The sequence below is a fragment of the Saccopteryx leptura genome, chromosome X (genome assembly GCF_036850995.1).
Source record: "Saccopteryx leptura isolate mSacLep1 chromosome X, mSacLep1_pri_phased_curated, whole genome shotgun sequence".
NCBI lineage: Eukaryota > Metazoa > Chordata > Mammalia > Chiroptera > Emballonuridae > Saccopteryx > Saccopteryx leptura.
The window spans coordinates 34,516,973-34,793,964 of record NC_089516.1 but is presented as its reverse complement, the minus strand read 5'-3'; the positions used below and the strand labels follow the sequence as shown (position 1 = coordinate 34,793,964).

At 51.4% G+C, this 276,992-nt stretch overlaps 10 protein-coding genes and 2 pseudogenes across 25 annotated transcripts; 6 read left to right on the top strand and 6 right to left on the bottom strand.

The window, feature by feature from the left end:
- Nucleotides 1-17,667: 17,667 nt before the first annotated feature.
- Nucleotides 17,668-17,989, bottom strand: LOC136385747 (cytochrome c oxidase subunit NDUFA4 pseudogene; annotated as a pseudogene).
- Nucleotides 17,990-23,421: 5,432 nt separating this feature from the next.
- On the top strand, nt 23,422-49,322 carry L1CAM (L1 cell adhesion molecule). 4 transcript variants are annotated; one of them, XM_066356538.1, is made up of 29 exons: nt 32,135-32,168; nt 32,784-32,900; nt 33,643-33,817; nt 37,291-37,305; nt 37,980-38,085; nt 38,319-38,521; nt 39,343-39,465; nt 39,567-39,737; nt 39,975-40,086; nt 40,218-40,402; nt 40,584-40,715; nt 40,850-40,993; nt 41,528-41,639; nt 41,753-41,919; nt 42,018-42,174; nt 42,389-42,513; nt 42,674-42,784; nt 43,018-43,215; nt 43,466-43,536; nt 43,680-43,902; nt 44,701-44,816; nt 45,035-45,236; nt 45,333-45,455; nt 45,564-45,734; nt 45,834-45,953; nt 46,076-46,216; nt 46,673-46,807; nt 47,100-47,172; nt 47,881-49,322. In XM_066356538.1, the coding sequence occupies exons 3-29, from the start codon at nt 33,742-33,744 to the stop codon at nt 48,110-48,112; spliced, it is 3,744 nt and encodes a 1,247-aa protein (XP_066212635.1). In that variant the 5' UTR covers nt 32,135-32,168; nt 32,784-32,900; nt 33,643-33,741; the 3' UTR covers nt 48,113-49,322. The 4 variants fall into 4 exon arrangements, with proteins under 4 accessions (XP_066212636.1, XP_066212634.1, XP_066212637.1 ...); XM_066356539.1 differs by lacking the exons at nt 32,135-32,168; nt 32,784-32,900 and adding an exon at nt 23,422-23,622; XM_066356537.1 differs by lacking the exons at nt 32,135-32,168; nt 32,784-32,900 and adding an exon at nt 24,125-24,232.
- Nucleotides 49,323-90,968: 41,646 nt separating this feature from the next.
- Nucleotides 90,969-121,736, top strand: PDZD4 (PDZ domain containing 4). Of its 4 annotated transcripts, none has more exons than XM_066356608.1 (8): nt 90,969-91,642; nt 115,665-115,900; nt 117,002-117,092; nt 117,554-117,652; nt 118,561-118,623; nt 119,038-119,139; nt 119,409-119,519; nt 119,676-121,736. In XM_066356608.1, the coding sequence occupies exons 1-8, from the start codon at nt 91,583-91,585 to the stop codon at nt 121,221-121,223; spliced, it is 2,310 nt and encodes a 769-aa protein (XP_066212705.1). In that variant the 5' UTR covers nt 90,969-91,582; the 3' UTR covers nt 121,224-121,736. The 4 variants fall into 4 exon arrangements, with proteins under 4 accessions (XP_066212705.1, XP_066212710.1, XP_066212709.1 ...); XM_066356612.1 differs by lacking the exon at nt 115,665-115,900 and adding an exon at nt 116,205-116,440 and having other exon boundaries at nt 91,595-91,642; XM_066356611.1 differs by lacking the exon at nt 90,969-91,642 and adding an exon at nt 92,241-92,275.
- A 3,685-nt stretch (nt 121,737-125,421) lies between these two features.
- SSR4 (signal sequence receptor subunit 4) lies at nt 125,422-129,594 on the bottom strand. Of its 2 annotated transcripts, none has more exons than XM_066356643.1 (6): nt 129,365-129,594; nt 127,372-127,490; nt 126,420-126,494; nt 126,137-126,226; nt 125,778-125,843; nt 125,422-125,580 (listed from the first exon to the last, which is right to left on the bottom strand). In XM_066356643.1, the coding sequence occupies exons 1-6, from the start codon at nt 129,429-129,431 to the stop codon at nt 125,476-125,478; spliced, it is 522 nt and encodes a 173-aa protein (XP_066212740.1). In that variant the 5' UTR covers nt 129,432-129,594; the 3' UTR covers nt 125,422-125,475. The 2 variants fall into 2 exon arrangements, with proteins under 2 accessions (XP_066212740.1, XP_066212741.1); XM_066356644.1 differs by having other exon boundaries at nt 127,372-127,487.
- A 114-nt stretch (nt 129,595-129,708) lies between these two features.
- IDH3G (isocitrate dehydrogenase (NAD(+)) 3 non-catalytic subunit gamma) lies at nt 129,709-142,020 on the top strand. 2 transcript variants are annotated; one of them, XM_066356641.1, is made up of 13 exons: nt 129,709-129,865; nt 135,426-135,464; nt 135,730-135,741; nt 135,994-136,091; nt 136,853-136,965; nt 138,545-138,605; nt 138,727-138,859; nt 139,009-139,142; nt 139,456-139,558; nt 139,648-139,794; nt 140,902-140,996; nt 141,484-141,544; nt 141,847-142,020. In XM_066356641.1, exons 1-13 carry the CDS (start codon nt 129,785-129,787, stop codon nt 141,946-141,948), a joined length of 1,179 nt encoding a protein of 392 aa, XP_066212738.1. In that variant the 5' UTR covers nt 129,709-129,784; the 3' UTR covers nt 141,949-142,020. The 2 variants fall into 2 exon arrangements, with proteins under 2 accessions (XP_066212738.1, XP_066212739.1); XM_066356642.1 differs by lacking the exon at nt 135,730-135,741.
- Nucleotides 142,021-142,105: 85 nt separating this feature from the next.
- Nucleotides 142,106-146,692, bottom strand: SRPK3 (SRSF protein kinase 3). Of its 2 annotated transcripts, none has more exons than XM_066356216.1 (15): nt 146,580-146,692; nt 146,377-146,507; nt 146,120-146,228; nt 145,900-145,987; nt 145,529-145,616; nt 144,964-145,070; nt 144,721-144,886; nt 144,598-144,623; nt 143,961-144,090; nt 143,628-143,867; nt 143,445-143,545; nt 142,933-143,040; nt 142,795-142,864; nt 142,623-142,715; nt 142,106-142,485 (listed from the first exon to the last, which is right to left on the bottom strand). In XM_066356216.1, the coding sequence occupies exons 1-15, from the start codon at nt 146,633-146,635 to the stop codon at nt 142,301-142,303; spliced, it is 1,698 nt and encodes a 565-aa protein (XP_066212313.1). In that variant the 5' UTR covers nt 146,636-146,692; the 3' UTR covers nt 142,106-142,300. The 2 variants fall into 2 exon arrangements, with proteins under 2 accessions (XP_066212313.1, XP_066212315.1); XM_066356218.1 differs by having other exon boundaries at nt 143,961-144,066.
- A 1,566-nt stretch (nt 146,693-148,258) lies between these two features.
- On the bottom strand, nt 148,259-165,719 carry PLXNB3 (plexin B3). 4 transcript variants are annotated; one of them, XM_066356299.1, is made up of 36 exons: nt 165,585-165,719; nt 164,124-164,200; nt 161,142-162,185; nt 160,515-160,694; nt 159,765-159,893; nt 159,585-159,685; nt 158,438-158,570; nt 158,112-158,268; nt 157,915-158,023; nt 157,722-157,836; nt 157,409-157,534; nt 157,216-157,332; nt 156,841-156,934; nt 156,588-156,757; nt 156,203-156,354; nt 155,875-155,980; nt 154,931-155,061; nt 154,497-154,673; nt 154,186-154,375; nt 153,817-154,047; nt 153,571-153,732; nt 153,340-153,491; nt 153,104-153,204; nt 152,803-153,026; nt 152,471-152,649; nt 152,123-152,189; nt 151,491-151,818; nt 151,260-151,363; nt 151,078-151,171; nt 150,570-150,754; nt 150,257-150,417; nt 149,441-149,588; nt 149,193-149,257; nt 149,051-149,126; nt 148,861-148,935; nt 148,259-148,621 (listed from the first exon to the last, which is right to left on the bottom strand). In XM_066356299.1, exons 2-36 carry the CDS (start codon nt 164,151-164,153, stop codon nt 148,517-148,519), a joined length of 5,718 nt encoding a protein of 1,905 aa, XP_066212396.1. In that variant the 5' UTR covers nt 164,154-164,200; nt 165,585-165,719; the 3' UTR covers nt 148,259-148,516. The 4 variants fall into 4 exon arrangements, with proteins under 4 accessions (XP_066212396.1, XP_066212395.1, XP_066212397.1 ...); XM_066356298.1 differs by having other exon boundaries at nt 164,124-164,264; nt 165,585-165,667; XM_066356300.1 differs by having other exon boundaries at nt 148,874-148,935; nt 164,124-164,264; nt 165,585-165,667.
- Nucleotides 165,720-173,666: 7,947 nt separating this feature from the next.
- Nucleotides 173,667-175,093, top strand: LOC136385520 (small ribosomal subunit protein uS5 pseudogene; annotated as a pseudogene).
- A 3,632-nt stretch (nt 175,094-178,725) lies between these two features.
- On the bottom strand, nt 178,726-201,441 carry ABCD1 (ATP binding cassette subfamily D member 1). Of its 2 annotated transcripts, none has more exons than XM_066356041.1 (10): nt 200,124-201,441; nt 196,610-196,790; nt 190,031-190,173; nt 189,774-189,942; nt 189,072-189,166; nt 185,462-185,607; nt 184,780-184,925; nt 180,728-180,812; nt 180,368-180,493; nt 178,726-180,178 (listed from the first exon to the last, which is right to left on the bottom strand). In XM_066356041.1, the coding sequence occupies exons 1-10, from the start codon at nt 201,030-201,032 to the stop codon at nt 179,971-179,973; spliced, it is 2,208 nt and encodes a 735-aa protein (XP_066212138.1). In that variant the 5' UTR covers nt 201,033-201,441; the 3' UTR covers nt 178,726-179,970. The 2 variants fall into 2 exon arrangements, with proteins under 2 accessions (XP_066212138.1, XP_066212139.1); XM_066356042.1 differs by lacking the exon at nt 200,124-201,441 and adding an exon at nt 198,711-199,004.
- Nucleotides 201,442-201,806: 365 nt separating this feature from the next.
- BCAP31 (B cell receptor associated protein 31) lies at nt 201,807-235,100 on the top strand. The gene is made up of 8 exons (XM_066357567.1): nt 201,807-201,931; nt 202,932-203,064; nt 205,786-205,886; nt 212,476-212,623; nt 231,706-231,841; nt 232,710-232,827; nt 233,568-233,668; nt 234,697-235,100. The coding sequence occupies exons 2-8, from the start codon at nt 202,973-202,975 to the stop codon at nt 234,730-234,732; spliced, it is 732 nt and encodes a 243-aa protein (XP_066213664.1). The 5' UTR covers nt 201,807-201,931; nt 202,932-202,972; the 3' UTR covers nt 234,733-235,100.
- A 6,103-nt stretch (nt 235,101-241,203) lies between these two features.
- SLC6A8 (solute carrier family 6 member 8) lies at nt 241,204-249,118 on the bottom strand. Its single transcript, XM_066357566.1, has 13 exons — nt 248,486-249,118; nt 246,799-246,930; nt 245,523-245,772; nt 244,920-245,052; nt 243,812-243,946; nt 243,626-243,729; nt 243,411-243,535; nt 242,727-242,839; nt 242,509-242,646; nt 242,334-242,436; nt 242,143-242,243; nt 241,898-242,068; nt 241,204-241,543 (listed from the first exon to the last, which is right to left on the bottom strand). The coding sequence occupies exons 1-13, from the start codon at nt 248,745-248,747 to the stop codon at nt 241,403-241,405; spliced, it is 1,908 nt and encodes a 635-aa protein (XP_066213663.1). The 5' UTR covers nt 248,748-249,118; the 3' UTR covers nt 241,204-241,402.
- A 9,998-nt stretch (nt 249,119-259,116) lies between these two features.
- On the top strand, nt 259,117-264,603 carry PNCK (pregnancy up-regulated nonubiquitous CaM kinase). Of its 3 annotated transcripts, none has more exons than XM_066356353.1 (12): nt 259,117-259,290; nt 261,156-261,225; nt 261,433-261,564; nt 261,803-261,877; nt 261,962-262,100; nt 262,249-262,372; nt 262,557-262,632; nt 262,728-262,840; nt 262,934-263,012; nt 263,114-263,201; nt 263,802-263,990; nt 264,266-264,603. In XM_066356353.1, exons 2-11 carry the CDS (start codon nt 261,158-261,160, stop codon nt 263,937-263,939), a joined length of 1,032 nt encoding a protein of 343 aa, XP_066212450.1. In that variant the 5' UTR covers nt 259,117-259,290; nt 261,156-261,157; the 3' UTR covers nt 263,940-263,990; nt 264,266-264,603. The 3 variants fall into 3 exon arrangements, with proteins under 3 accessions (XP_066212450.1, XP_066212448.1, XP_066212449.1); XM_066356351.1 differs by lacking the exon at nt 259,117-259,290 and adding an exon at nt 260,278-260,331; XM_066356352.1 differs by lacking the exon at nt 259,117-259,290 and adding an exon at nt 260,566-260,602.
- Nucleotides 264,604-276,992: the final 12,389 nt, after the last annotated feature.

The following is a 276,992-nucleotide window of genomic DNA, read 5'->3' as shown; positions in this document are numbered from 1 at the left end:
TCTTACCTTTTGCGGTGGCATGGATAGACCTGGAGATTATTATGCTAAGTGAAATAAGCCAGGCAGAGAAAAGCTTTCTAGTTTCTTAAAGTGAAAGCTTAAATAATTGATTTAGGAACTTTCTCCCTTTGTGATGTAAGCAGTTTATGTTTATATATTTTCCTCTAATCACTTGTCCAGTTGAATTCTAAATTTTTGATATTTTATGTCTTTAGTTTTATTCAATTCAATATATTTTCTTGCTTTAAGAGGAAGAGAGAAAAGTAAATCTCTTATGCAGAAACTTGTGGCCACGATTCTGTATAATATCATAGTCAGTAGTGTGTCTGTAACATGAGTTTCTTGCAGTTACAAATGGGCATTTAGCATAATATATGGCTATAACATTATGTAAGTAGCTTTCTAATAATCATAAGGTATCAAGGTGAAAAAACATACAATTCAATAATTGAATATTTAGTGCAAACTACAGCTGCATCTCCATTCATCAAAACAACTCATATGCATTTTATTAATTTTTAACACATGGCTTTGATTGCATCTTTAAAATATCACAAATAAGTCTGAAGAATCATCTGACATCTTGCTGTTTCAGTAGCTGGACAACTTAGATCTTATTAATTAATCAGCTTACTGAACTATTCTTTTTAAAAAAACATAGATACCGTCCAGAAATTTCCTGATATCCTTATTTTTAACTGTTATGACTTGCAGAATCAAAACAGCTGAATTTGCCTGACCAGTAGTGACACAGTGGATAGAACATCAACCTGGGATGCTGAGGATCCAGGTTCGAAACCCTGAGGTCGCTGGCTTGAGCATGGGCTCACCAGCTTGAGCATGGGTTCGAAGGCTTGACCGCAGAGTCACTGGCTTGGCTGGAGCCCCCCACCTCCGGTCAAGGCATGTATGAGAAGCAATCAATGAACAATTAAGTGACGCAGCTACAAGTTGATGCTTCTCATCTATCTCTCCCTTCCTCTCTCTCTTTTTCTCTGTCTCAAGGGGGAAACAAAACAATAGTCCCCCCAAAAAAAAACCCCTCCAGAAAACAGCTGAATTTAATACAAATTCAATATCATTTCCTTCAAGAATCAACTCATCTTTCTGGTCTTGAGATACTTAACAAACAATGCCTGACCTCATCTGAACCCTGCAGATGAATTTTCCTTCCAAGAAATTTCTCATTTCAACAAGAGAACCATTTTCCTGAATAATGATGTTGATGAGAAGTGAGCGTGCACAGACCTCATCTTGTAACAGAAACCCAGTGGAACACCTTTGATCATGTTCTGTACATGACTGCAGACAATGCGGAACGGTGGCCAGTTTCTTTCTGCTTCTCCATTTGTCAGCCTAGAGCCTCTCCCCGCCCCCCGAGGAGACGGGGTTCTACGTTGATGTGATTGAAGTCCCTCTGCAGTGTGCTTCTGGGATCCTTCACAATAACTGCATTTTTTTTTTCCAGGGTGATGTAACATTTTCTGGGATGCCAACAGTCTGTTTGATGAGAATGGTCTTCATCGGCATAGTAGATGTGGCAAAAAGAGCCTCATTTGCACTATGAATTATTCAGGTAACACTGAGCATTGTCTATGTAAGAATGGTGGCTGAGTGACCTTTTCGCGGGATAAGTGAGTGGTTGACATAAGGACCTAACTACCTGTATGAAGTCAGTGTTTAAAGCAGGGGTCCCCAAACTTTTTACACAGGGGGCCAGTTCACCGTCCCTCAGACCGTTGGGGGGCCGGACTACAAAAAAAACTATGAACAAATCCCTATGCACACTGCACATATCTTATTTTAAAGTAAAAAAACAAAACAGGAAGAAATACAATATTTAAAATAACAAACAAGTAAATTTAAATAAACAAACTGACCGGTATTTCAATGGGAACTATGCTCCTCCACTGACCACCTATGAAAAAGGTGCCCCTTCCAAAAGTGCGGCGGGGGCCAGATAAATGGCCTCAGGGGGGCTGCATGTGGCCCGCGGGCCATAGTTTGGGGACCCCTGGTTTAAAGCTTACTTAGATTAAAGTTTATGAGTTACAGCAAATTGTAATGCTGAAAACAGAAAATAAACATTTGATTAAAGACTTTGTAATGGTAATTTTGATCCAAAAATGTCATTTACTGGAAAATTTACATTGCGTTACTTTTTTTTTTTTACTAGTACAGAACACTTTGCATGCTGTACATTTTTTAAAGATTTTATTTATTGCCTGTGAACCAGTGCATAAAGCTTCAACCTGGAGTGCTGAGGTCGCTGGTTCAAAACCCTGGGTTTGCCGGTAGGCAAGTACGAGAAGCAACTCCTACGAGTTGATGCTTCCCACTTCTCCCCCCTCCCCACATACTTTTCTTTCTCTCTCTCTCCTCTCTCTAAAGATTAATAAAAAGCAAACAAACAAATAAACAAAAAAAACAACCCCGGGCTTGCCCAGCCCAGGCACACACAAGAAACAACTACTAACTATGAGCTGATGCTTCCCACTCCTACCTCCCCTTTCTCTCTCTCTCTGTCTGTCTGTCTGTCTGTCTCTCTCTCCCCCCCCCCTCTCTCTAAAAATCAATAAATACAGCCTCACTGGGCGGTGGCGCAGTGGATAGAGCATCGGATTGGGACGCGGAAGACCCAGGTTCGAAACCCCGAGGTTGCCAGCTTGAGGGCGGGCTCATCTGGTTTGATCAAGGCTTACCAACTTGGGCCCAAGGTCGTTGGCTCGAGCAAAGGGTCACTCAGTTTGCTGTGACCCCCACCCCCGTCAAGGCACATATGAGAAAGCAATCAATGAACAACTAAGGTGCCGCAACAAAGAATTGATGCTTCTCATCCCTCTCTCTTCTTGTCTGTCCCTCTCTCTGACTCTCTCTGTCAATAAATAAATAAATAAATAAATAAATAAATGATTTTAAAAAATCAATAAATACAATTTTTTATTTAAAAAAATTTTTATTTATTGAATTTTAGAGGGAGGGGAAAGAGAAAGAAGGGGGGAGGAGCAGGAAGCATCAATTAGTAGACTAGTTGCTTCTCGTGTGTGCCTTGACCAGGTGGGGTTTTGAACCAGTGACCTCAACATTGTGCCACCACAGGTCAGGCAACATGCTGTACATTTTAAGTAAAATAACATTCCAATTTTATTTTTTAAATATAATTTTTTTTTAATTTAATAAATATATTTTCAAATTTAACTTGTGATTTCCTCTTTGATCCATGGGTTATTTAGAAGTACATTTTTTCATTTCCACATATTTGGAAATTTCCTACATATCTTTATATATTTTAATTTTCTTATTTATTGACTTTGGCAAGAGAGGAAGGGAGAGAGAGACAGGAACATCGATCTGTTCCTGTGTGTGTCTTGCCTGGGGATCGAACTGGCAACCTCTGCATTTCGGGATGATGTTCTAACCAGGGTTCCTTGATATTGTTTTTTACAAATTTATTGATTGATTTGAGAGAGACAGAAAGAAACACTGATTTGTTTTTCCACTTATTTATGCATTCATTGATTGATTCTTGTATGTGCCCTGACTGTGATTAAACTCACAACCTTGGTGTATCGGGACAATGCTCAAGTCTAACCAACCGAGCTACCCGGCCAGGACAATACCATTTCTTTATTGATTTCTAGTTCAACATCACTGTAGTCAGAAACCCTACTTTGTATGATTTCTATCCTTTATAATTTATTGAGGCTTGTTCTACTGCTCAGAATGTTATCTGTGTTGGTGAGTGGGTTACCTCTACTATATTGCTGGGTGTAGTATTCTAAAACTATCAATTAGGTCACTTTGGTTGATAGTTTTAATAGTTGATAGTCTTCTATATATTACTAAGTTTTCCCTATTTGTTTTATCAGTTACTGAGAAGGGGATGTTAAAATCTCCAACTATGTTTGAAGATTTTTGTCTATTTCTAGAACTCTTTGGTGCTGTCAATATTTTTTCCATGTATTTGGGAGTTTTGTTATTAGGTACTTACATATTTTAAATAATTATGTATTTTTGATTATTTGTCCTTTTTCTTTTCTTTTTTTTTTTTTTGTATCTTTCTGAAGCTGGAAATGGGGAGAGACAGTCAGACAGACTCCCGCATGCGCCCGACCGGGATCCACCCGGCATGCCCACCAGGGGCGACGCTCTGCCCACCAGGGGGCGATGCTCTGCCCCTCTGGGGCGTCGCTCTGCCATGACCAGAGCCACTCTAGCGCCTGGGGCAGAGGCCAAGGAGCCATCCCCAGCACCCGGGCCATCTTTGCTCCAATGGAGCCTTGGCTGCGGGAGGGGAAGAGAGAGAGAGGAAGGAGGGGGGGGTGGAGAAGCAAATGGGCGCTTCTCCTATGTGCCCTGGCCGGGAATCGAACCCGGGTCCCCTGCACGCCAGGCCGACGCTCTACCGCTGAGCCAACCAGCCAGGGCCTATTTGTCCTTTTTCTATTGTGGAATGTCCCCTCTTTATCTCTGGTAATAGTCTTTGTCTTGAATTCTACTCTGCCTAATATTAATATAGCCATACGAGCTTTCTTATGCTCAGTGTTTGCATAGCATATCTTTTACCATCATTTTACTTTCCACTTGTCTGTGTCTTTATGCTTAAAGTGTGCTTCCTGTAAATGACATACAGTTATTTCATCTAGCCTGACAGTCTCTGTCTTTTAACTGGTGTGTGTGGCAGATTGTGTTTTTCGAAGGTAACCCCAACAGTATCTCCCATCCCACATGCTCCTCTGGCGCCTTGCCATTTTCCCATCAAGAGATGGAGTTTAACCCTCCCCCTTATAATCTGGAAAGGCTTGTGACTTGCTTTGAATCAACATAATGTGGTAAAAGTGATGCCAACATAATACAGTAAAAGTAAAAATTTGATTTCTGAGGCTGGGTCAGAAAAGGCAGTACAGCTTCTGCCTTGTTGACAGGGATATTCACACTTCCAGCTGTTAGTTGCCGACTAACCAGTCTAATTTCCCCAAGGCTGCCCTGCTAAGAAGAAGCCCAAATCAGCCCTTGTGGAGAGGATACATGGAGGGCTCTGAGACACGGAGAGGGAGAGCTGCCCAGCCTCTGCTCCAGCCTCAGCCGCTGTCTGACAGTGAGCACATGAGAGACCCTCAGCCAGACTGCCCAGCTGAGCTCTTACCGATTCTTATTTTCTGGACACACACACACACACACACACACACACACACACGGACAAAAGTAAATTTACAGACGTGAGTATGTGAAATACAGAATTTATTCTTGTATTACTTATTAATTATTGTATTTTCCATATGAACAACTGTAAAGTTACTTTTGCCCCACCCTGTATATGTATATAATTTCATATATATGTAGAATATATATATATAATTGCAAGTGTATAATTTAGTGTCATTAACTACATCCCCAATGTTGTATAACCACCACCTCTATCTGTTTTTCCCCAAAAAACTTTATTTTTTAATCATCATAAAAAGAAGCTCTGTACCCATTAAGCAATAACTTTCCATTCTCCTCTTTCTTCAGCTTCCGGCAATGTCTAATCTACTTTCTGTCTCTATGAATTTGTCTGTTCTAAATATTTCATATAAATGGAATCGTACAACATTTGTCCTTCTGTGTTCGCCTTCTTTCACAATGGTTTCAAGGTTCCTCCATATGTAGCGTACATTCAGACTTCATTCTTTTTATGAATATATGATATTCTATTGTATGTCTAGATTACTCTTGTGTGCCTATGCATCTGTTGATGGACATTTGAGTTGTTTTCACCTTTTGACTATTGTGACTCATGCTGCCATGAATAGTGGTGTATAGGTATCTGAGTCTTTGTTTTCAATTCTTTTGAAGGAATATTTAAGAGGCATAGAATTGCTGGACCATATAGTAATCCTGTTTAACTTTTTTTTTCTTTTTTAGCAAGAGAAAGAGAGACAGACAAAGAGAAGGACAGATAGGGACAGACAGGAAGATGAGAGACATGAGAACCATCAACTCATAGTTGTGGCACTTTAGTTGTTTGTTGATTGCTTCTCATACGTGCCTTGATGGAGAGGGCTCCAGCTGAGCCAGTGACACCTTGATCAAGCCAGTGACCTCTGGGCTCAAGCCAGCAACCCCATGCTCAAGCTGGTGAGCCTGTGCTCAAGCCAGCAACTTCAGGGTTTTGAACCTGGGTTCTCAGCATTCCAAGTCGATGTTCTATCCATTGTACCACTACTGGTCAGGCTTTGTTATGTAATTTTATTTTCTTTCTTTTTATTCCTTCTTTCTTTTCACCCTTCCTTCCACCCTCCCTTCCTTCTTCCCTCCCCTCCCCTTCCTTTCTTCCCTTCCCTTCCCTTCCCTTCCCTTCCCTCCCCTTCCCTTCCCTTCCTTTCTAAGTGTGTGAGGGACAAACAGCAACAGACAGACAGAAAGGGAAAGTGATGAGAAGCATCAACTCATAGTTGCGGCACCTTAGTTGTTCATTGATTGCTTTCACATATGTGCTTTGACTGGGGGGCTCCAGCTGAGCCAGTGACCTCTTGCTCAAGTTGGTGACCTTAGAGTCAAGCCCATGACCTTGGTCTTCAAGCCTGTGACCTTGGACTTCAAGCCAGCAATCTCTGGGCTCAAGACAGATGAGCCCGCACTCAAGCTGGTGACCTTGGGGTTTTGAACCCACCTGCATCCTCAGTGTCCCAGGCCAATGCTCTATCCACTGTGTCACTGCTTGGTCAGGTTTATTTTCTTTCGTTATTTATTTTCTTTTTTTTTTCTTTATTCATTTTTAGAGAGGAGAGAGCGAGGGAGAGAGAGAAGGGGGAGGAGCTGGAAGAATCAACTCCCATATGTGCCTTGACCAGGCAAGCGCAGGGTTTCGAACCTGCGACCTCAGCATTTTCAGGTTGACGCGTTATCCACTGCGCCACCACAGGTCAGGCTCTTTCGTTATTTGAGAAGTTGTTCCACTATCTTTTGGCCTCTACTGGCTTTAGATTAGAAGTGTGTTGTCACTCTTATTGTTTATCTGTAGATAGCATGTCTATTTTTATCTCTGTCTGCTTTCAGGTTTTGTTTTTTGAAAAATTGCTTTTCAGCTGTTTGACTATAAATAATTAGGTGATGTTGGAATTATGATAAATATGTTATCATTTTAAAATCTCTGATAATCCTAATATTTGGGCTTGGGCCATCTATGAGTGGTTTTATCATATCTTCTTTTTATTTAATTTTTTATTAATTTTTAGAGAGAGAGAAACATTGATTTGTTGTTCTAGTTATTTATGCATTCATTGTTTGATTCTTTTTTTTTTAATTTAATCTTTTTTTTTTTTTTTTGTACTTTTCTGAAGCTGGAAACAGGGAGAGACAGTCAGACAGACTCCCGCATGCGCCCGACCGGGATCCACCTGGCACGCCCACCAGGGGCGACGCTCTGCCCACCAAGGGGTGATGCTCTGCCCCTCCGGGGCATCGCTCTGACCAGAGCCACTCTAGCGCCTGGGGCAGAGGACAAGGAGCCATCCCCAGTGCCCGGGCCATCCTTGCTCCAATGGAGCCTTGGCTGCGGGAGGGGAAGAGAGAGACAGAGAGGAAGGGGGGATGGAGAAGCAAATGGGCGCTTCTCCTATGTGCCCTGGCCGGGAATCGAACCCGGGTCCCCAGCACGCCAGGCCGACGCTCCACCGCTGAGCCAACCGGCCAGGGCCTGATTCTTTTTTTTTTTTAAGTGAGAAGAAGGGAGATAGTGAGACAGACTCCTGCATGCTCCCTGATCAGGACCCACCCGGCAACCTTCTCTGGACCCAATGCTCAAATCAATTGAGCTATCCTCTGCGCCCGGGGCTGATGCTCAAACCAATCGAGCCACTGGCTGTGGGAGGGGATGAGGGAGAGAATGGGGAAATAGAGGGGGAGAGAAGAAGATTATAGCTTCTCATGTGTGCCCTGACTGGGGATCAAACCAGGGACGTCCATATGCTGCGTCAACACTCTATCCACTGAGCAAACCGACCAGGGCCCAATTTTTTTTATTTTTTTTAAAGATTTTTTTTATTCATTTGAGAGAGAAGAGAGAAGGGAGGAGCAGGAAGCATCCACTCCCATATGTGTCTTGACCAGGCAAAGCCCAGGGTTTCGAACTGGCAACCTCAGCATTCCAGGTCAATGCTTTATCCACTGCGCCACCACAGGTCAGGCCCGGCCAGGGACCAATTTTTTTTAAAAAATATTGATTTTAGAGAGAAAGGAAGGGAAAGAGACAGACAGAAGCATCAATCTGTTCCTACATGTACCCTGACCGACAGGGGATCAAACCCATAACCTTGCTGTTCTGAGATGACACTCTCAGCTGACTGAGCGAACCAGCCAGGGCCTCTGTGGGGCAGCTAGCTGTTAGGTTTGCTCGCTGGTTTACCGGCTGCAAGCCCTTTGCCTGATTAGTGCGCAAGCACATGGCAGCGCCCCGTGCCTATGGCCTGTATAAGGCTATGGGTGCCCACGCTCAGAGGGATTGTGGATATGCGGATTGTCTACCCGCCACAGTGAGGGGCCATTTGAGGTACCATTTTGCTGTTTCTTTGCCTGAGAGGCAGTTTTCCCCTGCCTGTGTGCTTCGCAGTTTCTCTACCTTCTGCCCAAATCCAATGTGGACCTGCCTGGCCTCGGCTACCAGCATTACAGCCTCATTGGTTGATTCTTGTATGGGCCCTGACTGAGGATCAAACCCACAACCTTGGCATGTTGGGATGATGCTCTAACCAACTGAGCTACAAGGCCAAGGCCTTATTACTTCTTTTCTTGATAATGGGTCATAGTTCCTTGCTTTTTTCACATGTATCTTAATTTTTTTAATTGGATTCCAGACATTATATGTAACAGAAAAGTAAGGAGTATAACATTTATGCTGCCCACAAAAGACATACCTTTTATTGTGAGAGAGATAGAGAGAGGCAGGAAGAGAAAGAGGATGAGAAGCCTTAACTTGTAATTGCTTTCACTTTAGTTGTACATTGAGCTTCTCATAAATGCCTTGACCCACGCTGTGCCAGTGCCCCCTTGTTCAAGCCAGTGACCCCATGCTGCTGAGCCCACACTCAGAACCAGCAACCTCAGGGTTTCAGCATTCTGGGTCGACGATCTATTCACTGTGCCATCACCGTCAGGTGACATACCTCTTCTTCTATTAGGCTCGGGGTGTGTGTGTGTGTGTGTGTGTGTGTGTGTGTGTGTGTGTGTGTGTATTGGAGGGTGTTTTTGAGTCAATATTGTCTGTAGACTGGGATTTCTTATTGATTTGGCTAGATTCAGTTCCCTATAGACTTCAAAGTATTTCAAAGTATAGGATGAGAATCTCCGGTTCAGTAGGACTTTTGACCCGAGTATCTGGGAGATTTGTCTTAGTTCTTCCTCACTATGGGGAAACAGCTGTGCTAGGCTTGCTCGCTGGTTCACAGGCTGCAGCCACTTTGCTTGATTAGTGAGTGAGTACATGGAAGGGCCCCATGGGTATGGTCTATGTAAGGCTGTGGGTGATTGCGCTTAAAGGAGATCGGGGATGGTGGATTGCGGATTGCCTGCCCCCCACTGTGAAGGGCCATTTTTGCTGTTCATTCGCTTGCTGCCATGAGAAGCAGTTTTCCCTGCCTCTTCGCTCATCTGTAGTTGCGAGACTCTATTAAATGGTAATGGCTCAAAGCTTTCCGGTTCCAGTTTTTCTACCGTCTGTCCAAATCCAATGTGGACCTGCCTGGCCCCGGCCACCAGCATTACACCTCACCCTCAGACTTTAGTAGATCTGTAATCATGTGCCTCAGGAGTACCTCTTTCAGGTCTTCTGCCTCAACTCCTGCCATGGCAGGCTTCTTCTGCTTTGTACTCAGAGTAAGACTTGGAGAGGCTGGAAAGTTTCTAGCTGTCCTCTTCCTCTGCTTTAGACTTCAGCAGACCCTGTTGTCTCCCGACATCCTGGGGTTGATCTCTCTCAGCTGTTCTGCCTTTCTCTAGCCACCAACTGCCACTGGAAGGTCTGGAGTGTGGTTTCCCTTGCTTCTCCTGCCCTGCACTCAGACTTCAGCACTCCTAGTACATCTGTCTATACCTCAGAGAGTTGCCCAGCCTGACCTGTGGTGGCGCAGTGGATAAAGCGTTGACTTGGAACGCTGAGGTCGCCGGTTTGAAACCCTGGGCTTGCCTGGTCAAGGCACATATGGGAATTGATGCTTCCTGCTCCTCCCCGCTTCCCTCTCTCTCTCTCTCTCCTCTCTAAAATGAATAAATAAAGAAAACAAAACTGACTAAAAATGTTTTAAAAAATTGCCCAGTCCATCTGCCCTGCCTCCAAACTTTCTTGGTGAAGCCCTATGGAAAAAGAGTTGTGGGTGAATGCAAACTCTTTTTGTATCTGAGGTCCCTAGGAATTCAAACTGTCATGCTATCCCACACTTGACCTTTAAAATGTTGTTTAAAAGCCCTGTGTTCTTCTTCCCTAGTCTATGGCAGCCTTCTCTCGTTGCGGCTGCCGCCGGGGGTAAAAGCAGCAGTGGGTCTTTCTCCTAAGAAGGCTTGGTGTTTTTCAGATTTTGGCTGACTTTTTTTATTTTTGGCAACTTCAACTCCCTAATAGGCTTAAAAGGGAAAAAACTATTATTTTGTAGGTTTCCTAGCTTCTTTTATATACATATAAGAGAAAGTTTATTTAGAAAGTCACAGAGGTACAAGAAATAAACTGTAGAAGAAATGGGCTCAGGAAACAAGTTACAGCAAAAGAAGGGCCCTTGGAGCTTAGGAGAGAGAGAGAGAGAGAGAGAGAGAGAGAGAGATGTGCCTTGAGAGATAAAAGAGGGAGGAAAGACATGGATGTGCTCTGGGAAAAGAAAGAAAGCATACACTGAGTCTTCCATCCTGAGGGCTTTAATCTGGGGTGTCAGGGGAGGATCTCAATAGAACGCTCATCAGTTTTACAGGTATACTCCCTCCCTCCTGGTCTCCACTGACCAATTGGTCAGTGTCAGGGGGTCATCAGTCAATGCAGCTGGTCCCGATGTCAACCATGGCATCACTCCGTCTGATTTTGCTGGTTCTCTGGGCTTGGAGCTGAAACACAGCTGAAGCCTCATGATTGGCCTTGCTTCACACCTCACTCTCCACACCTCATGACTGAGGGGGACCAGCCACTTCCTGGCCACATTTTACCTCCTGCCCGCCTAGTTGCTCATCTATCTAAGCTTCTTGTAGCTAGAGTGGTAATGATGCTGTGTTGCAACTTCTTGTATCCTAGGCAGAAGCAAAATACTCATTTACTGCCTTTTAATTTATGCTACCACATAAAGTTCTTGTTCGTTCTCCAAATGTTCCTTTTCATAGCACCCTGTTCTTTATTCATTGATATTCACATTCTATTATCTCTCTGAGAAAGTTAAGGAGCTTGTTGTTTGTTTGTTTTTTACTGATTTGAGAGAGAGAGAGAGAGGGAGACCTTGGCATATTGGGACGACACTCTAACCAACTAAGCTAACTGGCCAGAGCTAAGGAGTTTTAAGGAAAATATTTCTTATTCCTCATAATATGTTTTCCACAGGTCCTTTTCAGTTTGATCTCTATCTTTTATGTTTTTTATGTTAAAGTCTTCCTAAGATGTCTGGTGATCTTCAGTTGTCTCATACTTAAAAATGGGATACTTAAAAACTTATTAGGGGGAGTGGGTTTGTCAACTATGGGCTTCATTTTAGGTTGATGTACCTGGGATGTTTTAACGGAGAATCCAATGTTATTCTTTAATTCTTTCCTCTTGGAATGGTCAAATAGCTCAGACCCAGAGCTTCAATCTGATTCCTGGGGCTGGCTGTCAGCACTCAAAGACCAAGTAGGGTAAGAGGGTCCACATACAGTAGGTAAATATTCAGTTAATCTACCTGTTTTAGTGCAGTAACTCCTAAAGCTGTTCTTGGTATTCCCGAACCGAGACACTTTTTGTTTCCTCATCTTTAAAGAGTCAACTTCTACTGCTGCTGGGACGGAGGACGGTATCCAGAAGTCTAACTGCCTCTTAAACAGATTTCAACTGCAGGTCGACATTCACTGCCATTTCCACCGACGATTTTTAAGCCGCGTGTGAGCTCCGCCGTGGGAATTCAGCTGGTGCTCAGCTGTCCCCACTGCCCCTAGCTTCCTTGGATTTGCTACAGTGGTTACTGCTCAGCTAGCACAATCTTGTTGCTGTTATCTCATCTCCTGTTATTTTTGTCCTTGGGAATTTTTGCTTTTAAAAAGTCATTTAATGTAATTTTAGTGGGGTTTCAGGAAGGAGAGAAAGTTGATTCATGAGTTTAATCTGTCCCCTTTGTTTCCAAGCCAACAGCATGTGGAGAAAGTCTGGAAGAGCAACTGGGTGGAAAGAGGGAGGCTGGCTAGGGTCACGTGGCAGGATTATGGTACTCACAAGCCAGCTTGTTTGGAGCCCATGAGTCCCCTAGTGATACCTGTCTACATACTGATGTGGTTCTTTCCAACAGCACTTTCTGCAGCAGAGAAGTCAATGGGCAATTATAAGCTCAAATCCTGGGGTTTTGTATCCTGGCCGGTGGTTGGCGCAGTGGATAAAACATTGACCTGGGCCTGACCTGTGGTGGCGCAGTGGGATAAAGTGTCAACCTGGAACACTGAGGTCGCCAGTTCGAAACCTTGGGCTTGCCTGCTCAAGGCACATACGGGAGTTGATGCTTCCTGCTCCTCCCCTACTCTCTCTCTCTCTCTCTCTCTCTCTCCTCTCTCTCTAAAAATCAATAAATAAAACAAACAAACAAACAAAAAACATTGACCTGGAACGCTGAAGTCTGCAGTTTGAAACCCTGGGTTTGCCCAGTCAAGGCACATATGACAAGCAATCAGTGAACAACTAAAGTGAAGCAACTATGAGTTGATGCTTCTTGCTTCCCACCCTCTCTGTAGAATCAATAAATAAAATCTTTAAAAAAATACTTTAAAAAAATCTTGGGGGTTTGTAGGAAAAAAAAAGAGAATAGGTGACTTAAGTGTGGTGAGACTAGACAGGCTAAGCAAGATGCCCACTGAGACACAGCTTCCTGCTGTGGGAGCACCTGTAGCCAGTGTTTCACACATAGACGATGTATCAGTTAGCTTGGGCTGCCATAACAAAATACCGTAGACTGGAGGTTTCTTTTTTTTTTTTTTTTTTTTTTTGTATTTTTCTGAAGCTGGAAATGGGGAGAGACAGTCAGACAGACTTCCGCATGAGCCCGACCGGGATCCACCCGGCACGCCCACCAGGGGCAACGCTCTGCCCACCAGGGGGCGATGCTCTGCCCCTCCGGGGCGTTGCTCTGCTGCGACCAGAGCCACTCTAGCGCCTGGGGCAGAGGCCAAGGAGCCATCCCTGCTCCAATGGAGCCTCGCTGCGGCCGGGTCCCCCCCCCCGCACGCCAGGCCGACGCTCTACCGCTGAGCCAACCGGCCAGGGCCTGGAGGCTTCTTAAACAACAGACATTTACTTCTCACAGTTCTGGAAGCTGAAGTCCCAGATCAGGTAGGGTTGGTTTCTGGTGAGGGCACTCCTCTTGGTTTGCAGCACCCTCACACAGGAGGGAGACAGAGACAGAGGGAGAAGGAGGGAGGGCGAGCGAGCTCCCTCTCCGGTGTTTTCTCATAAGGACATGAATCCTATCGAATCAGGGCCCCACCTTTATGACTTCATTTAACCTTAATTACTTTGTTCGAGACCCCGACTTCAAATACAGTCACATGAGGGGTGGCTAGGGCTTCAACATATGATAATTGGGGGAGACAGACGGACAGAAAATTCAGTCCATGACAGATGGCCATTTTGTATATCACAAAATGAGCATTGGCCTAGGATGCCAAGGACCCAGGTTCCAAACCCCAAGGTTGCTGGCTTGAGCACGGACTCATCTGGCTTCAGCATGGGGTTGCCGGCTTGAGCGTGGGATTATAGACATGACCCCATGGTCTCTGGCTTGAGCAAGAGGTCACTGGCTAGGCTGAAGCCCCCCGGTCAAGGCACATATGAGAAATAAATTATTGAATAACTAAGGTGCTGCAACTATTAGTTAATGCTTCTTATCTCTTTCCCTTCCTGTCTGTCCCTGTCTTCTGTGTGTCTCTTCTGTTAAAAAGAAAAGAAGCCAAAAGATGTGTGGAGAAAAGGTAGCATGTCATTGTCATTGTAAGGTATTTTTCCCCACCGATGGTCGCTGTTTTCCAAAGGGCTCCAGGGAAGTTTCTTTTGGCGCGCTTGGTTGTGGGCGGTCGTAGCCAAAGTTCGCGGGTCTGAGTTCCCCCATTATCTACCGACCTTATAGTCACGAAGCATTAGAAGCCAAAGGGAAGCAGAAACTAGAATTAGGCAGAAGCAGAGAGATAAAGGAAACACTGACACAGAGGAGAAGGTTATATAGTTGGCTGATGGTGACAGGAGCAGGGACTGAGTCATCATAATAACAGCCCAGGGGTGGGAGGTTGGGGGTGTGAATAAGAAAACATGGTCCTCAGAGCTGCTTTAAAACCTGGCTCAACCTTGGCCGGATGGCTTTGTTCGTTAGAGCACTCTCCTAACGCACAGAGGTTGCTTGATCTCCGGTCAGGGCACATACAGTAACTGATCAATGTTCTTATTTCTCTCTCACTCTCTCTAAAATGAATAAACTTAAAACAGAACTTGTTTCAGACTTCCCAAAGCTCAGGTGTTTGATTCTGCTTGGATTCCTGTCCAGATGTCTGTTCATGAGTCAAATTGACTGGGCCATGGGGTACTCAGACATTTGGTTAAACATCATTCTGGTGTCTGTGAGGAAGTTTTAGATAAGATTAATGTTTAAATCAATAAACTGAGTAAAGCAGACTGCCCTCTCTAATGTGGGTGGGCCTCATCAAATCCATTGAAGACCTGAATGGAATACCTGAACACACCGATCTTGTCTATCATGGAAGCTAAGCAGATTCGGGCCTGGTTAGTGCTTGGATGGGAGACCTGAATAAAATAAAGAGGCAGAGTAAGAGGGAACTCTCCTGCCTGACTACTTGAGCTGGGACATTAGCCTTTTCCTGCCCTTGGGCTGGAACTTAAACCATCCATTCTCCCGAGACTCCAGCTTGCTGCCTGAACAGGTGGTGGTACAGTGGATAGAGCATCGGACTGGAATTCAAAGGACCCAGGTTTGAAACCCAGAGGTTGCCGGCTTGAGTACAGGCTCACCAGCTTGAGCGTGGCGTCACTGGCTCAAGCATGGGATCATAGACATGACCCCATGGTTGCTGGCTTGAAGCCCAAAGTCATTCATTAGCTTGAGCCCAAAGTTGCTGGCTTGAGCAAGGGGTCACTTGCTCTGTTGTAGCTCCACCCCCCATCAAGGCACATATGAGAAAGCAATCAATGAAGAACTAAAGTGCCGCAACGAAGAATTGATGCTGCTCATCTCTCTCCCTTCTTGTCTCTGTGTTCCTATTTGTCTCTCTCTCTCTGTCTCTCTTTCAAAAAAAAAAAAAAAAAAAAAAAAGACTCCGGCTTGCTAATAGTAGATCTTGGGACCTCTCAGGCTCCATAGTCACATGAGTCAATTCTTTATAAATCCTTTTACACACGCACACACACACACACACACACACACACACACACACACACACAAACAACGGTTGTTCTCATTCCTACGTGAATCCTCCATTAATGGAGAAACTTGAGCATGTTGAAGAGATATGCTATAGGGCTTAGGTAGGATATGGAAGAGAGAAAGGCCAAGTGAGATCTAATACCTTTGCTGTAGAGGTCTAGGGATGGGAAAATTCTGCGAGGTTAAAATACAGAGGTGGTAGAAAGAAGAAAGTTGAAAAATGAGAAGGTAGAACCCAGAGAGTTGGCATTTGGATCTTAACATGTCAAAGCAATTCTGTGGATAATGAAGAGTTCTGTATGGCACAACTGTGAGAAGGGGAGGCCATCTCACAGTTTTTTGGTCAAGGTCTTTGAAGGTGAGGTCAAGAAACTGAGAGGATGGGATGCTGTGTGAGTGAGAGGAAGGTTGGGAGTTGTTGGTGAATATGGCTGAGTGATAGCATAAGAAGGGGAAGTTACGCAAGCTCAATGAGGAGAACCTCAAAGGAACCTCTTTTTTTAATTTTTAAAAATGTATTTATTGGCCTGACCTGTGATGGTGCAGTGGATAAAGCGTCAACCTGGAAACGCTGAGGTTGCCGGTTCAAAACCCTGGGCTTGCCTGGTCAAGGCACATATGGGAGTTGATGCTTCCTGCTCCTCCCCCCTTCTCTCTCTCTCTCTCCCCCCTCTCTATAATGAATAAATAAAATCTTTAAAAAATAATGTATTTATTGACTTTATTTTTTTATTAAATTTTTTTAAATTTTTTCTTTTATTAATGTTTAGAGAGGAGAGAGAGTGAGAGAGAGAGAGAGAGAGAGAGAGAAGGAGGAGGGAGGAGCAGGAAGCATCAACTCCCATATGTGCCTTGACCAGGCAAGCCCAGGGTTTTGAACTGGTGACCTCAGCGTTCCAGGTCAAGGCTTTATCCACTGCGCCACCACAAGTCAGGCTATTTATTTACTTTAAAGACAGAGGAAGGGAGAAAGACAGACAGAAACATCAATCTGTTACTGTATGTGCCCTGACTGGGAACTGAACTCACAACCTTGGTGTATTGGGGTAATGCTGTAACCAACCAAGCTATCCAACCAGGGCTCAAAAGAGCCTCTTGATAAGGATGCTGAGTGCCCTCACAACATGGCGGCTGACTTCTTCCAGACAGAGTAATCCAGGAAAGGGGACAAGGAGAAAGTAGAGGTGCCTTTAATGACCTGCTCCTCAAAGTTGCCAGCTGTCACCTCTGCTTCACTATACTCACTAAAAGTGAGTTACCAAGTCCAGCTCTCACTCAAGAGGAGGGGAAGTAGGCACCACCTTTTGAAGGGAAGAGCATCAAAAAATTTATGGTCATAGGTGAAAACCATCAGAGCAGAGTTATTAATTAACTTTAGATGTTAATAACGCATGTGAAAAAAGCTAGAGTAACTACTAAAAATTTCATACAGTGCTTCTAAACAAATAGAAGAGAAATGAAAGAAGAAATAAAATCCATTCCATCTAAAAGATGATCAAGTCTGACCAGGCACAGTGGCTAAAGTGTTGGCCTGGGATGCTGAGGACCCAGGTTTGAAACTCCAAGGTCTTGGGCTTGAGCTCAGGATCACCGGCTTGAGTGTGGGGATCAGAGACATGATCCCATGGTCACTGGCTTGAGCCCAAGGTTGCTGGCTTGAGCAAGGCAAGGGGTCATTGGCTCAGCTGGAGCCCCCCCTCCCCGCCCCCCATCAAGGCACATATGAGAAAGCAATCGATGAACAATTAAGATGCCGCAACTATGAGTTGATGCTTCTCATCTCTCTACCTTCCTGTCTGTCACTGTCTACCCCTCTCTCTTTCTTTTTCTCTCCCTCTCTCTCACTCTCACTCTCTCTAAAAATAAAATAAAATAAAATAAATAAAAAATGATTAAGAATGGAGGAAAGAAACAAGATGGTTGCTTGGGCTCAGCATTTACTCCCACTTCCTTTTATTTATTTTTCAAGTTTCCACTATTTATTCATCAGTGTAAACCCCAACACAATGCACCAACATGATTTTCTGCATTTGGAGGGGAAGTACTTCCTGGTTAAGTGGAAAATTGTGTAGATGGCTCCCAGAAGACCTTCATTCTAAGCAGCTTTATAACGAAATGTTTCATTTAGGAATCTGGACGTTCTTTCTTCAGTTTGCTATAATTTATATTCACTGAGTAGAACTTGTACTGCTTATTCAGACCCAGTTTATTCCAGGGTTCTGGGTTATTCTTTTTTTGTACCAACAGACAGCTGGCTTGAACAAGACTAAGTTCAAGACATACAGTGCTGCCCCAGTACCTGCAGCTGCAATAAATACAAAGAAGGGGATCAAGCTTGGATGTTTCTTGGCCTGGGTGAGAATCTGACAAAGCATGGTTGTGGTAGAGGTCCTGGAAGCAGAGAGAAACAAAAATGCATGGCCTCGGCAGAAGGTAGTCAATACTCCCACCTCCTTTTTTTTTTTTTTAAGTGAGAAGTGGGGAGGCAGTTTGACACTCCCACATGTTCCCCGACTGCTAGGGTGTGGTGCTCTGCTCATCTGGGGCTGTTGCTCCATTACTCGGCAACTGAGCTATTTTAGTGCCTGAGGGGAGGCCATGGAGCCACCCTCAGCACCCGGGTCCAACTTGCTCCAACTGAGCCATAGTTGGGGGACAGGACGAAAGAGATAGAGATAAAGAGAAGGGAGAGGGAGCGGGGTGGAGAAGCAGATGGTCTCTTCTCCTGTATGCCCTGACCAGGAATCTAAACCGAAATGTTCATACACTGGGCTGATGCTTTACCACTGAGCAAACCAACCAGGACCTCTTTTATTTTTTAATTATTTTTTTTTTTTAGTGAGAGAGAGATACACACAGAGAGAAAGACAGAGACAGAGACTGGAAGGGCGAGAGATGAGAAGCATCAACTCATAGTTGCGGCACTTTAGTTGTTCATTGATTGCTTCTCATATGTGCCTTGATAAGGGGAAGGGGCTCCAGCTGAGCCAGTGACCCCTTGCTGAAGCCAGCGACCTTGGGCTCAAGCCAGTGTCCAAGGGGTCATGTCTATGATCCCATGCTCAAGCTGGTGCCCCTGCACTCAGGCTGATGTGCCTGTGCTCAAGCCAGGTGAGCCCACACTGAAGCCAGCACCCTTGGGGTTTTGAACCTGGGACCTCAATGTCTCAGGTCCATGCTCTATCCACTGTGCCATCACCAGTTGGGCTATTTTTTTCAATTACAGTATATATTACACTTGGAATTTTTTCTTGATTTTTATTTATTGATTCTGTGTGTGAGAGAGAGAGGCACCAACTTGTAGTTGCTTCACTTCGGTTGTTCACCGACTGCTTCTGGTATGTGACCTGACGTGGTGAGCCCAGTGTTTCGAACCAGCAACCTCCGTGTTCTAGGTTGACACTCTATCCACTGTGCCACCACAGGTCAGGCCTTCCACTTCCTTTTAATGGGCCTCTGTACTTCCTTCTGAGGTAAGGTGTTTCCCGGACTATGTGCAGCCAGGCTCTGGGATGCAAATTAGGTTTTGCCAGTTAGGTGCACTTACACATGATTTGGAAGGCTGAAGGAAAGGGAGGCCATCTTTTTATTGTGGGGAGCTGTTTTTCTGCTGGATATCAAGGTCAAGGAGGAGTGGGGCTTCAACAACAATGCTCCCGGGTCCGTCTTCCTTTCCTGGGGCAGAGATGGCTTCCAGGTCCCAACTTGCTGATCCCTGGCTCATGACTATGGTGGTGTCTTCTTGAACTCAATAGTTACATTGCTGACTGCCTGTCCCCTCACCTTGCTGATGGTGGCAGAGGTAGCAGCAGATCCTTTGGAGAGCTGGTGCTGTGGGGGCATCCTGTGGATCCCACCTACAACACACCCCTCTGGCCTTTTTGATGGTTGTGCATGGTTTTAATTCCTTGTACAAAATCCTTTTTTGTGTAAACTGGCTAGAGCAATTTCTGCTTCCTGCCCCGGAACTTCACAGATAGAAAGTGGGGCAGAGAGAGAGAAATTTGGAAAGGAAGACAAATAGAAAGCACTGAATAAGTGGGCAAGAGTGGTGAATCTACACATCCAGCAACTACCACCGATGTGATTAACTAAATCATACAGGTAAGAGACAAACAGGTAGACCCAGCAGTTCCAGTCCTTGGTGATTGACTTACAAAAATGAAAGCTGCTCACACAAAATCCTCTACAGTGAATGTTTTGAGAAGCTCTATTCATCTTTGCCCAAAGCTGGAAACAACCCAGATATTCTTCAACAGGTTTATGGCTAAACAAACAATAGCCTACTACTCAGTAATAAAAAGGAAAAACTAATCCTGGCATCATCCCGGCACACCAAGGTCGCAGGTTCAATCCCCAGGCACATACAAGAAGCAATCAATGAGTGCACAACTAAATGGAACGAGTTAATGCTTTTCTCTCTCTCTCTCTCCCTTCCTCTCTCTCTCTCTCTCTCTCTCTCTCAATCAATGGAATAATGGTTTTTATTAAAGGAAAAACTAGTGTGGCACATACACACCCCACAGACAAATCTCATATACTTCACTGAGCCAAAGAAGCCAGATGAAAGAGTATATATACTGTACGATTCTGTTTGTAATAATTTCTAGCAAAAACAGAAGGTAGCCCAGTGAGTCAGGGGCTGGGGCTAGAGGGAATTTTGGGAGGTGATGGAAATGTTCTATATCTTGATTTTGGTGGTGGTTACCTGACATTTATCAAAATTCATTGAACTGTACACTTCAAAAGGGAGAATTTTACCGTATGTAAATTATGCTTCAATAAAGCTGATTTTTAAAAAAAGATAAGAACTTTGTCAGTTCTTAAAGATAAGACTGTATCAAACTAAACTAAAGCCAAACTATATGCTGTTTCAAGAGATACACCTAAGACACAAAGACAGAAAAGTTGGGAGAGGACTAATTACCTGACCTGTGGTGTCGCAGTGGATAAAGCGCTGACCTGAAATGCTGAGGACACAGGTTCAAAATCCTGGGCTGGTCAAGGCACATACGGGAGTTGATGCTTCTTGATCCTCTCCCTCTTCTCTCTCTCTCTACTCTCTCTCTCTCTCTCTCTCTCTCTCTCTCTCTCCTCTCTAAAATGAATAAGTAAAATCTTTGCCCTGGCCAGTTGTTCAGTGGTAGAGCATCAGCCCAAAGTGTGGAAGTCCTGGGTTCGATTCCCAGTCAGGGCACACAGGAGAAGCAAACATCTGCTTCTTCACTCCTCTTCCTTCTCTCTCTCTCCCCCTCCACCTCCCCTTCCTGCAGCCATGGTTCGATTAGTTCGAGCAAGTTGGCTGTGGGCACTGAGGATGGCTCCATGGCCTGGCCTCAGGCACTAAAATAGCTAAGTTGCCAAGCAACCTAACAGTGGCTCCAGATGGGCAGAGCATCACCTGGTAGGGGGCTTGCTGGGTGGATCTCGGTTGGGGTGCATGTGGGAGTCTGTCTCTCTGCCTCCCTGCCTCTTAATAAAAATAAATAAGGAGGGAGGGAAGGGAGGAAGGAGGGAAGGAAGGAAGGAAGGGAGGAAGGAGGGAGGGAGGAAGGGAGGAAGGAGGGAGGGAAGGGAGGAGGGAAGGAAGGAAGGAAGGGAGGGAGGAAGGGAGGAAGATGCCTGACCAGATGGTGGCATGTACAGTGGATAGAATGTCAGACTGGGACATGGAGGACCCAGGTTTGAAACCTTGAGGTCTCCAACTTGAGGGCTCATCTGGTTTGAGCAAGGCTCACCAGCTTGAGCCCAAGGTTGCTGGCTTGAGCAAGGGGTCATTCGGTCTGCTGTAGACCCCCTCACTGGTCAAGACACATATGAGAAAGCAATCAATGAACAACTAAGTTGCCGCAATGAAGAATTGATGCTTCTCGTCTCTCTCCCTTCCTGTCTGTCCCTAGCTGTCCCTTTCATGTCTCTCTCTATCTCTATCACAAAGAAAGAAAGAAAGAAAGAAAGAAAGAAAGAAAGAAAGAAAGAAAGAAAGAAAGAAAGAAAGAAAGAAAGAAAGAAAAAAGAATACAGAAAGATAGATCAGGCCCATGAGCCCACCCTGCTAGCCCACTGGCACTTTCTTCCTGCTCCACTGAGTTCTGTGACTCACCCCCCCATCACATGGCTGTCTGTGGGGGTCTGATAAGATTCTGGGGGTCTGCCCTCAGTCAGTTGACTGTGCCCAAGATCGATGGGTTACAGGGTGCTATAAGGAGTACTTGCCATTAAAGGTGGTGTGAACTGGGTAAGACCCAGCCCTCTGTCTGTCTAGTGGAACCATGTCTCTCTCACCTCTTGTTCAAAGCCTGTCTCCCCTGATTCTCTCGGGCCTTGCTGTGCCTGAAGTGTCCTCTCTTGTTCTTCTTGCTCTTGTTCCCATTGATCTCTCCATCTTGGCAAATGACAGTGGGGAAATGGTCTTTGTAGTCACATAGAAACAAGTTCAAATTTCAGCTCTGTCATTTACCTTTTGGGTGATCTTGGGTAAGTCACTTGGCCCATCTGAACCTCAGTTACCTCATCTGTGAAATGGGGGCAATACTGGTGCCTACTTAATAGCAATGGGCTGAGGAATCAGTGAGCAAATACACAGGGAATGCTCAGCACATTACTTCCTGGCTGTGTGACTGCGTGACCTAGGACTTTGCACTTGGAGGGTGAGGATAGTAAAAGAATCTTCATCATAGGCTCATGTGTGGATACAATAAGCCAGTGAAAAGAACTGTGCTCCTAGACACTTCCCTTAAACTTTTGGGGCTTTAGTTTTCTTATCTGTTATACGGACTAATGATTGACCTCCTCAGGTTGGTGTGCAAAATAAATGTGCTTAGAACAATGGCAGGCTCAATAAATGTGACAGTGTAATAACTGTGATGGGTAATGTAATATAAACAGAGACTGAACCCAGGTAGTGTATACTAAATGGGTTCCATCCTCCTCATACTTTACTCCTATCATTGTTGCAGTGACCAGCATCAAACCCTATAATCCACAAAGGATTTGTGAGAGTTGGGTTGGGGAAGAGGCTGGAAACTACAGGGAGTGAGCGGAGGCAGAAGTGGAAAAGAGCGGTCAGGCCTATCAGAGGCTGGATCAGAGCAGGCAGGAAGCAGGCCCCAGCTCAGTGCCTCAGAGAAAATACCCCCATCTTGAGTGCCCAGACCTGCCCTTCGTGGTCAGCTCTTGGCGGTCTGGCTTTGCGTTCCAGCCCAGCCTCCTTGTTGCTCCTGAAGGGACTGGACCAGTGGTACAAGACCCCTGCCAACACTTCCACTCTTGGTCTCCTGGAACCAAAAGACCAGTCACTGCCAACCCTGGGGGTAGGTTGGAGCTGCGTGTGCAGGACCCCTCCACCTTCATTCAAGTTTATAGTCTTGTGCTGCTCTTAAAGATAGGCAGAAACAAGGCATCCAGACCCTTCCTGAGGGAAAGTGGGGTCACTCCAAGTCTCCCTTTCCAGGATAAACAGAAGCTGTGAAGGAGATGGTTGGATGGGGTGGGAACAAAAGAACAGGATGCCAGGGCCCCTCCCCCGCGGGCCCCCTGCATGGCTTGGAGGGTCTCCGGAGGCTGAGCTGAGGGCCTCAGCATGCTTCACTGGGCAACAGGCATGCCCATAAAAATACCGTGGCCACCAGGGCTGCAATCTGCCATCTGGGCCCTAGGCCTTCCTTGCCCTGCGGCCTGCTTGGCTCACTCCGGAATTCCTGCGCCCTCCGCGTGACTGCCGCTAGCCTAGGGGGGCCCTGGGGAGCAGCTCCTTCCCCAGGCTTCCAGGGCAGGGCTGTGGGAGAGTGGGGTCACCGGGGAAGGTCGGGATGGGGCCAATCCCCACGATGAAGAAATAAGACTCCAAGCAAGGAAAAGCTGGCAGGGCGTCAGAGGAATATCTGGGAACTGGGAGTGGCAGTTAGAGGAGCGACTCCTCGTCCCAGGAGCCCGTGCCCCCGGCTGGCTGAGATCGGGGCCTGCGCACCCTTCCCGGATTGGGAGCCTAGAATTAGGGGGGACTCAGGTGAGAACTCAGGGATTTGGAAATCCTGTCTTGGGTAGGGAGGCATCCAAACACCTCAAATCCGGGACACCGCTAGGGCCTCGTTAGCCTCGTTAGCGTATGAATACCCATTGCTCGCCAACACCCTGGGAGGGCAGAGAGGGGGTTGGGGGTTATCTGTTTCCCTACTCTACTCCTCTCTTTAAGGCCCAGCCCCGCACCCTGGGAGCACTCCGGTGCCCCCGATTCCTGCCCGGAGCATCCTCTGCGGTGCGGGCGTCCGAGGCACTCCGGTGCTGTGGGTGCGGGTCCCACTGAGCACCCGAAGGGTCCATTAAGGATTCCCCAGTCCGCGCGTGGCTCTGCAGACTGCCTCCGCTCGGACTAGGGGCTAGGCTAGGGTGAGGCGGGGCGGAGCAGGCGGCGGGGGGAGGTGATCTCACTCCCCCCTCCCCCGCCTCCTCTGTGCTCCCCTCCCCCTCCCCTGCGCGAGCCTGCCCCGCCCCGCCCCCGCCCCCGCCCGCCAGCGCCGCCGCAGCAGCTTAGGCATCGCAGACGCACTCCGGCGGCGGGTCTGAGGCCGGCGTGCGCGAAGGCTGGGTGGGCAACCGGAGTGGCGGCCGTAGCGCAGGTAAGGCGGGCAGGCCTGCCCTCGCGACCCAGCCCCGTCTGAGACGCCCCTAGTCCTCTGTCCCACCCCTACCCGAAGAGGAAAGCGGGGAACGCTGCTCCGCCCGGCCCCGCGGTCACGGGCGGGGCGGCTGGAGCCCCACCCAGGTGGCTTTTGGCTCGGCCTTGGAGAAGGGATTGGGGCGGAGGAAGGAGACGAGCCAGGGCCCGTCAGGTGAGGGGTATCTGGGCTGCGCCCAAAATGCCGACCCGGGAAGGGACACTCCGGGGCGGGGGAAATCTGGCAAGGTCTGTGCGGGCAGGTGGGGGCTGAAGTTGGCACGCCCCTACGGGTGAGTGCGTGTGTGAGAAGGGAGCGTGGTGGGGTCTTAAGATCCCCCACCGGTTACCGTGGGGTGTGGCCCTGGGCGTGGCTGCCCCTCTTCCCGAGTGGAGGTCCCTGTTCCATTGAAAATTCGGTCTCCAGCGTGGTAGGAGGGGAGGTTGGGCTTGGCTGCCCCTGCAATAGGGGGCGGGGAGGGAATCGGGCTGGGCGCTGCCCGGCCCTCCACCTCAAGGTGTGTGTGGGGGAGCTTTGTTCTGCTCCCTCTTCTTTCCAAACCCCAGACTGAACTCCCGGGGGTTCCCTTCCTAAACTGCACCAGGACCAGGGTCTCCTCCCCAGAGGCGCAGGGTGCTTCTGGAGCCTCAGTTTCTGCAAGCTCTCGTGGCCAAGAAAGGGTGCATCGCCTGGGTGCCCACCGGTGTGTGCCTGTGCACATGGCTGTGGGTCCATCAGGTAGAGGAGTGGGAGGGAGGATATCATTGGCTCAGAACCAGGGATTCTGGAAAGCAAGATGCTGGACTCAGGCCCTGCCCACTGCAGGTCTTTTGCCCCTTGCAAAATCGTTCTACATCTGGCTATGGGAGGGTATTCAACTACTATCCCCCCCCCCCTTCCCAGGGCAGATTTTGAGTCAATTTGGCAAAGGTTGTAAAGAGCACCTAGTACAACCTGCTGCCCTCTACAGGATGTCTGGAGCCCCGCCCATCATTGCTTGTTTGGGGAGGCAGGCCCAGGGCCATCTGCCCTTCCCTTAAGGAGTGGGGACTTGGCACCCCCTTTCAAGAAGGTGCCCTGCTTACAGTTAATATCACCCAGAAGGCAGGGGCTTCTGGGCAGTCCAGTGCCAGCTCTGCTGACTCACGTGGCTCTGATAGTGAACAATCTGGTCAGCCTTTCTTCCCGTGAACTGCTTCTGAGCCCCATCTTCCTTGTCCCTTGTGGGGTGGCTGGGGCAGAGGCCTGCCTGGGGCCTCTCACCTCTAGCTGGCTCCTTACAGTAGGTGGTGGGACTTGGCTGGCCTCCCTTACCTGGCACAGTGCCCGTGCAACGCCAGCATGTGCACCCATGGGTTCCTGAGCCTTTGTGGCTTTTAGGTGTTTGTGACCACAGAGGGAGCTCAGGTCAGGGCTGGGGACCTCTCACCTCCAGCTCTTGGCTATTTTTCTATGCAGCATCCTAGTCGCTTTTCCTACTTATTTATGTCTGTGTGTGCACAATCCCAAAGGTAGTATATTTTATTGTGGTACATTTGAAATATACAGAAAAGAACAAAAGAAATTAAGAATTGCTGGTGATCTGATCACCAAGAGAGAAACTCACTTAGCATAGCCCAGACTCAGTCTCCTTGGTTTGCTACAACCTGCTCCTGAGAGGTTCCTCCCCTAGTGCCCAGACCCCTACAGAACACCAAGTAGGCACACTGCAGCCTGAGGTGGTGGGCCCCCCTCCCTGCGCAGTAAGGAGCTCCTCCCTGCCCAAGAACTCAGTGGCCCATGGGGTAGTCATTTACTGGGCAGCTGCTTACGGCCAAGTGCCCACTTGGGCTGGCCTACAGCTGCCCATGGAAAGACCAGTTAAGGACCAGACTGACACTGTCTTCATCCTCAGGGGGCACAAATTGGTTTTCGCTTTTCCTCTGTGACTAACTGAAGGGGAAGGGGAGGCGGGGAGTGAGGAAGGGCCTTATCCGAGGCCCACTCCAGTGGACAGGAGCACCCAGGATGCACTCCCATCCGTCTTTCTGCCACTGGGGCGGGTGCTTCCCATGGCATGTGCTTGGGCAAGACCAGCTGGGGCGGATGGACGAGGCAGCCCCCCCATACCTGCCACTCCCAGCCCATTGACTCCAGATCCTCAGTCCCTTTCCTGCCTTTGCGTGTCAGCCTTATTAGCTATCACATGATGGCACAGACCTGTTAATGTCCAATGTGTCTTCCAAGGCAAATAGTCCCTGGAGTCACTTTAAATGGCCACAGCTAGAAAGAAGGTCTCGAGGACGCTGTTCCGGGCAGTGAGGGCCATGTGGTCTTGCAGAGTGGCCCAGCCTCCAGGAGAGCCAAGGCAGAAGTGTAATGGAAGCTTTCACTGGATCTGCTTCTTGAGCTAAAGGTTGAAAGAGCTCTGGGGCAAGGAGGGGTTGTGGGTACCCTGGACCTAGGAGGGGCATGCTCTGGGGGAGAATGGAGTAGAGGTGGAGGTCCTGTGCAGAGACTTGGCATCCCAGCCAACTGCCCTCCTCTGCCTCAGAGGGTGGGGCAAGGCCCTCTCTGAGTCCCAGGGGCCTTGCCCCACCCTGTGAACCATACAGTGGGGGAGGCAGCAGGGTCTGAATCCCCCCTTTAGCGTTCCCAAGCTGGCTATTGCATTTGCCCTGCTTTCTCCTCACCTGATTGGGAAGGTTGGCTTTGGGTCCATGGGTGGGGCCCTGTGCCAATCCTGGACACCCCCTTTCTGTTTCCCCACCCCCCTGTTCTTGTCAGTCGCTCCATGGCCCCCCTCAGGCTTAGTTGGAGTTTCACTGGGGGGGTACCCCACTACCCTCTCCCTTCACTTGCCTCTGCCTGCCCCACCCTTCCCTGTATGTACCCTGGACTCCATCTCTCAGCTTCCCCTTTTGTCTAGCTTATCTCTCTGCTCCTCTCCCTTCTGCCTTACCACCTCGCCCATGTCTTACTCTCAATTAAACTTGGCCCCTCTGAGCTCTGAGTGCATCTCTCGTCCACTGGGCTCCATGACTTTGGGTTAGGCTCAGACCTCCCGTGGGGGCCTCGTCTGACCTAGAGGGTGGACGGGGGTACCTGGAGGTTTCCTGCCAGAGGACTCGGGGTGGGGGGGGGGTTGGCAGGGCCAGCTTGCCTTCTCCCCAGATATCAACAGGATCTTTGTGGCTTCCTAAAGGTTAGAGAGAAGGAGGAGCCTGAAGGGTGGGGAGTTCCTCTGCAGGGGGAGGGTTTGAACTGCTGGTCTTTCCAGAAGCTTTTCTTTGCCCAGTGCCCCCCACCCAAGGCCTCAGGAGCTTGACTGGGTCCTCCATGTTCTTCCCAGTCATGAAACTTCAAAGGAAACACCCAGCCACTGTCCCCACACTCATGCCAATGTTTGGCTCTAAACCCAGTAAGGACAGCTGTGTTGGTGTTGGGTTGGCCTTAGAGCAGGAGGGCAACAGCATCCTGGGCTTTGTGCATCTAGACATTGGAGCCTTCTGAGATGTCCGTCTTGATGTCAGACTAATGGTGGAGCTTGAAGGAAGGCTCTGAGTCCCAAGGATCCTCCTCCTCTCACCTCCCTGGTCTAAAGCATTCAGAGCCAGACAAATTGAGAGGGAAGCAGGGCTGGAGGTTTGTATGGAGGGTGACTTTGGGCGTGTGAGTGTGTGCGTGTTCCTATTTGCATATGTGGATATCATATATCTGGTTGCATGGGTGCATTTGTGTGTGTGTGTGTGTGTGTGTGTGAGAGAGAGAGAGAGAGAGAGAGAGAGAGAGAGAGAGAGAGAGAGCAAGCACCCCTAGATCCTCTCTTATGCCCACATGAGTCCCCTCAGATGCCCCAACAGGGCCTGTGCTGGAAGGGCTGGGGCTGATGGTGGTGGCTGCAGAGGCTGGCATGCCTCGCTCAATGATGCGGGGCTTCCCATCGGGAGGTGCCTCTGGCCCCTCCCCTGGCTAACTGCGTTCATGCCTTAGGAATGCCTGGGATGACAGAGGCTCCATTGTCTGTCCCAGTCTTCCTGTGTCCCCTCTGCCCTTTCACCCATTGGGAGTGGGGAACCCTGAGGGGGCTGCAGGGGCCTGACAGTGTCTGAGCCATTTCTTGGCCCCTTCTCCCCCATTTGGGGTCTGGTATCCCAAGACTGGTGGATCTAAACAGCAAACATGCATGGGGCCAGTGCCTCTTACTGCCGGCTGGATGCCATCTTGCCTCTTTACTTTGCTTATTAGCACCTTCCTTCATTGCCTGCCTGCTCTGCGGCCTGGAGGCAGGCCCTGCCAGCCCATAGAAACAGGATGTACATCATCACTCTCTGGCCTGGTCCCCGAAGCCCCCTCTAGTGAGTGCCAAGTTCATTTCTCAGGTCAGGGATTTCTAATGTTCAGAGTCCACTTTCCAGAGTTGGAGGAAGGGCTTAGAGGGGATGGGGGTGCAGTTTCAGGCTGTGGGTATCAGTTTCCCCAAGTGTACGTGGAAAACTTGGCTGTACTGCTGGCGTTCTAGGGGTCGGGAAGGCTGGAGTCTTGGCCCCTGCTCCACTGGGTCTCAGTTTTCTCTTCTGCACAGGGAGTCAATGCTGTCCCTGACTGGAGAGAGAGGCCTTCCAGGTAGTCGAAACCTCTTTGTAAGGGGGTCATGGGCCTTTGGTTTTAAGAAAGGGGTCAGAGCAACCCAATATTTTGGATAATGAGAGGGGCTCAAGAAACCAGACTGTCCCTGAGCTGAGCAGGGAAAGGAATTGGCCTTTTCTTGGACAGAGTCCTTGGATAGGCGGTCTCCTTGGGTGGGTGGTCTCCTTGGATGGGAGGTCATTTATAACCCAAGGTTGAGGGATGGAATGGCTCCTGCTCCGCGCTGAGGGTCACATCCTACTTCCGCATAGCCTCCTTTCAAGATTTCCCTCCCTGCTTGCCATATTTGCTTGCCATCTGCCTAGCAAATAGGCCCTTCTCCAGGGTGCAAAATGGTGGAGGTAATTTCTGGTGCAGGCTCCTGGCCCCCTAGGAACACAGGTTGGGAAGCCAAGTCCCTAAGAGACAAGCTGACCCCCAGAGGGAGTCTCTGCTCCATCTAGTACCCCACCCCTGGTGAGCATTACTGCCAGCTCTGTGACCTTGGACACAGTACCCTGTTTCTCTGAGCCTCAGTCTCCTCATCTGTAAAATGGGGATAATGATGGCCCATCCTTTTCCCAGGGCAATTTTAAGGATTAAATAAATGATGGGTATAAAAGTGTCCCTGCATGTAAAAGAGTCCCTGGCATGTGGTAAGTGCTATTCATGGATTTATTCAATAAAATGGGACAGCTGACTGTGACACCGGGGTGGGGCAAAGGTGTAGAGAAAAACTGTTCCTGCCACCAAAGGTGAGATTCCCCCTTCCCCAGTGTAAACTGTTCTCCTTGCTCTCCCACAAAGGGTTAACCTCTGCCCCACCCTTTCCTCATTCTTTAAAGAGAATGGTCCTTTACAGGTAAGCTGTTGCCTTGGACACCTCAGCCTCTAGGACGTGTACACTGGGTGGGGGGGGTCCTTCGGGAACTGAGGCAGGGAGCACAGAAGATGAAACAGCAGTCTCTTAAGACTCCCGGGTCCCCAGGTGCCTGCGGGGCTCCCACCCATCAGTCTCCTTTATGCATTATCTGATTACGCTGCAGCAAGCTTCCCTCTAGGCTTCCCCCATTGCTGCCAGCAGAGGAAGCTGGGCTTTATCTCCATGGAAACCTGCCAGCCACGGCCTGGGCCAGGGGGCAAGAAAGAGCCTTAAAGGAACACAGTGCATGGGATGTAGGTGCCACCCAAATTCCCATATACACACTGACAGGCTCTAAGGCCCCCACCTGTCCTGCTGAAGAAACAACCCAGGCATGAGTGTCACCACACATGTCCCCCAGACCTACAAGTGTGCAGACCTGGCATCTACACTGATCATCTTGCATACCTGGGGTGCTGAGCCCCAGCCCTGCCTCCACTCAGACCTGCTGGGTCACAGTGCACTGCCATTCTCAACAGACACTGGGCTGGAGGACTTTCTTGTTACTTATCCCTTGGGCAGGTGCGTTTCCACCAGATGGGAGGGGCAGGGAGGACTCTAGGCGGGACGTGGGAGCTGGGAGGCCTATGTGCAGTAAGCACAAGGTTCCCAGGGTGTGTATGTGCTCCGGGAGGGAAGCAAGCCACCCCAGGTCTTAGCTTGGCTTCATGTCCTCCCAAGTCCGCCCCAGTCAATGATGGAGGCCAGAGGAGAAGAGTCCCAGGGGTGGGGCTCTTCTGGGGTCCCACTGAGGCCCTCTCTGCAAGCCTCAGTGGGCCTGACCTTGCTGACACCCACTTAAGTGCCTGCCACGCCCTTTCTCTCTGCCAGTCTGAGTGGTGTGTTGAGGCCCCAGGGGAGGACGGGTTCCCAGCTGGACCCATTGAGGAGCAGCCTGCCTTTGTGCCCTTCCCCAGCACAGCAGCGGGTTTATGCAGTGGGTGCACATGCGGGTGTGCACACAGATAGTCACTGTTGTGCCTGTGGGCTCCTGGGCATTACCCCCCAGCCCCCAGCCAGGTGGCTGTTGACTCTACCTTAGCGGCAATCTTGGAAGAATCCACCACTCTGGGTGCTTTTCCCCTTGCGTGGGGGCCCTGCTCCCTGAGGAGCAGTGGTTCATTTGTTTTGTCTTACCACACCCTTGTTCCAATGCCACAAGTGGCCAGGGACCTGCCTTTGTTGTCTTCATCGTCATGGGCTTTCTTTGTCTCTGCTGCTAGCTCATGGCTTCTCCACTCCACCCTGCCCATCAGTCCAGCTCGACCTCCAAGCCCAAGAAGACCCCCTCTGCTGACTCAGGTCCACCTCCTCTCCTTTTCCACCCCTTGCCTGCTGCATCCCCCAGGGACCAGGGCACAAAGGAGGCACCACTAGGCCTGTGTGCACACACGTACACGTACACACACACACACACCCCTTACTCTTGCTCAGCCACTTCCCATCAGGGCTTTCTGCAGCTGTCTCCCACCCTTTGTACTCCTTTCCCCTCTTCTTTTTCTTTCCCTGCCGCCTGGGTCTCTGTTTCTGGATTTCTTCATCTTGGTTACCATGGTGGTCCAGCATCTGTCTTTGTCTTCCATTCCCTCCCCCAGCTCCACTTCTCAGCCTTTCCAGCTCCCTCCTTCCTCTTTCTCGCCCTCCTGTCTGTCACCCTTCAGTCTTCCCCAGTCTGCCCCACCTTCGCAGACATGGCCTTGGCTCCATCTGTACACCAGCTTGTGGAATACTCCCCCTCCCTTGCCCCTAGAGGTGCTGATGGGGGGTGGGAGGGCCTGCTGAGTTGACAACCTGAGCTGCTTGCTCTGTAATTGCTAGAGGAATGGTGAGAGATCAGAGACTCAGCAGCAGTGTGAGGAGAGGAGGCAGAGCTCCTTCCCAGCTGTCAAGGGAGCCTTTCAACCTGGCTCCTGTCTGTTTCTGAGTGCCCAGGAAAGTGGTAAGCTGGTTGGCAAATACCAAAAGACAAAAAGAGGTTGGATGTACGACTGAGGGATTAAGGCGGGGCAGGATAGGGAGCAGGAGGTTGGAGGTATTGTATTTCCTCTGTGTGTACACCTGGGGTATATATGCCACACCCCGTTCTGGGAGCCTAGATTTGGAGGACAAGTGGAGGAGTTGGCATGACAAGGAATATCATTCCAGCAAATGGAGCATTTGGGCGTCATCGAGTGCAAGAAGGTCCTTTGAGCGTCTTTTCTCTCTTCTTACCCTCCCCCTCCTAAGACCAGAGCACTTAGAGCTCCCAAGGCTGCTGTTTGATCGCCTGCCCTCTGATCTGAGTCTCCTACTGCTTCCTACAGGCCTTGAAGTTGAGGCCAAGACCACCTGGGGCCCACCCTGCTTGCACTGGCTTTGTGGGGGAAGGTGGGTATGGACAGGTCCGCTGTTGCTCCTCCCTTCTGGGCCCCAGCTCAGCTCTTGCAAGTTGGGAATTGGCCATGTGTTTGCCACTTCCTCTCCTTTAAGTCATTTTCTTGGCCTTCAGCCCATCCACGTTGACCCACTCTGGTGCTTCTCCACCTCCCCCCTACAGCGTTAGGTGGGGAAGCCTGAGAGCTCCAAGCTGACTGTTATTATCACCAATTTCTTTCCCTGCCCAGTCCCTAGGAAATCAGCATTTGCCACTCTTCCAGTGGGTTACCTTACACAAAACCAATTTGCGGCTCCTAGTTGCCTTCTGGCCATCTAGATGCCTAGCACAGCATTCCAGGCCTCCCCCCCACCCCTGTGGCATTCTGGATGAAACTTGGGCCCCGTTTGATAAGCTCCTGCTGGCAGAAGGAGGATACCCAGTACAGAGTTGGTGAGAGCGTTCAGATCTGGGCTCCAACCCCAATCTCTCAGCCCGCAGCACCTGCTCTTGCCCCGTCACTCTGCCTTTCTCGAACCTTTTCCTTTTTGGAATCAAAATAGTCTGTTTTCTTGATAGCCTGTTTCCTTTTCAGAAGCTGGGCCTGTCAGACACTGGGGAGGTGTCAGAAACACTGTTCCTCAGCTTGCCCTGACCCCGGCCCTGACCCTGGCCTGGAGCATCTGGAAATGGGGAGGCCATAGTCGGCTCTATTGCCCCCTGGGGGCCTGAGGGACAGCAGAGAGGTGCTTTCCTTCTTTCCCTTCCTTTATTTTCCTCAACCTAGTCTGTGAAATGCAGCCTCCCTGTGCCCCTTTCCTCTTTCCCTGTCTCCACTTCCCAAGCCTGCCACCCCCTGCCACCTTTTTAGGCCTGAACAGCATTCAGGGATCAGTAAGCTCCGAAACCCATAGCAATGAGGTTGTGACCAGAGTTCTCTACATATGTGTACACACAGAAATAGCACATGACAGTTCATCCTCAACTGATACACACAAGAAAACACATGCTCCTGAGTGCAGCCCCCTTGCAGAGAAGACATGAAAATATACTCCTGCATGCACACACAGCCACATAAATACTGATATGCACATTTGGTTATGTGCAGATCTACATCCACACTCCTGCCTGCAGGCACCTGTTTGCTGGCATACTGAGTCACCCATGGGAGCAACATGCTCAGAACGGCCTGTGGCATGCCCAAGGGAGCTGATTGGGGCAACAAGTTGGTGCTAAAAAGGCAGCTGATGGGGAAGGCAAAGATAGATAGTAGGAAGGGAATGAAAAACTACCTGGAGGCCCAGCCAGTGTTTAGTCTCTTCAAAGTCCGGGGTGGGGTGGGGGGAGAGGATGGAGAAGTCGGCCAGCACGGACGGGGCTGGGGGCGGGGCCAGGAGCTGGGCTTGCCCCGATGTTAGTCACTAATAACCGTTCGTTCTCTCTTTTCTCCTCCCTTACCTTTCCCTTCCTTCCCTCTCCCACCCCCAGCTCCCACCCCAGGCTGCCCACCAGTCCCTTCCCTCCGGGCAAGAGCTTGAGCCCATTCGGCCGGCCGTGCCACGCGGAGCCGCTGGCGCCGCCAGGAAAATGGCCGTGGCGCTGCGGTACTTGTGGCCTCTCTTCCTGTGCAGCCCCTGCCTGCTTATCCAGATCCCCGAGGAATGTGAGTAGCTGGAGGGAGCTTTGGCGCCTCCTTTCACCACCGCGCTTGGCTCCTCTTTATCTTCTAACTTCTCACCTTCTTCCGGTTCCGGATCCTCACCCTTTACCCCCTCACCTTTCCTTTCTGGGGCACGGAGTGGGCAGGAGGTACCCAGGATGTTGGATGCCTCTGGAGAGAACAGAATAGAAGGCGCGGGGTGTGTCAGCACCGTGGACAGGGAACAGAGTTGGGCGGTGGATGTTTCAGCACCATGGATAGCGGGCTTGGCAATGGACCCGCCTCCTTGGGCCTCTGTGCTCTCCCTTCATCCGCCCCACCCCTTCATAACCACCTCTTCCAGGGGTGTGGCAGGGTGGAGAATGGGGCTCTCCCCAGTGCTCAACTAGCTTGTGCAAAGGCTTGGATTCAAGTCTTGGTCCCACTTCTGACTTGGGAAAAATCATTTTGGGCCCAGGTAGCCCCATGGACCGAGACAGGAAAAGATACCTTGCAAAGGCTCAGCAGACTTCTGGATCCTAATGATTTGACGCGTAGTTATTTGGTGGTCTGTGGAGTGGGGTTGTTGGAACGTTACATTTGTGGGGATAACAGGTAGGTTTAGGGGTGTTTGCAAGTGTAGCTAGAGGGTTGTGACTGAACGTGAGTATTCGTGTATGCTTGTGAGTTGGACAGATTGTGTATTTGTATGTGTGGATGTGCGTGGCTACAATTGACTAAGTGTGAATCCTGAGTGTGATTTTGATTTTCTATATGGGTAAGTTTGTGAGGCACCAGAACTGTTACTTTCTGGTCAGGTTTGCAAAGGTCTATAGGTATTTGACTGTTAACATTTGATTGTAGTATGTTGTGTGTGCATGTGAGTGGGGCTGCATGTTTGTGTGTGGGAGGGCATTTACTGTGATGGTCTTTATTCTTGAGTGTGAGCAAGAGATGTAAACACTGCTGTAAGTGGCTGTCGGGCTACAGTGAAGGGCATTTCACAGGGTAATTTATGTATCTTGAGCCTGCTCCTTCAATAGCTACAATCCTTTCCCCCCTCATCTTGCTACTTTTGTCTCTGAGCCTGGATCTGGAGGAGGCAAGTGTCCTGAGAGATGAGCTGGGAGCTAGGAATAAGAACAATTGTCCAGCCTGACCAGGGGATGGCGCACTGGATAGAGCATCGGTCTGGGATACTGAGGACTCGGGTTCGAAACCCCGAGGTCTCCGGCTTGAGCGTGGGTTCACCAGCTTGAGCGCGGGGTCTCTGGCTTGAACATGGGATCATAGACATGACCCTGTGGTCACTGGCTTGAGCCCAAGTTTGCTGGCTTGAGCAAGGGGTCACTGGCTCAGCTGGAGCCCCCCCAGTCAAAGCACATATGAGAAAGCAATCAATGGCCTGACCTGTGGTGGCGCAATGGATAAAGTGTCTACCTGGAATGCTGAGGTTGCTGGTTCGAAACCCTGGGCTTCCCTGGTCAAGGCACATATGGGAGTTGATGCTTCCTGCTCCTCCCCTTCCTCTCTCTCTCTCTTTCTCTCTACTCTCTCTCTAAAAATGAATTAATAAAAAAATAAAAATAAAAATCAATAAGTAAAATCTTTTTTTAAAAAAAGAAAGCAATCAATGAACAACTAAGGCACCGCAACTGTGAGTTGATGCTTCTCCTTTCTCTCCCTTCTTGTCTGTCTGTCCCTCTCTCTCTCACTAAAAACAAACAAATGAAAAACGATTGTCCATGCCAGGAATGGGACAGGGCTGAAGGAGGTAAGCTTAGAAACCACCTGGCATTGGGGGGCAGCAGGGGTTTCGAGGAGGTGGAGAGGGGCTGACAAGAACAATGGCTGGGGATGCCCCCATAGATACACATACTGAGGTCCATGTAGTCACGCCTATGCAGACTCCTCCAGCTACAGATGCACACGGACTCACATGTGGTAGACACAGGCAAGCCACCTGTATCCAGCCAGGCACAGAGATACAGAAGGGGCAGAAACCCTGCAAGGACACATAGGAGGCACACAGACATGCATACACATGCACACACAAAAGGGATGGGTTTAGACACAAAGGAATAGTCATCCATACAGACACAGAGGCAGGTATACAGTACAGACTTGTACACTGAATGCAAGTATGCACACACACAGCCTTCAGATGTATTCTGGCAAGATGCATCCCTATACAAATACACTGGAGGACACTCACAAGCATCCTGTTGTACACCGCAGAGCATCCACATATGTGCCTGGTACATTCACACATGTACTGGTCCTTCTTCCGTCTCCATCTCTTCTCAGTTTCTTTTCAGGCCTTATCCTAGGTATCGGCCTGCCCTACTACCACACGGGCTGGGCCATCTGGCCAGATCTGTCTGTGTATAGAGAAGCAGGGAGAATTTGGAGAAAGGCAGGAGTGAGGAAAGAGAAGTAGGCCAAAGTCGATGGCAGTTCTGAGGCTGCCCTGGCCACTGGCTGGCACTTGGTATTAACCCTGACCCAATATGCCTCCAGCTCAAGCTCGCTCCTCAGCCATTCTGGGCCTTTGGTCTCTTCCTAATTTCTCCACCCAGCCAATTTTCCCTATCCTGTAGTCCCTGTCATTGTCTCTCGCTTTTAGGTTGCCTACATTAGCCCCTCCCCAGCTCAGGGCTCTTTCTTCAGTGTCCTCAGGGAGCCCTGTCCTTTCTTCTGGGGACCCTTACACTGGGGTCTTCTGCAGACACAAAACTTTCAGAGGCAGCCAACTGCTCCCTCCCTCCCTGACCCTGCCTCTCCTCCCTCCTTCCCCTCCTCGCAGCCACCCTGGCCAGTGCTGGGCTGAGTCCTGCAGCTGGGCAGTGAGTGGCTCTGGCCTCAGCCCCAGGGAGCTTACTAGCAGACTAGGAGGAAGGAAGGGAAGAAAAACAAGGGCTATGTCAACCCTGCGGGCAATAGAAATTCAGATACAGCAGGGCCTTTGGGAGGGTTTCTCAGGGAAGGGGCATCTGGGCTCTGAAGGCTGGGCCTGGGTAATTGAAAACACTGAGCTGTGCTAATTGGATTAGGAGGGAGAGGAGGAGCAGAGCCGGGGAGGGTGCATTGGCTGTGGGCTGTCTGCCTCCCAGCCCTCCAAGGCATCTTGGGTGAGGTGGGGGTCAGTTCTGCAGGACCTGGCGGGGAGATGCAAGCAGTTACCCAAAGGACACTCCTTGTTGAAGGCATGAATTTCTCTCCCCCTGTCCTCTGGTACCAAGGCCCGGCTCCCCCTGGGTTTTGCACCACCCTGAACTGGTGATCTGGGCTCTGTCTTGGGTCTTGATCTGCCGCAGCTCTAGCCTGGCATGTATCTCCCCCACCATGTTACACTGCTGTAGCCTCTTCTCCCACCCTCCCCTTCCCCAGGGGGTCTGCATGTGCTTACTTCTTCCCCTGCTATCGGCCTGGCCCCCTGTTGGTGCTGTGTGTCAGCATTTCTGTCCACTTTCTCCCTTGCTGCCTGGATTTCTCAGATGAAGGCCACCACGGTAAGTTGGAAGAGGGTGGGAGTGTTTTCCAGAAGACTAGGGAGAAAGGGAAAGAGGGGATGCCAGCATGTCCCCCTCTTTGTCCCCCTCTCCTTCCTCTCCCTGTGTGCCATGTGCCCTGTACTCATTGCTGTCCTTTCTGGCTCCTGGGTCCTTGTCCTGCTGGCTCAGGCTAGAGGCCCGTCTCAGCCTCTTCCTCTCCTCTCTGTCACCCGGGCGGGCTGGCTTTGTTCTGTCGCTGCCCTTGCCTGGCTTTGCTCACTCACCCTTGCTGTTTCTTTTTGGTCTTCTGTTCTCTGATCCCCTCTTTCCCTGTGAGGGGTTTGTCCTTCCTGATTTCTGTGTCCTTGGTTTTTTCTCTCTCCCTCTTTTTTTTCTTTCATGCTCTTCGTCTCTCCCTTTGGTTTCATTTCTCCCTTTTAGGTGTCTTTCTTTGTAACTTTTGTTGATGTTTTCTCTCTTTTCTGTCTCTTTCTATATTTCTTCTGTGTTCCTTTCTCTCTTTTCATGTCCCACATGCCTCTGTCCAAGCTAGTTGGTCTCTCTTCTTTATTATAACTCTTCCCCCATCCCCATGGCTCTGGGGCATTTAGGGACCCTGCTTCTCTCCTGATGGGATAAGGGTTGAGTTTGTGGTGTCACCCTCACCACCCCTCTCCCCATCCTGTCCTCAGTGATGGAGCCACCTGTCATCATAGAACAGTCTCCACGACGCCTGGTTGTCTTCCCCACAGATGACATTAGCCTGAAGTGTGAGGCCAGCGGCAAACCTGAAGTGCAGTGAGTGACCTTAACCCATTAAGCCCCCTTGTTGACAGTTGACCTCAACTTCTAGTCCTCAAGCCTCCAGAACCTTCCAACCTCTGAACCCAGAAGCCTCAGATCTCCCTTATCACGCCTGGTCCTTGCCTCATCCCAGCTGCCCAGGCTGCGACTGCCTTTGCCTCCGGCTTATTCCAGATTCTCCCCCAGGTTCCAGGGCCTCAGTCCTCTGAGCCCTTTTCTGCCCACAGGTTCCGCTGGACTCGGGATGGCATTCACTTCAAACCCAAGGAGGAACTAGGCATGACTGTGCACCAGGCACCCCACTCTGGCTCCTTCACCATCACGGGCAACAACAGCAACTTTGCCCAGAGGTTCCAGGGCACCTATCGCTGCTTTGCCAGCAATAAGCTGGGCACTGCCATGTCCCACGAGATCCAGCTCATGGCTGAGGGTGCGAGGCACTGCAGGGTTGGGGGGAAGGCCTGGGGCGCACGGAGGGGGCCCTGGCCACGTCCCGGGACCTGTGTGGGGGCTTGTGGGCTCAAGCTTGGTGCCTGATGGAGTGGGTGGAGGGCTGGTTCTCTGCCTACATTGTCCTTTCTCCTGGCCTGCCCTGTCTCTGTCTGAGTCATTGCCCAGACTTGGACTTCTCTGTCCCTTCTATCTCTGCAGTCCCGTGCCCTTCTCCACCATTTCTGGGTTAGCTCTCCGCTTCTCCCACCACTCTGTCGCCTTCCCTCTCCTTACCCTTCTTTCACCCTCCTCCTCCCCACTTCTGACCTGGCCTCTCTGGCTCTGCCTTTATCTGTGTCGCCCTTTCCCTGGGGTTTTCCCTCTGCATTCCATCTTCCCTGAGCTTTCAGCCTCCCAAGATCACTCCTCTCCTCTCTCTGCCCCTGCGGTTACCTTGGGAACCGTTGCCATGGTTTCTGTGTCAGGATGATGGAAGGGTCTGTGATTCCTGCATCTTTCCACAGCTCCCCTCCCCCACTACTGCACCTCAGCCTCCCCCCAACCATCCTTGTCCTGTCCTGGGGGTGGGAGCTGAGAATTGTAGAGGGTTAACCCTTTACAGCCATCTGGCCTGCCCATTCTCTCCTGCATAGAATGCTTAAGCCCAGAAAGGACCCAAAGTCTCTGCCTCCTTTTATGTGACCTTCCTCATGCCTTGGTCCTCTCACGCCCTCAGCCGTCCCTCTGTCTTGCCCCTGCCCTGCCCTGCCTGGACCACGAGGAGAGTTGGGACCCATCGTGCCGGCCTCTCCCTTCTAGGTGCTCCCAAGTGGCCAAAAGAGACAGTAAAGCCTGTCGAGGTAGAAGAAGGGGAGTCAGTGGTTCTGCCTTGCCACCCTCCGCCCAGTGCAGAGCCACTCCGGATCTACTGGATGAACAGCAGTGAGTGCCCACGAGGGCTCCTGCTTGGGGTGGGGTGCCAGTGGGCATGTCTTCCTGGCCGGGGAGTACTGACCTCTGTCTCCTTGTCCCCGCCCTCACAGAGATCTTGCACATCAAACAGGATGAGCGAGTAACAATGGGCCAGAACGGCAACCTCTACTTTGCCAATGTGCTCACCTCGGACAACCATTCAGACTACATCTGCCATGCCCACTTCCCTGGCACTCGGACAATCATTCAAAAAGAGCCCATTGACCTCCGAGTCAAAGCCAGTGAGTCCCAAAAGCTCCAACACAACCCCTCTCGTCACTATCCTCAGACCTGGTCCACTCCCTGGGTTAGAGGACCTCGGTCATCCTTGAGGACAGCTCGGTTCCCACCTCAACCCTCCCAGAACCCTCCCTGGGTGGCAAGAGCAAAGATGGGCCCTCCTTTTAGCAGAGGAAGAATCTGAGACCCCAGGGGATCATCGGGGTGCCCAGAGCTACCCACTCCTTTGCTCTTTGCAGCCAACAGCATGATTGACAGGAAGCCGCGCCTGCTCTTCCCCACCAATGCCAGCAGCCACCTGGTGGCCTTGCAGGGGCAGCCATTGGTCCTGGAGTGTATCGCTGAGGGCTTGTGAGTCTAGGAGCCCTGGGTGGGGTTGGGTAGGGTCTCTGCCAAGGGGCAGGGATCCGAGGGATCAGCACCGCTTTCTTTTCTTCCTTCCACTCTCCTCCTCATCCTCTCTGTACCATGGCCCTGGGCAGCCCCACGCCCACCATCAAGTGGCTACGCCCAAGCGGCCCCATGCCAGCTGAGCGAGTCACCTATCAGAACCACAACAAGACTCTGCATCTGCTGAACGTGAGCGAGGAAGATGATGGCGAGTACCGTTGCCTGGCTGAGAACTCCCTAGGCAGTGACCAGCATGCCTACTATGTCACCGTGGAGGGTATGATACCTCTGCTGGCCTTGACTTCTACCTTGTTACAAGGTTTCCAGGAATGACCTCTGGGGAATGCAGTCTGCAGTGCTCACTGTCACAAGGGTGGCAAGGAGGAGGTGGGGATGTGGACCAGGGAAGGAGCTGGCTGCAGGCTGCGGGCTCAGGGCAGCTCTCTCCTTCCTCGCAGCTGCCCCATACTGGCTGCACAAACCTCAGAGCCATCTGTATGGGCCAGGGGAAACTGCCCGCCTGGACTGCCAAGTGCAGGGCAGGCCCCAACCAGAGGTCACTTGGAGAATCAACGGGATCCCCGTGGAGGGTGAGAGGGCCTCGGGCAGGGGCAGGGAGCGTGGGGAGCCCTGGAGAATGGGGGAGGAAGAGGAGGGTGAGGAGGGAACTCAACGTGGCTCACTTCTGTGCCTTGGCCCACGGACCCACCTGTCGCATGTACAGAGCTAGACAAGGATCAGAAGTACAGGATGCAGCGTGGAGCCCTGATCCTGAGCAACGTGCAGCCCAGTGACACAATGGTGACCCAGTGTGAGGCCCGTAACCGGCACGGGCTCCTGCTGGCCAATGCTTACATCTATGTTGTCCGTGAGTGCCAGCAAGCTAGGCCCACCCACCCTGCCCTCTGTGCCTCATAACCCCCAGTCTGTCCTTGCATTCCACCAGGCAAGGCCACTGGGTCATCTCAGCCACCAACAGCTGGTTTGTTTACCACAACTGCCTTTCTTCCCTATGGGGCCTTTCACCCCATCTCTCGCTTATCCTCACAACAGCAGGGCAGGGGGTAGAGGAAGGGTAGATGAAGAAGCTGCTTCAGAGCTTGGTCTGGCCCATGCCCTGTCACCCTGGCCAGGTTGTGCCTAAGGCCAGCGTGGTGGCTCCTCTCCTGGAGCGTCAGGGAAGATGGGCTGCCCTGGAAAGGCTTTCAGGAAGGGGTGGACTGTCAGTGGGGCCTCGAGTAATGGGTGAAACTTATGTGGCTTGGATAAGGGGACACATCCAAGGCAGAGCGAAGCTCAGCTGGGTGGGGCCTGAGTTGGGCAGAGAGAGGCAAGATGGCCAGGGCCCCCTGTGGAGCCCTGAGTTAGCCCCTTGCACTGTCTCCTATGACCCTTCCTCCAGAGCTGCCGGCCAAGATCCTGACCCCAGACAATGAGACCTATTTGGCAGTCGAGGGAAGCACTGCTTACCTTCTGTGCAAGGCCTTTGGAGCCCCCGTGCCCAGCCTCCAGTGGTAAGTGCTCCCACACCAGTAGGGATGGTCTGCCATCTTCTGGCCTAGAAAGCCAAGAATGGCAGGGGAGCACATCAGTGGGGTCTGAACCAGGCTCACCCTGCTTGTGCTAGGCTGGACAAGGAAGGAAAGACTGTGCTACAGGATGAACGCTTCTTCCCCTACACCAACGGGACCCTGGGCATTCGAGACCTCCAGGCCAATGACACAGGACACTACTTCTGCCAGGCTGCCAATGACCAAAATAATGTAACCATTGTGGCGAACCTGCAGGTCAAAGGTCCGGTGAACTCCCCCATGTGATTATCGCCCCCAGGAGGGATGGTCAGTGTCTCTGGAGGACGTTAGAGTGACCCTCCCTTCCATCATTGTCCTCAGATGCCACTCAGATCACGGAGGGGCCCCGGAGCACAATCGAGAAGAAAGGTTCAACAGTGACATTCACCTGCCAGGCCTTCTTTGACCCCTCCTTGCAGCACAGCATCACCTGGCTCAGAGATGGTCGCAAACTCCAGGAGCTTGGGGACAGTGACAAGTGCGGACACAGCCCCAATAAGGGCTCAGTGGAAAGGGGCAGTGTAGGGAAGCACAATGTCCAGGCTTCCTAGCCTTATCCGTGGGGGCAGCGCCCTTCCTTTGAGGGAGAAGCTTCTTGGCAAGAGAAGGAGAAGGGAATAGAGCACAGACGGTAGAAAGCGGCGGGTGCACTGGGAGCATAGGACAAACATCCTCCTTTCCCTTCTCACCAGGTACTTCATAGAGGACGGGCACCTGGTCATTCACAACCTGGACTACAGCGACCAAGGCAACTACAGCTGTGTGGCCAGCACAAAGCTGGATGTGGTGGAAAGTAGGGCAGAGCTCCTAGTGGTAGGTGAGTCCTAGGGTGATAGCAGGCTCAGAGCTTGGAGATGTGGGGAGCACGAGCCTTCAAGCACAGGGGTCCAGGTTCACGTTACAGGGCCCTTTTGAGCTGAGGGTCAGGTCTTCTGGCTCGAGGGTGGTCCATAGAACTCACCCTCTGTGGCCCTCAGGGAGCCCCGGGCCCGTGCTGCAGCTGGAGCTGTCGGACCATCACCTGCTGCGGCAGAACCAGGTGCGCCTGTCTTGGAGCCCCGCTGACAACCACAACGCGCCCATTGAGAGTAAGAGGCCTGAGCACGATGCCCCTCCCCCGCTGCCACCCCTGCTAGCCCTCCCTCCTGGGGCCCTGGCTCCGTGATGCCCCCTCACTGGGGTTCCCGTTTCCTCATGCCAGTCTGAGAACACCAGTTGCCTTGGGCACTCACTCCCTTAGGGAGAGCCAGACTTGTATCCCCATTAGCCCTTCTCCGTGCCACGTGCTGATAACTCCATTGCTGGTTAACTTTTTTTGCAGAGTATGACATTGAATTTGAAGACAAGACGATGGCTCCTGAGAAATGGTACAGTCTGGGCAAGGTGCCTGGAAACCAGACCTCCACCAACCTTAAACTGTCACCCTATATCCACTACACCTTTAGAGTTACTGCCATCAACAAATACGGCTCTGGAGAGCCCAGTCCGGACTCCGAAACTGTGCTCACACCTGAAGCAGGTCAGTCACTGGGCAGAGGGGCCTTGGATCCAGGGTCTGTAGGCTCAGCAAGGAGGTTGTGCACAGGTGACTGTGCCCCAGCTCTTCCCTTTCTGGTTTCCAGATGGAGCTGGGGGAGGAGGGTTTCCTTGAGGCTTTTGGCGCCCGGTATCCAGGGCCAGAATGGGCGGTTCCTCCCTTTGTCCTCAGACCTTCGCTCCCTCAGCAGGAGCCCACAGCATTGATGTTTTAACACCACGTTCCTTTCCAGCTCCAGAGAAGAACCCCACAGACGTGAAGGGGGAAGGGAACGAGACCAACAATATGATCATCACTTGGAAGGTGAGGGGGCTTAGGCTGAGTTTGCCTTGAACCCACATACTTGCTGCTCTCCCTGGCTGGGGCTATAAGGATGGGTCACGGGGGAAGGGTGGGTCACAGGAGGGGGCTGCTCTTGGTTGACTAACTCTCTTGCTCATCTGAAGCCACTCAGGTGGATGGACTGGAACGCCCCGCAAGTTCTGTACCGTGTGCAGTGGCACCCTCAGGGGACGCAGGTGCCGTGGCAGGAACAGACCGTGAGCGACCCCTTCTTCGTGGTGTCTAACACCCCCACCTTTGTGCCTTACGAGATCAAGGTCCAGGCCATCAACGACCAGGGCAAAGGCCCTGAGCCCCAGATCACCATTGGCTACTCTGGGGAAGACTGTAAGTAGCAGGGGTGGAGCGTGCGTGTGCCTTCGCAGCCCACTGCCCTCCCACTGTGCACCTCCTTCCTGCCTCTCAATAGTGCGTTTCTTAGGAGTAAGAATATTCTTGTCTTACATAACCAAAATGCCATTATGAAAGTCCAGAAAGTTACTGTCAATACAGTACATTTCTTTAGCTGACAGCCGATGTTCCAATTCTGTCAATCAGTGCTGTCTTTTCCTTCCCTTGAATCTGGAGCATTACCAGATGTTCATTTTGGTCACCCAGTCAAGATCTTCTCTGGTTACTCCTCCCTATAGTTATTATTCTCTGCCTTGCAACTAATAAACAGTCTGCAGGGAGAGCCTGACCAGGCAGTTGTGCTGTGGCTAGTGTCAGACTAGGATGTAGAGGATCCAGGTTCGAAACCCTGAGGTCACTGGCTTGAGCACGGGCTCTTCCAGCTTGAGTGCAGGCTCACCATATTGATCATAGGGCCGCTGGCTTGAGCAAGGGATCGCTCATTCTGCTGGAGCCCCGTCAAGGCACATATGAGAAAGCAATCATGAACAACTAAGGAGCCACAACGAAGAATTGATGCTTCTCATCTCTCTCCCTGTCTGTCCCTGTCTCGGTTTCTCTCCCTGTCTCTGTCACTAAAAGTCTGCAGGGACAGACTCTGAAGGCCATGCAAGTGCTCTGCCCCTCAAACTGCCTGTCCCCTATAGAGCATCCAAATCCATCTTCTCCCAAGGGAGGGTTCTGGGCTGGCCTCTGATGCCACAGGCTGTCATCCATAACACTGGCTGTTTCCAGATCCCCAGGCAGGACCTAAGCTGGAAGACATCAAAATCCTCAACTCGAGCACCGTGCTGGTCAAGTGGCAGCATGTGGATCCAGCCCAGGTCAAGGGCCACCTCCGTGGATACAATGTAAGGGTCCAAGGTGCAGGAGCTGGGGCGATCCCCAGACTGGGATGTGAGGCCACCGAAAGTGAGAGGATTAGAGGCAGGCCTCTGCCAGCTGCCAGCTGCTCTTCTGGAAGGCCTTGGGTTGTGAGGAAAGGGTTTCTGTTGAAGGCAGGGGGTAGCACGTACCTGATCACTGTTGGATGCCTTCTGCCCCTATGAGGTCTCCTGTCCACCTGCAGGTGACGTACTGGTGGGAGGGCAGTCAGAGGAAGCACAGCAAGAGGTATGTCCACAAAGGCCACGTGGTGGTGCCCGCCAACACCACCAGCACCATCCTAGGAGGCCTGAAGCCCTATAGCTCCTATCATCTGGAGGTACAGGCTTTTAACAGCCGGGGACTGGGGCCCGCCAGCGAGAAGACCTTCAGCACCCCAGAGGGAGGTGAGTTTTTGCACTCTGTGCGCTCGTCCCAGCCCCTCCTCCCTGTCCTAGGGTGAGCCTGGGTGAAGACCTGCTGCTCGTCTTTGTGCCCTGCAGTGCCCAGCCAGCCTGAGGTGTTGCACCTGGAGTGCCAGTCTGACACCAGCCTGCTGCTGAGCTGGCAGCCTCCACTCAGCCACAACGGTGTGCTCACCGGCTACATGCTCTCCTACCAACCATGTACGTACGTTGTGGGCCCAGAGCGCCAGCCCAGCCTGACCGGGAGATGGAAAGAAGGCGTGTGGGGCTATCTGCCAAAGCTGTCTCCCTCCCTGCCTGCCCTTGCAGTGGATAATGGGGTCAAGGAGACGTCCTTCAACCTTTCGGACCCTGAGCTACAGACACATAACCTGACCAACCTTAGCCCCAACCTGCGGTACCGCTTCCAGCTACAGGCTACCACGAAGGAGGGCCCTGGCGAGGCCATTATGCGAGAAGGAGGCACCATGGCCTTATATGGTAAGGTGGAAGGGCTGAGGTGGTCTCGCCAGGCAGCCAGGCCCAACAGGCCGAACCTCGAGTTGCCTTGCGGTCCCACACCCTCCTCTTGCTTCCCAGGGACCCCAAATTTTGGCAATATCTCCGCCATGGCTGGCGAGAATTACAGCGTGGTCTCCTGGGTTCCCCAGGAGGGCCAGTGCAACTTCATGTTCCAGATCTCATTCAAAGCCCAGGGCGGTGAGCACAAAGGGGGCCTCTGGAGGGGAAGGGGCTCTGGGCCCAGCAGGCCTGAGGGTGGTGTGAGGCCATGGTGCTGCCTGGCACTCCCACTCATCCCTGCTGCCCTCCCGCCCCTACAGATGAGAAAGTGGACACTTCTGTCCACTACAGCCAAAGGTCCTACACACAGTTGAACTTGCAGCCTAATACTGACTACGAGATCCGCCTGCTCAAGGAGAAGGTGCTCTTGCACCAAATGGCTGTAAAGACCAATGGCACTGGTGAGGCCCCAAGGAGCTGGGGGCCCTGCCCAGTTAACTTCCCTCTGTCTTGTCTCAGCCATCACCACTCCGGGCCTTATGTGCTGGCTCCTGTCTCCTCATAGAATCTGGGTGCACCTTGGCCCATGATGGAGAAATCCGGGCCTTTGAAACGGCTCAGTTTAGTATCATGTTTTAACCGTTTCTAAGGCAGTCATTTTCTCAGATCTTCTTACCCCCTGCTCTGCCGAGAGTTCCCCCTCGAGGGTGAGCCCCAGGTCTTCACCCCCCGCCACTGGGCCCTCTGGTATTTGTGGCCAGGCCTGTCCCTGCCCCTGTCTGTTCCTTGAAGGCAGAGGGGTTTTGACAAAAGTGACACCCTCATACAAGGCCATGAACCTGGGGGTATGGGCTTGGGCTGAGGGTCTGCAACGCCTAGCGGCTCTGTCTCACCCAAGACTGGGCTCTCCACATCAGGCCAAGTGAAGCTTCCTTCGCCTGGCTTTGCCACGGAGGGCTGGTTCATCGGCTTCGTGAGCGCCATCATTCTCTTGCTCCTCATCCTGCTCATCCTCTGCTTTATCAAGCGCAGCAAGGGTGGCAAGTACTCAGGTAACCCTGACCCGGGCCACCCTGCATCCCTTCCACAAGTCCTTCTCAGTCCCTGAGCCCCTCACGGGATGGCATGGGCATGTTGGGTACAGGCAGGGGCCCAGAGCAAATGCCAGCCAGGCCCATGTCGGGTGAGTGGCACACCCTGCAAAGTTTCCTGGCTTCTGAGAGCAGCCGAGACAGTGCCGGAGCACAGGGAGAGCCTCACCTATGTCCCCTGCCTGGGGATGGGGGCTCAGCGTCCAGGGACAGGCTGAGGCTAGAGAAGAAGCCAGCTCCTCTCTGTCTTCAGTAAAGGATAAGGAAGACACCCAGGTGGACTCCGAGGCCCGGCCGATGAAGGACGAGACCTTTGGCGAGTACAGGTGAGCTGGAGGTGGGAGTATTGCCAGCCCACTGCCCAACACTTCCTTCACTTTCGTGTCTGACCCTGTGTCTCTCTCTTCTCTGTGCTGCTGGGTGACGTCAGGTCCTTGGAGAGGTAAGGCAGGGACGGTGGGAAGATATTGTTGTACCCCGATGGCAGGGACCCTCTTGTGGACAGTGTGTGCTTGGTAGTGCCATTGACTTCCACTTGCCGGGCTCTGTGCTCCCCCAGCCTTCTGACCTGGCAGCTGCCTGTTTCAGGGACAAGCCAACACCTCCAGCCTCTCTGCACACTGACACCCAGCTCTAGGCCTGCCTGTCACCTTACCAACTCCCACTTCTGGGTTTTGCAAAGCTAACAGCTGGATAGGTGCTCCTGTTTGGCTTACCTCTGGGCAAAGAGCCAGGCCCCGTGAGCCCCCCAAGCTGAGTGCCGCCTTGCTCTCGTGTCTGCCAGGATTCTGTGTGTGCTCAAATCAAGCCTTGCCCTTCTGGTAGTGTGCGTGCCACTTGCCCCCTGGGGCATGTGTCAAGGACGAGAACCTCTTCCCTGTTGCATTCAGAGCAAATGGAAGGCAGACAGAACCTGGGCCTCTGAGGCCCCAGCCTGCCTCGCAGCCAGGCTTCCTTACGAGGCCAGCACCCACCAGCTCCTGCTGGGCTCCGCTGGGCAGCCTCCCACTCCCTCCCATTCTCTGCCCCTGCAGTGACAATGAGGAGAAGGCCTTTGGCAGCAGCCAACCATCCCTCAATGGAGACATCAAGCCCCTGGGCAGTGACGACAGCCTGGCTGATTATGGGGGCAGCGTGGATGTCCAGTTCAACGAGGACGGTTCCTTCATTGGCCAGTACAGCGGCAAGAAGGAGAAGGAGGCGGCAGGAGGCAACGACAGCTCGGGGGCCGCCTCCCCCATCAACCCTGTAGGGACCCTAGAGTAGTAGGGTCCAGCCAGGGAAGCAGGCAGGGTGCAGCCCAGGGCTGGGCCACAAGGGAGTCAGAGGCCAAGACCCTAAGCTGATGCCTGTTCTGGGTCCCTGACCTTAAGGCTGAGGCCCCTCCCTGTCTCCACCAGGCCTCACCTCACGCTTTGGCCCTGGGCCCGTGGTAGGCTTGTTAGGAGCAGAAGAGAGGAGCTCACTGCCTAATCCCCTTCTGACTACCCACCCCCCACTTTATTGCCAAAACCCGGCTGCACCCTTTGTTGGGCATACACTGCTTCGTTCCAGCTCGGGGTCGGCTGATCACTCACACGTCGGGAGCCTTCAGGTGCTGTCTTGCCAGCCTTTGGGCAGACAGAGGCCGTGGTGGTCATGGAGGGGAAGTGGGGATGGCCCCAGAGGGGCCTCTCAGGTGCTACCTGGTGGGATCTCCACAGGACCAGGGGTAGCACCTTTATTCCCAGCCATTATCTGGCCAGCCTGGCTGAGACCAGGGGTAGAATTCAGTGTCCCCACCATCTGTTCCCTTTTCTTTGCCATCTCTGCTCCAACCAGGATGGGAGCTGGGGAAGCTGGCTCGGGGTGCAGAGGAGACCATCTGGAGAGCACAGAGGCCCCACTCGCAAGCACCCCCTCCTCCTGCTGCCCACCCTGTCCTGCGGCTAGTTTTCAGGAGCTCCATACACACGCTGCCTTTGGTACCCATCAGACGACATCCAAGTGGCCTCCAACACTGCCAGGGTGTGGGGCAGGCGCACCTCCTCTCCACTGCCCTGACCCCGCCTCTCCCACCCGCCACCACACTCTAGGAGCCCTTAGCAGCCCCCCCCCCCCCAGTCTGAACAGCTTCCTCCCTCCGCCTTGCCCTCTGCCCACCTTGGGAATGTAAATACACCGTGACTTTGAAAGTTCCTACCTTTGCCCTTTCCCCATATGCCACTAGTGTGTAGGCAGATGTCTGAGTCTCTAAGTGGTTTCTAGGTTTTATAGCAATTAGCTTTGATGATCCCATCCCAGGAAAAATAAAAACAGACAAAAGAAAAGGAAAGATGGATTCTCCCAACTCTGCTGTGCTCCTGCCGGCAGCCCCCATCTCCCTATCTGCCTTTGCTTGGTCTGTTGATAAGCCCTTTACAAAAAAGCAAAAGTATATATATATATGTACATAAATATCAGAATTATAACAGGCAAATAAAAACCTGGAAACAAAGAGGAACTGTTGTCATTTTGCCAAGCAAGCGCGACTTCCCTGCCGCCTCGCTCATTGCCTGGGATAAGCCAACTCCTGCCTCCCCTTCCAGGCTTTGCTGCCTGCTCCTCTTCCCGCCCCTGCTGGCCTCCAGGGCAACTCGGGGCTATCCTTTCTTCACTCCCAAAGCTGGGCAGGCACAGGAGCAGAGTGTGGCCAGGTCCAAGAGCCTCTTCCTTGTCTAATGTGACAAAGCTAACCTGTGAATGCCCACCTGCCTCTGGGCTTCAGCACCCCAATGGAGTAGACCGCCCTCATAGCCCAGCCCTCAAAACCAGTGGGCATTTTAAGTGAGTGATCCCACATCTGGCTGGGTAGCTCAGTTAGAGTGTCAACTTGATAAGCCAATCAGGGCACATACAAGAATCAATGAGTGGAAACAACAAATTGATATCTTTCTCTCCTATCTAAAAAAAGAATGACCATACAAACGTCAGGTTGATCCACAGTGACAGCGGCCTGCCTTGGGAACTTCCGAGTCAGTTCCTAGGCCCTCCCAGGGGACCCTGCACCTTTCCCTCATCCCTGGCCTCTGTAGGCCTTTGTTTCATCTTTGAGTAGAAAGCCTCAGAAGAGGATTTCCCCGCCGTCAACTCCATCCCTGAAGCCTTGCCCCAAACTGCCCTTCCCTAGCCCTGGGGGTGAGTCCCCACCCATTGAGGTTAGTCTCTCCACCTGGGCACCGGATCCCACTGTTGCGACCCACTCAACGATTGTTCTGCTGTGTCTTCTCTTTTTTTTCTACCTTTCATTTTTTTTTGTCCCTGTTGGTCAGTCCTGTGGGCAAACATGCCATAATAGCTACCATCATTAAGAACACTCCTAATACATGCCCTTCCAGATCTTCCCCATTTCCAGGCTCCTACTTACAGCAAACCCCCCTCAAGACTTGTCTGCACTCACACCTGCTTCATCTCCACCTGTAGCAGTGTCTGCTTGTTGTCCCCAATATAGGTCTTCTTGTTCTTACATAGCAATAGCTGAAGATATATTTCCCATCCTCCTTTGCCCCTAAGTGTGGCTAGTGGAATATGAGTGGAGGGACAGCCTCTGTTCTGTACCCTTAAAGAATCAGAATGGCCTGACCAGGCGATGGCACAGTGGATAGAGCGTCGGACTGGGATGTGGAGGACCCAGGTTCAAGACCCCGAGGTCACCAGCTTGAGCGCGGGTTCATCTAGTTTGAGCAAAGCTCACCAGCGTGGACCCAAGGTCGCTGGCTTGAGCAAGGGGTTACTCAGTCTGCTGTAGCCCCCCGGTCAAGGCACATATGAGAAAGCAATCAATGAACAACTAAAGTGTCACAACGAAAAACTGATAATTGATGCTTCTCATCTCTCTGTGTTCCTGTCTGTCTGTCCCTATCTATCCCTCTCTCTGACTCTCGCTCTGTCTCTGTAAAAAAAATTAAAATTAAAATTAAAAAAAAATTAAAAAAAGAAAAAAAAGAAATCAAAGAATCAGAATGAGCCTGACCTGTGATGGTGCAGGGGATAAAGCGTCAACCAGGAATGCTGAGGTCGCTGGTTTGAAACCCCAGGCTTGCCCGGTCAAGGCACATACAGGAAACAACTACTATGAGCTGATGTTTCCTGCTTCAACTGGAACACTTTAACAGTAATTCGGGGGTGGGCGGGGAAGAGTTACCTTGGCTCACTGAGTGGAAGTAGGCTATTGAGAACTGCTGAGCAGCAACATAAAATAAAGCTTGGGATCCTGATGATGTGGAGCTGCCACGTCTGCCTGGGCTGCCTCCCTGGATGTTAAAAAAAAAAGTAAAACTAATTGTTTTTTAAAGCAATTTCAAGCTTAAGAAAAATTGGGTAGAGAGTAGAAAATTCCCATCTATGTGGGAAATTTTCTATAACTGATGAGCTAATCGTGATGTGTTATCATTAACTGCAGCTTACATTAGGGTTCACTCTTGGGATTGAATGTTCTATGGATTAGGCCGAATGTATAAATGACACGGATCCACTTTTACAGCATCATGTAGAGTAATTCCACTGCCCTAAAAGTCCTTTAAAATGTCTTTATTGAGGGTTAGCGAACATAAAGTGCGCACCGGAGTTTTTACCTGTTTTCACTCAGATCAAAGCTTTAGAACAGTTGGCCTGACCTGTGGTGGCGCAGTGGATGAAGCATCCAAGTGGAACACGACATCATCCATGTGGCTGGCTGTGTCAGTTCTTTCCTGTTCCTTCATTGCTGAGAAATATCCATTGTACGGAGCACCACAACTTATCCATTTTCCATTGGTGGGCATTTGGTTTGTTTCCAGTTCTGGCATTAGGATAGAGTGGATATATGCAGTCCTTTCTCGGGTGGAGGAGAGGTATATGCTCTAGGAGGAGAGTTGTTGAACCAGAGAGTGGGTGTGCCGTTATTAAGTTATTACATACTGTTTCTTGGGTCCCAACTCACTTTGCTGTCCTCTGCTTCATTATATTGGCATGGGGACTTTCTGCAAACCACATTTATGCTCTTGCCAGCTGGCTCCAAGTTAAGTTCCGCTACCAGAGGTGCTAGAGGAAGACTGCAAGGCTGGGGGAGGAAGAAGGAATAAGCTCCTTCCTGCCAGCATTACCATAACAAGGCTTTTCCACCATCTCAGCAAGCATCTCATTTCCATAGCTCTAGCTCAATACAATTTGCAGATTCCCCAACTCTTAGAGAAGCAGCTTTGTTGCATACCTCCTCTGAGATACCAACATCAGGCAATCAGTGCCCCTCCTCCTCAGAGTTCTGGGTCCCAGCCCCATGGAGCCCTCTTCTGAGCTCACAAATCCTGGCACTAGCTAAGCTCTGTTTCCCTCAGACTGGGCTGCTCCTGAGAGGTTGCAAAATTTGAGGAGTTGCAGCCTCTTCTCTTTGTTGTAGCCTTAGGTGGGAGGCTGTTGTAACAAAAGACCACAAACTGCCTGACCTTTGGTGGTGCAGTGGACAAAGCATCGATCTGGAATGCTGAGGTCACCGGTTCGAAACCCCAGGCTTGCCTGGACAAGGTACTGATGAGAAGCAACTAGGAGTTGATGCTTCCTGCTCCCCCACCACATTTCTCTCTCTAAAGTCAATAAATAAAATCTTAAAAAAAAAGAAAGAAGCCTGACCAGGCGGTGGCACAGTGGATAGAGCGTCAGGCTAGTTCGGAGGACCCAGGTTTGAAACCCCGAGGTTGCCGGCTTGAACGCAGGCTCATCCAGCTTGAGCGTGGGGTCGCTGGCTTGAGCATGGGATCATAGACATGACCCCATGGTCACTGGCTTGAAGCCCAAGGTCACTGGCTTGAGCTCAAGGTTGCTGGCTTGAGCAAGGGGTCGCTCGCTCTGCTGGAGCCCCCCGGTCAAGGCACATATGAGAAAGCAATCAATGAACAACTAAGGAGCTGCAACAAAGAATTGATGCTTTTCATCTCTCTCCCTTCCTGACTGTCCCTATCTGTCCCTCTCTCTGTCTCTGTCACAAAAACAAAACAAAACAAAAAAGAGACCACAAACCCAGCAGTTTACACAACAGAAATGTATTGTCTCCCAGTTCTGGATCCCAGAAGTTCAGGATCAAGGTGTCAGCAGGGTTGTGATTCCTCTAAAGTGCTAAGGAAGAGTGTGTCACTGTTTTTGCTTCCTGACAGGATCTAGGCTGATCGAGAAATGGATAATAAGAGTGGTGTTGGGAATCACATTCTGAAAGAGGGGCTTTGGAGATTGGTTTATTTTCATCTTTGGACTTGGAAACACCATAAAGTTTCAGGGTCCCACTCCTCCCCATCCACTGCCCTGCCTTTTACACATAGCGCTCTGCTGCCTTGCAAAGGAACACCCATTCTCCTCTAGACCCATTACAACAATCCCCTGTTGCCATTAGACTCACAATGGTAGTCCAATTCTGGCATGGTCTAAGGCAGGGGTCCCCAAACTACGGCCCGCGGGCCGCATGCGGCCCCCTGAGGCCATTTATCCGGCCCCCGCTGCACACCCGGAAGGGGCACCTCTTTCATTGGTGGTCAGTGAGAGGAGCATAGTTCCCATTGAAATACTGGTCAGTTTGTTGATTTAAATTTACTTGTTCTCTATTTTAAATATTGTATTCATTCCCATTTTGTTTTTTTACTTTAAAATAAGATATGTGTAGTGTGCATAGGGATTTGTTCATAGTTTTTTTATAGTCCAGCCCTCCAACGGTCTGAGGGACAGTGAACTGGCCCCCTGTGTAAAAAGTTTGGGGACCCCTGGTCTAAGGATACAGGTACATGCTAAGACCCAGGAGGAAATAGCTTATACATCAAAAGGATAGCAAGATTTTTTTGCTAATAAATACTTGCAGAAACCTAGGGACATATGTGTGGGAGTGAATTCAAGGAGGATGGAAGGTAACATCGGGTTGGGCATAACTTATTAAGCTGTGTCCATTTACCAAGGATTCCACATTTAATATTAGCTCATATTGCTGGAAGGCACTTCAACAGCCTACCTTGTTGGTTGACTTAAATTTGAACTCACCTGTGGCCTAAATTCAATATCCAGATTCCAGAACAACCCTGGCTATGAGGAAGAACCCAAAGGTGTAATTCCTAGCGGAAACTGCAGTGATCAGTGTCCTGAACTTGTAAGTTGCACTTATGGTGATCTCTCTCATATCTCAATTTGCCTATCTGACCATGTACAAAAGGCGATGGCCCTCGGAGGATGACTATGGACTAATGTAAGCTTAACCAGGCAGTGACTCCAGCTGAAGCGCTGTTCCAGATGCAGGCTTTTCACTGAAGCAGTAAATAAACAAATAAAATAAAAATAATGTTTGGTGGGGTTTTTTGGATTATGAAATTTATATCATGTATCTGTGTGCTACATTGACCGGGTTACTGTGTGACTCATAAGGCTGCCAATTTTGTGTGGGGGTCAGAGCAAGTGATAACTGTGCAGTGAGTTTAGGCTGCTGTGCAAGCTCCTCTTCCAATTAGGCTCTTTGACCCAGCAGATTCAATAATACTAAAGTATCTGGAAAATACTGATATTGTGTGGTGTCTCTAGCAAGCACCAATAGCAGAATCACTGTGCAGATCTCTAAGGAAAAATCCATGCCCTTTTCTTTCAATAACAATTCTTCTTTGGCTTGCTCTCAGGCCCTGGTAGAGATTGAACTCTTAAGACTACTAGCGACTGTGTGACCTCAGCTTTCCATCAGGAACTAGGCTTTTGTCCCATCAAGCCATAGGTAGGGCATGTGCTATGCTGCATCACAATGAGTGGAAATGAAATTTTAATTTTTAAAAAATTTTTTACCTATTGGCCCTGGCCGATCGGCTCAGTGGTAGAGCGTCGGCTTGGCGTGCGGAGGGACCCGGGTTCGATTCCCAGCCAGGGCACATAGGAGAAGCGCTCATTTGCTTCTCCACCCCCCCCCCCTCCTTCCTCTCTGTCTCTCTCTTCCCCTCCCGCAGCCAAGGCTCCATTGGAGCAAAGATGGCCCGGGCGCTGGGAATGGCTCCTTGGCCTCTGCCCCAGGCGCTAGAGTGGCTCTGGTTGCGGCAGAGCAACGCCCCGGAGGGGCAGAGCATCGCCCCCTGGTGGGCAGAGCATCGCCTCTGGTGGGCGTGCCGGGTGGATCCCGGTCGGGCGCATGCGGGAGTCTGTCTGACTGTCTCTCCCCGTTTCCAGCTTCAGGGAAAAAAAAAATTTTACCTATTGACTTTTAGAGAGAGAGGTAGGAGAGAAAGAGAGAGAGAGATACATTGATCCATTATTCCACCCATTCATGCCATCATTGGTTGATTCTTTTATGTGCCCTGACCGGGAATTGAACACACAACCTTAGTGTATCAGGACCACGCTCTAACCAGCTGCTCTACCTGGCCAGGGCTGGAAATGGGATTTTAGAAATAAAAGCTCAGGTGGTTTCAGAATGCACAAAAAGTTGCACGAGCAAGTGCTTCCAACTCCTTTGACACCAAGCCCTGCAGCATGGCCTCCTCTCCTTCAACTGTGTCCATGCTTCCTGAAATGTTTTGTATGACCAGTTGATTGAGGAGAAGGTAACTCAAGCCTGGTTATGATGGTTCTGCCCAATCTGCCAGTGTATGGTTGCAGCGTTATAGTACCACTGTTAGGTGACCCTGCAGACAGTGGCAAAGGAAAATTCTCCAAGTTGGCAGAACCTTGAGAAGTACAGCTGATTGCCCATTTGTTTAAAAAAATTTCCAACTTCATTGACATATAACTGACACACACCATTGTGTAAGTTTAAGATGTGCAGTTTGATCATTTGGTACATGTATATCTTGTGAAATATTTACAACAGTACGGTTAGCTACCACATCCTTCACCTCTCACTATTACCATTTTGTTAATTGTGTGTGTGTGTGTGTGTGTGTGTGTGTGTGTGTGTGTGTGTGACAAAGACAGAGAGAGAGAGGGACAGATAGGAACAGGAAGGGAGAGAGATGAGAAACATCAATTCTTTGTTGCAGCACCTTAGTTGTTCATTGATTGATTTCTCATGTGTGCCTTTACCAGGGGGCTACAGCAGAGCGAGTGACCCCTTGCTCAAGCCAGTGACATTAGGTTCAAACTGGTGAGCCTTGCTCAACCCAGATGAGCCTGCACTCAAGCCGGAAACCTCGGGGTTTCAAACCTGGGTCCTCTGCATCCCAGTCTGATGCTCTATCCACTACACCACTGCCTGGTCAGGCCCATTTTGTTGATGTTGGTGATGAGAACATTTAAAATCTACTCTCATCACAACTTGCAAATATACAATACAGTATTGTTAACTATAGTTATCATGCTGTATGTCAGATTCCCCAGAACTGATTCACCTTATAACTGAAAGTTTGTACCCTTTGACCAACATCTCCCCATCTCTCCCACCCACAGCTCCCGTCAACCACCACCCATGAGTTCAATGTTTTTAGAGTCTACATATAAGTGAGAATATAGAGTATTTGCCTTTTTCTGACTTATTTCACTTAGCACTACAGTGTCCTCAAGGTCTATTCATGTTGCCCAGGTAGGTTAGCTCAGTCAGTTAGAGCATCATCCCCAAACACCAAGGCTGTGGGTTCAATTCCCAGTCAGGGCACATACAGAAAGCAACCATTGAACACACAACTAAGTGGAACAACAAATGAATATGGTCTCTATCTCTCTCCCTTCTCCTGTCTCTCTAAAAACAATCAATCAAAAAAAGGTCCATGTCACAAATAGCAGGATTTTCTTCTTCTTCTTTGGTTTATTTTTTGGTGTTGTTGTTGTTTATATTTCTGATGTAAGAAGCAGGGAGACAGAGAGACAGACTCCCGCATGTGCCCGACCGGGATCCACCTGGCAACCCACTAAGGGGCGATGTTCTGCCCATCTGGGGTGTCGCTCTGTTGCAACCAGAGCTATTCTAGTGCCTGAGGCGGAGGCCATAGAGCCATCCTCAGTGCCCGGGCCAACTATGCTCCAATGGAGCCTTGGCTGCAGGAGGGGAAGAGAGAGACAGAGAGGAAGGAGAGGGGGAGGGGTGGAGAAGCAGATGGGCGCTTCTCCTGTGTGCCCTGACTTCCCGGGACTTCCACGCGCCGGGCCGACACTCTACTACTGAGCCGACCGGCCACGGCCAAGGATTTTCTTCTTTTTATTGTTGAATAATACTCCACTATATATGCATACTATATTTTCCTTATCCATTCACCCATTCATGGGCACTTAGGTTATTTCCATGTCTTGGCTATTGTAAATAATGTTGCAATGAACATGGGGTGCAGATATCTTTTAAATATCTTGTTTTCATTTCCTTTGGATATATTCTCAGAAGTGGGATTGCTGGATCATGTGGTAGTTCTATCTCTAATTTTCTGAGAGTTTTCCATACTGTTTGACATAGTGGCTGCATTGATTTGCATTCCCAACAGTGAACAAGGATTCCCATCTTCACATCCTCACTAACACTTACCTGTTGTCCTTTTTAAAAAAAAATCATTTATTAATTTTTAGAAAGAGAGGAAGAGGAGAGAGAGAGAGAGAGAGAGAGAGAGAGAGAGAGAAACATGGATTTGTTTTTCCACTTACTTATTCATGCACTGGTTGATTCCTGTATGTGTCCCACCTGGGTATTGAACCTGAAACGTTGCTGTATTGGGACAACTCTGTAACCAACTGAGCTACCTGGCCAAGGCATCTCTTGTCTTTTTTTTTTTTTTTTTTTTTTTTTTTTTTTTTTTTTTTTCTGAAGTTGGTAACGGGGAGGCAGTCAGACAGACTCCCGCATGCACCCAACCAGGATCTACCTGGCACACCCACCAGGGAGCGATGCTCTGCCCATCTGGGACATTGCTCTGTTGCAACCAGAGCCATTCTAGCACCTGAGGCAGAGGCCACAGAGCCATCCTCAGCGCCCGGGTCAACTTTTGCTCCAATAGAGCCTTGGCTGCAGAAGGGGAAGAGAGAGACAGAAAGGAAGGGGGGGTGGAGAAGCAGATGGGCGCTTCTCCTGTGTGCCCTGGCTGGGAATCGAACCCGGGACTCCTGCTCGCCAGGCCGATGCTCTACCACTGAGCCAACCGGCCAGGGCCATCTCTTGTCTTTTTTATGATAGCTATTCTAACAGATGGGAGGTGATATCTCATTGTGGTTTTAGTTTGCTTTTCCCTGATGATTAATGATGTTGAACATCTTTTCATGTACCTGTTGGCCATCTGTATGTCTTCTTTAGAAAAATGTTTATTTGCCTGACCTGTGGTGGTGCAATGGGTAAAACATCGACCTGTAATGCTGAGGTTGCCAGTTCAAAACCCCGGGCTTGCCTAGTCAAGGCACATATGGGAGTTGATGCTTTCTCTTTCTCTATCTCCTCGAAAATGAATAAATAAAATCTAAAAAAAAAAATTTGATTCAGGTCCTTTACACATTTTTAATTGCATTATTATTATTATTATTATTATTATTATTATTATTTTGCTGTTGAGTTATAAGAGTTCTTTTTATATTTTGGATAGAAACCCCTTATTCCATATCTGGTTTGCAAATATTTTTTCCCATTCTGTAGGTTACCTTTTCATTGTGTCAGTGGTTTCCTTGAATGTGCAGAAGCTGTGTAAAGTGATGTTCATTGTCCATTCTGACAGGCCTGAGAGATGGCTAGAAGTATAGATCTACAGCGACTCGTAGGAAACTGCCAATGATTTGGCTGAATGATCATAACTTGGAAAGGACAGGGTTGGACGTTTGGTTACGGAGGTTTGGGGAAGAAGAATATGAATGAACTCCTCAGAAGGGCATCCACTGCAGAGGAGACTCTCAGTATCAGGGTGGATGAAATAATGTGTTCTGTAGATGCCAGCCAACCCCTTTCCCAGCCACCTCAGTGCTTGCTCAATGGGCCCAGAAACAAAGTGGCCGTGGTGGCAATGGTGGGTTATGCATGGGTTCAGCAACATAGACTTCTCGCCAAAGCCAACCTGGCCCTGGCTGCTTGTAAGGGCTGACTCTGTCAACAGCCGCAAATCATACTGCCACAGACATTGCACTTTTTCCCTGGGGTGCAGCCAGCTTCTGGTGGAGAGAGCACCTTGAAAGCTGTGCCACTGAGAATTCAGATCTTTCAGGAATGAAAATGTGCCTGACCTGTGGTAGCGCAGTGAATAAAGTGTCGACCTGGAAATGCTGAGGTCGCCGGTTCGAAACCCTGGGCTTGCCTGGTCAAGGCACATATGGGAGTTGATGCTTCCCGCTCCTCCCCCCTTCTCTCTCTCTGTCTCTCCTCTCTGTCTCTCCCTCTCCTCTCTAAAATGAATAAATTAAAAAAAATTTAAAAAAAAGAAAATGTGAGTAACTCCACCAGGTATAGAACCCCAATCAGCCAGTATGCCAGCTAAGAGCAAGAGAAATATGGAAAAGATAGTAGAAGGAAACTATCAAAATCAATTTTGGATTCCTGACCAGTTATAGCAAAGTGTTACAGCCATGTATAATTTCTTCTTCAATTATATTAGCTAATTGTATATATATATATATATATATATATATATATATATATATATATATATATATATATATATAACATACTATTTCCTTTTTTACTTCTCCTTTCCCCTTTATTACTTTATATAGCAGTTGTTTTAATGGGTAACTTCACAATGTAGTCTCTGGGTCACAGAATATTCAGTGGGATTGTGATTTATTTAGGTGAGCAACTAACATCATTAATACTGGAGAAGATTACAAAGGTTGTTGTGACTTTGTGTATCTCCCCTTTGGGGAGACGGTGGGAGTATATTTATTTTTGAAGGATGCTGGCATTTTGTCAGGCAGGAACATAAAGTTGTCAGCATTGTTGATGGAAGTTCAAATACATGTAGAAGGGTTTGTATTAATGCTGAGAAGCCAAAGGGGTAGGTAGAGGGTAAATTGTGCTACATTTAGCTTTGGCAAGGGAGAAGCTGTAACCGCATTTCTTTCTTGTCTTCTGGCTTTCTGTTAGGTTCCCCCAGGAGCAACGCTACAGAAAGGCTACAAGGCAGGAGAAGGGAACAAGGATTTTGCTTCTTCTTGTTTGCTTTCTGTTTCTGTTGCTGTCATCCAACCTTGGCCCTCAGCCTGCCAACATCAGTTGCTCTCCATATCCAGCTCAGAACCAGTCAAAGAACACTCCCGTCAGAAGCTGGAGTCCGGATTTCTGTGGCCCCTCTCTTTTTTTTTTTTAATTTATTTATTCATTTTAGAGAGGAGAGGGAGACAGAGAGAGGAGAGAGAGAGAGAGAGAGAAGGGGGGAGGAGCTAGAAGCATCAACTCCCGTATGTGCCTTGACCAGGCAAGCCCAGGGTTTCGAACCGGCGACCTCAGCATTTCCAGGTTGATGCTTTATCCACTGCGCCACCACAGGTCAGGCTGTGGCCCCTCTCTTAAGCCTCAGCAATATTGGTAGCAGCCATTCGGCACCCTCTCTTCAGAATCTGATTTCCAGCTTTGCCGGGCCCATCCTCTGAACTTAGAGATTCATAACTCCATCTCTTCTTGTTCTCCCAGACTTGAAAGTGGGAGCTGCTTCTTGTGGTTATTACCTCTGTGGTATTGCAGTTCCTCTGAGTCTTCTTTCATCTAACTACCTGATTAATCTATTCACTATATTCAATCCTCTCTATTGAAATATTTTGTGTAGTTTGTTTTCCCAGCTGGATCCTGATTTACAGTGTCCTTTAATGGTTATTTATCAATTATACCTCAACAATGCTGGAACAATAAAAATAAGAAAAGTGGGCAAAGTATATGAATGGGGAGTTTATAGAAGAAAACCTCAAAATGCTGAGAGCCATAATAAGATGTTCAAACCCATCGATTATCAGAGAAATGTAAATTAAAACAACAATGAGATATCACTTTACACCCATTAGATTGGCAAATACATACACAAACACAACCACACACACTTAGAAACACAGGTAATACCAAATGCTGGTACTGATGTCAGTATATATGGATCCAGGACCCCTTGTGCAGCAGGGAATACAGGCACAACCATTCTGGAGAACAATATGTCAATATCTAGTTAAATTATGTATATACCTATCATAAGTCTTTGTAATTCTTCTCTTAAGTATGCATCACAAAGAAATTCTTACACAAGGTGCCTGGCCAGTCAGTGATGCAGTAGATAGAGTGTCAACTTGGGATGCTGAGGACTCCTGTTTGAATTTCTTTTTTCCTTTTCGTTTTTTCTTTTATTTTTATTTTTTTCAGAGACAGAGAGAGAGTCAGAGAGAGGGATAGACAGGGACAGACAGACAGGAATGAAGAGATGAGAAGCATCAATTATTAGTTTTTCGTTGTGACACCTTAGTTGTTCATTGATTGCTTTCTCATATGTGCCTTGACCAGGGGGCAACAGCAGACCAAGTAACCCTTTGCTCGAGCCTGTGACCTTGGGTCCAAGCTGGTGAGCTTTTGCTCAAACCAGATGAGCCCACGCTCAACCTGGTTCCTCGGCATCCCAGTCCGATGCTCTACCCACTGCGCCACTGCCTGGTCAGGCTCTTTTCTTTTTTAAAAAAGATTTTATTTATTCATTTTAGAGAGAAGAGAGATAAAGAGAGAAGGGGGGTAGGAGTAGGAAGCATCAACTCCCATATGCGCCTTGGCCAGGCAAGCCCAGGGCTTTGAACCTGCAACTTCAACATTCCAGGTCAATGCTTTATCCACTGTACCACCACAGGTCAGGCTGAGGACCCAAGTTTGAAACCCTGAGGTTGCTGGCTTGAGCGCTGGCTCACCAGCTTGAGTGTGGGTTCAGCAGCTTAAGTGTGGGATCATAGATATGACCCTAGGCCACTGGCTTGAGCCCAAGGTCTTCTGCTTAAGCAAGTGGTCACTGGCTTAGCTGGAACCCCCCAGTCAAGGCACGCATGAGAAGCAATGAATGAACAACTAAAGTGCCACAACTGTTAGTTAATGCTCTCATCTCTCTCCCTTCTTGTCTGTCTGTCTTTCTCTTGCACTAAAAAAGAAAAATCCAAGTGAAAACAGGTAGTGAAGAATTATAAGGTAGCGATATGGGAGAAAGAAGAAACTGAGAGAGAGGTGAGCTCAACATTTAAGGTAGCTTATCCATTAAGGCTACCTGCTAATTCTAGAGGAGGCAGATGAGAAGCTGAGCACAGCTGTTGATAGACTTTCCTGTTTTGATTGGCATGAAATAAAAAATTGAATAAATTAATTAATTAATTAAAAATTGGAGCTCAGGGTCCACTGAAGAGGGGGCACCTCATGCTTTGGGTTGAAAACCCAAAGGTTTAGGAGTAAGTGTTAACTGGAAATAAAGGATCCCTGTCCCCTAAGGAACTATTGTCAAACTTTCAGCCATTTCAATCCCTGGAGACTAGATAAAGAAAATCCAAGATTTCTAGTATTCTAGCTGTTTGCCAGAGCAAATATAAATCTTCTCTGAAAGAAAAGAGCATCATTCTTGGCTGCAAATTACTTGTACAGTTTTCCATATACTGTTTCCAATGTTCAGCACTCAATTTAAAATAACCAGGCCAGCCCTGGCTGGATAGCTCGGTTGGTTAGACCATCATCCCAAACTGCAGAGGTTGCCAGTTCAATCCCCAGTAAGGGCACATACAGGAAAAGATGGATGTTCCTGTCTATAGATCTCTCTCTCTAAAAAATAATTAAATAAACATTAAAAATAAAATAAAATAACAAGGTCATAGGGAGGGAAGAACATATAATAAAAATAAAATTAGAAAAGCAACAAATTACAGAAACAGAGTTACAGGGACTCTAGTAGTTGAATAATCACACAGACTTTAAATAATTATATATATATATATATATATTTTTTTTTTTTTAAAGAGAAACCAGAATTTTTTTAAATTTAATTTTATTTTATTTATTCATTTTTAGAGAAGACAGAGAGAGAGAAGGGGAGGAGCTGGAAGCATCAACTCCCATTTGTGCCTTGACCAGGCAAGCCCAGGGTTTCGAACCGGTGACCTCAGCATTTCCAGGTCGACGCTTTATCCACTGTGCCACCACAGGTCAGGCCTAAATAATTATATTGAATACATTTAAATAAATAGAAGACCAAATTGAGAAATTCAGCAGACAATTTGAAACTACAAAAAGAATTCAATGAAAATTCTAGAAATATACAATAAACAAAATTAAGATCTCAATGGGTAGGTTAAACAGGAGTTAAAGAGAAAATTAGTGAACTGGAAGTTAGGTCAGAAGAAAATAGCCAGAATAAAGTTTGGAGAGGTAAAAGAATAGTAAAAAAACAAAATTAAAGAAGGTAAAAGACATAAAGAATACAAAAAGAAAATAGAATAGACTTTTTATTGTAGTATAAGGAAAGGAAAGAAAGAATGGGACATAAACAGTATTTAAAGAGTTAATGGCTGAAAACTTTCCAAAATTCACGACAAACATCAAATCATAATTTCTAGAAATTGTATGAACCCAAAGCAAGGTAAAACTGAAGAAAACCAAATCTGCCTGACTGGCAGTGCCACAGTAGATAAAGCAGCGACTTGAGACTCTGAGGTCCCAGGCTCAAAACCCCGAAGGCACTGGCTTCAGTGAAAGCTCATTTGGCTTAAGCATGGGATCACTGACATGATCCCATGGTCACTGTCTTGAACCCAAAGGTCGCTGACTTGAAGCTCAAAGTCGTTGGTTTGAGCAAGGGATCACTGGCTCAGCTGGAGCCCTTCAATCAAGGTACATATGAGAAGCAATAATTGAACAACTACAGTGCTGCAACTACAAGTTGATATTTCTCATCTCTCCCCCACCCAAAAAAAATGAAAAAGAAAAAAAAGAAAACCATCTGACCAGGTGGTGGCGCAGTGGATAGAGCATCAGCCTGGGACACTGAGGACCCAAGTTCAAAACCCTAAGGTCACCAGCTTGAGACCTGGGATGCTGGCATAAGCATGGGATCATAGACATGACCTCATGGTTGCTAGCTTGAGCCCAAAGTCTCTGGCTTGAGCAACAGGGTCACTGGCTCAGCTGGAGCGCCCCAGTCAAGATACATGTGAGAAAGCAATCAATGAACAACTAGGGTGTCGCAAAAAAGAATTAATGTGTCTCATCTCTCTTCCTCCCTGCCTGTCTGTCTGTCTCTCTCATACTAAAAAAAAAAAAAAAAAAAAAAAGGAAAGCCACACCTAAGCACATCAGAGTAAAACTTACAAAAAAGTGAAGACAAACATATTAAATGCACTCAGAGGAGGAGAAAAAAGACCAATTACCTTTATAATTATGCAATTAGAGTGACAGCCCACTTCTCAGTACAAATTACAGAAACTGGAAAACAAGAAAATGATATATTTGCTTTAGTGGCAAAACTAACTGCCAACCCTGACTTTTATAACCAATTGAAATATCTATGATAGATCACAAAAATAGCAACAAATTCTTCCCATCTGGTGTGCACATCCTTTTGCAACATGACTTTGCATCTCCTCTCTTCAAGAGATAGAGTCCATTTCTCCACCATTAAACCTGGCCTTGGGCTATGTGATTTGCTTTGGCCAGTGGATAAAATCATCAACCTGGAACGTTGAGGTCGCTGGTTTGAAGCCCTGGGCTTGCCAGGTCAAGGCACATCTGGAAGTTGATGCTTCCTGCTCCTCTCCCTTCTCTCTCTAAAAATGATGAATAAATAAAACCTAAAAAGAAATTTAAAAAAAGAAGAAGTATGAAGCTTTCAAAGAGGCAAACAGCTTTCTGTGACCCTTCAAATTATCTTCTCCATGTGATGGAATGAAGAAAAAGACCACACATTTTGTAGAAGGTGGGGAAGCTGGCAACAGGGAAGACCAGATCAACAGACTTATTAGAAGTATCTACCATGGTTATTTTTATAATCTGGTCAGTTAATAAACAGAGAAGTGACAGTTTTAAAATTGAAATGTATTGTTGTCTCGGTGACTTTTTGTTAGCCTGCCTCTGCTGTCCCTTAGCTATTCTGGCAAATCTTGGTATGTGATAAAGTAAGCCAAATCAACAGTCACTGCATCCAAAACTAGAGTTCAGTTTGTATCTTGTGAAAAACATTTCTTGGGTGTAGTAAGGACTTGTCTGTACGAAAGAGAATTACTAATTTTTCACTTTTGAATTATGCCATTGAGTTGTCCAAAAAGGGTCTATCCTAAGAAAAACTATTTCACAGGCCTTTGTGCGTGATTTATCGGTAAGATAACAAAAGTAGTTTACATATAAAAATAAATTATTGCTGAAATAAAAAAAAAGAAGCATGAAGCTTAAAAAATACTTGTGTAACCTGACCACGTGCTGGTACAGTAGATAGAGCATCATCGGACTGGGAGGCAGAGGACCCAGATTTGAAAATCCAAGGTCACTGGCTTGAGTGTGGGTTTGTCTGGCTCAAGCATGGGTTCACCAGCTTGAGCACGGGGTCACTGGTTTGAGCATGGGATCATAGACATGACCCCTTGGTGGCTGGCTTAAGCCCAAGATTGATGGCTTGAGCAAGGAGTCACTCACTCTGCTGAAACCCCCCACCCCCAGTCAAGGCACATATGAGAAAGCAATCATTGAATAACTAAGGTGCCGCAATGAAGAATTGATGCTTCTCATCTCTCTTCTTTCCTGTTTGTCTCTCTCTGTCTCTCTCTCTATCTCTGTCAACAAAAACAAAATCCTTTGAGGATGAAATGAAATAGACATTTTCAGGGATAAAAAAAATCCTGACTGAGTTCCTTATTTATTGACCTCACCAAAGACAGTTCTAAGTTTTTGAAACATTAAGCACAGTTGCACAGTACTGAGACACCTAGATAGCATGTTCAGTTGCCTTGTGTTGTTGAATAGGGCATAGGCCAGCTGTGATGCTGTCCAACTTGAGTGGAGAATCACATGTGATGCCAGGTGTGGGTTAGACATACATGCTAAGACCAAGTTACAAGGTGTATCTTTTTTTTTTTTTAATTTTATTTATTAATTTTTAGAGAGGAGAGAGAGAGGGAGAGAGAGAAAGGGGGAGGAGCTGGAAGCATCAACTCCCATATGTGCCTTGACCAGGCAAGCCCGGGGTTTCGAACCGGCGACCTCAGCATTTCCAGGTCGATGCTTTATCCACTGCGCCACCACAGGTCAGGCACAAGGTGTATCTTAACATAGTGTGTCAACTATAAAGCTGGAAGTATATAAAATGCAAAATCCACTTCTCTACCTAAAATATTATTTAAACTTGACTATAACTTGACAGGATAACTTGCTGGAACTGACCATTGATAAAGGATTGAAGATGAATTTTGAAAATACAGCATCACATTTTTAGACAAAAGTTTAAAATTAGTTTCCTGAGATTGTGAAAATTACTTCAAAAACTTTTCTTCTATTCCTGACAATATATCATTGTCTCTATACCATGAGATCTATAAAAAATAAAACACTAAGCCTGACCGGTGGTGGTGTACTGGATAGAGCGTCAGACTGAGATGCTGAAGTCCCAGGTTCAAAATCCTTAGGTCACTAGCTTGAGCACAGGTCACCAGTTTGAGTGCAGGGTCACCAGCTTAGTGTGGGATCATCAACATGACCCCAAGGTTGCTGGCTTGAGCCCAAGGTGGCTGGATTCAGCAAAGTGTCTGGCTTGGCTGGAGCCCCCGGGTTAAGGCACATATGAGAAGGCAATCAATGAAGAACTAATGTGCCGCAACAAGTTGATGCTTCTTATCTCTTTCCCTTCCTGTCTGTCTGTCTCTCTCTAAAATAAATAAATAATAAATAAATACAAACATACATATATCAATATATAAATAAAAACCATTAGCCTGACCTGGCCTGTGGTGGCACAGTAGATAAAGTGTCGACCTGGAATGCTGTGGTCGCCAGTTCAAAACCACAGGCTTGCCCTGTCAAGGCATATGCGAGAAGCAACCAGGAGTTGATGCTTCTTGCTTCCTTGCCCCCTTCTCTCTCTTTCTCTCTAAAAATCAAACAATAAAAATTTTTTAAATAAAAATAAATAAAACAGTTGAAATATACATTTTCTCCCGCAAAAAAAATTGTCAATCTGACCTAAATTCAATAAGCTAAAAAGCAAGAGGCAAGATGATTTACCAAATTATAAAAACTTAAAATAGTAGTATGTATGGTATTCATTCCATCATAGGAAGGGCAGCCATTTATTCTTACTCGAATAGATACTTACTTGAGATACACATCTTCCTTCCCACGCACAATGTTTCTGTCAAAACTACTGTCCCTGGACTTACAAGCGCCTCATCCACCTTCATTGTATTCCACACAACACTGCTCCGAAGGAACTCACTGCACAGAAGAAGTGAGGCAATGGACCCATGTTCATAGAATTCACTGGCTTTTCCACGTTCCTCACCTTCCTGAATGAAGCATCTGGTTTGATAGAAATGTAGAATGCGGCCTGACCTGTGGTGGTGCAGTGGATAAAGCGTCGACCTGGAACGCTGAGGTCGCCGGTTCGAAACCCTGGGCTTGCCCAGTCAAGGCACATATGGGAGTTGAAGCTTCCTGCTCCTCCCCTCCCTCTCTCTCCCCTTCTCTAAAATAAATAAATAAAGTCTTTAAAAAAAAAAAAGAAATGTAGAATGCCTTTTGAGGATTCAGTTACAAGGCCAGCTAGGTGGCACTACCTTCTAAGGCTGAGGCAAGGTTCTCTAGAAGTTTATATATGTGAATCAGTATCTAATATGTGATCTTGATTCTCCCAAAGGCAGGATTCATGAGTCCAGGAATCAAGGGGAAGAAACGGAAGTGGACCACTCACTATGATCTCTAGTCACTTACTAGCAGAACTTTTGTATTTTTTCCCCCTGTAACGATGCTCTGTGGGCCTAGAGATCTTAGTGCCAGAGGGAGGAATGCTTCCACCAGGAGATACAGCAATAATCCCATTGGATTGAAAGTTAAGACTGTCAACTGGCCACTTGGGGCTCCTCATGCTTCTGAATCAACAGACAAGGGATAGAGTTCTTGTGCTGACTGGAGTGATTGATCCTGACTACCAAGGGGACTGCTACTCCACAATAGAGTTTTGTCTTTTTTTTTGAGAGAGAGACAGAGAAGAAGGGGAAAGAGAGAGAGAAAAAAAGAGAACCTGACCTGTGGTGGCGCAGTGGATAAAGCATGGACCTGGAACACTGAGGTTTCCGGTTCGAAACCCTGGGCTTGCCTGGTCAAGGCACATATGAGAGTTGATACTTCCTGCTTCTCCTCTCTTCTCTTTCAATCTCCACTCTCTAAAATTAATAAATTTTAAACATTAAAAAATCCTATACTTAGCCTAAGTGCATTGCTCTTATCTGGGATATGAGAGCGTGGGGCACTCACTATTACTCTGCATGCTGTTCCCTGCAACTTCCGTGAGAATTCTAACTGCTTTGGGAAGCCCCCATACCTTGCTTATAGCTGAGGTTACCTGTCTTCAGGTCTTGCTGAAAATGTTTTTGTGATATCATCAGAACAATCAAAGCTCTGTCTCTCATAGCCAAGTTCATACGTTTGCGTTTTAAAGGAATGAATGTTGAATTTTATCAAATGGCTTACAAAACCTACTGATGTGATCAAGCAGTTCCTTCTAATTTGCTGAGTAATGACTTCTGTTAGATTTCCTGATGCTGACCACACTCTTGTATTTCTAGACTAGACATTACTTGGTCATGCATAATGATTTATTCTTTTGTTATATCGCTGGAATCCATTAGCTTATCTTTTCTTTAGAGTTTTTGCCCTTTATTCAAAAGTGAGAATTGTCTATAGGTTTTGCTCTGTACTCTCTTTGATAGGTTTAGGTATTAGGTTTATTGTTGGCTTTATGAAAGAGCAAAGTTCAAGACGAGGTAACACACTCTTGAAGATGAATGAGTGTGTGTGTGGGGGGGTGCCTAGCAAATAACAAGACTTATAAAGGTATAATAATTAATGAACCCTGACATTAGTACAAAGACAGACAAACTGGCCAGTGGAATGAAACAGAGAGCTTTAACCAGAATCTTCAAAAAGAAAATGTTCCTTTAATATGTGACACAGGTGGCAGATCAGGGAAGAGGGAATTATTTAACATATGGAGAAGGAAATATCCAGTAGTCACTCTTTATCCACAGGAGATATGTTCTAAGACTCCCAGCGGATGCCTGAAGCTGTGGATAGTGTTAGGCAGGACAGATAATTACTAGGACAGGAGAAAGGGGCAGGGGTGCACAAAAGGGGTTTATCTCACCCATTAAATGAGGGAGTCCTGAGACCAGACAAAACAAGATAATCAGGTGTCCCAACAGTTAAAGAAAAACACAAAGGGAAACCTTGAAACCCTGTCTATTATCCCTGATAACAGGGAAACAAAGCCTTGAAGCTAAGAATATATAACTCTTAAGACGCCAACAGGCAGGGCGCTCAGACTAGCTGAGTTTGCCTGCTTGCGCTTTGTGCCAAGTGTATAGCTTTGCTTAATAAGCTGCTTACTTTGCTTGAACACTGAACCCTGTCTCTCCCTCAATTCTTTCTCGGGAGCATGACAAGAACCGAGGAGGGAGAATCCCTAGAAACTTGAGACTTTTCTGGTGACAACTTTCCGGTGCTGGGTCTCAGATCACAGTGAGTTCAATCCCTTTTCTGCTTCTGTTTATTGCTTTTCTATGAACAACTGGGGAGTGTAATTATGGTAATTTAATTGGACTTTATACACAAGGTTGTGTTCACTGACAGAAATAATAATTGTTTATAAGGAGTGCTTGAGTTTGCCTGGGCTCCAAAGATTGAAGAGGCACTTCCTCCCTCTGGCCCAGGCTCTGGAGGTTCTCACCGCAAGCGAGAACCTAGCAGAGTGTCTGGGATTACTACTGAGATGTGCATAGGCCTCACAGGGACTTCCATTTCACTTGTAATTCATTACTTTGGCTCACCCAGGGACACCCATATAAGCACTGATCATCCAGTGCTCAGGGTCCTTCTGGATCTTTTCAACATTTGGGAGAGAAACCAAGACACATGAGAGAATGAGGGATGACCAGAGGGGTAACAGACTCTAGGACCCCCACTCACAAGCAGCAAATTTAATCCATCACAATAAATCCCCAGTCTTTCTGTCTGTGAAACATGACCTCCAAAAAGATAAGTTTAAGCCATAAATTGGCTACTGAATTGCTGCACTTCTCGTGCCCACTTGGCTTTTAGCAGCTTTATCTGCACTTGTATTCACCTTGTAGAATGTAGAACGTGCAAGCAGGAGTCTTGTATCTGTCAGGCTGCAGAAAGGGGACTTGGAAAGGGACCTCATATATTTCTAAGATATTACCCAGGCTTACCCTTGTGCTTGCTTATATTTGCACTATGAGGACAAGCATTGGGCAGAGGCCATTAACAGGCAATTGCTACTCTCATGTGGCCAGCAATACCCAAGGAGTACATTGGTGGAGCAAATTGAAACAGAAATTCTTTGTTTACCTGGCTATTCAGGACTCTATATTCCACCCCATTAAATGGGAAGATGGTCTCTTACCACTTGTGGAATAAATTAGATACAAGGACCTTCTTCATGTATTTACTTTGAGCCTTAATACCAAATTTTCAGACTAATCGACAATTTTTTATGTACCTTGAGAAAGGCTAATGATGCCTTAGATAGTGCTGGCTTTGCCCTGAAAGACTTTACCAAAACTTGGGAAATATTGGGACCTTGCCCTTATGGGTATGAACAAAGGCAGACCTACCAATACTATTCAGGCACTGAACAGTATGTACCCACAAGACCCATAGAATAATGAAGGTAAAAGGAGATGGCAAGTTTTTAGACATTCTAGTGACACCAATATCGGATAGCAAACTTTCTAAAAAGATTGGAGACAATGCAGGAAATCCAAACAGCTCTCTCCCTACCACCAATTGGTGGAAATAAAATTATTACAATTTTTATTTCAATAAGGAACCTGGCAGGAAACAAGGGTTAATAATTAGTAGGGTAATCATTTGCTTAAGACTAGTGTGCATCTCAAAGGAATAAAAAAATGTTCAAGTCCCTCACAGGAAATCCAGAGATGGAGGTCAAGGAGGTAAATTTCCATTGTAAGAATACAGACGTAAGGGGAGCCCATGAGGAGCTGGACTGGGATTAAGGGTTACATCGTAAGATTAATTAATTCTGGAAACCCACATCTGAAAAGGAATGCCCTCTCCAAAGGGTCTGAGAGGGGCTACCTTCTCCAGATGGTATATAAAACATGGAAAGAGAAACAAAAAATGGTCAATCTCTCCCATGATCTACTCTATTCTCTTTCAGATGGGAAATCAAGGCTCAATACAACAAAATAGGCCTCTGGGATACATCCTTAAGAATTGGAATAGCCCTGGCCAGAAAGCTTGGTTGGTTGGAGCATTATCCCAGAGCATGGACGTTGCCAGTCCAATTCCCTGGTCAGGGTACATACAGGGAGAGAAAGAAAGTTGTTTCTGTCTCTCTTTCTCTGCCTCTCTCAAAAATTTTTTTAAAAAGTAAGAATTGGAATAAGCCTGACCAGCACTGTGAATACAGCTTCAACTTGGGACACTGAGGATCCAGTATTTGAAATTCTGAGGTTGCCCGCTTGAGCATGGGATCATAGACATGACCCTATAGTCACTGGTTGAGTTCAAAGGTCGCTGGTTTGAAGCCCAAGGTCACTGGCTTGAGCCCAAGGTTGCTGGCTTGAGCAAGGGGTCACTGGCTTGGCTTAAGCCCTCCAGTCAAGGCACATATGAGAAAACAATCAATGAACAACTAAGGTACCACAACTAAGAGCTGATGCTTTTTTTTTTTCAGAGACAGAGCGAGAGTCAGAGAGAGAGGGACAGATAGGGACAGACAGGAACGGAGAGAGATGAGAAGCATCAATCATCAGCTTTTCGTTGCAACACCTTAGTTGTTCATTGATTGCCTTCTCACACGTGCCTTGACCGTGGGCCTCCAGCAGGTCGCTTGCTCAAGCCAGAGACCTTGGATCCAAGCTGGTGAGCCCTTTGCTCACACCAGATGAGCCCGCGCTCAAGCTGGCGACCTTGGGGTCTCAAACCTGGGTCCTCCACATCCCAGTCCGATGCTCCATCCACTGCGCCACGCCTTGGTCAGGCAAGAGCTGATGCTTTTCATCTCTCTCCGTCCCTGTCTGTTCCAATCTATCTCTCCCACTTAAAGAAAAATTCCTGGGTTATATAAACATTGTAAACTAGATCTTGCCTTCTTTGCAATTATGAGTACAAAGGAGCTGACCCTGGGTAACATAGAAAAAATTCTGTGCCCCTAACTATATAGTACCATAGAAGCTGGCTCACACCCACAACCAACACCATCATATACAAAGTCTACAGATCTTAGTCAACTAAGCCTAACAATGAATATAGACTACCACCCAGAACAATACCCTCTTGGCTCTTTTCCCTACAGGAAGCCCCAGAGTCATTTGAGATAGTAAGGGTCCAGGTCCCACTCACTGTGTAGGATTTGATAAGTAGTAAAGACAGATTAAGTAGCTTCACAGATGATCCTAGTAAATTTATATATGAATAGAAAAAAAAAACAACCTCAACCTTTGATCAGTCTTGGAAGAATGTTCACCTAGTCCTCCAAGAGGCTTTAACAAATTCTGAAAGTGAAATCATTAACCCATTTATGCCTCATGTTCCATTATTGGAATGGTAGTGATGTCGAAATTATTTATATCCTACTGCTCAAGGTCATTGCTGAGGTCCGATTTTTCACACACATCTACCTCCTGAGGATACATGCTATCACGTGGTGCAGAGTTAGTCACTGCTGTAGATACTGGCATGCTGGGAGCTAGTCAAAAAGTGATGTGAATTTTCAAAAACTTTTTGAAGAATTGAGTACAAGAATTTCAACCTCCAGAGAGGCTAAGGGATTAAGCCCTGGAGGAGGGGCCAACTTCCCTGTGCCAACCTCAACTGCCCTAACCTAACAAGCTTTCAAACCACACACACAAAAAATGGGAAGACAGAGAAATGTAATCCAAATGAATCAATAAGAGAAATCCCCAGAAAAAGAACTGAATGAGATTAAAGTAACCAAATTACTGGATGCAGAGTTTAAAATAATGATTGTTAGGATGCTTAAGGATCTTAGAGCTACAATGAATGGACCTAATGAGCACTTAAATAAAGAAATAGCAAGCATCAAAAATGACATTGAATTTATAAAAAAGAACCAGGCAGAAATGGCAATCACAATATCAGAAATGAAGACTACACTAGAAGGAATCAACAGCAGGCTGGATGAAGCAAAGGATCGAATCAGCAACTTAAAGGACAAGATACATGAAACACAGAAACAGAGCAGCAAAAAGAAAAGAGGCTCAAAAAGTCAGGAAACTTTTTGAGTTTAAGAGAACTCAGAGTATAAGAGAACTCTGTGACAACATGAAGAGAAATAACATCTGCATCATAGGGGTTCCTGAAGGAGAAGAGAAAGATCAAGGCATAGAGAAACTGTTTAAAGAAATAATAGCTGAAAGCTTCCCTAAATTGATGCAGAAAAAAGTCACACAAGTTCAGGAAGTACAGAGAACTCCCATTTAAAGAGAAACCTAAAGAAATCCACACCAAGACACATCATAATTAAAATAGCAAAGCTAAGAGATAAAGAGAAAATATTAAAAGCTGCTAGAGAAAAAAAGACTATCACCTACAAAGGAGCCCCCAAAAGGACGACATTCAACTTTTCAATAGAAACACTTGAGGCCAGAAGGGAATGGCAAGAAATATTCAAAGTAATGCAAAACAAGAGCCTACAGCCTGACCTGTGGTGGCACAGTGGATAAAGCATCGACCTGGAAATGCTGAGGTTGCCAGTTCGAAACCCTGGGCTTGCCTGGTCAAGGCATATATGCGAGTTGATGCTTCCAGCTCCTTCCCCCTTCTCTCTCCTCTGTCTCTCCTCTGTCTCTCTCTCTGTCTCTCCCTCTCCTCTCTAAAATGAATAAATAAAAAAATTTAAAAGAAATTATATAAAAAAAAGAGCCTACAACCAAGACTTCTTCTTCTTCTTCTTTTTTTGTATTTTTCTGAAGTTGGAAACGGGGAGGCAGCCAGACAGACTCCCGCATGTGCCCGACTGGAATCCACCCGGCATGCCCACCAGGGGGCGATACTCTGCCCATCTGGGGCGTTGCTCTGTTGCAACCAGAGCCATTCTAGTGCCTGAGGCAGAGGACATAGAGCCATCCTCAGCGCCCAGGCCAACTTTGCTCCAATGGAGCCTTGGCTGCGGGAGGGGAAAAGAGAGACAGAGAGGAAGGAGAGGGGGAGGGGTGAAGAAGCAGATGGGCACTTCTCCTGTGTGCCCTGGCCGGGAATCGAACCTGGGACTCCTGCATGCCAGGCCGATGCTCTACCACTGAGCCAACCAGCCAGTGCCAAGACTTCTTTATCCAGCAAGATTATTGTTTAAAATTGAAGAAGAAATAGGCCTGACCTGTGGTGGCGTAGTGGATAAAGCGTCGACCTGGAAATGCTGAGGTCGCCTGTTCGAAACCCTGGGCCTGCCTGGTCAAGGCACATATGGGAGTTGATGCTTCCAGCTCCTCCCCACCTTCTCTCTCTGTCTCTCTCTCCTCTCTCTCTCCCCCGCTCTCTCCCCCTTTCTCTCTCCTCTCTAAAATGAATAAATAAAATTAAAAAAAAAAAAATTGAAGAAGAAATAAAAAGCTTCCCAGACCAAAAAAAAAAAAAAAAAATCAAGGAATTTATTACAACCAAACTAGTACTGCAAGAAATGTTAAGGGACTTGCTGTAAAAAGAGCAAAGGAAAAAAGAAATCAAGAAAAAGAGGATTATTGATTTAAAGAATAAAATGGCAATAAACAATTACATATCAATAATAACCTTAAATGTAAATAGATTAAATGCACTAATCAAAAGACATAGGGTAGTTGCATGGAAAACAGGATCAGTACATATGCTGTCTACAAGAGACCCACCTCAGAACAAAAGATACACATAGACTGAGAGTAAAGGGATGGAAAAAAAATTTCACACAAATGGAAAGAAAAAGCTGGGGTAGCAATACTAATATCTGACAAAATAAACTTTAAAACAAAGGCTATAGTAAGAGATAAAGAAGGTCACTACATAATGATAAAAGGAGCATTACAACAGGAAGATATAACTATTATAAATATATATGTGCCTAATATAGGAGCACCTAAATATATAAAACCGATTTTGCTAGACAAAAAGGGAAAGGTCAACAGAAATACTATAATAGTAGGGGATTTTAATACCCCACTAATATCAATGAATAGAACTTCCAGACAGAAAATTAACAAAGAAACAGCGGCCTTAAATGACACACTAGATCAACTGGATTTAATAGATATCTTCAGAACCTATCACCCCAAAGCAGCAGAATATACATTCATTTCAAGTGCTTACAGTACATTCTCTAGGAAAACCACATGTTAGGACACAAAATGAGTCTCAATAAATTTACGAAGATTAAAATCATATCAAGCATCTTCTCTGATCACAACGGCATAAAACTAGAAATCAGCTACAATAGAAAAACTGGCCCTGGCCGGTTGGCTCAGCGGTAGAGCGTCGGCCTAGCGTGCGGAGGACCCGGGTTCGATTCCCGGCCAGGGCACACAGGAGAAGCGCCCATTTGCTTCTCCACCCCTCCGCCGCGCTTTCCTCTCTGTCTCTCTCTTCCCCTCCCGCAGCCAAGGCTCCATTGGAGCAAAGATGGCCCGGGCGCTGGGGATGGCTCTGTGGCCTCTGCCTCAGGCGCTAGAGTGGCTCTGGTCGCAACATGGCGACGCCAGGATGGGCAGAGCATCGCCCCCTGGTGGGCAGAGCGTCGCCCCTGGTGGGCGTGCCGGGTGGATCCCGGTCAGGTGCATGCGGGAGTCTGTCTGACTGTCTCTCCCTGTTTCCAGCTTCAGAAAAATGAAAGAAAAAAAAAAAAAAAAAAAAAAAAGAAAAGAAAAACTGAAAAACATTCAAACACTTGGAGACTAAATAGCATGTTATTAAATAATGAATGGGTTAACAATGAGATCAAGGAAGAAATAAAAAACTTCCTTGAAACAATGAAAATGAACATATAATAACTCAAAATTTATGGGACACAGCAAAAGCAGTCCTGAGAGGTAAGTTCACATAGCACTACAGGCATACCTTAAGAAGCAAGAAAAAGCTCAAATTAATAACTTAATCCTGCATCTAAAAGAACTAGAAAAAAAACAGCAAGTAAAGCCCAGAGGAAGTAGAAAAAAGGAAATAATAAAGATCAGAGCAGAAATAAATGATATAGAGGCAAAACAAAACAAAACAACAACAACAAAAAACAATACAGAAGATCAATGAAACCAAGAGCTGGTTCTTTGAAAAGGTAAACAAAAGTGATGAACCTTTAAACAGACTCACCAAGAAAAAAAGAGAGAGGGCTCAAATAAAATTAGAAACGAGAGTGGAGAAGTAACAACTGACACAGCAGAAATTCAAAGGATTGTAAGAAAATGCTATGAAGAGCTGTATGCCAAAAAATTGGACAACCTAGATGAAATGGATAAATTCCTTGAAACATATAATCATTCAAAAATCAACCTGGAAGAATCAGAAAACCTAAATAGACCGATTACAATGAATGAGATTGAAACAGTTATCAAAAAACTCCCAACAAACAAAAGTCCTGGGCCTGATGGCTTCACAGGCAAATTTTACCAAATATTCAAAGAAGAACTAACTCCTATCCTTCTCAAGCTATTTCAAAAAATTCAAGAGGAGAGAAAACTTCCAAACTCCTTTTATGAGGCCAGCATAATCCTCATTCCAAAACCAGAAAAAGACACTACAAAGAAAGAAAACTACAGGCCAATATCCCTGATGAACTTAGATGCCAAAATTCTCAACAAAATACTAGCAAATCGGATCCAGCAATACATCAAAAAAAAAATCATACATCATGATCAAGTGGGATTTATTCTGGGGAGGCAAGGCTGGTACAATATTTGCAAATTGGTCAACGTGATTCATCACATAAACAAAAGGAAGGATAAAAACCACATGATAATATCAATAAATGTAGAAAAAGCATTTGATAAAATCCAGCACCCATTTATGATCAAAACTCTCAGCAAAGTGGGGATACAGGGATCATACCTCAACATGATAAAGGCCATCTATGACAAACCCACAGCCAACATCATACTCAATGGGCAAAAATTAAAAGCAGTCCCTTTAAGAACAGGAACAAGGCAGGGGTGCCCCCTTTCACCACTCTTATTCAACAAAGTTCTGAAAGTTCTAGCCACAGCAATCAGACAAGAAGAAGATATGAAAGGCATTCAAATTGGAAAAGAAGAAGTAAAACTATCATTATTTGCTGATGACTTGATACTGTACATAGAAAACCCTAAAGTCTCAGTCAAAAAACTACTGGAATTGATAAATAAATTCAGCAAAGTGGCAGTATATAAAATCAATATTCAGAAATCAGTGGTATTTATATACACTAACAATGAACTGTCTGAAAGAAAAATTAAGGAAACAATCCCCTTTACTGTTGCAACAACAAAAAATTAAGTACCTAGGAGTAAATTTAACCAAGGAGGTTAAGGACTTGTACTCAGAAAATTATAAAACATTGATAAAAGAAATCAAAGAGGCCTAACCAGGCGGTGGCACAGTGGATAGAGCGTAGGACTGGAATGCGGAGGACCCAGGTTCAAGACCTTGAGGTTGCCAGCTTGAGCGCGGGCTCATCTGGTTTGAGCAAAAAGCTCACCAGCTTGGACCCAAGGTCGCTGGCTCGAGCAAGGGGTTACTCGGTCTGCTGAGGGCCCACGGTCAAGGCACATGTGAGAAAGCAATCAATGAACAACTAAGGTGTCGCAACGAAAAACTGATGACTGATGCTTCTCATCTCTCTCTCCGTTCCTGTCTGTCTGTCCCTATCTATCCCTCTGACTCTCTCTCTCTGTCCCTGTAAAAATAATAAATAAATAAATAAATTTATAGCTTTATGGTGGCAGAGGGTGACTAGCCTTACTGTAATCATTTCATAGTGTACCCAAGTATCAGATCATGCTGCATGCCTGAAATTGATATAATGTATGTCAATTACACCTCAATAAAAACACACATATAAAAAAAAGAAAAAAGAAAAAAAGAAATCAAAGAAGATACAAACAAGTGGAAGCATATACCGTGTTTATGGATAGGAAGAATAAACATCATTAAAATGTCTATATTACCCAAAGCAATCTATAAATTCAAAGAAATTCCTATTAAAATACCAACATTATACTTCAAAGATAAAGAACAAATATTCCAAAAATTTATATGGAACCAAAAAAGAATATGAATAGCCTCAGCAATCTTGGGGAAAAAAAGGGGGAGTATCACACTTCCTGATATCAAGTTATACTACAAGCCCATTGTACTCAAAACAGCCTGGTACTGGCATAAGAACAGGCATATAGATCAATGGAACAGAACAGAGAACCCAGAAATAAACCCACACCTTTATGGGCAATTGATATTTGACAAAGGAGGTAAGGGCATACAATGGAGTAAAGACAGTCTCTTTAACAAATGGTGCAGGGAAAATTGAACAGGTACATGCAAAAAAATGAAACTAGACCACCAACTTACACCATTCACAAAAATAAACTCAAATTGGATAAAAGACTTGAATGTAAGTCGTGAAACCACGATCATCTTCGAAGAAAACATAGGCAGTAAGCTCTCCAACATCTCTTGCAGCAATATAGTTGCTGATTTATCTCCACGGGCAAGTGGAATAAAGGACAGGATGAACAAATGGGACTATATCAAACTAAAAAGCTTTTGCACAGCAAAAGACACCATGAACAAAATAAAAAGGCAAACTACACAATGGGAGAACATATTCGCCAACACATCCAATAAGAGGTTAATAACCAAAATCTATAAATAACCTATAAAACTCAACACCAGGAAAGCAAACAATCCAATCAAAAATTGGGCAAAAGAACTGAATAGACACTTCTCCAAAGAGGACATACAGATGGCCAATAGGCATATGAAAAAATGTTCAATATCAACTAATCATTAGAGAAATGCAAATTAAAACCACAATGAGATACCACTTCACACCTGTCAGAATGGCGCTCATTAACAAAACAACACATAACAAGTGCTGGCGAGGGTGTGGAGAAATGGAACCCTCCTGCATGGCTGGTGGGAATGCAGACTGGTACAGCCACTGTAGAAAACAGTATGGAGATCCCTCAAAAAATTAAAAATGGAACTGTCTTTTGACCCAGCTATCCCACTTTTAGGAATATATCCTATGAATACCAAATCACTGATTCAAAAGAAGATGTACCCCCATGTTTATTGCAGCATTGTTCACAATAGCCAACATCTGGAAACAGCCCAAGTGTCCATCAGTGGACGAGTGGATTAAAAGCTATGGTAGGCCCTGGCCGGTTGGCTCAGCGGTAGAGCGTCGGCCTGGTGTGCGGGGGACCCGGGTTCGATTCCAGGCCAGGGCACATAGGAGAAGCGCCCATTTGCTTCTCCACCCCCCCTCCTTCCTCTCTGTCTCTCTCTTCCCCTCCCGCAGCCAAGGCTCCATTGGAGCAAAGATGGCCCGGGTGCTGGGATGGCTCCTTGGCCTCTGCCCCAGGCACTAGAGTGGCTCTGGCCGTGGCAGAGCGACGCCCCGGAGGGGCAGAGCATCGCCCCCTGGTGGGCAGAGCGTTGCCCCTGGTGGGCGTGCTGGGTGGATCCCGGTCGGGCGCATGCGGGAGTCTGTCTGACTGTCTCTCCCCGTTTCCAGCTTCAGAAAAATACAAAAAAAACCCACAAAAAACAAAAAACAAACAAAAAAAGCTATGGTACATATACACAATGGAATACTACGCAGCCATGAAAAAGAAGGAAATCTTACCCTTTGCAACTACATGGATGGACCTGGAAACTATTATGCTAAGCGAAATAAGCCAAGCAGAGAAAGAAAAATATCATATGACCTCACTCACATGAGGAATCCAATGTACAATGTGAACTGAGGAACGGAAGAGGCAGAGAAGGGATCAAAGAGTCCAGAGGGAAAGTGGTCAGAGGGAAAGAGGATGAGAGGAGGGGATCAAAGAAAGGAAAAACATTAGTGAAAATATATACACATAATACAGAGAGATAGAGGGCAGGATAGTAAATCATGGAGGGAAGAGAGGAAGGTGGGGGGGAGAGGGCAAAGGGGGTATCAAGGAGAACACAGGAAGGGGGAGGGAGGGAGATGTAATGGGGGGAACACTTGTAAGTATGTAAACATAACAAATTAAAATCAATTAAAAAAATTCAACCTTCAGCATAAATAGGTTAAGGCAATAGTTTAGCCAATAAATTACAGTTACAAAATGATTATTACCTACTGGGAACAGAGGCAGTAAGTACCCTATACAGACTCTCATTAGAATGATAACATAGAAGATGGAAAATGGTCAAAGGATCACATACTTTTTTGTGTCTTACAGGGAATGAAAACATTCTCAAAAGAATCCAGTTAATTATAATAAACCACTGACCCCCATGGTGGCTATGCTAAGGGCGGCTTCCTCAGTGTTCTATAATAGAGATCAAAAAGGAAGGTAGGCCCTGGCCGGTTGGCTCGGCAGTAGAGCGTCGGCCTGGCGTGCAGGGGACCCGGGTTCGATTCCCGGCCAGGGCACATAGGAGAGGCGCCCATTTGCTTCTCCACCCCCCCCCCCTCCTTCCTCTCTGTCTCTCTCTTCCCCTCCCGCAGCTGAGGCTCCATTGGAGCAAGGATGGCCCGGGCGCTGGGGATGGCTCCTTGGCCTCTGCCCCAGGCGCTGGAGTGGCTCTGGTCGCGGCAGAGCGACGCCCCGGAGGGGCAGAGCATCGCCCCCTGGTGGGCAGAGCATCGCCCCCTGGTGGGCAGAGCATTGCCCCCTGGTGGGCAGAGCGTTGCCCCTGGTGGGCGTGCCGGGTGGAACCCCGGGCGCATGCGGGAGTCTGTCTGGCTGTCTCTCCCCGTTTCCAGCTTCAGAAAAATACCAAAAAAAAAAAAGGAAGGTAGAGGGCCCTAGAAAAGGAGAAACACAAGGAAAAGAGGCTGGCTCAATTAATAACCACCCTACAAGGGCAATGACCTCAAAATCTACAAAAGGAAAAACCCAAGGGCACTCCCCCTGGCAATTGTCATAACTGCAGAAAGTCTGTATAATAGAAGTGGGAATGCCCCGAGAAGGGGGCTCCCAGAAAACCTTGCCCCTATGCTAGAAGGTCAGACATTAGAGGAGGGACTGCCCTGAGGACTGAAGGGACCCTGGGCCGGTTCCCTCAGGTGCCATAGCCTTGAACTAGTGGGGCCCTATGCTCCAGTCGTCTCCTGCTAGAAACATCTTTATAGAAGGGATGGAGTCAAGGGTAACCTTTGAAGTGACTGGAAGGATTATTAATTTCCTTTTAGACACGGAAGCCGCCTTCTCTGTGTTAACCTCCTTCGGAGACTCCTCTCTTCCGATCGCACTGTCATACAAGGAGCAGGTGGCACACCCCGGGCAAAGCATTTTACTCCATTCCTAAACTGCCTCTGGGGGGGAGCCACCTTTGCATATCAATTTTTAATTACACAGAGTGCCCTAGTCCAGTGGTCCCCAACCTTTTTTGGGCCACGGACCGGTTTAATGTCAGAAAATATTGTCATGGACCGGCCTTTAAGGTGGGACAGATAAATGCACAAAATAAAATTATGCGACCGGTGTAAAAACTGTGGTATTTTAATTTTTATTTATTTTGTATTAATTTTAATGCAGTGACATTGATAAATCAGGGTACATATGTTCAGAGAAAACATCTCCAGATTATTTTGACATTTGATTATGTTGCATACCCCTCACCCAAAGTCAAATTGTCTTCCGTCACTTAAAACTGTGGTATTTTTAAATATAATTGTCGAACTTACGAGACAAGCATCAAGAGTGAGTCTTAGGCAGATGTAACAGAGGGAATCTGGTCATTTTTAAAAAATAAAACATCGTTCAGACTTAAATGTAAATAAAACGGAAATAATTTAAGTTATTTATTCTTTCTCTGTGGACCGGTACCAAATGGCCCACAGACTGGTACTGGTCTGAGGCCCGGGGGTTGGGGACCACTGCCCTAGTCCATTGTTGGGCAGAAATATTTTAAGTAAAGTTAGGACTGAAGTATATGTTTTTTCCATAGATACTGAGAAACCTGTCCCTATTATGGCATTATTCTTTAAAAGAAGATCAACTAAAACTAATACAGATAAGGAATAAGAATTTGACTCTCAAGTTTTAGCAACAGGAATTCCTGGACAAGTTCACAGAGTCAAACCAGTTATGATCAAACTGAATCATATGACAAACAATTTTCCTGATAGAAGACAATACCCCATACATTTAGAGGCTAGGGAAAGGCTACAGAAAGTCATTACTATGTTCCTTTGTAATGGGTTACTCAGAGTTCGCAATTCTTCATGTAATACTACTCCTCTCTTACCTATTAAAAAAAAGGATCCAGGGGTCTCCAAACTTTTTACACAGGGGGCCAGTTCACTGTCCCTCAGACCATTGGAGGGCTGCCAAATACAGTGGTCCTCTCACTGACCACCAATGAAAGAGGTGCCCCTTCCAGAAGTGCAGTGGGGGCTGGATAAATGGCCTCAGGGGGCCGCATTGCGGCCCGCGGGCCGTAGTTTGGGGACGCCTAAGACTGTCTTAGACATTAGCTCAGGATTTAAGGGCATTCGAAGAGGCCTTATCCCTATACATCTTGTAGTACCAAACCCTTATGCTATCTTGGGACAAATTCTTCCCCAAACCCAATGGTTCTCAGTACTAGACTTAAAAGATGCCTTCTTTTGTGGGTTTATCTCACCCATAAGGACAGAGAGACAGACAGGAAGGGAGAGATGAGAAGCATCAACTCATAGCTCCATCACTTCAGTCATTCATTGATTGCTTCTCATATGTGCCTTGACCAGGGGCTCTAGCCAAGCCAGTGACCCCTTGTTCAAGCCAACGACCTTGAGCTTCAAACCAGTGACTTCTGGGCTCAAGCCAGAAACCTTGGAATCATGTTGATTAACCCACGCTCATGTTGGCGAGCCTGTGGTCAAGACAGATGAGCCCATGCTCAAGCTGGCGATCTCTGGGTTTTGAACCTGGGACCTCAGAGTCCCAGGTTGATACTCCATCACTGTGCCACCACTAGTCAGGCTCAGACCTTATATTCTTTTTATTTTATTTTATTTTAATTTTACTGACTTGAGGAGAAAGAGAAAGAGAAAATGGATGGAGAAGCAGGAAGCATCAACTCATAGTAGTTGCTTCCTATATATGCTTTGACAGGGCAAGCCCAGGATTCCGAACCGGCGACCTCAGTGTTCCAGGTCGATGCTTTATCCACTGTGCCACTACAGGTCAGGCCAAACTTTGTATTCTTAATGCCCTTGTCCATTTTGCATCTTCCAAACTAGAAATAATTCACCTATAAATGACCGTCTGACCAGGATATTTAAGCACTCTTTTCAACCCTCTAGGTCAGGCTGCTGACAAATTCTATACGGAACCCCCTGACCCTTACCTGCCCAGACAGAACAAGTGATGCCATCCCAGAACCAGCAATATGTCCTCACTCAGCAGGAAGCAGATACAGAAGATTACTAGGACAGGAGGGAACAAAGGGGGTTTATCTCACCTACTAAATGAGGGGGTCCTGAGACCAGACAAAACAAGATAACCAGGTGTCACAACAGTTAAAGTAAAACACAAAGGGGAACCTTGAAACCCTATCTATTAGCCCTGATAACAGGGAAACAAAGCCTTAAAGCTGAGTATATAACTCCTAAGACCCTAACAGGCAGGGTGCTCAGACTAGCTGAGTTTGCCTGCTTGTGCTTTATGCTAAGTGTATAGCTTTGCTTAATAAGCTGCTTGCTTTGCTTGAACACTGCACCCTGTCTCTCCCTCAATTCTTTCTCGGGAGCATGATAAGAACCGAGGAGGGAGAAGCCCCAGGGACTCAGGTCTTCTCTAGTGACAGATGGTACCAAAGGGTCTTTTATATCTTGTTAGTGGGAGTGTAGATTGGTAGGACCACTTTGGAAAAAAATTAGGCTTCACCTGTCATGTTGAACACGTGCATATCTTCCACTCTTGGGCACATATGCAAGAGGAACTTCCATATGGTGCACTAGGAGGCATGTACACAAAAGTTCATAGCAACAAACTGGAAACAACTGAAATGCCCTTCATGCAAACAATATCATGGAGGAAAAATATCTTAGTTATATAATGTTTAGGTTAAAAAACCAGTTCCAGGCCCTGGCTGGTGGCTCAGTGAATAGCGTCGGCCCGGCATTCAGATGTCCTGGGTTTGATTCCCGTTCAGGGCACAGGAGAAGCCACCATGTTCTCCCCAACTCCTCTCCCCCTTCTCTCCGTGTTCCTCTCCTGTAGCCAGAGGCTTGATTGGTTTGAGCATGGCCTGGGCGCTGATGATAGCTTCATTGGAGCGTGATAGCCTCAGACACTAAAAATAGCTAGGTACTGGAGCATTAGCCCCAGGTGGGGTTGCCGGGTGGATACTGGTGGGGATGCACATGGTAATCTCCCCACTATCTCCCCTCCTCTCACCCCCTTAAAAAAAAGAAAGAAAAGAAAGAAAATCAAGTCCCAGAAGACTACAGACAGGATACTTTTTGCATAAAATAAAAAATATGCTAAACTGAAAACATAATTTTAGGCACACATAAATATATAAAAAGTTATATAAAAAAGGAGAAAACAACCACCCTGGCCAGTTGGCTCAGCGGTAGAGCGTTGGCCCAGCATGTGGAAGTTCTGGGTTCGATTCCTGGTCAGGGCACACAGGAGAAGCACCCATCTGTTTCTCCACCCTTCCCCCTCTCCTTTCTCTCTGTCTCTCTCTTCCCTTCCTGCATTGGAGCAAAGTTGGCCCGGGCGCTGAGGATGGCTCCATGGCCTCTGCCTCAGGTGCTAGAATGGCTCCAGCAGCAGCGGAGCAACGCCCCAGATGGGCAGAGCATTGCCCCCTGGTGGGCATGCCAGGTGCATCCTGATTGGGCACATGCGAGAGTCTGTCTGATTGCCTCTCGGCTTCTAACTTCAGAAAAATAAAAAAATAAAAAAAGGAGAAAACAACCCAAATGTCTATTGACAGATGACTGAATAAACAGCTATGGCCTAGCACTAACTAGCCTGATAGCTCAGTTGGTTGAAGTATCATCTGGACGCTCAGAGGTTGCCAGTTTGATACCCAGTCAGGGCACATACAGGAACAGATGGATGTCTCTCTCTCTCTCTCTCCCCCTTCCTATCTCTCTAAAATCAATAAAAAACAAAAAACAAATATGGCCTATTTGTTTTTATTCAGCCATAAAAAGGAATAAAATCCTGACACACGTTACAGTGTGGATGAACCTTCAAAATATTACGCTGAGTGACATTAAGTCAGTCATAAAATGACAACTATAATACAGCTTCACTTAAATGAAATATTTAGAATGAGGAAATTCATAGATAAAAAGTAGATAGGGGTGTTGGGCAGATAAACTGTATCATGCTCACTTTGTTAAAGTGGCGCTGCTCACGTGGAGGCCGTTGCCCAGGTGATATTAATGTGTGTTGGGGGTGGGCTAAAGGCAGGCAGAATCCTTGTAGCCTGGGGCTTGGTTTTAGGATTAAGCCTTTCCCACCCATTTTGATGTGGGGTGGTACAATCCCATCATGCCCCAGAGAAGTGACTTTGTACTAGAGACTTCCCTGTTTTGTATATTGGATTAAAGGTTTGGATTTCTACACTATAAAATGGGGGCAGAACGAGAGCTTGCTCTCTTGGTTCCTGGGATGATTAGCATGAGGGAGCAGAGCAGAGAGCAGAAAGAGGCCATGTGGCCAGGAGAAGCAGCCAAGATGGCGGAGTGTTGAGTGAGAGGCCAGTTTGTGCAGTTTGACGCTGGAGAAGGAAGGAGATGGGGAACTGAGGAGAATAAGGCTGGTGAGCTAGAAACCTTTGATTTTAGGAAACTCAGATAAGTCAGTAGCTTTGTGAGCACTGAATGTGAGTGGGTTTTGGAGCCCAGTGAGTGTTTTTACTTGCCCGCCGGGTGCAAGCTAGAATTAAAGACTATGGCCCACCAGTTTGTGGCTCCATTGTTTCTTTACCGACTGTCCGAATCCAATGCGAACCTGCATGGGCGTGGAGGCTGCTTTGATAGTGGTGGCCCTGGCCCCGGCTCCTGGCTTTACAAGGGGTTATCAGGGCCCAAGGGAGAATGGGGAGCTACTGCTTAATGGGTACAGAGTTTTTGTTTGGAGTGATAAAAGTTTTGGAAATAGTGGAGATAGTTGAATATTGTGAATATAACTAATGTCTCTACATTATACTTAAAAATGGTAAAAATGGCAGATTTTATGTTTTACATATTCTATCACAAATTTTAAAAGAGAATGATAAACCCAAATGCAGACTATCGGTCATGTGGGATGTGGGGGCAGTGGAGGGTCAGGATAGTATTAGGCCCTGGCCGGCTAGCCCAGTCAGGCAATAGCATCGTTCCAAAATAGTAAGGTTGCAAGTTCAATCTCTGGCCAAGGCACGTATGAGAAGCAAGGCACAGTGAGTGCACAACTAAGAGGAACAACAAATGAATGATTTTCTCTCTCCTTTCCTCTCTGTCTCTCTAAATTCAAGCAAAAAAATAAAGGGAGGGGGGATAGTGTATGTAAATTACTGGTAACGGTCCCATGCCAGGGTTGGGTGGTGGCTTTGTAGGTGTTAATGAATTTATTTTAAAATAAAAAAAATGAAAGCAGGCCATGAGTGGACTAATTTGATGGATAGTGAGTAATCTGATCCTGTGCATCCACATTAAGAAAAAAAACAAAACAGGAAAGCAAATACCCATGTTCCCATGAGTCAGGACATGTTCTCATATAGAACATGAGAAGCCCCCTGGGCCTCCCACTTGCTTTTTCCCTGCCATCAACAGGGTTTCTTTTCAGTTTTGCAAAATGGAATAGCAGAAACAGACCCTTATAATACTGTCAACTGATCCTTGACAAGGTCAGCAAAGTCAGTTCAATGGAAAAAGGATAATCTTTTCTTCTTTTTTTTAAAAAAAATTCTTTATTGATTTTTAGAGGAGGGGAGAGAGAGCAAGGGGGTGGGGAGGAGCAGAAAGCATCAACACTTTTTTTTTTTATTCATTTTTAGAGAGGAGAGAGAGAGACAGAGAGGGAGAGACAGACAGAGAGAGAGAAGGGGGGAGGAGCTGTAAGCATCAACTCCCCTATGTGCCTTGACCAGGCAAGCCCAGGGTTTCGAACCAGTGACCTCAGCATTTCCAGGTCGACGCTTTTATCCACTGCGCCACCACAGGTCAGGCTCAACTCTTAGTAGCTGCTTCCCATGTGTGCCTTGACCAGGCAAGCCCAGGGTTTTGAACCAGTGACCTCGGTATCCCAGGTCAATGCTTTACCCACTGCGCCACCACAGGCCAGGTGAAAGGATAATCTTTTCAACAAATGGTGCTGGAACAACTGGACAGCTATATGTAAAAAAATGATTCTAGACAGACCTTATATCCTTTACCAAAAATTAACTCAAAATGCATCATAGACTTAAATGCAAAATGCTAAACTATAAAAGTCTAGAACATGATGACCTAGGGGATAATCTAGGTGACCTTGGGTTTGGTGATGACTTACTTTGATATAATGCCAAAGGCACCACCCGTGGAAGATGGAATAGCACACACAAAGCTTATAGCCACATCAGGAGAAGGGAGCCTTGTCACTCTAGGATGACAGAAGACAAAGAGTCAAGTCTCCCCAGAGAAGAGAAGTTGAACAGAATTTTTGGGTCGTGGTCTGGCCTCAGTGTCCCTGTCAGTTCTCTTGTGGGGCAGCCAGTGGGCAGTCACAAGCAAGTACTGGGAAACAGGGCTTCCCAGTCGGGCATCAGGTGGGGCTGGAATGGAGACCAGAAACCTCACATGTAGTGGAGAAAAAGAATGGTCTCCTGGCCTCATTGAAGCAATCAGGGCAGGTAGGAACAGACCCTTCCGTGGGGTGACCTGATGCCCTCAGCAGATCCAAGCTTCAAGGTACAGAGGGAGAGCAGCACAGTCATGACAGGACCAGTTCAGAAAAGAACCTGGGCCAGGCTCACCTTGGCATTTAGGGTTCAGATTAAAGAACACTACGGTGGGTCTGACCAGGCGGTGGCACAGTTGATAGAGCGCTGGACTGGTACGCAGAGGACCCAGGTTCGAAGCTCTGAAGTTGGTGGCTTGAGTGTGGGCTCATACAGCTTGAGCCCAAAGGTCACTGGCTTGAGCAAGGGGTCACTCGCTCTGCTGTAATCCCCCCGGGTCAAGGCACGTATGCAATCAACAACTAAGGTGGCGCAACAAAGAACTGATGCTTCTCATCTCTCTCCCTTCCTGTCTGTCCCTCTTTCTGTTTGTCATACACACACACACACAACACTGCAATGGTCACAGCGATCATGGTGGTGACAGCCCTCACTATGTCTGTCTCTTGCACACCCTGTTCTGCTCCAGACAGGCTGCCCACCATACCTGTTACCCTCTTGCCATGCTGGGATGTCCCTCCACCTTCTTCTTCATTGCTGAGCTCAGATCAAAGTAGCTGTCCCTGGAGTAACTGTTTCTGATCTCCTTCCTTCCCATACTCTCTGAGGGCTTCATATTTGTTAGAGCTTAATGATCAAAGGAAGAAACTGACTCTAACTTAAGCAAGAGAAGGGATTAATCTGGCATGATGCTGGATAGGTCACCAAATTAGTGGAATGTCTGATCAAGCAGGTCTTGTGATACACAGGTACGACCTGTTAACAGCTAGGCTGCACTGCAAGCTGCTGTACCGCTAAAGTCATGATGCAACCACAACAGACCAAAGGTGCAAGAGAGGGACCTGTGTATGGCAGACCCGAGTCATGCGGCCAGGTGGGCAGAGCAGCAATCCAGTAGAGATACCACGTTCAGGACCAGGCCTAAGTGGGGCCAGATGCTCAAGTCAGGTACATGGACAGGTGGTCCAGATCCCAGGTCCCTTGCCTCTATCACACTGGTACTCCCCCTCAGCTCACACCTATGGACTCATGGCAGGAGGTTTCCTATGACTGACTGATGAGAGGGAAACATTCAGACCTGGTTCTTAGATGGTCATCTTGTTCTGTTGGTAAAAAACAGACTGCTGCCTCACTGCCGCGAACTAGCGGGGCTAGTAATTCCAGGTCCTGAGTGGGAACGGCCTGGAATTAAGAAGGCTTAAAGTAAAAAGATGGGCTCAGGAGGCCTCTGCAAAGCTGATGGCAAGAACAGAGCTCACTTTACACCTGCTTCTTGCTTTATTTATAGGGTAAAGTGGGCCATTAGCAAATCAAAAAGATCTCTGATCACATTTCCAAGGCAACCCAAGAATTCTACCAAGTGCAGAAAACCCCCACCACACATAACATCTTAACTTCACAAAACAAAGGATAAAAGAAACTTGCCTCCAGTCTTTCCGGGGGACATGGGGGTAAGATGAGTATAAACAATCCTGCACCACAGCTTAACAGCCTTTAATAACCTCAGAGAACAAGTGAGGTGGGGGGTTGGGCAGACTGTCAGTTTATTGCCAGTTCCCCACAACTCTGTCCCCCCAAAATCTAAACTACATAGACCATGTTGTATTTTGGTACCCAACACCTCACTATAGTCTCACTCAGGGAAGAGGTCCTGTGAGGGCAGAGGTAAAAATTAGTGATGCAGCTACAAGCCAAGGAACAACAAAGATTGCAGAGAGGCCCCAGGAAGCTAGGAAGAGTCAAAGGACCCTCCCTTAGAGTCTAAAGAGTGAGCCTGACCCTGCCAGCACCTTCATTTTGGACCTGGAGCCTCCAGAGGTGTAAGAATACATTTCTGCTGTTTTAGGCCACGGGGTTTGTGATCCTTTGTGGTACGGTAGTCTCTTTAGGTCTAGAACAGCCCTTTCTGCGATGCACTCTATTCCAGCTCCTAGGGAGGTCAAGTCCCAGCAGCTCTGAGTGAGCACCAACTTGAGTGCACCTGGCTTTTTCATCTTGAGACCACTTTTCAACACAAGCAATCTGCCCACCAACCCTTGTCTCAAGGTCTGCTTTTGGGGACACTCACATCCCTTCCCATATTCCTAGAAACCAAGAGTCAAGGGAGGAAAGAAGGGTTTTGGAAGGGCCTTCCCCCACCACTACAGCCTTAATTGAACAGGTCTGTGTGGTTAATAATTTTGTGACTTGCCAAAGCCTGGAAATAAGGCTTGCAGTCAGGGAGCTTGGACTCAGAAGCACTCCCCGGAACCCCATGGGAACGTGGTCCTCAGGCCATCTCTCTCTAGGTTTATCCAAGAAGAGAGGACAGGTTGTGGGAGAGAAAATGAAGCGATGGAGGCAACGTTAAGACGCTGTGCCTGAGCGCGCGCTGAGAATTCGAGTTACAGGTAGGTAGACAGCAGACCCAGGCAAACCAGTCCTGTGTTCACGCGAGGGCCCCAGGGCATCCCAAGGCATTTGGCAGGATCTCCCCACGACCCATGCCACCTCCAAGCTTCTTTTTTTAATTCTTAAAAAAAATTAACAAAGGTGTCCATTTCAACGACAGCGAAGGAATAGCTGAGTTAAAGGATAGAAGCCGTCATTGAAGGGAAACTGGAGGGCATTCAGGCTGCTGCGTAAAGGACCTGGCAAAGGCTGAAATCGCGTCCCTCTCCTAGGCCCTGAGTTCTCTGGGGGATCCCGGGAGGCGCTCCTCCAAACAGGATCCCAGTCTCCTGGGCCAGCTCCGCACAGGCTGCACGTCCTGAGCAGGGCGCCCGGGGGCCCGACATCGGGGGTGGCGCGGAGCCAAGGACCTCCCGGCCCCATCAACGCCCGCGTCCAGGCCCTGCCCCCGCCTTCCCGCGCCCGCTCCCGCAGCCTCCCGCGGTTCCAGCTCCCACCTAGCCCTGCTCCCCTCCCCAGCGCGCTTGCGCCCCATCCCCGCGCCCCTCCCCCGCTGCCGCCGCGGGCTTGCGCGCGTGTCCGTCGTCCCGGGCGGGAGCTGGAGACAGCGGGGCTAGCTAGGGGGCTGGAGAACGGTCGCTGGTAGCCCCCGGAGCGCAGGCGGGAGAGGCGGGAACGCGGGCACGGGTCTGGCCGCGAGCAGGGGCCGCCGCCGCCCTGCCGCCCCTCACTCGGAGGGCCAGGCCGCGGCGCACAGCAGGAGGGCCGGGCTCCCAGGGCTGGAGGCCATGGGTGGGAGCCGGAGGCGGCAGCGGCAGCGACAGCAGCGGGCCCCGCGGGCGGGGTGGCACGCGGCCCACGGCCCCTGACGCCCACCGCGGCCCGGCGCGCCCCTGCGCCTCTTGGGGGGACGTAGCCAAGCAACGCCGAGCGCGCCCGCCCATCCCCCGCTTCCTTTTTTTTCCTGGCTGGGTGCGAAGGAGCATGCCCGCGCGTGGCCTCAGCCAGCTAAGAGTTAACCCGAGGGGCGTGGAGCTGCCCCCACCTCGGGGGCGTGCCCCTCTCTCCCGCTAGGCGGCCCGCCCCCCGCTCTAGGGTATGGCTCCCGGCCCTGACCCGGGACCCGAGGTCCCGCGCAAAGGCCAGTGAAAGGCATTTCCCCGTTCTGCTCTCTTTCCTCGCCCGCCAGCACCATGGGATGTAATATGTGCGTGGTCCAGAAACCGGAGGAGCAGTACAAAGTAATGCTTCAGGTAGGGCGGCTGAGCCGCTGGGGTAGGGGGTGGGGGGCGTGGGCGCCACCTGGGGAGGAAGCTGGCCCGGGGATAAGGCCTGGTGGAGCCGGGGCCACAGATGTGGGAGGGTTGGCGGGTCCTAGAGGGAGAGATAGGGAGCCATCCTCGCCCTCAATTTCTGCAGCTGCTGGGTGTTGGCGCTCCGTGGGAAGCAGTTATAGATGGGGGAAGCTACATGGGGAACGGGGTGCAGGGGGCATCCTTTGGGCGGCACAAGTAGATTGAAACGCGAGCCTTGGGTTCAGATGGGACCGGGTCGGGAAGTTGGGCTCTCTGTCTGAGTCTGGCGCGCTTGGGAGCTGGGAGGCCCGATGTTGCGGGCGCCCGCGCGGGGTGGAGGTTGCATAGCAACGGCCTCAGTATCCTGCACACGCTTGCCCTGCTGCACCCAGGGCAGGGCAGGGCTGGGAGGCGGGCGCCCGCGGCGTGGGGGACAGCTAAATTCAGGTCCCCGTGGGACAGGGGCGCAGAAGCGCGCGGCAACCCGGGGCCCAGCCGACGCCCGGCCCGGGCCGGGATGCCTACCCCGACAACCATTCTCCATTGCGACCCTGCCCTTAATGATGGGCTCTCAGGCCTTGGGTACCTTGAGTGAGTGACCGCCGGCGGGTTCAGCTGGGAGGGCCGTCCGCGGACGGGGGTGCCTGGCCTGCTCTCTCCCGCTGGGCTTTGGGGGGTGTGAACCGGCCGTTGCGTGGCTGGGAGGAAGAGGAGACACCGGGCTCCGCACTCCGTCCCGGACTCCCGCCCCGAGGCTGGGAGCAGGGTTTTCTTGCTTGTGCGTGGCGTTATTTCGTGAGTGCGTGCCTGTGCCCCATCTGTCTGTACGCGGAGGCTCCTGCGGCCCCGCGTGTGTGTACTTTTCTGTGTGCGTTCTAAGAACTGTCTAGAGAATGTCCCAAATGATGTGGCCTGAGACGCCTCCAAGGCTAAGTGGAGGGAGTTCAAGGTCAGAGAGAGTCGAGACCTAGGGACAGACCTGGTTTAGACTGATGTGCGCTTCAACTCCGTGTTCATTAGTCAGGACTGGGTACCTAGTACAGGCTGGAGCGGTGTTGGCTGGGGGAATATGGTCTTACTAGAAGAATAGGGGGAAGCCCTGCAGGCATCAGCGGAGCCACAGAAAGGGGGAAGAATCAGTGCATCAAGGGATTGGGGAGAGCGGGGAAGCCCAGCATCTGTGCTGGGAGCCTAGTTCCTCTGGCCACCGTGAGGCGGGGGCGAGAGGCTGGAGGAGGAATCTTGCCCTAGTCTGGCGGCACTCCTCTACTTTCTCCCAGCAGGTTTCCCGGGCGCCGGAACCCTCCGCTTTTCACACCCCCTGCTACTTCCTCCCATTCTTAGCCATTGCCTTTGCCTCCTGGTGGGATCGGTTCCGGAATGCCCCAGGTTGGGACCAAGATGCAGTCCCGTGGAAGCCACGTGATGGGCACCTGGGTTGCTCTGGTTGGTCAGTGAGGCGGTGGAAACCATCCTCACTGCTTCCTTTCTTGCAATCATTTTATCATAAGACAGTGGGTTCCAAAGGGGGAGGAAAGAGACTACGCTTGGGGTGACGGGCACAAGATGTAGTGTGCAGGTGATGTTTTATTGAGTTTTACACTTCACACCTGTATGGTTTTGCGAACCAATGCCGCCCCAATAAATTCAATAAAAAATAAATTTTTTAAAAAGCAAGCAGGCCCTGACCAGATAGCTCAGTTGGTGAGAACATCATCCCAAAGCACAGACGTTGCTGGTTCAATCCCTGGTCAAGGCATATACAAGAACAGATTGATGTAACTGTGTCTCTCACTCTCCCTACCTCTCTAAAATCAATAACAAACATTAAAATTTTTTTTTTTAAAAAACAAGCGGTTCCAAAGCGTGGGCTCTGGACTTTGCGGAGGAGGCACTGATGTTCTTTATTTCAGGCCAGCCTCATGGGGATGTGTGAAAAGCGGAGGGCAACCAGCACTGTATACTACAGGCCTGAAACAAGCCGTGGTTGGGAGCCTTGGTGGGACTCCCCATTGCAGTGGGAGGAGGCGCCACAGGTTGGGCTGGGACTGCCTTTCAGGGGTTTCCAGGCCTGAAGAGGACTTGAATCAAAATTCCTGGGGCCAGGCTTTCCTCCTTGAGAGAAAGCCCCAAGGCCTGGGTAAGTAGCCCCCCACCCCCACCGCAGCCAGCAGAGCCAGGGGCGCAGCCACTCCCTGCTGTTTCCTGGTCTGGGCTGCAGCCATCCTGGACCAGTCCGAGGGACGCCGTTCCCTTTTAAAGCTCCTATAGAAGCAGAAGCTTGGACAGAAGGGGAGACTGGATACAGCTGTTTTTTGAGTTTCACACCAACTGGTACTTTATTTGCTTAAAATCTAAACATTGTCAGTCTGAGAAGAAATCCACTGTGATATAGATTTTGCCATTTAAATTCTGGTGTGCAGCTTTAAAAGAGGAGCCATTCTTTAAAATTAAGGGGATAAAAAAGAGAATTGAATTTTAAAATATGGAAAGTAGGGAAAACCATTAGATGTCTCAGATTACTCCGTTTCTGGGGGCTAGCTTCCCAAGCTTAGAAGGGAGAACTTTTGCCCAAGGCCTCTTCCCAAACAAGGAAGTTTTTGTCCCAAAAGACCAGCCAGCTTCCAGGAACCCTCGCCTGGCTGCAGTGCTCCTTAAACACTGCTGTTCCCCCAGCTTTGGTGGCACTTCTCCCTGTCTCCTCCGTACCTGCCTGTGACCCTGCACCTTACCCGAGTAAGGGACCTCAGTGAGACAATGCAGTCCAGGGGAATGCGCATGTACACCTACATCACTTGGCATGTGAATCCTTGTACAAGGGCTCCCTGCAGCCTCTTCCTAGATCTCCAGAGGTTTCCGACCCCCAGGTCAAGGAACCCCAAGTCTCTATCCCAGCCTTGCAGTCCAGGCCCTTTTCTCCTGATGACTCACGGGCACTTCAGAAAAATGCTACAGCTTGATTGAGATATAATTTGCATACCCTAAAAGTGTACAAGTCAGAGGTTGTTTTTTTTAGTATATTCAGAGTTGTACAACTATCAACCACTATCTAATTCCAGAACATTTTCATCACCTTAAAAAGAACCTCCAGGCCTGACCTGTGGTGGAGCAATGGGATAAAGTGTCGACCTGGAACACTGAGGTTGCTGGTTCGAAACCTTGGGCTTGCCTGGTCAAGGCACATATGGGAGTTGATGCTTCCTGCTCCTCCCCCTTCTCTCTCTCTCTCTCTCTCTCTCTCTCTCTCTCTCTCACTCCTCTCTCTCTAAAAATCAATAAATAAAATATTTAAAAAAAGAACCCCCATACCATTTCCCCTCTATACTCCCAGTCCCTGGTGCCCACTAATCTACTTTCTGTCTTTGTGAATTTCCCTTTTCCAGACATTTCTAAATGGAACCATATGATAAATATGACTCCTTGTGTCTGGCTTCCTTCATTTATCATGTTTTCAAGGTTTATCTATATTGTAAAATGTATCAGTGATAAATTTTTGTTATTGCTGAGTAATATTCCCTTGTATGGCTATACCATGTAATATTTATCCATTCATCTGTTGATGGTCATTTGGTTCTTCCACTTTATAACTATTGTGAATCATGCTGCTGTGAATGTACAAATAAATATCTGTTTGATTCCCTACTTTCAGTCTTAGTAGGTATATACCCAAAAATGGAACTGCTGGATCATACAGTAATTGTTTGCTTTTCTTTGAGGAGCTGCTGAACTGTTTTCCACCAGGGCTTAACCTTTTACATTCTCATTAGCAATGTAAGAGTGTTCCAATTTCATTTTTCTTTTAAGCGGGGTGAGGGGGCGGCACAACTAGAGGGGAGAGAGATGAGAAGCATCAATTCTTCCTTGTGGCACCTTAGTTGTTCAGTGATTTATTCTTCATATGTGCCTTGTTGGGGGTGCGGGGGTGAGCACCCCAGCTGAGCCAGTGAACCGGTGCTCAAGCCAGGGATCTTGGAGTTTTAAACTTGGGTCCTCAGCATCCCAGGCCAATGCTTTATTCATTGCACCACCACCTGGTCAGGCAAGAGTGTTCCAATTTCTTCACATCCTCCCCAACATATTTTTTGTTGTGGTGGTTGTTGAGACAGAGAAAGAGAGAGAGAGAGGAGAGAGAAGCATCAGCTCATAGTTGTTTCACTTCAGTTGTTCATTGATTGCTTGTCATGTGCCTTGACTGGGCAAGCCCAGGGTTTTGAACTGGCTATGTGCCCTTGGGGTTTTGAACCAGGGACCTCAGCATCCTGAGTCAATGATCTAATGGCGCCAAGGTCAAGTCCCAACATATACATATACATACATATACATATACATATACATATACATATACATATACATATACATATACATATACATATACATATACATATACATATACATATACATTTTTGTATTTTTCTGAAGCTGGAAACGGGGATAGACAGACAGACTCCTGCATGTGCCTGACCGGGATCCACCCGGCACGCCCACCAGGGGGCGACGCTCTGCCCACCAGGGGGCGATGCTCTGCCCCTCCGGGGCGTCGCTCTGTAGCCACCAGAGCCACTCTAGCGCCTGGGGCAGAGGCCAAGGAGCCATCCCCAGCGCCCGGGCCATCTTTGCTCCAATGGAGCCTCGCTGTGGGAGGGGAAGAGAGAGACAGAGGAAGGAGAGGGGGAGGGGTGGAGAAGCAGATGGGCACTTCTCCTGTGTGCCCTGGCCAGGAATCGAACCCGGAACTTCTGCACGCCAGGCTGACGCTCTACCACTGAGCCAACCGGCCAGGGCTATATATTTTTTTTTTAATTTTTTTTCAATTTTATTTTATTTTTTCAGAGACAGAGAGAGAGTCAGAGAGAGGGATAGATAGGGACAGACAGACAGGAATAGAGAGAGATGAGAAGCATCAATCATTAGTTTTTCCTTGCGACACCTTAGTTGTTCATTGATTGCTTTCTCATATGTGCCTTTGACCGTGGGGCTACAGCACCAAGTAACCGCTTGCTCAAGCCAGTGACCTTGGGTCCAGGCTGGTGAGCCTTGCTCAAACCAGACGAGCCCGCGCTCAAGCTGGAAACCTCAGGGTCTCGAACCTGGGTCCTCTACATCCCAGTCCAATGCTCTATCCACTGTGCCACCGCCTGGTCAGGCAAAATATATATATATATATATATATATATATATATTTTTTTTTAAGTAAGAGACAGAGACAGACAGGAAGGGAGAGAGATGAGAAACATCAATCCGTAGTTGCAGCACCTTAGTTGATACTTTCTCATATGTGCCTTGACCATGTGGCTATAGGTGAGCCAGTGACCCCTTGCTCAAGCCAGACTTTGAACTTCAAACCAGTGACCTTTGGGCTCAAGCCAGTGACCATGGGATCATGTCTATGATCCCACACTCAAGCCAGCGACCTTGTGCTCAGGCCAGATGAACCAGTGCTCAAGCCAGTGACCTCAAGGTTTCGAACCTGGGTCCTCAGTGTCCCAGGTTGACACTCTGTCCTCTGCGCCACCACCTTGTCAGGCTGTTGTTTCACTTATTTATGCATTTATTGGTTGATTCTTGTATGTGCCCTGACCCAGGATGGAACCTGCAACCTTGGCGCAGTGGAACATCGTCAGGCCAGGGCTCATTGTCGTTTTGATTTTCATTTCCTGTGGCATATGATGTTGAGCATATTTTTATGTGCTATTGGTAATTTGCATATCTTGTTTGAAGAAATTTCTATCATTATGTCAGCACCACACTGCTTTTACTGTAGCTTTGCAAGTAATTTCTGAAATCAGCAAGTGTGGGTCCTCCCAACTTTTCACTCTTCCAAGGTTATTTTGGCTTTTCTAGGTCCTTTGAGTTTCCATATGAATTTCAGGATCAGCTAGGCAGCTCCTGGAAAGGAGTCAGCTGCAGTTTTGTAGGAATCCCATTGAGTTTGTAGATTAGTTTGGGGGAGTATTTATTAACCATGAACATGGGCTGTGTTTACATTTGGGTCTTCAATTTCCTTCACCGATGTTACGCACTTTTCCTAAATATTTTTCTGCATATTTTATTATTCATGATGCTATTATAAGTGGAATTATTTTCTTAATTTCTTTTTCACCTTTCTCATTGCCATTGTATGGAAATACAATGATTTTTATTGACCCTTTATCGTACAACCTTACTGAACTTCATCTTTAGCTTTAATAGTTTCTATTTTATGCTTTCTAAATTTCTCACTGATTTGAGAGATAAGAGAGGAAAAGGGAGAGAGAGAGAGAGAGAGAGAGAGAAGCATCAACGCATTGTTCTACTTGGTTGTTCCATTTAGTTGTGCACTCATTCATTGGTTGCTTCTCGTATGTGCCCAGACCAGCAACCAATCCGGTGACTGAGCTGGTGACCTTGGTGCACTGTCCGACACTATCTACTGAGCCACACTCTATCCACAGACCTGGCCAGGGAACTTTATTTTTTTATTTTATTTTATTATTTTTTTTTTTTTTATTTTTTTCCATTTTTCTGAAGCTGGAAACGGGGAGAGACAGTCAGACAGACTCCCGCATGCGCCCGACCGGGATCCACCCGGCACGCCCACCATGGGGCGACGGCTCTGCCCACCAGGGGGCGATGCTCTGCCCATCCTGGGCGTCGCCATATTGCGACCAGAGCCACTCTAGCGCCTGGGGCAGAGGCCACAGAGCCATCCCCAGCGCCCGGGCCATCCTTGCTCCAATGGAGCCTTGGCTGCGGGAGGGGAAGAGAGAGACAGAGAGGAAAGTGCGGCGGAGGGGTGGAGAAGCAAATGGGCGCTTCTCCTGTGTGCCCTGGCTGGGAATCGAACCCGGGTCCTCCGCACGCTAGGCCGACGCTCTACCGCTGAGCCAACCGGCCAGGGCCTGGCCAGGGAACTTTAATAGTTTTAGTGGATTCTTCAGGATTTTCTATATATGGGATCATGTCATGGGCAAATAGAGATAGTTTTACTTTCTTCCCACTCTGGATGCCTTTTATTTCTTTTTCTTGCCAATGTGCTTTGGTTAGAACCCCAGTACAATATTGAAAAGAAGTGAGCTTTTTTTAAAAAGAAGTAGGCATTCTTGCTTTGTTTCTGATCTAAGGGGAAGTTTCAAGTCTTTTTTATTTTTTATTTTATTTTTATTTATTCATTTTAGAGAGGAGAGAGAGACAGAGAGAGAGGAGAGAGAGACGGGGGAGGAGCTATAAGCATCAACTCTCATATGTGCCTTGACCAGGCAAGCCCAGGGTTTCGAACCGGCGACCTCAGCATTTCCAGGTCGACGCTTTATCCACTGTGCCACCACAGGTCAGGCTTTTTTTTTTTTTTTTTTTTTTTTTGACAGAGAATCAGAGTCAGAGAGACGGATAGATAGGGACAGACAGACAGGAACGGAGAGAGATGTGAAGCATCAATCATTAGTTTTTCGTTGTGACACCTTAGTTGTTCATTGATTGCTTTCTCATATGTGCCTTGACCGTGGGGCTACAGCAGACCAAGTAACCCCTTGCTCAAGTCAGCGACCTTGGGTCCAAGCTGGTGAGCTTTGCTCAAACCAGATGAGCCCGCGCTCAAGCTGGCAACCTCGGGGTCTCGAACCTGGGTCCTCCGCATCCCAGACCGACGCTCTATCCACTGCGCCACCGCCTGGTCAGGCTAGTTTCAAGTCTTTTCACGAATGAGTTTGAAGTTAGTGGTTTTTCATAGATGCTCCTTATCAGGTTAAATTCCCTTCTATTCTTAGTTTAAGTGTTCTTATCATGAAGCGTTGTTAGATTTTGTCAAATGCTTTTTCTGTGGCTGTTGAAATGTTCACATGACTTTGGCCCTTCATTCTGCTGATACGGTCCATCATAGTGCTTTCAATGCAGCATGTCAGAGCTCTAACCCTATTTCTATTAATCCAGTCATGTCCTCCAAGGGTGCTTGCTGGGGGCAGCAGCGCTGGGGGCAAGCTTGAGAAATCTGGAAAGGACCCTGAGTGTGTGTTGAGAGAATAATGCATGTTGAGTTGAAAATCAGAAGGAGCCAGGTTACAAAGAGTGGAAATGGAGGAGGTGGCGTCACCACATACCGTGTAGCACTGAGGCATTGGCAACAAATGCCTACCTTGTACCCCTGCTGGCCGGGCCTGTGTCCTTCTCTCTGTGGTGGACCTAATCACACTTTTTTTTAATAATTAAAAAAATTTTAATTTAGATTTTTATTTATTCATTTTAGGAGAGGAGAGAGAGAAAGAGAGAATGGGGGGAGGAAGAAGAAGCATCAACTCCCATATGTGCCTTGACCAGGCAAGCCCGGGGTTTTGAACTGGCGACCTCAGCGTTCCAGGTCGGCACTTTATCCACTGTGCCACCACAGGTCAGGCAAATAATTTTTTAACTTATTGATTTTACAGAGGGAGGAGAGAGAGAGACAAAGGAATGCAGATCTGTTCCTGTGTGTGCCCTGACTGGGGATCAAACTGGCAACCTCTGTGCTTCAGGACGATGCTCCAACCAACCGAGCCATCTGGCCGGGGCTGAGCTTGTCTCTTTGCCTCTGTGTCTTTCTGCCTTGCCATTGCAGTCTTCCTGATTTTGGTACCCCTTCTCTGACACCATCATGTGCTGGCTGGCTGGCTGGCAGGCCTGACACATATGAGGCCTGTGTGACAAAGGGAACTCTAGCCCACTCCACATTCCCTGCAGGGTCCAGCTATCTCTACCCTTCTCTCAGCCTCTAGGATGAGTGAGTCTACCAACTGTCTCCTCTCCTCTGGCCACATCAGGAGAAGCCAAAGGACACCTCTCCAGTCCTTCTGGTGGTCTCTGAGGCATTCTTTTTTTTTTTTGTATTTTTCTGAAGCTGGAAACGGGGAGAAACAGCCAGACAGACTCCCGCATGTGCCCGACCGGGATCCACCTGGCACGCCCACCAGGGGCGAAGCTCTGCCCACCAGGGGGCGATGCTCTGCCCACCAGGGGGCGTCGCTCACTCTAGCGCCTGGGGCAGAGGCCAAGGAGCCATCCCCAGCGCCCCAGCCATCTTTGCTTCAATGGAGCCTTGGCTGCGGGAGGGGAAGAGAGAGACAGAGAGGAAGGAGGGGGGTTGGAGAAGCAAATGGGTGCTTCTCCTATGTGCCCTGGCCGGGAATCGAACCCGGGTCCCCCGCACGCCAGGCTGACGCTCTACCGCTGAGCCAACCGGCCAGAGCCTCTGAGGCATTCTTTATCCAGCACCTACTTCATGAGCCCTCACTGTCCTAGCCACCATCCCATGTGCTAGGGCTCAGCTTGGAACACCACAAACCCCCTCTCCTTGGACCTTTCTACAATGGGGAGGTTACTGACCATGAACAAAGAGGCACAACGGCGAGGAAGAGAAGGGCCAGTCTGCTGCTGAGAGCGGGACGGAGGGTAGTGGGCACACGCCTGTCTCCTTTCTTTGACACATCTTTCTCTGTCTTTCATGGCACCTCTCCCTACCCAAGATGCTTCCCCCTCCCCCCCGCTTGAATGGGAGCCTTCTGTGAACAGGGCTTTGGTTCTGTCATTGTGCATGAAGTAGGTCCTCTGGAAATCACTGTGGAGTACACGAATGGGGCACGGAATCCGATAACCATCATGTGCACAGACTCACCATGCTTTCCTACTGACTCAAGATTTTATTAGTATGATTTTTATTTATTTAATTATTTAATTTTTAAGTGCAATGAGGGGAGATAGTGGGACAGACTCCTGCATGCTCCCTAACTAGGATCCACCTGGCAACCCCTGTCTTGGGCCGATGTTCTGATGAGCCGAATACCTTGCTATTTTCAGTGCCTGAGGTTAATGCACTGGGACCAACCTAGCCGTCCTCAGTGCCCAAGGCCACACTCAGAGCTCAGACCAATCGAGCCACTGGCTGCTGCAGGAGGGGAAGGGAAAGAGAGAGGGATGAGAGAGAGAAGCAGATGGTCAGATGGTCACTTCTCCTGTGTGCCCTAGCCAGGAGTTGAACCCGGGATGTCCATATGCCAGGCCGACGCTCTGTGCAGTGACCTAAGATTTTAAAATGCCCTTCCTTCCTTCCTTCCCCCATTTCCAAGTACTGTCTGAGCCATTGATAGAAAAAGTTTGGAAAATGCAAATTAATCTATAGGGACAGAAAGGAGCAGCATTTGCAGGGATGATTGTAAGGGAGGGATGACAGAGGGGCATGAGAACACTTGGCGATGATGGAGATGGCTACTATTTTTTTTTTTGTATTTTTCTGAAGCTGGAAATGGGGAGGCAGTCAGACAGACTCCCACATGTGCCTGACCGGGATCCATCCGGCTTGCCCACCAGGGGGCGATGCTCTGCCCATCTGGGGCGTTGCTCTGTTGCAACCAGAGCCATTCTAGCGCCTGAGGCAGAGGCCATGGAGCCATTCTCAGCGCCCCAGCCAACTTTGCTCCAATGGAGCCTTGGCTGCGGGAGGGGAAGAGAGAGACAGAGAGGAAGGAGAGGGGGAGGGGTGGAGAAGCAGATGGGCACTTCTGTGTGCCCTGGCCGAGAATCGAACCCGGAACTCCTGCACGCCAGGCCGACGCTCTACCACTGAGCCAAGATGGCTACTATTTTGATTGTGGTGATGGTATCACGGGTGTATATGTATGATATATCAAAACTTTTTTAATTGTATGCTCTATGTACTGTTGATTGTATAGCAATTATATCTCAGTAAAGCTTTAAAAACAAACAAAAAAAATCCATCCATACACACATACCAAAGTACAAAAAGCAGGTGAGAGCACTTAGCCCATCACAGCTTCTAGTGGGGTTGAATGGGTCTTTCCTTCCTTCTCCCTCATGTCCCTGCCAGGCAATACAGTGCGGTGTGCTGATACTGAGGGTTCACTTGCTCAGTGCCAGTTTCCTCGCCTGCTGAAAGGGAATAATGAGCGCCTGCCTCCCAGGGTCATTGCCTTGGCTAAGTCAGTATCTTTTTTTTTTTTATGTATAGGGACACTTTTATTTTATTTTTTTTTAATTTATTTATTCATTTTAGAGAGGAGAGGGAGATACGGGGAGGGAGAGAGAGAGAGAGAGAGAGAAAGATGAGAGACAGAGAGAGAGAAGGGGGGAGGAGCTGGAAGCATCAACTCCCATATGTGCCTTGACCAGGCAAGCCCAGGGTTTCAAACCAGCAACCTCAGCACTTCCAGGTCGACGCTTTATCCACTGCGCCACCACAGGTCAGGTCTAAGTCAGTATCTTTAGCACTGAGTCCCTTGGGATCTTATTTGGGTGGGGGTGGAGGTGGAGTTACTGCCATCAAGCCTTTAGGTTGGTTGTTACGATGTTGGAATTTGCCTGACCTGTGATGGCGCAGTGGATAAAGCGTCCACCTGGAACACCGAAACCCCGGGCTTGTCCGGTCAAGGCATACAGTTATCTTTCCTCTCTGTCTCTCTCTCCTCTAAAAATCAATAAAGAAAAAAATTAAAGAAAAAAAGTTCTTTCAAAAAAATAAAAGATGTTGAAATTGGATGGAGAAGGCCTTCCTCATGGATGTATCACAGTAATGTCCGTTGACAGAGAAATGTCTGATTCTCAGGTTTCTCTGATGTAAAGGAAATGGACAGATTATTTGGTCGTTTTGCTTAGGAGTCAGGCCAGAGGAGGGCTGAGAAACTGGGGCTTGGGTTGACTTTAGGGTGTCCCAGGCTTCTCCCCTCTTCGTAGTGCAACCTGCCTCTTCCTCATGCTTGCTTTGAGAAGTGAAAAGCACTCCATAAAGGATATCATTTTGATTACTGCTCGACATGGATCGTGCCCTTAGACCAGCCAGGTTAGCCCAGAGGTGGGTGCGTGCGAGGGGTTTTCAGTTGTCCACAGGGCCTGGGAAGTGAGCGAGCACCTGAAGGTTGATCTCAGTGTTGACTTCAGGAACTGCTTTGCTGTTTCACCCAGGCTGTCCCTGCTTCCCTGCTGCTCTTTCCAAGCAGGACTTCAGAGGTTCTGTTCCTGAGAGGCCTGCTCTTCCTGGGAAAGGCAGAGGACAGGGCTGCTGGGTCAGATTTCAGCTCACCACTCAGCAGCTTTGGGGGGGGCGAGGGGCGAGGGGCGAAGGGGGAAGCGGAGAGAGGAGACAGACCCTTTGAAACGCTTGATGTCTGAACCTTGTTTAGGTGTGTGCAAGTCTCCCATGGTTCTTTGAGGGGCGCTCTGAGACAGCTGACCTCCACCCTGGGGCCCTTGTTAAAATACAGGATCTGATTGAGCGGGTCCAGGGTGGGGCCTGGGATTCTGCATTTCTCAAAAGCTCTGAGGCAGTGTTCATGCTGCTGGTCCTTGGACCACATGCTGAGTAGCGAGAACCTCAGGTAGAAACTTGGATTAAATCACTGAAGCCCCAAATCACATCAACATCACTTAGGATGTGAGTTTGTTACAAATAAGAAGTGAGGCCTCATCTGAGACCTATTGAATCAATTTTCAGGGGTCATTGCCCAAGCTGGATCCCAAAGGGCATAATCTGTTCTTCCATGCCACGTGTGCTAACTGACCACCTTTTCCCTTCACCCGTGGCAACGTACAGGCAGCTCACATGGATACTCAGACACACATGACACCCTCAAGACTACTATAAAGACCTTGGAGGCCCTGGCTGGTTGGCTCAGTGGTAGAGCGTCGGCCTGGCGTGCAGAAGTCCCGGGTTCGATTCCCGGCCAGGGCACACAGGAGACGCGCCCATCTGCTTCTCCACCCCTCCCCCTCTCCTTCCTCTCTGTCTCTCTCTTCCCCTCCTGCAGCGAGGCTCCATTGGAGCAAAGATGGCCCGGGCGCTGGGGATGGCTCCTTGGCCTCTGCCCCAGGCGCTGGAGTGGCTTGGTCGCGGCAGAGCGACGCCCCGGAGGGGCAGAGCATCGCCCCCTGGTGGGCAGAGTGTCGCCCTCGGGTGGGCGTGCCGGGTGGATCCCGGTCGGGCGCATGCGGGAGTCTGTCTGACTGTCTCTCCCCGTTTCCAGCTTCAGAAAAAATAAAATAAAATAAAATAAAATAAAATTGTTTTCCCATTGATTTGAGAGAGAGACAAAAAGAGAGAGAGATAGGGGAAGGGAGAGAGAATCATCCACTCGCTTCACTTAGTTCCATTTATTTGTGTACTTTTTTTTTTCTTTTAGAGAGAGAGAGGTAGGGAGGGAGAGAGATGAGAAGCATCAACTCATTGCAGCACTTTAGTTGTTCATTGATTGCTTCTCATACATGCCTTGACCAGGGGCTACAGCAGAGCCAGTGACACCTTGCTCAAGTCAGTGTCTTTGGACTCCAGCCAGTGATCATGAAATCATGTTAATGGTCCCACGCTCAAGCTGATGAGCCTTCGCTTAAGCTGGCCTTGGGGTTTCGAACCTGGGACCTTAACGTCCCAGGCCGACGCTCTGTCCACTGTGCCACCACCAGTCAGGCATGCAATCAATAAATAACTAAGGTGCAGCAACAAAGAGTTGATGCTTGGCCCTGGCCAGTTGTCTCAGCGGTAGAGCATTGGCCTGGCGTGTGGAAGTCCCAGGTTTGATTCCCAGTCAGAGCACAGGAGAGGCAACCATCTGCTTCTCCACCCCCCCTCCCTTTCTCTCTCTCTCGCTCTCTTTCTCCTTTTCCCAAAGCCATGGCTCATTTGAGCAAGTTGGCCCCGGGTCCTGAGGATGGCTCCATGCCCTCCCCTCAGGTGCTAAAATAGCTTGGTTGCCAGCAACAGAGCAATGGCCCCAGTTGGGCAGAGCCTCCCCCATAGGAGGCTTGCTGGGTGGATCCTGGTTGGGGCGCATACAGGAGTCTGTCTCTCTGCCTCTTACTTAATAATAATTTAAAAAAGAAAAGAAGAATTGATGCTTATCTCTCTCCCTTCCTGCCTGTGTGTCCCTGTCTGTCTCTGTTGCTAAAAACAAAAAAAGTTTATTGATTTTTTAGAGAGAGAGAAAGGGGAGGAGGTAGGAGCAGGAGCAGAACTCATAGTAGTTGCTTCTTGTATGGGCCTTGACTTGACTGGACAAGCCCGGGCTTTCGAATGAAATCAACGATGTCAGTGCTTTGTCCACAGTGCCACCACAGGTCAGGCAGTTGTGTACTGTTTGATTGCTTCTCAAACATGTCCTGACCAAGGGTTGAACTCGCAACCCCTGGGGCTCTGGGTCAACACTTGATGCACTGAGACACCTAGCCAGGGCTGGATTAACAATTTTCAAAATCCAGAGTTGGGAAGACAGGAATGAAGACTTATTTCTATTGGGCCACTGAAAAGCCTGCTGTGCAGGGAACATGCCGTTGGCTCTAGCTGCCCTTCTCTGGGCTTCTTTTTTCACCAATGCTCCGTCAGCTTGGAGGTACTGGGGAAGCCAGAGACACAGCTGGGGAAGCCAGAGACACAGCTGGAGCCGAAGTGTTCCCTGGAACTCCTCACTGCGGACCTGAGAGCCAGCTGGTCGATCAGGACTCCCTGTGGCTGGGCAGAGGTTGACTTCTGATTCCTGTTCTCTCCTAGCCTCACTTTCCTAATCCTCAGTGGGATTAGTTGAGTCATAATGTAGCAGGCCGTGGGCGTCCATGGCAATTATGTAGTTATCCACCTCCGTGAGGCTTTACCGTGACTGAAAGGGACTTCCCGGGGTTTCCCAAGGAGTACCCACGCTTCCCAAGGAGTACCTACTGGACCCCCAGAAAACCAGGCCTGGGCTCTTTTTCTCAGTTTCCTCCTCCCTCCTCCTCGCCTGCCCAGATTCCCCAGACTCCGCAGCAGAGCATTTGGGAAGTATGGCAGAGAGACGGCTCTTTGTCTGAGGCTCTGGGCTGGGAGGGGGGCGGGGCGAGCGTGCCTAGGGCCCCGCCCTCCTCCAATCGCCAGTGGCCTCCGCCCCTCCTCGGCTGGGCAGGGAGGGGTGGGGGTGGAGGGTAGCAGCAGCAGCAGCAGCAGCAGCAACGGCGGCGGCGGCGGCAGCAGGGGCGGCGGTTCTCGCTTGTACCTGGCCCCTGCCCAATCGCGACAGTCCCGAGCTTCCTGCGTTGCTTTCATCTGTCTCCGTGTCCCCTCCTTTCATGTCTCCTTCACCTGCTACTGGTGTCCCGTCTTACCCCTGTGTTCCCCTCGTCTACCTCCAATGTCCCTAAGGCTTTCTCTTTTCCTCATTCTTCTAGCATTATGAATTTTTCCTCTTCTGAACCTGTCCCATCAGCATTCAGGTGAACTCAGGTGACTCTTGTCCTTAGCCCCTTGATGATGAGAGAGCTAGGTCCCCGGGGCCATTCTCAGAGCGCAGAGCAGCAGGCAGTGGCTCAAGTGGCCAGACTCCCTGTTTCCGGTACAGCCTCTGTCGGTCCCCCTGCTGAGGCCCCTCACCTTTCTTGCTCACCTCCAACACCCTTAATTGTTAAAAAGTTCTTTTCACACCCACCACGACTCCCTCCAGATCCTCTTTTTGAGCTAGGCACCTGTCCCAGCTGTGCCTTGTCGCCACCCCCAATCATCCCCACCAGTTTTTTTGGGTAGTATCCCTCTGAAGGCAGACCTGCGCCTAGAGGGTCAATGTCCCCTCCTCCCCACTTCCTGTTCTCTTCTTCTTCTTCTTCTTCTTTTTTTTTTTTTTTGACAACAACAGAGAGAGGGACAGATAGGAACAGACAGACAGAAAGGGAGCGAGATGAGAGGCATCAATTCTTTGTTGCAGCTCCTTAGTTGTTCATTGATTGCTTTCTCCTGTGCCTTGATGGGGGGGGGAGGGGCTACAGCAGAGCGAGTGACCCCTTGCTCAAGCCAGTGACCTTTGGCCTCAAGCCAGTGGTCCCGTGCTCAAGCTGGTGATCCCATGCTCAAGCTGGTGAGCTTGCTCAAGCCAGATGAGCCTGTGCTCAAGCCGGTGACCTCGGGGTTTTGAACCTGGGTCCTTTGCGTCGCAGTCCAACACTCTATTCACTGTGCCACTGCCTGGTCAGGCTGTCCTCATCTTTTAAAAAAATTAAAATTTCAAAGACAGTTGACATACATTGTTATATTAGCTTTAGATGTACAACATAGTAATTAGACATTTGTGTAATGATCACCCTGACAAATCTCATGACTTCTGCTTAGACCCTGAGCTGGGGAGATCACGGCCCCCACCTTGGCCATCTGCAGGGTCATTTCTGCAAATGCAATACTAGAGGGAGCCAGTGGGAGTGGGGTGAGGGTTGGGGTGAAGCGGGAGGGTGGGGGTGGGGAAGATGGGAGGGTGCCCAGTCCTGCCCTTGTCCTGAGGGTCACTGAGGCTACCTGGCCACAGGGCTGGTTAAAACCAGCTTTCCCAGTTTTCTAGAACCAGCTTCCTAGTGCTCTTGGCCACCTCCCTTAAGGGTTGCGTGGCTGTGACTCAGCCCCCTGAATTCAATGCAGGAGGTCTGGGATAAAGGCCCTTCTCCCACCTGGAGTCCATGGTTCAAGGTATTCCCACCACACTACTTCACTCCCCTGGAACTCTAGGCTCCCTTCTTTTTGGGCAGGAAGTTGAAGGCTGTGGAGGGCGACAGTAGGGCCTCCTGAGCCTCCTCAGATCAGGTCTGGATGTGAAGTCAATGTGACTTCAGTGCCACTGCTCTCCTCTAACTGGCATTCACCAGACTGGAGCCCAGAGGCTGCAGTCTGAACCTGGCTGCCCAGGAGCCAGGTGCACAAATCGTCCAACTTTCACAGTCTACGGGGAAACAGAAAAACTCAGAACAGATCACAGGCTAGATTCTTTTTGTATGTGTTCTCTCTGATTATAAAAGTAATGTTCATTGGAGAAAATGCTGTGAAGAACAAAAGAGAAAACACATAAATACTGTTTCCACCTGGCCTAGGCTGCCTGCACCTGCTGAGATCCATACTCCCAGGAACCCCAGATTTCCACTTCTCTCACACAATATTTCTTTTTTTTTTCTTTTTTTTTTGTATTTTTCCGAAGCTAGAAATGGGGAGAGATAGTCAGACAGACTCCCGCATGCGCCCGACCGGAATCCACCCGGCACGCCCACCAGGGGGCGATGCTCTGCCCCTCCAGCGCGTCGCTCTGCCATCCCCAGCGCCCGGGCCACCTTTGCTCCAATGGAGCCTTGGCTGCGGGAGGGGAAGAGAGAGACAGAGAGGAAGGAGAGGGGGAGGGGTGGAGAAGCAGATGGGCGCTTCTCCTGTGTGCCCTGGCTGGGAATCGAACCCGGGACTTCTGCACGCCAGGCCGACGCTCTACCACTGAGCCAACCGGCCAGGGCCTCTCACACAATATTTCTATTTATCTTTTCCAACTTTCCCCCCATAAACATATATTTTATATGGTAATCATCATATCAATAGTTCATGTGTCATTTTACATCTTTAAGAAACAAAGGTTTGTTATTAGAAGACTGTGGTAGACACTTGTTGTTGTAAAGTTTTTTAGCATTAAAAAGAATGCTGAGCCTGACCAGATGGTGCCACAGTGGATAGAGCATCAACCTAGGATGCTGAGGTTCCAGGTTTGAAACCCTGAGGTTGCTGGCTTGAGTGCGGGCTCATTCAGCTTGAGCCGTGGGGTCACTGGCTTGAGTGTGGGATCATAGAAATGCTGGTTTGAGCAAGGGGTCACTGGCTTGGCTGGAGTGCACCTCCTTCTGGTCAAGGCACATGTGAAAAACAATCAATGAACAACTAAAGTGCCACAACTACGAGTTCTTTTTTTTTTTTTTTTTTTTTTTTGCGAGAGAGACAGAGAGGAACAGATAGGGACAGACAGGCAGGAAGGGAGAGAGATGAGAAGCATCAATTCTTCATTGCAGCTTCTTCGTTGTTCATTGATTGCTTTCCAGCAGAGCGAGGGAACCCTTGCTCAAGGCAGCGGCCAGCAACCTTGAGCTCAAGCCAGCGACCCTGGCTCAAGCTGGTGAGCCCACGCTCAAGCCGGCGACCTTGGAGCTTGAACCTGGGTCCTCTGTGTCCCAGTCCAACAAACACTCTATCCACTGAGCCACTGCCTGGTCAGGCTATGAATTGATTCTTCTAATCGCTCCCTTCCTATCTGTCTGTCTGTCTCGCCAAAAAGAATGCTGGTACCTCAATGAATTTAATATAGAATGACCATATGGCTCAGTGATTCCACTTCTAGGTATACTGTACCCCCAAAATATTTGAAAACAGGAACTCAAACATGAAGTCAGGGACTTGTGCAGGAATGCTCCTAGCAGCATGATTCCCAGTATCCAAAAGGTAGAAACTATTCAAATGTCTACCCATAGTTTAATGGAGAAACAATGCAGACTAGCTATACAATGAATATTTATTCAGTAATGAAGTACTCATGCTTGCTGCAATATGAATGAACCTAGAAAACTGGCTAAGGGAAGATGCCAGACACTTGGTACATACTGTAGGATCCCATTTATCTGAAACGTCGAGGTGGACAGCAATGAGATTGGTGGGGGCTGGAGTGAATGTGGAGAGAATGGGTTAGGGTGTTTCTTTTTGGGGTAGATGAAAACGTTTTATAATTAGAGGTAAAGGTTGTACAATGTGAATACACTAAATGCCACTGAATTGTACACTTTCAAGTGGTTAAAATGTTTAATTTTGTTAGGTGTATTTTACCACAATAAAAATAATGCTGCTTTTAATGTCCTTGTGATTTGCATAATATCTGTCATTATTTTAAGATTTATTATTTAGAGCAAATTGGTCAGATCAAAGAGGCTGATGAATATTTTCAAACTTTATAATTACTGACAAATTCCTTCAGAAGAAGAACCATTTACACCCTGGGGTAAGATGCAGAGGGAGTGTGTGATTGGGTGACGGGTCAGCCAGGGCAAGGGACCTGGTGCCATGGAGCCCGGAGGCGACTGCGGCTCTTGGGGCCTGTGGAGACTGGACAGTGAGTGCTCTCGGTGTAGAATGTGAGGGCCACCTGGGCCACATTTGGGCAATGGGGTACCTCTAAGGCTCGAGTCCCCTCTTCTTTTCATTTTTTTATTTTTTTTTATTTTTCCGAAGCTAGAAACGGGGAGAGACAGTCAGACAGACTCCCGCATGCACCTGACCGGGATCCACCCGGCACGCCCACCAGGGGCGACGCTCTGCCCACCAGGGGGCGATGCTCTGCCGCTACCAGAACCACTCCAGCGCCTGGGGCAGAGGCCAAGGAGCCATCCCCAGCGCCCGGGCCATCTTTGCTCCAATGGAGCCTTGGCTGCGGGAGAGGAAGGAGGGGGGTGGAGAAGCAAATGGGCGCTTCTCCTATGTGCCCTGGCCGGGAATCGAACCCGGGTCCCCCGCACGCCAGGCCGACGCTCTACTGCTGAGCCAACCAGCCAGGGCCTTCGAGTCCCCTCTTCTTAGTGGAAGTGACTTCCAGCTCAGTCTGGGTTGGGGTTGTGGTCCACGGGACAGCAGGAAAGAGCCTTGTGTGGGGAGGCCCGGAGTACAGAGCATGCAGTCTCAGGCAAGGCAAGTGCACTGTGAAACCAGCAAGACTGGCTGCCAAAGGGTAGGTTCTAGTTAAGGCAAGAAATAATGCCTGGCGCACGGCAAGGCTGGCACAGCCCGCCTGGGGTGCTAGAGAAGATGAGAGCCATTGGGAACTGCGATGCAGGGGGTACGCGGGATGTTCAAGTGGGCTTTCAGGTAATGCGAGGCGGTGGAAGATGAAGTGGATTTCTTCTGGGTTGTTCCCAGATAGGCAGGTTTGCACTAGGTTGTGAGTTTTCTGACAGTGGGCTCATCCAGCAAGTATCGCACTTCCTGAACTGGAAGGGCTTCTGGCGAAGCTGCCCACTCCGGGTCCGCATGGAACATGATCCTAATTGTGTAGTCTTTCTGGGTATAAGTAGCCAGGCTCCTGCCCTTGGGCATCCTGGCCTAGCGGCAGAACAGACTTGGAAGCGGAGCTGAGGGCCACCTTGCCCAGGAGCTCCTGGGAAGGCTGGGTGGTGGCTTCCTTTCTGACCTGAGGGTGAGCTGAGGACCCCTTGTCTGTGCGGGCCCAGCCTGGGCCTTCCACTTCTGGTGGGCCCCCTCAGATCAGTAATCACGATGTGTGTGAGTATATTTGGTGCATCCCTCAGAGCCTGATGGCTGTGAAACCTTCCCCACGTGTCTACCAAGGTCCAGCCTGTGTCACACGCCCAGCATGCTTAGCACGCTCCTTGGATGTTTGCTGGGCTTTTCATGGCTCCCGATGCACAGGTGCTTAGGCCAGATCTTAGAATGTGTCTGCTTACCAGCAAGTGTGGTTCTTTGGTTGGGATGGACACGCTTGGGCACCTGGCCTTGAGTGGGTGTACGTGACAGGAGAGGGGCAGGATGTAATGAGCAGGTGCTGAGGACACCAGCTCCTATTGCTCTGGTTCACAGAGAGAAGTATGTGTGAGGGAGCAGGAAAGAGGGGCAGCTGTGAAAGCTAGGGTAAAAGGTGATGTAACCCCCATACCCCTCCCCCCACAGGAAATGAGTAATTTACCAAAAGCTTAAGATGGAGACTAAGGAGGACAGTGCTGAGTGGGGCGTGGGGGTGAAGTGAAGTGAAGGGAAGACCTGGAAAAGTTCAACACAGGATCATATATCCACCCCCAGGGCCACCAAGCCCTATCCGTCACCCACACAATCCATTCGCACCCAGACCACCACATCCAGCCAGTTCATAGACACCACCCTTGCATAGGCTGGACCCACACACCCAGAGGCGGATTAAGGTCGGTTGAGGCCCTGGGCGCAGAAGAAAATATTGGGTCCCTTAAAAAAAAAAAAAAGACATAGGGAAAATAAAAATACATGTTAACCATATTTTTAAATAAATAAATAAATATTCTGTACTATTAATGTTAAAACTGCACATATGAAACCTAACTTGGTTTCATTAGAAAAAAGTGTAAAGTTGAGTTTTGCGGGGCCGTTTAGAAGTTGCGGCTCGGGGCACGTGCCATTAAATCTGCCTTTGCACACACCCACCCCACCGACTTCTCACTGCCTCCTGACACCCCTATTCCCACCCATGCCCACCACCACTCACATACCCTGTGCCCTCCTCCCATCCATACCGCACATGGGTAGCCAGCTCCCTCCCATACCCCCCCAGCCCCTTCTCCCAGGTCCCTGACAGAGCCCACTCCCTGTTCCCTCGACCCCCAGTCCCATGCTAGCCTCCACCAGGCCTGCAGTGCTGCGGCTCCTCAGGGTTCCTCCAACTGTCTGTGGAAGCTCAGGAACTCTGAAAGCACATGACAGTTTTCTGTATTTTTCAAATGTTCTGCAATGAACCTGTTTCTTTCTTTTTTTGTTGTTGTTGTATTTTTCTGAAGCTGGAAACGGGGACAGTCAGACAAACTCCCGCATGCGCCCGACCGGGATCCACCCGGCATGCCCACCAGGGGGCGACGCTCTGCCCACCAGGAGGCGACGCTCTGCCCACCAGGGGGCGATGCTCTGCCCCTCCGGGGCGTCGCTCTGTTGCGACCAGAGCCACTCTAGCGCCTGGGGCAGTGGCCAAGGAGCCATCCCCAACACCCGGGCCATCTTTGCTCCAATGGAGCCTCGGCTGCTGGAAGGGAAGAGAGAGTCAGAGAGGAAGGAGAGGGGGAGGGGTGGAGAAGCAGATGGGCGCTTCTCCTGTGTGCCCTGGCCGGGAATCGAACCCGGGACCTCTGCACGCCAGGCCGACGCTCTACCACTGAGCCAACCGGCCAGGGCCTGTTTCTTTGATAATTAGATAAAATTGATTGAAACATCTTTTCTGGCCCTGGCCGATGATTTGCTCAGTGGCTAGAGCATCGGCCCAACGTGCAGAAGTCCCAGGTTCGATCCCCAGTCAGGCACACGTGAGAAGCGACCCATCTGCTTCTCTTCCCCTCTCTCTCCCCCTTCTTTCTCTCTCACTCTCTTGCAGCCAGTGGTTCGATTGGTTCGAGCATCGGCCATCAGATGGGGTTGCCGGGTGGATCCCGGTCTGGGTGCATGTGGGAGTCTGTCTATCTCCCCTCCTCTCATTTAAAAAAAAAAAAAGAAAAAGAAACAAACAAACATATCTTTTTTGACCATGGAATGTTTGGAGAGAGGAGAGACATAAAAACTGAAATTATCTGTAAGGACATAATCAGGTAGCAGAAAGGGAATTAATTACTCCAGAGTAGCCACTACCAGCCAGGGGTCCCTGGATTTCCTGTGCTTTCCTAAGACAGCCTGCCTTCCTGGAGTGACATCCTGGAAGACATGATATTGCAGTTGGATTGGGTATCTTTATGCTTTATGAAGAACCCCATCCCTCTGAGCCATCCAGGGAGGAAGGTGCCACTGTGTGTGAGAAGACAGGACAGACAGTACAGCCAAACAAAAGGGCTCTCATTTGCCACAGCCGCCTGTGCCCTGCGCTTTGCCTGAGTGGGGCCCTTCACCCTCTCACCCTGCAGAAGCTCTGTCCGTGGGTACATAGCGCATTCCCGGGGCCTACCCTCTCCATGCTGACTGTCAGGTACTTTGCTTCCACCTGCAAACCAGCCTCCCTGTCTCTTGTGACCCGCTTTCCCTTCTCTGATGCAGGGCAGGTGGCACCTGCTCAGGGAGCCTCCCCTCACCCCCCTTCCTAGGCTGGCCCGGTGCTTCTGTAGCAGTCCCTGAAGGTCTGTTTTAGCGCTTACCTGCAAGGTGTAGCCATTTGGTATGTCATTGCTAGTGTGTGGCCTCCCTAGGCCCAGAACACCTCTTCCACAAGCTGAGTGAGTTGAAGACCCTGCCATCCCCTCCTCTGGGAACTGCTTCCTAATTCTCCCTCACTGACCCCATGGCTTTGTGTTTGTTCGGTCTAAATTAATCTTCTTGCTTCCCTGCCAAGGAGGGCCTTGAGGTTGCAATGTGTACTGTGGGGTTCACTAGCTCGAAAATGACCATCCCAAAGCCCAAGCCACTTGGGCCGCTACAGAAATTAGGGGCTGAGCCGGGGCCAGCCTTCTGCCCCTAGCTGCCTTGAAAGTAACTTGCTCCACCCAGCTGAGACCCCGCCCTGGATCTCTATCTGCCTGGAAGGCTCCCATCCTCCAGCCAGCATCAGCCTGTTTTTCCCTTCAGCCTACTGCAGTCCCACCTTCTCCTTGGCCCCCAGCCTGCTATGGCCTCCCCTACCCCCTTGCATATCTTGGCCTGGCTCATAACCTTTACTCACTCCCTTCATCTTACTGAGCCTTGGTTTCTTCATCTGCCAAATAGATTGTCGGGATCAGAATTGGGCACATCAGGCACCCAAGAAACAGTGGTGTTTGTATAAGGGCTACTTCCTTGGCCTTACACTGCCTAGCAATGCCAGAAGGCTCTGTGCATGTTGGCCTTTTCTCTATGATGAGTCTGTCACTACCTTGACAGAGGTCCTTTTCTTCTAGTCTTCTTATTCTTCCCAACCATCCCATCTGAACTCGTTTGTTGACTGACATCCATTGGGAGAGGAGTCAAGGTATTCGTCATACAACAGATGCTCAGTTATTGCCAAAGGGGGACTCCTCAATCTTTTAAAATTGATTTTAGAGAGAGGAAGGGGGATAGAGAAAGACAGGAACATTGATCTGTTCTTGTATGTGCCCTGACCAGGGATCAAACCAGCAACCTCTGCTTCGGGACGATGCTCTAGCCAACTGAGCTACTCAACCAGGGCACCTCAATCTTGAAGATGCTATCTCTGGCCTCAGTTCTGCCAGGACTTCTCTGAAGGAGAAGCAGTGTTGGAGTGAGGGGGACAGAAGGGTGGATGGCTCCTGGAGGAGGGGAGGGCTGGAGGATGCTCTAATGTGAGAGCAGAGGTCCCAGACCTAGTGCATAGTCACTGGGGCTCCCTGGCTTTGGGGGCATGGCTCAGCAACCCCTCAAACAGCACTGCGTGGGGACAGGGCTGAGAAGTGAGGTTCACATGGGAATGGGGGCACTAAGAGCAAGGGCCAAGGGTAGAGAGAGATTTCTTGGATGAGCAAATTGGGGCACTGGTCAGTGGGTTTTCATGGGAGCATGTCTCTGCCGCAGGTGAATGGGAAGGAGCTCTCCAAGCTGTCTCAGGAGCAAACCCTGGAGGCCCTGCGCTCCTCCAAGGAGCCCCTGGTGATCCAGGTGCTGAGACGCAGCCCCCGCCTCCGGGGGGACAGCTCCTGTCACGACCTGCAGCTGGTGGACAGTGGCACTCAGACTGACATCACCTTCGAGCATATCATGGCACTGGGCAAGCTGCGCCCGCCCACCCCGCCCATGGTCATCCTGGAGCCGTACGTCCTGTCTGAGCTGTGAGTCGCCCTCAGGAGGGCCCCGGGCCCTGCCTCCAGAGAAGGCATGCCACCAGGGGCAGCCATCCCCACACCACTCAGAGGCTGCATTGCTGCAGCTCTGGGCATGTCGGGGAGACCCTGACTGGCTTGCCCTCTCAGGGAGGAAGCAGGCTCCTTGGCCTAGAGTTGACTGTGACACCCAAGGGCTCAGAAACCTCCAGGCTTCTAGCCTCAGGATGGACACCAGCTGGGGAAGGGGCCAGGGGAGGCTGACACACAGGCTCCCCATTGTATCTACCCCCAGGGCCAAGGGAGCACCATCCTGGGACCTTGCTGCTGGAAGGTTGAGGTCCTCAGCTTCTCCTCCATCCTCTCTCTGCTGCCCATCGTCTTCTGCCTCACAAGCATCACACCTTGAATCTTCTTGCATCCTTGTCTGTCCCATTCCTCTCCCTGCTCTGAACTTCTTCCATCTCTTCGGCTTCTTTCTTTGGCCCGCTCAGAAGAAGGCCTCATCCAGGCCTGGTGGCTCATGACTGTGTGAGCGCTGACTCATTCTGCTAGTCTAAACCCTGGCTGCAGGGAGGTGGTCCTGGGATCCCCTCCTCAGAGAGGTAGGCCTAGGGCCGCCAGCAACCAAGCTTAGCTTTGGGGCAAATGGGGGTCCACCATTGGAGGTAGAGTGGGTCCTTTTCTGCCCCCTAGCAGTCCTCTGGGGCCTGGATAACTCCTGGGGGCATTGCATGAGTGGGGTCAGTGCTGGGCGGGTGGGGCACCCAGTTTGGAGAAGTTGGTCCCTGCCAGCTGGCATGGTTTGAAGAATCTGAGCTGGGGGGTGGTATGGGAAGGTGGGTGAGCTAGGCACGCCTGCGTCCTCAGTGCGGACCCTTGCACACTCCCATTCGGTGACCATTCTTGGTTTGTGCATGGATGCATGTAGCTCAGAAGGGAGGGGGCACTGGGAGAAGTAGCCTGGCTGCCTTCCCTGAGGGTGTACCCAGAGCAGGGCACCTGAGTGCAGTGGGACTGGCCAGCCTAGCAGCCGGGGCAAGGGTATGAGGGGAGCAGATGGCCAGGCTGATCCCCCCTTCTCCTGGGCAGCCCCCCCATCAGCCATGAGTATTATGACCCAGCGGAGTTCATGGAGGGCGGCCCACAGGAGGCAGACCGTATGGACGAGCTGGAGTATGAGGTGAGCCTGGTGGCCGGGGCAGGGCCCGCAGCCAGCCTCGGGAGCCAGGCCCTGGATGACTGTCTACAGCCCAGCCTAGGCCTGGCTCCTGCTGCTCCCCGGCAGGTGGGCCTTGTGGTCTTTCCCAGTGTGTGGCTTGTTACTCAGGCTCACCCAACCAAGTCTGGCTGAGTCGGGGAGGGCACGGGTAAGGTCCTATGGTCAGTTTATGTTGGTGAGTCTGCATCCCACACGTCTGTGTCCTGTGTATCTCGTATGTCTTGGGCATTTCCTGGTAGGGAAGACCACTGAACATGTGCGCTATTTTGGGATGGTGAGAGATCTCCAAACTTGGGGCTGGAAACTCAGCTCAGGTGAAGTGCTGCTGGGAGTCAGGGCTGAGCTGTGGCTGCCTTGCAGCATGGGGTCCTCGCTCAGTTCCCCGGCTTTCTTCCTGTTTCCCCCACCCCCTCTTGTGGCAGGAGGTGGAGCTGTATAAAGCCAGCCACCAGGACAAGCTGGGCCTGATGGTTTGCTACCGCACCGATGATGAGGAGGACCTGGGCATCTACGTTGGAGAGGTATGGAAGTAGGGATGTGGGGGTAGAGTCTTCTAGAAGGCAGCAGAGCCCTGTGCCATCTTCTTGTGTGCTCAGGCTTCAAAGCTGGACTTTGATGATGTTCATCTCTTGTGCACCAGGGAGGGGAACAGGTGCCATGACGGTGGGGGCTGAGGCAGGGTTTGGCACATTAACAAGCCCCATACCATCCAATCCCTTGGCCTCTCCACACTGCCCAGGACTCTGAGGCTGCCCACAATGACCAAACTGCTAGAGACAGGGCTTGCCAGTCAGTGAGTCCAGGACAGCTGATGACCTCAGTGAATATCCAGCCTGACAGCCCTGCCCAGCATACATGGCCAGGGTGGGACAGTGGGCAAGGCTGAGGTCCCAGCCAGGCTTTGTTCTTCCTTCTGCTTCTTGCAGCCAGGCCTCCTGGTACTCAGGGGGCTCATTCTCCCCCACCTGGCTGTGGCAGTTGTCTGTGTTCGCAAGGAGGGAGCATGGCTCCCGTTGCCCTCCACACTGTAGAGTATCCTAATCAAGTTAACCTTCACGTGAATACCCTACTACTGATGTGTTTTGAGTATGGGAAAGTATCTGGCTTCCTGCATTTGCCTAGCCTCTGACACAAAAAAGAACAGGCTCCCATGCAGAAGAGTATAGGAGTGCCAGCCGGGCATGGGAGTGTGGGAAGCAGGCAGCGGCTGGAAGGTTTTGGTCAGCAAGTTGGCAGCTTGTGCTGGGGAGAGGTGCTAGGCCCAGGCCCACTGTTCTGTTCCTACTTCCTGCAGCTTGGAAGCTGCTGGTCTGAGCTGAAGAAGGGAGTAAGCAAGGAGCCTTGGGTTACTGACCCTTCCTATACTGAAAGGGCACCTTAGTGGGCACCTTCCTATACTTAAAGTCCCCAGGATGTGTGTGCCTTGCAGGTGAATCCCAACAGCATTGCAGCCAAAGATGGCCGGATCCGAGAGGGAGACCGAATAATCCAGGTAAGCAGGGCAGGCAGACAGGCCTGACTCACATTCTCGCTGTGCCAGCTGTCATACCACCTCTTCTTAGCTGACCCCGGCTCTGTGCTGCTAAGATCTTAGCTTGGTGCCAGGCATTCTGCCATGCCTGTAACCGGGGCTGGGTCTCATCTCTCCTGTATACCTGCCCTGGGCAACTCCCGTATCCCCATGGGATTTGCTCTGGCACCTTGCCAGCCTCTCCCTCTACCTCCCAGGTGAGCACATCTCCCACTCCACACTGTCCTCAGAGCACATGTGCTTTTGCACAGGCCAAGCTGTCCTCTCAAGGCACTTTGCCCTCTCTGTCCTACCAAAGCTCGCCCAGGGTGCTCAACCAGGGTCCACCCGAGTCAGCTCTGGTACCCTTGTTGACTGCTCCTCGGCCTGCCACAGATAAACGGTGTGGATGTCCAGAACCGGGAAGAGGCGGTGGCCATCCTGAGCCAGGAGGAGAACACCAACATCTCCCTGTTGGTGGCCCGGCCTGAGAGCCAGGTATGTGTGTTTGGCAGGGTGGTCTGGGTCCCCTCCCATCAGGTTGTCTGGGGATATGCTGACAACCTGATGCTGATGAAGGGCTGGCAGTGTCCCAGAGCCTGTTTTCCCTTTTGCCCTACGGTGGCTGAGTGGGCTGGGACCATCTCCTCTCTTGGGTTGTTAACTTGATTGAGACCAGGAGGCTTGGTATGGAACCTTGAGGCAACTGGAGGGGTGTCTAGGGAAGTCCTTAAGACAGTGGGGACATCATGGGCCTATCCCTGCAGTTGGCAAAGCAATGGAAGGACAGCGATCGGGATGACTTACTGGATGACTTGGGCTCAGAGAATGAGGGGGACCTGCGTGTTCGGAAGTTGAAATCCCCCGCTGCCCAGCAGGTGAGGAAGGAGGAAGGGCAGTTGGTGGGCAGGGGGAGGAGGGACTGGAGGTGTGTGGGAGGTGGACCAGACCTAAAAGTGCTTCAAATCCCGATCCTCCTGTGGTGTCCCCGCTAGTGGGACCCAGACTGAGTGGAGTTCATCTTTCTACTCCAGCTTGGAAATGAAGAGGAGCAAGGGGCCCCCGATGTGGGCCCAGGCCTGAGCAACAGCCAGGAGCTGGACAGCGGGGTGGGCCGGACCGATGAGAGCACCCGCAATGAGGAGAGCTCTGAGCACGACCTGCTGGGGGACGAGCCCCTGAGCACCACCAACACGCCTGGGACCCTGCGCAAGTTTGGTGTGCAAGGGGATGCCCTGCAGAGCCGGGACTTTCACTTCAGCATGGACTCCCTGCTGGCTGAGGGGGCAGGGCTAGGGGGTGGCGAGGTCCCTGGCCTCACTGATGAGGAGTACGAGCGCTACCGGGAGCTGCTGGAGATCAAGTGCCACCTGGAGAATGGCAACCAGTTGGGCCTCCTCTTCCCCCGGGCCTCTGGTGGCAATAGCGCCCTGGATGTCAACCGCAATGAGAGCCTTGGCCATGAGATGGCCATGCTGGAGGAGGAGCTCCGGCACCTGGAATTCAAGTGTCGCAACATCTTGCGGGTGCAGAAGATGCAGCAGCTGCGGGAGCGCTGCATGAAGGCCTGGCTGCTGGAGGAGGAGAACCTCTACGGGCTAGGGGCCAGTGAGCCCAAGAAGCACGAGCTGTCTGACATCTCCGAGCTGCCCGAGAAGTCTGACAAGGACAGCACCAGTGCCTACAACACAGGAGAGAGCTGCCGCAGCACCCCGCTGATCACTGAGCCCCTGCCAGAGAGCCCCCTGAGGCGGGCTGCTGCTGGCAACACCAATTTGAACCGAACCCCCTCTGGCCCCTCTGTCGCCACCCACCTTAAGGTAGCTCCTCCACAGGGGAGCCCTGCCAAGTTCCGATCCCTCTCCCGGGATCCCGAGGTGGGCCGGAGACAGCACTCAGAGGAGCGTGTCCGCCGCAGCCCCAAGATGGGGGTGACCCTGGAGCGTGTGGGCCCCGAAGGCAGCCCCTACCTCTCTAGGCGCCACCGAGGCCAGGGCCAGGAGAGTGAGCACTACCATAGCTGTGTGCAGCTGGCCCCACCACATAGTCTAGAGGATCTGGGCCATGGCCCCTTGAGTTTAGCTGGTGGCCCTCGGGTTGGTGGCGCGGTGGCAGGGGCCACTGAAGCACCCCGCATGGAGTGGAAGGTCAAGGTACGCAGCGATGGAACCCGCTATGTGGCCAAGCGACCTGTGCGTGATCGCCTCCTAAAAGCCCGGGCCCTGAAGATCCGGGAGGAGCGCAGTGGCATGACCACAGACGACGATGCAGTAAGCGAGATGAAGATGGGCCGCTACTGGAGCAAGGAGGAGCGGAAGCAGCACCTGATCCGGGCCCGGGAGCAGCGGAAACGGCGGGAGTTCATGATGCAGAGCCGGCTGGAGTGCCTGAGGGAACAGCAGAATGGCGACAGCAAGGCTGAGCTCAACATCATTGCCCTGAGCCACCGCAAAACCATGAAGAAGCGGAACAAGAAGATTCTAGACAACTGGATCACCATCCAGGAGATGCTCGCCCATGGCACTCGCTCAGCTGATGGCAAGCGAGTCTACAACCCTTTGCTCTCCGTTACCACCGTCTGAGCTGCCCGGATGGGAGCCAGCTGCACTCCAGGGCAGGCCCTCCATTCCAGTCAAGGCCCAGTGAGCCTCCAGGGACCCCATCCCTCACCCTCCCTTAGAATCTAGTGTGTCTGTGTGTGCACAGGACTCTGTTACAAGAGGGAAGCCCCCGAGGAGCAGGGTACCCCTTCGGTTGTGTGTAACACGAGCCCAGGCACACACACGGGCACACAGTCACGTACACCCCTCCCGAGCTCTCAGTGGGTAACGGGACCAAGAAGTTGAGCTGAAAAGAAGGTGAAGAGGACTGTCCTAAGCACAAGAGAATGAATGTCCAGCTTCTGAGCTGGGCGGTTTCTTCCCCCTGCTGGGAGCCTCCATTATTTGTAGACAAACACAACCCTGATTTTTGTGGTTTTTCTCCCTTTCTGTGCTTGCCAGTTGTTTTTCTGTTTTGTGCACCTGCCCTGGAGCTGGCAGCTCCTTCAGGCAGCCTGACAAAAGTGGAGCCTCCCCCTAGTGCGGGCTGGGAAGGAGGTGGGGGGGAGTGAGAGAGGGAGGGTGAGGGTGGGAGGGAAGGGATGGGAAGGAAGGGAAGATTGGGAAGCAGCTTTCCTGTTGGCCTCCACTCTGAGGTGTGGGGACAGGGAGCCTCTGACACAGCTTGCGAGGCTCACCTTGGGGGCTACCTCCTCTGTGACTGAGGGAGAGCCGAGACTGGGAGGACTGATGGGGCAGTATCCATTCTAAGAAATAACAGCCCAGAGAGAGACCTGTGCCTGACTCCATGTGGAGTGTGGCTTCTTTTCTGAGGGTCGAGCTTAGATGTGAGGGATCCAGAAGCCAAGGCCCATGAGTAATAATAAAAGGCCTTCGTGACAAGACCCACGTGGAGGAGTGGCCTGGACCCGTGAGAGGCGTGCCTGGCCAGCTGGGCTGATGGGGGAGATGGCCTGCACCCCACTTGACAGGTGTGGACCAGGAAGCCCTCAGGGACTGATACATCAAGCTCCCTGGGGCCCCTAGGCCTCAGATTGGAGGCAGACAGGCTGCCCATCCCTGTCCCCCGTTGGGATGCTGACAATAAAGCAAGCTGCCTTTTTATGGTGACTTCTGGCCTCCCTGTGTTTGTTCTCATTGTGCTAGGAGAAAGGATGTCAGTTTGGGGCGTGACGGACGTGGTGGGCGGCAAAAGGCAGGGCAGGCGGAGACGGGCCAGTTGAAAGCTGTGTCCCAGCTTTCCTGGCACATCATAGGAACAGCAAGGGTGTCTTGTACTCTGGGAGGAGGTGTGACAGGGTCACTTGAATCATTTCAGGGGTGTGACATGGCTACTGGGGTGGTGCCCAGATGCAGGAAGGGTGGCAGAGGCCTGGCTCAGGACTGGTGATGGGGCCTGCCACTGAATGAAGCCAATGCCCCTTCCCTGATGAAGCCTGAGAAGTGGGTTACACCCACCCATTCTGCCTGCTTCGGAAGAGCTAGCAGGGGCAAGGAGCTGGGAGCTTCTCAAAGGCACAAACTACCTACCGTCCCTGTTTGGGGACCCCACAGTGCCTAACATGTAGAAGATGCTGAGTAAATGTCTTAGCCAGATGGATGTACACCTGGGTGGCCACTGCCAGCAGCTGAAGAGGGCAAGGATGCATTAAAATCCTCTGAACACAATGTAGACTTCTCATTAGTTAATTCCGCTAATTAGCTGAGATGGGCCTGAGTAAGGAAAGGGAGTCTTGTGTTCCCAGAGGCCCAGTGCTCTACTGGGAAGGCTGGTTCCCAAGTAGGCTACGCCTGTCAGGCTACTGTCTGGGCAGCTAGGAGGAAGTCCCAGTGTTTCACATGCAGGCTGGACCACCAAGTGGGAAGGGAGTAAAGAGCTTGTTGGTAAAAAGGGGTGAATGGGAGCAGAGGGGTGGGGGCAGGAGATTCCCCCTTCTCAGAGACCTGGTGCTGAGGACTAGGTACGCAGACCTTTGTGACCCTGTTCCTTTGGAGGGAACATGGCCCTTTGGAGGAGGATGGAGCTCCCTGCCTACCACAGAAAACGGAGAGTTAAGAGATAGAAGCCAAGTGTTCCCTGGGCATCCCTCCAACTGCTGGGAAGCTCACTTCGATGGCTCTAGTACCCCGTTCTCGCTCCAGTGAGGAGTTGCTTGGAGGCCTACTGCCCTGGGAGTGTGGGCCAAGACAGGCCTGGGAATCCCATGGCCGTATGAAAACCCGTGTTGGGGCTTGGTGCTCAGGTTCTTAGAATGGCAGCACGGGGAGGGTTGGCAGCCCTTGGCTACTGATACACTGTAGCAGTGACTTCCCATTTGAGTCCCACTGCCACCCAGCTGGCTGGTAGAGACAGGATCAAAAAGAGGCCCTTAGCCTGGCCTGTGGTGGCGCAGTGAATAAAGCATCAACCTGGAAGGCTGAAGTCGCCGGTTTGAAACCCCAGGCCTGCCCGGTCAAGGCACAGATGAGAAGCAACTACTGCAAGTTGATGCGTCCTGCCCCCCCCCTCTAAAATCAAGTTTTTTTGGTTTATCTTGGTTTTTTTTAAGAGCCATTTGGCAGTGCACAGCTGTCAGTACACTGCCTCAGAAACCTGCTGCACATGATATTTGCCAAGTGAGCACCGATTACAGCCAGCAGCGCCCCTTGAGCTCCCTCTGCTGGTCTTTCTAGATAATCCAGAAACCCTAGCAGCTGTAGCCTGTTTTGGTCCTCAGGGGACTTAGCCTTAACTTTCCTGCTCTACTGCTTTTGGGGATGAGGACCCAGGTCTTCCCCAGAGGTTTCCCATTACTGCCAGTAAGCCCCATCCCAACGAGCAGGGAGAGGCTGGTGTCCCCTATCTGGAGGAGTTTCCCAGGCAGTCCCAGGTCAAGCCACTTGTGTCCACACTCCCAGCCTTTCCTACTGCTATGGAAGACAGCCCAGGCGCTCAGGAGCCGCTGGCTCTCCCAGGTAGGTTTTAGGCCTACCCTCTAGAGCAGGGGTCCCCAAACTTTACACAGGGGGCCAGTTCACTGTCCCTCAGACCATTGGAGGGCCACCACATACAGTGCTCCTCTCACTGACCACCAATGAAAGAGGTGCCCCTTCCGGAAGTGCGGCAGGGGGGCCAGATAAATGGCCTCGGGACCGCATGCGGCCCGCGGGCCAGTTTGGGGACGCCTGCTCTAGAGGCTTCTACTGTGTTACTCACACAACCCTGTTTGTCTTCTGTCACAGCCAATGGTGATCAAGCACCGGGTGCTAGGGGCTTTGCCAGATGGGTCCAGTGACCCCTCACCAAGACCCTATAGGAGGCAGTCACATTAGAGCTGAGCAAACGGACTGGGCCATGCATGTGAGAAAGACTCCTGGGACTTGCCATCTAGCTCCTTCGGACCCCAGGGCTCTCAGCACCTCTGCATCCATGAGTGGCACCAATGAAATGGGCTGGGCAGGAGGGCTGAAGGTCGACCCGGACCATGGAGCAGTACAGGCATGTCTGCCTGGTGTCCTAAGAGCACTGGGACAGTGAAGCAGGGTCACTAGGAGGGGAAAGTGCAAGGCCAAACTGGAAGGGGCTAGCAATGGGCTCCTCAGAGACACGGGGGCCTGGGTCATACCTTCCTGTGCCTTCTATGTACCTCGCCTGACAACATGAAGTGGAGCACACTGGGAGGCAAGTGGAGGGGATAGGGTACTCTGCTCAGACTGACCACACCCCAGACAGCTGCCAGGTGTATCCACCTCAAGCGCGCCAGGAACGCACGCAAAGTACTTCAGTGTGCGGCTCCTGCCCAGGGCTCCCAACGCCGGGGCCACTCGAGGCCAGGCAGGGCTGTGTCTACATGTGTCACTGACTGCTGGATTTTGGGAAAGCTAGGCAGGTGCTCTCCTAATGGTAGGAGGCCAGAGAGGCTGGGGGAGGGCGGGAGAGAACAAGGCAGTCTGCTGCCAGAAGACAGCATGTGCTGGGGCGAGGGGCAACTCCATGCCCCACGCAAACCCAGGCCGGCAACCAGGAGACAAAAGGCAGACACTGGGCACTAGGGGCACCAGGCAGGGGAAGCTTAGCTGGGGGCTGAGTAAGGAGAGCCTGTGACGGCAAAGAGCAAAGCAAACCCATGAGACAGAAGCTTCAGCCCTGTCCCTGCCCAGTGCTGCAGTCTGGGGTGGCCCAGGGGCTAATGGCTGCCCAGCTGTGACCTGTGTGGAAGGTAAGGTGCAGCGATGCGAGTAAGGAGCTGTGTAACTTTATTGAAAGAAGCAAGGGGGGCTGAGGGCACTGCCCTCAGGCCTGGATATGGCTCTTGGCGTTGAAGGCCAGGTAGTAGATCACTAGGCCGATGACTGCGGCCAACACCTCGCTGGAAACCCAGGGCCCATTCCAGGTGCCCTGCAAGAAAGGAGACCAAAGCAAACTCAGGGGAGGGATGGGCATGGGGCCCAGCCAGCCGTGGCTACCCTCCTTCTGGGGCACAAAGTCACACTGGCCAACTAGTGGCCAGCCTCCAGCCCCCAGCCCCCAGAAAGGATGAAGCTTGCTGTGCTTGCTGCTTCCCAAGACCGGGCCAGCCTCTTCAGCCCACTCACCCGATGGTCTACACTGACTGTGAACAGGGGTGGGATGATAGAAATGTCTTCGTTATTTCTCTGAGCCTGCAAGGGAGGTACTGAGGTTAGGGGCGCTGCCAGGTTGGGTGGGGCAGGAGAGTCAGGAACACTGGCTTGAGTCAGGAGAGGAGAGAAATGTGTAAGGGAGAAACAAAGAAGGTATGAGCACAGGTGGGGCAGGTAGACAGGAAGGCACCCACCCAGCCATCCTGCTCCCTGCAAGCAAGCCCCCTAGCGGCCCAGAGCTCTAGGAAGAAGGGGCTACAGGGGGAGGTGGCTGTGAAAGCAGGGTGTGCCCTCCCTCCTGCAGGCTGGGAGGAGCTAAAGGTGCTACTCACCTTCCTCAGGAGGCTGTAGGACTCCTCATCGAAGAATCTGACCTCATAGGTGCCTGCATGGGCACTCTTGTGGTCTAGGCTCCAGGACACCTGGGTTGGGTGTTTGGCACAAGGTGGGCACAATGGACACCCAGGGCCCCCCTGCCAGTATAACACAGCACCACTACCAGCAGCCCAAGACAAAGACCCCTGACCCTGCTTGACCAGGCCACCTCTGGGGCTTCGAATCATACCCACTGAGTGGTTAGCCTCCCTCCAAAATGACAACCAAAGCATCCCTTACCTGATAGCGCCCCACATCCTGGCCCCGGGTGACAGGAAATTGTTTTCCACTGACATCAGCATAAAGAGCCATGTTCTGGGGAGGGGCAAAGGGAGAGTCACTTTCTCCCCTATCTGGCTGTTGGCAGAGGCCCCACTATGCTGCCCACAGCAGCACCCATGGCATGTGGGCAGGGAAGCTGGGCACATTTGTGGACTGTGGGGACTGCAGTGTGTCTGGCAGGGGCACCATCTGAGAATCATGGAGGTAGGCCTGGTACAACCCAAAGTGCTGCCAGGAAGCCAACACCCACAGATGCTGTCACAACCTCTGTCTCCTCAATGGAGGCGGGGAAGGGGGTACACATTCCTCTTATGGCCTGGTCTCCCTAACCCTCAGCAAGTCTGGTAACTGGGAACAGGTGGGATGATCGAAGTGTCCTCATTATTTATGATTCTATAAGGGGGTACTGGGGTCAAGCACTACACAATGAGCTGCCCAAGAAGTGCTATACCCAAATAAAGCTTAACTTCCTTCTTTGAGCCTTTGGGATGCAGGTTAAGGTCAGGGGCCAAGGCCAGGTCTACTCAGTGTTGAAACTACCAAATACTCATGTTGACATCTATCTTTGCAAAGAGCAACCAGAAAAGGGATGCAGGAGCTGGGAACTGCCAGCTGGCTATCTCTTCCTTCCATGTACATCCTTTCAAGACATAGCAAAGTGTCTACCTCTACATACGGTACTACACTTAAGCAAAGTAAACCAAGCAGTTTACGAGAATGTTGTTTAAACACCTGCTAGCATCTGATCTTGGTATGCCCTGATCTTTCCTACACCTGTGAATCGAAATCCACATGGGTCCCTGTGTCTGACCTCATCAATTGCTAGTTGAGTAGCTGATGCCCAAGGTCCCAAGCTCACTACCCACCTCTCACCCCAACACCCTCCTAGCTGAACCCCCCACTGCCTCACCTGGACCCTGTTCTTGCATGTCAGAGAAATCTCCACGATGAAGACAGTCTCAGTAGAAATAACGGCATCAGAGGTTGTGTAGTAAGAAGGGGTGATCTGGGGCTCCACGCAGGCCTCTGCTGTGGGGAGGAGGCAGAGACATGCCTGGGTAAGGCCTAGCTTGTACGTGCTGGGCTGGGGGACAGAAGGGACCACCCTGACCCCAACTCTCACACCTCTATCAGCTGCGGATGGACACATGGGACCTTTTGGACTCTTCCAGGTGGGACGTGGGAGACAGATATAAATGATGTCAGAAATGCAGTGGCAAAGGGGCTGGGGAATGGGAAGGCTTTGTACAGGTAATATCTCAAGGCAAGGGCAATAGAACAGGTGAGTCTGTGTGTAGAGGGCTGGATGGATTCATTGCAGTTTGGATCCGGCCCTGGACCTATGGACAGGGAAGCCATGCAATGGTTTGGGACTACAGCCTGCCCTGGCCTATAGCATTCCAGCAGCCCAGGGGGCTAAGCTGACCTCAGTTCAGAGCCATGAAGAACCCTGGACATTTTACTGAAGACATTTTCTGCAGACACCAACCATGGTGCTGCCGGCAAAGCATGTGGACTTCAAGATGAAGGGAGGGGTCTCTGTCCCCAGCCATAGCGGACAGAAGGCCAAGGAGCCCCAGTGTTTCTCGAGGGAAGGAAATGGGAGAGGTTCTGGATCCAGAAGTACAACTTGTCTCCTTGAACAGGGCTGCACTGACAGAGTACTGCCTTAGCCATCTTTGCACTGCTAAAGGTTACAGAGAAAGAAGGGCGCCACCTAATTCACAGGAAGCCAAGTAAAAGCTACCAATGGTAATGTTCTCAGTCCACTGCTCTCTGAATGTGGTGACCCAGCAGAGCCATGCCTTAGATTGAGGCAATCAGAGGAGCTTTTGTAACACATTGGAACACTGGTGGTGGTGGTGTGGGGGGGGAGGGGGGTTCCAGGAGCCACATATCATAGATCCTTCTGTGCCCTGCTAAGCTTAGCCTTTTTCCTATGGATACTGTGGAGCACCAAAGGGTTTTACAGCCAGGTTCGTCCTTTCCAGACATCCCTGGCTACTGCAGATGGAATTGCTGATGGATAAGTGAGAAGTGTACAGGCAGGAAGCCAGTTGGGCTGGTGAAACACTCCAGGCACCAAGGGAGCTGGCCTGAAGTAGTGCAGGAAAGTGAATGGGCAGAAAGCACCCCCTCCCCAGTCCATCCCCCAGATGGCTCTGGCTCCTGCGAGGACGTCCTCCTCAGCACACTTCTGGACTCCAGTCTGAGCTCAATCCTGCCACTAGGTCTTAAGAATCTCTCAAGAATGTCCATTGATCTGACTGTGCTCTGCTCTGCTGAAAAGCCCTTTAAGGTTACACATCAGGGCCTCAGGTAAAATGTCAAAAGACAACAGACTGGCCTGACACTCAGGGCTCCCGCTTACCTTAACCTCTTCAGCTCCGATATAACTCGCCCATGCACATGGCCACTCTGCCAAGGGCGGTCCCTGCTCCCTCTTCACTTAGAGCTCCCTTCCCTGGGAGGCCTGGCCCCACCGCACCCGGTCAGGTGGCTCCTCTCCACCAGCCCAGTTTCTCGCCCAGACAACCCTGCGCTGTAGAGCTTTGCTTCTACACGACCCTCCTCCGAGACCAGGAGCTTTGGGAGAGGGAGCAGAGACATGTGTCACTTTCCCTGCTGGTGATGGGGCCGGGTGCATGTGAGAAGCTCTGGAACTCTTCCTCTCAGGAGCAGACAGGGGAAAGATTTTACTGTTTCTCCCTGCAGCCTGGCTGCTGGATAAACGTGTGTGGTGCAGGACCATATGGTGGCCTTGGTCGTCGCGCCCCAAGACCACCTGTCTCTTGGAGAAAGAAGGCCCAGAACCTCTCTTCGCCCGCACCCCTCCTCCCCGCTACGCACCACCACTCGTGGGAGAGAAGCTCGCCAGAAGCGAGCTCCTGCCATGCCGCTACCTGAGCAGCAGGAGAGGCCCGACAGCAGGAGTAGCGCCAGGGCGCCGAGAGATGCCAGCGCCACCATCGCCTCTTCTATGCCGAGGTAAAAAGGGAGCGTCTACACTGAGCACGAGGGCCAGACAAGGAAGCGCGACGCGTAAGAAGACACGGCAGCCAATCAGGCGCCGGCAGGCCGGGCGGGCCTGTGACGTCGCTAGCGGCACTGACGTGTCCCCTTACCGGACCAGGGGCCCAGCTGGGCGCCCCCTAAGATGGCGGCAGCTGTACTCCCGGCGCCGGAAAAAGGCGTGAGAACCGGCAAGCCATGCGCATGCGCACTGCTAGACGTGCGTCTACTCCGCAAACTTTGCGGTCCTCCGAACTCTCGCGAGGGCGGTGTCTGCGAGTCTGTACGTGCCGTGATTCCCACTCTCCGTCATGGCGCTGAAGGTGGCGATGGTTTTCGGCGGCGCTGTGAAGGTAGCGGTGAGGCCGGCCCTCCTCTGCCGTCCTTGGGAGGTGAGACGGGGTAGTGAGCCGTAAGGACAGCCGCGCTGGCTGGGGGTCGTTGCCCCTTGTGGGGTCTGAACTGGGGCCTCCGCTCCCAGAGAGCCCTGGAGTCCGATTGGTTACAGGCTCAGTGAGGGGCGGGGAGGGAGTTGTGCGCCGGAGTTGATTAGCTGCCTCCGTTGTCAGTGAGGGGATTGGCCACAGTTGGCGTTGGTTGGGCTTCCGCTGGGGTCTGCATCTTGTGTTGGGTGATCTCTGAACAGATGGACAGAGTGGGTCCCGGCGGCCCAAGTGTCTCCTTCCTACTGCCTTTGTGGGACCCCTCTCGAGGCGGTCACGTATCTTGGCCGGCCTTGTTCTTGCCGCCTTGGGAATCCCGTTCCCTGCCGACGTTCCCCGGGTGTCTCTTGTGGACGGCTGTTTCGCCACACGTCCCAGTGGAGAGGGAGAATTGGACTTTGCCAATACTCTCAGCCTTCCCCCTCGACATTCTTACAGTCCATTTTCTTCCCTACCACAGGTGCTCAGAATAGGAGGAAGCTAGGGTTTCTGAGATTGGCAGAGTGGAAGGTCCCTGGGACTTTGGTTCCGGAGTTCTTTGTTTAGGATCGTGGTTATTCGGGTCTGATTCCCTCTCTCTTTACACACTTACATGAGGATCATTTAGTCCCTGGGTGGGTTGGAAGCCATCTGAAGCATTGGCAGTCAGGACTGGCCTGGGGGGGACAAGAGATAATGATCTCCAGGCCTGGCAACCCTACTGACCCACTGTGTGGCCTTAGACCTGGCCCCTCCTCTATCTGGGCTTCAGTTTCCCCTCTGTCTCAAAGGAATTCAAAGGACACAGCCAACTCTGACCTTCCAAAACTCTGCAACTTTGCTGACACTCCTTGTGGAGAACTCTTGCCATGCTTCCCTCTCTGACCCCTGGGGAAGACAGCCCTGTAAGAGTTTATGCTTTGTTTTGTTTTGTTTTTGTTTTTTGTATTTTTCTGAAGCTGGAAACGGGGAGAGACAGTCAGACAGACTCCCGCATGCGCCCGACCGGGATCCACCAGGGGGCGATGCTCTGCCACAACCAGAGCCACTCTAGCGCCTGGGGCAGAGGCCAAGGAGCCATCCCCAGTGCCCGGGCCATCTTTGCTCCAATGGAGCCTTGGCTGCGGGAGGGGAAGAGAGAGACAGAGAGGAAGGGGGGGGGGTGGAGAAGCAAATGGGCGCTTCTCCTATGTGCCCTGGCCGGAATCGAACGCGGGTCCCCCGCACGCCAGGCCGACGCTCTACCGCTGAGCCAACTGGCCAGGGCGAGTTTATGCTTTGTGAAGTTTTGTTTAGAATGCTCATTTCTCCCACCTTGTTGATGAGAGACATTCCAGAGGCCCTGACTACTCACTCTGGCAGCTAGGCTCCCACAGGGTCTTGGTGAAGACATTTGTCTACTCTCTGATCTCCCTTGTATGCTTGCTTGTGTCCATGTTGGGGTGGGTGTGGGGGGCTGTGAATAATCTGGGCAGTGCCTTGTTCTGAGACCAGTTGTCCTGGGTATGGGAACCTTTAGAAGTGAACCCCAGATCTTTGCTCCCATTAACTGAGACCTTGTGGGAAAACATGCACCATTGAGACTTTATCCAACAAAAACATGCGAAGAGAAAAGCCTCACTAAGCTGTGGAGTGTGGGAGCCTTTTGGCAGGAACACATTCCGCTGTGGACTCCTTTCTTTCCTTAGCACCATCAAAGAACAAGGGCTGACGGTCTACCCTCCTGCTTGAGGAATGAGCAGGAAGCCATCTATCCCATCCTGCCGCATACCAAGCTCCTTTGATGGGTAGCTTCACTGGGCCTGGATGTGAAGCAGAATCTCTAACCCTGAAGGATGGTGTCTGCATCTGTCCAGAGCACAGTCAGGAAAGTCTCTATCGTGAGAGCTTTCGGAGTCTTTGGTCAAAGCTGGAAGGAACATCCAGGATAGGGACCAGGTGAGGAAGAGGTTCAGCCCTGGTGGTGGTGATATAATCCAAGATGAGGGAGAGGAGTTGCCCGGAAGCAGAGCCAGCGTGCAAGGTCTGGCTCACCACCACACCCGAGTTACCTGTCCAGTGCTAGTGGACTTAAGGGGGCTGATGCCCAGGAAGAATTACTACCAGGAGCTGCAGAGGTCAGCCCAGCATGCTCGCCATTGGACACCAGCCTTAAATACTGGCCTGAGAGGTTGTTGAGTTGAAGGGGCAGGTATGCCTTTGCACAGTTCTGGTGCCTTGTTATGGACTGAACAGCTTGCACATCTCCTCTTGCTTAATTCTTCTGCAGGCAGGTAATGTAAGTGCCTCTGTTCCATGGATTTCAGGTGAGGACAGGAAGCTGAGCTACCAAAGTAGTGGGTGTGGATTTGGACCATGGTTTTCCTAGCCCCAGAAGCCCTCCATCTCTTCCTTCACTTTCTTTTTTAAAAAAAATTTTTTTAAGATACTTTATTTATTGATTTTACAGAGAAAGGAGAGAGAGAAGTGGGGGAGTAAGAAGTAGCAACTTATAGCTCCTTCACTTTAGGTGTTCATTTTTAAAAGGTTTATTTATGGCCTGACCTGTGATGGCGCAGTAGGATAAAGCGTCGACCTGGAACACTGAGGTCGCCGGTTCGAAACCTTGGGCTTGCCTGGTCAAGGCACATGTGGGAGTTGATGCTTCCTGCTCCTCCCCCTTCTCTCTCTCTCTATCTCTCTCTCTTCTCTCTCTCTAAAAAATCAATAAATAAAATATTTAAAAAATAAATAAATAAAAAGTTTATTTATTGCCTGACCAGGCAATGGCGTAGTGGATAGACTGGGATGCTGAGGACCCAGGTTTGAAACCCCAAGGTTGCCGCTTGAGTGCAGGCTCACCAGCTTGAGCGCGGGTCCACTAACTTGAGCGTGGAATCATACCATGGTTGCTGGCTTGAAACCCAAGGTCGCTGGCTTGAGTCCAAGGTCGCTGGCTTGAGCAAGAGGTCACTCGTTCTGCTGAAAGCCCCCCCCATCAAGGCACATATGAAATAGCAATCAGTGAACAATTATGATGCCGCAGTGAAGAATCGATGCTTCTCATCTCTCTCCCTTCCTGTCTCTCTTGCTAAAAAAAAAAATTATTTATAGATTTTAGAGAGAGAAAGGGAGGGAGAGAGAGAGAGAGAGACAGAAACATCACTCTGTTCCTGTATGTGCCCTGACCGGGGATTAAACCAGCAACCTCTGCGCTTTGGGAGGATGCTCTAACCATCTGAGCTTATCCAGCCAGGGCACTTTAGTTGTTTACTGATTGCTTGTTGTATGTGCCTTGACCAGGCAAGCCCAGAATTTCAAACCGGTGACCTCAGCATTCTAGGTTGACACTTTATCCACTGTGCCACCACAGGCCAGGCTCTTCCTTCATTTTCTGATGTGTTCATTCATTCAGGAAATGTTTTTTGAATCCTAGCTCTGGGTCAGGCATTCTTCTGCGTCTTGGGGTGACAGTGGGGGACTGGACAGACTTGGCCTCCACTTTAGGGGCAACAACCTAGGGAGATTGTGGAGAGGGAGGAATTGAAGTAGGGCTTTAGGAGGCCCAGGGTGTGATGGGGAGCTGGTACCAATAGCTCAGCATCCTTAGGGAACCTGGGAAGGCTTCCCTGGAGGAAGAGCAGTCTGAGCCTTCTTCTACAAGTTTGTATCAGGAGCCTATAAATAAAATGAATCCAAATATTGACAGGTGCTAGGAGGAAAACAAAAGCCTGAAGGGTTGCCTGTGCCTACAACTCCAGGGGTCACATGGATCAGCAGACACCCCTGGAGCATCTTGTCCTAGCAGTCACCCCCGTCCTAGCCGCTGGCTGTAGTGAGTGAGTGGCACACCTGTGCTCCAGAGCTCTTGTAAGTGGATGCCTTGTGAATACTGGTCAGGAGACTCAGCTGGGGGTGGCTCGTTTCTGCTTGAGCTTTCTAGACTTCTAGTAGGAAGACATGGCTCTTTGAGAAATGGCCACAGGCCCTGGCCAGTTAGCTAAGTCCATTAGAGTATCATCCCCGAACACCAAGGTTGTGGCTTTGATCCCCAGTCAGGGCACATATAAGAAGCAGCCAATGAATGCACAATTAAGTGGAACAACAAGTGAATGCTTCTCTCTCTTTATCACTCTCCCTCCCTCTCTACCCCCCTCCACTTTCTCTCTTTGTCTCTTCTAAAATCAATCAATCAAAAAGAGAAAGAAAGAAAGGGCCACAGCAACCCTGCTGTTGGCTAGAAGGCTCGCTCCACACAGGCAAGTGGCAAGGCATCCCCAAGTGACAAGGAGGACCTTGGCGCTGCCTCTGCCTCTTTGGCTCTAGGGACATGAGGTTGGACACAGCAGGGAGGAAGGTGTTGCCCCCTCGCAGTGGGACCTTGGATGAGGGCTTCTCCCTCCAGGACAATGTGGGGACTTCAGATACATCACTTCTCAACACCTGTCCTATTTGGTTTGGTGGCTTTTGCTCTGAAGCTGTCAAGCATGGCAACGATGTGGCCAAACACGGATGTTCTGAGTCAGAATTGAGGACATTTGTTGTACATACAGGTTGTGAATCAGTTTTATAGTCCTTTATGAAAGCCTTCCAAAAGATTGGCGTCTGTTCTAAAAATGGTTGGATTTTTTCCTGCATGTTTGCTTTGGATTTCTGATTCTGGAGAGCGATTCCCAACAGTGCTTATCTCTGGAGGAGGAGCTGGGTGCTGTCTTATTCTTCTGATCTCCATGTTCTGACTATATGCTGCTTTTGTAATAAGGAAAAATGATTTAAAATGATAAAATGATTGTCTTCGTGGCTTTCTGCTTTGTTACAATGATTTCCTTTTTGTACCATGTTTAGTGTACTAATTTTTCCATGTTACAGACACCACTGAACAGAAGTACATGACCAAAAAATAATCAGGCCTGACCAGTGGTGGTGCAGCGGATAGAGCATTGACCAGGGATGCTGAGGTCCTGGGTTTGAAACCCCGAGGTTGCCGGCTTGGGCGCGGGCTCATCCATCTTGGGCACAGGCTCACCAGCTTGAGCGCAGAGTTGCTGCTTGAGTGTGGGATCATCAACATGATCCCACGGTCACTGGCTTGAGCAAGGGGTCACTGGCTCAGCTGGAACCACCTGGTCAAGGCACATATGAGAAGCAATCAGTGAACAACTAAAGTGCCTTAGCTATAAGTTGATGCTTCTTATCACTCTCCCTTCCTGTCTGTCTCTCTCTTTAAAAAAAAATCAAACAACTTAAGGGGAGAGAGGGCGACACAAACATTTTTTAAAAAACTGACATGGACTTGAAGGAGGTATAGAGGGTTATGATATCCTCCGTGGCGCTTCAGCAGGCTGGTCCCGGGAAACCGGCTCTGGAGCCATCTGTCTGGGCATGCACGGTATGCTGCTGTTCTCCAGACAGTGTGCATGGGCAAAGTGGAAGAGGTGATGTGGAGGGGATGCAAGGCCTGTCTGGGCGTTGTGGGGACAGTCGCTTTGTCTTGCCAAATTGACTTTCTGGTATGGACAGCAGCCACTAGCATCTGATTTCTCTTTGCCAGATTCTAGGCGCCCATGAGGCCACCCGGAGGAGCTTCTCAGTGAGTACTTGCCTGTATGAGGGTGTGTGCGTGCGTGCTTGCACTTGTGTGTATTTGTGTTCCTGCATGTGTGCATATGCTCATGTGTGTGCTGTGCCTCTTTGCTCCCTGGTCCTCTGGGTCCTTCCCTCTGAGGCATGGTCTCCAGAGGTCACCCACCCCTCCTCCTTACCTGAGCTGTGCTAGACAGTATCCCCAGGGAAAAGCCACAGCTTGTTCTTCCAACGTTGGCTGATCTGAGTCTTCTTTCCTGTTCCTGCTCTAGCAACAAACGATTGTGAGTATTTGTTTTACCTACTAGATTTGGGGCTTTTAGGTGCTTTGGGATTGACCCGAGTGTGGGTGGGGGCGAGGACTGTTTCTGCTGCTATCCTTGTGACCAGGGAGGCTCTGTGAGCAACGTCTGGGATGGGGGGGCTCAGGGCTAGGGCACCCCAAGTTGACACTTCACGGTCGGCTGGCCTGCCGGGTCAGTGCTGGTGGGAGGAAGGGAACTAAAAGCCTGCCTTCACTCTTCCCCTCCTGCCAGCCTCCCTCAGCAAAGTATGGTGGGCGGCACACTGTGACCATGATCCCAGGGGATGGCATTGGGCCGGAGCTCATGTTGCACGTCAAGTCTGTGTTCAGGTATGGAGCCCCTGGGCCCACCTGCTCTTGACTGTTCCCCTTGAGAAGGTTGTGCCCCAGGACCAGCCAGGGGGTACCCTGAGAACTTTGTGCCAGAGAAGCAGTAAGCCCGGAAGCCCATTGGCTGGGACTTTGCCCAAGCACTCAGAGAGCCAGTGGTAGGAGGGTTATAAGGCCAGGCCTTTCATTACGGTGCTGGTAATCCCACCAGGTGGCCTGGGCATGGGGAAAGGGGCACCAGCCTTTATTTATGTATGTATGTATGTATGCATTTAGAGAGCTAGACAGGAAGAGGGAGAGATGGGGAGCATCAACCTGTAGTTGTGTCACTTTAGTTGTTCATTGATTCTTCTCATGTGTGCCTTAATGGCGGGGGTGTGGTAGCAGGGCTCAAGCCAGTGACCTTGGGATCATGTTGATGATCCTGTGCTCAAGCCTGCAACCCTGCCCTTAAGCCAGGTGAGCCTGCGCTCAAGCCGGCAACTTTGGGGTTTCAGGCCTGGGACCTTAGCATCCCAGGTTGACCCTCTGTCCATTGTGCCACCACCAGTCAGACAGGGTTGCACCAGTCTTACCGTGTTGTGAAGTTCAAGCAAGTCCCCATCAGTTGCTGTAGGTGGGCCCAGTCTCCTGTCAGACAGCACCAAGTCAGGGTGGGCAGCAGCAGGAAAGAGGCTTCTGTAGCCATGGTCCAGGCAGGCCTCTTAGAAGAGGTGTGGGGGAGGCCCACGGCCAGCCGCCCTGATTCACTTTTGCCCCAGGCACGCGTGTGTGCCCGTGGACTTTGAAGAGGTGCACGTGAGCTCCAATGCTGATGAAGAGGACATCCGCAATGCTGTCATGGCCATCCGCCGGAACCGCGTGGCTTTGAAGGGTGAGCTTGAGGGCCAGGATAGGACAGTGTGCACAATGAATTCACTTCTGAGCTGGTACTTGTCCCCCGGGGCCCCATAGCTCTGACTTCAGAGCTTTTCTGGCTAGGGAGGACCCTTTTCCAGGAAGGTGGGTGGAAGCTTCTGGGGGTCTGTCCGTGCTGTGATTCTGAGATCTTGGTGCTAGTAGGCTGTGCGGGAGCCTGTCCAGTAATGGGCTGCCTCCCCCCCCATCCCTCTTAAGGCAACTCTCTCTGTTGGGGTCAGCTTTGACGCTCAGAGTCTGTCTTCTCAAACCAAGTGTCACAGAGAGGCAGTTCTCAACCTCTGCCTGTTGCCTTGGCTCTAGGCGGCACAGCTACAGATGTTACAGGCAAGAATTCTAGCCACTCCTGAGTTCGCCTTGGTTTGATCAAGGTTCTTAAATTGTTCCAGTCACTGCTTGGTGTGAGTGTGTGAGCGAAGGTGAACCGAAGTAGAGCCCTAGATTGTGGCAGTCAAGTGGAGGGGCTAACATGCCAACCACAGTGTGCCTGGGGCACTCGGGGTGAGAGCAGTCCAGGCAGGGCATGACCTGGAGGGGCCGGTGGCTCTGGTGGCCCTGAGAAGAGCCTCTTTTACTCGGCCCCCTCTGGCTGCTGTCTCCCTGCTGCACTTGCTCTGGTGCCCTCAGTCCAACCAAGGCCAAGCTCTGGGGTTTATTTTTTTTAATAGCATATTTTATTTTATTTTATTTTATTTTTATTTACAGGGACAGAGAGAGAGTCAGAGAGAGGGATAGATAGGGACAGACAGACAGGAACGGAGAGAGATGAGAAGCATCAATCATCAGTTTTTTGTTGCGACACCTTATTTGTTCATTGATTGCTTTCTCGTATGTGCCCTGATCATGGGGCTACAGCAGACTGAGTAACCCCTTGCTCGAGCCAGAGACCTTGGGTCCAAGCTGGTGAGCTTTTTTTTGCTCAAGCCAGATGAGATGGTGCTCAAGCTGACGACCTCGGGGTCTTGAACCTGGGTCCTTCCGCATCCCAGTCTGACACTCTATCCACTGCACCGCCGCCTGGTCAGGTGCTCTGGTCTTTTTTGAGGCAGCCCCTTCCTGCCCCTGAGGTGGGGCTTGTTTGGCACCTTGTTGTAGAGCCTGACAGTAACCCTGGCCAAGGTCACCTTGCTGGCACCAGCCTGGCCGGCTGGCCTGTTAATAAGCAGGGGTGGTCACTTTCTATCCAGCTAGACCCTGGTCTTGCCGTTCTCCCAGGGCCTGGCAGTACCTCCGGGGTAGCTGTTAAGCCTCCTTCATTTATTCATTCATTCAGTATTTACTGAGTGTCTGGTATGTGCCAGGTGCTCTTCTAGAGAACCCATCAGTGAAGTGAACACACACACACCCTCCTCCCCTCATGGGGCTTATGTTGGAAGTTACACTCTAGTGTTCTGAGAAGTATTTCTACTGCCAGAAGCCATCTTCTGTGGTTGGAGCGCCTTTGGTGTGCGTTCCCTGGGTCAGGAAGGGGAATATGGTTGCACAGCTGAGCCTGGGGACTCCTTCAGACTGCCTTTCTTGTTTCTGTCCTGCAGGAAATATCGAAACAAACCATAACTTACCACCATCCCACAAATCCCGCAACAACATCCTTCGGTGAGAGCCAAGTGCACAGTTGGGGGCTCAGCAGGGGTGGGCACTTGGGTAGCTACGATAGGCCATGCCAGTAGAGTGGTGGCACTGGCTAGTGCCTGTCTCTCTTTCTCTGTGTGCCCAGTACCAGCCTAGACCTCTATGCCAATGTCATCCACTGTAAGAGTTTGCCAGGAGTGGTGACCCGACACAGGGACATCGACATCCTCATTGTCCGGGAGAACACGGAGGGCGAGTACAGCAGCCTGGAGCATGAGGTGAGTGAGTCCGGGCCGCCCCGTCTCAGGCTGTGGGGGCCAGGAACGAGCCCGCTGAGGGCAGCAGGAAGGAAGGCTGTGCCCAAAGAGAAGTCTGTGAGAGAGCAGGATCAAATAGGACACGGTCTCTCTCCTTGTCCCCTCCTCAGAGCGTGGCGGGAGTGGTGGAGAGCCTGAAGATCATCACCAAGGCCAAGTCCCTGCGCATCGCTGAGTACGCCTTCCAGCTGGCGCACGAGAGCGGGCGCAAGAAAGTGACGGCCGTGCACAAGGCCAACATTATGTACGCTCCCGCCCCTGCCACTAGCCCTGAAGCAGCTGAATTGAGCAGCCCACTTGGCCTGCTCTTAGGGACTTGGGGCCCAGGACCCTGACTGTCCACCAAGGGGCTACACTCAGGGTTGTGCCCTGTTGCCTATGTCCAGCCGTGACCTTGCCCCAGTGCACACTTGGGGGAGGTGGAGCAGAATTCTGCCCATTTTGTAGATGAGGGACTGGCTAGAGGTTAGAATCCAGCTTTCTGTGGCCATCTGCGTACTACATCCTCTCAGCTGACCATTGCAGTGGCCAAGCTGGTGTCCTGTGTACCCCTATAGGAAACTAGGCGATGGACTTTTCCTCCAGTGCTGCAAGGAGGTGGCAGCTCGCTATCCCCAGATCACCTTTGAGAATATGATTGTGGATAACACCACCATGCAGGTAGTGAACCCACGGAGCTCTGGCTGCCCGCCCTGGATACCCTGGCTTCTCACGCTCAAGCTTCTGTCTGCTCCCTCCTTGCCCTGCAGCTGGTGTCCCGGCCCCAGCAGTTTGATGTCATGGTGATGCCCAATCTCTATGGGAACATTGTCAACAATGTCTGCGCAGGGCTGGTCGGGGGCCCTGGCCTGGTGGCTGGGGCCAACTATGGCCACGTGTACGCTGTGTTTGAGACGGTGAGTGCTGCTGGCGGCGCCAGGGCTGCTGCCGTTTTTGAACTGTAGCTCACACACCATCCACTTTACCCACTGAAAGTGCACAACTTAGTGGTTTTTAGAATATTCGGAGTTGTGTAACCACCACCAGAATTTTTTTTTTTTTTTTTTTTACAGAGACAGAGTCAGAGAGAGGGATAGATAGGGACAGACAGACAGGAATGGAGAGAGATGAGAAGCATCAGTCATCAGTTTTTCATTGTGGCACTTTAGTTGTTCATTGATTGCTTTCTCATATGTGCTTTGACCATGGGGGCCGTTAGCAGATCGAGTGATCCCTTGCTTGAGCCAGCAACCTTGGGTCCAAGCTGGTGAGCTTTGCTCAAACCAGATGAGCCCGCGCTTAAGCTGGTGACCTCTAGGTCTTGAACCTGGGTCCTTCCGTATCCCAGTCTGACGCTCTATCCACTGTGCCACTGCCTGGTCAGGCACCAGAATGTTTTTATAACCCCAAAAAGAAACCTTGTACTTGTCAGCTGTCACTCCCCCTCCCCCAAATCCCTGCTCCTGGCAACCACTGATGTGATTTCCGTTGTATGGATTTACCTGTTCTTAGACATTTTGTATAAGTGGAATCATGCAATACATGGCCTTTTAAGGTTTTTTGTTTTTTTGTTTTTTTTTTTAACTGAGGTAAGCCCTAGTCAGATAGCTTAGTTGGTTAGAGCATTGTCTGGAAGCACAGAGGTTGCCAGGTTCGATCCCCAGTCAGGGCACATACAGGAACAGATTGATGTTCCTGTCTCTCCCTTCCTCTCTAAAATCAATTAAAAGAAAAACAACCAAAAAACAAAACTGATGTAAAATTCACATAACATAGAGTAAAGCCATTTCAAAAATGAACAACATAGGGTATTAAGTATGTCCACAGTGTTGTACATCACTTCTGTCTAGTTCTAGAACATTTCCATTGCTTCAAAAGGAGACCTTGTCCCCATTAGCAGTCACTCTCTATTCCCCTTCTGCTTTTTGTCTCTGGATTTGCCTGTCTGGACACTTCACATGAATGGGATCATACTCCCTACATTCTTACACTCACTGTCCCCTTCATCGTCTTCCCTCTTCCAGGCTACAAGGAACACAGGCAAGAGCATCGCCAATAAGAATATTGCCAACCCTACAGCTACACTACTGGCAAGTTGCATGATGCTCGACCACCTCAAGTAAGTGGCTTCCTGATGCCCGGCCATCAGCCCCCCGAACCAGTCCCCTAGGCTCCAAGGACTGAAGGCTGCTCTCCTTTTTTTTTTTTTTTTTTTTTTTTTTTGTATTTTTCTGAAGCTGGAAACGGGGAGAGACAGTCAGACAGACTCCCATATGTGCCCGACCGGGATCCACCCGGCACGCCCACCAGGGGGCGATGCTCTGCCTCTCTGGGGCTTCGCTCTGTCACTACCAGAGCCACTCCAGCGCCTGGGGCAGAGGCCAAGGAGCCATCCCCAGTGCCCGGGCCATCTTTGCTCCAATGGAGCCTCGGCTGCGGGAGGGGAAGAGAGAGACAGAGAGGAAGGAGAGGGGGAGGGGTGGAGAAGCAGATGGGTGCTTCTCCTGTGTGCCCTGGCCGGGAATCGAACCCGGGACTTCTGCACGCCAGGCCGATGCTCTACCACTGAGCCAACTGGCCAGGGCCTGCTCTCCTTTTTTTCTTAGGCTACACTCCTACGCCACCTCCATCCGCAAGGCTGTCTTGGCATCCATGGACAATGAAAACGTGAGGCTCCTCTTCTCCCCTCCCCTGCCTTCCTCCGCAAAACTCTCCTTTAACTTGGGTTGAGCCAGTGTGATGCCTGAGGGGCTGGAGATGGTGACCCAGCGTTTCCTGCTGCCCCCAAGGGGAGGGTGGTACCAGGTAGGTTAGGGCTCCTGGGCCTTAGCTGGTACCACTACCTTCCTAGCGGCAGTTCCAGCCCCTGCAAGCCACAGGTGAGAGTGGGAAGCCCTGGTCACCTGCAGGGTAGGGATTGGGTGTTGGTGGGGCTCTGCTGCGTGCCCAAGCTTGCCCATCTCCTGCAGATACACACCCCGGACATTGGGGGCCAGGGCACTACATCAGAAGCCATCCAGGACATCATCCGCCATATCCGCCTCAGCAGCGGCTGGGCTGTGGAGGCCTAGGCTGTCCCCCTCTAGCCCCAGCAGCCCAGCTGGCTTGCTGCACAGACCTAGAATAAACTGGTTTCTGCCCTAGCCCTCGGCCTCGTACTTATGTCACTCCAGGACGCTGGCGTTTCAGTCCACACTTTATTAAGAAAAGAAACACGCACACTTCTTACAGGGCGCTCTCTGAGGGTCGGGCCAGAACAGGTTCTCAAAGGTGAGCCCGGCCCAGCATCTGTCTGATCTGTGGGGTAGGTGTGACAGCTTGCACCCACAGGGTAGGAGGGGCAGCTCCAGTAGGGTGGCAGGAGCTGTCTCACTTTCCCTGAAGGCACTGAGGAGTGTGGGTTGGGGCAGGAGGCAGCAGGGCCTAGGGGTTGAGCCAAGGGTGCTGCAGGCAGTCGGCTGCACTGGCCCTCTTTTCGGGGATGTACTCCATCATGGGCAACAGGAAGGCGCTGAACTGCGTGGCCTGCTCCAGGGGCCACTCATACTTCTCTATGAGCACCTCATACAGGCCCCAGCGCTTGAGGTTGTGGATGTGTCGCAGTTCTCCTGGGGTGGGCAGCAGGACTCAGGTTAGGCTTTGCCAGCATGGCCTTCAGCTCTGGGGTCCATTCTCCCCTCTTTCAGAACCCAAGGTCCATGCCCCACCCTCTGCTCTCAGGTGGCCTGAGGCTGTTTGGCCCCACCTCTCCGGTTGAAGAACTCCCGGGAGTAGCGGCCTGAGAGGGCGAATGCTGGGGGGATGTCTCCCAGCAGCTCCACGATGTGGGCGATGTGGTCTGTGGGCAGAGGGAAAGCTGAGAGGCAGCCAGGATGCCCCGAGGCCGCAGAGCCAAATCCAGGGCGTGCCCCCCTTACCCTCGTCACGACTGTAGTCTTCTCCAGAGTGGGGCTCAAACAGGTAGTCACCAGTGGCTAGCTCAAAGGCCTGGAAGGGGGAGAGGTTGAGGCTGCTGGCCAGCAGGCTGGCCCCTGGTGGGGGCAGCCCAGGCCTACCATGCACGCCGTGCTCCAGATGTCTGCTGGGGGCCCGTACTCCGCACCAATCAGCACCTCCACAGCCCGGTACTGCCGCGTCTGGATGTCCTCAGTGAAGTGCTTGTGCTGGAGGCAAGGGGAGTCCTGGGGAGGAGCTGGGGCCACAGCTGGCCTGCCCCCAGCAGTCTCTCCCTCCTCTCCCACCTCTTCTGGGCCAGGAACCCAAGGAGCTAGTGGGGCTTGCTGTGTGCTTCAAGGTCTCCTGAAGTCCCAGGAGGAACTGGCCAGGTGATCTGAGGCAGAAGCTGGCCCTTACCCAGTGGCTCCCACCCCTTGCCATGGGCCTAGTTCTGCCTCCTGAGGGGGACGTTGTGGGCTCAGCCCTGGGTCTGGCAGAGTCTATTTTGGGTGAACTCTTGCTGAAAAAATGATCAGGTTCCCCACAGGCCCAAGTCGGGCCTCCCAGGGGTGGGCCTGAGCCTCTGCCCTCATGGCACGGCGGCCAGCTCTCCTCTCCAAGGCACTCATACCACCCAGCAGGCGTTGCCCAGGTCTGCGATCTTGATCTTGATCTTGTCTGCATTTTGGGGTTCTAGGGGATTCACCAGAAGATTCGAGGCGCCACATGGTGCTGGGGAGAGAAGGGAGAGACTGAGCTGACCTGGCCCCTCCCACTCCGCCTGCCCGCCACCCACTAGCCTTGCCCGGCTTACTGCTGGGTGACAGGAGGCCCCCGGTCTCCCGCTGGTTGGATGAGCCTGAGAAGATGGAGCAGGAGGCAGGAGAGAAAAGGGAGCCGGAGAAACCGGAGGTCTGGGAGCCTGGGCTGAGGCTGCGGTTGCCCCCCGGGGCAGGGGAGGAGGAAGCTGGGGAGGGGCCAGCCTTGGCCCCCCCAGGGTGGCAGCCAGAAGAAGAGGTAGAGCCGCTGCCCCCCTCTAGTCTTAAGCCAGAGTCTGGGGAGATGGGCAGAGGTAGTGTGTGAGCGGATGGTGCCCTGGCAGCTGCGCTTGGCAGCCCGGGGCCCCCCAGCCCCTCCAGCCCCTCACCCTCAGCTTGGGCTGCCGCCTCCAAGGCCTCTAGCCTCTGCAGGTCACGCAGCCGCTCCTCCAGCAACAACTTCTGCTGTTTTCTTTTGCGCCTCATCTTCTTCCTCTTGTTTTTTGACAACTTACCCAGCTGCCGTTAGAGGCGGGATCACCCCAAGGTTCTTGTCACCCATCCCTTGATCTGCCCTGGCCCCTGCCTGTGGCCCATACACCCTACAGGGGCAATATCTCTAGGCCCCATGGCTCCCTGGGACATCAGAATGTGGCACAACCCTGTTCCAGCCCACCCCTTGTCACCAGCCTCTTGCCCACCTCTGCCTTCCCTCCTGCCTTCACTCTTCGAAGCTCAAGGATAGAGATGAGCTGGTGGACCTGCCTCTGACTGGGCCCCTACCCCCTCTGGGGGCAGCCTTGGCCCCTCCTTGCCCAAGATGTGGTATATTTCCACAGAGGCAATGGTGAGCCCAGTGGTGGGCAGTTTGGGGCATGTGACCCACCCTGTGTATCACCCTCACCCAGGCCACTCAGCTTTTTGGAAATGCCACTGCAAGTGTGCTGGGGAGGGCAGGGAGGCTGAGGAGGTAAGCTTTGAGGACATGGGGAGATGAGGCACAGGAAAAGGGGTGTCCCAACTTACCCAGACCTCCTGGGGGGCAGTGCTGACTGGGGAGCAACAGGGGCACGGGTGGGAGAGAGGAACAGACTCAGACAGGGGCTGAGGCCCACAGGCCTGGCCCCAGCCCCACACAGGCTCTTATACCTGTGGAACGGGAGGGGGGCACTGCCCCTGATTGCTGCCACTCTGTGGCCTCGGCGGCCAGGCGCCTGATGTAGGGGTCACCCACGCACAGCAGGATGTTCTCGGGCTTGATGTCTGTGTGGATGATCTTGCACTTGGTATGGAGGTAGTCCAGGCCGTGTAGCACCTGGGAAGAGCCCCTCCTCAGCTCGGTCAGCCCTGCCCAGGCTGCCTCCAGTGCTGCTCACAGCCCGGGACGCTCACCTGTCTCACAATGCTCTTCACGCAGGGCACAGGCAGGCCCTGGTAGTTGGACTTGATGATCCACTTGAGGAGCTGGTGGCCCAGGACCTCCAGCACCATGCACACATCTGGGACTGGGAGTGAAGGGTAGCTGGTGGGCACACAGCTGGGGCACAGGCCCCGCTCACCCTCAGCTGGCATGGGGGAGCAATGAGGCCCAGGCAGTGTGGAGCTGGGCCTGGGCAGTCTTAGTGATCATCACCATCCCAGTGTCAGTGTCCCTGTCATACTTAGCTGTGTAGTTGGTATGGTACATTTGTGGTCATTCTAGGGAGAGGGCATTTGAGCCGATACAGAGGCTTCTCAGACCAGCCCCACTGCTATGCCAGGTGTGCAGAGTCAGCCCCTGCTATTTGGGGGTGACCTGGGTACCCTCTCCCCCATAAAAAAATAGGGTGTTTTGAAGACATGTCACTGGAAGGCGTGAACCCCCATCATGCAGATTTGCAAACTGAGGCCCTAGTAGCTGGGAAGACAATCTGGCTTCTGCACTGCCACAGTGCTTTGCTCAACCTACAAAGGATACGGACTCCATTAACCCCTGAGATCCTGAAGTCATCGATGAGCTGGACAATGTTCTCTCTTTTGGGGTCATGGGGGTCACTGTCTCGGACCTAAAGCAAGAGGCAAGGGGCCGTGGTTGGCTCCAACCTGCCCCTCACCAGTTGCTCCCAGCAAGCAGTGGCCCCCTCTCCCATTCCGGCTGGGCTGCTGGAAGGAAGGCCACCGGCCCCTCCCTTGCCGGCTCCTCAGGTCCTACCACATGGGTAGAGCCTGCTGGAGCCTGCCCTGCTGGGAGCCCCGCCCTGCCCCAGGAGCCCGGCAGGCCTTGCACCCATACTGCCAGGCCCCAGGCAGCTCCTGGGGAGCTGGGAGTCAGACGGGGAGGTGTCTCACACATTTCAGGAGCTTGATCTCATCCACAGCTGTCTCCGTGTAATGCCCTGCACTCTTCACCACTTTCAGGGCTACGAAGCGCTTGCGCCTACAAACACCAAGACCTGCGTCGGCTGCCAGTCCCAGCCAGAACCCATGGGGACATTGTGGTGGCCTCAATCAAGTCTAGAGGCAGGATCCCAGCTGGCACTGTGACCCAGGGGGCAAAGGGGACACTCACTGAATGTCCCAGCAGAGCCAGACGGTAGAGAAGTGGCCCCAGCCCAGCTTGCGCACTACATGGTACCGCCCATTGAACAGGTCACCGATCTTCACAGGGTAGTAGCCACCTGGGGAAGGGAGCCAATAGTGCCACGTGGGCGGCGTCACCCTTCTGCTCCCCAGTCCCACGTGGGCCCCTGCTAGTACCCTCTTTCTCCTGTGTTGTCCTGCCCCCATGGTAGCACCTGGCCTCCTGCACCCCAGGCCAGGCCTCACCCTTGCAGTAGTCCTTGGGGTCCTCCTGCTCCTCATCATCGGAGCCCAGCAGCCCCTTCAGTCTCTGTGGTGCAGGCACAGTGGGGGCTTGTTCAGAGCCTGAGGACTCAGGCCCGCAGGAGGTCTGTGAGCTGCAAGTAGGGCGGGCAGGCAAGTGAGCCTGTGCAGTGGCAGGGGCCCCGGGCGCCCAGGCCAAATCCTACCTGCTGCTGCTGCCCACACTATCCCCGCCGCCGCCGCCGCCAGCGCCGGCACTCATTGCGGCCTTGAGGCCCGCACCTCCGGCGCCCCCGACGGCTGCTCTTACGGGGCCTGGCCTCAGCCTGCAAATTTATAGCTTCAGCCGCTGACCTCACCCGCCTTTATAAATAGCCTCCCAGCTGCTCAGCTGTGGGCAAGGTATGCAGCGGGGAGGGGGCAGTGCCTCGACAGTGGGGTGGGGAGGGAGGGAAGCCCAGCCCCCAGGATGAGCCCTCTGCTGTTGCCCCAGGCTGGCAGAGGGGGTCAACTTGGGGACAGGGTGGGACCCAGCCTCCATGCTGAGCATCCCCACAGACACCCCGGGACCAAGGGGGTCACCCATGTGGGGCATGGCAACAAGACCCCAGGTTGAGTTTTCAAACTCCAGAGCCAGCTGAGGGGAGTCAGGCAAGGACGTTGTGGACATGGCAACCTGGTCCTCAGGTCAAGACCACTCCCCACTCGCTACCCCCTACCCCCGTGCCTAGAGCACCATTGAGGCTTCGGGGATACTCTCTGGCCTCCCACTTGGCCCTTGTGGGAGTCTACCCAGAGTGACCCCTCATATCCCCATGGCAACACATCCCTGCCCACTCTCAGCCGGGTTCCCTCTTCTACTCTTCCTCTGTGGCCCCTAAGACAGGTGGAAGCCTGGTGTCTTCCTTTTTCTAAATGTGGGTCACTGGGGGCCTTGGTGTAGCAAGAGTCAGGGGCGTGAGCTGAAGGGAACTCATTCTTCCCACCAGAGGTGCCGGCTGAATGAGAAAGCCTGGTAACCTGTCCAGCCAGGACTCTGGCACTGAGACCTTGTGCGCCCTCCTTTCTGGCTCTGTTCCAGGCCTGCCATTCCCTGCCCTGCTCATTGTCCTCACCAACATGTGCCATGTGTCTGAGTGGGAGGCATAGGGACCTGTCTCCACTGGCCCTAATCTCAGGGGTCCTTTTCTAGTGGGGAGCAATCAAGGCCACAGCTCTAGTGGGCTGGTTGGTGACAAAGGGATATTTAGATCAGGCACAGCTTGTGACCTTGGAGCTGCATCTGAGGGACCAGGAAGAATCAGGTCCCCAGAAAGGGGGGGTGTGGATGGGTAAGCCTACAGGGTGGCAAAGGACCTGCTTGGAGCAAGGAGGCAGAAGGGTGGGCTGGCGACCTCCACGGCTGGCCCAGCTGCAGAGTGGCAGGGGCTGGGGGAGAGGCCTTGGGTGGCCATGTATGGGGTTCTGCCAGAGGCGAATAGGCACTTTTTTCTCTTTAGAAAGATCACTCTGGCTGCTTCCAGGAGGGAATGGAGGGGGCAAGAGTGGAGCTGGGAGGCTAGCTGGGAGCTTTCAGGGAGTCAGATGAAAGAGGGGGGCTTAGCAGTAACGGTGGTTAGCTCAAGATGGGAGACACCTGGTCCTATGTCCCTATGCCAGAAAAGAGCTGGTAGGGAGGGGCGGGCCAGGTGGGGGTGGGAGGGCAGGGTGCGTTTCCTGCAAGGACCAGTAGAGATGAGGGGAGGGAAGAGAGAAAGGCCTGGGGGTGCCTGGCGACCCCTCTTTTCCTCAGGCAGAAGTCACAGCCATCGGGCTGAGGAGAGGAGGTTTATGTAGACTCCAGGGGAAAGAAGGGGCTGATGATTGGGCTTTTTCTAAAAAGACAGATTTTATTTCCAGATGCAATTCTCTAGCAAGCAAATAAATATAATTAAGGGGAGATGGAAGGATTGCTATAAATTAGAAAAAAGCCCAGGGTGAGGAGAAAGGGTAGCAGGGAGAGGTTGCAGGGAGCCTCCCCGCACTCTCTGCTAGCTCCTTTTCTGTCGCTGGCTTCATCCAGGGTTCACAAGGCACTGTGCTGGTGGGTCCTGCTTGCTGCTCTTCAAGCTGGTGGGCCTCAGGCACCCACTGTGGCCTGAGCTCACAGGTCAGTCACCTTGTTCTCCACCAGGGCAGCGATCTGCTGCAGGCGGCAGGCCAGCTGCATCTTCTGGCCCACAGGGTCCTCCTCCAGGGCGTTGATGATCTGCCAGGGCAGAGGAGGGCACGCTGCATGAGCCCCTAACCTTCTGTCCACTGACCCAGTGCTACCCAGCTCTGCTTCTATCCCGGCAGCGGCTGCCCAGGCCCTCCCTGGGGAATCTAGACAGAACCCAAGCCCCTTCCCAAACTGGGCCCTTCTTCCCCTCTGCCTGCAGGGGTAGACCTGGACACCTCCTCCCTGCCCAGGGAGATGCCCTGCCCCCTGGAGAGCCCTGGTCTCACCTGGTCGTAATACCTGTGGATGTGGTTGTAGAGTTCTTGCAGAGCTTCTAGACAGTGGGGAGCAGAGGTGTAGTTCTGGGGACAGCACATTGCGGCAGGGATGAGGCCCAGCTCGGGTTTCAAGTCCCAGGTCTTCCCTATTTGCCCTGCCCCCAAATGTGGAGTGGTATTCTCCTGGGCCAGGCCTCACCCCTGAGAGCTCAGCCAGAGCTGAGTTCATCTCCTGGTAGCTTGCAGAAGAGCTCTGGCGAATGTCAGAGTAGTATCTGGAGGGGGAGACACAGTTAGGCGTAGGCAGCCTCCACCCCCAGCCGTGACACCCTGACACCTACCTCTCCACCATCTGCTTGTAGCGGGGGATCTCCCGGGCGTAGAGCAGTTTGTTCACCGGGGAGTCCTGCTCCGGGTGAGGGTGGGGTGAGTGGGAAGGTGGACGAACTGTCACCCTGACCGTGACACCAATGCCCTCTCCACCGTACCCCCACTATGTGCCATCCCCCCAGCCCCACCCAGGGCTCTACACCCAAAAGGCTTTTCTCCTTAACCCCCTGGCTGCCACCGCAGCCAGCGCCGCTCTCACCCGGCCCACTTTGTGCTCTGAGACGGTACAGGAGTCGATGAAGGTCTGGGCAATGACGGCAAGGATTGCATCCACGTTGTCTGACACCCGGATGTCAAAGATGAGCTGTGGGTTCTTCAGGGTGTTCACCCAGAACCGCAAGAGCAGGCTGGAGACACAGGCCGGCCATGGGTGTGAGGAATGGCTAGTCTAGCATACATCATAAGCCTGGGCCCTAGCCCTCAGTTTTTTGTTTGTTTGTTTTTTAATATTTTTTTGAAGCTGGAAACGGGGAGAGACAGTCAGACAGACTCCCGCATGCGCCCGACCAGGATCCACCCGGCACGCCCACCAGGGGCGATGCTCTGCCCACCAGGGGGCGATGCTCTGCCCCTCCGGGGCGTCGCTCTGCCTCAACCAGAGCCACTCTAGCGCCTGGGGCAGAGGCCAAGGAGCCATCCCCAGCGCCCGGGCCATCTTTGCTCCAATGGAGCCTTGGCTGCAGGAGGGGAAGAGAGAGACAGAGAGGAAGGAGGGGGGGGGGTGGGGGGTGGAGAAGCAAATGGGCGCTTCTCCTATGTGCCCTGGCCGGGAATCGAACCCGGGTCCCCTGCACGCCAGGCCGATGTTCTACCGCTGAGCCAACCGGCCAGGGCCAGCCCTGAGTTTTACGGGACCTATCCTGCAAGTCCATGCTGGAGGTGGCCAGAAATCCAGCTGGATGCTTCCAAGCCTGGGTTCCTGTTTAGGTCCTGCTGCCCTCACCACGGCAATGTCCTTGTCTTCCTGGGACTTCATGCCCCATCTGCATGGGGCTGAGGGCACCAAGCAAAGTACCTGTTAGTCTTCCAGATGTGCAAGGTCTCTGGGTCCTCGATGCCATGCTTCTCTGCCAGCTCGTCCAAGAAGTCAAACAGATACTTGACAGCAATGGGCACAGGCCGGTTCACGCTGAGAATGGCTTGGAAGGTATCATCCACAAACTTCTGCAGTGTGCCCTGGAAGGAAGGGGAGTGGGCTCCATCAGGGGGTACGGGGCCTCTCCTTGGCTTCTCAGGACCATGCTCTCTCCCCAGCTCAGATAGATGCCCCTTGGAGAGCCCTTCTGTCACCTGGCTTCCCCAGGGCCCAGCTCCCCAGTGGCACCAACCTTCATGGAGAGCAGGCGGGTGAGGTATATTTCCGGAATGGCCTTGGCCCGGGCACGCTCCTGCTCCTGTTCCTGCTCCCGCAGGCTGTTGCGCCATATCTTGGCCCCTTCTGGCTCCTCAGTGCCTTTCACCAGGTGCCAGAGGCGGACCCCGCCCTCCTCACCATCCTCCAGCATGGGGATGTCTGAGGACACATGCACTGGCCTCAGTCCTATGCCCCTGCTGCCCATCCCACCCCACTGGGCAGGGTGGTGGAAGGAGCCCAGGAAAGCAGAGGGTAGCAATGTGGAAAGGAGAGTGGCAGCTCAGGGGCTTGCTCAGCCCAACACCCCATGGTACTGGAGCCCCCTGACCAGAACACACTGTTGCCCTCATCTGCCCCAGGCCCTTGGCTCAGCCTGGAGCTTTGGCTGGCCCAGTGGCAAGGTATGGAGCGACCCAGGTGATGGCTGCCTGCTGCATCAAGCTCCCGGGGGCAGATGGGCATGTCTGGGTTTCGGGACTCACTCTCCCCGGAGGGACAGCTCTGGGCCAGGCTCTGGGAGATGGTGCGTCCATTGTGCAGCTGGGGGATGAGCCCCACTGTGGCCCCATCTGGGACCTGGAGGGGAGGTGAGCAGAGGCTGGGCTCCTTCTCTGGCTGATCCGGAGGCAGGAGTCCTGCTCCCCAGCCTGTACCCACCCCGAACCTTGTAGTGCTGCAGGGTGTTGAGTCTTTTCCAGTGATTATTGGTCACTGAGGTCAGGTCCTCATCTGACAAGGTTAGGTGACCAGCCAAGCCCGAGCGCCACTCTGGGGGGACCCAGGGAAGCCAATTAGCCTGCAGCCTGCTTTCCAAGTCTGCCATTTGGAGCAAGGCAGAACTGAGCCTCTACAGGTGGAACAGACTCAGGAAGGAAGGGCAGACAGTTTTCCTCACCAAGGTCTAGGGCGTGCACAGAGGGCCTCTGGGAGAAGGGGGTACCCTTGTAGACTTGGTCCAACACCTTCTCCTTGACCTGGGTGATGGTGTCTGTGTCGAGCACCCGGGCAGGCACGTGCTGCGCTGCGCTGCTCCCTGCGGCCCCACCAGCCCCAGGGCCCACCAGCACCATCAAGGTTAGGGGCTGGAACTCCACGTCCTCCCGAAGCAGGCGACTGTCATTCAGGGTCCTTTTTGCCTTGCCTGTCACGGCGTCCACAGGACCCTTATCCACCTGGTACTGGATGGCCCGGAGTAGCATGTACAGTGGCTCACCAGCCACATCCTGCAACCATTAGGACAGACCAGCATTGGCCAGGGGATTAGCAGGCTGTGCAAGGCTCAAAGGGCTTGGTGGGGGTGGGAGGGGCAGCCAGCGGCACAGAGTGAGGGCAGGCAATGACAGCCGGTCTCTGCTTCAGATCCAGCCCGGAAAACAGTTCAAAGCCCTTCCCTTCCCACCCACCTCCCACTGCTGAGCCCTCATGCCCTGAGGCCCCTGGGGGAATTTGGGTGCAGGTTAATGAGGCCACAGGCAGCAGTCCCTCAATAATGCAAGGGGAGAAGGTGCCATCCAGGGCGTCCCTCACCCTCAGGAAGGTGTAGAGACAGATGGACAGCCAGTTAGTGAGCAGCTTTTCCACCATGGTTTCCGTCCTGTAGGCAGCAGGCCCCAGGTTAGAGATGGGTACTGCAGGGCCACCCTGTCCCTGGGCCGAGGTGGGCAACGGAGGCCAAGCAGAGATTTTCCACCTGTCAGCCCTTTGTGCCTGGGTCCCTGGTGACGGTGCTTGTCTATTTCCCTATCAATGGCTTCTGTCCTAGCTCACCTCCTAGGGAGTATGGCCCCATTCTCCCCAGGACAGAGCAAGGTAGGGGAGACCTCAGGCGGGAGCCACCACCCCTGCTGCCAGGACCGAGGTCAGGCCAAAGCCAACCTTCGAAGCATGAGCTTGGGGTTCTTGTGCACGTAATGGGCCGCCAAGTCACCAAGCAGTGTCTTCATGATGTCAGTCAAGTACTCAAGCTTGCTGTGCAATGCCAGGGACAGCAGTGAAGCCACGTGGCAGCGGTCCCGCTGGGAGAAACTGGGCTGCTCCTCTAGCGTGTGGATGAGCTAGGTGGTGGTGGGGAGCTGGTGCTCACTCTGCGGAGCCCCACACCCCATGCATCCTCCCACCTTTGTGCCTATACTTGCCACCCAGCCCAGCCTATGCCCAGCCTCACCTCCTTGCCCCCCAGACGCCCTCCCCACCCGTGTGGCCCTCACTGTGAGGAGAAAAAGCTTGCTGTTGAGCAGATTGGAGAGCTGCGTGAGGCCCTGGCGCACAGGGGCGCGGTCGCCCTCTTCCCCAGGCCCTTCGAACACAGGCTGCAGTGGGCAGCCACCGTGCCCTGGGAAGAAGACGCGCTCAGTGTACGTGCGGTAGTCCAGGAAGGGGATCCCACTGGCCTCCAGGTCGCTGCTGAGGTCAGTCATTTCGGTCATCAGGTCTGCAGACCGGAAGTCACCAAAGTGTGGGCTCAGGTCCAAACTGGCCCTCTCCACTCTCCCCACACGACCTTCTTACCTGTGAACTCCTTGCGACACTGGTCGCCCACGCCAATCTCCAAGTTCTCCAGTTGCATCAGAACCTTCTGGTAGTCCCGCAAGGCCTGCTTGCTCTTGTGCCTGCAGCCCAGGGACCACATATTAGCAGGCCACCAAGCCAAGGTGGCTGCCTGCTTGGAGGCGTGCCGTGGGGTGCCCTTTCCAAAAGAAGAGGAAAGTTTGTGCAGGTGCGCGCATGCGGGGAGGGCCCCTCACCTGTACATGAGAGTGAGGAGGAGCACGGCGGCCGTCAGCACAGCAGCGCCCATGCCCAGGCCTACCTGGGCCTCCATGGGGAAGGCAGGTGGCGCAGGCTCGGCCTCATACTGGACTGGGCCCAGGACGAGCCGCAGGTTGCCCATCTGCACCTGTGGGGGCAGGGCTCCTGAGTGTGGGCCTTCAGGACTTCACTGGCCGTCTCCGCCTGTGCACAGGGCCCAGCCTTACCACAAACTGCGGCAGTGTGCTGGAGCCATTGGCAGGCTGTGGGACCTGTGGGGGTGGCTCACAGTACAGGTGGGTGAGCGTGAGCGTCTTTACCAAGCACTCGCCGTCCCCGATGTGCACACGCACCTCCTCCTTGCTGATCCCCAGGTTCAGGCCCTCACCCTGGGAGACAGACCGGGCGCCTGAGCCAGGCTGCCCAGCCTGTGCCCACAGCCCCTGTGTAGCAGTGGTGGCAGAAGCCTTCACCTCCACATCCAGGACGTTGCCCGGCTTGAGGCGGGCAGGACCCTTGCGGCTGAGTGGGGACAGCCGGGGATTGGGTTGGTACAGGAAGTCCTGGCCCCCGCTGGCGCTGGCAAAGTCCACGTGCACGTTGTCTAGAGTGAAGAAGACCCGCTGGGGTCGCGCCCCATCTGGCACAGCGGGGCTCTGGCATAGGAGGAGGCTGGAGGAGTTGATGGAGCAGATGGTGGAGCACTGTGAGGAAATTGGGGCCAGGACAAGGTGGGGTGAGCTGAGGCTTCCCTGTTCACTCCCTGGAACATGGTGGCCTTCCTTGCCGCTTTCACTGGGCATGGTGCCATGGCAGCCCCGATGACTGCTGTTGGGGCTTACCTGCAGCAAACCCCCCTCAAGCTGGACACAAGCCTGAGGGGCTGCAGCAGGCGCCCCACAGCTCCTCCTCAGGTCTCGGGGCTGGGCTTCTGCAACCTGCATCTCAGCCGTGGCCTCCAGCCACACAGACAGCAAGGGCCGCCGCACCACGTCCAGGTTCTTGCCCCTGACTCGGATCTGCCGTCCGCCCCTGTGCCAGGATAGTAGTCAGCAAGGGTGGGGGCGGGGGGCAGCCTGGCTCAGCCTTGCTGCCCCCCCTCTGGGCGCCCCAGGCAGAGCACGCAGGTCGTCCCGCTGGAACGGGTCCTCACCCTCGGAAGCTGACGCTGGGCTCTGCTGCCATGAGCTGGGGGTTGGCGGTGTAGTGGAAAGGGCTGGACAGCAGTGTACGGTGGGCATGGCCAAAGACCACATGTACCACGGCTTCTCCTGGCCTGGCCTGGGGCATGGTGTGGCACACAATGACTTCAGGACACACTGGCTCCTGGCTGTAGGTGTGGGGGGGGGGCAGGGCTCATCTTGGGCTCTAGCCTCAGCCTGGCCACCCACAAGAACCCTGCTTTGCCTTCCTCTAAGGCAGAATCCATCAAGGGTGGTCACAGTGGCCGTTTCTCTTGGACTTTCATGGGGAACTTGGGGAGCCCTGAGTCCACCTCCTCTGCTATACATGATAGGACAGAAGCCCACAAGAAGTGTCCCTAACTGACAGCAGCCAGGCTAGAATGGGGAAGAGAGAGATACTCACATAGGACAGGATTGGCCGCCCACAAAGGCGCTGATGTTGCCTCCTGTCTGGAGGTGCTGCCCATGGATGGTGAGCTGGGTGCCCCCTGCCTGGGGACCCCACTGGGGAGTCAAGCCCAGCAGGATGGGATCCTGGTGGACAGAGCGGGCTGGGGCAGGCATGGCAGTCTGGCAGGCACGCCAGCCCGGCCTGAAGCTTCCTCACCTCAGCTCCCAAGGCCCTTGGGCTATAAGGCTATAAGGTGCTGACGTTCTCAGCTCTGTCTCCTGAGCTGCAGCCAACCGCACTCGCCTTCCGGAAGTCCTATGCTCAGCTTCTGTAGCCCCACAGCTCTTCTCTCAGCTGCCCTGGCCCACCAGGGTGGGGCTGTTCTTTTCTTACTGTGTGTGCCCCACCCCTGGAGGGCCTCCTCTGCCATCACTTGTATCTCCCAAGTCCCCCCAGATGCTAAACCCTGAGATCTAGTTTCCTCCTTGGAGTTCTGCATGCGCCAAGCAGATACTAACCCAACGCTAACCTGCCCCTCACCTCTACTGTTCCTGCCCTGCGCTTCTTTGTCCCCAAAACGACCCCAGCAATGCCTAAGGCTCAGGCTAGCACCTGAAGGTGTCCTTGTTTTCCTCCCTATTTCCATGCCTGCAGACAAACAAGTCTGCAGCAAATCCCAACAGCTCTGAGTCCCAGACTGGTCCGACCACCCTCCGCACTTGTTGCTTCTGCTGCCTGTCTCCAACCTGGACAGCTGCTCCCAGCACTGCCCTCACGGGGCCGCCACCGCTCCCAGCCCGTCCTCCACTCAGATCATGTAGCTTCCTTACTGGACATGCGGTGACATTTCCAGCTACCGTGAGGACAACTTTGAAATCCTCATCTAGGTGCCATGCCTTTACGCCCCTCCTTCCTGCTATCCCCTGTATGGGGATCATCCCAGGGTAGGCACTGACCTGGTAGGTGAAGTGCTGGGTTGAGACGCCTGGTGGCCGACTCTTAATAGCCACTTGGATTGGCCCCGTGGTGCCGTTGGGGGCAGGAGATGTCACACACACAATCCTGGGGAGCAGAGGCTCTGTAGTTGCTCAGGGACCCTAAGAGCTGTGCCTTTCCCTGGCGGGAGTTGTGGGCTACCCACCAGCCACTGCGTGACCTGCCCCATCCACCCCTCTCACTGTCAGCTCCTTTCCCCTTTCCTCCCTTGGCACATCTGATCTGGGCCAACGTTTCTTGGTTGCAAGCCTCCCTTCACTCTGGGTGACCAATCCGTGAGGGCCTCACCGGGCAGAAGTGCGGTAGAGAGAGGGGTCAGGGCTGCAGGGCCGGCCGGCCACGCTCACGGCATCCTGCACGTCGGTAAAGTCCCGGCCCAGGTTAGAGCCCAAGATGGTGAGGGCCAAGCCACCCTCAGGGGGGCCAGTCAGGGGCTCAATCTGCAGCAGGAAAAGATGGCTATGGGATCCCCAAAGCCAAACCTGCTCTGCAGTGGGGAATGCCTGGCCAGCTGAGCAGCCTGAGGCGGGGAGCCTCTGATCTGAGAGAGGCTAGCTCAGTGAGGGTCAGGGCGAGGCAGATGGGGCTGGGGGCGGGGGGGGGAGGTGAGAGTCCGGGCCACTGGGGAGGAGTGTGGGGGGTGGATGCCAGAGTGGGGGGCTGAGGAGCTCACCATGTCAATTCTGGGTGTCGGACATAGCAGCTCCACGGCCCCAGGTGGGCACAGCGGCCCATAGAGACAGGCAGGCTGGCCGTGGCTGCACCACAGGCAGCCCAGGCTCCCGTTGGCTGCCTGGCAGTGACTGCAGTCGGGGTGGCCCACGGCACAGTCGTACAGGGTCACTAGGGGAGGTCACGCAGCACACTGAGGCACTTCCTTCTTGCTGCACACCCTGCCCTGCCTGCCCCGCCGCCCCCAAGCTCACCATGAAGAGTATGCGCATTGTCCAGCCGCTGGCCCTCGCCCCGGGTGACGTAGATGGGCACCGGGAGCTCCCACTGAGCCATGGAGGGGTGAAACTGTGGGTGGAGGATGGGTCAGGCCTAGCCCGTCAGGACACCCTGACCCCTGACTTCTCCAGGACATTCCTCCCAGAATGGGTGCCATTGTTCAGTGCCCACATCTCCCACCAGACTGCAAGCCCACTGTGTTCCTGCTACACAGAGCAGGCCTCGTGACAACGGTATGGAGAGGGTGAGTCTCTGAAGGCCTGAGACAAGTAAGAGGCAAAGGATCTGGGGGCATCTGAAGGCTGCAGAAGGCATCCAGTAGCTGGTGAGGCTGGGGGACAGCTGCTCACCTGTTGGGCCTGGCAGTAGATGAGGCCCGTGTCCCCGGCCATCTCTTCCAGGGAGGCCGACAGCCTCCGTAGCTCTCCGGGCAGCTCCAGCCAGCAGTGGTAGGAGGCAGGTAGGCCCTGGGGCAAGACACTGTCAGGACCCTGGACATTGTCAGCCACCCTTCACCCCATCCCTGCCCACCGGATTGCTCACTCGGAAATGCTGAAGGTTCCGAACTCGCATGGCCAAACGGTTCTCCCAGCCCACAGGCACCAAGTGGGGACCTGCCAGCCCCTCAACCTGAGGGCAAACCTCTGGCCCACGCACTTGGACATCCACCTGGGGAAAGAAGACCCATTAGCCTCTCAGAAGTCAAGCGGCCTGGGCAGGGTGTAGGGTGGGATAGGTCTGCAGTCGCAGTGAAGGTGCCAGGCTGGCTGCTGGCTGAACAGAGGGCCACAGACACAGTCCTACAGCTGAGGAAGGTTGAGCGGTGAAGGGAGCCCAGCAGGCAAGGCCCACCCACCTCCTGGGTGCTATAGATGGTCCGCTCGCCTTCCGGGCAGTGCTCTCCATACACACAGCGGCTGCTCTGGGGGCACCAGTGGCATCTCCAGAGACTGCTCACACAGGCTCGGCACCTGGAAGGGCAGCGGCCGCTCAGGCTAAGCACTATCCGAGCTTCCCCCCCGTACGCAGCAGCCAGACTCAGCACTCACGGGGCAGCCACCTCCAAGGCCTGGACAGCACTGCAGTCGTAGAAGGAGAAGTTGGTGGCAGCTATGGCCACGTCCTCAAACATCAGGGTCAGGGACAAGGTGATGTGGTCTAAGAGGGGATAGTGATGGCACAATAGGTCATGTGACTTCTGCCCCTCCGTCTCCTGCCCTGGCCACCCTCCCCAGGAACCCCTCACCTGTGCCTGGAGGGTTAAGTGGCAGCTGGTCTTGAGGAGGGGTGAAACAGGCCACGTGGGGCCCTTCCACATGAGCCAAGCTGTCGTAGTCTCCAAAGGCGCAATGGAAGTATTCATCCATAGCCAGGTTGGGCAACCGGGGGACAGACAAGGTGACCTGGGGCATGTGCAAGGAAAACAGAGAAGACAACGGCTTCTCAAGGGACCAAGTTGCTAAGGGAGATGAAGCCAGAGTAAACAGAATGAGAGCAGAGGCAGCAGGAGAGGAGAGGATGCCTATGAGGTCGTTCCCGACAGGCAGGTGGTGGCAGGAGTCTCAGTCTCACCTGGCTCTGCTCCTGACGGGGATAGTGAGCTGGCAGCAAGCTCTGGACATGCAGGCAGCGGCTGTCCTCCTCATAGCTCCACAGCCACTGGTCGGACTGGCCTGCCCTCCCACATTGGCCCTTGCGGGTACACCTGTGGGCAGAAGCCCACTGGGTCACTGTGTGGATCTCAAACCTCTTGGATAACTGGTGGCAAAGGGGTTGGAAAGATGGCCCAGCTGGAGTGCAATAGCAGGGGAAATGGAAAGGATTGTGCTCATAGAGGAAGGGGCCAAATACGAAGGGCTTGGTGGCCAACGCATGGGGTCTGGCCTTGGCAGTGAGTTAGCGCGGGCTGTGCTGCAGAAGGAAGTCACACACATGTGACTTAGAGATGCTACAGGGACTCCTGAGGCTGCCATGTGGAGCGTGGGTTGGAGGGGATACCTGGGAAAGGTGAGAGAGACCTGGCCCAGGGTTGAGTTGGGAGAATGAGAAATAAACAGGTTTGGCATCGGTGGGAAGGGGCTGCCGAGCAGATTCCTGGTTTGATGAGATGAGACAGGGTTGGGGGGGCTCAGCAGTGGTCCCGAGTTTATTTTATTTTATTTTTTTAGAGAGACAGACAGACAGGAAGGGAGAGAGATGAGAAGCATCAACTCATAGTGGTGGCACTTTAGTTGTTCATTGATTGCTTCTCATAGGTGCCTTGATCAGGGGGCTCCAGCTGAGCCACTGACCCCTTGCTCAAGCCGGTGACCTTGGGCTCAAACCAGTGACCTTGAGCTTCAAGCTAGCGACCGTGGGGTTTTGAACCTGAGTCCTCGGCATCCCAGGTCAATGCTCTATCCACTGTGCCACCACCTGGTCAGAGTTTAAGTCTTTTTTTAAAAAATTATTTATTTATTTTAGAGACAGAGGAAGGGGGAGGGAGAGAAAGACAGAGAGAGAATGAGACAGAAACATCGATCTGCTCTTGTATGTGTTCTGACTGGGGAAGGAACCGGCAACCTCTAACCAACTGAGCTATCTGGCCAGGACATTGGCCCTGAGTCTTTACCACAGGGAGCCGAACTGGCCTCCCGGCATGCTTAGAGCTGCTTCCAGATGGGGCCTCCTGGCATATACCACCTGTCAATCAAAACCTGGGCATAAGCCCTGCACCCACCTGCCCTGGAGGACGCACCAGCCACACAGTGGGTCCTGAGCCTGAAGGCAGCTGGCGCAGTCAGGGAACTGGGGGCAGGCTGCCACGGGTACTCGGTCTACCTGGATGGACAGTAGGGGCAGAGGAAGTGGGTACCGAGGTTCAGGCCTCGTGTACCCAGCCCCCTGGGACAGCCCTCACCTGCTGGGCAGTCAGGACGTAGAGGTAGCTACCACTGCTATCCACCAGCAGGTCCGGGCTGATGGCTGATCCTGGAAGCCCCATTTGCTGGGAGTGGTACACCTGGCTTTGGGAGCCATTGAGAAAGACCTGGGAGGATGACAAAGACAGGGCTGGGCCAGCCCTCTGAGCTAAGGTTTGCTCTGCTTTCCAGATGGCCACAGGTCTACTGTTCAGGGCATGTGTTCTCTTCCTGGCTGGGGACCCCAGGCCATGGAGAGTGGGGAAGGCCCGTGGGCGTCCAGCCTGCCCATGTTGCCTCCTCCATTCAGCATCACGCAGCTGGGGTGGCGAGGTCACCCTGGGTGAGGTCCTCGGGCACCAGGGGTGGAAAGGCAGTTGTGGGAAGACAAGCAGATCACGAGAAGGCAAGATGTTGCTTCAGAGAGTCTTCTGGAGCCAGGCTATCTCCGAAGACCAGGCACTGCCCATCCCACCTTGTTGACGGCCTAATCCACCTTGGCTTTCAGCTCCCACTACTGTCTGGAGAAGTTGGGTCTGCCTGGGAGGCTCCTGGGATGTCATTCTAAGCCATGCCTCTCATAGCCAGACAGCAAGCAGGAGGCGCCCAGCTAGCCAGGACACACCTGAGAGGCAGAAGGCACCCGGGGCTCCCCTGAGCTGCGGCAGGGCCTAGGCAGGCAGTGTTGAGACCGCGGGGCTGCTGGGAGGCTGGCACCATGGCAGCCCTTCGCTCTGTCAGGCCCTCACCTTATGCAGCTGGCCCTGGGTATCCCCCAGGAAGGCTATCATGTGCCCATCTGTGTGGAGGGCTGCGATGGCGCTGATGGGCTGCCCGAGCTGCAGCACAGGTCTGGTCTCCAGGGGCTGGCGGCCAGCAATGGGGCTGGGGGTGTGCTCATCGCCACAGGGGTATGACTCAGGGGAGTCCTGGACAGGCAGGGAAGGGAGAATCCATTCTCAGAAAAAGCAGGAGGTACTTTCCTCAAGCCTAGAGCTAGTCGGAGGAGGACAGCCAGGTAGCAAATGAGAAGAGAGCAAAGCAAGCTGAAGGTCAGCTTCAGGAAGCCTTGTGGCAACACAAGCTCACGCTGTGGAGAGGGACAAAGCAGCTCGGACACTTGGAGCCCAACCCGGCCCCTTTTTGACATCCTCTAACAAAGAGGTCATGGGTAATTGTCACATGAGAGTGTTACATGAGACTACTTGTGGCAGCCCCAGCCCTGGGCTGAGAGATGCCATAGGACCACAAAGGACAGGGACAGAGAGGCAGGCAAGGCCAGAAGAGACAGCGAGAGAAGGCCAGAGTTGCCACCAAGAGACGGTGGGCAAAGCCTGAGGTGAGAGGGCAGTGTGGGCCTAAGCCCGGCCACTCACAGCAGGCAGGGTGACGCAGTGTGAAGTGACGCCATATTCCACGGTGGCTTCCTCCGTGCCGCTGGGGCCCCGGCCGCCTGCTGTGTAGCAGAGGCGCCGGGCCTGCTCTATACTCCCATCCAGCTCCGCCAAGGGAAAGGCACATAGGGCTGCCTGTGCCCCCCTTGAGCCCGCAGCAAACGCTCCCAGCAAGGTGCCCGGGGCAAGGAAGGCAGCCTGGATGAGGCCTTGGCCATGGCAGTTGAGGGGCACCTCCACGTAAGAGTAGAGATTGGCATCCCCCAGGCAGACTCGGGCAACGTAGGAGCGGTACTCGGCCTGTGCCCGGGCGCCACGGCGGCGGAAGACAAAGTAGGCCGAGTGGGCGTTGGCAAAGGCTGCCACGTAGCTGTTGTTGTAGTCGGAGAAGTCTCCCACCACGAGGCGGCCCAGGCCCTCGCTGGAGAAGGGCTGCGGCCCAGCCAGTTGGCGCACAGTCAGAGGCGGCACTCCTCCTGACAGCTTGCCCGCCAGGCCTCTGGCCACCAACAGGAGGTCCCGGCCTGGCGCAGGCACCACCAGGCCCACTGTGGCCACTCCTGGGGTGTTGGCGGCCACAAACTGCCCATCGCCGGGGTCCTCAGCCTGGTACAGCAGCTTGGACACATCATCAAGGCGCCGTTTCTCGCATACACCCTGCCGCACCTGCCCGCAGGCCACCAGTTCCTGGGCCCGGCTGCTCACAAGCAGCAGCTGGTTGGCATTGTCGGTGAGCCGGGCCTGCGGGCACTCAGCCGGGTCGTGAAAAGGCACACAATCAGGACTGTCGAAGACAGGGCCAGTGACAGCCATGGCCTCGAGCTGCAGTTCAGGGCTGAGTTGGAAGAGGTGGTTCACTGCACCCACGTAGAGTGTTCCCCGGCCCGGTGCCAGTGCCAAGTGGTTGAAGGTAGTGTTGAGTGCGGAGAAGTGATGGGCTTGAGTCAGTGGCAGCAGTGGGCACAGCAGCAACAGCAAGAGCAGGAAGTGGGGGCCGAGGGAAGACCAAGGAGCCATCGCAGGGGCCTGGGGGGGGAGCCAGGCACCTGAGGCCCAGTGGGAGGGAGCACTGCCTCCCCGTCCCTGACCAGCATGAGTCCGCATAGCAAGGGAAACAGAGGAAGAGGAGGCAGAGAGAGAACACCAGAGGAAGAGAATTGAGAACACAGAGATAAAAAGGGAGGGAGAGAAGGATAGAGAGGCAGAGACAGGGAGGCAGAAAGCAGGGACAGCAAAAGATAGCAGGCAGAGAGAAGTAAAGAGAGGAACAGAGAGAACAGAGAGAACGAGACAGGGAGACAGAGAGAGAGGGAGAAGGTGGGCAGAAAGAGAGGAGGACAGAAAGAGGGACAAAGAATATCCAAGGTACGGGGTGTGTGCACGTGTGTGCACAAGGAAAGAATCTCTGTCACCTTTTACTTTATATGTAAGGTTGTTGAAGGAAGGCAGACCCTGAAAACCCACAAGAACACAAACAGAAGGACACAGTGCCAGAGGGGCAGTGACAGAGTGAGAAGAGACCATGGCGAGGAGGAGAGGAAGACAGGGCAGAGGATGTGGTGATGGGGAGAGAGGAAGGAAAGCAGAGGGGTGGGGAGTACCCAGATGAGGGGGAAAGGGAGCAGGAGCCCCGAGACCGAAGGACATGGGAGAAGGAAGTCTGGTGGAAGCCACATTGTGGCGGATCCTGTGCCCGTCATCCAGACAAGAGAGATGGCATGGGGGCAAGAGGCACGAGGGTCAGCAAGAGCAGGGAGACCCCATCAGGGAGAATGCCCAGGGCCAGCTTACTCTCCCTAAGGGCTAGCAGCAAAGAGAGACTCTCACCAGTGGGAAGAGGAAGTACTGGAGAGTAGAGAAAGAGCCACGGAGAAACTGAGCAGTTAGAGGAATACAGGTTGAGATATATCCAGACACTGCCCCAACTTGTCCCAAAGGTGGCAGGAGGATGGGGAAGCCAAGGCCAAGGAGAACAGTCATGCCACAGAGGACTGGGAGGGCCGCAGATTGAGCTGGGGGTGGTCAGAGCAGGGGTTAGGGGAGACCTGAGAGCCAGCCTGAGTGGGGTCTCTGGGAGGTGAGGGGAGGGCACCAAGGGACAACACAGGGACAGACCCGTGTTCCATGGGTCCCAGTGGCCAAGGTCCATTCAGGGAGAGAAAAAAGAGGGGAGTAAGGAGAAGACAGCCAGGAAGAGAGCTTAAGTGAGGAGCAGGCAGTCAGAGAGGAAGGGCAGAGAGGTTGAAGGGAGCTGTATCCAGTAAAAGCAGAGGCATGGCTCCCCACCCATTTGGAGCCCAGACTGGAGGTAGTTCCCATCGGCCTGGTGGGGGCCTGAGTCTGAACTCTGCCTTCTAGCAGGGAGTCATTAGCTGCAGCCTCTGCCCAACAGCCCTAGATGGGTGTCTTGGTGACCAGGCAAGAGAGACAGAGAGAGAGAGAGAGAGACAGAGAGAGAGAGAGACAGAGAGAGAGAGACAGAGAGAGAGAGAGAGAGATGCCAAAAGGGCAGAGCCCCTGAGCCTTGGAGGACTCTTGCATCTCACTCCTCCTGCCCCTAAGCCCTGAGCCACAGAGAAGGGGATGGGAGCTGGGTCCTAAGTTGAGGTAGGATCTTGCATAACGGGGCGTGTGGGCATGGAAGGAGCAGCCCACGGTCACTCAGTGCCCTATGGCCAGCCTGCCAACAGAGATGCACGCCTGGGCTCCCAGGCTCGCTGGTGGCAACACAGCGAGGAAGACCCCTTATCTTGGCAACACAGACAGGAAGGTCAGGCCTGGCTCAGAGACAGGGCCATTTCCTCTAGATCTGAGATATCAGTGGCAGTGTCTGTGGCATGTGGATGGTGAGGTAGAGAGACTGTGGCCCATTGGAGCCCCACAGCCAGGCTCCTTTATGCCATTTTACCTGCCCTGTCCCCCTCCCCAAGGACATCTCTGGCGACTTGGGACCCAGGCACTCACCGTTGAGAAGGGGAGCAGAAGGAAGTACATCTCCTCACTTCAGCTGCCCCAGGGCAGTGGCGACAGGCAAAAGACTGCTGTGGGGGGCATTGCCCAGAGTGGGAAGGAGACAGTTGAGGCTTGGCCCCATTCACACTCGCCCTGGGGGAGGAGGGAGGGTGGGGGCGGGGGAGGGCTAGGGCTTAGTGGCCGAGCTCCACCACAGCTGGCAGCTTTGTCAATAGTGGCCAGGCCAAGGCAGCCCTGCCTCCACCTTAACAATGTCCCCTCTGTCCAGAGGCCAGGGACCCACTATCTGGTACTCTCTCCCCCACTCAGTCTGTTCTGGCCAGGGGGCTCCCTGCCACTCCCCACCCTCAGAGATACCCCCTGGGATCTGGGGACAAAGGGACAGGGTTTCCTCCAGGCAGAAAAAAATGAGACCCACATAGCCAGCCCCACCCCTCTGGTGTCAGCCAGTGAGCTCCTCCTTGTGAACTGCACAAGGAGGGCCATGAAGCCCCCACGGGAGGGTCAGAAGGCTGAGTCCCTGCAATGCCAGACTCAGCCTCAGTAGTCTTGGTGCTTGGCTGAAGTTCCAGTGCTGGCCCTCAATGCCTGCCTTTGTCCAGACTGGGGGCAGGGGAGACGCTGACAAAGGCACCCCGTCCAGGAGACTTTCTCCCCCAACACCTCCCACCCCTTTGGCCCAGAATAAGACTGGCCAAAGAATAAGCGATTGGGCTATCCCCATCCAGCCCCCGTTCCGGGGACTGGTAAAGCCATGCCAGGCACATCATGATGGTAGTGGGCAGAGTCAGCAGAGGATGCACAGGAGGGGTGGGGGGCATGGCCTGCAGGAACGCAACCCTGAGCTTCAGGCATGGCAGCTGGTCACTGGCTGTGCCCCACACCCTAGGGAAACACCATCCCAGGAAGGGCCGAAACACCCTTCCACTCATGGGCTGGGGAAAGGAGTGTCCGATGGCAGATGGCTGGCTCCCGTGCCACGGTCATAGGGCACCGCCTGTATTTTAAGACAGCAGAGCTAGGGTCCTGGTCCATGGCGCTGGGGCAGGTGCGCTCAAGTCGGAGTTCCTGCCTTCTCCACGGTGCACAGCAGCAGCAGGGCTTGCTGCCACCTGGCTGGGCCAGTTGGGTGGCTGTGGGGGCAGGGAGCCAGGAGGGCCACCTCTTTACCCTGTGCCCTGCCCTTGGCAGCACCAGCTCTCCCATTTGGGGGCAAAAGTTCTGGGCCTTACCTCCCAGCTCCAGGGCCACCCCTGGGGGGGTCATTGTGCCCTTAGCCATCAGAAGGTATCTTCACAGGGCTGGGGCTGGCCCCTGAAACACTTTGCCGGATCAGAGCTAGTTGGTCCTGGGGATCTGGCTTCTCCCAGGTCTCAGCACACCCTGAGGTCGTGCCTTCCAATCCGTAGGCCCCTGCACCCCTGGCCTTCACCAGTCCTGGCTCTGGCTTACCTGGGTGGGCCGCCGGCAGTGACTGAGGAGCAGCTGGCAGTGCCAGAAGTGTGTCCCTGTGGAGCCCTGGCCTCCCTCCCCACAATGCAATCGTGCCCAACCCGACTCATCCTGGCGAGCTGGGCAGCCCAACCCCTCCCCGCCCACGCCTTTGCCCAACAGCACAGGGCCGGGCGCTGCTGCCCTCTGCTGGCCTTGGTGGGCATGGCGGAGGGCAGGCTGAAGGTACCCAGTTGGAGCAGGTGAGAACAGAGCAGCGCCCTCCCATAGGCTGTTCAGGGAAGCATTCCATAGCTTTTCACGAAGTGCTTGCTGGCTTGAGCCTGGCACTGGCATCATTCAGGGACAAAGCCCACTTCTGCCTGCCTCAAGAGTCTTCTGGGTCTCGGGCAGAACTACTTGCCAACAGATAAGGCCCCACTGCCAGAAAAGCCCATCTGTGGAGAGCACCACGAGGCACAAGGAGGAGGCCCCAAGTCTCGTCGGGGCGCTCAGGGAATTAGGGAGAGAAAGTGAAGTTTAAGCTAACCTTAAACCAGTGCTACTTCTATGGCCTTCCTTCTGAGGTACGGGGCTGGGCTAAGTGTTCTGGGTATATTAAGTTATTCAGTCCTTCCAATGGCCCCTGAAGGGAGTACTGTATAGCTATTTCTTCTAGTTCACAGGAGAGGAAACTGAGGCACGAGAGGTTAGGAAACTTACACAAGTTTACACAGCTAGTAAATGGCACGGCTAAGAGTCAACTACAGGGCCTCCGCACTTAACCATCAGGCCACGTGGCCCTGCACCATGAACACGGCAGGCATCAGGCAGGAGGGGAGGTGGAGACTGCTGAGGCTGACACTGCAGGTGACACGCCCATGAGGGTTCCCCTATCTAGAGCACAAGGTTGGTCAAGGTAGGCTTTGAGGGCGCAGGAAGAAGTTGGACTTACCTGGCCATGGCCTTGAAAACAGCTTTGCACTTTTGAACAAGTGGAAACTGGTGACCTTGGGGTGCAGAAGGTGGGGGAGCCCGGGACAGGTGGGCAAAGAGAAAGGTGGTTGCGTTCCAGATATGCTCTGGGCGAGCAGAATCCTGGAGCGTCGGTATTGGATGAGGTGCAGGCAGTGAAGGCAGCGGAATCCAGGAGGCCTCTGGGGCCTTTCTGCTGGGATGCTGCTCTCTGTGGGGCAGGAGAACCAGTGGAAGGAAGGACGGGAGGACTGAGAAACCCACAGGCCGGAGGAGATGGTCGATGGACCTGTTGGAGTCTTGGTGTGAGAAATTCAGCTCGGGGTGACTGGAGCACTGGCGGCTGGGTGTGGGAACTTGGAAAAAAGAACAGGGACATGGGGGGAGGCCAGGTGGCCAAGATGGAGCCAGGGAGAGATCTAGAAGCTCCAGGAGATGTGTGTATGGAGGGGAGGTGATGTGGTGGGGGGCTTTGAGCAATGGTGGGATTCAAATAATTTAACAACCAGTTCTCTGCCCTAATGACCAAAAGATATACCAAAAGATAATTTATTATTTCGTGCATTTAATACTTAAATAAAAACAATAAAAGAGGTACACAAAACTAGATTATGTTATAAGAGTTTTAAAGTATTAATAAAAAATATTAAATAATACCTGACCAAAAAGCAATAAAACTAAATAAAAAAAACAACAAACAAAAAGAAAAAAAAAAGAAAAGGAAACAAAAAAAACCCCAAAAAAGAGCCTGACCTGTGGTGGCGCAGTGGATAAAGCGTCGACCTGGAAATGCTGAGGTCGTAGGTTCGAAACCCTGGGCTTGCCTGGTCAAGGCACATAAGGAGTTGATGCTTCCTGCTCCTCCCCCCTTCTCTCTCTCTCTCTCTCTCCTTTTCTCTCTCCTTTCTAAATGAAAAAATAAAAATAAAAAAAAAACCCAAAAAAGAATAAAACAAACAAACAAAAAAAAAAACCCCAATAAAACTGTTATTTAAGATATTTCCATAATGCTTCTTGACTGGCGTCCTCACTTGCAAGGTTTTCCACCTATGGACAGAGTGAACATGACTACGGGCGCTTAGAATACGACGCTGTTGCGCAGATGGACGTTAATAAAGAGTAAGGAATGTAAACTTGTGATTTCTACATTGGGCGGCTGCCCAGGTGCCCACCTTAGAAAGAACCCTTGATTACAAGTGCCATTTTAACAACCAGTTCCCTGAACTCAACAAAAAAATTAGGTAGCATTTCTGCCAAACTAGTACGAACAGGCTGAATCCCACCACTGGCTTTGAGCAATAGAACTGGAATGACTGTCCGTCAGCGCCCCTATCGTCACCTGGGCCTCTCTCCAACCCCGTGCTTTCCTGCCCCACTCCTAACACACACACACATGTCCTATGTGGCGTCAGGAAAGACAGATATTTTCAGTCCTGCATTGGGAACTTTTCCCTACCTTTCTACAGAAGAAAATAAATCTGTCCCCAGACAACATAATTTTTGATTAAGTCTGTATGTTATATGGCCTGCAACGGCCCCCCCTCTTCCATTCCCCCTAAGCAGATGACAGGTAGCCCTTGGTCTGAGGTTGGTAGCACCCATGAAGGACCTTTGCTGGTTTTGTGAGCTTTCACATCTTAGGAAAGGGAGCTTCTTGAGAAAGGCTCTATGTTTCCTTCTGCACATGGCTCTTTCCCTTCCGCACTGTCCTTGGAGATGTATTCGGTGCTGAGCCACACGCATTGGCCAGGCTGCCAGCCGCATGGGAGGCTGGTTATTAGTGTCCCTGATGGGCAGGAAGGCAGCCTCCTTCGTTCTGAGCAACTTGCCTTCTTGCAGAGTGCCAGTTCTCTAGATGCTAGAAGGGGACTCACTGGGTGGGAGCACATGTGCACCCCAGGTTCCGGGCATGGGGGAATCACTTTCCAAGCTGCTGTCCCATATGATACTCCTACTGCCACTCTATAGACATTCATTTCTGTTTCTCCACATCTTTGCCAAAACTTGTATTTAGTACTTTTTCCTAGCACTTAGTATTTTCTGTCAATATGAGGGGTGTGAAGTTGTTATGCTTTGCTGGGCTTTTAAGTGGCATTCTCCAAGTACTGATAATATTGAGCTTCTTTGTGTTTCCTCTCCTGTGAATGTCTGATCAAGGCTTTGCCAATTTTGTTATCTAAGTTGTCTTTTCCTTACTATTTGAGGGATTCTTTTTTTTTTTTTTTGTATTTTTCTGAAGTTGGAAATGGGGAGGCAGTCAGACAGATTCCTGCATGCACCCGACTGGGATCCACCCAGCATGCCCACCAGGGGGCAGTGCTCTGCCCTTCATCTGGGGCCACGCTCTGTTGCAACCAGAGCCATTCTAGCACCTGGCAGAGGCCATGGAGCCATCCTCAGCACCCTGGCCAACTTTGCTCCAATGAAGCCTTGGCTGTGGGAGGGGAAGTGAGAGACAGAGAAGAAGGAGAGGGGGAGGGGTGGAGAAGCAGATAGGTGCTTCTCCTGTGTGCCCTGGACGGGAATCGAACCCAGGACTCCTACACGCCAGGCCGATGCTCTACCACTGAGCCAACCGGCCAGGGCCGAGAGATTCTTTATATTTTTTTAAAATTGAGTTTAGAGGCCTGACCTGTGGTGGCGCAGTGGATAAAGCGTCAACCTGGAAACGCTGAGGTTGCTGGTTCAAAACCCTGGGCTTGCCTGGTCAAGGCACAAATGGGAGTTGATGCTTCCTGCTCCTTCCCCCCCCTCCCTCCCCTCTCTATAATGAATTAAAAAAAATTGAGTTGAGAGAGAGAGAGAGAGAGAGAGAGAGAGAGAGAGAGAGAGGAACATCAGTTCGTTGTTCCACTTATTTAAGCATTGATTCTTGTATGTGCCCTGAATGAGGATCGAACCTGAAACCTTGCCATATCAGGACAATGCTCTAACCAAGTGAGCATCCCAGCCAGGCTAAAGGATTTTTTTAAAAATTGACTTTAGAGAGAGAGAAGAGGGAAGCAGCAACTCATAGTAGTTGCTTCTTGTGTGTGCCTTGACCTGGCAAGCCTGGGGTTTCAAACTGGCGACCTAGAACCTCAGCATTCCAGGTCAACGCTTTATCCACTGCGCCACTACAGGTCTGGCATTCTTTTAAAAAAATTAATTAATTAAAATTTTTGTATTTATTGATTTAGCGAGAGAGGAAGGGAGGGAGAGAGACAGAGAGACAGGAACATCCAGCTGCTCCTGTGTGTGCACTGACTGAGGATTGGACTGGCAGCCTGTGTGCTGTGGGACGATGTTTCAACAAACTGAGCTGTTTGGCCAGGGCTTTTAATTTACTTATTAATTTTAGAGAGAGAGGAAGGGAGAGACAGACAGACAGACAGACACATCCATCTGCTCCTGTATATGCCCTGACCAGGAATTGAACCCGCAACCTTTGTGTATTGGGACGATGCTCTAACGAACTGAGCTATCTATCCAGTCAGGGTTGGAGGGATTCTTTATATACTCTATTTTTTTTTAATTTATTTTTATTTTTATTTTTTTTAGAGAGGAGAGGGAGAGACAGAGAGAGAGAAGGGGGGAGGAGCTGGAAGCGTCAACTCCCATATGTGCCTTGACCAGGCAAGCCCAGGGTTTCGAACCGGCGACCTCAGCACTTCCAGTTCGACGCTTTATCCCACTGTGCCACCTCAGGTCAGGCCTTTATATACTCTAGATACCAGTCCTGGGTCTGTTATGCCTTCTCCCTGTTCATTACTTGTCTTCTCAGTTTGTTTATAGCATCATTAGATGAACACATCTTAATCTGAATATAATTACATTTATCAATCTTCTCTTTTATGGTTTGTCATTTTTTTACTTGTTTAAGAAATCCTCCCGTCTGACCTGTGGTAGCACAGTGGATAAAGCGTCGACCTGGAAACACTGAGGTCGCTGGTTCGAAACCCTGAGCTCACCTGGTCAAGGCACATATGGGAGTTGATGCTTCCTGCTCCTCCCCTCCTTCTCTCTCTCTCTCTCCTCTCTAAAATGAATGAATAAAATAAAATAATAAAAGAAATCCTCCCCTATCCAAGAGCATAGAGATTGCCTCATGTGACTTTTTTCTAAATATGTTTATAAGTTTTCATATTCAGGTCCTTTAATCCATCTAGAATGGGTTTGTTTATGGATGGTGTGTGGTACGAATAATGTTTGATATTTTTCCACGTGGGTGTCTATTGTCCTCATCCTATTAGTCAGCCCATCACAGATGTATGGTGAAGCCTTGGTCATATGCCACGTTGCATGGCTATGTGACATGGCTGTCTCTTCTGTATGTTGGGTTCATTTACCTACCATGTTGCACTTACTAGAGCTTTAAAGCAAATCTTCATATTTGGGAGTTTCTTCTTTTTTCTTCTCTTTCTCCTTTTCCTCCTCCTTGCACTCCCCCTTCATTTTTTGCTACTTTTTATCCTCCTCATCTTTCAGTTATCCCACTTGTTCTAGGATCTTTAGTTTTCTTTAGAAGTTTAGGAAACAGATTATCAAGTTTCAGGAAAAAGTCTGGTGGAATTTTTTTTTTTTTAATTTTGACTCATTTTGGAGACCAGCCATCTCTAAAATATTGAGTTTCTCCATGTATGAGCACAGCATATTTCTCTATTTATTAAGATTTTTTCTGCTCTGGTTGGTTTGCTCAGTGGAAAGAATGTTGGGCCGGCGTGTGGACGTCCTGGGTTTGATCCCCAGTCAGGACACACATGAGGAATGACCATCTGCTTCTCCACCCTTCCCCCTCTCCCTTTTCTTTCTCTCTTCCCTTCTCGCAGCCAATGGTTCAGAGAGTTGCTGGTGGATACCTATCAGGGGCACATGCAGGAGGGAGTCTATCTACCCTCCTCTCACTTAAAAAAGAGAGAAAAAAAGAGGAAAGGGAAGGGAAGGGAAGAGAAGGGAAGGGAAGGGAAGGGAAGGGAAGGGCAGGGCCTGACCAGGCGGTGGCGCAGTGGATAGAGTGTCGGACTGGGATGCAGAGGACCCAGGTTCGAGATCCCAAGGTCGCCAGCTTGAGCGCAGGCTTATCTGGTTTGAGCGCAGGCTCATCTGGTTTGAGCAAGGCTCACCAGCTTGAGCCCAAAGTCGCTGGCTCGAGCAAGGGGTCACTCGGTCTGCTGTAGCCGCACGGTCAAGGCACATATGAGAAATCAATCAATGAACAACTAAGGAACCGCAATGAAGAATTGATGTTTCTCATCTCTCTCCCTTCCTGTCTGTCTGTCCCTCTCTCTGACGCTCTCTACCTCTGCCACAAAAAAAAGAAGAAAGAAAGAAAATCCTTTCTTTTTTTTTTTTATAGATATGTCTTTAATATTTAGACTCAGAGTGATTAGCTTGCACATCATTTGTTAGATTTATTACTAGAGGCTTGCTTTTTTCTGCCATTATAAATTCATATTCTGGTTGTGTTGCTGGTATACAGAAACACAATTGATTTGTGTATGGATTTTGTATCAAACAACCTTGTAAACTCTTGTATTAAGTCTAACAAGTCTTTTTGAAATTCCTTTTTTTGTGACAGAGACAGAGAGAGAGAGAGACAGAGAGAGGGACAGATAGGGACAGACAGACAGGAAGGGAGAGAGATGAGAAGCATCAATTCTTCGTTGTAGCTCCTTAGTTGTTCAGTAATTGCTTTCTCATATGTGCCTTGACCGGGGGGCTCCAGCAGAGAGAGTGACCCCTTGCTCAAGCCAGTGACCTTTGGGCTCAAGCCAGCAACCATGGGGTCATGTCTATGATCCCATGCTCAAGCCAGTGATCCTGTGCTCAAGCTGGTGAGCCTGCGTTCAACCCAGCAACCTTGGGGTTTCAAACCTGAGTCCTCTGCATCCTAGTCCAATGCTCTATCCACTTCCTGGATTTCCTTTGTGGATTTTTTTTGGTTTTCTACTTATATCATCATGCCACCTGCCAGTAATGACTATTTTGTTTCTTTTTTCCAGCCCTTTTGAATACAGTTTCTTTTTCTTGATTTACTTCCCTGGACAGTACACCACTGAATGGAAGCAAAGAGAATGTTTTCAATGTTTCATTATTAAATACAATGTTTGTAGGGGGTGTTCGGTAGGTACCTTTTATGACATTAAGGAAATTCCCTTCTAGTCCTAGTTTGCTATATACTGAATTTTATCAAATGCTTTTCCTGAATGCATTATTGAGATGATGACAAGATTTTCCTTCTCTCATCTGTTAATGTGATAAATTACGTTAATTGATTTTCTAATGTGAAACCACCCTGGCATTTTCTGGGCTAAACTCAACTTTGTCATGGTGTATTTTATTTATATACAGTTTTGGGGAGATTTTTTAGCCTTGTATGAACCTTGTTGGGTTTTGGTATCAAGACATCATAAAATGCACTGGGGAAGCATTTCATTTTTCCATTCCCCGGAACAATTATTTTTTTTTCAGAGACAGAGAGAATTTCAGAGAGAGGGATAGATAGGGACAGACAGACAGGAACGGAGAGAGATGAGAAGCATCAATCATTAGTTTTTTGTTGTGACACCTTAGTTGTTCATTGACCGCCCTCTCATATGTGCCTTGACCGTGGGCCTTCAGCAGACCGAGTAACCCCTTGCGCGAGCCATCGACCTTGGGTCCAAGCTGGTGAGCCTTGCTCAAACCAGATGAGCCTGTGCTCAAGCTGGCGACCTCGGGGTCTCGAACCTGGGTCCTCCGCAACCCGGTCCGACGCTCTACCCACTGCCACCTGGTCAGGCTCCCCAGAACAATTTAAGAGAGGAGTTATCAGTTCCTTGAAGGTTTGATAGACTTCATCTGGAGAACTATCTAGGCCTTCCTTATCCATGCAGCTTCCTACCCTTCTATTCATACATTTTACTTTAAAGATTTTATTCATTATAGAGAGGGGAGAGAGAGAGAGAAGGGGGAGGAGCAGAAAGCATCAACTCCCATATGTGCCTTGACCAGGCAAGCCCAGAGTTTTGAACCGGCAACCTCAGCGTTTCCAGGTTGACACTTTATCCACTGCACCACCACAGGTCAGGCATCTATTAATACATTTTAAACTACTGATCCAATTTATTTAATAAATCATGGGACTGTTCTGGTTTTATTTTTCTTCTTGAGTCAATTTTTTATTGTGGTATAATATACATAACATAAAGTTTATGACCTTAACCATTTTAAGTCTACAGTTCAATTGTGTTAAGTACACTTCTATTATTGGTCTCCAAAACTTTTTCAACATCTTGCAAAGCTGATCTTCTTTTCTGAGGAAACACCAAATGGAGAATGATGCTAGTGCTGCAGGAGGGCCCAGAGGCCCCGGGGTCCTGGAGTGGGAGGCCACGGCAGCTTCGGTGGAGGATTTGGCAGTGACATCTGGGGCCGAGGTCATGGCTGGAGTCAGGGTCAGGGCTAAGGCCAAGGAGCTCATGGAGGCAAAGCCAAAGACAAGGAGTCGATCCCCACCACCAAGCTGGGCCGCCTGGTCGAGGACATGAAAATCAAGTCCCCAAGGAGATCTATTTCTTTTCCCTGCCCGTCAAGGAATTTGAGATCATTGACTTTTTCCTGGGGGCATCCCTCAAGGATGAGGGTTTGAAGATTATACTCATGCAAAAGCAGATGCACACTGGCCAGAGGACCAGGTTCATGACATTTGTCACCCCACTGACGTATTGGTCTTGGTGTTAAGTGCTCAAAGGAAGTAGCCACTGCCATCCATGGGGCCATCATCCTGGCCAAGCTCTCTATTGTCCCTCTGCGGTGAGGCTACTGGTCCCCCAGTAGCCCCACACCATCCTCTGCAAGGTGACCAGCCTTCGTAGCTCTGTGCTGGTGCGCCTCACCCCTGCCCCCAGGGCCACTGGCGTCCTCCCAGTCCCTGTGCCCAGAAGCTGCTGCTGATGGCTGGATGACTGGGATCAACAACTTCTACACCTCAGCCAAGGGCTGCACTGCCATGTTGGCAACTTCGCCAAGGCCACCTTTGATGCCATCTCTAAGACCAACAGTTCTCTCACCCCTGACGTCTGAAAATAGACTGTGTTCAGTAAGTCCCCTCATCAAGAATTCACTGCTCATCTTGTAAAGACCCACACCATAGTTTCTGTGCAGATGGCCCAGGCTCCAGCTGTGGCCACCACATAATTATATTTAAGAAAAATAAAGTAAACTAAGCCTAAAAATAAATCTTGCAAAACTGAAACTATACCCATTAAACAACTCTTCTTTCCCTTTCATGCCATTCTCTGGCACCTACTCTTCTACTTTCTTTTTGAGAGAGAGAGAGAGAGAGAGAGAGAGAGAGAGAGATGGTGGGACAGACAGGGACAGCTAAACCGAAAGGGGGAGAGATGAGAAGCATCAACTCAGAGATACGGCAGGCACCTCAGTTGTTCATTGATTAGGTACAGTACTTCTTTTACGTACCTTGTCTGGGGTGCTCCAGCTGAGCCAGTGACCCCTTGCTCAAGTCAGTGACCTTTGGGCTCAAGCCAGCGACCATGGGGTCATGTCTATGATCCCACGTTGAAGCTGGAGACCTCGCACTCAAGCTGGTGAGCCTGCGCTCAAGCTGGATGAGCCCGTGCTCAAGCCAGTGACCTCGGGGTTTCGAATCTGGATATTCAGCATCCCAGGCTGATGCTCTATCCATGCAACACTGCCTGGTCAGGCCTTCTACTTTCTATTTCTATGAATTTGACTACTTTATTATTATTTTTTGTGCGTGCACGAGAGAGAGACAGAGAGAAAGAGAGACAGAGAGGGACAGATAGGGACAGTCAGGAAGGGAGAGAGATGAGAAGCATCAATTCTTCATTGTGGCACGTTAGATGTTCATTGATTGCTTTCTCATATGTGCCTTGACCAGGAGGCTACAGCAGACTGAGTGACCCCTTGCTTAAGCCAGCGACCCTGGGCTTCAAGACAGCGATCTTTGTGCTCAAGCCAGTGACCATGGGGCCATGTCTAGGATTCCATGCTTAAGGTGGTGATTCCACGCTCAAGCCAAATGAGCCCATGCTCAAATCAGCGACCTGAGTGTTTCAAACCTGGGTCCTCAGTGTCCCAGGCTGATGTTCTATCCACTGTGCCACCGCCTAGTCAGGCTCTGCTCTAGTTCTGATATTCTTCCTTCTACTTTCTTTAGGTTTTTTCTATTGTGATTTTTCTAACTTCCTGAGTTGGCGCTCATCTTATTCGTTATAAGGCTATACATTTCCTTCTAAGTACTGCTTGAGCTACATCCCTTATGTTTTCATATGCAGTTTCTTTCATTGTTGTTCAGTTCTCTCTCTAGATTTCTATTATAAATCTTCTTGGAACAATCATTTGGAAGTGTATTTTAAAATTTGAATTTGTGACAAATATATGGTGACAGAAAATGATTTGACTTTGGGTGATGGGCAGACAACACAATCAACAGTTCAAATGCTATAGAGATGTTTACCTGAAACCTATGTACTCTTATAGATCAGTGTCACCCTATTAAATTTAATTTCCAAATAAAAAAAATTACCATAAAAATTTAAATTTGTAAATTTAAATTTTCAAACTTTGGGAGAAATTAATGTTAGTTCTATTATCAATTTATGATTTTATTCTATCACAGCTTGGAAAAATGATCTGTACAATAGCAATTCTTTTAGTATTTGTTGAGATTTGTTTTCTGGCTTAGGATATAAGTTATAAAATATGTTCGAGGTGAACTCGATAAGAATGTGTAGTTGCTAGTTTTGGAATGCCCATTAATCAAGCTTGTTTATTTTTTCCCTATACTCTTACTAGTTTTGTTTGCTTGAGCTGCCAATTGTAGTGAAAGGTGGTATAATTTATTGTGGTGAACTTACTGATTTTTAAATTTTTCCTTTTATTGCTTGTTTTGTTTGATATCCATCTGAGGCTTTGTCATTAGACAGTTGCACACACGTTCAGAATGGTTAATGCTGCAAATGAATTATTTCTTTTATCATTATGCAGCAACCTCTTTAATTCCTAAAGAGGATTTGTACCCTGAGGTCTACTTTGCTTAATATTAGTTTCTCTTAACTTACTTCCTTTTATTTATTTTTATTTTTTGACAGAGACAGAGAGAGAGAGTCAGAGAGAGGGACAGACAAGGACAGACAGACAGGGAGAGAGAGGAGAAGCATCAATTCTTCGTTGTGGCACCTTAGTTGTTCGTTGACTGCTTTTTTGTATGTGCCTTGACCTGAGGGCTACAGCAGAGCGAGTGACTACTTGCGCAAGCCAGCAACCTTGGGTTCAAGCCAGCAATCTTGGGCTCAAGCCAGCAACCTTGGGCTTCAAGCGAGCAAACTTTGGGCTCAAGCTGGTGAGCCCATGCTCAAGCCGTCAACCTTGGGGTATCAAACCTGGGTCCTCTGCATCCCAGTTCAACGCTCTATCCACTGTGCCACCTCCTGGTCAGGCTTCACTAACTTCCTTTTAGATGGTATTTGCCATTTTGTCTCTTTCCATCCATATCAATTAGGGTTTGGTGGCAGACCACAGAAACCATTCTACGTACTGTATTTAAGTTTTTTGTTTTTTTTTAAAGGAATTATGATCAGGTAGGGATGACTCATACAACATTGGGAAGAGATGGAAGAACTCAACAACTCCCCACTTTTCGATTCACCACCTTTCCTGGAATCAGGAACTAATCCTAACCTAAAAATCTGGATAAAATACAGTCTGCCCCCCTCCTCTTTGAGACTGAGTCCTTTTTCCCAGGCTGTCTATGCAGATCTTCAACTACCACCTGCCCTTCGGCTAGCAGCTGATGACTCCTTGGAGGATCTCCAGGCAAGAGCTCATCTGAGCTGCAAACTCCTCTGGTCACTGCCTACTCATCACTTCCCAGGGGCCTGCAGGCCCAGGCCCAGCAAATGCTAACTGGGCGACAGTTTCTCTGCAACCTGACTGTCCTTCAGTGAAGGGTGCCATCACCCACCAGGCCATCCAAGCCAAAACCCAGGGGTCATCTTGACTTTCTCTCTTCCCTCTCCCCAGTGTCTGACCACCCTCCATGCCTGTTGACTTTTTTTTCTAATCTCTCTAATTTTTCCGGGATTTCCTACCTCTCAGCACGTCTTGTTTGGGCTGCTTTAGGTGGTGTGTTCACTTATCTATGCCTCTCTCTCTTTCCTCTATTAACTATCAATCTATCCTTTATTTTCAGGCAAACAATTTATCATCATCTATTTTTTGAGGTGAAATTCACATAACACAAAATTAACCATGTTAAAGTACACAATTCAGTGGCATTTAGTACATTCACAATATTGTGCAACCATCACTTCTATCGTTCCAGAACATTTTCATCACCCCCGAAGGAAATTTTGTACCCATTAGCTGTCATTCTCCATTTCCCACCTCCCTGGCCCCGGTACCCACTGATCCCCTTCTGTCTCTGTGGATTTGCCTATTCTGGATATTTTATATGAATGGACTCATATAATAAGTGCCTTTTGTGACTGGCTCCTTCTGCTGGGTCAGCGTCATGCTTTTATAGTTCACCTATGTTGTAGCATGGGTCAGAGCTTCATTCTTTTTATAGTGGTGTGCCTCCCTTGAAACAACCTGCGTTAAGCAGAGCTCTATGTGTTTTCCATCCTGACAAAAAAATTTTCATTGGCTTCTCGTTGCCTCCAACGTAAGTTCAGGCTCTTTAGAGCAGCCCTGGCCCTTCGCTTCCCTTGCACTCAGCATCAATATCCCGCCACATCTTGCTCCTGATTCACTTCCGGTCCTTTGCAGAGCGTCCCCTCCTCCTAGAAAGTCTGGAAGCACTTTCCTGTTGCCCCTTGCCAGGCTGGGTCAGGATCCTTCCTGCTCCATGTTCCCTCCACCAGTCCACTCTGCAGCTCACTGTTTTCCCTATATTATCTCTCTGGAAGGTCCTTATGCAGGAACCCGGCATCGGTCCACGGTCCCATCCTCCCTACTCCAGCACTGGGTCCAGGCTTGGTCCAGAGTCCTACTTGGGCTCAGTCAGTATTTTTGTGAGATGTTGTGAATCCGCTTCCCTATCACTATGTCAGCCACAGATGTGCTGAGCTGTGTCTTCAGGTGGGCCTGGGGGCTGAGGTCATTCCTTCCCACCCAGGTACCCTTCTGTCCGTCCCTGTCTCTCCCCGAAGCCACACCAGACAGAGACCAGGAGGCACGAGTACACTTTCCACGGGGAGTTTTTACTGGGGACTGAGGGAGGCTCCCTGGTCTGAGGGCTGAGACCCCCCACCCCCCAGAAGGCACGCGGCGGTGGTGGGGTCTCCCTCTTGGGCAGGAGCTAGCTTTGCAGAGACAGCTTCCCTATCTGACCCCTCTTTGGCACTGAGTTGGGAACACTGGTGCCCAAACTGCTGGCAGCAATGTCCCTCCCGCCCTCCAGCTGGCTTGCCCCCCCCCCCCCCGTGGCAGCTGGCAGTGTAGGCTGGTGGGGCAACAGGTTGGTTGGGGCTGGCTCAGAGGCTGGGCCACCTGTGGAAGGACGCAGCCCAGGCTGCCCCCTCTGCCAGGGCGGTGCTCACATTGGCAATGAGAAGGCTGCAAACAGGGATCCAATAAGTTAGCTTGTAGGGACTGAGAGGGACAGGGACGATTACATTCTTATTATCACTTGCTAAGAAATGCTGTGCAATTCTTTCTCCCAAGAGCTCTTTGAGGCAACTAGAGGAGAGAAGGGGCACAAACAAGGGGCCCTGTCTGGCTGTGGGCCCTGTCTGGCTGTTTTTCTGGCAGGAAGGGCATCCAGTGGAATGGGAGCCTCGGCGGCCACTAGGGTGGCGGCAATAGGACACCAGTGGTCGGCAAACCACGGCTCACGAGCCACATGTGGCTTTGGCCCCTTGACTGTGGCTCTTCCACAAAATACCATGTGTGGACGCTACCTCGATAAGAAATGTACCTACCTATATAGTTTAAGTTTAAAAAATTTGGCTCTCAAAAGAAATTTCCATCGTTGTACTGTTGATATTTGGCTCTGCTGACTAATGAGTTTGCCGACCACTGGTAGACCACAGGGTCTCCAAGGGACTGAACGGAGGAAATAAGGGGGACTTCAGTCTGAGGAGGGCAGGGCCCCACACACGCTGAGGCTCAGCATAGACTGTCTGGTGGTGTGAGCTGGGGTTCACCTCCTACCCAGTCTCCCTCCTCTCCTCAAAGAAAAGAGAGGACTCAGCCACCTTGCCCGAGGGCAGGGGCCTGAGGGTTGGGCACGCCCTTTTGTTGGCAGTTGTCTAGGCAGGGCAGGCCAGCACAGGGAGGCCTGGCGGAGGGAAAGCCATGCAGGGTGGAACTGTGGTGGAGCTGGGTGGTGGGGGAGCTGAGAGGCAGGCGCTGCTGTTTCCTTCATATGATCCGAGGGTTCGGGTGGGGGGTGTAGGGGCTGAGGGCCCAGAGCCATGACCATCTGTCAGGTGGCAGCACCCTGGAGGTCCCTGGGGCCTTGGCCCAGGATCTGGCAGAGCTCCTGGAGACGCCGCTGCATCTTGGGAATGCCCGCCAGCTGTTGCTCAAGCCGCTGCTTCTCCTCAGTCAAGCTCAGGCGTGTGGCAGAGTCCAGCTTCTCAAACTTCCAGCCGCCCTCCCCATCAAACTGTAGCAAGTGTGTGTGGTACTTCCTGGGCCAGGAGAGGGACAGGGACAGACATGCAGAGGCTGCTGAGCGGGAGATGCAAGCTGGGCCTATCAGGGTCCTCTGCCCCTCTGATGGCAGCACCAATTCCTCCCCAGCTGCAAAGCCATGGGGATGTAGACTGTGGAAGGGGCGCTCCCTCCCCTTGACTCCAGGCAGGAAGAATGGGACCTACCACAGGGAAGGTCGGTGGGTGATGGAAAGCAGAGCGATGCCTGCATCCTTGGCTGCCTGGAAGATCTTGCCTTCCACGTCGATGCTCACGGCGCTAGTACATTCATCCAGGAGGGCATACTTGGGCCTTGAGAGCAGGAGTGGGTGAATGAGGCTGTTGACCTGGTCTGGCCCCAACCTGCCCACCCCACTTGTGGCCCAATCCCTGCTGTGGCCCGGATGGGGCCTCCTAATGGTACTGCCTTCCCCCCTAAAGAGGCCCCCGGGAGCATGCATGCTGAGCCTCCACTCTGTCTCTGCCACTGGCTTAGAGAGCAACCAGGGTCCGAGGGAGCCCTAACACCCTGGACAGCCCACTCACTTGTGGTAGAACATGCGGGCCATGCCGATTCTCTGCTTCTCGCCCCCTGACAGGACGTCCTTCCAGTCACACACGGCCTCCCAACCTGGGCAGGGGACAAGGGGGCTCTGTTCAATTAAACAAGGGTTCAGGCACACTGGGTATGGTGGACATGGTGGGAGGGGGCTGGGGAGTAAGTGACAGTGGACGATGGTAGCACATCTGACTCCAGAGAAGGTCAACTGCTGGCTACGTGTGTTCTGGGCACCTGTCTGTCTGTAGGTGGTACTGGTAGTCCAAAAGAAGTTGAGACCAGAATTGTGTTCCCTCTAAAAGAAGATACGTGGAAGTCCTAAACCCCCAGGACTTCAGAAGGTGACTACATCTAGACAGAGGGCCTTCACAGAGGTGATCAAGTTAAAGTGAGGTCACTAGGGTGGGCCCTGATTCAATATAATAGCTATCCTTATAAGAAGGGGACATTTGGACACAAAGATATACATAGAGGAAAGATGATGTGAAGAGACAGAGGGAGAAGATTATTATCTACAAGCCAAGGAGAGAGCCTGGGACAGATTTTCCTCATAGCCCTCAGAAGGAGTCAACCCTGCCTACACATTGATCTTGGACTTCTGGCTTCAGAGCTGGAGGCTAAACATTTTTGTTGCTTAAGCCACTCAGTCTCTGGTACTTTGTTATGGTAGCCCCAGCAAACTCATACAGCACCGAACAGGGTACACATGAAGAGCCAGCCCCAGGAAGGCTTGGAGTAGTCTCTTCATAAGGCTTTTCACCTATAGGCACCAGGCCTTTGTATCACTACCTCATGCCAGACCCACAGTAAGGCTCGGGCAGCTGCTTGAATGAGCCGGAATGTGGAAGATTCATCAGAAACGGCTTGTAACCTTCTACCACTCTGCCTTCCCACAGGACTAGAAGTTTTGGTAGTGCACACGCTACCCTCAGAAAAGACTATTCCTGTCCTGGCTGGACACCTCAGTTGGTTAGAGCATCATTGTCCTGATACACCACAGCAGGTTTGATCCCTGGTCAGGGCACATACTTATGCATTCAGGAATCAACCAATGAATGCATGAGTAGGTGGAACAATAACAAAAAAGACTATACTTCTTAGCTTGTCTTGAGGAATACAACTATGTGACTGAATCCTGGCCAATAGAGTAAAAGTGTTACACATGTGCAAGCTTCTGGAATTTTCTTTAAAAGACAAATGACATATACCCTTTGCTCCTTCCCCTGACTTTCTCCAACCTATGACCTGGGACATAATGTGACAGCTGGAACAGTTGGGAATGGAAGCCACACAGAGCCGGGCTGTCCCCACCAACTGTGGCCTGCCTTCCTCGGGACTTTTACGTCACAGTAAAATAAACTTGTGAGTGGCCTGACCTGTGGTGGTGCAGTGGATAAAGCATCGACCTGGAAATGCTGAGGTCGCCGGTTCGAAACCCTGGGCTTGCCTGGTCAAGGCGCATATGGGAGTTGATGCTTCCAGCTCTTCCCCCCTTCTCTCTCTCTGTCTCTCTCTCCTCTCTCTCTGTCTCTCTGTCTCCCTCTCTCTCTCCACTCTAAAAATGAATAAATAAAAATAAAAAAACCCCACAAAACTTGTGAGTGATTTGAGCCACCGTGTGTGGGGGTCCTGTTATTCACAGCTAAATTCACTGCTAATCGGTTGCGATAGCTGATTTCAGAGTGCCTGGAGGATAGAGGGTGCACTTCCAGGCAGAGGGTGGCTGGAACAAAAGAGGTCCAGCCAGGCTAAGATGGAGCTTGTGTAACCATGGCAACCAGGACTCTACCATCTGCAGCCCTCTTCCTGTGCAGGCCACAACATCTGAGCAGAGTTTGCAGGAGTAATTTCTCTCTTTCCTTTTTTTTTCTTTTTTTAGTGAGACAGAGACAGATAGAGAAGGACAGATAGGGACAGACAGGAAGGAAGGGAGATGAGAAACATCAATTCTTTGTTGCAGTTGCTTAGTTGTTCATCGATTGCTTTCTCATATATGCCTTGATGGCGGGGGAGGGGAGGAGGGTTAAAGCAGAGTGAATGACCCCTTGCTCAAGCTAGGAACCTTGGGCTCAACCAGCGACCACGGGGTCATGTCTATGATCCCACACTCAAGTCAGTGATCCTACGCTCAAGCCAGCGACCTCAGGGTTTTGAACCTGGGTCCTCTGTGTCCCAGTCCAATGCTCTATACACTGTGCCACCGCCTGGTCAGGCTGCAGGAGTGATTTCATTTAATGCTGGTGCTAAGGGAGAGACTAGTACCTGTCCCCTTCTACAGGTGGAGAGAGGCTCACGACCAGAGGCAGATTTAATGGCGGGTGCACTGGGCATGCGCCCTGGGCCCTGACTTCTGAAGGGCCCCACAAAACCACAACTTTACACTTTTTTCTAATGTAAGGGGCCCAATATTTTCTTCTGCGCCCGGGGCCTCAACTGACCTTAATCCGCTTCTACAGGCCAATGTGCTTGGTGCCCTGAGAACCCGGCCTAACAGGGAGAACTGATAGGAAGTGGGTGGCTCAGGTGGCCTGAGTGTACTAGGGAAAGGAGGCCAGGTTTGTAGGCAGAGGACTTCCACGGGGGTGCTCATCATCAGGTGAGATACTCACGACAGGCTCTGGGGCTGGGAGCAGGAGGGCAGTGGGGAGGGAGGGCCATAACAGGGAAGGAGGCCCTTGGAAAGCTTTAGGCAGGGAAGTTGTAGGTCAGTTTTACATTTCATCAAGAGGATAGACCTCAGGCCTGGCGCGCACCGGGCACCTGGAAGGAGCAAGCGCAGGCTGTCTGAGCACGGGGCCTAGAGGGGGGGAGGCGGGGGCAGAGGACAGACCTCAGGCCTGGCGCGCACTGGGCACCTGGACGGAGCAAGCGCAGGCTGTCTGAGCACGGGGCCTAGAGGGGGGGAGGCAGGGGCAGAGGACAGACCTCAGGCCTGGTGCGCACTGGGCACCTGGAAGGAGCAACGCAGGCTGTCTGAGCACAGGGCCTAGAGGGGGGGAGGCAGGGGCAGAGGACAGACCTCAGGCCTGGTGCACACTGGGCACCTGGAAGGAGCAACGCAGGCTGTCTGAGCACGGGGCCTAGAGTGGGGAGGCAGGGGCAGAGGACAGACCTCAGGCCTGGTGCGCACTGGGCACCTGGAAGGAGCAAGCGCAGGCTGTCTGAGCACGGGGCCTAGAGTGGGGAGGCAGGGGCAGAGGACAGATCTCAGGCCTGGCACGCACCGGGCACCTGGAAGGAGCAAGCGCAGGCTGTCTGAGCACAGGACCTAGAGGAGGGAGGCAGGAGCAGAGGTGGAGGGTACATCCAGTTTCCACCTTGAGCCTGGGAGGTGCCATCCCCTGGGAAGGAGAGGAGGGAGGGACAGGGTGGTGGCAAAGGAGGCACTGGTCAGTGGCTTACCCATTTTGACTAAAAATACCTGTTGTGCCTAGAGGTGAGGAGGAGAGGGTGGAACCCAGAGCAGGGCTGAGCTGATTTTCTTTATTCTTTAAAGACTTTTTTAAAAATTGATTTTGAGATAGAGAGAGAGAGAAACAGAGAGAGGAGAAGTGGGAGGCATCGACTCATAGTAGTTGCTTCCTCTATGTGCCTTGACCAGGCAAGCCCAGGGTTTCGAACCAGTGACCTCAGCGTTCCAGGAGGACGCTTTATCCACTGCGCCACCACAGGCCAGGCTGAGCTGGTTTCCTTGTGAAATCTGAGCGGCAGGTTCGCTTCCTGCCTCTGCCACCTAGGGGCAGCTTGACCTTGAGCAAAGACCTTAAGTCTTGGGCAGAGGCAGATTAAGGTCAGTTGAGGCCCCAGGCACAGAAGAAATGATTGGGTCCCTTGTCATTAGAAAAAAGTGTAAAGTTGGGGTTTTGCGAGGCCCTACAGAAGTCAGGGCTCAGGGCGCGTGCCCGGTGTACCTGCCATTAAATCCGCCTCTGGCCTCCTGGATGTTGGGAGCCAAGAGGGTGACGGGGCCTGGGGTGGTAGCCGGTGGCTGGCTGGCTGACTCCTTGGTGCTGAGAGCTGAGGTATCCCGCCCCCTTACCTCCTTCCCGCTGCAGGATGTGGTTCAGGTGCACAATGTCCAGGATGGCTTCCAGGTGCCGCTCCGAATAGCCCTTCCTTCGCATGTTCTCCACCGAGTCAGGGTAGATCACCTGGTCGCGCAAGGAGCCGACAGACATGTAGGGCCTGTGGGAAAGCTGCGTGTCCACCAATGGAGCCCTGCTGATGGCCGGTGTCTGTTTGGGCTCCGCCGGGAGCCCTGGCTGCCAGAGGTGAGGCCAACTCGAAGCCCACAGACCCCTGCTGCAAAGTGCTCCAGGCAGCGCTCACAGCCATCTATGCACACCAGGCCCACACACTCATCTGTGCACACCATACACTTTCCCTTTCCCTGCACACTTAGGCAGGCATGTGCACACAGACAGAGCGTCTGCACATGCTCACGTGGACACACATGCATACCGTATGCACAGACACATGCCCCCCACCCCACGTGGGGCTTATTCTGCCGCAGCCATATGAATGGGTGTCCCCTCATGCATGCATACCACACAGCTGTGAAGTCACCAGGTAAGGGGGTGGGGGGCAAGTGGAGGTTCCATAGCCCCTCTGGTTCTGGAGACAGCAAGCTCTGCCATGTCCTCAGTGTCAGGAGCCATAGGTGGGAAGGGCAGGGGCAGAGCTGGGGCCCCGGCTCCCTCCCTCTCCCCTGCACCACTCACCTCTGAGGGATGTAGAACATGCGCTGGGGTGGGGGCTTGTAGAGCACACCCCCATATGTGGGCCAGAGCCCGCCAAGGATCCGGAACAGAGAACTCTTGCCGCAGCCATTGGGGCCCGTGATGAGCAGGTGCATGCCATCTTCCACCTGTGGAGGCAATGCAATGTGATACCCAGGGGACCAGGGTCTCCTTCCTCTCACTGGCGCTTTGGACAGCTTCTGACAGCTACCTGTACCCAGGTGCATGCTGGGGCTGGGGTATAGGCCCTCTTGGTCTCTTGGAAAGGGATGGAAGGGCTTGGGCAATGAGGTCCAGCATCCAGAGCCCTAAATGAATGCACTTTGGGCCCCAGCCTGTCCCTTAAAGTCCCAATACATACCACAGAGTATAGGGTCAGCAGAAGGGCTTATGCTGCCACAGCCATATAAATGAGCGCAAGCCCCAGATAGTCAACATCACCCCCATGCCACTTCACCGGGAACCCAAGAGTTTTGGCCTCCCCAGCAGTACTGCTTTCCCTTTAGGAACTCCCCCAGGAAAGGTGCTTTCTTTAGAGTTCCAGGTAGACAGTAAACTCCAACTGCCCTCATGAACACTTGGGTGCTACGGAGATGCCGTTGTGACTCCAAGGCGCGCAGCATCAAGGGTCTCAGGCTCCCCAGTTGGCCAATCACTTGATGCCCACTGGCTGGTGGAAAAGGCTAGTCAAGCTGGGCGCTGGGGGATGTGTGGGAAGGAGAGGTTCAGAGGGCAGGGAGACTGCTGTCCTTGGACCACCTACCAGCCTCCGAAGTCCTTGAAAGATCTTGTGAGCACAGCCCATGTGAGGCCTTCCCTGGTTTACCTGGGTCAGCACTAGGAGTTGAACTCCCTCAAATTCATGTGTTGGAGTAAGACCTCAGAATGTGATCTTATTTGCGAATAGCCTTTGCAGATGTAGTTAGTTCAATTTAGATGAGGTCATCCTGGAGTGTGATGACCTCTAATCCAATGTGACTGGTATCCTTATTTATAAAAAGGGGACATCTGGCCTGACCAGGCAGCAGTGCAGTGGATAGAGCATCAGACTGAGAAGCAGAGGACCCAGGTTCAAAACCCTGAGGTTGCTGGCATGAGAATGGACTCACAGCTTGAGCGTGGCGTCACTGGTTTAAGCATGGGATCATAGACATGACCCCATGGTTGCTGGCTCAGGCCCAAAGGTCACGGGCTTGAGCCCAAGGTCACTAGCTTGAGCAAGGGGTCACTTGGTCTACTGTAGGCCCCCCACCCCCTGGACAAGGCATATATGAGAAAGCAATCAATGAACAAGTAAGGTGATGCAACAAAGAATTGATGCTTCTCATCTCTCTCCCTTCCTGTCTGTCCCTATCTCTTCCTCTCTCTGACTCTCTGTCTTTGTCAAAAAAAAAAAAAAAAAAAAAAAAAGACGTGGACATTTGGACACAGAGCCATGAACACCGGGAGACTGCCATGTGAAGATGGAGGCTGAGACTGAAATGAAGCCAGGGAACACTAATAACGGCCAGCAACCGCCAGAAGCTGGGATGATCCGGAGCGGATTCTCCCTCACTGCTCTCAGGAGACACCCCGGTTTGGATCTCTAGCCTCCAAAACTGGGAGAGACTCAACTTCCATTGTTTGACTCCCTCACTTTGTGGCCCTTTGTTAGACCATAAATTCCCTCGGGTGGGACCTGGGCCTCCCCCCATCAGGGATGTGTGAGGGCGAGGGCTCTTCTGGTGCCAGGCCCTGGGAGGCCTGCCTTGGCTGTCCGCTGGTGCCATGGCTGCCTCCCTTGTCTCCTCTGCATCTTCCCCACTGTCCTTCTCACCCCGCCACCCAGCCCATCACGGCTGGGAACTGCTTCCTTTCCCCCAAATCATCTCCCAGTCTCAGAGTCCATCTCCATGACCAGCTGTGTCAGGCCAGAGCTTATTAGTTATTTATTTATTTTGAGAGAGAGAGAGAGAGAGAGAGAGAGCCAGAGCCAGAGGGAGAGAAATGAGAAGCATCAACTCGTGGTTGCATCACTTTAGCTGTTCATTGATTGCTTGTCATACGTGCCTTGACCAGAGGGCTCCACCTAAGCTAGTGACTTCTTGCTTAAGCCAGTGACTTCCGGCTTCAAGGCAGTGACATTTGGGCTCAAGTCAGCGATTATGGGATCATGCTGATGATCCCACACTCAAGCTGGTGAGCCCGCAGTCAAGCTGGACGAGCCCACACTCAAGCTAGTGACCTTGGGATTTTGAACCTGGGACTTCAGTGTCCCAGGTCAATGCTCTATCCACTGTGCCACCACCAGTCAGGTCAGGCCAGAGCTCTTGCTCAGCCCCCAACCCCTTTCCACCCCAATCACCCCTTCCTTCCCTGGTCTTGCTTCCTACCCAGCTGAGCTCCTGCTCACCAGGGTTTCTGGTCTTGGCCTAGTTGGGCTTCCACCAGGCCTGAAAACCATTCACCTTGGATAAACCAGCCATCGGCAGCTTCCTCTATATCCCAAGAGTGACCATTGCAGGAGACGATGGGGGTCACACTATTGCCCTGTGCTGCTTGAAGTAATGACATGTTCCCAGCCTCCAGCTGGCTCAGGCCCCTCTCAACATATCAAGGAAAGGAGCCCCAGGCACTGCCGCTCCACTCCTCCCAACTTCCTGCCTGGCCACGGCTCCTGCTGAGCCGGCTTCTCCCTCCCATCCCTCTGCTGCCTTTCCTCTGCCTGCCTTAGGAGAGAGGCCTTCTCACCATGCTGTCCATTCACCTGGGAGCTCCTGGATGAAACTTCATCTCCCCTCAGGGATGGTGACCCCCTTCCCATGGCCCCTGCTGGACCCTGGGCAGTTGTCTAACTGGGGACCTTTTTAACACTTTAGGGGCCCCAAGAGTGGGGCTTCCCAGAGGGCAGGGGCCTGCCTGATGTACCTCTGATTTCCAGTGCCCAGCCTGGAACTCAGGAAATACTGGTTGAATAAATAATTCGAACAAATGACTCTCACTTACTTCCCTGCCCACCCCAACCTCACCCCCACCCCCACCCCCAATAAGTCTCCCCTTCACTCCATCACTTCCCAACCAAATCCCTGCTTGGAGACACAGGTGACTGGTAGATATCAGCCACTTCCTTTCCACAGATGGCCTGGGTAGTGGCTGAGAGCCCCCCTGGCGCGCCTGGCTGCAGCTAGCACACACATCTGCACTGGGGGCTTCTTGAAGCAGATGGGTGAGACCCCCAGCACAGGTCAGTGGAGAGCAATCTATTCCAACACAGTTGCAGTTGAACCAGAGTCTGGGCTTCTGTGGGACTGGGGTGGGGTGTGGGGGGTGGGGCTGGCGATGATAAGGCTAGGAACCTTCAGGTGACACTTGGCCAATCTTAGTAATCTCAGTCTCTTTTATCAGTTCTGTCTCCATTGCCCCATAAATAATAGGCAGAGACACGTTGGTCTTTCACCTTGACCTTAGCCCGCCTGCCACGTAGATCTTGGGGCAATAGCTACTGATAACACGGGCAGGCTGGCCAGGCTGGATGCCAAGGGCTGGGACTTGCAGATGCAGAAGGCCAGGCCCCGGCCCCGTGGCTCAGGCCAGCCCAGGCCACTCAACCTACCCTGATGTTGAGGCTAGCCACCACCACCTCTCCTGTGGGTGTGATGATGGGGATGTTGTCACAAACAATCCCGTGCTCCACATCTATCACTTTGCCTGGAGAAAGAACACAAGGGAGGAAGAGAGGGAGCAACATCACTCCCTTTGCCTTCTGGTAGGTTCCACATGCTCCCTCCCCCCACCAGAATGCCAGTGTGTGGTCCAAGGTCCCTTGTGGGTACAGCGGATTTCCCTACCAGCAGACCTTCCCCTCCCCAGTATCTGGTACTGTGCTCTGGGTGGGGAGGGACAAAGCTGTTTCTCTGGCCTCTAGAATCCAAGGCAGGGAGTCCAATCCTGCTCTGAAACCCCCCTCCTGGCACCATCTCAGTGGCAGCTCAAAAACACTGTGGCCCCTCTTCCACAATATCCTGGTCCCTACTATAGCTTTTAACTGCATCTTGCTGCTTGTATGGACAAGTGACTCCCTCCACTCAGGGACCACAGCCCCCTCTTTTGCAAAGAGAAATGCCCGCCAGGGCACCTAGAAGGAACTGGGCAGAGAGTAGGCTGGTCCGTGGTAACTCCTGGGAAGGAAGGCTATGGGAGCCACAGCTCACCCAGCAAGCCCTCCTTGGGGGCACAGCTTGAAGATCCTGCTGTTTGGGTGGCAGTGGTGGGTGGGCAGGGACAAGTGGGGACTCTCTAGGGAGGGTACCCTTACCTCGGATCTGCAGGGGCCCCTCCACACGGACACCAGACCTGACCACAGCCCCAGATCCAGCCTGAGAATCCTCTGGCTCCCCAGGCCTCTTGAAACGGCTGTGCTGGACATCTTCAAATACCTGGAACATCTCGTGTACCCGGGCTGTGTAGCCAGCCAGCTCTGTCACCTGTGGGAAGGGTGACCCTGGCTCAGCCCCTGCCACCTACGAGTGGGATGGAGGGCATGGCAGGGGCAGATTCGCAGGGGAGGAATACCTCTTTGTAGGATGACATGATGCGCTCAATGGCATCTGCAGCAGCTGTGAGGAGGTTTCGGGCAATGGTGAAGGCTTCTGTACGTTCGCTCACCAGCTCTTCCTCCTTCATCTCCAAGGCTGCCTTTTTCACAGCTTCTGAATCTGTGGAGTCCAGTGAAGGGAGGGGTGGGGACAGTGGGAAATCAAACCTGACCCACTGGGGGGGGGAATGAATCTCTCTAGCAAATGGTGCTGGGACAAACGGTATCCACATGCAAGAGAATGACCCCTACCTCATACCACACACAAAAACTAACTCAAAGGGAGCATTGACTTGCATGTAAGAGCTAAGACTACAAAGCTCTTAGAAGAGGGCAGGGGCAAATCTTCGTGACCTGGAATTAGGTATAGCTCCTTAAATATGACACCAAGTGTGCAAGCAACAAAATAAAAACAGATAAGTGATCTTTATCAGAATTTAAAACTTTGGGGCACCAAAGAAAACCATCAAGAAAGTGAAAAGACAACTTATAGATTGGGAGAAAATATCTGCAAATCATATAATCTGATAAGGGTCTAGTATCCACAATATATAAAGAACTTCTTCAATTCAACAACAAAGAGACAAACGACCTAATTAAAGAATGGGCAAGCTATCTCAACAGACATTTCTATTGTATATCTGAGATACACAGATAGCCAGTAAGCTCATGAAAAGATGTTCAACGTCACTAGTCATCAGGGAAATGCAAATTAAAACCACAATAAGATTCCACTCATACCCACTAGGACTGTAATTAAAGAGATAACAAGTGTTGGTGAGGAAGCGGAGAAGTTGGAGCCTTCATATACTGCTGATACAAATGATCCTAGCACCATTTTCACAATAGCCAAAAAGTGAAAACAATCCAAACTGTCCACCGATGAATGACTAGATAAAGAAATGGTGGTACATACAGACAATAGAATATTATTCAGCCACTAACAGGAAGGAAGCACTGATTCATCCTACAGCGTGGGTGAACTTTGCAAATATTTTCCTGAGTGAAAAAAGCCACAAAGGGCCACATATTGTGTGACTCCATAATAGGCAAGTCCGTAACGATGCAAAGATTAGTGTGGGTGTCAGGAGCTGGGCTTGGGGTGGGGAGTGACTGCTAACGGGTCCAGGCTTTATTTTTGGGGTGATGACAATGTTCTGGACTTTTATGCTGGTGACAAGCTGCACAACTTTATGAATATATTAAAAACCACTGAATCGAATATTTTAAAATGCTGAACTATATGGTATGTTAGTTACATCTCAATAATGTGGATAAAAAAAAAAATGAACCACCAGGCATTTGGCTTTCTTTCTTGGCAGACCCAGCTCCTTCTCCCTCGATTGCTCTTGTCCCGTGTCCTGTACTATTCACAGCAGCCCCTCCGGGGACACACCTGCACCTCATCCCCTCTGGCCCTGAGCCTCTCCTGTATGACTATCCCCTTTCGGACCTCCACTACTGGCCCATTTCCCCCTTCCCTCCTCCTGTGGCCTCCACGAGCGTGGCTATCCTAAATGCCCTGACTTTTCCTTGGAGCCTGCTCCTGTTTTGACTTGCTTTGCTGTCTCAGTCTAGAACCCTTGGTTGCCCATTTCAACCCTCTCTTGTCAACTGCCTTGACTTCCTTAACTTTTTTTTTTGTTGCGACACCTTAGTTGTCTATTGATTGCTTTCTCATATGTGCCTTGACCGTGGGGCTACAGCAGACTGAGTAACCCCTTGCTCGAGCCAGCGACCTTGGGTCCAAGCTGGTGAGCTTTGCTCAAACCAGGTGAGCCTGCGCTCAAGCTGGCGATCTCGGGGTCTCAAACCTGGGTCCTCCGCATCCCAGTCCGACGCTCTATCCACTGCACCACTGCCTGGTCAGGCTAACTTTTTTTTTTTTTTTTAAGATTTTATTTATTCATTATAGAGAGGGGAGAGAGAGAGAGAAGGGGGGAGGAGCAGGAAGCATCAACTCCCATATGTGCCTTGACCAGGCAAGCCCAGGGTTTTTGAACCAGCAACCTCAGCGTTTCCAAGTTGACGCTTTATCCACTGCGCCACCACAGGTCAGGCACGCTAACTTTTTTTTTAAGATTTTATTTATTGATTTTAGATAGAGGAGAGAGAGAAAAGAAGGGTGGTAGAGGAGCGGGAAGCATCAACTCGTAGTTGTTGCTTCTCGTACGTGCCTCGACCAGGCAAGCCCAGGGTTGCGAACGGGCGACTTGAGCGCTCTAGGTCAATGCTTTACCCACTGCGCCACCACAGGTCAGGCTTGACTTCCATAACTCTTGGGAAATCCAGAGAAGCAGGGTTTTTACACAAGGAATGTTCTAGAAATGGTGATGACGAGGAAGTGGAATGCTGACTCTGAGGGTACTGGGTGTGGATGAGTGAGGAGCACACACTGGGGCTATCCAGGGGCTCCTGAGGCGAAAGCAGTGGGACAGAGTCTACCCAGGGGCGCATGCTGATCAGAGGGGGAGGAGCCTCAGGGCTATGTGGACGGGGGTGGGGCAGGAAGTCATCTCAGGGAAGATGGCTCCAGAGCAGCAAGGGTGCAGTGCGGGGTAGAAAGGGGACTTGCTGGCTGGCTAGAGTACCTTAAATCACCTTCTGGGGCCTGACCCAGGAATCTAGGGGACTGGGTGGGGAAGGGAGTCATTAATCCTGACAGTCTAAGGTCCTGAGCCTTCCTTCCCACTGTGTCCCTAGGGACACAGCCTCCAACAGAAAGGAGGACACAAGCCCTCCTCCCAGGATGTCTAAGAGCTAGACACTGACTGTGCATAAAGTGAAAGGGTCTGTAGGTGCCTGGCAACAGCTGGCCCTCCCTGGAGATGGAGAAACTGTCTTTGGGCAACTAAGACCGGGGCCCCAGAGCAGGATATCCAGCAGCTGTCCATGACAAGGCTGCCCCTCCCCTAAGCCCTCCAGCTTTGCAGGGCCAGCAGGCAAGTAGGGCAAAGGCATCGAAATCTTCCCCAGTTGATAAATGCCTGCATTCTTCCACTGGCCCCCAGTGCTCTGGAGCAGGGACAAAATAGATAAAAATCCCTGCCCTCATTGACCTCTCAGTCTAAAGGGGCAGAGAGACTATAAATAAGATAGATAAATGGAATAGATACTGTGTTCAGTGCTTAGGAGAGCAGGGAGGTGGGGAAAGGGAGGAGAGAGGCGGAGTGATAGGCAGGGCAGGCCTAATCTAGAAAGTGCCTGTAAGCAAAAGTCTGACAGAAGGAGGGCAGGACCTCAGAGGAAAGAGTATTCCTGGCAGCAGGAGCAGCATGTGCAAAGGCCCTGAGGCAGAAGCCTGCCTAGTGTTTTGAGGAAATAACAAGGAGGCCAGTAAGATGAAAGGACAGGAGAATTTCATATTTTCCAGGTGACTGACTATAAAAGCATGAGGCTGGGGCTCCTGCTTCTTAAATTACTCATGAATCCTGGCACAAAAAAGGATGCAAAAAGTCCTAGGCCTTCAGAGGAGGGAGAGGCCTCAGGTACTAGGCAGGCCAAACTGTACCCAGTACTAGGGGCAGAAGGAAGTTGCGGCAGGCATTTTCTCACAGAAACCATAGATCTCTTTCTTCATGGGCCTGTCCCTATGCTCTGGACCAGGTATGCTGACTAGGTCTGGCACCTGTGGCTAAATCAGGGCCAGTCTTTATGTAGGCCCATTGGTGGAAAGTAACTGTCCCCCTCCAATTAGATCCTTCCTCTTGGGGGCCACCCAGAGAGGGACAGATGGTTGAAGGTATGGAAGTCCCAAGGTAATAGGGAGAGAATCAGAGACACTAATGAAACAAGTCAGGCTCTTTCTACATATAACTGAAAACCCTCTTACTACAACACTGCATGAAATAGAACACCTTTGAAAGCAGAGCTTAGCTTGTAGAAAAGCAAGGCAAATTCCCAGGAGCCTGCAGAGAAGCCAGCAGCCAGGTGCACCAGTGAAATCCCTAGAGACTGAGAAGACAGTCGTATAGCCAGAACTCTAGGTGCAGGGAACAAAAGGTCACCTCTAAGAATGGGAAATTATGTGTCTGGGGTTCAAGTGAATACTACCTCCAAGTTCAGGAACCCCTTTTCCTCAAAGTGAACATGAAAACAACCGCCAAGTGGTTAATTATCAGGAGTGCTTGGCCAACACAAAGGCAGATATGCACTGGGGAACTGCATCCTCCTGTTAGGCCACAAAGGGTTCCTAGGAAAGTCTGGTCACAAAACACATAAGGAAAAGAATCCACCATGAGTGAGACTGGCAGATGGAAGAACAAGCTGGCTTAGACCCCCACAGGTTCATTCAACCCAATGGCAGGATAGAGACTGTGGAATAAGTATGATTAGTATGATACACAGCATAAAAGGAACGGTCAAAAGATGAGAAAACCAGACATTTGCCAAAACAATTAGAAATTTCTATTTGAAAATGAGAATTTCTATTTTCAAATTTCTATTTGAAAGAGAATCAAATAGAACTTTACAGAAATAGTCACTGAAGTTTTTTTTTGTTTTTGTTTTTTAGACAGAGTCAGAGAGAGGGACAGATAGGGACAGACAGGAAGAGAGAGAGATGAGAAGCATCAATTCTTTGTTGCAGCTCTTTAGTTGTTCATTGATTGCTTTCTCATATGTGCCTTGACCGGGGGGCTCCAGCAGAGCCAGTGACCCCTTGCTCAAACCAGCAACCTTGGGCTCAAGCCAGCGACTGTGGGGTCATGTCTATGATCCCATACTCAAGCCAGCGACCCCGTACTCAAGCTGGTGAGCCCGCGCTCAAGCCAGCGACCTCGGGGTCTCGAACCTGGGTCCTCCGCGTCCCAGTCAGATGCTCTATCCACTGCACCACCGCCTGGTCAGGCTTCACTGAAATTTTTAAAAAATTCAAAGTAGACTGAGCTGAAGAGAAAACTGGCAAATGAGTGAGCAGGACTATCTGAAGAAATCTCCCAGTACTCAGCACAGATAGTGCTAGATGGCAAATAGTGAAAAGAGGGGAAGAGCCACAGAGTGAGAAGTCCAGCAGGAGTTCCAGAAGGAATGAGGAAAAGAACAAGAGTGAGTTGATATTTCAAAAGATAACAGCTGAGAATTTTCCCGCACAATTAAAAAGATCTGAATATTTAAAGGCCGTACAACAAATCTCAAGCAGGATAAACAGAAACCCACAGGTTAACGCTTCCAAGCGAAAGAGCAGAATACCAGAGAAGGAAAAGTCTAAAAGCAAGCAGACAGACAATGCAGGCAGCTGAGGGGAGCTAAGTTGAAAACAGATTTTCCAGCAGAGATAATGGAATATTGTCAATGGGCTGAGAGCAAATAGCTATCCGCCTGGGCTCCCACACCCGGCTACTCTTTAGTTTGGGGAAAGGGTAAAATAAAGACATTTTCAGACAAAATAATCATGAGTGCCCACGATGAAAGCCTTGCAGAAAGAACTTCTAAGAGATGTCTATCTGGAGGAAGGTAACTAGGCTGCTGAAGAGAACTGGTGAGCAGAGAAATTGGTAAACATGGGGATGAATTTAAACATGCATTGGCCCAATAAAGCAAATAGCTGAGTGTAAAAACACAGGAAAGCACACGTGACACTGGGCTATATCAACATGTTAGCTGGGGCTAGTCCTGTGTTAAAGTGTTTTAAGGGCTAAGAGGAGGAGGAGCCACGGATTAACCTAGCCCAACAATTTTCAACCTTGTTTATCACGTGGCACACATAAACTAATTACTAAAATTCTGTAGCACACCAAAAAAATACTATACTTTTGCCCATCTGACAACAAATAGGTATAATTTTGATTCATTCATACCAGACAGCTATTATTGTGCTGGCTGTCGTTGTTTTTTTATTTGATGATCTAAGGGAAAAGAGGTCAATGCCCCTGACTAAATAGTCAGGTATTGCATGTTTTTAAAAAATTCTTGTGGCACAACAGCGTGCTGTGACACATTGGTTGAAAATTGCTGATCTAGACTGTTCCCATGCGCACTCAAGTTAACCTTTTGAAAGGGCAACCACGAAAAGACCGCAAATAGAATGAATATATTGCAAACCAGCAGAGGAACAAAATGAGGATCCTAATGATCGACTGCTAAAGTAAAAGGCAAAATAGGCTTTCCAATTCCCCCAGGCCTCAGGGCAGACGTCTCTTAGCCTCTGCAACCTGCCAGAGTTGTTTGAGGCCTGGGCAAGCCAAGGCCCAGGGATGAAGGGGCTTGCTCAAGGTTACTTCCCCATCCTCCCACCTTTGAGTCACAGTTGGGCCGAGGACAGGCACAGCTGGGTGAGGGTGCATGTATCTAGTGAGGGGACATGTGATGTTCCTGAGTGGCAGTCGCAGGGCTCAGCTGAGTGGTACCAAGAAGCGTGAGATGCTGTAAAAGGCAGACTCATGCCGAGTGGAAGGCAGCAAGGGAGAGTGTGGCTTGTGGTGATCTCCAGGAAGCCAGCCGGGCCTCAAGGCCTCAGCAGTGGAAGGGGCAGATGGGCTGGCTGCGCACTGAGACCTCTGGAGCCTAACGCCCAGTGGTCCAGGAGGACGGGGCCCCCTGGGAGTGCTGACTCTCACCTGACTCTGAGTAGCCAGTGGCAGTGATTATGGGGACGGCCACCATGAGCAGGCCTGAGGCGCTCCACACATACTTCATGAGGAACTGCTCCAGCATGACATACCACAGGCGCTCTAGCAGGATGAGGTTGATCTGCGAAGCCAGGGCCTTGTAGGAGTGCTGCAGCAGGGCCAGCTCCACCTGCCGGAGGGGGCGACAGAGAGAGCCTGAGAGGCCTTGTGGTAACTAACACAGGGGTGACAGCAAGAGGCCCCCAGTGCCAAGTACACACACTCCATGCCATCTGATGGCCAGGACAAGGTTGAGAGCTGGGGGGGGGGGCAACTGGGCCACGTGTACAGTGGAAAGGTCTCACTCAGGGCCATGGGCAGTATGGGATTGTCTGATGTCAGGGCACTGGGGTACAGTGGTGGCGAAGAAGGGACTCATGACCCCACCGGCAGAGGCCCATTTCGGTCCCCTCTTTCCACTACCTCCCTGGTTGAGAAGCTCATCGCGCCCTTTCTTTTGCCTTGGGAAGCTTTGGGACCTAGGCCAAGGGCAGCCACCTTGCCTGTTTCTTTGGGCAAGTACTGGGGGACTAACGCCAACTCAACAAAGTACAAGGAAACGAGAAACAGTACTTCATTTGAAGAACTTGGTTCAACAGTCTACTTAGGCCTACTTAGGCCCTGCCTCCTGCTCCTTCCCCAGGGATCCTCTGGGTGAGAAACTTGCGCTGCGTTCTCCCACTGAAACCCGGAGGGCATGCTCCCAAGTGAGTCCTGCAGGCCTCGCCCCTAATGGACACTCTTGCCCCTGAACCTGACTTTTGTGCCTTGGGCCAGCTGAGGGCTCGAGTAGGGTGGGCCTCCTCTGCCCTCCCATCTCCGCCCTCTTCCTGCACTGGCCATCACCTGCCATCTCAGAATGGGTAAAGGCCTGGAGAAGAGAGAACGGGAAAGGGAGTGGGAGAGAAAGAGGCTCTCCCGTAGCAGCAGCATCCAGACAGGTGAGGGGCTGCAGGTGTCAGGAAGTGGTCACGGCAAGGTGGTTACTGGGTCATGGATTTCTTGGCTCAGTACAGGAGTGTGCACCCCAGCCCTGCCTTCCTACCGCTGACTGACAACAGCTGTCCAGCCTGGCATCACTTCCCTTGCCAAGGGCATCTGACTCTCCATATGATTCCCACCACATGCCATTTCACCGGTATTCTCATTTCCATTATAGAGTAGGACACCACAGAAGCCTAGAGAGGCAGTGACCTGCACAAGCTCACACAGCCTGAAGGCAGCGAGACGTGTGGAATTTGGACTACGCTGGCAGAGCCATAAGAAGAACTGGATTTTGCCCTGGCCGGTTGGCTCAGCGGTAGAGCGTCGGCCTAGCGTGCGGAGGACCCGGGTTCGATTCCCTGCCAGGGCACACAGGAGAAGCGCCCATTTGCTTCTCCACCCCTCCGCCGCGCTTTCCTCTCTGTCTCTCTCTTTCCCTCCCGCAGCCGAGGCTCCATTGGAGCAAAAATGGCCCGGGCGCTGGGGATGGCTCCTTGGCCTCTGCCCCAGGCGCTAGAGTGGCTCTGGTCGCAACATGGCGACGCCCAGGATGGGCAGAGCGTCACCCCATGGTGGGCGTGCCGGGTGGATCCCGGTCGGGGCGCATGCAGGAGTCTGTCTGACTGTCTCTCCCTGTTTCCAGCTTCAGAAAAAAAAAAAAAAAGAACTGGATTTTTGTAAATGATGTTTTGACTTATTAAGAAAAGTTTACTTTAAAAAAAAAAAAAGGAAAGGTTTACTTTGCTCTCAAGCCAACAAGAGGTTGTGTGTGTATATGTGTGTGTGTGTATGTATACGTATGTCTAAATAGCCCTCCTCAGTGAAGTCTCAGTAAGAAGAGAATACTCTGTTGTCTGCCTGCCAGCCAGCCAGTCACCTTTGCCCTAACATGTTAGTCTGAGCCTGGGCCAGTGTCCACGGGGACACCAGCCAGTGGAACTGGGGTGAGCCACATGCCTGCACATTAAGGAAAATCAACCCACCCATGGGGGCCTGTCACCCCACTCTGTTTTCCAGCCCTTTGGTAGAGGCCTAAAGAGACAGACTCTGGATGCACATCACCTACCTCCAACCCCCATCGAACCCTCCTGGCCAACATGCTACTTCCTGAAGCCCAGAGGAAGTCCTTCAAAGAGCCAGTGATCTCTCTTCAGCCCTCACCATACAGGTCCTCTGCATCCTGTGGTTCCGCCTCAAGCCCAATCTCCTGTTCATGAAGTAAGCATGCCTCCTCTGAGCACCCTGGCAATCCTCATGCTGGGAGCTGGCAGGAGTGTCAGCTGGGGCTGACAATGTAGCTGCAGGTAATGTGCCAAGCACCTCACCCAAGGCCACGGCTGCCTGCCAAAGCCCTATAGCCCAGCGTGAGCAAGAGGACGTGATGGGGTTGTGGCTGCAGGCTAGGCGCTCTTCTCCTAATCTGGAGCCTGGTGAACAGCCAGTGAGACAAGGTCCAGAAGCAAGAGGCCACCTGACCCAGGGAGAACATATAGGCCTTCAGGAGGTGGTGCCATTGTACCCCTCCTCGGAGAAGTACTTGGAAATGAAACTAGAGCTGCAGGGAGCAGGCGAGCAAGGCTGAAGGAAGCTGCAACCCCAGGCAGGAGGAAGGGGAGGGGCAGGGGCAAGATAAAGGGAGCGTTGGCCTGGAGTAACCTTTCCCAGTGCCAAACTCACGGCCAGGGCCGCCCCTGCCCCAGCCCACTAGGGAGCTGAGCCCCAGGACACAGGCGGAAGGAGAGCACACAAGGGTGGGGAGGGTGGGGGGTGGAGCAGGGTGGCCACTGAGCGGGCAGGAAGTGCGTCCCGCTGAGTTGGTGGCTGGGGCCCAGCATCCCTGGCTCAGGGCCTCAGGGAGGTGGCACAGCCGGCACCCAGGCCGGCCCTAGAGCTCAGGCGAAGCCACTGACCTGGACTGTGGAGCGCTGACACTTCTGTGGCTGCTGCTCTGGGTGCTGCTCATTAACCTCCGCTTGGGCTGAGTCATGCTCATAATGCCTGCCTGCCTGGCCGGCCAGCTAGGCTGGACGCAGGCCTTCAAAAGGCCCTGGGGCCCATGAGGGGCCAGGCAGCCGGCCACCTCCCACCGTCCACCGTCCCTATTCCCAAACAGCAGGAGCCTCGTCCCATCTGACTGCAGGAATGGGCCAGGAGCTCTAGCATCTCAAACCAGAGGATCCGCAACGCCAAGCAGCTGCAAGGCCAGGACAGCTTTTCTGAGAGGAAGCAGAAGTGGCCTGAAGCATGCAGGCAGCCAGCCCAAGGCAGTCCCCACCCAGCCTTCCTGCTTCTCCATTTCTGTGCCTAAGTCTGGGCTGCCCAAGGCCCTGGCTGTCCCCAGTCTCCGTCTCCTGTGGCTGCCCACATTTCTGGCATCAACCCCAGCCAGCCCTGGGCTTTCCCCACCATTCACAGTTGCCTGCCCTGGGCCTCCCAGCCACATGATTTTCTCTATGCTCAGCACCCCAACCTGCCCCACCTCATGGCCCCCATAGAAGGCGATCTCCTCTGAGTTGGCCACCACGCGAGAGTGCATGTAGCGCAGCTCGCCCTTCCGTCGCGCCTCCTCTGCCACCAGCTCCCCAAACTTGGGTGAGAAGGCTCGCAACACATTAGCTGTGAGAAACACCACGAGGCCAGCAATGGCTGATGGCCAGGCTGTGCCGGCCCCACGGGAGCGGGCTGTTTGAAGCAGGGTGTAGGCGGTCACAGCCACATCCAGGAGTGGCTTGGTCAAGTTGGAGTAGAGGTGGGCCACAGAAGCAGCAAAAGCCACCACATCCTCCGTCAGGGACTGGTCAGGGTTGCGAAGCCGTCCATCCATGTTGCTGACTCTGTAGTAGGTCTGCTGAGAGAAGTAGAGACTGTAGGCATGGGCCACTAGACGGCTTCGGAAAGACAGGGCCAGCTGGCCCTCCAGGTACCGGATAGCACTGTTGATGAAGGTGGCAGGGAGGGCGATGAGGAGCCATTGCAGGAGCTGCCAACCAAAGGCCTGGGGGTCCTTGCGCACGATGCAGCGGGCCAGCCGTCCGTCCAGGCGGGCCACATATACTGACAGGAAAGTCCGGCTTACCAGGGCAGCTGAGTGCAGCGCCAGCACCCCTGTCTCCCGGCACAGGATCCTGGGGAAGAGCAGCCTCAGGAGCCACAAGAGTCGCTGCAAGAATACCCGGTTCACACCAGTCTTGACCGCTGTGGCCGAAGTGGCCCCGGAGGCCTCCTGCGTGGACTCCCTTGCAGGCACTTGAGGGCTTCTGGCTGGAGCTAGGCACTGCCGCACCAGGGGGTAGATTTTGTGGGCTCCATAGGCCGTGAGGGCCAGTACCACAGCTGTGCGCTTCAGTGTGGTCACCCGCGAGGGCCGGGGGGTGGAGAGCACCGGCATGTCACCTGGGCTGGATGCACAGGGCTGGGACTGGTGTCTTAGCCAGCAGTCGAGGCAGGTGGCTGGAAGGATTGTTGTTCTGACCACCGATCGTTGTCTAGGCAACTGGAAACCTTGCTATGGTCCCTGAGACTGTTGCTCTAGGCCACTGGGGCGGTGCTGGGGCCCCTGGTGCGGTAAGCTGGGGTCCCTCCAGGGTCACGGCCTCTTCAGGCAGCGGAGGTGGAGGAACTTTAACAGTTTCCTAGCCCCTGGGGTCAGAACCTTGAGAGGGCTCTAACACACGGGGCGTCTCTTCCTCTCCACCGCCTCCACCTTCTCCTCCTACCCTGGTGGCGCCCCTCCCCGGGGCACCAGGCGCGTCCGTCTTCTCCACAGCCTGGCTGAAGCGACAGTGACTCCACCACCCGCCCAGAATCCCCACCCACCCACCCCTTCCCTGGGGCGAGTCGGGGGAAGGGGAGGAGGCGAAGGAGGGGCGGGAGGCGGAGGAGGGGCGGGTGGCGGAGGAGGGGCGAGAGGCGGAGCCCGGAGCACTGCGCCCCACCCTGTTCTCGCCCCACGGTCGGACCCCGCCCCCTTCCCGGACCACAGAGACGTAGGAGGACCGCGCGGGCTAGAGAAGTGGCCCCCTCGTCTTCCCGCCAAGGCCTCGCCCCGCCTCCCTGCGCTCCCAAAGCTCCGCTTCTTCCCTAGTCCTGGGCATCCGTGCGTCGGCTTCGGGGGGCGGGGCGAAAAGCGGTCTGGGCGGAGACTACAGGGGCCTCGCTTTGGTTGGGGTGGGGTAGGACCCTGCTTACACTTCCGGTTTCCGGCTGCAGGGGAAGGGGCGGGGTCGGTACCAGGGTGGGAGAGTTTGACGGCATCAGCGGAAGGTTTTCACGTCTGTGGGAAACTCGGTGAGCGGGGTCGGATTCGTTGTTGGGACCCGGGGCGGCTGAGGTTCCCCCAGCCCTTCGACGACTGCGAGCAGCGGGCAATGTGGAGAGGCCCTGGGCGAGGGTCGAGCCTGGACTGTGGGGGCAGGGCTGGGCTGAGGAAAATCGGGGCGGCTGCGGGTGGAGCTGGACTCGGGGGCGTGAGCGCCGGCTGCGGTGGCCAAGCCCCTCTGGTGGAGCCTTCGGGGTGCGGGGCCAAGGCCATGTCGGGGGACTGCAAGGGCGCTGCTCTCGGGGGTCTCCCAAGCCTGGTGAGCTCTGTGGCCGATGGGGCTACTGAGAGGGTTTTCTCTGGCTTTTGAGGAGAAGCTTCTAGAAATTTCTCTGGATGGGGCCGTGAGGTGCTTAGTTGAGGCCTCCGTTTGTTCTTGGCCCTGACTCCCGCCCTGTAGTAGTTCTTGTGGGCTTTTTTGAGGTAGTACTCGAGTCCAGCCCCATCGGAGGCAGGCGCAGTCGGAAAGCCCGTGAGCCCCCCCTCTAGCCCCAGAGGGAGCTGCTGGTTTTCTGTCGGCCCCTTTGGAAGGGCTGAGAGGAAAGGGCCTTCTGGGTATGTGTGGGGGACACCTTAGCTTTTGGAGAAAGTGCGTTACTGAAGTACTGCCGCCACGAGCTGGCTGGGAGCCTTTTCTGAAGAGCTTCCCATGGCTGGGAAGGGAGTGGGCCTGATGGATATTGAGACTTTCCTCCCGTCTAGGTAATCTTTATTAAAAACGTATTCTCACTTAAACAGGCATAAGGAGTCTCTTGGACTCCGCGGGGAAAGGAATTGTCCAGAGAGGTGGCTCTGGACGTATTAAGCACATAATGGAGGGCAGCAAAGTGATTCCGCCTCGGTACGTGGCAGGTGGTAATTGGACCGGCCTTTGTGCATTAATACTCGTCTTCCTTCTGAGTTGAGCCCGGTTTTAGGGTAGTATGGCTGTCCAGTTTTCATGACTCCTGTTCCTTCCGTGCCCTGTAGGAAACAAGTTCACCTCTCCCTGTCGGAAACCTAGCAACAGGATGAGTCTGCAGTGGACTGTAGTTGCCGCCTTCCTCTATGCAGAGGTCTTTGCTGTGCTGCTTCTCTGCATTCCCTTGATTTCACCTAAAAGGTATGGCCTGTGGGGCAAGCCAGCAAAGCAAGAAGGTGACTGTTGCCGAGCCCGGTAGCTTCTGTGTATAAAGTTGAGAGACCCTGGAATTGGGGCCAGACAGAAACAGGTAGAACGTGTCTAGGGTGGGGGTGGCAGGGATTGTGTTTACTATTGCCAACCTTCCACACTTCTGCTTTGTCATATCTTGCTGAATTCTTTTCCTGTGTATCCTGCCTTCTGGTCTGAATGCCCCAAAGGTGAGAAGACCTGGCTTTAGGTAGGGTTCTGGGAATGATTCTTTTCTGCCTCCCCTTAGGTCCCTGGGGTTCAGAGGATGGCAGTGTGGGATCTGGAAGACTTGCACCATGGGATCACGTTGCTGATATGGTGACTTCTGTCCTACTGACTAGTCTCACTGGCATAGCGTAGTAGCCTCATGAGCATTACTCAGCCTGGGAAGGATGAAGCCATATTCCTTTTCAGTGAACAGAGGACCTGATGAAAGTTAATTAGAAGTTAATTTTTAATTGTATATAACATGTGAACACATCTTGACTTAAATTAGAGTATTGTGAATAAGGCTGAATCTCCACAGATTTTTTTTTTTTTTTCATTTTTCTGAAGCTGGAAACGGGGAGAGACAGTCAGACAGACTCCCGCATGCGCCCGACCGGGATCCGCCCGGCACGCCCACCAGGGGGCGATAATCTGCCCATCCTGGGCGTCGCCATGTTGCGACCAGAGCCACTCTAGCGCCTGAGGCAGAGGCCACAGAGCCATCCCCAGCGCCCGGGCCATCTTTGCTCCAATGGAGCCTTGGCTGCGGGAGGGGAAGAGAGAGACAGAGAGGAAAGCGTGGCGGAGGGGTGGAGAAGCAAATGGGTGCTTCTACTGTGTGCCCTGGCCGGGAATCGAACCCGGATCCTCCGCACGCTAGGCCGACGCTCTACCACTGAGCCAAGCGGCCAGGGCCTCCACAGATTTTTTTTTTTAAGATTTTATTTATTGACTTTAGGGAGAGGAGGGTGAGGAAGGAATGGAAGCATCAGTTCATAGTAGTTACTTCCTGTATGTGCCTTGACCAGGCGAGCCTGGTGCTTCAAACTGGTGACCGCAGCGTCCAGGTTGACACTTTATCCACTGCACCACCACAGGTCAGGCACCACAGATATTTTTAAAGCTGTTTTTAATGAAAACTACAGACACCTGATGTGATACAATAGACAGTATGCAGCACTGCTTAAGGAATAGTCTTGCCAAAAGCCAGACCTGAATTTTCACATATCATATAGTTTGGAGGAAATACAGAGACAGAGGCCCCTTGGAGCTGCAGTCTGGGAAGTTTTGTAGGATATGCAACCTGGTTTCTGAATAAAGTAAATTGGGAAAGAAAAAAGAGGGCAAGGGGAGGGCTCAGTATAAGAGAGAAATTTAAGGTATTTTCAGTTAAATGCAGAATTAGAACCTTTCTCCATCTGGAATCAAATAAACTAGCTATTAAAAATTGGCAACAATTGGACTTTGGGATTCTGACTTTGATAATGAGAGATTCTTACTGATTTTCTTGAGGTTTGGTAATGGTGTTGTGATTACATTAACTACTTTTGAAGGCTTTCCTCTGCTAGAGCTATGTCCTGAAGTATTTGTTGAGGGAAATGAAGGGAGGATGGGTTTGCCTCATAATAACCCAGGGTGGTGGGATTCTAGATGAACCAAGGTTGGTCATGTGGAAAAAGCAATTTTTAAGACATAACCTCACCGGTGGTGGCGCAGTGGATAGATTGTCAACCTAGGGCCTTGGTTTGAAACCCTGAAGTCTCTGGCTTGAGGACAGGATCATCAACATGATCCTAAGGTCTCTGGCTTGACCCCCAAGGTTACTGGCTTGAGCAGGGGTCATTGGTTTGGCTTGAGCTCCTTGGTCAAGGCATGCTTGAGAGGCAGTTAGTGAACAACTAAAGTGAAGCAACTACAAGTTGATGCTTCTTGCTGTCTTTCCCTTCCTGTCTGTTTCTCTAAAATCAATTAAAAAAATTTTTTTAAATGTGTATGTGGCAAGGATTTTAAATATCATGTGGAGGAATGCAATGGAAAGTAAGTTTCCCATTTCCTTTCCCAGGGACTACTAGTGTTTAAGGCTGGTTTTCTATAAATTTTTATTTATGGATAAGCATCTCTTTTTTTTTTTTAAAGTGAGAGAGGGAGAGAGAGGCAGGGACAAACAGACAGACAGGAAGGGAGAGAGATGAGAAGCATCAATTCTTTGTGTGGCACCTTAGTTGTTCATTGATTGCTCATATGTGCCTTGAACTGGGGGGTTACAGCAGAGCAAGTGACCCCTTGCTCAAGCCAGAGATCTTGGGCTTTAAGCCGGCATCCTTTGGGCTTAAGTCAGAGACCACGGGGTCATGTCTATGATCCCATGCTTAAGCCTAGTGACCCTGTGCTCACGATGGTGAGCCTGCATTCAGGCTGGTAACCTCGGGGTTTTGAACCTGAGTCCTCAGCGTCCTAGGACGATGCCCTATCCACTGTGCCACCACCTGGTCAGGCAACCATCTCTTTAAAAACATCCTTAAACGGATGTCATAAATTGGAAAAGTGCAGGCAGCTGAGGCTGAGTCTGTATGGGATATTCGACCATTAGAGAAGACTGCAAAACTGGGTTTCTGTTTTCAAGGCCAAGATCCCAAGTGTGTTCTTTCTCTATAGCTCCTGTCTTTTTTGTTTTCTTTGCAGATGGCAGAAGATTTTTAAGTCCCGCCTTGTGGAGTTGGTAGTGGCCTACAGCAACACCTTCTTTGTGGTTCTCATTGTCATCCTTGTGCTGCTGGTTGTTGGTGAGTGAGCTGTGGCTGAGGGCAGCTATGTGACCTAGACCCTTTGCCATGGTCTTTGCTGCAAAGCCCTGTGCCATGTCCCATGTGTAGCATACAGCTTTGGCCTCTCAGAGACTACTTAAGTGCCTCTGTTTTTCTCTTGGGGAAGAAACTCCCTTCATCCGTGAAGAGCATACTGCTGGCAAGGCTTTCACTCTTACCAGCAGTCATTGTGGTCCCTGTGACATGGTCCCTCATGTCTCTAGGGCAGCTTCTCAGGGTCGTTCCAGAACAGAAACCAAGAGAAACTAATTGGCCCATGCTGACCTTGGTCTAAGTAGTCCTGCTGTCTAGTTACTTAGACAGTAACATCAATCTTCTCTGCATGAAATAGGCCATGATTAGGGGACTGAGTGACCAAGTAGACAGGAAGCCTAGCTGGAAAGGAAGCTGCTGTGTCCTGTAGTATAGGGGTACCAAGAGGTTTGGTAGCATATCTAGGGAGCAGATCCCAGACCTCTGTGAATCTGGGTCACACTTAGATCTTTCCAGGTTTTTTCAGTTCTGAAGTTTTTATTTTTTATTAGGAGGAGAGAGAGTGAAATAAACTCCCACATGCTCCTTGACTGGATCCACCCAGCAACCCCCATCTGGGGCTGATACTCGAATCAACCGAGCTATCCTCTGTGCCAGGGAGGAGACTGCAGGAGGAGAAGGGGGAGAGGGGGAGAGAAACAGATAGTTGCTTCTCTTGTGTGTCCTGACCGGGAATTGAACCCAGAATGTTTATACACTGTGCCGACGTGCTATCCCCTGAACTAACTGGCCAGGTCCCAGTTCTAAAGTTCTATAAACCACACCTTGTTTGGCACACGCCAAACAAGCAGGGACTTGAAAGATTAACTGGTTCTAGGCATGCTCCGAGATGGGGCCTAGGGGTAGGTGGGGTAGGTGGTGCTAAGATGGAGGCACACATTTTGCAGAGGAATTAGTGAAGCTCTCGTCTGGATGTTAAATGTGTTTTGCTGTGGTTAGTGATCAGTACGTCCCCCTGCTTGGACTCCGAAATATTTGCTTGGTTCTGCCACAGACAGTTGTCCTGTCTCTAAGGCAGTGATTTTCAACCTTTGTTTCTCACGCACTCATAAACTAATTACTAAAGAAAAAAGGGCCCTGACCTCTTCTTCTTTAGTAACTAATTTATTTGTGCCATGAGATGAAAATGGTTGTATTTAGTCAGGGGCACTGACCTTAGTAATTAGTGTGTGTTTGTGCCATGAAAAAAAAAGGTTGAAAATCATTGCTCTAAGGTATCTGATGTTTGCTTAAGTTCAAAGCACTCTTCTTCCCAGTCCCCAGCAGAAATGTGACGGGGTGTGGGAGGCCAGAGTTTAGGGGAACTTGCATGTCCCCACCCACTAGCTGCTATATTAGGCCTTTCTTCTTCCTAATATCTCAGGGCCTGATGGGATGTATTTAGGTGCAGCCTGCTCATTCCTAGCCATGTAGGGTGGGTGCCAGTTGCCTGCATACCTTGCTGTTGAAATACTTGACCAGTCTCTGAGAGGTAGCTCTTTCAATCAGCGTCCTCTCCTGAGCCCACAGTGGGTAGGGAATATGCACAGCCAGGCTTTTCGTGGTTTTTTTTTTTTTTTTTTTACAGAGGCAGAGATAGACAGGGACAGACAGACAGGAACGGAGAGAGATGAGAAGCATCAATCATTAGTTGCGCGTTGCGACTTCTTAGTTGTTCATTGATTGCTTTCTCATATGTGCCTTGACCGTGGGCCTTCAGCAGACCGAGCAACCTCTTGCTGGAGCCAGCGACCTTGGGTCCAAGCCAGTGAGCCTTTTTGCTCAAACCAGATGAGCCTGCGCTCAAGCTGGCGATCTTGGGGTCTCGAACCTGGATCCTTCCACATCCCAGTCCAACGCTCTATCCACTGCGCCATCGCCTGGTCAGGCGCTTTTCGTGTTCTTTTGGTTTTCAGTTGTGGGTGGGGATGAGAATTAGGGCAGAGAGTGACTGTGCTGGTGGTGTTTCCTCAGGGTCTTGCCATTTTGCAAATAAGACTCTCGGAGCTCTCCATTTCTTAACACAGCCTAATGGGCCAGGGAGGCCCTGTGCAGAGAATCTAGTAGTTAACAAAGGCACCATTCTTCTTTGTTGGAGTTGGGGAATTGCTTGAAAGTTCTAGAGAGACATCTGGCTATGATGACAGGCTGCTTCCTACTCTACTGGTAATCATCGTATTCTAGAGAGGCCTGTAGCAGCTTCTGCAAATAGAAGGGTTAGCTGGTAGCAAATACTAGTGAAAGGTGATGGGGATACCGGCTAGAGCTATAGTACTGGCTGGCCCCTAGTCTTCACTGAGGGGGGCCTAGGGCAGAACTGGCTAGGGAATGGGCTTGATGAGGGTCCAGGGTCAACTGCCCCGGGCTAGAGGCCTGAGATAGGGAGGGTAGTACTCTTGTTGCATGACTTGAGCTAGCATGGCCTAATACCCCCATCCCCAATCTGCTCTTTGCCATCAGCCAAGGTAGTCTTTAAGGTGGTAGGGTTCCTAGATGCAGATGACAGTGTAGAACACATGTTTTGTAATCACAAAAAATAACATTTTAAAAAATTTAGAAATTTAACCTATAAAGTCACCAATAATCCTGTGTCTCATAGCTAACCATCATTAATGCTTTATTTTACATTTCCATAGGCATTTTCTATGTTGATATGTTTATGAATACATTATACACTGTTTTGGATTATGCATTTTTCCCACTTACTATATCTTAGATATCTTTTTTTTAAATGTTAGTTGTATTGATTTTAGAGAGAGGGAGAGATAGAGAGACAGGAACATTGATCTGCTCCTATATGTGCCCTGAATGGGGATCGAACCAGCAACTTTTGTGCTTCAGGACGGTGCTCTAACCAACCAAGCTATCCAGCCAGGGCCTCTTAGACATCTTTTAACAGCAGTCTTATCTTTTTAAAGTTTGTATAATATTGTCATTCCTTGGTATCTGTGGGGGATTGGTTCCAGGACTCTGGTGGATACTAAATTCCGTGGATGCTCACCTTATGTAAAGTGGTATAATATTTGCATATAACCTATGCATATCCTACCATATACTTTATTTTTTTTAATTTTTTTTTATTTTATTTATTCATTTTAGAGAGGAGAGAGAAGGGAGAGAGAGAGAGAGAGGGAGAGAGAGAGGAGAGAGAGACAGAGAGAGAAGGTGGGGAGGAGCTGGAAGCATCAACTCCCATATGTGCCTTGACCAGGCAAGCCCAGGGTTTCGAACCGGCGACCTCAGCATTTCCAGGTCGACGCTTTATCCACTGTGCCACCACAGGTCAGGCCTACCATATACTTTAAATCATCTCTAGATTATTTGTGACAATACATGTAATGCTATGAAAATAGTTGGTATACTGTAATGTTTAGGGAATAATGACAAAAATGTAAGTACATGTCCAGTGTAGACATGACCATCATAAGTTTCATTCAAAGTACATGTCAGCAGCAATGTACCATTTTTCCCCTGAATATTTTTTTAACGCATTTGGTTGAATCCACAGATGTGTAACCCAGGGCTATGAAGGTCCGATTGTACAGGCATACCTCAGAGATACTGTGAGTTCAGTTCCAGACCACTGCAATTAACCCTTTGAATAGTACAAACGTTCGTGTATGTCCTCGTGTCTCTGGACCATCCAGAGCACGATCGTACATATGTAAGACAAAATTTAGAAAAGGCAAATGTATGTTCTTGTTTCCATAAATTGTATCAAACAATTTTAAGTTAATAAAACTGTAACTGGAACTAATTTTATTTTTTGAAAAGTTATTGCTGTTAAGTGTGTAATAGCATTATGTCTATAAAAATGATGTACGTACTCTACTTTAACTAAAAATACTTTACTGTTTAGAAATGTTAGCCAGTTTTGCTTTCAGTGAGTTGTAATCTTTTTGCTGGTGGAAGGTCTTGCGTCAATGTTGATGAAAACTCAATATCTGTGAAGTGCAATAAGATGAGGTATACTTGTATTCTGTCATATGGTTATACTGTAATTTAGTTTCTTTTTTATTAGGCATCCTAATATCATTGCACATTGATTCAAGTGTTTCTATAGGATAGATTTATAGAAGTAGAATTGATGAATCCAAGGGCATGAACCATTTAAGTCCTTTGTCTTAGTTTGGGCTGCTATAACAAAAATACAATAGACTGGGTGGCTTAAAAAACAGACATTTATTTCTCGGTTCTGGAGGCTGGAAGTCCAGGATCAAGGTGCCAGCAGAATTGGTGTGTAATGAGAACTCTCTTCCTGGTGCATAGACAACTGGCTTATTGCTGTGTCCTCACATGGCAGAAGGGGATGAGGGATTTTTCTGGGGTCCCTTTTATGAGGGCCTTGTGCTTATGACCTAATCACCTCCTAAAGGCCCCACTTCCTAATGCCATCATACCATTGGGGGTTAGGATTCCACATAGGAATGTGGGGAGGTAGGAACGTGCAATTGTCCATTGCAAATAGATGAGTTGCCCACTTTATATCCTACTAACAGAGTTGGAGAGTGCTTGCTTTATGATACAGATTTAACACAGTTACTAGTTAAGGGAAGGCAGATTTTTATAATGTAAGATCAGCTTAACCAAGCAGTCTCTGCCTGACCAGGCCGTGGTACAGTGGATAGAGCATCAGACTGGGACGCAGAGGACATAGGTTTGAAACCTGAGGTTGCTGGCTTGAGCGTGGGGTTCATCCGGCTTGAGCACGGGCTTACCCGGCTTGAGCGCAGGGTCGCTGGCTTGAGTGTGGGATCATAGACATGACCCCATGGTCACTGGCTTGAGCCCAAAGGTCACTCGCTCTGCTGTAGCCCCCCCACCTCGCCAAGACACATGAGAAAGCCATCAATGAACAACTAAGGAGCTGCAGTGAAGAATTGATGCTTCTTATCTCTCCCTGTCTGTCCCTCTCTATGTCTCTCTGTCTCTGTCTCACACACACACACACACAAACAGGCAGTCTCAAATCACAAATTAAGAATCAAAGAATAGGCTCTGGCTGGTTTTCTCACTGGGTAGAGCGTTGGTCCGGCATGCAGAAGTCCTGGATTCTATCCCCTGTTGGGGAACACTTGAAAAGCGACCATCTGCTTCTCTTCCCCTCCCTCTCCTTTCTGTCTTCTCCTGTAGCCAGTGGCTTTATTGGTTTGAGCGTTGGCCCCAGGCATTGAGGATAGCTCGGTTGATTGGAGCATTGGCCATAGATGGGGGTTCCTGGGTGGATTCTGGTTGGGGCGCATGCAGGAGTCTCTATCCCCCCTCCTCTCACTTAAAAAAAAAAAGAATCAAATAATACCCATATACTGATACCTTGCTCCTCTTATATGGGGATCTATAAAGGGCCCTTTTTAGGTAGGTCTTTATGTATTGACTTAAAAAGATGTTTCAGGGTAGGGGAGAGAGCAGTAGGTATGGGATGGTTCTGTTTCTACTTTACAAACATAATAGGTGTAAAAAGATTAACTGGAGTGCTGTATGTCTAACCTTCAGGAACAGAGGCTGTTCACCATTCAGCAGTTATTTACATGCCCCCTGTGCACCCAGAGCTGTGCTAGGCCCTGGGGATATAGTAGAAGAGATTTCTGTTCTCCTAGAGTTTATAGTTTAATTTGGGGAGACAGACCATAAACCTGTAATTAGGCTAATTTCAGATATGGGTGTGTATCGCCAAGAGAATAACAGGGTACCGCGAGTGAAAGTGATAGCTTTAGATAAGATGGCCACATATTGTACATCCTCCTGGAAGTGATGGTGTTATGAGGTTCTTTCTTTTTCCACATTTCTGCACTGTTTGAACTTTTTATTTTTAAAGATTTTATTTGTTGACTTTACGGGGGCAGGGGTACAAGGAATAATTGCTCCACTCTGGCTGTTCATTAGTTGCTTCTCATGTGTGTCTTGACTGGGCAAGCCCAGGGTTTTGAACTGGCAACTTCAGCTTTTCAAGTCAGCGCTCTGTCCACTGTGCCACCACAGGTCAGGCTGGGCTGTATGAACTTTTTATGAGCAGGAATTACTTCTTTAATCCTAATAAAATGATTTAAATAATAAAACCCATTACAAAGCTTAGAAATGAAAACTCTTGAATCTTTAGCAGGCATCCTGGGTAGCTCGTGTCTCCTTAGCAGACATTTCCATAAACAGGGCTACCCTGGCTTATCAGTGCGGTGGCTGATGGCCTGCCTGACTTGAGATAAACAGAACCAGACATTGGCGGTAGGGGGAACCATGGGAAAGGGAAGCTGCTCCTGGCTAGCAACACCTCATACTTGCTTAGCATCTTGACATAGAGAGCAAGCATGTAGCCTGGATACAGTGGGGCCAGGGAGGGACATGAGAAAAGCTGGAGGAGGGAGAGGGTCTGAGGGCAGAGCTCTGGAAGACATCCCTGAGGTGTGTGTAGAAGGGGCAATAACAGGAGATGGTTTGAGGGAACCAAGGCCTCCCTGACTCACACTGTCTCAGCTGTACAGCCCAGACTTGTTGTTCCAGAGCTAGTTAAACCCTGTTTCTCCTCTTTGTTCAACTGCAGATGCTAAACGTGAGATTTGGAAGTACGATGACGTGACAGAGAAAGTGAACCTCCAGAACAACCCTGGGGCTGTGGAGCACTTCCACATGAAGCTGTTCCGTGCCCAGAGGAACCTCTACATTGCTGGCTTTTCCTTGCTGCTGTCCTTGTGAGTGGAGAGGGATGAGGGGCTGTGAGGGGACCCCTGGGCTAGCCTGTGACTTTGACTCCTCAGTTCATGGCCTTGAACTGGAGACCTATGTTAGGGGAGCCACACAGAGAAGACCCAACTTCTGGCTCTGCCACACTTGCCATGTGCTCTCTTAGGGCAAGCTCATTAGCAGCTTGCTCTCGGTATATAGTGTAAAGTAAATGAGGTGTTTCCCTCCTCTGGGAGAGGCCTTTGGAGCCCAGTTTAAAAGGAACCAATTAGCCTGACCTGTGGTGGCACAGTGGATAGAGCATTGACCTGGGACACTGAGGTCCCCGGTTCGAAACCTCAGGGTTGCCAATTTGAGCACAGGCTCGTCAGCTTGAGCATGTGGTCATTGATATTATCCCATGGTCGCTGGCTTGAGCCCAAAGTTGCTGTCCTGAGTAAGTGGTCACTGGCTCTGTAGGAGCCCCCCAGTCAAAGCATGTTGAGAAGCAGTCAGTGAACAACTAAAATGAAGCAACTATAAGTTAATGCTTCTCATTTCTCTCCTCCCTCTTTTCTCTTCCTCTCTCTCTCTCTCTCTCTCTCTCTCTCTCTCTCAAATCAATAATAAAAATATCAGTAAACTGAATCCAACAACAACAGCAACAAAAAAGGACCAATTAAACGGGCTTTCTGTGTATGGGGTCCTGCCCTGGGAGGAGTGGGCAGAGATGGCATGAGGGCCTGAAACTGACTATGTCCCCAGATCCTTCCCAGATGTTAGACCTGTGGGAACATATTGTGCTCCATGGCAGTCTGCATGTCCCTGGTGTTTGTTTTTGTAAGTGTGAATGCCTTGATTAAGGCCATGGGGCTGGCTAGTAGGGCAAGACTAGACTGATAGAATGTACCTGTCTGAGCTCAGGGCTAGTTTACTGCTTCCTGCCTACAGGGGTTCTGATTGGGAGGTCTGGCTGTACTCACGTATGCTGACTGGCAGGGGGTAGATGTTCTATTCAGGCCAAGGGCTTTCAGAGGTATTGGGAAGAGGCTTGCTGTGTGGATACTCAGAAGCAGGGTGAATGTGTGGTTTCTTGGGCTGGGTTCTCCCACCACCCATCACCTGGACACCCTTTTTTACTAGGCATTATAATGACCGCTTGTCTGGGTTTCAGTTTTTCAGGAAAGTCAGTTGCTCAGGTGTACCTGCCCTCTCTGGGTCAGAGTTGGAAAGTGGCAGGGGTGCACTGGGAAAGGCAGTCAGCTCTTCACGGTGAGCTGTCGGATCACAGACTTGGGAATTGAGAAGGCTGGGAGGAGGTGGACACAGACCCTAGAACTTTAGGGTTTCAGGAAGCTGTGAGAAAGATGATCATCTTGTAGGCTGAGCCTTCAGGGAGGCAGGTCTGAAGGGCCAGATGGATTCTGAGTCCATCTGCATGGGAGCCATGGCAGAGAATGGGACACGATGGCACCACCAGTTTGATGGACCACAGAGGTACTCAGGGTTCCCCAGCCAGCTCATATCTCCTCTGAATGATGGGAAGGACAGGAATAAAAGCAAGGACTGCTCCAGAAGAGCACACAGAGTTTAAGAATAGTATCAGGAAGGCAGAAGCCTTCAGTGGTCTGGATTGTGAAACACGGTGTAGGACATCAGGAGAAGATAGTCCCCTTGATGTTTCGCTGTCAGGTAAGGAATGGTGGGCAGAAGGTCAAGAGTCAAAGAAGCATTGGGATGAGATGATTAAACCCCAGAAGGGCAAAGGTACACTGGAGTGCCCAGCTACTCAAAATGACTTAGCTTCTACTTGGACTTGATGATATTATGTTGGAAGCTCTTGTGATAGTTTGTAGAAATCACAATTGCAGGGCGGGAGAGATTCTAGAAGACTACAGACAGGCAAGTATCCAAATTTCCAAAGGAGGGAAAAGGTAGATGAGACAGTAACCAGAATGGGAAGGTCTGATTCTGATCTCAAGCCATGTTCTAGAAAGAATAGCTTGTGTGCTTTCAGAGAGAAGAGGCATCATTGGCAAATACTCTGAATTCCTAGAGAGCCAATTCTCTCAGTCTGCCTTATGTTGAGCTAGTATATGTGGATTTCAGCAGAACGATTCAATTCTTATGGACCAGCTGTTGAAGTGTGGACCCCATGCTGGCATAACAGTGTCATTGGGTGGAATCCTAACTTCTATGTGTGGCTGCCCTGTGGATCAGCTCCATCCAAGCAGAGGTCTCAGAAGCTTGTGTTCTACCCCTGACCTGCTCAAACCCACTCATTGTTTCATGCTGAGGACGATTGTCATAGTGAGCAGATGCAGGGAGATGTAGAAGCTAGGAGGAAGTGCACAGCAGGGAGGTTAGCTGCCTCTCAGAATCCATGGCTATATTGGTGGGTTTGACTTGAACAGGACTCGAGTTTTTACAAGGGAAGCATTTGTAAACATACTTGTAGGTTCATAAAGGTCTGTGGTGATAGGGCGAACAGGAACTTGAAATGCTTGTGGTCGTGGCTCATTGCAGCTCTCTAGGAGTTACTAGCTGAGCTATTGCAAAAGCTGATGAGCCTTAGTACTTTTTGGTGAAGGCTGGGGCCGCCAGGCCAGGTCTGTGGGCCTCCTGATCCTGTCCAAAGTGTCCATGCTCCTCTTACTATCTGTCTCTTCCTTGTCTGTGTTTGCACATGTCTCACTGCCAGTCACTGACTCAGTACCTAAATCTTCGTAGGTACTGGTTAAGTTGGGAAGGGAGGCAGAGCAGGGTGGATGGGTCATGAGTGGCAAGAGACAGGCTAGAGGGTTTTTTAAAAAAAGTTTTTTCATTTATTTAAGAGAGAAGCATCAACTCGTTTCACTTAGTTCCATTTAGTTGTGTACTCATTGATTGCTTCTCATGTGTGCCCTGACCGGGGTCAAACCCACAATCTCTGGCACATCCACTGAAACACCCGCCCAAGGCCCAGGCTCTTGAATGAGTTTGTACCCAACTTCCATGTGGTAGAGCGCTGTGTTTTTTCAGGGGCCTTGTGCTGTGGTCAGAGTTATATGTTCATACTTGGCAACAGTGCACAGGAGGGAGTGGAACAGGGAGACCAAGTTGGGGGTTGCTGGAGTGGTGAGAGACACTGGCAGGCTGAACCAGGGCGTGGTGGTATGTGTTGAGAGTGGGAGATATGTTTGGGAGGTTTGATGGGAGATAGGAGAGGAGCTAACAGGGACACCAATCCTCTGAGGCTGACATGGTGGTGATTCTGCTGCGGACATCTGCAGTGTGGCAGCTGTGGTGGAAACCAGATGACCACCTGCATGCACACATCCACAGGAGGGAGGGGAGCCAGTGAGCCCCATCTGAAGGAATGAGGAAACCAGGCTGGAGGAGGGGAGGGTCAGCAGGATGGCACACTCTCAGTCCAAAAGCCTGGGGGTACTCTGCCTTTCCTCTGTCTTATCACATGTGATTGCCTGCTCCTGTGCTTTTCTAAAATTGTGTCAAAGTACACTTAACATCAAATTGACCATCTGAACCATTTCTAATTGTACATGTCAGTAGTGTTGAGTTCATGCTTGCTTTGTACAACCAACCTCCAGGACTCGATTCATTTTGTAAAACTGAAACTGTCTCCGTTTCATAGTCTAGGTATCTCCCCTCCTGAGTGCTTTTTCCTCAGTGGCCTGGGAACCACTGCCATGACGGGACTTCCTGCTGCCAACCTTGCTCCCACAGCCAAGTGATGTTTCTGTCATGTCAAACCGATACCACCACCTCCTGCTTCTAGTGCCTTCATAGCATCTTTGCTATATAGGCCTGACACCCAGATCCTTTAGGACATGACTACTCCCTGCTTCCGTCTCTCCACATCTAAGCGCTGATGGCAGGAATCCCAGGAGGGCTAGTGAAGACATACCTCTAGGACCCCAGAGGACAGGAATGCTGCATGATGAAAGTGGGTTTTAGAATTGGGCCTGGTTTTGGATCATGGGTCTGTTACTGGCTGTGTAACTTTGAGTAAGTCACTTACCCTCTCTGAGCCTTTCCTCTTTTTTTTTTCCTTTTTTTTAAAACTGAGCTGAGAACTTGTTCTCAAAGGCAGTGTTTCTCAACTCCTTTTTTTTCTTTTTTTTTTACAGAGACAGAGAGAGAGTCAGAGAGAGGGATAGATAGGGACAGACAGACAGGAATGGAGAGAGATGAGAAGCATCAATCATTAGTTTTTCGTTGCAACACCTTAGTTGTTCATTGATTGCTTTCTCATATGTGCCTTGACCGTGGGGCTTCAGCAGACCGAGTAACCCCTTGCTCGAGCCAGCGACCTTGGGTCCAAACTGGTGAGCTTTTGCTCATACCAGATGAGTCTGTGCTTAAGCTGGCGACCTTGGAGTCTCGAACCTGGGTCCTCCGCATCCCAGTCCGACGCTCCATCCACTGCACCACCACCTGGCCAGGCAAGCCTTTCCTCTTATTTGTAGAGCAGCAATGGTGATAACTGTTTTAGGTGATTAGTGTAAGGATCGAGTTGACTCAGGTTATGATTGCAGCATTGCACCCAACATTTGGGAAGTGTTTAATAAATGGTAGCTTTTATCAGTATCACTGTAAGAAGTTACTAAAGAGTTTTGTGGGATTTTTTCCTATTTGTGTGGTAGGCTGTGCCAGCCTGAGTAGGGAATGGAAAGCAAGGCCCAGTCTTGGCTTTCAGGGGTCTTATGTTCAGGGCTGGATACAGGGTGGTGGCAGAGTAGAGTGGGACAGAGAAGACAGGTACTGCAGCAAGTGCAGAGGGTTCGTGGAAGGACTTCCCCAGGTATAGGCCAAACAAGTGTTGGAGGCATAGAGAGAAAAAAGAAAAAAAAAAGGCAAAAGGGGTTGGAGGCAGGCAAGCTGAGGTGTCCTCGGGGCCTTGGGCATCCAGTTGGGTGATTCTGTGGGGTTCTCAGCTCAGAGCAGACTGCTTGCTTAAGTTGATGTAGAAAATGCGAACACATGCAGAGGCAGAATAGAATGGTCCCTGTGAATGTTACCTAGCAGGTAACATGCGAACACATGCAGAGGCAGAATAGAATGGTCCCTGTGAATGTTTAGCAGTAAACATTGCCCAGCCAGTCTTGTTTTATCTACCCCCATCCTTCACTATCTCCTGACTCTGGAGTACTTGGAAGCAAATCCCAGATATCCTATGTACAGGTAAAATAATATTTTGCTTCAATGCTCTGAAAAGAGAGAGACTTAAAAATAAAATCTTAAGCACGCTAACATCTCACCTACCAGAACTTTACTTGCCTTGGCCCAATGGCTCAGTTTTTTGGAGCATTGTCCTGGAGTGCAGAGGTTGCCTGTTTGATCCCTGGTCAGGGCATATACAGAAACAGATGTTCCTGTCTCTCTCTTGCTCTCTCTTAAGTCAATAAAATAGACATTAAAAAAAGAACTTTATGGTAACTTCTTAATAACACAAACTCATTAGTGCATATTCATATTTCTCTGATTACCTTGCAGGGTTTTGTTTTTGTTTTTTACAATTGTTTAAATTGGTATCTAGATAATGTAACTATGCTATTTTAAAAAGCCAGTGCTTGGGCCTGACCTGTGGTGGCGCAGTGGATAAAGCATCGACCTGGAATGCTGAGGTTGCCGGTTCGATACCCTGGGCTTGCCTGGTCAAGGCACATATGGGAGTTGATGCTTCCTACTCCTCCCCTCTTCTCTCTCTCTCTCTCTCTTCCCTCTCTGTCTAAAATGAATAAATAAAATCTTTAAAAAAGCTGTTTTCAGTAAAATTAAAAAATATATATATAGCCTGACCTTTGGTGGCGCAGTGGATAAAGTGTCGACCTGGGAACACTGAGGTTGCTGGTTCAAAACCCTGCACTTGTCTGGTCAAGGCATATATGGGAGTTGATGCTTCCTATTCCTCCCCCCTTTCCCTCCCTCCCTCCCTCCCTCCCTCCTCTCTAAAATGAATAAATTAATTAAATAAATATATATATAAATAAAATAAAAACCCCAATGCTTGGGCCTACCCAAAGATAGTGATTTAAATAGAGGAACACTGCCATAGAAAGCCAGGCAGAGAGGGATTTTTGGCCTTTAGTTCCACTTGGTCAATACATCTGTTGGATACCATCATTTTCTAAGACTACAAAGATAATAGTACTATTTTTTTTTTTAAGTGAAATGAGAGGCAGGGAGGCTGAGAGACATACTCCCACCTGGGATCCACCTGACAGGCCCCCTACCAGGTGATGCTCTGCCAATCTGGGGCCACTGCTCTGTTGCTTAGCAACTGAGCCATCTCTGCACCTGGGACGAGGCCATGAAGCCATCCTCAGTGCCTGGGTCCAACTTAATTGAACCATTCAAGCCATGGCTGCGGCAGAGAGAGAGAGAAAGAGAGAGGAGGGTAGGCCCTGGCCGGTTGGCTTAGCGGTAGAGCATTGGCCTGGCGTGCGGGGACCCGGGTTCGATTCCCAGCCAGGACACACAGGAGAAGCGCCCATTTGCTTCTCCACCCCCCCTCCTTCCTCTCTGTCTCTCTCTTCCCCTCCCGCAGCCAAGGCTCCATTGGAGCAGAGATGGCCCGGACGCTGGGGATGGCTCCTTGGCCTCTGCCCCAGGCTCTAGAGTGGTTCTGGTCGTGGCAGAGCTTCGCCCCTGGTGGGCGTGCCGGGTGGATCCCGGTCGGGTGCATGCAGGAGTCTGTCTGACTGTCTCTCCCCGTTTCCAGCTTCAGAAAAATGCAAAAAAAAAAAAAAAAAAAGAAAGAGAGAGGAGGGTAGAGAAGCAGATGATTGCTTCTCCTGTGTGTCTTGACCGGGAATCGAAGCTGGACTTCCAAATGCCGGGCCAACCCTCCATTGCTGAGTCAACTGGCCAGGGCTCGTAATATAGGTACTTTAATTCTAGGTACTGGTAAGAGCCTTTTTGGTAAGTCCATTGAATGCTAGTACCCACCAAGCCAAGCTCCCCCCACCTACAGTAGTGTGCCAGTGTCTTATGGGCCCTTGGCTTAGGAGGGGCATTGATGAAAGGGGGTCTGCAGTAAAGTAGGAGGGAGGTCTTCCCTACTTTATGAAGAATCCAAGAAGAACTATCTGACATGCGTCAGAACGAGCAGTGACTTCCTTTAAAATATAGATTGTCCGCTCATCTACTTGATTTGGGCCAAAGAATTCTCTTCATACTAAAATAGTGACTAACCTTTGGGGCTAGGTACCAAGCAAGCAGGGGTTCCTTCTTCTTGATTCCAAGTTCACTGAAAGTCTACCTTTCTAGGAAAGCCCCATTTTTTCAGAGCCTGAGGACTCCAGCCTCTGAGGCCTAAAGGCTGAGGGTGGGGGAGTGGAGAATAGGGTTCTGGATGGGAAGGGACCATTGGGCTCCCTTTAAACCCATCACTGCAAGATGGAAACACTCACTATGAGGAGTGTGGCTTGTGTAACTGAAGAGCTGGATTTGGTGGCCTTCGTATTGGACAGCATAGCTGAAGCCACCTTATTCTTTGTGGGGTTTTTTTTTTTTTTTTTTTTTTTTTGGTATTTTTCTGAAGTGAGAAGTAGGGAGGCAGAGAGACAGGCTCCCACATGTGCCCAACTGGGATCCACCTGGCATGCCCACCAGAGGGCAATGTTCTGCCCATCTGGGGCATTGCTCCGTCGCAACTGGAGCCATTCTAGCACCTGAGGTGGAGGCCATGGAGCCATCTTCAGCGCCCGGGCCAACTTTTGCTCCAATGGAGTGTTGGCTGTGGGAGAATAAGAGAGAGACAGAGAGGAAGAAGAGGGGGAAGGGTAGAGGAGCAGATGGGTGCTTCTCCTGTGTGCCCTGACTGGGAATCGAACCCTGGACATCCACACACAGGGCAGACACTCTACCACTGAGCCAATCAGCCAGGGCCGCCACCTCTAAATCTTTACATAGTTACCCACCCTCAGGCTCTGAGCACTGCCTTTAGGGTTATTTCTCTGGTAGCCAGGTGGGCTAACAGCATGTTTTAGTTGAAGTCAACTGATCTCAGTATTTTTGCCTAGATTGTCTGACCTTCCTTCAATTGTTCTCTGTCCCCCAGTTTATACAAAATCCATTGACTGTGTTTCTTTTTTTTAAATTTATTGTGTTTACATAGATTCTAGTGTGCCCCGAATACATCTCCCCTCCCTCGTGTTCCCCAGTACAACCCACCTGTCCCCCTCCCCATAACGCCCCTCCCCTCTTCTCTCTAGGATTTGCTTTTCTGCTCTCATCCCATCCTATTATCCTATCATCCCCTTTTCCTCTGTCCGCTTTCCCTCTGGACCCTTTGATCTCACCTCTGTCTCTATTCCGCTCCTCATTTTATATTGTTTGTCGGATTCCTCAAATGAGTGAGGTCTTATGATATTTTTCTTTCTCTGCCTGGCTTATTTTACTAACATAATAGTTTCCAGGTCCATCTATGTTGTTGCAAAAAGTAATATTTCCTTTTTCATGGCCCCATAGTATTCCATTGTGTATAAGTACCATAGCTTTTTAATCCATTTGTCCTATGATGGGCACTTGGGCTGTTTCCATATCTGGGCTATTGTAAACAATGCTGCCATAAACATGGGGGTGCATTTCTCCTTTTGAATCATTGATGTGGTATTCTTGGCATAGATTCCTAAAAGTGGGATGGCTGGGTCAAAAGGCAGTTCTATTTTTAATTTTTTGAGGAATCTCGATACTGTTTTCCACAGTGGCTGCACCAGTCTGCATTCCCACCAGCAGTGCAGGAGGGTTCCATTTCTCCACATCCTCGCCAGCACTTATTCTGTGTTGTTTTGTTGATGAGCGCCATTCTGACTGGTGTGAGGTGATATCTTAATTGTGGTTTTAATTTGCATTTCTCTAATGATTAGTGATGTTGAGCATTTTATCATATGCCTATTGGCCATCTGTATGTCCTCTTTGGAGAAGTGTCTATTCATTTCTTTTGCCCATTTTTTGATTGGATTGTTTATCTTTCTGGTGTTGAGTTTTACAAGTTCTTTATAAATTTTGGTTATTAACCCCTTATCAGATGTATTGTCGAATATGTTCTCCCATTGTGTGGTTTGTCTTTTTATTCTGTTTTTATTGTCTTGAGCTGTGCTAAAGCTTTTTAGTTTGATATAGTCCCATTTGTTTATTCTGTCCTTTATTTCCCTTGTGCGTGGAGAAAAATCAGCAAATATATTGTTGTGTGTGATGTTGGAGAGCTCACTGCCTATGTTTTCTTCTAGGATGCTTATGGTTTCATGGCTTACATTTAAGTCTTTTATCCATTTTGAGTTTATTTTTGTGAATGGTGTAAGTTGGTGATCTAGTTTTATTTTTTTGCAGGTAGCTGTCCAATTTTCCCAACACCATTTGTTAAAGAGACTGTCTTTACTCCGTTGTATGCTATTTCTATCCTTGTCAAATATCAATTGTACATAAAGGTGTGGGTTGATTTCTGGGTTCTCTGTTCTGTTCTATTGATCTATATGCCGATTCTTATGCCAGTACCAAGCTGTTTTGAGTACAATGGCTTTGTAGTATAACTTGACATCCAAAAGTGTGAAACTACCCACTTTATTCTTCTTTTTCAAGATTGCTGAGGCTATTCGTGTTCTATTTTGGTTCCATATGAATTTTTGGAATATTTGTTTTATATCTTTGAAGTATGTCATTGGTATTTTAATAGGAATTGCATTGAATTTATAAATTGCTTTGGGTAATATGGACATTTTTATTTAAATTTTTTTTTTAGATTTTTATTTGATTATTTTTAGGAAGAGAGAGACAGAGAGAAGGGGGGAAGAACAGGAAGCATCAACTTCCATATGTGCCTTGACCAGGCAAGCCCTGGGTTTTGAACGACCTCAGCGTTCCAGGTCGATGCTTTATCCATTGCGCCACCACAGTTCAGGCAATATGGACATTTTAATGATGTTTATTCTTCCTAACCATGAACACGGTATATGCTTCCACTTGTTTGTATCTTTCTTGATTTCTTTTATCAATGTTTTATAATTTTCCGAGTATAAGTCTTTAACCTCCTTGGTTAAATTTACTCCTAGGTACTTTATTTTTTTTGTTGCAATAGTGAAGGGGATTGTTTCCTTAATTTCTCTTTCTGACAGTTCATTGTTGGTGTATAAAAATGCCTCTGATTTCTGAGTATTAATTTTATATCCTGACATCTTGCTGAATTCATTTATCAGGTCCAGTAGTTTTTTGACTGAGACTTTAGGGTTTTCTATGTACAGTATCATATCATCAGCAAATAATGATAGTTTTACTTCTTTTCCAATTTGGATGCCTTTTATTTCTTGTCTGATTGCTGTGGCTAGGACTTCCAGGACTATGTTAAATAAGAGTGGTGAAAAGGGAGTACCCCTACCTTGTTCCTGATCTTAGAGGGATTGCTTTTAACTTTTGCCCATTGAGTATGATGTTGGCTGTGGGTCTGTCATAGCTGGCCTTTATCATGTTGAGGTATTTCCACTTTGCTGAGAGCTTTGATCATGAATGGGTGTGGTATTTTATCAAATGCCTTTTCTGTATCTATTGAAATTATCATGTGGTTTTTCTCCTTCCTTTTGTTTATGTGATGAATCACACTGATTGATTTGTGAATATTGTACCAGCCTTGCCTCCCCAAAATAAATCCCACTTGATGATGATGTATGATTTTTTTCATGTATTGCTGGGTCCGGTTTGCTAATATTTTGTTGAGGATTTTAGCATCTATATTCATCAGGGATATTGGCCTATAATTTTCTTTCTTTGTGTTGTCTTTGCCTGGTTTTGGAATCAGAATTATGCTTGCCTCATAAAAGGAGCTTGGAAGCTTTCCCTCCTCTTGAGTTTTTTGAAATAGCTTGAGAAGGATAGGAGTTAGTTCTTCTTTGAATGTTTGGTACAATTTGCCTGTGAAGCCATCTGGCCCAGGGCTTTTGTTTGTTGGAAGTTTTTTGATAACTTTCTATCTCATTTGTTGTAATTGGTCTATTTAGGTTTTCTGATTCTTCCAGATGGATTTTTGAAAAATTGTATTTTTCAAGGAATTTGTCCATTTCACCTAGGTTGTCTAATTTTTTGGCATACAGTTCTTCATAGTATTTCCTTACAATCCTTTGTATTTCTGCTGTGTCTGTTACTTCTCCACCCTCATTTCTAATTTTATTTATTTGAGTCCTTTCTCTTTTTTCCTTGGTGAGCCTGGCTAAGAGTTCATCCATCTTGTTTACTTTTTTAAAGAACCAGTTCTTGGTTTCATTGATCCTCTGTATTGTTTTTTTAGTCTCTATGTCATTTATTTCTGCTCTGATCTTTATTATTTTCTTCCTTCTACTTCCTCTAGGCTTTACTTGCTGTTCTTTTTCTAGTTATTTTAGTTGCAGGATTAAGTTGTTCATTTGAGCTTTTTCTAGCTTTTTTTTTTTTTTTTTTTATTCATTTTAGAGAGGAGAGGGAGAGACAGAAAGAGAGAGAGAGGAGAGGCAGAGAGAGAGAAGGGGGGAGGAGCTGGAAGCATCAACTCCCATATGTGCCTTGACCAGGCAAGCCCAGAGTTTCGAACCGGCGACCTCAGCATTTCCAGGTCCATGCTTTATCTACTGCGCCACCACAGGTCAGGCCATTTTTCTAGCTTCTTAAGGTATGCCTGTAATGCGATGAACTTCCCTCTCAGGACTGCTTTTGCTGTGTCCCACAGATTTTGAGTTGTATATGCTTATTTTCATTTGTTTCAAGGAAAATTGTGATTTCTTCCTTGATCTCATTGTTTACCCATTTGTTATTTAATAACATGCTGTTGAGTTTCCAAGTGTTTGTTTTTCAGTTTTTCTGTTGTAGTTGATTTGTAGTTTCATGCCATTGTTGTCAGAGAGGATGCTTGATATGATTTCAATCTTCTTAAATTTGTTGAGACCACTTTTGTGCCCTAACGTGGTCTATCCTAGAGAATGTACCATGCATTCTTGAAAAGAATGTATGTTATGATGCTTTAGGGTAAGAGGTTCTGAAGATATCTATTAAATCCAGTTGATCTAGTGTGTCCCTTAATTCTGCTGTTTCTTTGTTAATATTCTTTTTTTGAGGATTTGTCTAGTGATGTTAGTGGGGTATTGAAATCCCCTACTATTATAGTATTGCTGTTGATCTCTCCCTTTATGTCCATCAAAATCTGCTTTATATATTTCGGTGTTCCTATATTAGGTGCATAGATATTTATAATAGTTTTCTCTTCCTGTTGGATTGCTCTTTTTATCATTATGTAGTGACCTTCTTTATCCCTTACTATAGTCTTTGTTTTAAAGTCTATTTTGTCAGATATAAGTATTGCTACCCCAGCTTTTTTTTTTTTCATTTCCATTTGCATGAAATATTTTTTCTATCCTTTTACTTTCAATCTATGTGTATCTTTTGTTCGGAGGTGGGTCTCCTGTAGACAGGATATGTATGGGTCCTGTTTTCTTATCCATTCAGCTACCCTATGTCTTTTGATTGGAGCATTTAATCCATTTACATTTAAGGTTATTATTGATATGTAGTTGTTTATTGCCATTTTTTTCTTTAAATCTACCTTGCTCTTTTAATAAGTAAATATATATATGTATGTATTACAGCAGGCCTCTGTCTACAGCAGGCCTCTTAACATTTCTTGCAGCATTGGTTTGGTTGTGATGAATTCCTTGAGGTGTTTTTTTTTTGGTCTGGGAAGCTTTTTATTTCTCCTTCAATTTTAAATGATAGTCTTGCTGGATAAAGTAGTCTTGGTTGTAGGTTCTTGTTCTGCATTACTTTGAATATTTCTTGCCATTCCCTTCTGGCCTCAAGTGTTTCTGTTGAAAAGTCCGATGTCATCCTTATGGGGGCTCCTTTGTAGGTGATGGACTGTTTCTCTTAGAGCTTTTAGTATTCTTTATCTTTTAGCTTTGGTATTTTGATTATGATATATCTTGGTGTTGGTCTCTTTGGGTTCTTTTTTAATGGCATTCTCTCTGCTTCTTGAACCTGTGTGACTTTTTCCTGCATCAATTTAGGGAAATTTTCAGCTATAATTTCTTTGAACAATTTCTCTATTTCTTTTCCTTTCTCTTCTTCAGGAGCCCCTATTATGCGGACATTGTTTCTCTTCATGTTGTCACAGAGTTCTCTTAGAGTTTCCTCAGACTTTTTGATCCTCTTTTCTTTTTGCTGTTCTGCTTCTGTGGTTTTCCTTATCTTGTCTTCTAAGTCGCTGATTCGATCCTCTGCTTCATCCAGCCTGCTTTTAATTCTTTCTAGTCTAGTCTTCATTTCTGACCTTGTGTTTGTCATTTCTGTCTGGTTCTTCTTTATGATTTCTGTATCCTTTTTGTTGCTTACAGTTTCTTTATTGAGGTGTTCATTAAGTCCATCCATTGTAGCTTTGAGATCCTTAAGTATCCTAACAATCATTATTTTATACTCTGCATCTGGTAATTTGATTACTTTTATTTCTTTTAGGACTTTTTCTGAGGATTTGTCTTGTTGAAGCATATGACTTGTTTCTTTGCCTTCCCATTCTGTGTATGGCTTGTAGGCTTGTTCCAGTTGTGATCTCCTTTCCTAATAGAGCCACTTTGGAGTCTCTGCAGCCTTTTGTTTTTTTCCTGGGTGGCTCTGCCGCTTCCCCCTGACTCCGCCAGTGGCCACAGTTCACATACACCGCCTCAGGTTCCGCACTCTCCCTCACACACACAGTGCTTGTGTTTTTTAAGGGATTTTTAAATTCATTTTAGAGAGAAGGGAGAGAGAGAGGTGGAGGAGGAGCAGGAAGCATCAACTCCCATACATGCCTTGACCAGGGAAGCCAGAGGTTTCAAACTGGCGACATTAGTGTTCTAGGTTGTCGTTTTATCCACTGTACCACCACAGGTCAGGCCGCAAGAAGGCATACTACAAAACCCCTAGAAACACAGCTTTGTCCTGTCCATTGGCTCTCTTCAGCTCAAGAGGGTGCAGAACAGGCAGATGCTGGGGGGATGGGGTGCATGCCTCTTGAGTCCTCCCCCTGTATCTGACTTTGCTGTCATCAGGGTGTCCAAGAGCCACCTAGGTCTTTAGGTGGAGTTGGCACAGGGGATTTTCACCTCCCCATTTTCTACAACCTCTGCTCCAAGGCTAAGAGGAAGGCAGAATGGGTATGCTGAGATGTGCCCCAACAGTGCCCTGTGGGACGATTGTCGCTTGATCTTTTTTTTTAAATTTATTGGGGTGACATTGGATAACATAATTATATAGGTTTCAGGTGTGTAAGTGTATATATAACACATCATCTGTATATTGTATGTGTGTTCTCCACCCCAAGTCAAGCCTCCTTCCATCACCATTTATCCCCCCTTTACTCTCTCCTACCTCCCCATATCCCTGGATCATCTTGAGTTCAGCTTTGCTGCCTCCTTATTTTCATGACTCCTGGCTCTTCAGGGTGAGTGTTTCCTAGAGTAGTTCTGCCCTATTATCAGAGTTCTATGCTTGAAGCCTTTGCTGGGGCATCACCTGGCTTTTGGTTCCTTCCTAGGGCAGCCTCCTGTGTTTTCCTGAACAACTGGGGCAGCAGGTCCACCCAGAATCCACCCACCCTGAGGAGCTCCACCTGGGGCAGGGCTGTAGTCCGCCTGGAGAGCCAACAGGTGGCGCTGTGACACCATTTCCCACTTGCATAAGGACAGCAGGGTGAAGGGGAGCTGTCCATCTGTCTGTGCTATGGTGGGATCCAGAGGATTGAGTGACTCAACTCACCTGAGGGCATGGCACCTAAGAGATGTATGATAAATACTAAGTGGGCAGGATCAGCAACAGGGATGGGGGTCCACCAAAGCCATAGACTATTCCAGTTGGGACTTGGAAGGAACTTTCCCCTTGTTCCTTCCTACTCCTGTTAAGCCCACAGGAGGGAGACAGGATTGGTGCAAAACATAGGAAGCACATCTCCCACACTTGATATGCTTGGCCCTGTTTCTCTAGTATTCATACAGAGATTTGCTTTCTTCTGCCTTCTCTTGTTTATTCAACCTTTTATAAAAGCATGAGAGTCCCGCTCAGTGTCCAAAAACATCTTACCAAGAAACCTGTGTTGAATTCAGGAATTTGGGGATGACATTAGTCTGCCAGGGACACATCTGGATTCTCAAGGTTTATGTGCTGGTTTTTCCCTCTGTCACTGGATTCATTTAACCCACAATGTGGGCCCCTCTGTCAGCACTATACCTTTGGGAAATCCTTTTGGCTCCTGAGTTCTGTCTGACCTGTTGTTCAGAAATGGGTAGCTAAGAGCAGTAACCTACATAACAGTATTTGGATGGTAAAGCAGAGGACGATGGAGACCAGTAGGAGAAGGAGAATCAGTATGTCATTGTTTCCCAGTCTGACATCTTCTGGGCCGTTGAGACTTGGAGAACCTGGAGCTCAGTTCCTTCCTTCTTGGGCTCGGTGGAGACTCAACACTGAGGGAACACACAAGGGTGCATTGATGTGTTTGGGAGGGATTGGGAGGTGGAGGATCACGGGGAAGTGTAGAATAGGTGCAACAGCACGAGGCCCAGTGTGTGAGGGCCAGTGAGTGTTCTAGAAAGCTGGCTCCTGGGCAGGCCTAGTTGGCCTGCTAGGGAGCGCTACTCTTGACTTAATCCAGGGCCCTGCAGGAGCACCCTATGGACTTGGTCCAGGGCACTGGGTTCTCATCCTGGCCGTGGTGATGCGTGCTTCCCTGAGTGCCTTCTCAGCTACCACTGCAGTCACAAGCCTGGCTTGCTCATCCACATGGGTCTGACATGGTGCCTTCCTGCTGCTGTTTCCTGTTACCCTGTTGCTGTACTGGCAAGCTCTGTGTCCTGTGTTCCTCTCAGTGCAGCTAGGTCAGGGAAGAGCCAGGCCAGACCTGCATCCAGCCCTAGCCTGAGCAATAGCCTCACACATGTGAAAGTGGGGAGGTCATCTCTAGGGCCTTGGGGGATTGACCTAGAGATCAAAGGTACAGTCTCTACCTGAAGGCATTGGTAGCTGGGCAACCAGAGAAGGAACAAATGGTGCAGAGTGACGATAAGGAGAACAATGCAGCCAGATGGGGGACAGGGGAGGGTCAGGAGAGGCTTTTGGGGGCCAGGTAGTGATTGAGCTGGGTCTTGAGTCATCAACAAAAGTTTGCAAACAGAAGGGGAGGAGCCATTGCAGACTGGAGGGCTGGGTGCAGTGGTAGGAAGACAAGGTGAGTGCAAACTCTGCGTGTTCCAAAAAGACCAGTGATTCGGTGTTATTAGAACAGAGAGCTGTGTGCCAGCCATAGGCCAAAGGCTGAGGGCAGGCGTTGGAGGGATGGAAGCAGAAGCGTGACATGATCAGATCATCTTGGAGAAAGATCACTCTGGCTTCCCTCAGAGCATGGATTGCAAAGCAGTCACAGGTAGGGGGGAGGCTGGTTAGTAGCTTTTAAAACCACCCAGGACAGAAGCAGTGATGGGCATGATTTAGGGTAAGTTTGTCTGGAATTGACTTGGACAGGACTAGACAGTGGCAGGGGGGTGGGGATGCCTAAGGTGGGATGCAGGCCTGAGAGCTTGGGAGGTGCAAGGGCAGTCTGGCCCCTGTGGACAGGCTGTGTTGGGCGTGTCTTGGGACACTCAGGGGCCTTGGTCTAGTAGGCAGTTGGGCATTAGGATCTGGGCTGAGGTAAACACCGACAGGGAGGAGATTGGCGAGCAGCCGGGGTTGCTTGAATCAAGTGCAGGGGAACAATCTGTGAGGGAGACTTGTCAATGGCTCCAAGTGCTGCAGAGTGAGTACCCTCCAGGACTCCAGGCTGCTCCTTGGATCAAGTGGTTATGGCACTGGTGGGCCTGCTAATGGCTTGGCCGGGCTATGGTCTATGTTGGCGTAGGTTTAGGAATGGAGCGAAGAGAAGAGGGGGAGTGGCTTGTGTTGGCGGGAGGAAGAACGGTGAGCAATGTGGTTCCTGGAGGGAAGAATTACTCAGAATCTTCCTGGGCCAGGTTGGAGGAACAGATCTGACAGGAAGGGAGAGAGAGGATGTGGATGGCAAAAAAAATGACATGAAACACACGTGAGGCTGGGGGTTGCCTGCCCTCCACTGAGGGGGAGACTCTAAGAGCTGAGAGCTAAGGTGGGGCTGAGGCTTCAGGAGTGTCCTGGTTGGCTCTTGTGCTGGGTTCTGTGTGTTTGCCTGTGCCCGGGCTCTTGTTGGCAACCCTGGTGCTTCATAGCTGTGGGCGGGCTGGGAGTGCACAGAAGAGGGATGGGTCCCTGCTGTGCTGCTGCTGTCATCGTTGCCATCACCACCCTGGGCCCAACCTCCCTGGGTAACTGGGATGGCACTTATGGTCACTAACAGCACTGCTGGAGTCCTGCCCCAGTCAGCTGCCTGCCCAGTTTTGTTGGTAGGGAGGCTAGGGGGAAGTGTCACCCTTGGGCTTGCCTCTCCAGCTTTGCTTACTGGGTCCACCAGGTGGCACACGTGCCCTCCCCCTCCCTATGCCAGCTGGGGATTGGCCTGATTGCTCTGTGCTGGGAGGTTAGGGCTTAGTCAGACTTGCCTTTCCTTTTGGGCCCCTCCAATGACTTCCACTGCCTCTGTGAGTCAGGTACGATGCTTCTGTCTGGCTTCTGGGTTACCTGGGAGCCTCTTCCATCTCCAGGGCTCCCGCCCACTGGGGGGCAGGTTGGTGGGTAGGCAGGGGCTGGGAAAGGGAAACCTGAGCCCTGGGCCACGAGGTCCCGGCTGCTAATTTTAGAGAGCACATGTCACTGGAAACTCTCCCTTCTTGCCAGGGACCAGTGGCCTGGCTCTCCCAGTACTGCCAGGGGCCCCTAGAATCTGTCCTCAAACCAGGAAGTATGGTGGGCTTCTTATGTTTTTTGGAGCCTCCTCCCCTCTGAGTGCTTATTTCTGATGGGTTCTGCCAGGGCCCAGGCTTCTCTGGCATGTCCAGGTCCTGACCTGGAAAGTGCCAGGTTCTGAGCCCTCGGCCTGGGTGTTCTGTCAGTGAGAGCTTACCTTGTTTGCTTTCCTCTTCCCTTGGGGTGTCTGAGTAGGAGGTGTCCATGAGACCCTCACGAAGGCTAGCTGTTGGGTCCGTACAGGACAGCTTGGCCTGGTAATGGGCCTGGATAAGCCGAGTCTTTCTCTTTTCTCCAGGGCTCCTATACATAGCATGCCTTCTTCCAGGCTATGACTGGCCTGGGTTCCTGCCCTAGGCGTGTGGGGAAGGTAATCCTGTCCACCTCCACCACATGGTTTTAACCATTTAAGGGTGACTTCAGGAAATGGAGCAACACGTGCCCTCAATTGCTGCCTCTTTGCCTTTCATGGCTGGTCTGGCACTGATTCTTTGTTTCTGTACCCCTAGCCCCAGAGGACCTCAGTGTGGCAATGTTACCTAACAGATGTGTTCTGGCAGCTGCCTGCAGAATGCATTTGGGAAGGGGGTGGGGAGAGAAGAGTCATTTCCATCTCAGTTGGCCTGGGAGTGGGTTCCTGGAAATTTAGAATGTGTAGTCATTCCCAGCTAGGGCCTTGGGATCAGACAGATAGGAGTGGGGATTCTAGCCACGTCCATTTCTGGCTGTTGACCTTGAGCAGTTATTCCAGTGTGTTGAGCCTCAGTTTCCCCTCTGTGAAGTGGGGTTGATGATCACACCTACTTTACAAGGTATGAGGATTTGGCTGGCCTTTTGGAAGTGCTCCCAGGCACTAACTGCTCTTGTTTACCAGGGCGAGCCTGGCCTTGCCAGGAGGGAAATGGCACTGCTCTGGCTTCTCTGGTACTTCCAGATCCTGACCTGGCAAGTGCCGGGTTCCAGGCCCTTGGGCTGTAGCTCACCTGGCCTGGGTGTCCTGTCAGGCCCCTGCTTCCTGGGCCTGCCATTTGGGGCAATGTTAATCATTCTGGTGCCGAGCACAGCTCCTGGTCCACCTTTCCCCTCGTGTTGCAGATCCAGGCCTGCAGTGTCTTGCTTGGCTGCCCTGGCAATCCAAGAGGGCAGGTCTAGACTGGAGGCAGGCGTGGGGTGGGAGTAACCAAGAGAAACTCATGGTAGCTGTTTTTTCCTCTTTCTTTTGCTCACTGCTCCCTTTTGTAAACAATCACAGCCTGCTTAGACGCCTGGTGACTCTCATCTCCCAGCAGGCCACGCTGCTGGCCTCCAATGAAGCCTTTAAAAAGCAAGCAGAGAGCGCTAGTGAGGCGGCCAAGAAGTACATGGAAGAGAATGACCAGCTGAAGAAGGTTAGTTCTGCCTGCCTGACCCCACCATGTGACATTCTTTATGGGCCACTGTGGCCACTGTGTGGCTATCAGTGACATTGTGGTGGTTGGAAAAGCCAAAGAATTGGGTGGAGGGGCAGAAGGGGCAGGTCTCAGTGGAGGCATGGGGGGGGGGCTTGGGATCTGGGAGAGAGGTTTACTCTTACTGCTCTTTCATCTCTACCTGCTCTGTTCGAGCCAGACTCTTTCCTGCTAAAACTCACTCCCTAGTGAGCTGAGCCCTGTGCTGTGAGCTGTGGGCAAGTTAGCACAGAAGAACATTATTATCAGCTGGAGACAAGGCAGGCATGGGGTGTGGCCAGTCCTAGAAGGCCCTTGAGAAGAGGTGAGGTGTGAGCCAAGCTGGGAAGGAAGCTGATGGGCTTGGATTCCGAGGCAGGATAGAGTTGGACGGGCAGGGACGAGTTTGGGGTTCCTTGGCCAGCGTGAGTTGTGGAGCCTGGGGAGAAGGAGGAGGAGCATTGGTCACTTGGAAGTGACTGGCAGCAATCCCCACATGACAGCAAATTGAGTCATTGGATGAACTGGTAAACTCTGAGGAGCTGGTGAGAAAGGAGGCAGGGCTGGAGGCCAGGGTAGGCAGGGCATGTGGCCTATGAGCTGCAACAGGTGGCCTTGCTGGCTCTGGCCTTTGCCGGGTGGCTGGAAACAAGCAGTGGCCCAGTTCTGTGCTGACATTTCCGAAGGGGCAAGTGCCCAGGCAGCTTGAGGAATCACAGCTCAGTAGGGGAGGATGGTACTGGAGTACCTCCCTTCCTCCCTTCCTGCCCTCTGTTCCTTCTCACCCTCTCTCCCTCCCAAGTAACCAGGCCCTTGGCACTCTTCCTAGGAAGCTGCTGTTGGTGGAGGCGGATTGACTGCCAGGGAGGTGACGTTGGAGCTAGCGTGCGATAACTTGAAGGATGATCTGAAGAAGCTGAAGGATGAACTGGCCATCAACAAGCAAAGTGAGCATTATCCTCAGGTGTACTCCGGCCCCCAGAAGTCTGGAGCCTCCACCACTGCTCTCGTGCCAAAGTATTAATAACAAACGTGGGCTCAGGAGCTGGGTGAAAACAAACAAATGGCAACCTGTACATCCAGCTCAGGCACACAGTGGTTTAGCGGTGCATGCGTGGTCCCGCCGAGGAGGGCCCTGGGAGTCCCAGAGGCCTGTGTACTAATTCCAGAGCATCTCACCCAGGGCCAGGCATGGGGTATGGGCATCGTTGTCACCAGGGACTTGCAGGTAGGGAAGGAAATAACTCAGGAGGCTAAATGAGAGCTGATTGAGATATTCCCAAAAACCCCACTGCGAGTTCCCAGATGTTCCTTCCTGAAGGCCTCTCCAACAGAACTCTCCTGTTTGCAGCTCCCAGATTGGGATTCTTCCCCTTGCCTCTTGTTCTCAGCCCAAACATTCTCACAACTTTTTGAAATCATCCCTGCCAAAAGTCACTTAGGGTACCTTCATTAAAGGGGTTGAGGGTTTCTTGGTGTTTTTCCACATTTCCCAGCTTTGTTGGCCAACTTCTCCATTTTGGGGGGCTCTCAAGGTAGCCAGCAGAGATTTCTTGAGAATAGTGGTTGCCTAGAGCTCACTGGGGACCAATTCGGGGCCTGTACTTGGTGTCAACAGCAAGCGGGGGTTTTCTCCCTAATCCCTATCTTTTCATTTTCCTGTCTTCATCACTTGCCTCATCCCCAGAACTGGAGAAAGCTGAGAACGAGACTCTGGCCATGCGGAAGCAGTCTGAGGGCCTGACCAAGGAGTATGACCGCCTGTTGGAGGAACACAGGAAGCTGCAGGTCAGCACGCCTCCGCCTGCTTTGTTGGGTGGGAGGCCCCTCTTAGCCCACCACCTTATCCCTGTGCACGTGGAGGCCCTTCAAGAGGCTCTGGCAGTGGGTGCTGCTCCCTTGCCTTTAGTCCCCCTTACTTTCTCTGTTGCTGCTGAGTGGGCCCAGCAGCCGGAACCCTTTCTTGGGCAGGAGGATGTGACCTTGCAGGTAGCAGCCATTTACTAAGGTGGTCTCGTCAGTGGGGTTGGCCTCATGCCCAGAATCAGTGCCCTTGAGAGCAGCTCTTTTTCTCTTATGTGACCCCCATCCCTGGTCTGTGGTGTGGGGCCCCTGATTGCACTCCAAGTTCATTGAAGTGTCCTCAGCAGACGGAGACATACATGGGAAGCTCCAGGACTAGTTGCAGGTTTTCTCTCGATAGCGGCTGCAGGGTGACGTGGGGTCAAAATGTTCGGGGTATTGCACCCCCCTCCCCGCACAGGTGCTAGTCACTGCCGTCACCCGTGCCCCCAGGCCTGGTCTGAGTCCTCAGACTAGAATGCATCTGAAAGCTCAGGTGGCCTGGAAATTGGGCATGAGAGCCAGGTAAACACTCCTGAGTTCTGATAGCTTGTCTTGGCACTTTGGGCACCAGCAGCACAGTGGAGAGGGAGCCAGCAGCCTCAGTGTAGGGCGGACTCACCAGCAGGGACTAGAAAAGGTATGCAGAATGGGGAAGACCCGACCAGCGGCTCTGAGGGACTCAGGAGGTTCTGGAAAGCCGAGGCTGCTGTGGGCGTGGGGGCAGGAGCTGGGTGGGGTCCAAAAGGAAGTGTTGGTCTGGGGTCAGCTGAGCTTAGGTTTGAGGACGATAGGGTGAGGCTACTCCCACTCTTGCAGGTCTTTGGGTATTGCTGAAGGTGGGGTCCTTTTTTCACCTGGATACCTGTCATTTGGGAAAAGGGGTGTCATCTTGGGCCTCTGGGGTGGAGGGACTAACGGCAAAGGGGAGGATTGCGCCACCCCAGCGCTTTGTGATTTTTGTCCCTTTTTAGGCGGAGATAGATGGTCCTACGGACAAGAAGGAGTGAGAGTCCCTCCTCCTTACCTGTGGTTATGACCTGGCTCAAGTTTGCTGCTTCCTGAGAGCCAGGCCTCCCTCAGTACTTGCACTGCCTGCTCCCTATCGCCGCTTACAGTTCCTTGTTCTCCCAGCACCCACAGGGGACCGGATTTCCACCTGCTTAGGATAGGCTTGTTGCCAGGAGGGCTGCCCAGGAGCAAGGTGGGCACCTGGGACCCTTGTGGTGGGGCTTGCTTCCTGCTGGGTTGAGTCCCCTTTTTCTGTTACTCGTTGATGTTCAGAATTTCAAGGCCCCACCCTATTTTGCTGGTCCTGTAGGAGGGTGGGCGGAGCAGGCAGAGTTGAATTCTCTTGGCAATAAAAGTTGTTATGGTATGTCCACAGTGCATGCGTGTAACTGAGGCTGCAAGGAGGCCTTTTTATTCCCCTCCCTGGAGTGGTAGCTCTGACAGAGACCCCCAGTCTTTGCCTTTTGCCTTTTCAGGTACTTTCAACTTCCTCTAATCCTTAAAGGCTCCCCATCCCAGGCACAGCCCAGGCTCATACCTGTCCACTCTGCCCTTCTGCCTCCCGCTCTCCAGGCCAGGTTGCACTTTATGGCCATTTGGGGTCTCCATGGGGGTTGGCCACCTGGCACAGGGAAGCTTGCTAGACTCAGTACATTGGTGGGTCTTCCTGGTGGCACACTCGCCTGCCTCCTCTAGGTCCTATTCATCACATTTAGGACAGATAGAACATGGCAAGGTGCCACCAGTTACTCCCTGCCCTCCCCTGCCTGCAAGGTTTACAGGATGACCTCTGAGTAATGCTGGCTGAGAGAGGAGACTTGCCCTTGGCACTGACCTACGACTGGCCCAGGGCAGAGCTAGGAGGAGGGAAAGGGCTGTGGATTGGTTGGGTGTGGCTCCGAGAACATGTTGGGCGTTCCAGTCTGCTAGGAGAGCCTGCTCTTCAGCCCACTGTCTCTCAGCATCCCCCTAGGCTGGCTTCTGCAGGTGGCCTCTGCCAAGCAGAGCCTAGTACTTATGGTCAGCCTGAGGAGCCGGGCCAGGGGTGGCTGGGGCTGCCAGCCTCGGGGACTGGGCGGGGGGCCAAGGGAGCAAGCAGGTGGGGGTGTTTTCTTTTGGAATTGGGGTGGTTCCCTGAAGGTGGTGCTAATGGCCAGCCTTGTGGTCCCCTCCTCCTGCCCTGGCCAGCCTGGGCCAGTGGCTCCTTTTTCCAGTGTGTTTCTTCCCACTTCTCTGGGGTAGTGCCTGCTGGGGAGGGGCCTCTAGGCGACACCCTCTGGTTGCTATGCCAGGGCTGAAGGCTGGTCTTGCTTTTCCAGGAAGTGTTCCCTGATGGCCACAGCCTCCCTGAACTCTCCTTTCTCCAAACTTCTAGAGACCAGAGTCCAAAGAGCATGGAATTGGGTTCCTCCCTGGCCAGCCCCAGGCAGCCTTGAGCCCCCTTGGCATCAGGCCCTGGGGCAGAAAGAGAGAAGGCTGCTTAGAGAGAGGTGACAGACTCTTAGAAGTGGAAAGCGAGCCTGATCAGGTGGTGGCGCAGTGGATAGAGCGTCAGACTGGGATGTGGAGGACCCAGGTTCGAGACCCCGAGGTCGCCAGCTTGAGCGCGGGCTCATCTGGTTTGAGCAAAGCTCACCAGCTTGGACCCAAGGTCGCTGGCTTGAGCAAGGGGTCACTCGGTCTGCTGTAGCCCCACGGTCAAGGCACGTATGAGAAAGCAATCAATGAACAACTAAGGAGCTGCAATGAAAAATTGATGCTTCTTATCCCCCCCCCCCCAAAAAAAAAAGGCGGAAAGTGAGACACTCACCCAGTCTAGACGGGGTTTAGCTGCAGTAAGCAGCCCCTCCGGTTGCTCTGGAGGTATTTTCCTCTGCCGGCCTTCCTCTTTGAGCTAACTGCACCCTAGCATCCCCACCGGGCTGGCCCCTGGCTGATCCATTTCTTTCCTCTCTTCCCCTTAGATTGCCTCTCCCTGTGGCCTAAGCTCCTACCTCAGGGGGCTGCTTCCTTAGGAAACGGTGCCTGCCCACAGCTCTCCTGGCCCGGCCAAGCAGCCCAATTTCTGTCAGGTTCTCTTTTTGTGATGTTGATGTTTTCTGAGTCTTGGGTGGTATTGTTGCAGGTGGCTTATAGGCCATTTGGCAACAGGTGACAAAGATCTGAGCCAAAGCATGGGCCACTGCTGGTGGTGTGGAGAGGTAGAGAGCTGGTGTGAGCCTGGGGTGGGGTGGGGAGTGGCTTGGGCCTGAGAATAATGAGTAATACCAGGCTCTGTTTAGCTGGTAGGGAGGAATTGTCAGGGGACAGGGCCCAGTATAAGGGGCCTTATCACCCCAGGAGATCCAGGCTGGAGATTTGGGAGCTGCCACCATGAAGGTACTGGAAGTTGCAGGTTTGAGAGCTGCGGGTTTGTAGAGTGAGCAGCCTTTCAGAGATGGGTGGGACAAAGGTTGGTTCTGAAGAGCAGGTTGTCAGGCATTCTACAGGGGCTGGCCTGCTTGGGGAAGCACCTTCCCATGTGTCAGCAGAAGCTCCAAGAAGGCCTTCCATGCTCTGTGGGGAGCTGCCCCATGTCCAGGTTCTTGGTGACCATCAGAACGTGTGGGTGGATGGCAGCATCACAAACCAGAGCCCACCCTGGCTGTTGAGGACTAAAACCTCTCCTCACAAAGGGGGACCATTCCTTGCTATATAAAGAGCCCAAAGAGGAGCAAACTGTTATTTTTCTCTGAGGGGCTACCCCTTCCCTTTTGCCTAGGCTGGCATCTAGAATGAGTACCAGGCTCCTAAACCTTGACCCCACCCTAGGCCTGCCTCATTTGATGACTGGGCTGGCCTTGGCCACCTCCTGTGCACATGTCTTATCCTGCCCTCCCTCCTGTGACACTGGATAGAGCACCCTGCTCTTACCTAAGGCTGAAGCCTCTTGTGCTTGAGGTTGTGCCCACAAAGACCTGAGTGGAGTCATTGCCTCTTGTTCCTTCCTACCCCTTCTTTTAAGTTGTGGTAAAATATATGTAACCTAAAACTTCCATTTTAGTCTTGTGTGTGTGTGTGTGTGTGTGTGTGTGTGTGTGAAAGAGAGGGACAGATAGGGACAGACAGACAGGGAGAGATGAGAAGCATCAGTTCTTTGTTGTAGCTCCTTAGTTCATTGACTGCTTTTTCATATGTGCTTTGACCAGGGGGGCTACAGTAGAGCGAGTGACCCCTTGCTCAAGCCAGCGACCTCAAACTGACAAGCCTTGCTCAAACCAGATGAGCCCATGCTCAAGCTGGCGACCTATGAAGAAGTTTCAAACCTGGATCCTCTGCGTCACAGTCCTATACTCTATCCACTGCGCCACCACCTGGTCAGGCCATTTTAGTCATTTTTAAGATTACAGGTCAGTGCTGTCGAGGACTTTGTGTGTCAGTACCATCCATCCCCAGAACTTTTCATCTTGCAAAACAAACTCTGCTTCCATTAATTTTTTTTTTACATTTGCCTTTTTTTAATGTTACCTGACACATTTTTTTTAACAATTTTTTTTTTTAATGGGGCGACATCAATAAATCAGGATACATATATTCAAAGATAACATGTCCAGGTTATCTTGTTGTTCAATTATGTTGCATACCCAGCCTCCATTAATTTAATTACTGTCTCCTATCCTCCTCCAGCTCCTGGCACTAACCATCCCATTTGCCATCTCTATGAAGCTAACTCCTCTAGCTTCTGAATGGAATCATACAGTGTTTTTCTTTTTTGTACCTGGCTTCTTTCACTTAGCATAATGTCTCCAAGGTTCAGCCATGTTGTAGTATGTGACACATTTTCCTTCTTAACATTGAATAATATGCTAGTGTATGAATAGGCCACATATTGTTCATCTGTTCCTTTGTCAGTGGACATTTGGGTTGTTTCCACCCCTTTCTTTCTTTCTTTCTTTTTTTTTTCTATAGAGAGAGGGACAGACAGGAAGGAGAGAGATGAGGAGCATCAACTCATAGTTGTGGCACCTTAGTTGATCATTGATTGCTTCCTTATATGTGCCTTGACTAAGGGGCTCCAGCTGAGCCAGTGATCCCTTGCTCAAGCCAGCGACCTTGGGGTCATGTCTATGAGCCCATGCTCAACCTGGCAACCCTGAGCTCAAGCCAGCCACCTTGGGGTTTTGAACCTGGGTCCTCAGCGTCCCAGGCCAACACTCTATCCACTGTCCCACCATCTGGTCAGGCTCCACCCCTTAATTCTACTCCAGTCAGGCTTTTGCATACCCCCCCAACACAAACCTTTCTTGTTCCGCTCTCCATGATCTTGTCACCAAACCCAGTCAGCATTCTTGGGTCCCCTCTCCCTTGACCATCAGCAGCACCTGACAGTGATCACTCCTTCCTCCTGACCCCCATGGTGGGGTTCCTCAGATATATTCCAGGATCAGCTCTGTACTTTGGGGGTCCATCCCACCTGCTGGATACGCCCTCGCCTGTCCCCACTGCCTGCTCCCCTTCTTCTCTGCCACCTCTGAGTGTCCAGGGCCCCAGGGCTCAGTGCTTGGGCCGCCTCTCCCTTGACAGCCCCTCTCGCTGCTCTTGCTGAGCCCACCCAGTCCCAGGGCTCTCAGGGCCGTCTTTATGTGCTTAGAACTTACCGATGTTCTCATTTCAGTTCTGACTCTTCCCAGAACTACAGACTCTTGTCCCAGCTGCTGTCTAGAGGTATCCACTTGGATGACACCACTATCCCCTCCAAACCTTGTCTCCCCTGGCTTAGGGCCTGGCAACACCACCCTTCGTGGTGCTCTCAGTCTCGGTCTCCCCGACCCCTCTCTTGGCCATGCATCCCAGCTGTCCACAAGCCCTGTTGTTTCCATCTTGCAAACTGGTCTGTAATCCACACTTCTCTCATGTACTGCTAGTGCCCTTGTCCCAGTGAGCTCCACCTTCCCTGGGCTTTGCTGCAACCTCACTTCTCCACCTCGCCTGGCCCTTGCTGCCCGCATCTTGGAAAGTCACCCATTCAGTGTGGCATTTGGTAAACCTTTGGAAAATCTGCACCCGTGACTTCCCACCAACCTTCCATGACCTCACACCCACAGGCCCTGCTCGGTGTGTTCCTCTTTAGCATACTGTTATCCTTTCTCCCCAAGTATGTCAGCTCCTTGGGGAAAAGGCTTTCTGCCAGCATCCTTCCTGCTCTATTCCCAGTTCCTGGAACAGTGTCAGGTATGGAGACCCCCAGGACAAACACTAGCCCAAGGGAACAACTTGAGGTGGGGAGGCCTCCTGCACCTCCATCCAGTCCCACCCCCAACCCCGCACTCCCAGATAAGCAGTGGTGGAACAGGAGCCAGCTTTGGAAAATGACATGTTTTTATTGCTGTGTTTGCAGTGGCTTTTAGCACAGTAAGAATGTCCCCGCTGGCCCCAGCCCTCACCCAGCCCCTCCCCTCCAGCTGATGTCAGGGTGTGGGGGAAGTCTTTCTAGGGTCCACTTGGCTGTCTCGGGATTAGATGTGACAGAGTGGGTTAAGTAAAGCTGCTCCATGGAGGACTTGAGATGTGGAAAGTGCATCAGCTCTAATCTCGCAGGTGGGAGCGAAGCCCGGATCCCTTCCCTGGCTGGTGCCCACCTCAGATCCCTGCAGTCTGCCTAGCCCAGGGACAGGGTGTGGGTAAGCTTGAGCATGCCAGGTGAGTAGCCCCAGATCCTTGGGACAGGATGCCGTACCTTCTCACCCCCATGACTGTGGGCAGAGGGGCAGTGTGGGAGCACCCCTCAAGGCCCCTGCCGTGCACTTTTCTACTTCAGTCTGGGGCTGGGGACTCCACATGCATACCCACACACAGACTCACACAACAGCTTGAAGCTCTTGTTTTGCCTATGAAAATTAGATCTATAAATTAAATTCACACTCCTTGGCTGGGGCAGAGGAATAGGAGGGGCTGAAAGGGACTGGGAGTGGCAAGGAGAGAGTCCTTGGGGCTGTTTTCTCTTTAGAAATATACAAGCAGAAATCTCTCAAGTTTTTATAAAATGTGCAAAATACAAGCCTCATTTGCCCATAGGCACAGTTTACATCTGGTATTTACCTTTGCTAAGAGATAGAGATCTATATATGCCCTACATACTCACGCACACATGCATTCGTACACAAGCTCACACAATTGATATTGGTGGCAATTGGCGCAGGAACCAGAAGGTTCCATTGCTGGCTGGCTCTCTAAGCTTCTAGGAAAGGGATGGGGAGAGGGGTCTAGCCCAGTTGAAATACTCACCTTGGTTCTGCTGCCCCTCCCTCACCTTCCTCCCCTCCTGTTCCCCAAGCTGCCACTGTTGCCTCTGGGGTGAGGGACCACCCAAGGGCGTGCTGGGCAGAGCCTGGAGAGGCAGTGGGTACTAGGGGGGTGGGCAGGTGGCAGGGCCTGGGAAGCAGTGTGGGCACCAGCTTGGTTGGTGGGGGGAGGCATCTATTTTTGGTGGGTTGTGATATTTTTGGCATTTTATTAAAAATGGAAAAAGTTATTTTAGTTATAAGCACTCATGGTGCTTCCTCCCCTCACATCCCAGGCAGACCCCAAAAGTGTCAGGGAAAGGCAAGCCCCCTGGAAGGATTGGGGGCGCTAAAGCAGGGGCTGCTATGGCTACAAGAAGGAGAACTGGCACTGGGAGCCGGCTGCCTGTCACATGACGCTCTCTACCACCACCACCTTGCTGTTCTCAGCCACTGGGGTCAGGGTGGTCAGGCCCCTGACCTCCAAGTCCTGAGCTCTGTACTCCAAGTGGTGGAGGCCCCAGATAGGCTGTGTCAGGTGCTGCCAGCGCTGCAGGAGAAAGGGACATGGTGAGCCCCTGGGGAGGGGCACCTGTTTGTCCTTGGCCTCCTTCCACTACCACCACCTGCCACCAACTCAGGGCCCAGTGCTGTTCGTCTTAGGACACTGACCAGGCCCTACTCCCTGCACCAGGGAGACAAGGTTGGTGTGGCTGTGGGAATGGAAGCTGGGGATAGCCCTCTCCTCCCCTGCCACAACCCGAGGTCCCGGATGGCCAGCTTTCCTTTCATCCAGCTGGCCCGGAGGCTTCTGGTATAATGGCCCATCCTGGTGGGTAGAATGGGCAGTCTCAAGGTAAGGTTTGACCTAACAGTAGGGGAAGGGCAGTGTTGGGGAACTGACCTCAGTCATGGTCCCCTTGGCTGTGAGGAGGCGGCCTAGCAAGTGGAGGGGTACACACAGCATGGAGGAAAGGGCGAGGCCCCAGCCCATGGCCTCGCCCCACCATGGGTACACGTAGGTGTTGTTATAGACCAGTGGCTCGGAGTACACAGCGTTGAAGACAAAGATGCCCTGAGGAGAAAAGCTCATCAGCCAGTGGCCCAAAGTGCCCCACTCCACCCCACGTAGACCTGCCTGACCCTTACCATGCAGACCAGCGGGGTGAAGAAGGACCAGCACCATTTCATCCAGGGGCAAGGCCGGTACCCAATCATGCAGGCCACGTCGTCCATGAAGCGGTCCGCTCCTTGAGTGAGGTGAGGCAGGAGGGCCAGAGCTAGAGACCCAGCTCTCCTGCTCTGCGCCCCAGCCCCACTCGCCCCCGGCCCAGACCTACCGTATACCCAGGCGACCACCACACATTCCCAGAAGGCCTGCCAGAGCAGGGTCGTGCCACTGGCTGAGTAGTAGTCAAACAGCTGGAAGACGTACATCCCGCCCTGTGGACGGAGCTAGGTCAGAGCAGGTGGCAGCTATGGGTCAGAGGCAGCCCTCACCCTGCCCCCACTCACATCGGTCACCATGGAGAGGTCGATGACAAAGCAGAGAGTACAGCAGAGGGCCACGGAGATCTCCCTTTGGAAACGGAAGTAGTAGGAGGCCGGGAGGAGGTCCAACAGGCCTGTGATGAAGCCTTCCACACCTACAAACTGTGGCCAGGTGCTCAGGCCATGCCCCTTGCCCACCTCCTGCCCCTCCCACCCCCACCTGTCCTGTCCCCCCTGCAAACCTGGCTGTCCAGGCCCAGAAGCAGCAGCATGAAGAAGAACAGGGCAGCCCAGAGAGGGGCCACAGGCATCAGTGTGACGGCCCGGGGGTAAGCAATGAAGGCCAGGCCGGGCCCTAAGGGGGAAAGGGGCATGATGTGGACGCCTGCAGCCCATGTACACTTCCTGTCCCCCCACCTCTGCTCTGGTAGTAGAACAGTGGATGGCAGCAGGGCACCCTGTGGCCAAGGGCCTTGCCCCTCATGCCAGGGCATTGCTGAGTAGCTCAAGCCCTCTGTGGTTGTGCCATGCCAGGGGCTGGAAGGCTCCTGCAAGCCCTCAGCAGACCTCTGCCAATGGGAGTGGGGTGTCTAGACTTTTGGTCACCACTGACCCCAGAAAGGCCTTCCTTTCCTTCTGCAACACTGGCAAATATGAGACCATACCCTGAGGCCCCTGCGGATGGATGGCCTGGGGCTCAAGGCTCCACGTGGCCTGGCCCATGAGGCTTTAGCCTTAAGCTGGCTGGAACAGCTGTGCCTCGCAGTTGCTCATCCAGGTCTGCCTCTGGCCCAGAGCAATGTTACAAGTTGAGTTGAATTTTTTTTCATTTCTCAGAATGTCAGTTTGCATGTGCATTCATGTATGTGGTATATTAGGACTGTAGCTGCTGTTCCAGAGGTTAGGCTAGGGCCAGGGGTCTTTACCTGATTCAGCCACCTTGGAGATATGCACGCCCTGCTCTGCAGCCATGAAGCCCAGGATGGAGAAGACCACGAAACCAGCGAAGAAGCTAGTCCCACTGTTGATAAGCGCAAGGATGATGGCATCCCTGGGGGCACAAGGGACCATGGGGACTGGTTAGGCTGCCAGTTTGTTGCCTATGGGTGGCCAGGGCAAGGGGCAGGGCAGGGGTGATTACTTGTAGCAGTTGTTGTTGAAACGATTGTAGCTACCAAGGGCCGTGAGGGCCCCTAGGCCAATGGCGTAAGAGAAGAAAATCTGGGTCCCGGCATCTATCCATACCTGGAGATGGGCCAGGAAAGAGTAGGTGTGAGGGGTCCTGTTGGGCTGACCCCTGGTCTACCTCCCACCACCTCCACCTCACCTGAGGGGACCCCAGCTTCGACCAGTCAGGCTTGAGATAGTAGATGATGCCATCCAACGCACCAGGCAGCAGCACTCCACGCACCAGCAGCACAACAAGGACCACGTAGGGGAACGTAGCAGTGAAGTACACAATCTGGGGGGCCAGGCTGCTCAGAGGGGCTCTGCAGCACCCACTGCCCCCTGAAATGCCCCCAGTCTGAGCAGAGCAGGCCACGGTCCCCACCACTGGGCAGTGTGTTCAGAGGTAAGGAAGGAGGCCAGCCAGCAGCCTCCCCTTGTATTAGAGCCATGGCTTCTCCCAACGGAAGCGAGGTGCTTGGCCGAGGCCTTAGCAGCCCCGTGGCAAACACAGGTCAGCTGCAGAGGAAGGGGAGAGGCAGGACCCTCCCCGGGCAGAGAGTGGGACAGCACCCTGGAGACAGGTCCTGTGTGTCCTGTGTCCCTGACTCCAGGTCATCTATAGAGAGGCGGGGTCCCTGGTAGCTGGTATTAGAAGTGGGCCAGCCAGAGACAAGCAAAAGTGAGATGGACGACAAAGTCCTCTGCCTTCCATCCAAGCGGGATGCCAGCTCAGGAAGTGGCTGCTCTTCAGACCCTGCTGGGGAATGAGCCAGCCCTCCAGGGATCTGGCCACGTCCCATAGCCCTCGGCACACTGTCTTATTATGTGTCTGTTCACACATTGGTCTCCTGAACCTGACAGAGAGCTTCTGGGGAAGGCATGTGTCTAGACTTGACCCTGGGCCAGACAGGTAGGCAAGAGACAGCTTTAGAGCAGGTCCACCCAGACTCAGATGGTGAGGGAGGAATAGAGAGGAACAAGGAAGATGGGTGAAGATGGGGATGCCCAACACGGAAGGGGCAACTGCTGCCTGGGTCTCCCCCCCCCCCCTCAGGAGGGAAGGCTGCTAGACCTGAATTTGGAGACTGGGGAGGACAACACAGCCATGGGGTGAGGATCCAGTGGCCTAGATTGAAGCACTTGCCCCCTCCTCGGGCCCAGGCTCAGGCCCTAGCTCAGTCACCCCACCTTGCAACAATGGTTCCTGGCAGAGACCCCCAGGCAATGCTGCTCCCCCCCCCCGCCCTGCCCACCTCCAGCTGTACCTTTCCTGTTGACTTGACCCCCTTCCAGACACAGAAGTAGACCAACACCCAGCAGGCCAGCAGACACAGGGTCACCTCCCAGTTGAGGTCCCCTGGCACCTCCAGCCCCCTGGAGAGCCGCAAGACTTTGTTCCTGGGGGAGGAAGAGCCCGTGAGGGCTGTGCCAGTACAGGGCAAAGGTACAGGGAGCTGTCCCAGGGGAGGTGCTCCCGCTCCTGCAGCCCTTGTGTCCAGCTGGTCCCTCCTGATCACCTGGGCCCGGCTGTCCCAAGCCTGAGGCCTGGAGACATCAGCCCAGGAGGCCCTCAGTGGAGGTAGTGTGGCTAGGGGCTACCTACCTCCAGCTCATGCAGTGGTCCTCTCCCCTCCCCCAGGCTGACAGGCACGATTGAGTGACAGTGCCCAGAAGTAAGAAATGGTGCTGAAGGAGCATGGCCCATCTATCCCACCTACACCAGGGACTGGGCTGGGGGTCCCCAAGGGTGGGCAGGCCCAGGAGTGACTCCTGCTGGGAATTTCCTAGGGCTGGGCCCCACCCAAGCCATGCAGACTTGGAGCACAGAGACAGACAGGCTGGGCCTGGTCCAGGGGCGCCTGACTCACTCCCAGAACTCGATGACAGGGGAACGGCGGTCAGCAAGCTGGTCACATGTGAGGTTGGCCAGGCTGGCATTGGCACAGTCTTCATGGTGGAAGATCTCCACGCAGTCTAGAGAGTTCCAGGTATGGCCGCACGTGGCCCAGGGCAGCGTGGTGGTGAAGGACTTCACCAAATAGTAGAAGCCCCAGGCCAGCACCATGATGTAGTAGGTGTTGCAGTAGAAGACAATCACCATGGAGGCGTAGCCCAGGCCTAGGAGGACAGCAGTTTCTGTACAGGCTCTGCTCTGGCCAGCTTCCCACCGCCCCCCTAACATCCTGTTCCCTGCCTCCGCCGTCCTCCCCTTCCCCACCACCCGTCCCACTAGGTCCTTCTCTGTCGTGCGCTGGACAGAGCCCCCTGGACTATCTATCCCTTGCACAAATATCCCAATGCTGGGCTAACTCCCCAATCTGTCCCTGGGCAAAAACCAGTCCCTACTCATGGCCTCACCTCCTGTACTCTTCCCAGAGCAAAGGCAGAGAGCCCCTTCCATCTTGCCCCCATCTGAGCATTAAGTCCTGTTCATTCCCCAGCCTCACACTCCTGCCCTTTCTCTTGGGCCCCACTGTGACCACAGCAGTTGAGGGAGGGCCAGCCTCCACCTGGCCCACTAGTGGTCTTCAGTATTCAGCAGCTGGGGCTTTCTGGTGGCCTGGGGCAGTGTGAGAGACAGTCACTCTTTCAGCGGGCAACCTCAGATGGTCACTTTTCCTTTCTGTGTCCCAGTCTCCTCGGGGCCAGTAACAGTAAAACCTACCACCTACGTACGGACTTAAGAGATAATGGAGAACACTGTCCACGTGTCCTTTGCCGTTATAAGTTTTTCCATTCAGACCTTGAACTTTCAATGACTCCCTCCCATCCAAGCTCCTTAGCCTGGCCCTCTGGTCTTGGGAGAGCTGGCCCTAGGCAGCTTCTTCCTCCATTGTCTCCTGCACTCAGCCACCCTCCACTCAGCCCCAGTGAGCTAAGTGTGCTTGGCAGAGTCTGTCCCCAGCCCTGCTGTGCCTGGGTTTCCTTGTCCTGGTGGAGAGGCCCAGCCCGCCCAAGGTCACTGGGTGGTCTGCATGGTTTCCAGGTTCCCCCTCATAACTTGAGGGGCCATCAGTGGGCCCCAGACCTGGCGCTCAGACAGGATGAGATGTCTCAAGTGGGTATCAGCCTTGCCCCAGCAGTGGGAAAGGGAAGGGGTCCCTGAGGGAGGGGGCAGAGAGGGGCTGGCCCAGGGCTGCTCACCTTTGAACAGGGGGCAGATGTTCCAGACATTGATGCTGCCGGCCTTCATGAACTGGCCCAGTGAGATCTCCAAGAAGAAAATGGGGATTCCTCCAATCAGGGCGATCAGGATGTAGGGAATAAGGAACACACCTGAGTGAGGACACACAGGTCAGGGACTTGACCCAAACTCCACAACCAGGCTGTGTAGGTTTGTAACCAGCCCAACATGCAGAGGCCCTGGGAAGCCAGGGGGAAGCCCCAGCTCTGGGCTCCGCCCCAGCCCCATAACTTCCCACTGGGTGAATCAGTGCAGGCGGTGGCCAGTGACTCAGAGGCCCCAGGTGAACAGCCCTGGGGTGGGGGTTGATGGGGGCCTGTGGCCCAGCTGCCTAAGCTGGCAGGGGGGTGCCCTATATCCCACAAGGCCTCTGCCTCCACAGTCACCTAGGGCGACTGACTGTTCAACAGGCATGAAGGACACGTGCTTGCATACACAAGCCATCCCTCGTGGCACACAGTTCCATGTTTGTCAGGTAGTACAGGAAGGAGAGGCGGCGAGGGCATGTGCATGCATGTGCATGGCTGGCACTCAGGCCTGGGGGCCTGCCTGCCTGGCTTGGGCGAGGGCAGAGATTCCCTGCCTTCCCTGTGTCTGTACACTGGCCTATAAGTGGGAAGGTCCAGGGAAGAGGGTGGGTGGGTGGCCGTCCTCTGCCAGTAGGTGTGTGTGTGTGGGTGTCTGAAAATGTCAGTGAACAAAGACAGAGAGACATTGTGGGGGAGGCCACCTGGCTCTGGGCAGCATGCAAGGCAGGCCCAGAGACCCCCAGAGAGGGTGGGGGCAGCTGGGCCCCAGTAGCTCCTGTGCACTTGCCCCTGCTCCACCGGCCCCCTACCCGAGCCGCTGGCCCAGCTCTCTCCACACTACTCAGAAGCTGGGCTTCTGAGCAGCTTGCCTGGCTCTTGGTCCCAGCATCCTTCTTGTGTGTGACCTTGGGCAAAGGCCTTCATTCTGGTCCCAGTTTCTCACCCATCCCAGTCACCTTGGTTTCCCACCAACCCTGGTGCTGCTTTGCAGTCGCAGGACATGTGTGCCTACTGCTGTTGCTAAGCTGGGCTGGGGCCGGCAAGCAGGCGTGGGGTCCAGCAGCGGCGCCAGGCAGCCAAGGCCGCAGTCTTCCCATGCCTGGCTCAGGCACCCAGTGTTCCAGGCCCAGGCTAGAGGGGAGGGTGGGGAGGGGCGGGCAGGGGAGAGAGGGGAAGGGAAGGGAGAAAAGAGCAGAGGAGGAGGGACAGAGTGGTCCATTGTATGTGTGTGTGTTCGTGTGTGCACACGTGGGGGGCCCACACAATGTATCACTTGTGTGCCTGACCAGCGGAGGCAGCCAGGACTCCTCACCTCTGGGAGCCCCCCTCCCAGGGGGCAGGCCTCGCCTTCCCACCTCAGTGGCCAATCCCGGAGCGCAGGGAGTATACGGGGGCAGCCCCGCAGCTCCCGCAGGAGGCTCGCCGGCCCCCTCCCCCCACACACTGCCAGGCACATGACTGGCCTGGAGGTGGACGCTGCCAGACTGGGCCACTGAGCGGCAACGGCCCCCGACTGCCCTGGGGGCCCTCCCCAACCCCTGGACTTCGCCCGTGCGCCCCAATAGAGCGGGCGGCGGGCACGGGAGGGTCCATGGCGCAGAGCAGCGGGGGCTCTCACCTCCGCCGTTCTTGTAGCACAGGTAGGGGAAGCGCCACACGTTGCCCAGGCCCACGGCGAAGCCCACGCACGACATGATGAAGTCCATCTGGCGCGTCCAGGTCTCGCGCGGAGGTACGGCTAGGCGGCCACCAGGCGCCCCCAGGCCCGCGGGGCCATCGCCCTTGGCAGGGGCCCCGTCGGGCACGGGCACGATCAGCGGACCCTTCTTGTCGTCTCCAGACACGCTGTAGATGCCATTCTCGGCGCTCTTCTTCGCCATGGTCCCAGCGGGCGGCGCGGCCGGGCCGGGGAACGGGCGGCGGGGGGCGCCCGCGGCTTGGGGGCCCCAAAGGCGCGGGCCGGCCGGGGGCGGCCGGGCCGGAGTCGGGGCGGCGGGCGGGCGGGGTGCGGGGCGGACGGGCGGGGCGGTCAGAAGCAGTCCACGAAGCACTTGAAAGTGAGCCTGAAGAATCTCATGTGTGTCGGGGGCCCGAGGGCGCGCGGGCGGCGGCGGGGCCCGGCCGGGCGGCGGCGGCTCCCGAGACTCCTGCTCGCGATTCGGGCGGCGGCGGCGGCGGCGGCTGTGGCTTCCGAGGTTCCTGCTCGCGATTCGGGCGGTGGCGGCGGCGGCTCGCCCGGCCCGAGGCTCAGCCTAGAGGGGAGCGGGCGGCATCGGGCGCACACTATCTGCAAGCGGCGGCCGGAGCATGGGCATGCGGCCCGTGCCCTCCGCCCCGGCCCCGGCCCCGGCCCCGGCCCGCACAACCGCTTGACTCGCCCGCGGCTCCGGCTCCGGCTCCGGCGGCTCCGGCTCTGGCGGCAGCGGCGGCCCGGGCGCTCTCGCCCCTCCTTCCCGGCGGCGGCTGCTCCAGCCGCTCTCCGGGCCGCAGCGGGTTCAACCACTCGCCACCGCGCTCCAACCGTCCCTCTCCTCCTCGGGATGACCGGCAGCCGCTTAAGAACCGACTCCGGGGTGATGTCACTGTCGCCCCACCCCCCACGACCAGGCTGCTCCCCCTCCCCCTACTCCGTCCCTCCCTCTCGCCCTCCCCATCACTCCGCCCACCTCCTCCCGCCCTCTTCCCGAGGAGGAGACGCCGCTCCAGCGGGAAGCAGGATGGCTGCTACCTGGGGCATCCGTCAGCACTTCCTCCCTAGAGGCCGAACTGCCCCTGACCCCAGATGGCTCACCCCGTTAAGCTAACCCTTGGGCCTACTCCTGCCCACATTGCCACTCCTAAACTGCCCTTCCCGGGTCTAGAAGAGCCGCTTCCCTGGCTGCCTTCCAGCCATCCTTAGCCCCCTTTATCCTGTTCCCCTCCTTCCAGCCTGTGCCATCTCTGGCCTCTCACTGAGTCCCATCGTGGGCTGAGGCAGTGCTGGGCACCGGAAGAAGCGCAGGATGCTTCGGCCTCCTGAAGGGCTGGTGCAACTGGCCACAAAGGAAAGGCTGGGGGTGGGGATGTTGGCCTCCAGGTGTGCTGTGGGGTTTTGCCACAGGTACCACCTTGCCTCCTCCTGGCATTCAGCCCTTCCAGTGGTGCAACCCTGGACGCTGAAGGTGAGGGTCCCAGCCCGCCTGGTTGAGGATCAAGGCTACCTTTTGTCACCAAGGTGGGGGGTGTACCCCTGCTGCCCCCTTTCCTGCCAGACTTGCTGGAGACTCAGGAAGGAATGGGGTAAGGCTGCCCCCTGGTGCCTAGTGGGTGCACAGACCCTTCCACAAAGGCCTCAGCTGGGAGGTCCCAGCTTCCCACTCTCCGTACTCCTCTCCCCAGGGACCTCCAGCCTCTCCAGCAGGAGCAAGGGTGTTCAGCTGCCTCTCCACTGGCAGCTGAACAGCCTGTTTGGAATTTTCCAGGGCCAAGAACGGTCATGGGATGGGGAAGGAAGGGATCATTGTCCTGGCCGGGTATGTGAAGGGTGCCCCCCCTCAAGTCCCAGGCTCCCTGATTGCCACACTGCAGTCCCCAGATGGCTCATCCTGTTAAGCTAAACCCTCAGCCATCCGGTGGCTTTAAGAAGAAAAGCAGTTCTGGCTGGAGCCAGATTGAGCCTGCTAGGTGAGGGAGGGGCAGCATCTCCACCCAGGCTAGCTGGAGGAGCCTCAAGAGGCATTTGGGGGAGATGGGTGGGATTGAGGTGGGGGCTTGGTGACCGTCGAGCTAGTAAGGTTACACTGCTCATCAGAAGACCTTGACCTGAGCCTTCTCCAGCACAGCCTTGGACTGAAGCTGATTTGGAGACAAAGAGGCGATAGAGAAGTACATACAGTACCTGTAGATGTTCCGGAGTTGGCCCATGCGTGAGGGCTCTTTGAGGGAGAGGCATAGACAGAAGCCAGACAGCACAAGGGAAGTGAGGATGTGACTGGGTGCAGGCGACTCAAACTGAAGATTACACTTGTCCAAGGAGCGTGGTGGGGAGAGAAAGCAGTGGCTAGAGAAGGACATGGCTGAGCCGATGGTGCTTTGGGGAAGTAGCCACAGCTTCCGGGAGGGCACGGGGTGAATAGAGCAAGGGGGAGGGAGCCAAGGGTGGGGCCCTCGTCCTCACTACTGGGAGGGGAGGCAGGGTCAAGGTTGGTGGCAGGAACATGAGGGAGCTGTCACTTGTGGCTGCCCTTGCCTGTGTGGGGTCAGAGGCTGAGTGGGAAGTGGCTGGGCCAGAGTGTCTGCAGACAATGGCTTGTGTGAGCTCTGGGGCTCCTGTGGTCAAGGCTCCCACCGCTCCAGGGAGTACTGCCTTCAAAGGGTGTCTCCAAATGCTAACGCAGGGGCCTCCTCATCTGGGGGCAATGTGCCACAGGCTTCCAGATCAGACAGGGCCCCACTCTCCCTCCCTCCCCCAGTCTTCTTTAAGCAGGAAATGAAACCACGCCCCTGGCTCTCTTGGACCCCACAATGGCCTCCTCCTCGAGGCCCATGCACTATATGCTTCTCCTAGCAGCACAAACCTGACCAGTCCCTCCCCATCTGCTCTTTTTTGGGCTTTTCACACTGGAGATCTAGCTCAATTCCTCTCCAAGGCTGCAAGATTGGGCACCAGCTGGCTCGAGTGCTGGCTATTCCCCAGCACTGAATAGCCACTGCTTCCCAAGCTGCCCTCCATGCCATGGGCGCTTGTGGAGGTGGGGGGTGGGCACTGCCTGGGGTGCCTCTTCTTTGAGGCACCTGATCCTGTAGGACTCAGCTCAGCTACCACCTGTCCCAGGAGGCAAGAGAGGAAGAGCAGGGAGCCCTCTGATCCAAGCCTGCACCCGTGCCCAGCCAGGGCAGCTAAGCTTGTGTGGTGCTCCAAGTTCAAGAACCAGCCTCTCTCCCTGGCCGGTTGGCTCAGCGGTAGAGCATCGGCCTGGTATGTGGAAGTCCCAGGTTCGATTCCTGGTCAGGGCACACAGGAGAAGCACCCATCTGCTTCTCCACACTTCCCCCTCTCCTTCCTCTCTATCTTTCTCTTCCCCTCCCGCAGCCAAGGCTCCATTGGAGCAAAGTTGGCCCGGGCACTGAGGATGGCTACATGTCCTCTGCCTCAGGCACTGGAATGGCTCTGGTTGCAACAGAGCAACGCCCCAGATGGGCAGAGCATCGCCCCCTGGTGGGCATGCCGGGTGGATCCCGGTCAGGTGATGCAGGAGTCTGTCTGACTGTCTTCCACTTTGAACTTCAGAAAACAACAACAACAACAAAAAAACATCCTCTCTGGCCAGATGATTAGGCCAGAGTCTCCTGAAGTGGGAGCTGGAGGCAATAATGCTGCTTCTGGTGTGCTGACTCCCACGGCCTGTGGGAGCATCCGAGCTCCAATTCCCGTGGGGTGCTGGGCACCTGAGCAGAACAAAGGCAGAGGGATTTCGGGCCCTCAGCTTCTTGGGGTGTTCTCAGGGCTTTGGGGAGGTTTATTCTGCCAACCCCTCAGCAACTGCTGGGGAGGAGTTGGGTAGATACCCCAGGACCGCAGCTAAGGTGCCAGAGGCTGTCCCTGCCAGCCCCGTCTAAGCCTCCACTTGTTCTGCCAGGTCCTTGTGTTCATGGCCCGGTGAGGCTGGTTGCAGAGCACATGCAGGAGTGGGGTGAGATACTTGTAGATACTTGCCCAGCCCCCAAGAGGGAGCATAACCCTCTGTCCTCAAGTGTGGGCTGTGTACTGGGTGAGAAGCTTCTCACTCCTGGGTGAGAAGCAGTGTTTCCCAGGCAACAGCCAGGGTGGGCAGCTGTTCAGAGGCCAGTGTGTGTGTGTGTGTGGGGGGGGGTAGGAGCCCAGGAGGAGGACGAGGGGAGGAGGGGAGCACTGGAAGGAGGGCTCCCATTGTTCAGGGAAGTCTAGGAATTGGACACAGTACCCGCAGCAACTGGGGCTACAGGCCCCACCAGGTGGACCACAGAGTGGGCAGGAGGGTGGGCGCCCTGCCCTGGGGCAATGGGTGAACCCCAGGAGGACCTGGGCCGAGGGAGGGTGGGGGGTGGAGCCTCTCTGCTGCAGGCTGCCAGCACAAGGAACTTTGCAATTAGAATTAGCTGGGAACAAAGGGAGGGCTGGAGTCCACCTTGAAGGGCTTTGTGCTCCCAGGAGCTGGAAGGGGAGGATGGCGCGAGCCGCCCACTGGGGCGGGAGTCTGGGCACGGCACCTGACCTCGGCCCTTGCACAGCGCTCCTTGTTCACCAGCTGTGCTTGTCCACACAGACCCCTGACAGGATTTTTAAATTCGGTTTTTGTTTTAAGTAAACTTTTAATTTCTGAATAGGTTTAGATATATAGACAAATAGCTGTGATAGTAGTGAGAATTCTCACATACCCATACCTAACATTCTACATTGGTGTGGTTCATTTACCACAATCATCAACCAGTATTGCACATTGAGATGAATTCGAGTCTATAGTCTTATTCAGAGTTTCTTGCCTTCCCCCTCACGTCCTTTTTCTGTCCCAGGATCCCACACTGCATTAGTCATGTCTCCTTAGACTCTTCTCGGCTGTGACTGTCCTCTTAGATGAGGGACTGCTCCTTGGGGTTTGTCTGCTGTTTCTGTCTTGAGCGGACAGGAGGATGGCTGCTGAGAGGAGGACCACAGAGGTGAGTCACCCTTCCCATCACTTCCTAGCAAGGCTCCACACACTCAGCATGACTTAACCCCTGTCCACGCCGGCCTTGGTTACCTGGCTGAGGTTGTCTTTGTTCATAGGTGTCTCCATTTTCAATGTAGAAAAGCCCTTTGCGTCCTGTCCTCTTTGGACCAAAGGCACCGTACACAGCCCACACTTGAGGACGGAGTTATGCTCCCTCTTGAGGGTTGAGCAAGTATCTACATAAATTATTTGGAATTATCTGCATAGTTTGTCTCTTCTCTCCTATTTATTTATATTTAATCATTTAGTTATAACTGGATATTTATTTTATATTTTTGGTTATAATCCAATACTTTATTTATTTTGTTGCTAAAATTGTTCCAGCATTAGCCATCTGGAGCTCTTTCAGTTGGCTCGTGTGTCCCCCATCACTGTGTGTGCGCATGTGCAAGAGAGAGAGAGAGAGGGAGAGAGAGTACTTCCTTACTTTCTGGCACTGTAAGGTGCCCCAAGCTCATCTTGTCTGTTTTCTGCCTCAGCCCTAGAATCAGCCGTTTCTCTGAGGAGCCTTTCGTTGGAGAATGGTATTAGTAACCAAGGTCTGCGCTCTAGTGTGCTCATTGTACTGGGGTGTCATTTCTTGGAGGCCCTCTCAGCTGACAGAACAAGGAAATTTATGTGTAAACTAATGTATGCATTTATACATATCTATAAACATATATGTAATATGTAGATACAGATGCATATGGATATATTTTTATGGCAGACATAGATACTTAATATAGATATATGCATCTGTAGCTATATATATATATTTTGTATTTTTCTGAAGCTGGAAACGGGGAGGCAGTCAGACAGACTCCCGCATGCGCCCGACCAAGATACACCCAGCACGCCCACCAGGGGGCGATGCTCTGCCCATCCGGGGCATCGCTCTGTCGCGACCAGAGCCACTCTAACGCCTGGGGCAGAGGCCAATGAGCCATCCCCAGCGCCCGGGCCATCTTTTGCTCCAATGGAGCCTTGGCTGCGGGAGGGGAAGAGAGAGACAGAGAGGAAGGAGAGGGGGAGGGGTGGAGAAGCAGATGGGCTCCTCTCCTGTGTGCCCTGGCCAGGAATCGAACCCGGGACTTCCGCACGCCAGGCTGACGCTCTACTACTGAGCCAACCGGCCAGGGCCCATCTGTAGCTATATTAAGGTAAACGTAAGTTCATGCTTATTTCTCCAACTCTAATCCATCATGACATGGCTCATTCTAGTAACTCTCCTTGCTTGTCTGTCATTTCCCATTTCAACAGTGAGAAGACTGGTTTTCACCATCTGCCTTCCCTTTACTTAATGGTCTAATTCCAGTGTATATGTAGTGGTTTTAGAATTGTTAACTCTCAGCCTGACCTGTCGTGGCACAGTGGATAAAGTATTGACCTGGAATGCTGAGGTCACTGGTTTAAAACCAAGGGCTTGCCTGGTCAAGGCACATATGGGAGTTGGTGTTTCCTTCTCCTCCCCCCTTCTCTCTCACTCTCTCTCTAAAAATGAAAAAAAAAATAGAAAGGAATTGTTAACTCTTACTCCTGTGGAGAACAACGTTGTCAACTAGCGTGCAGTGCTCACATGTGGTTCATTTTGCCTTAGATCTTATAGAATCCACTAATTTCCAAAGTGACTTAGATCATAATGCCCCTTTCTCCCCACCCTTTCAGGGAAATGCTTAGGCACATTTGTAATACGCATAGATTCTTTTTTTTTCTTTTTCTTTTTTTGTATTTTTCTGAAGTTGGAAACCGGGAGGCAGTCAGACAGACTCCCGCATGCGCCCGACCAGGATCCACCCGGTATGCCCACCAGGGGGCGATGCTCTGCCCATCTGGGGAGTTGCTCTGTTGCAACCAGAGCCACTCTAGCACCTGAGGCAGAGGCCATAGAGCCATCCTCAGCGCCCGGGCCAACTCTGCTCCAATGGAGCCCTGGCTGTGGGAGGGGAAGAGAGAGACAGAGAGGAAGGAGAGGGGGAGGGGTGGAGAAGCAGATGGGCGCTTCTCCTGTGTGCCCTGGCCGGGAATTGAACCCGGGACTCCTGCACGCCAGGCCAACGCTCTACCACTGAGCAAACCGGCCAGGGCCGTAATACGCATAGATTCTTTGCTCACAATCCACATTCCTTCCTGGAATCCGAAACCTCCTGAAATGCTATTTTTAATTTTGCATATACTAAGATTTGCTCTTTCTCTTGTCCAGGCCTCTAGGTTTTGACATATGTGGAGATACACGTATCCGCCATTACAACATCATACAGAATAGTTCCATGGCCCTAATCGGCCCTGGGCTTCCCTTGATCAAACACTACCCCAGTTCTCTCAAACCCCTGACAACCACTGACCTGTTATTGCCTCTATATAGATTTGCTTTTTCTCAAATGTCATATCCATGACATCATACAGTATGCAGCTTTTTCAGACAGGCTTCTTTCACTTAACAATATATGTTTAAGTTTCATTTGTTTGTTTTTATGGCTTCATTGGTCTTTCCTCTTTATAATTGAATAGTATTCTGTTGTCTGGATGTACCACAGTTTATTTATCCATTCACCTATGGAAGGATAGACATCTTGGTTGCTTCCACATTTTGCTGGTTATGAATAAAGGTGCAGCAAACATTTGGATGCAGGTTTTTGTGTGGACATAAGTTTTCAACTCCTTTGGGTGAATAATAAGGAACACAATTGCTGGATCGTATGGTTGATTTTGTAAACAATCACCAAACTGTCTTCCAAAGTGGCTGTATTTCCATCATTTTGCCTTCCCACCAGCAATGCATAAAGGTTCTCTCACTCTCTCTCTCTCTAAAAATGAAAAAAAAGATAGGAATTGTTAACTCTTACCGCCATGGAGAACGATGTTGTCAACTAGAGTGCAGTGCTCACATGTGGTTCCACATCCTTGTCAGCATTTGGTGTGTCAATGTTAGGATTTAGGCCATTCTCATAGGTATGTAGTGGCATCCTGTTTTATTTTGCATTTTTCTAATGATGTATGATATGCAGCATATTTTCATATGCTTATTTTCCCTTCGTAATTCTTCTTTGGTGACATGTCTATGCAGATCTTTTGCCCATTTCCCTCCCTCCCTCCCTCCCTCCCTCCCTCCCTCCTTTCCCTTCCTCCCTCCCTCTTTCCCTCTTTCTTTTCTTTTCCTTCCTTCCTTCCTTCCTTCCTTCCTTCCTTCCTTCCTTCCTTCCTTCCTTCCTTCCTTCCTTCCTTCCTTCCTTCCTTCCTTCCTTCCTTCCTTCCTTTCTTTCTTTCCCCCACATGGGGTGATGCTCTGACCATCTGGGGCCACTGCTTAATTGCTCAGGCAACCAAGCTATTTTAGCACCTGAGGTGAGGCCATGGAGCCTCCTCAGTGCCAGGGCCAACTTGCTCGAACCATTCAAGCCATGGCTGTGGGAGAGGAAGGAGAGAGAGAGAGAAAGAGAGAGAGAAGGGGAGGGAGAGGGGTGGAAAAGCAGATGGTCGCTTTTCCTGTGCGCCCTGACCAGGAATTGAACCTGGGACTTCCACATGCTGGACCGATGCTCTACCACTGAGACAACCAGCCAGGGCTTTTTTGCCCATTTTTAATTGAGTTGTTTGTTTTCTTATTGTTGGGTTTTAGGAGTTCCATGTATATATTTGAACATCAGTCCTTTATCAGATGTGAATTTTGCAAAGATTCCCCCCCCCCCCCAGCCTATGGCTTGTCTTCTCTTTTTCTGAACAGTGTTGTTTGCAGAATAAACATTTAAGTTTTTGATACAGTCCAATTTGTCATTCTTTCATGGACTATGCTTTTCATATTGTATTTAAAAACTCATCACCAAGCCAAGATAAGACAGATTTTCCCCTGTGTTTTCTTCTAGAAGTTTGACATTTTACATTTAGGTCTATGAGCCACTTTGAGTTTATTTTTCTGTAAGGAGTATCCTGAAAGGATTTACAAAAGCACTTTATCCACCACCACCCAACACACACACACACACACACACACACACACACACACATTTTGAAGTTCATATCTACAATATTTCAACAGATATTTAAATAGCTGTGAAGGGTATAACTTCTGGTGTATTGTAAATACTGATTTAATTTATTTTTATTTTTATTTTTTTATTTTTTGTATTTTTCTGAAGCTGGAAATGGGGAAGCAGTCAGACAGACTCCCGCATGCGCCCGACCGGGATCCAGCCGGCACGCCCACCAGGGGGCGATGCTCTGCCCATCCGGGGCGTCGCTCTGTTGCGACCAGAGCCACTCTAGCGCCTGGGGCAGAGGCCAAGGAGCCATCCCCAGCGCCCGGGCCATCTTTTGCTCCAATGGAGCCTCGGCTGCGGGAGGGGAAGAGAGAGACAGAGAGGAAGGAGAGGGGGAGGGGTGGAGAAGCAGATGGACGCCTCTCCTGTGTGCCCTGGCCAGGAATCGAACCCGGGACTTCCGCATGCCAGGCCGACGCTCTACCACCGAGCCAACCCGCCAGGGCCATGTAAATACTGATTTAAAACAAAAATTGTGATACCACTTTTTACATGAGGCCAATGGCTTCAGAATCACCTGGTGAACCGATACCTGTCCATCTCCAACTCCGCACACCGGCTCTTCTTTCCCAGGCTCACTTTGGAAGTGGGCCTTTAGAGTCCTGCCTCTCCTTTTCATCTGCCGCCCCTCAGAGAGGTCTCCATGTGCTCTCTTTCTCCTTCTGGCAGTCTTTTGTTATTCTCCCATTGTACTTCTCCAAAACACAACTGTATATAAGATACATTTGTTGTTATAATTCATGATAATGGAGCTCTGGTCATGTTTCTTCTGGCATAATCATCAAACAAACAAATAAGATGGGCTCCAATCTGTATCAACTAGTATTTTTTATTTTTGTGTGTGACAGAGACAGAAAGAGACAGAGAGAGAGCAGATAGAGACAGACAGGAAAGGAGAGAGATGAGAAGCATCAATTCTTCGTTATGGCTCCTTAGTTGTTCATTGACTGCTTTCTCATATGTGCCTTGACTGGGCCCTCAGCGTCCTACACCAATGCTCTATCCACTGCACCACTACCTGGTCAGGCCTCTTCCTGCGGCCTGACCAGGCGGCGGCATAGTGGATAGAGCGTCGGACTGGGATGTGGAGGACCCAGGTTCAAGACCCCAAGGTCGCCAGCTTGAGCTCAGGCTCATCTGGTTTGAGCAAAAGCTCACCAGCTTGGACTCAAGGTCGCTGGCTTGAGCAAAGGGGTTACTTGGTCTGCTGAAGGCCCATGGTCAAGGCACATATGAGAAAGCAATCAATGAACAACTAAGGTGTCGCAACGAAAAACTGATGATTGATGCTTCTCATCTCTCTCCGATCTTGTCTGTCTGTCCCTATCTATCCCTTCTCTGACTCTCTCTCTGTCTCTGAAAAAACAACAACAAAAAAACCTCTTCCTGCATCATGGACCCTCTTAAAGACTTTGTGTCGTGCCAGGGGCCTACAGACTCCTGTGAAGACGGATTCAGCAGGTCACTCTTGGGCCCTGTGACTCCATGGGGCCCCTGCAGCTCTAGCCTGGTGGATGTACTCCTGTCAAAGCCAAGACACTCATCCCCGCCTCCCTGGTGAGACCTGCAAGCCCTGGGCTGGCACCAGAACTGGTGGGACTGAGTGGGGAGAATTCACTGATTGTTGAAGGATTGGATTTGGTCACCTGGCACTTACTTCCTGAGCACTTCCCTTGGGCCAGGTCAGCAGAGAAGCTTCTTGGGAGTGGGTGTTCTGGTGAGGAAAAGACACAGAAGGTGATTTTGCAGTGATGAATATTCTGAAGACAGGGCCGGGGAGGGGACAGGAGAAGGCTGTTTGAAGAGGTAACATTTGAGCTGAGACCTGATGGAGTGTGGAAACTAACCAAGTAGATATCCGAGTGAACAGCATTCCAGGCAGAGGCAGTGAGTGCAAAGGCCCTGTAGCAGGTGCATGTTCGTGCGTTCGAGGGCCATGTATGGTACACGCCCCATGCATGGTGGGTTTGAAGGCCAGTTAGGAAGCCAGTGTGGTTGGAGTTGGCTGGCGCTGCTTGAGCAGGGGGGAAAGTGGGTGGAGAGTGGTCTGAGCAGTGATGGGAAAGGCGACCGCCACTCATAGAGTCCTTAGGCCACTGTGAGGACTCGTGCTTTGACTTGGAGTGACATGGAAAGCCATGGGAGAGTTTGTAGCCCAGGGGTGACATGATCTCAATAAAAGGAATGCTCTGGCCGCTGGGTGGGGAAGAGCCTGGGGTAGGAGAAGCTAAGGCTGAGTTCAGAGGGCAGAGGGAGCCCCGTGAGGAGGCAGTGGCTGTCGTTCAAATGAGTGCTGATGGGGGTCAGGCCGGAGGCAGAAGTGGCAGTGGCAAGGTTGAGCTAGAGAAAGAGGCTATTTTAGACCAAATGGCCTGAATGGAACAGAGAATCAAACACCCACAGCCATGTCAAGATGTGGTTGAAGAGACTTTGGGATGGAAGACATCAGTGGTGCAAAGGCCCTGGGGCCAGTCCAGCCAGGCCTGTAGGGCACTGAAGCCAGTGGGAACCCGCATGAATGACCGAGGAGGGAGGTGGCAGCCGGTGCCGGCAGATTGCCTTACAAGGCGCCCTGCAGCGCCGCGGCCACGCTCAGCCACCGCGTGCTCGGCCACCAGCATTGAGGCGAGAGCGCGCGCAGAGGGGGTGGGGCTGGCGGGACGCGGGCTGGGGGCTCGGCGCGGCTGCCACTGCCAGAGGCGACGCTGCAGCTTCCGATCCAGGTCCGTACTGAGTGCTCCCGGACGCCAGAGCGCGCGACCTGGGGCGTGCAGGGTCCCAGCCCGCGGCCACTGTAGCCCCCTAAGAACCTTGGTGCACACCTGTCGTGCTCTGCGCGCCCCTGGCCCTCACGCGCGCTGCCCACGCATCTCCGGGCGCGGGAGGCCCTGGCTGCGGAGTTTCTCTTGTCCCGGGGCTCCGAGGGCCGGGTGCCTCTGGGCGGCCGCGTGAGTGGCGGTGGCTGTGGCAGGCGGCTGTGCGCTTGGGTCGCAGGTGCATCTCGGGCGGGTTGGTGGCTTGGGTGGCGTGTGCTCGTGAATGCCGGGCAAGGAGTGGCAAGCCTAGGCCAGGGGGCGAGCGAGGGCCCTTTGGGCGGTGTGGATGGGTTTGGACTCGGAGGGGCCGGGGTGGGGGGGTGCATGGAGCCTTCTGGAAGGCTGGTGATTGCGGTTGGCTAGGTTGTGTGTCGGCAGAAAGCGGGTGCCTGGGCGCTGATCGCCATCGCTGTGGGGGGTTCTGGATTACGGCGGTGTATGTGAGGTGGTGGTGGATGGACTGTATATTGCTCACAAAAATTAGGGGATATTTTATAGCTTCATATTTATTTTGAAATATCCCCTAATTTTTGTGGGCAGTATATTAAGTAGCCTTGCTGGGAGGGCTGATCTGGGTGGTGGAGGAGGGGCAAGATGTACCCCGGCTGGGGGAGGGTGTATGGGACCTCAGCTGTCGCCGAGGGTGGCTGAAGCACTGCTGGACCTGGGGTAGGGAGTAGGGCTGCCCCTCATTCAGGGCACCTCCCTCCACCTCTCCACTGCCCCCCCAGACATGCTGCTGCTCAAGAAACAGACGGAGGATATCAGCAGCGTCTATGAGATCCGGGAGAAGCTAGGCTCGTGAGTGTGTGTCACTGAGGGCGTCAGTGAGTGTGTGTCAGTGAGTGTGAGTGTGTGTGTGGGGGCGGCATGGGATGGAGAGGGCCACCCCATCTGCTTCCGTTAGGGGAGCCCTTCCCTCTCCCCACCTCTGCTCTCTCTCCCTTTCCCCTCCTTCCCTCCTTTTCACTCTCCCCCTCCCCTCTGCCTCCGATGTCTCTATGGCAGGGGTGCCTTCTCTGAGGTGGTGTTGGCCCAGGAACGGGGCTCCTCACACCTTGTTGCCCTCAAGTGCATCTCCAAGAAGGCCCTTCGAGGCAAGGAGGCCTTGGTGGAGAATGAGATTGCGGTGCTCCGCAGGTGCGTGCCTTGCCCGGGCCAGGCTGGTATTGCTTAAAGCCTGTGGGACAGTGTCCTGGGGTGGAGCTCCGGGCCTCCTCTGTGTCCCCAGGAAGGCCTGGCATGGAGCTCTGCCTTGCTGGATTGGGCACAAGTAGCCTGTGGTAAGGAAAGGGGTAGAGGTGGAAGGAAGCTCTCCGAGGTCCTGAGGCCCAGAGGGGGCTGCAGTGCCTACCAGGGTTTTTTCTTGCTGTTGCAGGGTCAGCCACCCCAACATCGTGGCCCTGGAGGACGTCCACGAGAGCCCCTCCCACCTCTACCTGGCCATGGAGCTGTGAGCAGGGCAGGGGAACACTGGGGACTGGGTGGTAAGTGGGGGCCGGGGCGCCTGGGTCAGCTGAGCACCTGCTCCTCACAGGGTGACAGGGGGTGAGCTGTTCGACCGCATCATGGAGCGTGGGTCCTACACAGAGAAGGATGCCAGCCACCTGGTGGGCCAGGTTCTTGGCGCTGTCTCTTACCTGCACAGCTTGGGCATCGTGCACCGTGACCTCAAGGTGCCTTCTGTCTTGCCCACCTGCCCAGGCCTTACCCAGCTTCCCTGTGCACCAAGGGTTTGGGGACTTGAGGGGGACCAAGCCCCTTGTCCCAGCCCCAGGGACCATGCCAGGGCTGACTTGGCGCTTCTGGTCACCCATGTCATAGCCTGAAAACCTTCTCTATGCCACGCCATTTGAGGACTCCAAGATCATGGTTTCTGACTTCGGCCTCTCCAAAATCCAGGCTGGCAATATGCTAGGAACCGCTTGTGGGACCCCAGGATATGTGGGTAAGTGGAGGGTGTGCCCTGAGGCTCATTGGGCGCCAGGGAGGGCTGTGGAGCCCTGTGGGAGTTCTGGTCCCAAAGACAGGGCAGGTAGGGCCATTCCTGGGGGCAACTAGGCTGAGTCAGGCAGCACTGAAGGCTGGCGTGGGCACGTGCGAGTGTGTGTGTGTCTGTCTCTGGCCCACAGCCCCGGAACTCTTGGAGCAGAAGCCCTACGGGAAGGCTGTAGATGTGTGGGCCTTGGGTGTCATCTCCTACATCCTGTGAGTGACCACTGGGAAGGCTCTTCTTCTGCCTGCCTGCCCCCTGCTGGGTTGGGGAGGTTTGGACAGCTGGGTGATTCATCTGTGGGTGCCAGGCTGTGTGGGTACCCCCCCTTCTACGACGAGAGCGACCCTGAACTCTTCAGCCAGATCCTGAGGGCCAGCTACGAGTTTGATTCTCCCTTTTGGGATGACATCTCAGAATCAGGTGAACTTGAGGCTGGCCCCAAGCTCAGGGAGGGGAGGGGGAGTGATAAAGGGAGTGAAGATGGGTTGGGCTGACCTGGCCTCTCTGCTCCAGCCAAAGACTTCATCCGGCACCTTCTGGAACGAGACCCTCAGAAGAGGTTCACCTGCCAGCAGGCCTTACAGCATCTTTGGTGAGTGGAACCCCTGCCAAGTTGTCCCAGGACCAGAGGGAGAGACCATACCCTCAGAGACCTCCCACCCTGCCACCGCCACTGACTCGGTCTCCCCTTAGGATCTCTGGGGATGCCGCCTTTGACAAGGACATCCTGGGCTCAGTCAGTGAGCAGATCCAGAAAAATTTTGCTCGGACCCACTGGAAGGTCAGTATGGGGCAGGGACCATGGACCTTTTTGGTTTGAGTCTGCTCCCTTCCCTGCCCGCTCCATCCCTCAGCCCCAGGGGGATGGTCTGTGCTTTTTATTTTTTTATTTATTTTTTATTTATTTATTTTTTTCATTTTTCTGAAGCTGGAAACAGGGAGAGACAGTCAGACAGACTCCCGCATGCGCCCGACCGGGATCCACCCGGCACGCCCACCAGGGGCGAAGCTCTGCCCACCAGGGGGCGATGCTCTGCCCATCCTGGGCGTTGCCATGTTGCGACCAGAGCCACTCTAGCACCTGAGGCAGAGGCCACAGAGCCATCCCCAGCGCCCAGGCCATCTTTGCTCCAATGGAGCCTTGGCTGCGGGAGGGGAAGAGAGAGACAGAGAGGAAAGCGCGGCGGGGGGGTGGAGAAGCAAATGGGCGCTTCTCCTGTGTGCCCTGGCTGGGAATCGAACCCGGGTCCTCCGCACGCCAGGCCGACGCTCTACCACTGAGCCAACCGGCCAGGGCGGGTCTATGCTTTTATGGCCTCTGTGGTCCTTGAAGTCTGGAGTCCGGGCAAGAGCATGGCGTGATGCCTCTCTCTCCCTGCAGAGAGCATTCAATGCCACCTCTTTCCTGCGTCACATCCGAAAGTTGGGGCAGAGCCCAGAAGGCGAGGAGGTGTCACAGCGGAGGATGGTCCGCCACAGCCACCCGGGTCTCGGGGCTGGCCAGGCCCCCGGCTGGTGATGCCCAAGGGCATGGGAGTGGGCCTTGCGCCCTCTGGGAGGTGGCTCTTTGGTGAGTTTAGAGGGTGTGGAGCACCACGTGGACAGGAGCTAAGCGGGTAGACCCCAGAGAGCACAGATGGAAGGGAGGACCCAGGGTTCCAGAAGGAGTGGATGAGAGGGATCAGCAAGGGCTGGTGACTGCTGGGACTGGGAGGATCCAAGTGTCAAGACCCAGCAGGCACTGCTGCTGAGAGCCTTGACTGAGGGCATGGCTCGGGGCAGGCCGGGGATTACTCCTGACCTGTTCCCTTCCTTGTGCGCCTCTCTCCCCTCCACTCCTGGCAGATGCTGAGGCTGAGTGCGCTGACCCCTGACTCTTCCCATGGACCCTTTCAGCCCCCTCCCCCGTCCCCACACCCTGGAGCTGGTCTCTGCCGGAGAGTCTGAGATGTGTGGGTGTGGCACATGGCACTGGGGGGGGCGTGGGGCACCCCAGGCTCTGTCCTGGTCTAGGGCTTGGTGGGGCATGTCCGTAGGGGTTCCCCTCCCCTGTCGCCGCCACAAGCCTGGAGGCTGAAGAGACTCCAGGGACTGTCTTGCACGCTGTTCTGCGCTTCACTGACTGTGGATGGTCCTGCTTGTGTCTTGGCCCCCAGCTTCTCTCCAGTTTCCCCTGAATCAATAAAGACAGACAGAGCAATGGGCCCGTGGTGAGCTGGGAAGGGGAAGGGACAGGGATGGAGAATGAATGTGGAGGGGGCGGGTGTTACCTATGGGGAAGAAACCAAGGAGGCAGGGTCACTGCCCATGGGACCACACCACCCAATCTGACCCACTGCCGCCCAAACTGTTGCTCCTTTAAATCACGGCAGACAAACTCCCGGTTGTCCAAGAACTTTTTGTTCCTGCCCTACCCCCAAAGTGCCAGCAAGAGACAGCCGAGCAGCCAGCTCTGCCACCCTAGAGGTGGGCCTTTGTGTGGCTCTGGCTCCCTGCTGGGTTGCCAGCGGAGGGGAAGGCTGGGAGGGCCAATGGGGGCCCAAGTCTCCAGGACCCCAGGGGTGGGCTGCAGTGTCCCCGCTGTTCAGGGCCCGGCCAGGAAGAGCTTACAAACGAGTGGAGGCCTATAGCCCGGAGGGCGACCAGAGTCCCAATCTGCCTCCTCCAGCCTCTCTCCACTCCCCACTGCCACTTCTGGCTGTGGCCAGACGACAGGCCTTTCCAATACACAGGGTCCTGCGGGGAAGGCAAGTGTCTGAGAGTGAAGGGGGAGCTCCTTGGCCAGGAGAGGGCGCCACTGGGGCCTTAACTGCGCTGCTGTGCTGCAGCTTTGGAACTCACGGGTTCGATCGAGGCCTGGGGGAAGCTAGTGTGGGTTGGTTATGGCTCTGGTGTGAAGAGTTGTGGCTGGTCCTATGGTGTGCATGATCCCTGCCCCTTGCACCCCAATTCTGGAGAGGCCCAAGCCTCTCCGGGCCCTACTAGGCCTTTCTCCTGAGTCCATCAGGGAGAAAACGCCTCACGGCTGCTCCTTGGCCCCAGCCGGAGCTGAGGGAATACCCTCAGAGCTTTGGGCAAGCCGGCCACTCTTCCTCCCCACTGTGATCTCTGCGCCCGCTGCGCTCTGCCAGGCCCCATCGCGGAGTGTGATGCAGAAGCGCCTTGTTACTGACCTTTGGGACCTGACGGGGAACAGTGAGACCCAAAGGAGGGCTGGCCTGGTCTCGAGGGTGGGGAATGGATCAGGGTTTGGGGTTGGAAACAGGGGGCTTGGCTTACACGGAGGAGAGCAGCTGGTGCACAGCACACTCCTGGTCAGCTCGGCTGGGCTAGGCCCACAGCCCCCTCTGTGGCCTGCTCCTCTGCTCCTCCCAGCATCTTCCCGCCACCTACCTGCTCTACATTGCCCCCCCCCCCCCCCCCCCCCCCCCGCACAGGTCCCTGAGCTTGGGAAGAGCCTGGAAGGGGATGGACAGCTTTCTCCTCTGTCCCCATGGCCAATTCTGGACCACCTTTCCCTCTAGGCCTCTAGGCTTTGGGCTCACACAGTCCAGGGCACCTTGGGGAGCTAGCGCCATGACCAGGTATCAACAAGTTTGCCTTCTCACCTCCAGCGACCCGTCCTTCCTCCCCCTAGCTCCCCACTTGGGGTTCTGTCATCTGTCCTACTACCTCGGACATGTTCCCCAGCGTCCCTTTGCTGGCTCTCCTTCCCCTCTTTCCAGCTGTTCACATGAGACCCTGCGACACCGACTCACTCTCATTTTGTCTGTCAAATATTGTTTGGGCCTCTACTCTTGTGCCAGGTGGGGAACCCACCGGACAAGGTGTCCGCCCTCATGGAGGAGGCCCTGTGGTGGCGGGGACGCTTACTAGGGTGATAAGAATGATCTGCGTGGGGAGAGCAGCATGCTGGCTGCTCAGGAGCGGCGTTGTCTGAGCCAGCCTTCAAGAAGGAGTCGAAGTCGTTCAGAGAGGCCAGTTCTTCCAGCCCAGGCCCGCTGCCAGATCATTGGTGCTGAGTTGGGGCCGCAGCTCTAGCTGCTCTGACACAAGGTGCAGTTTGGCCTCTGGCCAGAAGGCGGCACCATGGTCACACCCATCAGCCACCCTTGTTCCTTCACCACATCCGGCAGCTTGCTGGGAAAGTCCTCACTTGGGAGAGAGGTCCTGCCCTGACCACCTGGGTGCAGGCAGAGTGGGACCCTTCCTTCATCCCTCTGAGCCCTTCCCATACGAGGGGGCAGTTTGTGAGGGAAATCTTTGGGTCGGCTAGGCTGTGGGATGGAGCCTGGGAGAGAGAAAGGACTGGCCACGCAGATCAGCCAAAGGCAAGAGATAGGGGGTGAGATAAAGAGGGAACTGGGGGCACCACGAGGGCATTTTGGACTCAGGGAATAACAGGTGCTCAGGTGCTGAGGCTGGCTACAGGAGAGAGCAGAGGCTGGCAGAGTCAAAGCCAGGCCTCAGCCTGAGCAATGGCGAGCCACTGGAGGGGTCGGAACGGAGAGGGCCCTTACCCCCTTACGCAGTCTGTGGTAGGTGCTGAGCCGGGGTGGCCAGAAAACCCAGGCACTGTGGCTCAGGAGCAGGGTTCAGCACGCTGGCCTTCTTGGGCATTGGGGACCAGACCAGAATTGAGGGGGGAGCCTTGCGGGTGTCCCAAGAGGAAGCTGTCTCTCTCATCCTGGACCACACACTCTGTCTTGGAGCAAACCTGTGGGTAGCAGATGTTCTGCGGAGGCTCAACCTTGGGGGCCGCATTGGCACGGGGAATGAAGGAGGGGATGGGTTGTGGAACCATTCACCAAGAGGGGGTCACCTGGGGTGTGTTTGGGGAGAGACAATGGGATTGGCTTTGAATAGGGTGAGTTGGAGGTGCCTGAAGTGGAAGTAGAGCAAAACAGACTCGTTGCTCATCCTTCTCTGCAAATATGGATCCAGCTTTGCAGCTGATCCCAAGGATTAGCTCCGTGGGAGCTCTAATTGAGGACTCGCTGTGCGCCCTGCCCTGTTCCCGAGAGCTTTCCAGGTGGGCACTCCAAGCTCAACCGGGAAGTAGCCAGTCCCATTACCATTGGCTCCACTTTACAGCTAGGGAAACTGAGGCATAGCGAGGCCGAGTAACAGAGCCCAGGCCACATAGCCTCGTGTTCTATCCTGCTGCCTGCCTCTGTGCAAGTGTGGAAGGCTCGCTGGGAACGTGGGAGCTGTGTAGGGATTTGGGGGAAAGATGGGGGAGTTCTCCAAGCTTCTCTCTGTGAGGGCAAACTCAGTGCAAGGAACGAGAAGGAACACTAGGCTGGAGGAGCTGCTCTGGATATGGAGGAGCTGCTCTGGATATCAGTTTGGGCCTTGCAGGTGGTGTGTTAGCTTTGAAGACTTCTGTACCTTGGTTTCATTTATTTTATTTTATTTATTTATTTTTTTTGCATTTTTTTGAAGCTGGAAACGGGGAGAGACAGTCAGACAGACTCCCGCATGCGCCTGACGGGGATCCACCCGGCACGCCCACCAGGGGCGAAGCTCTGCCCACCAGGGGGCGGTGCTCTGCCCCTCCAGAGCGTCGCTCTGCCGCAACCAGAGCCACTCTAGCGCCTGGGGCAGAGGCCAAGGAGCCATCCCCAGCGCCCGGGCCATCTTTGCTCCAATGGAGCCTTGGCTGTGGGAGGGGAAGAGAGAGACAGAGAAGAAGGGGGGGGGGTGGAGAAACAAATGGGCGCTTCTCCTATGTGCCCTGGCCGGGAATCGAACCCGGGTCCCCCGCACGCCAGGCCGACGCTCTACTGCTGAGCCAACCGGCCAGGGCCTGGTTTCATTTATTTAAACTCCTTGTGAGATGAGAGCCTGGGAGGTCTTTCCACAGTGGTGAAGGTGAGGTGTGGCACATGGGCCCTAGAAAGACCCCTCTGGAGTTCAGGGTGTGGCACATGGGCCCTAGAAAGACCCCTCTGGAGTTCAGGGTGAGGGATGGCAGGGCTGGTGGCAGGTACACAGGGGTGAGGGTCATGTGAAAGGCAAGGCAAGAGCAGTAGAGAGTCCATGCCAAGGCAGCTGAAGCGGGACTGGGCAGACTGAGACCCATCATGGCGAACTGAGCTGGGGACAGGGGGTAAGGAAGTCGAGGGTGCTCCCCACCTCGCTGCCTCAGAAGTCGGGAGGGAAGCAGGCCGATGCAGGACGTGGAGGAGACTGAGATCTTCGTGCCAGTCATTTGGCGAGCATGTGGCAGCCATGTTCTCTGCCTAACCCCAGCTTTGTCCAGGCACCGCTGTTTCCATTCCTGTCTTCTCAGAAGGAATGTTCGGGAAATAACAAACAACCCGGTTCTTTTGATTGAGGCCTGTTGTGAGAAGTCACTAGAGATCAACCCGGAAAGTAAACTAGGGTCCTGCGCTGCCACTGGAGGATTCCAGGTAGCACAGTGACAGGCTCAGATTTGTGCTTTAAGAGAGTTTTTCAGCCCTGGCCGGTTGGCTCAGAGGTAGAGCGTCGGCCTGGCGTGCGGGGGACCCGGGTTCGATTCCCGGCCAGGGCACATAGGAGAGGTGCCCATCTGCTTCTCCACCCCTCCCCCCTCCTTCCTCTCTCTCTCTTCCCCTCCCGCAGCCAAGGCTCCATTGGAGCAAAGATGGCCCGGGCGCTGGGGATGGCTCCTTGGCCTCTGCCCCAGGCTCTAGAGTGGCTCTGGTCTCGGCAGATCGACGCCCTGGAGGGGCAGAGCATCGCCCCCTGGTGGGCAGAGCGTCGCCCCCTGGTGGGCGTGCCGGGTGGATCCTGGTCGGGTGCATGCGGGAGTCTGTCTGACTGTCTCTCCCCGTTTCCAGCTTCAGAAAAATACAAAAAAAAAAAAAAAAGAGAGAGAGTTTTTCAGTATTCCCCAACCCTGTCTGTCTCTTTCTGAGAAATATAAATACCTCATCCCCGGGCCCCCTCCCCGAGCTGCATGGCCAGTTCGGTAGTTCCCCTCATGCCGAGGAGCCAAAGCCTCCCTCACATTATACGCCAGTAGAGGCCTCATTGCTTCTCTGAGTTTATCCTTGTAGTTCTCTCAACTATTGATTTATGCATTTTCCAGTGAGGTTGCATTTTCAAGTGAGGTTATTAAGCGCAGATGAGCTTGGAATTGATATATTGGATCAAAATGTAGTGACATGCATTAGTACTGGTAATGCTTTTGCCTTTTTGTCTACTTTGATTGCAACATGGCAACTGTCTTTCTTTTGGTTGACATTTATTTGCCTGGTATATATTGTTTAATCCTTTCCCTTTCAAACTTAAAACATTTTTTTTATTGAGTTATAATTCACCCTTTAAAAAGTATAATTTATTGTTTTTTAGTATATCTCCAAAGTTATGCAGTTATCACCACAATATAATTACAGAATGTTTTCCTCACTCCAAAGGTAACCCCTGGACCCAATTAGTGGTCACTCCACATTTCCCTGCCCCGCCCCGCCCCGCCCCCAGCCTCTGGCAATCACTAATCTGCTTTCTGTCTCTGTGGGTTTGCTTATTTTGATGTTGCACATAAATGGAATCATAAACTATGTGGCCCTTTGTGTCTGGTTTCTTATACTTTACATCAGTGGTCCCCAACCCCCGGGGCCGCGGACCGGTACCGGTCCGTGGGCCATTTGGTATCGGTCCGCAGAGAAAGAATAAATAACTTACATTATTTCCGTTTTATTTATATTTAAGTCTGAACGATGTTTTATTTTTTAAAAATGACCAGATTCTTTCTGTTACATCCGTCTAAGACTCACTCTTGACGCTTGTCTCGGTCACGTGATACATTTATCTGTCCCACCCTAAAGGCCGGACCGTGAAAATATTTTTTGACATTAAACCAGTCCATGGCCCAAAAAAGGTTGGGGACCACTGCTTTACCTAATGTTTTCATCCATATTATAGCATGTGCCAATACTTCATTCCTTTTTATAGCCAAATGATGTCCCATTGTACGGAAAGACCACGTTTTGTCTGTCTATGCATCCATTGATGGACATGTGGGTTCTTTTCACCTTTTGGCAATTGTGAATCATGCTGCTATGATTATTTCTGTTCAAGTTTTTGTGTGGACAAATGTTTTCAGTTGTGTTATTTGGTAGAATCCACCAGTGAAGACTTCTGGGCTTGGGTTTTCTTTGTGGTAAGATTTCCAATCCCTAATTCAGTTTATTTGCTTGTTACAGGTCTATTCAAATTTTCTATTTTAAAGTCAGTTTTGGCTATTTGTGTCTTTCGAGGAATTTGTCTATTTCATCTGAATTGTCTAATTTGTTGGCATAACGTTGTTCAAAACTGCCTTATAATCCCTTAAGTTTCTGTAGGTCAGTAGTTACGTATCCCTTTCCATTCTTTTTTTTTTAAGTGAGAGGAGGGGAGATAGAGAGACAGACTCTCACATGTGCCCCGACCAGGACCCACCTGGCAACCCCCTGTCTGGGGCTGGTGCTTGAATCAACCAAGCTATCCTCAGTGTCCAGGGCTGACGCTTGAACCAGTAGAGGCACTGGCTGCCAGAGGGGAAAAGGGAGAGAAAGGGAGAGGGAGGGGGAGAGAAGCAGATGGTTGCTTTTCATGTGTGCCCTGACTGGGGATCGAACCTCGGGACTTTTGCATGCTGGACTGATGCTCCCCTTTTCGGTTTTTTTTTTTTTTTTGTATTTTTCTGAAGCTGGAAACGGGGAGAGACAGTCAGACAGACTCCCGTATGCGCCCGACCGGGATCCACCTGGCACGCCCACCAGGGGCTACGCTCTGCCCACCAGGGGGCGATGCTCTGCCCCTTCCAGGGCGTCACTCTGTCGCGACCAGAGCCACTCTAGCGCCTGGGGCAGAGGCCAAGGAGCCATCCCCAGCGCCCGGGCCATCTTTGCTCCAATGGAGCCTTGGCTGCGGGAGGGGAAGAGAGAGACAGAGAAGAAGGAGGGGGTGGGGGTGGAGAAGCAAATGGGCGCTTCCCCTATGTGCCCTGGCCGGGAATCCAACCCGGGTCCCCTGCACGCCAGGCCGACGCTCTACCGCTGAGCCAACCGGCCAGGGCCCCTTTTCGTTCTTAATCTTTTTATTTTATTTTATTATTTATTGATGGATTTTAGAGAGACAGAGAGAGGAAGGGAGAGAGAGAGAGAAAGAGAGGCATTCATTTATTGTTCCACTTAGTTGTGCGTTCATTGGTTGCTTCCCTATGTGCCCTGACTGGGGATGGAACCTGACTGGGGATGACGCTCTAACTGACTGAGCTAACTGGCCAGGGCCTTATTCTTAATCTTGTTTGCCTTTTTTCTTGATCATTCTAGGTAAATCAAAGAACCAATTTTTTTTTTTTGAATTGATGTTCTCTATTGTTTTCCTATTTTCTATTTCATTCATTTCTGTACTAATCTGACCTCCTTTGGCTTTGGATTTAGTTTCCTTTTCTTTTTGTAGTTTATTAAAGTGGATCATTAGGCTACTGACTTGAGACCTTTCTTTTTACTGGTACAGACATTTAAAGCTCATGGAAAACACATGTAGGTGCCCTGTGTTTGGCGTGGAAATGAATCTTCAAGAGCTATTCAGAGAATGTTGCAATCAGTCAAGGGGTAGCCTAAGTCAGGAGCAACCTTCAGGGCCCAAGAGTCCCCTCCGTGGGTCCCCTGACCTGAAGCTCCAGCATATGGAGACCCATAGAAAGGCTTCCACTGCACACGCCCCTGTGGAACCCCGAGACAGGAAGGGCTCTCACCACCTGATCCTTTGTCACCTGAGGAAGTGGGCAAGGGCCCTCTGCTCCCCTGAGACGGTGGGGTTTTATAGGAACCACATTCTGTCATCTCCTGAGCACAGGAGGAGATGTGTTCTCACCACATCTCACCTGATGTCACGGGCTGCTTTAGAGTTACTGTTTCTGTCGAGGTTTCCTCAGGAGCCTCGTGCAGAGGGGAGTCCAGACACTTCTGTCATTTGGTCTCATCGCAGGTAACAGTTTGTCCTGTAAATGCAGCCACTGTGCTTTTTAAAAAAAATTAATTAATTAATTTATTTTTACAGAGACAGAGAGAGAGTCAGTGAGAGGGATAGATAGGGACAGACAGACAGGAATGGAGAGAGATGAGAAGCATCAATCATTAGTTTTTTGTTGCGACACCTTAGTTGTTCACTGATTGCTTTCTCATATGTGCCCTGACCGCGGGCCTTCAGCAGACTGAGTGACCCCTTGCTCAAGCCAGCGCCCTTGGATCCAAGCTGGTGAGCTTTGCTCAAACCAGATGAGCCCGCGCTCAAGATGACAACCTCAGGGTCTCGAACCTGGGTCCTCTGCATCCCAGTCCGACGCTCTATCCACTGCGCCACCACCCGGTCAGGCTGCAGCCACTGCTTTTAATCATCCTGCCCACGAGAGGTTGTCACAGAATTTTGTGCTTGGGAAACAAAAACACAGGTTGTTTGCAAAGATCCCTCATTTTGAAAACAGAAAGAGGAATTATACGCTTCTCTTACATTTTATTAGCATTTTTTATTTCTTTTGTGTTACTTTGCACTTGAGATGAGCTTCTTGCTGTCTGTGAGAGGGATAGCATCCAGGGTCACCTTAACTTAGAACCTCCTATAAGGAAGGAGATAATGTTGGAAATAGCTCTTGAGGACGTGTGACATTTAACTGGGGCCTGATGCCTCTTATTTATTATAAGTGAAATTGTTCAGATAATGGAGCAAAGTGACCTCTCAGTGAAAGATGCTGCCGTGGACACTCTGTAAGTGGCTTTTGCAGGGAGGGCCACCTCCTGTTGATGGTGCCTCTTATGTGTTCTCTCACAGTTACATGGCCCAGGTCCTCCCTACTTTGTGATGAGGCCACATGCTGTGCTAAGATGGTGCAAGGTGGCACCTGACTCAGGGTGCCACTTCCTATGTTGCACAGCCCACCACAAGGCCCACCACAACCCGCGGCCATCTTCCTGGCTCTGGAATTGAATGTGGACCCTGGCGTGGGACCCCATTCCCTGGGGCTGTGGGAGTCGGGTTTCTGTTGTGTATGCACACTGGCACTCATCCTCTCTGAACTGCATTGTTCTGACCTTCCAAGTCTGCTTGGGTGGCTGCCTCTAGGGAAAGAGCAGATTCCTTGGGTCCCTTTGCACTAAGAGCAGCTGGCCGGGTTTCTTTGGTTAGTGGTGACCCTAACTGATGACCAGTGCTTATGCTCTGTCCTATGTTCCAGGCACTGTGCAGAGTGTGTGTGGGCCACTCAGTGGGTCCTGCCAATAGTGGTGCTGGGACTATGTGGCCCTTCTGTGGGAGGCTGGACTGGGGCCAACAGTATCTCAGCACCTCGAGTGTCCATGGCCACAGTATGTACTTGAGCATGTGACTGCGCCTTCTGTCCTGGCTGGGGCTCAGACATGAATGCTCTCAAGTCAGCCTCAGAGCCCCAGTCCTCATCGCCCTGGGCTAGAGATTCTGAGGAACTCTGGACACACGTGCAGCACTAACTGACCAGCCCCAAGTGTAGCCCTCCCTGCAGCCTAGACTAGGGTGCAAATGACATTTCGTGTTGATTGTTGGAACTGATTAAGGTGGAGTTCACTTTTCACGTGGCAACCGTGGGTTGGAAAACTCTGAAAGCCTTGCCTGACCGGGCGGTGATATAGTGGACAGAGCGTTGGACTGGGACACAGAGGACCCAAGTTCAAAACCCCTAAGGTCGCCGGCTTGAGCACAGGGTCGCTGACTTGAGCATGGGATCATAGACATTTAGAGCTATATACATTTCTTTCTTTCTAAATATTGCTTTAGCTGCATCCCACAATTTCAATATGTTGTGTTTTTATTTCATTCTGTTTCAAGTATCTTCTAATTTCCCTTGTGATTTTTTTCTTTGACCTCTGTGTTATTTAGGAATTTCATGTTCAATTTCCAAATATTTTGGAATTTCCTAGAGTTTTTCTTTCTTTTTAAAAATTTTCTAATTTAATTCTGTTGTGGTCAAAGAACAGATTTTGTATTATATCAATCCTTTGAGATGTATTGAGATTTGTTTTATGACCTAGGTTATGTTCTATCTTGGAGGATGTTCCATGTGTATTTGAAAAGAATATTTTGCATTTGTTGAGTGGAGTGTTTTATAGATTCCAGTTATGTCAAATTTGTTGTTAGTGTTGTTCAGATTTTCTATGTTGTTGCTGCTTTTCTTTCTAGTTTTATCATTATTGAAAGTGCTGTATTTTGCCCTGGCCAGATAGCTCAGTTGCTTGACCCTTTGAGTAGTAAATTTTTTTTTCAAAAAAATGGAATTAGTTACAGTTACAGCTTTATTAGCTTAAAATCATGTTTGTTTGATAACTAATTTATGGAAACAAGAAGAACATACATTTACCTTTTTTAATTGTTGCCTTACACATTTTGAAAATAAATCGATCATACTCTGGATGGTCAGGAGGCATGAGGACGTACATGAACATTTATACAACTCAAGAGGTTAAAGTGTCATCCTCATATATGCAAAGGTTGTGGGTTCAATCACCGGTCAGGGCACAAACAGGAGCAGATCGATGTTTCTGTCTTTCTCTCTCTTCCTTCTTTTTTCTCTAAAATCTAAATAAAATCTAAATAAATTAAAAAAAAGAAAAAAAAAGAAAGTGGAGTATTGAAACTTCAACTGTAGTTGAATTGTCTCTCCTTTCAATTCTGTCAGTTTTTGCTCTATGTATTTTGGAACTGTGTTGTTAGATGTGTGTATGCTCACAATTGTTATGTTTTCATTATTATTATTATTATTATTATTATTATTATTATTTTAGAGACAGAGAGAGGGATAGATAGGGACAGACAGACAGGAACGGAGAGAGATGAGAAGCAGCAATCATCAGTTTTTCGTTGTGACACCTTAGTTGCTCATTGATTACTTTCTCATATGTGCCTTGACCGTGGGGCTACAGCAGAGCGAGTGACCCCTTGCTCGAGCCAGCGACCTTGGGTCCAAGCTGGTGAGCTTTACTCAAACCAGATGAGCCTGCACTCAAGCTTGCAACCTTGGGGTCTCAAACCTGGGTCCTCCGCATCCCAGTCCGACGCTCTATCCACTGTGCCACCGCCTGGTCAGGCTTGTTATGTTTTCTTAACGAATTGACACTTTCATCATGATGAAATGTTTCTTTTTTCTCTGGTAATAACTTTTATCTTAGAGTCTATTTTATCTGATATTAATATAATCACTCCAGCTCTATTATGGTTACTGTTTATATGGTATATTTTTTCTGTCCTTTTACTTTCAGGTTAAGAGAAGAAATGAGGAAAAGATATTAGGGGATACTATTTTTTTTTTCACGAGAGAGACAGAGAGCAGAGAGAGAGACAGAGAGAGGGACAGACAGGGACAGACAGACAGGAAGGGAGAAAGATGAGAAGTATCAATTCTTTGTTGCTGCACCTTAGTTGTTCAGTGATTGCTTTCTCATATGTGCCTTGACCTGGGTGCTACAGCCTGAGCTAGTGACCCCTTGCTCAAGCCAGTGACCTCGTGTTTCAAACCTGGGTCCTCTGAGTCCCAATCCAACACTCTATCCACTGCACCACTGCCTGGTCAGGCAGGGGAGACTTTTAAATTGACCCACATATTGAGATTTTTTTTTGATGCTTTTCATTTCTTCTGTGAATTCAAGTTACGAACTGTTGTAGTAGGTCCCATGTGTAATGGTAAGCACTCTGGACTCTGAACCCAACTGTTGTTAGCCTGATGGACTTCGTTTAGTATTTCTTGCAAAGAAGCATACTAGCAACAAGTTTTCTCAGTTGTTGTTTATTTGGGAATGTCTTCTTTAAGCCTTAAAATTTTAAAGGATAGTTTTAGATACAGAATATTTTATTAATAGTATTTTTTTCCTTTCAGTTCTTTGATTATGTCATCCTCCTGTCTTTTGGCCTCCTTTATTTATTTATTTATTTGAGAGAGAGAGAGAGAGAGAGACAAACAGGGACAGACAGGAAAAGAGAGAGATGAGAAGCATCAACTCGTAGTTGCAGCACCTTAGTTGTTCATTGATTGCTTTCTCATACGTGCTTTGACCAGGGGGCTGCAGCTGAACCAGTGATCCCTTGCTCAAGCCAGCGATCTTGGGCTCAAGCTAGCGATCATGGGTCATGTCTATCATCCCATGCTCAAGCCAGTGAGCCCATGCTCAAGCCAGCAACCTTGAGGTTTCAAACCTGGGTCCTCAGCCTCCCAGGGGGACACTCTATCCACTGCACCACCACCTGGTCAGGCAGGCCTCCATTGTTGAGAAGTTAACTGTTAAATTTATTGTGGTTCCCTTCTGCATGGGCCATTTTTTCCTATTGTTTTCAAAACTGTATGTCTTTGGCTTTCAGCAGTATCACCAGAAAGTGTCTACAACTAGCTCTTTTGTGTTTGCCTTACTTGTGGTTCATTGAATTTCTTGAATCCGATAAATGTTTCTCATAAAACTTCGGACATGTCTGATATTCTTTCTTTTATTTTTTTTCCTTTTTCAAGTGAAAAGAGGGGAGATAGAGAGACAGACTCCTGCATGCGCTCCGACCAGGATCCACCTGCGACCCCTGTCTG

Coding starts and splice junctions, on each gene's coding strand:
- SSR4 (XM_066356643.1), bottom strand. CDS start 129,431: ATGGTGGCGCTGGCATCTCTCGGCGCCCTGGCGCTACTCCTGCTGTCG. Junction 126,495..127,371: donor CATGCAAGAACAGGGTCCAG/GTGAGGCAGTGG, acceptor GCCCCTCCCCAG/AACATGGCTCTTTATGCTGA. Junction 125,581..125,777: donor CAGTCAGTGTAGACCATCGG/GTGAGTGGGCTG, acceptor CCTTTCTTGCAG/GGCACCTGGAATGGGCCCTG.
- BCAP31 (XM_066357567.1), top strand. CDS start 202,973: ATGAGTCTGCAGTGGACTGTAGTTGCCGCCTTCCTCTATGCAGAGGTC. Junction 212,624..231,705: donor TTTTCCTTGCTGCTGTCCTT/GTGAGTGGAGAG, acceptor AAACAATCACAG/CCTGCTTAGACGCCTGGTGA. Junction 231,842..232,709: donor AGAATGACCAGCTGAAGAAG/GTTAGTTCTGCC, acceptor CACTCTTCCTAG/GAAGCTGCTGTTGGTGGAGG.
- SRPK3 (XM_066356216.1), bottom strand. CDS start 146,635: ATGAGTGCCGGCGCTGGCGGCGGCGGCGGCGGGGATAGTGTGGGCAGC. Junction 145,071..145,528: donor CTCAGGGGTTAATGGAGTCC/GTATCCTTTGTA, acceptor TCCCAGTCCCAG/ATGTGTGCATGGTGCTGGAG. Junction 142,486..142,622: donor GGAGTTCTTCAACCGGAGAG/GTGGGGCCAAAC, acceptor TGCCCACCCCAG/GAGAACTGCGACACATCCAC.
- ABCD1 (XM_066356041.1), bottom strand. CDS start 201,032: ATGCCGGTGCTCTCCACCCCCCGGCCCTCGCGGGTGACCACACTGAAG. Junction 196,791..200,123: donor CCTTCTATGGGGGCCATGAG/GTGGGGCAGGTT, acceptor CCCCTCCGGCAG/GTGGAGCTGGCCCTGCTGCA. Junction 185,608..189,071: donor TGGCTAGCCTCAACATCAGG/GTAGGTTGAGTG, acceptor TTGCCTCCACAG/GTGGAAGATGGCATGCACCT.
- PDZD4 (XM_066356608.1), top strand. CDS start 91,583: ATGGGATGTAATATGTGCGTGGTCCAGAAACCGGAGGAGCAGTACAAA. Junction 91,643..115,664: donor AGTACAAAGTAATGCTTCAG/GTAGGGCGGCTG, acceptor TCTCTGCCGCAG/GTGAATGGGAAGGAGCTCTC. Junction 118,624..119,037: donor AGGGAGACCGAATAATCCAG/GTAAGCAGGGCA, acceptor GGCCTGCCACAG/ATAAACGGTGTGGATGTCCA.
- L1CAM (XM_066356539.1), top strand. CDS start 33,742: ATGGCCGTGGCGCTGCGGTACTTGTGGCCTCTCTTCCTGTGCAGCCCC. Junction 38,086..38,318: donor AGCGGCAAACCTGAAGTGCA/GTGAGTGACCTT, acceptor TTCTGCCCACAG/GTTCCGCTGGACTCGGGATG. Junction 40,716..40,849: donor CAACGGGATCCCCGTGGAGG/GTGAGAGGGCCT, acceptor TCGCATGTACAG/AGCTAGACAAGGATCAGAAG.
- IDH3G (XM_066356641.1), top strand. CDS start 129,785: ATGGCGCTGAAGGTGGCGATGGTTTTCGGCGGCGCTGTGAAGGTAGCG. Junction 136,966..138,544: donor GAACCGCGTGGCTTTGAAGG/GTGAGCTTGAGG, acceptor TCTGTCCTGCAG/GAAATATCGAAACAAACCAT. Junction 141,545..141,846: donor CATCCATGGACAATGAAAAC/GTGAGGCTCCTC, acceptor CATCTCCTGCAG/ATACACACCCCGGACATTGG.
- PNCK (XM_066356353.1), top strand. CDS start 261,158: ATGCTGCTGCTCAAGAAACAGACGGAGGATATCAGCAGCGTCTATGAG. Junction 261,565..261,802: donor GAGATTGCGGTGCTCCGCAG/GTGCGTGCCTTG, acceptor TTGCTGTTGCAG/GGTCAGCCACCCCAACATCG. Junction 262,841..262,933: donor GGATGACATCTCAGAATCAG/GTGAACTTGAGG, acceptor TCTCTGCTCCAG/CCAAAGACTTCATCCGGCAC.
- SLC6A8 (XM_066357566.1), bottom strand. CDS start 248,747: ATGGCGAAGAAGAGCGCCGAGAATGGCATCTACAGCGTGTCTGGAGAC. Junction 242,647..242,726: donor TTCTGGGCCTGGACAGCCAG/GTTTGCAGGGGG, acceptor ACCTGGCCACAG/TTTGTAGGTGTGGAAGGCTT. Junction 241,544..241,897: donor CCAAGGGGACCATGACTGAG/GTCAGTTCCCCA, acceptor TTTCTCCTGCAG/CGCTGGCAGCACCTGACACA.
- PLXNB3 (XM_066356299.1), bottom strand. CDS start 164,153: ATGTACTTCCTTCTGCTCCCCTTCTCAACG. Junction 156,935..157,215: donor TCTACTGCCAGGCCCAACAG/GTGAGCAGCTGT, acceptor CTCCACCCACAG/TTTCACCCCTCCATGGCTCA. Junction 149,127..149,192: donor TACAAGCAGATGGTGGAGAG/GTAGGTGTCAGG, acceptor CTCCCCCTCCAG/ATACTACTCTGACATTCGCC.